The sequence below is a fragment of the Phocoena sinus genome, chromosome 20, assembly GCF_008692025.1.
Source record: "Phocoena sinus isolate mPhoSin1 chromosome 20, mPhoSin1.pri, whole genome shotgun sequence".
In the NCBI taxonomy this organism is placed as follows: domain Eukaryota; kingdom Metazoa; phylum Chordata; class Mammalia; order Artiodactyla; family Phocoenidae; genus Phocoena; species Phocoena sinus.
The window spans coordinates 48,830,397-49,110,404 of record NC_045782.1 but is presented as its reverse complement, the minus strand read 5'-3'; the positions used below and the strand labels follow the sequence as shown (position 1 = coordinate 49,110,404).

General features: G+C 55.6%; 5 protein-coding genes and 1 non-coding gene across 15 annotated transcripts in view; 2 read left to right on the top strand and 4 right to left on the bottom strand.

Moving 5' to 3' along the window:
• LGALS3BP (galectin 3 binding protein) overlaps nucleotides 1-10,358 on the bottom strand; it is an 11,096-nt gene extending 738 nt beyond the window's left edge. Inside the window, exons 1-6 of the mRNA XM_032617127.1 lie at nucleotides 10,030-10,358; nucleotides 8,078-8,152; nucleotides 6,821-7,012; nucleotides 6,218-6,349; nucleotides 3,682-3,934; nucleotides 1-913 (exon numbers count right to left, since the gene is read on the bottom strand). The exon at nucleotides 1-913 is cut by the window's left edge and continues 738 nt beyond it. Coding sequence (XP_032473018.1) covers nucleotides 1-913; nucleotides 3,682-3,934; nucleotides 6,218-6,349; nucleotides 6,821-7,012; nucleotides 8,078-8,129 — 1,542 coding nt within the window. The 5' untranslated portion in view covers nucleotides 8,130-8,152; nucleotides 10,030-10,358. The remainder of the gene's footprint in view (nucleotides 914-3,681; nucleotides 3,935-6,217; nucleotides 6,350-6,820; nucleotides 7,013-8,077; nucleotides 8,153-10,029) is intronic.
• Nucleotides 10,359-14,675: 4,317 nt separating this feature from the next.
• Nucleotides 14,676-30,568, bottom strand: CANT1 (calcium activated nucleotidase 1). 3 transcript variants are annotated; one of them, XM_032616968.1, is made up of 4 exons: nucleotides 30,459-30,568; nucleotides 19,754-20,406; nucleotides 17,793-17,996; nucleotides 14,676-16,940 (listed from the first exon to the last, which is right to left on the bottom strand). In XM_032616968.1, exons 2-4 carry the CDS (start codon nucleotides 20,382-20,384, stop codon nucleotides 16,570-16,572), a joined length of 1,206 nt encoding a protein of 401 aa, XP_032472859.1. In that variant the 5' UTR covers nucleotides 20,385-20,406; nucleotides 30,459-30,568; the 3' UTR covers nucleotides 14,676-16,569. The 3 variants fall into 3 exon arrangements, with proteins under 3 accessions (XP_032472859.1, XP_032472860.1, XP_032472861.1); XM_032616969.1 differs by lacking the exon at nucleotides 30,459-30,568 and adding an exon at nucleotides 30,249-30,401; XM_032616970.1 differs by lacking the exon at nucleotides 30,459-30,568 and adding an exon at nucleotides 23,789-24,731.
• Nucleotides 30,569-36,959: 6,391 nt separating this feature from the next.
• Nucleotides 36,960-59,044, top strand: C1QTNF1 (C1q and TNF related 1). 2 transcript variants are annotated; one of them, XM_032617831.1, is made up of 4 exons: nucleotides 36,960-37,361; nucleotides 53,646-53,808; nucleotides 56,118-56,257; nucleotides 56,841-59,044. In XM_032617831.1, the coding sequence occupies exons 2-4, from the start codon at nucleotides 53,660-53,662 to the stop codon at nucleotides 57,389-57,391; spliced, it is 840 nt and encodes a 279-aa protein (XP_032473722.1). In that variant the 5' UTR covers nucleotides 36,960-37,361; nucleotides 53,646-53,659; the 3' UTR covers nucleotides 57,392-59,044. The 2 variants fall into 2 exon arrangements, with proteins under 2 accessions (XP_032473722.1, XP_032473721.1); XM_032617830.1 differs by having other exon boundaries at nucleotides 53,643-53,808.
• LOC116746543 lies at nucleotides 43,928-44,034 on the bottom strand. Its single transcript, XR_004347794.1, has one exon. It is a non-coding gene; the product is annotated as a U6 spliceosomal RNA (small nuclear RNA).
• Nucleotides 59,045-70,504: 11,460 nt separating the features above from the next.
• On the top strand, nucleotides 70,505-79,172 carry ENGASE (endo-beta-N-acetylglucosaminidase). Of its 4 annotated transcripts, none has more exons than XM_032617574.1 (14): nucleotides 70,505-70,636; nucleotides 71,316-71,383; nucleotides 71,529-71,730; nucleotides 72,725-72,873; nucleotides 73,676-73,833; nucleotides 74,336-74,484; nucleotides 74,747-74,912; nucleotides 75,826-75,929; nucleotides 76,260-76,368; nucleotides 76,548-76,738; nucleotides 77,106-77,254; nucleotides 77,708-77,813; nucleotides 78,083-78,197; nucleotides 78,406-79,172. In XM_032617574.1, the coding sequence occupies exons 1-14, from the start codon at nucleotides 70,515-70,517 to the stop codon at nucleotides 78,823-78,825; spliced, it is 2,208 nt and encodes a 735-aa protein (XP_032473465.1). In that variant the 5' UTR covers nucleotides 70,505-70,514; the 3' UTR covers nucleotides 78,826-79,172. The 4 variants fall into 4 exon arrangements, with proteins under 4 accessions (XP_032473465.1, XP_032473464.1, XP_032473466.1 ...); XM_032617573.1 differs by having other exon boundaries at nucleotides 77,705-77,813; XM_032617576.1 differs by having other exon boundaries at nucleotides 70,595-70,640; nucleotides 77,705-77,813.
• A 3,992-nt stretch (nucleotides 79,173-83,164) lies between these two features.
• RBFOX3 (RNA binding fox-1 homolog 3) lies at nucleotides 83,165-163,450 on the bottom strand. Of its 4 annotated transcripts, XM_032616707.1 has the most exons (12): nucleotides 163,000-163,450; nucleotides 105,101-105,355; nucleotides 97,869-98,006; nucleotides 95,830-95,883; nucleotides 94,917-95,009; nucleotides 93,261-93,321; nucleotides 89,951-90,004; nucleotides 89,529-89,661; nucleotides 88,889-88,928; nucleotides 87,918-87,979; nucleotides 86,882-86,960; nucleotides 83,165-83,242 (listed from the first exon to the last, which is right to left on the bottom strand). In XM_032616707.1, exons 1-12 carry the CDS (start codon nucleotides 163,102-163,104, stop codon nucleotides 83,240-83,242), a joined length of 1,077 nt encoding a protein of 358 aa, XP_032472598.1. In that variant the 5' UTR covers nucleotides 163,105-163,450; the 3' UTR covers nucleotides 83,165-83,239. The 4 variants fall into 4 exon arrangements, with proteins under 4 accessions (XP_032472598.1, XP_032472600.1, XP_032472597.1 ...); XM_032616709.1 differs by lacking the exons at nucleotides 83,165-83,242; nucleotides 163,000-163,450 and adding an exon at nucleotides 85,000-85,044 and having other exon boundaries at nucleotides 88,883-88,928; nucleotides 89,529-89,739; nucleotides 89,936-90,004; nucleotides 105,107-105,352; XM_032616706.1 differs by lacking the exons at nucleotides 83,165-83,242; nucleotides 163,000-163,450 and adding an exon at nucleotides 85,000-85,044 and having other exon boundaries at nucleotides 88,889-89,069; nucleotides 105,101-105,322.
• Nucleotides 163,451-280,008: the final 116,558 nt, after the last annotated feature.

Below are 280,008 nucleotides of genomic sequence, written 5' to 3'. Positions count from 1 at the left end.
ACTGGGGATCAGGGCCTTCCAGCCCTCGAAGTTGGTGACGTCCGCCACGAAGTTTCTCCCACAGAGCATCAGGGCCTTGTTTTCATAACCGATGGTGGGCTTGGAGTAGCTAGACTTGGAGAGGGCCAGGAGCGGGGGGTCGTCAGAGGAGCACGAGAACCCGTAGTTCCAGCAGCTCCGGACGGTGGGGAGGTAGACTAAAGACCAGGAGACTGAGTTGGCCTGGAAGAGGAAGCTGGGGTGCTGGGGCGTCTGGAAGGACCGGTAGGGGTTGTAACTGGAACCTGTCACGGAGGCGCTCCAGGTGCGCGAGGTGTAAAGCCGGGGCTGGTAGGTGTCCTCGGTGAGGTTCAGGCCCCTGTACTGAGCCAGCAGCTCGAAGGGCACGGTGTGGAACTCCAGGGCCTGCAGCATCTTCTTCTGGAACAGCGCCTCGTGACTCCAGTACAGGGACAGGTTAAACTGCAGCGTGAAGAGGTCGCTGGGCGGTATCATGGGGAACCGCACCCTCTCCACCAAGCCCTCCACCTCCCTGCGGGAGATGCGCCTCTCCTGGCTCCATTCATCCAAGGCCAGCAGCACAGCCAGCTCGCTGGGAGTGACCAGCTCATTCCTGGAGAGCAGGTCTCGGAGCACGGCCGTGGGGACGCTCGGCCAGGCCTCGGCCTGCGTCAGGGCCCTGAAGTTCCAGGCCAGGAACTGCATGCAGATCTCCTCCAGCACGGGGTCCCAGGTGGCCAGGGCATAGGCATAGAGGTCCAGGGCCGTCCGGAAAGAGGGGTCCTGGGGGAGGAGGATGGCAAAGAGGTGCCCGCAGTAGCTCTGCAGCTGCTTGGCCCCGGAGGCAGAGGCGAGCTTGTGCAAGCACTTCACTGACGACAGAGAGACGTCGATCCTCCGGGAGTAGAGGTACCTGCGGGGAGACAAGGGCTGATGCCTGGTGATACTCCTTCCCCGCAGGGCAGCAGGTGTGCCCTGATGCACGTGTGCGATTGACCGCTGACACCCGCGGTGCTAGCTATTTCGAGGGGCATTCAGAGCCCCCTGATTTATCTCCTGGTCAACGCACATTCCAAGCTCCCATTTGCTTAGAGCCAGGTGTGGGCGGATCCCAGGCTCTTTGAGGAGATTGCTTCATCCTCATCCGTGAGGGAGGTGGTCCCACCACCTCCTCCACCATCACCATCGTCCTCACGGGCCGGACCATGGGCGCCAGGGCCTGCTGGCCATCACGGGCATCAGCGTTGCCCTGCCCTTCCCTTCCCACCGTCACGCACCTGGCCAGACCCCTTCGGGCCCCCACTGGGTGCCCGTAGGCGCCCCTCTGACCCCAGCACCTGTCAGGTGTTCCCGTGACCCCCAGCACCTGTCAGGTGTTCCCGTGACATAGGCATCGTCGCTGGCCACCTCCTATCTGCCTTCCCCACCAGCCGTGAGCCCCGCGGGCGGCACCCAGTCTGTGCCATCTGCCATGTAACTCAGTGAGCCACCAGGAAGCCCTTTGCTGCGTGAAGATGCGTGCGGAGAGAGCCTGCTGGGAGGGGAAACGACAGGCTGTGGCTGCTGTCTCCTGGGACATGGTGAGTGGGGTCCTGCTTTGGGAAGAGCCAAACTCTCCCCATGGCTTCTCTCGAACGCTGAGCCTTCCAGGGAGCAGCGGACCTGGTGGCTACCCTGTTACCTGAACATAGAGCTGGGGGCGCCCAGAGCAGAGCTGGGGCCCCACAGTGTCCAGTGCCGGTGGCAGAGGTGGGCCCGCCCTCCTCCCACCCTCTCTGCCCTCATGCGCTCAACACACATCACGTGATCCTGCTGATGGCCGTGAACTCTGGGGCAAAAAAGGGCATCTGCACCCTCTGGCCCGTCGCCCATAGCTGGGTATCTGCCTGGTGGTGGCCTGAGCCCAGGAACCTTCGCCTTGGGCAGCACCCGGACAGCGGACGAGGCACTGCCTCTCTTATAGGCAAGGGGTGGCACCGAGGGCCCCGCAGATGGCCATTGACAAAGGGAGCAAGGAAACCACAGAATGTTTCTGTTACCACCCCTTAATCCCGCTTTGGGGCCAGAGAGGGATGGTTCCCAGCCGCTGGGAGCTGTGCAGCTCCCACCTGGTGATGCCCCAGCCCGGCTGGCTCTCCCCGGTCTGGGCACACTGGCCACCCTCAGCTTCAGGCGGGCACCCGAGTGGCTGGGGACAGGGGGTCGCAATCAGCCCTTCGGCCCTGCGCCACCATCAGGGAAGAAAACATCCTGAAAGGTAGAAAAAAGACCAAAGGCCCCGGGATGTTAGTGACCCCCAGAGACCCCAGAAACTGGTGAGAAGCCGGATTACTGACAGAAGGCTCTGAATAGCAGTTGCCGCGTGGGGAACACTGGGAAGAGGGAAGGGGAGCGTGCGGGGCAGCCGCAGTGAGCAGGGGTCTTCTGAGGCCTTCTGGGGCCTGGACGGGGCTCACTGCAGCCTCTCTGCCTTAGGGGAGGGAGAGAGACAGGGGCAGAGAGAAAGGAAGAGAGAGAGAGGGAGGGAGAGACAGAGACAGAGAGAGACACAGGGAGACAGAAAGAGACAGGGAGAGACAGGGAGAGAGAGCCGGAGCACATGGCCAGACAGTCCAGAAAATCACTGAACTCTGACCAAGGGCGGTGACTCCAGCTGGGGCCGGGAAGCTGGGGACAGGCGCAAACGCATTACAGATATCAGTCCCGCTAGGAGGGGTACCGGATGGCTGCCAAGTTCTTATATTGTCCTTGGCTGAAAAGAAGCCACTTTAATCTGTTTTAACTGCCATTTGTTGTTTTCTCTTAAATGTCACTTTCACCTACCTACAGCTTTGGGTCACGAGAGAGAACAGCTTTCATAGACGTGGTTCTTTTTTCAAATCGATGCTCGCAGAACACCAGCCCCCCGGGAGGCCCCTCGGGTGGGGACAGAGTGGCCCCCAGCAGGGCGTTCTGGGGGAAGGGGCCGCCCCTCGGGGCCCACTCTCATCTGGGAGACGGGCTCCTGAGCGTGGCCGGCCCACTGGTTAGACCCGAGGCCTGGGCGGCCCCGCCTGAGGGCTTCCCCCCACTTTTCTCCAGCAACAGATTTGGATTCGGTTTTTAAAAGAATTTTTTGAGTGAGCAGATCAGTCAGGTGAGAAGAGGGAGAATCCTTTGATGGTTGTTTTTTGGATGCTTTTACGACACCTGAGAGAGAGGGGTGCGTGTGCGTGCGTGTGTGTGCGTGCGTGTGTGCGTGCGTGCACTGCCCCATCTGTCACAGCCCCTGCAGAAAGAATGCATAAGAATGTGCGTGTGGGCTTCCCTGGTGGCGCAGTGGTTGAGAGTCCGCCTGCCGATGCAGGGGACACGGGTTCGTGCCCCGGTCCGGGAAGATTCCAAATGCCGCGGAGCGGCTGGACCTGTGAGCCTGCGCTCCGCAACGGGAGGGGCCACAACAGTGAGAGGCCCGCGTACCACTAAAAAAAAAAAAAAAAAAAAAAAAAGAATGTGCGTGTGAATGTGAGGATGCGTGGCTGTGAAGGCAAATGTGCGAATGTGTGAGTGTGTGTGCACACAAGTGTGAACAAGCGTGTTCACCCAAGCATGGCTGCCGTCGGTGCCGCATCCCTCGTCCCTGCGGTTTGCCTTGGAGGGGATGCTGCCCAGTCCCCAGCCCCTGGCCCCAAGGACACTCACTTGATAAAGTCTCTGACGACAGGCACACACTCGGTATCCACCTCCATAGTGACACTGCTGCTCGGCTCCTTCCACAGGCCGTGTGCCTCGGGGTTGGTGGACAGGATCAGCTTGTGGGCACAGATGCCCAGCTCGTCCTCCTCCTTCGTCTTCACCCTGATGAACAGGTCACAGCCCTTTTGGCTCTCAAAGATCTGCTCTAGAGCTGCGGGGAGCTCGCTGGACAGGTCAAAGGTGTGGATGCCTCTGGTTTCTAAGGGGTAGAAGGGAACGTGCCGTGTTGGGAGGGGCCCTGACACTTGCTTCCTTTGTGACCTGAAAACACTTTTGCTCCCTGGAGTCAGTTTCTTCCCTTAAATCGTGGCCCCGCTCCTGCCTTATCTACTCAGAAAGGCTCCTGGGGAGGCAAGGAAAGAACAGCCCTGGAAGACGGGGTGCTGTTGCCCTCCGTGGCCCAGAGCCCCCGCTCCGTCAAACACCCCTACTTAGCTCATCTGCCTCCTCCAGATTCTGACAGCACATCCAGGTGGGTGTTTCGGAGGCGCTGACTCCCAGAGCCTGGGGCCCCATCCCAATCAATCACTCACCCAGATATGACCTTCTAAAACCCAAACCTCCTGCCTGGTTTGGTCTGAAGAGGGAGGGTTTAATGGCAACCCTATTTAGAGTTTTGAGGTTCTCAGCAGCCTCCTTCAGGGGACCGAGGCCTAGAGAAGCTACTTGAAGCCCCCAGGGTGGTTTAGGGGTGATGCACCGCCTCTCCTGGCCCCTCCCAAAGCTTAGCAAGAAACTAAATTCCATCTGTTTTTTCTTTGCCACAAACAGGTTTGAATCAATTCTGACAATTAAACCAGGTGGGTTCAGCCCCCGCATTCCTCCCTGCACCCCAGACTCTCCTTTACTCTCACCCCGGGGCTCCCCACCAGGCCAGGGCTGCTTCCTGCCTTGCACCCCAGCCCCACAGCCCAGGTGTGTCTCCTGCACGTGCTCCCACGCTCCCTGTGCGAGCCCAGGGAGAAGGACAAGTGGTCATGAGAGACGAGATAAAACTGGGACCCGAGGACTCAAAACTGCGGGGCAGCCTCGGTCCATTTAGAATGTCTGATGGCGTTGGGGAGAGGGCAGGGCTGGGGCTGTTTGCAATCAGGCCTTTCTGCCCCCAAGAAACGTCTAAAGCACGTCCAGCAGGCTGTCTAAGCCCGGGTCCGGGGGGTGTGCTGTAATATGTTTTGGAATGCGAACCAGCAGAAACAAAAGGCTGGCATTTCGAGAGATACGCCTGCAGCGTGTAGACACAGGGTGCAGAGGCACCTCGTTTTAATGTGCTTCACAGATGCCGCGTTTCTCTGAAACTGAAAGTTGTTGCAACTGTGCCTTGAGCTACACCATTTTTTCTTTTTCCCAACGGCATTTGCTCACTTTGCGTCTCTGTGTCACATTTTGGTAATTCTCAGTCACCTTTGATGTTACTATTGGAAAAAGATTATGACTTGCTGAAGGCTCAGATGGTGGTTAGCATTTTTTAGCAATAAAGTATTGTTTAATTAAGGTATGTACATTATTCTTCTAAAAATTAAGGTGTGTAGAGTGTTTTTTTTTCATCGATAGCTTTTCTGGTTCACTGATTTTATGCCATCGATCTATTATATTTAGAACTGGCTAGTCCTTAAATTTGTTCTCTACAAAAAAAGAGAGAAAATATGCATATTTATTTTATCTGAAACTCTTCAGCTTCAATCCTCTCTTAATGCAACAAGGCCTTGCCCGTGTACAGCTGAGCACGGGTGTCAGTCTCCCCGCACCTCCCCCCATCACAGGGAGGGGGCGCTGCTGGGCCAGGAGCCTGCACCCGGTGACAGCTGCTTTCTCTCTTGCAGGAGTGACCTAGGACTCTGGACTAGGGTCAGAAAATCTTTGTTCCAGTTCTAGCTCTGCTTCCAACTAAGTGTGCTTGCTTATTTATTTAATTGAAGTATAGTTGGTTTACAATATATTAATTTCAGGTGTACGACATAGTGATTCAATATTTTAGTATGTACATTGTTTCTTTAGACATAATACTACTGCACACTCAGTAGACTACAGTATAGTGTAAACATAACTTTTACAGGCACTGGGAAACTCAAAAATTCCTGTGACTCGCTTTACTGTGATACTCGCTTTCAGTGGTTTGGAACCGAACCTGAGATATCTCCGAGGTGTGCCTGTATTTGGAATGTGGCTCATTGCCCGAGAATCGGGTTAAATGGAGCATTTCTGAGTGGCTCCGGTCGGGGTTGCGGGGGGGGGCGGTAAGGAAGTGGAGCTCTGTTGCTGTGAGGTGGTGGGAACTGGGCCTTTCCTGCCCCTCCTGGAGAGTAGGCACCACCTGCGAACCTTTGCATGGGAAGGTGTGTGATCCGCGTGGAGGGGTGGGGAGCCGACGTGACCACCGTCCCTGGGATCCAGGGCTCGGGCCTCCGTGGCAGCTCTTGGGCGGGGGTACAGGGAGGGCCCTGGGGCTCAGGATGGGGCACACCCCCCCGCCCCCGCTCACCGTTGGTGCAGATCACGCCGGCGTCCTCGTCATGTCTACAGTTGCTCTTCATCCAGCCCAGGGATGTGCAGTTGGCCAGCGAGGGCTCTGTCCCGGTGCACTGCACCTCGTCCAGCATGATGGGGCCCCTTCCTGGTGGCACAGCAAGGACGACAGAGCCTGGAGGGGGAGCTGGGGCTCTCGGGGCTCTTGTAACGTCATACCACGAACTAGCCTTGTTCTCACAAGGTCTGTCTGCCTCGTAGATATCAAATTATTATACCGTAATTTACGTGTCTACCCCTGTCTCTGAATATTTGGATGATTTCCCTTTTTTTGAATCACAGGCACTGCACACAGACTTTTCTTTTGGGGGGAAACTGTTTCGAGAAGGTAAATTGCCCGGAGTGGAGCCACTGGGCTGGAGGACACGGCCGCCGGCCAAGCCTGCGTGCGCGCCGGGCCGCCAGCGCTCAGCCAGCGCGGGGCTTCGGCCTCTTTGAAACCTCTGCCAGCACTGAGCTGGCGGGAACGCCATTTGCCCGCCTTAGGTACGATCCCTTCCTGGGCCTGGTTACTTAGCAGCGCGTCCAGCTTTGGAGGACCTGGGGACTCACAGGTTACCTGGCCCGAAGGTGGCTCTGCCCAGAGCCTCAGTGGCATTCTTGAAGCCCAGGGCTCGGCAGACAACGCTGGCATCTGTCAGGTCCCACAGCTTGTCACACACCGTCCCCCACTGGCCGCTGTAGTAGATCTCCACGCGGCCCTCGTTGGCGGTGTCCCCGTCGGCCAGCCGCATGTCACCGTCTTTCACGCCTGCAAGCTCCCGAGGGAGAGCAGAGGTCAGCAAGGATGAAAGCCGCGTGCTGGGTCTCCATCCCAAGGCAGCAGCATGGCCGCCCCACCCTCCTCCGGGGTCATGTGCTTTCACGGGGGCAGTAAAGTTCTCCCCAGTAGGGGGTGACCCCTGGATCATTAGCTTTGAAGACTCCATCCATCCTCGAGGGGATCACCCCCCGGGGAGGAATGGAAAGTACACATAGACCGCCCCCCATACACACAGTGAGGGTAGACTCCACCTTTCTTGTCTCTGAGGTCTGAACCCTTTATTGATAGAGATGGGGCAGAGGGGTGCCCGATGCCACCTGAGAGTAGGGTGGCAGGACCCCAAGGAAAGAATGGGGGATGGGGCAGAGGCCCACACTGACCCCACTGAGGGTGTCTGGGGCTTGGGGTGCAGCCCGGGCACCACAGTGAGGACTGCTGGAAGGGGCGTGTGGGAACATGGGGGGCAAGCAGGCCCAGGGCGCCCCGGAACTCAGGCAGAGTGCCAGGCAAGGAGAGGAAGCGGGGTCCTGGCCCTACACCTGTTCTTCTGGGACTCGGCCCGCTGACCTCCCCTGCCCAGCCCCACCTCAGCCCCGGCCGGAGCCGACAGGGTCAGGCAGGAGCTGGGTGCCGTGTCAAAGGGCACTTCTCAGATGGGGGAGCAACAGGCCTCTGTGGGGTCACCAGGATGAGGAAGGGCCTCGAAGTGTGAAGGGTGAGGACAGCCGTCCAGGACTCTGGAATCTGTGTCCAAAGGGCACTGGCCTCGTGTCCCCCAGGGTTTGGCCAATCTGTGGGCCCCTCCTGCCGGGTCCCTCTGGTTCCCACCGGATGAAATGGTGACTCCCTTGGCATCCCCCCACCGAAACATACAAGCCATGACTTGGGACACCCGGGGTTTCAAGCAGGAGAGAAGACCCGGGCTGACTCCCGTCACCCAGGCACCGGGCAGAACATTGCCCTGATTTTCTGCAAAGAGGGGGCTGACCCCGCAGAGCAAGGGAGCGGCAGCTTCACAGACGCTGCTTTCCAGATCTCCGGGGGCCCGCTCACCGTGAATCCCCGCGACCAGCAGCGACATCCACAGGAGCCACAGAGGGGCCATGGTCTTGCCTGGGAGCCCCTGTCCTGCAGCGAAAGGAGGCAGCCGAGTGAGACGGCGGAGCTGGACAGCCCGTGGCACCAGGGCCGGCGTGTCCACCCAGCCTTTGGACCCTGATCACGGAGGGCGGCCGGCGGGTGCAGGGCCTGCACCCTCAGAGCCAGGAGCCTGGGGAGCGCCCGGCGGGGGCCCCTTACCTCATCTGAAGGTGGTCCTCCGAGGATGAGGGAGACCTGCTCAGAGGAAGGGGGGGGGTCTCTGGGCAGCGAGGACAGTGGGAACAGGAGCCCATCTCAGAAAGCTAGGCCTGGCGTGGCTGTGGGGGGGATGGGTGGGGAGGAGGGGAGGGAGAAGGCAGGGTGTGCGGGGCCCAGATTGGGAGGGCCTGGGGAGCCCTGCTCAGGATGGGGCTTTGTCTTCAGTCAGTGGAGCCCTGAGTGGGTGCCCTGAGGTCTGCAGCAGACGGAGAACATTCTGTGGGCTCTGGACCAAGTGAGCCCAGGAAGGGAGGGGGCGGCAAGAGCAGGGCAGGGGGATGCAGCAGGACGAGGCCCCAGAAATCCGGGCAGGAGTGACAGAGGGACAGCCAGCAGTGAGAGAGCTTGGGCTGGGTGCGTCGGGCGGGGCGGACAGGGGTCAGGGCTGAGGCCCAGGCCTCTGACTGTGCAGCCGGCTGTGGGTGGGGAGAGGCTGCGGGGAGGGGCACAGGATGCGAGGACCTCTGAGGTCAGTGTCCCCAAGGAGCAGAGGCTCGAAGAGGTGGGGGACCACCGAGGCCACACAGCCAGCCCTGGGCAGGCAGGCAGGGGGGATCCAGGTCTCCCCACTTTTGCCTGGACTTCTTGGCTCCGTTTAATTGTCACTGCTCACTTTTCCCCTTCACCCCCATCCTGCCCCTCACTTGCCTCCCTCCCCTCCTGTCCGCACAAGGGGGTGGTCACTGCAACACCAACACTCACCCCCGGGGCCCAGCGAGCAGAGATGTGGCCTCTCTTGTGGCTGCCCCTCAAGTCAGGGCCTGGTGACCTCGGGGCGGCACCCCGGGACTGCGTTAACCAGACCCCCGGGGGCTCCCAGGCACGAAGGCCTGTTAACCATCATTGAACGGCATCACTGGGCCAGGACGGCTCACACCGCTGGCTCGTGGGATCCTGACCACGAGCCTGAGAAATGCTTCATTGACCCCACCTTACAAGCGAAGGGGTAGCCGGCTCGGCTCACATAGCTGGGGAGCCGTGCGTGGTGTGTTTGTGTGGGGGTGCCCTCTCTTCATTACACTGACCTCAGCAGATGGCCAAGGGGCTAGGATGACCAACCGCCCAGTGCACTGGGGCCTGTCCCGGCTTTAGCACGGGAACTCCTGTGTCCTGGGACATGCCCTAGGTCCCAGGCACATGGGGATGGCTGGCCACCCTCTGCACTCCCCAGACGGTGGCAGCCACCAGCTTTGCTCTTCCTGAAACAGGAACTCAAGGCCCCAGACAAATGGCCATTTAAGCACTTGGCACGTGGTATGCAAATATCACAGTACTTCAGGTGGCTGCGACCACCCGCTTTTGCCTGACTCATTTGGGAAGTGGGACAGAGTTTATGCAGACTGGAGAGAGGTGCTCTTCCTTTGGGCAGGTTTAGCCTGGGCTGAAAAGCACTGAGCAGAGAGAGCACCTTGGCTGAATTCCGAGCCCGCTTTTGCCCCTTGGGCTGGTGTCCTGTGTGCCAGTGGACACCCTGCCCAACTAACAGTCCACAGAGACCCTCTGGACATGGAGCCGCGGTGACGGTCCCCGGACTCAGGAGAAGCACCAGATCCCCATCTGGCTACAAGCAGGGAGACTTGGCCCCCATGAGATTACATGGTATAGAGAGAGGGACACCCACCTGAGAGCAAGAGGCACAAGCTTACCTGCCCGAGACAGCTACTGATGGCTGTCCTATAGCCTCCCACCTGCAGGATCCCTCTGCAGGTCAATCTTCAACCCAGAAAACCCTTCCAGTACAGAGCATGGTCGGGCTGGTCTCAGGAAATGCTTCAGAAAGCTCAGTCTAGTTTCGATTCCTAGAAACCACCTGACACTGTTTTCTTCTGGGGTTGGCTGCCGCCAAGGCTTCCTGCACCACCCCAATCCCCCTCGGTGCTGACTGGGGCGGTGGGGATGGCAGCGGCCCGAGGCGGCAGTCTGGCTGATTCTGTAACCAGAGCAAGGCGGCCGACAGCCACATTTGAATTTCAATACTCTTCCGAGCTGGACCAGTGCCAGGCCCCTGCGCTGGGGGAGGGGAAAGGAGGGGCAGCAGCGGACAGCGGTCAGAAGAGCAGAGGGTGGGCATGGACAGGCAGGATGTGCATCCGGGGACTGTGGGCTCTTTCACCGCACAGCCTGAACCATTTCCTGGGTCTCAAGCCTGACCTGAATGTTGCACCCTGCTGGGGCGGGGGCAGAACCTCTGGAGTGGACATAAACTGTTCTGCCCGTCTCACGCCCACTCCCTTGCCTTTCCTCTGACAGGCAGCCAGCATCTCGATTTTCCCCTGGGGAAGCACCCCCGTCTCACCCTCAGGTTGTGTGGCTCCTCTGGGGCTGACCTGAGCCTGGTGGGTGGGAGACAGATGGTGTCAGGGAGGCGCCGTGATCCCAGCCGGCCCAGGGAGTCAGCTTCGGACTCCCGGAACGGGACCCTGCCGGGAGCAGGCGGCCTGGAGATGCTGATGTCTGTGGTGCCCCCGACTGTGCCTTGAGGAAAGCCCAGCTGGGGATGCAGGTGAGGGAAGAGCTGAGAGACGGAGGAACCTCGGTCCTGATGCTATGGCTTGAGCACCTGCGTCCAGCTGGCCTGACGTCAAGGCCAAGCCCTGCCTTCAAGGTTAAATGAGGCAATTGATCTCTTCTATTTCTGTCACTTGCATTCCAGGTTCTGGACAAGAGCTGTCCCCTTGGAATGTCCCCAGGTCTCTCTAATCCAGTGGCTGTCAACCTGGTAGGCACATGAGAATCACCCAGGAGTTTCACAAACTCCCATAGGCCCAGACCCATTAAATCACAGTCTCTGGGGTGGGGACAGGCATTGGCATTAAAGCCTTGCAGGTGGTTCCCATGTGCAGCCGGGGTTGAGAACCAGTGGGGGAGACAGAGTTTCCCTGGCAGACCTGCGTCCAAAAGAGTGAGCCCCCAGGTCAACCATTCAATGACTATTTGCCCAAGATGTGAGGTCTGAGGGGGCTACCGGCTCATCTAATCCCCTCCAAAGGAACCGTAAAGATCAGTGGGGAGAGCAGCAGAAACAAAAGTGGCAGAAGAGACAGGGGAGTTTTAACACGCTATCCAGCTGAAGGAGCCTCAGTGCTGGCTGACACAGAAACCCCAGCACTGTCACTTCTAGCGTCGATCGGTACTTGCAGCAATAAGTGGCCGGTCTAGGTCAGGAGTGCATAGGAAGTCCTTTGGGAGGTACTGGTGGCAACGTCGAAAAACCCAAGTTGCCGAATCTTTATTCCCTGGGTCCTTTCCTGCTGGAAAGTCCTTTGTGTGCAGGTGGTAAAATGTCAGACTGAGGCCCAGACATGGAATCAAAGCACGGGTGTCTGTTCCCCTCCGGCTCTCAGGGTCTCTCCAGGAACAGGAGAACGGGAACTGAGACCATCTGCTCCAGAGAGGAGTGGCTCAGCTCTGGTAAGGAGACCAACTGAAAGCCCCAACACTGTGGACAATCGGGCCAGTGGTGACAATGTAGAGCCCGCTGCTGTAAGCAGGAAGCCACAGCCGAGACGTGGTGGCGAGCGTGCTGGGGGCTGTCAGAGACCAGAGCCCTTACGACGCCCGTACGACATTCTTTGTGCCTCCTCTCCCGCCCCGCCCCACCCCCCCCCCCCCCCCCCCCCCCACCAAACACGGAACGCTGCCTGTAATAGTAACCTCGAGGTAGCCGGCACTGCTGTCAAATTTTGACGGGACCCATTCAATACTCCCAACCTCTACAGGAAGTAGCTGCTCTTATTAACTCTTTAATAGATGAGAAAACGGAAATGCAGAGAGGGGAAACCCAACCAGTTACACAGCTGGGAGCGGGAGAGCTGGGATTCCAACCCACACTTTTCTTTCTTTTTTAAAAAATTGGCTTGAGGGACTTCCCTGTTGGTGCAGTGGTTGGGAGTCCCCCTGCCAACGCAGGCAACACGGGTTCGTTCGGTCCCTGGTCCGGGAGGATCCCCCATGCCGCAGAGCGGCTGGGCCCGTGCGCCACAGCTACTGGGCCTGGACTCTGGAGCCCGTGAGCCACAACTACTGAGACCGCGTGCTGAGGCTGCTGAAGCCCGCGCGCCTGGAGCCTGTGCTCCGCGGCGAGAGGGGCCGCCGCAATGAGAGGCCCGTGCACCGCAGCGAGGAGTAGCCCCCGCTGGCCGCAACTAGAGAAGCCCGCACACAGCAACGAAGACCCAACGCAGCCATAAATAAATAAATAAATTTATAGAAAAAAAAATTGGCTTGAGATCTGATAATTTACACACAATAAAGTGCATCGATTTAATGAGTTTTGCCAAACGTATACAGATGGTAACCATGGCAATCGTAATATAGAAAACATTCTCATCATCCCCAAATGTTCTCTTATGCCTTTGCTGACAATCCCCTCTGCCAGCCCCCAACCCTGGCAACCGGGGATCTGCTTTACTGCCACTGCAGCTCTGCGTGTTCTAGAATTTCATATAAATGGAAATACACAATATATAACCTTTAACTTAGCACATGCTTTTGAGATGTCACTGAGAATATCAGTAATTGGTTCTTTTCTCGCGAGTAGTAGCCCACTGTGTGGACAGACCTCAATCTGCTTCTGCACTTATGCATTCATGGACATTTGGGTCACTCCCACTTTTGGACTACACTCACCCCCCCACCACCCCCTTATCCGAGGCTTTGCTGTCTGCAGTTTCAGTTATCCGTGGTAAACTGCAGTCCAAAAATATTACATGAAAAATTCCAGAAATTAACAATTCGCGAGTTTTAAATTGTGCACTGTTCTGAGTAGCGTGATGAAACCTTGCGCCGTCCCACCTGGGACGTGCATCATCCCTCCATCCAGCGTATCCCACCTGTTAGTCAGTTAGTAGCCGTTGTCGTTATCAGATCGGCCGTCCAGATATCACAGTGCTTGTGTTAGGGCAAATCTTCTTTTACTTAATAATGGTCCCAAAGCACAAGAGTGGTATGCTGGCAGCTCAGCTATTCTCTTACTGTGCCTAATTTATAAATTAAACTTCGTCATAGGTAGGTACGTATAGGAAAAGACAGTATATATGGGGTTTGATACTATCCACAGTGTCAGGCATCCACTGGGGTGCTGGAGAGTATCCCCTGTGGATAAAGGTGGGACTACTGTATTACAAGTAAAGTTGTTAGGAAAATTTGGAGACAAGTCTTTGCATGAGCCTAAGTTTTTCTTTCTTTTGTGTAGGGATAAGATTACTGGGTCGTATGGTAGGTGTATATTTAACTTTTTAAGAAACTGTCAAAGTGTTTTCCGAAGTGGCTGAACCATTTTGCGACCCTACTAGCAATTTCTATGGTGGTTCCGGTAGCTTTAAATCCTTACCACTACTTGGTATTGCCAGTCTTTTCAGTTTTATCCATTCTGGTGGGTGTGTAGTGGAATCTTACTGTGGTTTTAATGTCTCACGATGTGGAGCATCTTTTCACGTGCTTATTTGTCATTTATGCCTCCTCTTTGGTGAGGTGAAGTGTCTATTTAAATCTTAAACACATTTTAAATTGGGTTGTCTTATCACTGAGTCGTATACATTCTTTATATATTCTGGCTACGAGTCCTTTAGCGGGTACACGACTTGCAAATTGTTTGGATGAAAAACTTGCCTTTTCATTTCCTTAAGAGTGTCTTCTGAAAAGCAAAGATTTTGAGCTTGGAAAAAGCTCAATTTTCCATACTTTTGGTGTCACATCTAAGAAATCTTTGCTTAACCTAGACTCACAAAGATTTTCTACTGCACAGAAATTTATAGAATTTTGTAGTTTTAGCTCTTATATTTAGGTCTATTATCTAACGTGAGTTAATTTTGTGTATGGCGGGAGATGAGGGTTTCAGTCATTTATTTCCATATCGAATAGAGTTGTCGAGGCATCTTTGTTGCTGCATGCAGGATCTTAGTTGCGTTCTGTGGGATCTAGTTCCCTGACCAGGGATTGAACCTGGGCCCCCTGCATTGGGAGCATAAATTCTTAAGCACTGGACCACCGGGGAAGTCCCAGAGCCTATATTCTTAACCACTCCGACCAAAAGAGCATCTTCAGACTTGGGGAAAAGTTGGACTGGATGATTCAGTTTCCAAAAAGTCTCCTCGACTGCAAAGGTCCATGGGTCCCTATCCTGTGAACTCCCACAGCACATGAGCCATCCCGTGTCAAGAAGGCTTCTGGCTTGTTCCTTGCCAGGACCCCCTCTTCACCCCCACAGGGAGCGCACCCTTCACTGAGCCCCTGTGTGAATCAGCTCTCATATCCGCTGGGGCAGCGCCAAAAGACAACACAGACCAGGAGACAAAGAGAATACACTTTATTGTTTCCAAAACAATGGCTCCAGTAGGAAGGGACACAATCATTATGCTTACAGCAGCAAATACAGGGGGGAAAGGCTAGCTTTAAAATATTTGAAAATCACTGTGTGAAAATGGTGCTTCTGGGCACCTGAGTCTTGGATCTCAACTCAGCGACTGTCCCCAGTCCTCCAATCTTCCTGATTCCATCTTTGTATTTTTAATATCACACAGCCCTGATGTCATTCATGGATGTTTATCAAGGAGGCGTGTCAGGGAGCCCAGCTAGGCAAAGTCAGGAAAGACTTGGGCCGTCAGACTGTGTCCAGTGGGAGCTGAGTTCCAGAGAAACATGCCACGTTCAAAGGTTTGTTTTCTGTTCTTTTGCTGTTTGTTTTACAGTGGAAGAAACAGACAACCAGCACAAGAATGAGGGATCCTTCCTGGGTTCCCTCCAAGCATCTGTATTAAAGTTTCAAAGTGGGAAAAGTCTGCGAGACAGGGCGTCCACACAGTAGCAGCCAGGGCCTAAAACACAGCCCTTCCCAGCCATCACGAACCCTACATCCTCCTGAGGGGTGAGGTAGCTTCTGGGCGAGGGGGCGCCGTGGGCTGATGGCAACGGCCCTTCTAGGCTCTGGTCCTGGCTGACTTCTGTCCCAAACCCTCCGCCTTTACCCTGGAGCGTGGAGAAGAGGCCACAGGTACTGAGACACACCAAGGTTTCTGTGAAGAGTTTCCAGGAAGAAGAGGCTGAGGAGAAATAAAAGGCGAGGACAGAAACCACAGGGCCGGGCAGGCCTCGTCCACAGCCTCCAGGGTAAGGGAGCCCCAGTGCCTGGGGCAGGGTGTAGGCTCGCCAGAACCCAGGGCCCCACTTGACTCAGGAAACACAAATTCAAGTCATTCATGCAAGTCTCCCAAGGAATGGCAATTTCTGATAATTGCTAGAAAACAGCAACGTATCCTCATCCTTAATTTTGTATCCTTTGACCAAGGACTTAGAAAGGGTTGAAAACTTGCCTGACCGACTGTAACTGCTTAATTACCATTTCCTTCACTGCTGGGAATGAATGTTAACTACAAGACTTCGTTCTGATAAGATTTGCCAATTCCATTTTATAAGAAAGGAAATCACTTTAATTAATATAAGTTAATAATAAAACTTCAAAGCGCTACACAGCCGCAGAATTTTCCTGAAGGCAGAAAACGGGGTCGGTCACTTGAATGGAGAAGTTTGATGGGGGCGCAGATGGTGGGCCTGCGTCCCCTCTTGCAGCCCTTTGGGCACCTGCGGCGTTCCCGGAGGCCTGCCCTCGCTCTCACAGCCCTGTGATGTCCTGTAGCGTAAACAGGTTCTTTTCCAGGGGTCTGGAGGGGTGGATTTAATGCCCGGGGCTCACGAGGAAGGAAGAGAAGGGGGCAGCCCAGGAGCACCTAACTGGCAGGCCTGCTTCAGACTCACTGCTGTGTTCCCAGAGGGGGCACAGTGCTTGACACACAGCAGGAGCTCAAGAAATATTTATTGAACAAAAGAAGAAATGGAGAGAAAAGAAAGGTAGGTCAGATGGAAGAAAGGGCTGAATCAGAGGATGGGCCCCAAATTAAGATGCCTGCAATGACTAGCTTACTAGCTTACACCACCAGATGTCTGGCCTGCGGTCCCAAGACCCCCGCCCCTTCCCCTCTGAGAAGCCACATCTCAGGCTGGGACTGAGCTCACAATTCTGGAAATCTCTAAACCAGGTATACACCTCAGAGTTCCGAGGAAAAAAATAAAAAAGCAAAACTAAACATCACATAAAAGTGCAGTCCTCGGGTTTTTATAAAATTTGAGTCCTGACGTAGCTTAAAACTGTCCACGCCCCAGCCTTGTTCATCGTCTTGATTTTTCCCAGTTTAAATGAACTCTATGCCCTCATACTTCACACTCCCGATCTTGGTCTCGGGCAGGAGGAAGCGTCCGTCGAGCGTGAAGGCCATGATATAGGTGGCGATCTGGCCGCTGTCCTCCTCGGACTTGAGGGCCACGATGATCTGGTCATCGGTGTTGGGGATGAACTTGAAGGAGGAGAAGCCATGCGTGGGGACCACCTCCCCCACGTGGCTGACGGAGATGTCGCCGAAGTCCTGCGCGGCACTCAGCAGCAGGTTGGTGCCCCTGTGCTCGTCATCGTCCTCACTGTAGCGCTCGTGGCTGGCGCGGCGCGGCAGGAAGAACCAGCGCTGCAGTGTGTCGCTCCAGCAGGCAGACTCGTGGATGAGGTAGCCTGGGGACACACAGACCGGTCACCGCCCACCCTCCCCAGAGCCGGGGCGGCCTTGCCCTGCATGCAGACCCGCGAGCGGCCCGGCGCCGGAGCGGCGTCACCGTCATCTTTTCTTTAGGTTTCCATGTGCCTTTGCTCCCACCTGTCCGGAGTGACTGAGCCCGGGACAGCAGCACAGAGCCCACGGGGCTGCGCTGAGTCTCTGCTGCGCCACTCTCTGGCCAGCCTTCCTCGCCGGCTTCCCCAGCGCTGCCGAGTAGCCGTGGCTGCAAGGTCTGTCTGTATTTCGCCTCCTTGGTGCTACTCAAGTGGCGCAAAGGAGAGCGCCAGGGGAAGAGGCACGAGGAACATGCAGGTCCGATCTGTGAAGATGGATCAGGGCGGGTGGGGAGAGGCTGCCTCGAAGCAGAAAAGTATGGGAAGTGAGCCTATCTGGGCGTGAAGCCATGTCCTCAGTCACATGCCCCAGGCCTAGAGGTGACCAGGCCGCTCTAAGCACCACCATCCCCACTACAAGCCATGACTCTTGGAAACGAGGGCAAAGAAGCAAAGCTCTGTGCACCTGCTCCCACCACGTCAGATGCAAGGCCTGACCCCAGGGTGGCGGCCGGGAGGACGCTGTAGACGGGGCTGCTGTCTGAGCCTGCCGGGCCGTCTGTCTGGGTGAGTCGGGGCGAGAGAAAAAATGTCTCACTGGCCCCTGAACCCAGTGGCCTGGTGGGAGCAACTGTCAGAGACAGCCGAATCGTCAAACAAGGAAGAAGCGAAGCCCAAGCTCGCAAGCAACACGTGGAGGCCGTATGCTCGCAGCCACCCGTCTGCGCAGCGCCCGCTCGCGGGCCTGGCTCTCACCTGGCGGCCGGATCCCAGCAGCAGCCCGCAGGGCGTTGTAGCTGGACACCCAGTTCTCGTGGTCCACGCTGCCCCTGCAGCCCACCACCTTCACCCACTCCGGGTTCTCGTTCAGCACCTCCCCCGTGGCGGTGGTCCATTCCTTGCCCAGGCCGCCCACATACAGATGCTCGTCCTTCACAGCCAGCCACTCGGCTTTGAAGCCTGGGGACAGGAAGACAGGGGGCGGGCCTGAGGCGACGGCCAGCCCTCTGCTGGCCTGGCTCCGTGTGTCTGGTCAGGCAAGAGCAGAGAGCTCTCTGGGTCCGCAGCCTTGGGCGTCAGAGGTCCCTCGGGGCGGCGACAAGAGAGCAGAGGCCAGGCCAGCCTGCTGGGAGCTCCACCCCAGAGGGTAGGCGGTTGGGATCCTCTCTTTAGCGCTGACCCCACGGCGTTCACGAGGCGCAGACGGGCGCCACCTCTGCCTGCTGCCTCTCCCTTCTCTCTCCCGGCCCTCCGGAGCCCCCGCATCTTCCTCCCAAACTCACCCCAGAAACCCTGCTGGGACCACCCACCTCACAACCCACGTGAACCCTGCTGCGCCCTGCACAGCCAGAAAGGCCCACCCCCCACTCACAAATCCGCGGACCCCAAGCTCCCTGTTTCTCGAGCCGTCAGCCCCGACTCAGACTACGCCCAATCCTAGGAAAGTGTAGGGAAGTGTCACACAGAACGCGCCTGCGGTCCTTGAGGCCACACCTGACACATCCCTGAGTCAACTATGTGCCAGTGGCCAGACCTAAGCGGGGCTTGGCGTGGGGGCTCATGGTAGCCACGCCAAACAGTGTTTGTTTTCTTAGACATATTTACTTACTATGAGCTTAGTTTTGAAGGCTGTGTGGGTGCTTTGTTCTTCTAGCATATTCTCACCTGTTCCTACACCGCGCTCTAAATTGTGCTTGCTTCGCAAATGTTTTGCAAATCTCCTGCCAGCCCGAGGAGCTGGGGCTGCAACCCTCTCTGCAAGATGCTTCTCGGCAGGTGGCTCTGGATGACGGACCGCAGGGCACCCCTGAGCTCCCTTTACCCAAGGGGCAAACAGAACTCCTGGATGCTGCCCTACACGCCCTGACAGCCTGAGGCAGGAAGCGGACAGCCAATGCTTTCAATAAAACGGTGGCTGAGACAGTCCTGCCAACCTGCCCAGCCTTGAGCACACTTGGGAGAGATTTTTATCACCAGGAGAGGGGGAGGAAGAGGGGCGGGGGAGGGCCTGGCAGCGGCCCAGGGAGTTAATGCGATTCCTCCTTTGACCTCAGGCGCCTGCCGTGGAGTTTGGCTTTCTAGAAGGTGCGGACCCACCCGAGGGCACAGGCGCACGCAGAAGTTGGTGCCAACTCTCCTGCCGCCCTGTCCGAAGGCTCTGGGCACTCAGGCTCCCTCTCGCAGCTCTCCTATCCACCTGCTGGCAAACAGCAGAGCAGTGGGGCACAGCCGATGCCAGAGGTCCAGATTCCACTCAAGGGGTGGGGGGCGGTCACTGCTGCTCACACAGACCTTCCTTCTGCTGGGTTTTCAGAAAGGAGACGTTTGCTTTTTAATAAAGTCTTGGTTCAAAATGAGAAAATCTGACGACCCGGCTTTAAAGGTGAGGCATGTGGAGGGTGCAGGACGCAGAAAGGGGCTGGTTCCTGGGGGCAGTGAGAGCAGCGGCGGCGGAGCCCAGCCCGGCACCTGGAGAGGCCCCGCCTCCCCCGCAGGCCCCCAGCAGAAGCTCGCGCTCCTGGACACAGCTTTGGTCCGAGGTCTCGGAGGCTTCTGCTCACGCTCTGGGGGCCGCAGGTCAGAGGCAGGGAGGAGACTAGATCTCCCTGACATCCCCTCCCTCACTGCACACGTGTGCAAACCAAGCCAGCTGAGGGTGACCCAGGACCTGTCCTCTAGCACTGCAACGAGCCCAGGGGACAGATGGCCCGACTGACCTTTCCCCACGGTTCCGTCGCCGTCGGACAGGATCACCCAGGGCACGGCCTTGGAGCCTTCGATCTGGTAGACAACGCCTGTCCGGTCATCCACGGAGTAGAGCTTCCCATTGAAGACAATCAGATCCGACAGCTCCATGCCCCGCCCCTTTTCCGCCAGGTGGGACTCCAGGACCTCGCGGCCTTGGTCCCACTCCACGGCCACCCTGTCCCCACTGTCTGACAGGGTCAGATAGCCCTTCTTCAGGTAACTGACCCAGGTGTTTTCCTCTTGGGCCCTTGACTCCGTGTCCAGGTCGGCAATGACAGCGATTCTGTACCGAGTCCCGCCTGGTGTCCTCTGGGGGGCTGATAGGGGGTAGGTGTCGTTGTACCGGTCAGCGGATGCCTGGCCGAGCCTCCAGTTGTGGGCATTGGGCACGGGGGGCCGGCCAGGAGGAGGGCGGTGGGCGTAGAGCAGCCAGAGGACGGCGGCACCCAGGAAGGATGGCAGGATCACCTTCCAGCGGGGGCGGAAGCGGGGGTCTGCGGCCTTGGTCATGGACGCCAGCACGGGAAGGCCCCCCACGCTGATCCGGAGGGAGTGCATAGACTCATTCCATTCCAGGGGGTCGGAGGGCTGGACGGGCATCAGACTGAAGGGCAGGCGGGACCTGCAACCCAGGGGGAAAGGAGAAGTCAGCGACGGGCCAGGCACAGCGCTTCCCGCTTCTGTGAGGGCACACGGTCTGAGGCCGCCTCAACCAGGGTAAAGAGCACTGCCGCGACTCTGTGCCATTACTGCTTCCTTGGCTTAAGTAAACCCCGACTCTAGCAGTATCTGTGTTTACTCTTATTCAGCAAGAAGAAAAGTCTTTCCAAAGCAATGTTATTCCATCTCCTCTATCCCAGCTGGCAAGACAGAAAGCTCGGTGAGAGAAGGTTCCATGTAGGTTCCGTGCTTTGCCATCTTGCGGGAGGGGCAGCACGTGCTGGGGGGTGGGGTGGGGGTCAGGCAGGACAGGGTAACAGAGAGAGTACAGGTCTGTATTTTAATCCAAGGTCACCTCAGCCGAGAAGCCCTCCCTGACGGCTCTGCTCCCGACGACGGCACTCTCCATCCCCTTCCCTGGCATCTGTCACCACCTGACATCGTGTTATAGTTACCAGTTTGTTCACCTGTGTCCCCAACTCCTAGAACAGTGCACACAGTGCAGACGCGCGCTCACTGAGTGAGTGAGCTGTTCCTTCCTCCTGGGTTAGGTTTCTGTAACACTCAAATATAAGTATAAAACACATTCAATCCAAACAAAAATAGTTCTGGTTTTGGCAACGTCCGCCCCCTGGCGTCTTTCTGTAATGCAAATGGCTGAGGGACCAGAGTCTGACGGGCCCTCACCGACTGGAGCCCAGCGTGTCAGCTCCAAGGACAGCGTGGCTCGCCACAGCCCATTCCCTGGGCGCAGCTCGAGGCACAGCTCCAGAGCGGGTTGTAGCGGCCAGGAACAGCAGCTCCTGTCCCCGGCACAGACCACGCAGCTCAGCGAGGCCACAGCGGCACCAGGCCGGCGCTGTCTCCGGGGCGGAATCAGCAGAACGCCAGCCCTCGGCCGCTCTCAGTCTCGGCCTCCAGCTGTAACTCAGTGGGTCTCAGCCTGAGAAACTTCCCTCGGGCCATGGAGCATTTCTGCCTTGGCCCCCAAAACCACCAACGGTGTGACTTTCCGTGCAGATGCCCCTCCCTCCACCAGGCAGCAGCTGGGAAGGCTGTGGGGTCTCACGGGGATCTGGCGGCTCTGTGTCACCCCCCACCCTTTGCCCCCCAAATGCAGAGCATGCAGCCCCGCTCCTAGGATGGAAAATCACAGCAACAGGTCCACGTGGAAACCAGGCCTTCCCCTTCCCTTGCTTTTTGGACATTCTTAGGTTTCGGCCACAGGGTCAAGTGCAGAAAAGTGACTTCTAAGGAGGAAGCAAGACGCGTGGGGCCCTGCAGAACGGCCTCGGAGCCTTCCTCTCCTTCCCTGGGCACTGGCTCCCAGCTCCCCTTCTGGGAGAGGGCTCCCTCCTCCCCCAGGAAGCAGCCCCCCAAGTTGCCATGGAGCTGCAAGCTGGTCGCTGAGGACTCCGCGGGAGAAACAGGAGTCCCAGCCCCTCCTCTGGTCTCGCCAAACCGAGGCTTCAAAAGCACAGCCAGGCCAAAGCTGCCCTGTGTCCACGCCCAGCCCGGCGTCACCCTGAGCTCTCAATTTCTGCATCTCACCTCCTAGTCAGAATTCTGCCTGGATTTCTAACATGCCCTCGCCCACAAATCCTCCCCCCACAGGAGCAGAGGTGATGCAGGACGGCCATAATTGCAGCTGCCCTGGTCAAAACTTTCATCGAAACCTTGGGAGATGGAACTTTCCACCTGAACATCCTTTGACAGTAAGTTATGAACCACCACCACCTCGAGAAGCCTAGGCACAGCCCTGGTTCCCCTCCTCGCAGCACCTGCTCCGCCAGCAGGCCCTAGCAATCCGGCCACCCCTCTCCTCCCCATCGGCTCCCATCTGCTCTCACGGCCCCTTCTCACTGCAACCACACAGGCCGCCCTCCAGCCCCTGCTGCCACTCCCCTCCCTGACAGCCACTGGTGCCCCGCAGCCAGAGACACCTGCTATTCAAGCCAGTCCCTCTGGCCACGTCATTCCCTGCTTCGTGAGCAAACCTTCGCTACTTACACGACCCCTGCCAGCCCTCACCCCTCCCCAGCGACTGGCCGCGCCAGCCTCCCTTCTGTCCCAATGGCCCAGCCGGCCCTCGTCCCCCAGACAGGGCTTGCCGTCCTCCCGCCCCGGCTCCCGGCTGTCTCGCTTTCACCTCCTCAGGACTTCCCTGCCCACCCTGTGCCCGCCCACCCTCTACCCCAGAGCATCCAGTGCTGAAGGAGTTAAAAGTACACCCACTTCCTGAGCAGCCCCTCAGCGTCTTGCCCCTGAGCCCCACCTTAGTTACGCGCAAGCCCACGGCCCTGGATCACTCCCTGATGGTCGAGTTGCCTCCTGGTCACAGAGCCGCAGGTGCAGTGGACACAGTGTCTGCCAGTGAAGATGTGTCGCCATTGCGATGTGGCGTCCTCACCGCCCCCGGTCAACCCTCTCCCCGTCCCTGAGTCACTATCCTCACTGTCACCAGTGATCCTGTCCCATCTTCCGCCCACTCGCGCCAAGCAGAGAATCTGAGGCCACGGTCCAGGGGCCAGTGGAGCCCGCCGGCCGCCCAGCCCCGGTCCGGGCGGAGCGCCTCCTGCTTCTCAGGCTCCGTGCAGCCCCGCCTGCTCTTCTGGTTCCTTCCCGCCGTCTGGGCTGGTCCAAATCTCCCATCCGAGTCACCGCTCTATCTCCAGATTACACTCGCAGGTACACTGAAAGCACTCGGTATGTTAACGGATGAAGGTGAATCCATGAATCTACGAATGAATGGAGAGCCCGCCCCCACGCCGTGACACCTCTGTTCCCCCTGACCTCACCATCCTGGAACAGCATTCTCTCTCCTGTCCATGCCAGGGTCTGCCCCCCGTCCCCGGAGATGACCCACCGACAGGCCTGCTCCGGGGTCCCAGCCCCGAGATCAGCCCGTAGGGTGTCTTGTTGCACCTCCTGCCAGCAGGCATGGGGATGTGAGTTGTGACCTGTCTGTGGTCCTCCTCCTGCCTGTCTCTTCTCAGCCCCCAGGGCTGGCTCCTTCCCTGCCACCCACCTCTTCTCCAGAATCCACACCTTCCGAGCCTGAAGCTTCCCCCGGAATCCAAGCTAGGAGCCCAGCTGCCGAGCTTCCTGTGGCCGGAGCAGGTTCCCCTCAGGAACGTACTGCCGGCTGAGGGCACTCCAGCCCTCAGGGGCCATCCTCAGTCAAAATCACTCACTTCCTCACATCCAGGCAGGTGCCAGGTCCCCTCACCCGTCTGTACCCCAGCTCTGGATTCCCGCCCCCACGGCCTCTGCCCTGGTCCTGTCTCACCTTGGCCTCCTGATGACCCAGGCCGTCTGGGTCCAACCTGAGTTCTGCCACTTACCAGCCGCATGACCTCAGACAAGTGCCCTGGCTTCTCTGGGCCTCCGTCTCTCCACGTGTGGACTGTGTCTGTGACGTGCTGGCTTCCCAGCGCCACGGCCGCTGGCTCAGATGCTGTAGGCCTTGGCGTTGACTGCCTGCCACTGGCTGGCTGCTTTGTTCCTCACTTTACTGGCACCTTCGCCCACCTGCTGGGGGTGTGCGGCTTTGCAGGCAAAGCTGGCTAGGTGCCTGCCCATCCCTGCAAGCACCAGGCACGGCTGCAGAGTCAGTGACCTGGACAGCCTGCAAAGCTGAGAATATCCATGCTCTTTCCCCACCCAGGAACAGATCCCCAGGCTAGACCCTCCCCAATCTATCCTGCACACAACTGACAGAAAGATTTTCCTAAAAAGTGAACCTTTACTAGCCCCCAACGCCTTCCTGCTAAAGGACAAGCGCCGCAGCCTGCAGGGAAAGCCTCATCGCCTCGCGTGCGCTCCCCACGCACAGCACGTTGTCTGCGATCCCACGATCCGTGTGCTGAAGCCCTGCCTGGGATGCCTTCTCCACCCGGCCACACGGAACCACCTAGAAGTCCCTGGCTGTCCCACGAGAGTCACGCCTCCGCTGTCCCTTCCCCCTCCTGCCCTGCGTCTATGAAGTGCCCTTCCCCCACCAGTAAGCGTCCCTCCTGCGGGGGGGCTGACACTGGTCCCAGAGGCACCCAGGCCGAATCCCAGAACCTGTGACTGTCTCCTTCTACGGCAACAGAGACTCTGCAGGTGAGAGCAAGTCAAGGGCCTCGCGAAGGGGAGATTATCCAGGTGGGGCCGCAAATGCGACGTGTCACGGAAGGGAGACAGAGGGAGACTCGATGACTAAGAAGAGGCCCACAGCCAAGAAACGCGGGGGACCCCCAGAAGCTGGAAAGAGGAGAGGACGGATTGCCCCCTGGCGCCTTCAGTGGGAGCGTGGCCTTGCCCACACCGTGATTTCAGCCCGGTGAAATGACATTCGGATGGACTCCTGGCCTCCAGAACTACGAGGGCCAGTGGAGACGTGTCACCACGTGTTCTTTTCAGCCAGCAAGTTTGTGGTGATCTGTCAGGCCAGCCCTAGAAACCAACGCACCGCTGATGTGCCTGCCGCACGGCTGTGTGAGGCCTCTCTCTGGGCAGGGGCTCTGCCACCTGTCTGGCTGCGATCCAGCCCACAGCCTCCCCACTTGACTCTGAGCCCAGGAGCGAAGGGGCTCTGCTCAGTCAGGCTGGCTCCCAAGACCTAAGGACACCTGGGATTCGATCACCTTTTGTTAAATAAACAATCATTCAACTGCTCTCAATGACAGGAGAACTCGGGCTGCCTTCCAGAAAATCCCTTTAGCTTCACCACTGGATCAAAGCCCAACCTTGGTCTCCATCCCTCCTTTAGGATCCCAAGGAATTACTTTTATTTTGTAGAAAAGTAAGTTTACAATCCCATGCGTTTTCACGCCATGCCATGGTCTGCTGGTTTATCACCTAAAACTGATGGCGAGCTGACTGTAGTGTCTTGTTGCTGGAGGTCTGGTGCCAAGCGAGAGCTTGCATTTTCATTAAAAAGCCAAACCAAACCAAACCAAACCACGAGAACCAAGAGAAACGAGCCAGCGCAGGTGAGAGGTGAAATGGACAAAGCCGTTCCCAGTAGGGCCGGGCTGACGCTTCTCCCCCTGCCCACGCACCTGCAAACACTAAGCGGGTTAAATGTCTGCTTTAGTGTGACAAGAATTTGGTCAGTCCCACCACATGCAGCAGGATGGCCTGGCTTTATATAACCTGGGAAACTGGAACCGAGTTGCTGCAGTAAAAAGTCATGGGCTCTTTCACCAGCCAGGCTCGCCTGTTGAGGGGCCCTGCAGCCAAGTCCTCTCCTGCTCAGAAACCCCAGGGCACGGCACCCCTGCTGGCTTCCTTCTCCATCGCCAGCCCCACTGCAACATCCACAGAAAGAAGTCGCTGATTGTCAAGGGGCAACAACCATCCAGGAGGCTCGAGTCCTAATTTCCTTCCCGGTCCCCCCTCTTTAGGGTGGGTATCAAGAACGGCTCACCGACACTCATGCTTTTCCGGTTTCTGTAGAACCAAAACTTCCTTAGAAAACAGGCCTGAAACAGCCAGGGGTGGCATTGGGGTCTGTCCACTTGCCAGTGGGTTCCCAGGCCCAAGGAAGGCGGTACGACCTCTTCCTGCATGTCTGTCCAGGGTGACGCCACCTCCCCACCCCAGAAGCAGGAGCCCCTCCGAGGTCTGGTTATGGTGAAGAATGAGGACGGGCTCCGACACCCCTACCTCCATGGGCCATCCTTGGGCCTCTCGCCACTGGACTTAGCAGGGCTTAGACAAAAGCGGGCGGCAACTCTGGACACAGCTGAGGGCCTCTTTCTGTAGCTTCCTTTAGGAACACTGGTGTGACAGGTGGCAGGGCAAACAGGTTTAATGACAGCTGCCAGGGCAAAACTCCTCCCCTTCAGGATCTAGGGAGGCAGGAAGCGACAGGAGGCCCCTCCCAGCTCCCTGTCGCCCAGAGTGGCGGCCACTCTCCTCCCAGCCTCTCACTCCTGCAGAGTAGCTGCCTTCCCTTCCCTGCCTCGGTCTCTGATCTGAACGGTCCCGGAGAGCGGCATCCAGACAGCAGACGGGCCTCAGAGTTCCCGCTCTGCTCACTGCCCAAGGGCACTTCCTGGTTAGAAAGTCAAGAGCTAATCCCGTCAACATCACTGACTCTTCAGGGCTTCAAAGACAGAGGCCAAGGGCTTCAAAGCCGCAGCGAGACAGCATCTCAAAGGATGCGGGTGATGTGTCTCAGCTCCTTGAGAATGTGACCTGATTCGTGGCATTCTTCTGTTCTGGACTCGCCAAGGCTTCCTATTTTGTATTTGAAAAGTCCATTTCAAATTTGGACAGGGTGGGCAGCAGAAGGAAACCAGGGAGGAAGGAAAAGGTCCCAGTAGTCCAGTATGTCCTTTAGGGACTCCTGAGGTCAGGGCTGACTCTGCGTGCTCCCTAACTCTGCACCTCCCCTGACTCCTCTCTTTCTCTGCAAACAGGCATTCACAACTGCTTACTGAATCCAGTTAAATACACCTTGAGATAACTTAGTTTTCAGCCCTCTGTCTTGTTTTGAAGTCGCTACCCAAGAGGAGTGAATTCGTTTTCTGCTGCTGCTGTAACAAATCACCGCACTCAGCAGCTTAAACACCACAAACTTATTTTAGCCTCGCAGGACAGAAGTCTGACGTGGGTCTCACTAAAATCAAGGGCTGTGTGCCCTCCTGAGGGGCTGGTGGAGAATCTGTTTCCTGGCCTTTTCCAGCTTCTCATGGCCGTCCACATTTCACGGCCCCCTCCTCCACCTTCAAAGCCGGCAATATTGCATCTCTCTAGCCTTCCTGCCATCATTTCCGTCTGAAGTTCTCCTGTCTCCCTCTTCCACTTTTAAAGACCCTGTGATTACACTGGGACCACCTGAATAATCCAGGATGATTTCCCTATTTAAAGGTTGCCGGTTAACAAGCTTAATTCTGTCTGCTACCTTAATCTCCCTTCGTCACGTGATATATTTGTAGATTCTGGGGGGTCAGGATGTGGACACCTTGGGGGGGCATTATTCTGCCAACCACAAGGAGGGAGACAGGGAAAGAACCTCCAGCTTTTCCCACGGGGCAGGGCCATTCACACATGGCTCTGTCTCTGGGGCAGGTGGCACAGTGTCCGGACCATCCACAGTTTTGCAGTTATCCCATCACAGTAGGGCTGTGTGAGCTTCAGTTGTATCGTTAATGTTATACTTGGAGGATTTTTAGCAAAAAGTTATCTTCCCAGTTGGAAGTGAGGTCCCAGACAAAACCACACATCATTGGGGTTGCTTCCCAGAGAGCCCACAAATATGGGGACACAATCACCCCACGATCGACCTGAATCAGGGCTTGCTCCCCGAGTGGAGGTGCACTTGCAAGAACCCATCTTCTCCCCCACTTTTCTCAGTGGCCATCATCACTGGGACTCATTCAACCCTTGGGACCCCTTGGAGCCCTTCTGGGTGGGCTCCAACCTCACCCTCACTCTCACACCGCCAGCAACCGTAGCTGTATCTGGTCTGGCCTCGTCTGCACACTGCCATCTGGAGCCCTACTCCGGCCTCATTCCCCACGACCCATTCATTCTGCCGGCTGAGCACGAATGGAAGTAGGGCTCTGCTTCAGAACCTGGAGCTGTGAGTTCCACTTAATGATTGGACTTACTACAGAGAAACACGTAGGATTCAAAAAAAAAAAGTGTAGAAAAAGAGAAAACCGAACATCTTCCCAAACAGATTTCTCTATTATCAGGATTATTTTTTCCTAATTGATCACCTTGGTCTAATAAAAAGGAAAATCAACATAAAAGTCCTTAAAGATCAATATGAATGTTCTAGATTCCCCTAATGTTGGCATTTAGTAAGATCTTTCCGGGAATCTCCACAGTCCAGAGTGTTACTGGAGGGAAAAGAATAATCACTGGCTTTTTCTTTTTTTCTGTGTCCTAGGTACCATTCCACAAACACCTGAACAATAGAGAAATGACTTCCTTATCACAGTGCAGAGCTATTTCAGGACTCTGGACCACATTCCCAGAGCTGAGATACTCTTGTTTTTGAAGGAGAAAACACTAGGGCATTGATCCACCTACCCCCCCCCCCCCCACAGCTGCCATGAGGATGGCCACATTGCTGCCTGGGAAGTCCCGAGACTCAGATGAAAGGGTGTGTGTCTGTGGCAGCCTCCAAGTGCTCACCTCAAAGGCCACATGCAGGGAGTGGGGCGGACACAGCCGCTCCTCCTGCACCCTGGGCCCCTCCTCCCCGCCTCTGTGGCTCGGGAATGCCTGGCACATGCGCAGGGTGCCGTCAGACCGGCATGTAAAAAATCCCTCAAGTATCAGCGGCTTAAAGTCTATGACACTGCTGTGGGCTATGCAAAAAGGGTGTGACCTACATGTGGTGAACATCTTTGGGGGAAGATAGGAGACTTTCAGCTAACAGAAGGTATCAAACGATCAGATCATATGGTGGCACAAAGTATACTTGCACACACGGGATTTCCTCCACCACCCTGTGACGTCACAGTGCCTTCTGGGAGCAGATGAGAAATTTGAATGAGAAAAAGAGTGAGAAGACAGAGAATCCCGTTCCCAGACCACTGCAGTGGCCTCATGACAGCTCCTGAACAAATCTACACTTCCCCTGAGTCCTCTCCCGAAGACACTCTCAGGACGCAGCCCCTACCAAGTGCAGAGGGAGGGGCTGGCCAGTCAGTGTGCCTCTCAGGCCGAATAGAGGGCTCATTGAGGCCGGCAGGGAGGGCCCCCCCCCCCGGGGAGGCTGCTGGTTGCTTTGGGAGGTGCCCCACCATGCCCACAGGCTCAGGCTGGGCCGTTCCACTGAGAGGCCTGTGGGGTGGGGCTGGGGGCTGGAGGAGGGCCCACAGCCTAATCCAGGAAGATCTTTCTCAATCAAGCTCCTCAAAGGGAGAGGAGGGAGAGGCTGCAGAGACACCCCCCACCCCCGGCTCCTGAAGGACTGCAGCACTGGCTTCCTTCTCATGGACGCCCTGTGACCCCACGCTTTGCTCAAGTTTTGGTCCTTACACTGAAGAGCCAGCAAGATTCAGTCGACACCAGGAGATGCGCGCTCCCAAACCTACAATCTGTTGAGAACGTGGTGGGAAAAGATGTCAAGCACATACCCCGAGACAGGCAGGCAAAATGGAGCAAGAGTGCTAAGGGACACTGGTCTCCTGGGGGACACGCAGGTGCCCGGGAAAAGATGTGCCTGGCAGACAGAAGGGTGAGCGCACGTGCAGGTGCCTGCCAAGCCTAGGGACGTGAGGGCAAGGAAGAGGCACCAAGCGGCAAGGATGGGCAGGAGGTGCCTGTCCCAGGGATGGTGCCCATCCAGGCCAGATGGAGGCTGGGAGGAGGGGAGAGGGCAGGATGTACAGTTTGGGTGCAAAAGGAAGAAAAGTGCTGAAGGGAAGGAGAGGAAGGCCTGCTGGGGTGGGGAAGGCTGGCCTGCTGCAGGTACGACAAAGTGCCAGTCAGAGAGAGGAGGGCTCCCTAACTGGTTAGGAGAGGCCCTGCGTAGGTCAGAGGAGTAGCAATGAAATCACAGGGGGCAGGGGAGGGCTGTTCTCAAGGATAGTTAAGCGTCAGAAAGGGAATGCATCCTTCAGGGTCGGAGGGGGTGATGTCCCACCCTAGTCAGAGCGGAGAGGTGTCCACAAGTCGGGGGTTGGGGCGGGGGGGAGTCTTGCAAGTCTGAGAGGGAGGAGTCCTGCAGTCAGAAAGGGTAGGAGTCCCCCAGGTCAGAAGGGGTTGGAGTGCCGCCGTCAGACGGGATAGGTATCTCATAAGTCAGAGGGGGAGAGGTGTCCCGCAAGTCAGAGGAAGTAAGAGTCTTACAAGTCAGAGGGAGGAGGTGTCCGCCACCAGTCGGGGGAAGAGGACAGTTTCTCAAGAGTCAGAGGGAGGCGTCCCACCACAGTCAGCGAGTCAGGGGGCAGGGTCCCCCGCTCAGTCAGATGGGGAGGGATCCTGCGGGGCCGGGGTCGGGACGCGGCGGGGTCGGAGGAGGCGGCGGGCGCCGGCGGCCGCGGGCAGGCCGTCACTCACCCGGTGCGGGCTGGCTCCGGGGCCCGCGGGCGGCGGGGCCTCGCTGCGGGCAGTGCCGGGACCTAGCGAGCGGCCGACTTCCGCCCGGCGTGCTCGCCCCGCCTCCGGGCAACACGCTCCCGGCAGCCTCTGCTCTGCGGCTGCGCGCCGGTCGCCGAGCCGGCTGCTGGGAGTTGTAGTTTTTGCTGCTCAGCGAGCGGGTCCGGGAGGAGGAGCCGCCGGCCAGCGGGTAGAACGGAGGGAGGGGCGTTGGAGTCTGCGCCCACCCGCAGGCCATCTCCGCCGCGTAATTCCGGAACGTTGGCCAAGGCAAAATGGGAAGGGGGTGGGATGAAGGCTATGAGGAAGGGGTTATCATTCCTCGAGCTGAGATTACAGGACCCCCTCTCCTGGAGGCAGAGAAGCGTGGGCCCCTTTCTGCCACCCTCATTCTCAGAGAGCCCCTCTCCTTGGCTCTTCTAATCGGCCACATCGGAATGTTGATCCGTTTCCAAAGCAAAGATCAGATCTACAGGCTGTACTGTCCTGGGAGGTGGAGGGTCCTGGGGATGGGGTGGAGGTTTCGCTGCCACTGGTTGGCAATCAACGAATCCTCTCCCAAATCAGGGTCTCTGATTCATCTCGTTTTGCCAGTCTCCTCCCCAGCCCCTGGGGCTGTTTTAATGGAAGTGTTAAAAGGTATCCTGGCCCTTCACCCCCCAAGTCTTACAATGTGCCTATTTCAGAAATCCTGAAAAAACCTGGTAGCAGTGGCGCGTCACCCAAGAGCTTGGCTAGGAGGGTGCCTCAGTGCTCTGCAGGTCTGCACCTGATTCAGCCTTTCGCTGCCTGCAAACAGCCTCGTGTCTCCCAAGAGCTTACAGATGCAACAAGGGAAAAATTCAAATTATATAAATGGTGCACAGTGAAAAATAACCCCCGGTCCCGTTCTGCATTCCCTGCCCAGAGGCGATCACTATTACTAGTTTCTTCCTAGAGGTATTTTATGACACACAAACTAATCATAAACACGTATATTAAATTACCTTATTAAAAAAATGGAAATGTGCTGGACATGGTTCTGCATTTTTTTGGGGGGGGAACCTTCTTGAATTCATTTGTTCCATACACCATATATACTGTTATTACTGTAAATTCTTCAAATCTTTTATTTATTAAGATATCTAAATCTATATATGCCTCCCAGCTTAAGAACTAAAACCTTAGCCCTGCTCTCCTGAAAGCTCTTTTGCTACTCCTCCCTCTTCCCAATTCCCTCCTACCCCAAGAGGTAATCACAATCTTGCATGTTGCGTTAATAATCATTTTCCTGCTTGATTTTATAATGTTAGCAAATAGGTATGTATCCCTAAACAACATATATACCTATTATAACTTTTACAACAATGAAATAAAACTCTATGCGGCGGATGAAAGATCAGGTCGCTCCAGAGGTATTATCAGGTGTATTAATTTTGCCCACTGATGGCATTAAATGTCTTTTCATTGCCTGATTACCGAGAGTTTGTGTTTGTTTCTTATATTTTTCGGTCGTTTCTATTTCCTCTTCTGGAGATGCCCCAATATCTCTGTGTTCTTTTTAGGAAATAATCCATCTTCCCGCATTGATATGTACGCAACGCCAGTTTTGTCATAGATCAAGTTTCCATATACACATGGGTCTGTCTGGGTGCTTTCTGTTGTACAGATATAATTTCTCATAGTAGCTCCAATATCACTTTCCTCATCATTACCTCTTTATAATAAGCCTTCATATGTTGCAGGACAATTCCCCACTCCCTCCCACTATATCCCACCCACCCCAGCCTTTTAGGATTTTGAATGGGATTGCTTTGAATCTGTAGATTACTTGGGAGAGAATTGAGATCTTTATGGTGATGAGTCTTCTACCCACGAGCACGGTTTGCCTCTCTATTTACCGAGGTCTTCTTTAACGTCTTTCAATAAGGTTTGTGATTTTTCACTTCACATTAATGCTTGTTCCATATCATTATATAGAGAGCTGCTTCATTCTCTAGAGAGCCACGCGGTATTGCGCTGTGTGGCGGTCCTGTAATTTCTTTTACCAGGCCCCTAATGATGTCCTTTCAGGCTATCTGCAATCTTTCTACATTACAGTGGCGCTTCCAGACATATCCCAGAACGTACTTACTTGAGCACAGTTATAAGTATAGCTGTAGGATAAATTCCTAGAAGAAAAATGATTAGATCAAAGGGGCCTTGCATCCTCTGGTGAATAGACACTGCCTTCCCGGGAGGCTGTGGCATGGAATTGCCTTCCTCCCAGTCTACAATCATGTACAACCAGGTTTTCCTTCCGATTTTCATTGTCCTTATCTTCTTTGCATCCTAGGAGACTTCACCGTGACCTTCTCCTGGAAATGCTCTCCTCCTTTTGTTTCTGTGGCTCTGCATAAAAAACTAAAAATTCTTCACTTTAATTGTTCATTCATGTGTCTACTTACTCATTCACTCATTCATTTCAGAGTGAAATGCCTAGAATCGTGCAGTCCACCAGGGGGCCCTCCTATTTTGTACATCAAGTAAAGGAGTATTACCTAACCGGTCCGTCTAGGACTATCTCTGTGTAACTGAAAGTGCTGGAAAGGAATTCCCAAAATAGGGGAGTAAATGTTGAGAGATGGAGAAACCGAGGCATGGGGCATTTAATGTCTTGATTAGAGTCGGACAGCATATAAAGGGCAAAAGTAAGACGGTGAGCGTATTTTCCTCTCCCCGACCTCCCATCTTGGCATGGAGTCCAGAGGGCAGTCCTTCTCATAGTGAGAGTGTCTTCTCCAGGTGTAAGGATCACAGCAGATTAGCCTGTTGCATCCTTGCAGTCGCCAGTCTGATTCCCACCTGCCCCCAACCCTTCCAGAACACCAGCAGCGCCATCCAGGAGCAATGAGGGTGGGCCAGCGGCCAGGGAGGCTGGGTCTGGCTGCCAAGTTTCCATCTCAGCTCCTTTCCCAACTCCTCATGGAGGCTCTCCCACCCCCATCCCTTGGCAGTGGGAAGCCACCATCCTAGCCTGCCTGTAGCTACCCTTTGGAAGGGAATTCAAGAGTTTGCAATACCAGTCTCTGCCCTTGACAGCAGGATGGCTGGGCAGCCTGGCCCAAAATAGCTGGGAGAGGCAGAATGTTAGGGCCCCAGGGGGAAAAAATCACAGCGCCGTTAATGACAGGCTGTGCTTATCTGGAACCGAGCGCCTTGCCGACGTTAACCGAGGTCACGTAGTTTTTTCCGAGGATGAGAAAACAAGCGGAGTGAGCACAGTGACATGCCCAGGGAGAGAGAAGGAATTGCCAAACCAGGGAGTGCACAGAATGTGCTGCGTCTGGGCGGGGATTCCAGGGAATGTGCCCCCCTCCCAGCACCGTGAGCCGCTAGGTTTTACATCCCATGAGTTGCCCTTGTCTGAGAATGTGGAGCCACTTGGGAATGAATGTTCAGGAAGACATTAGGAGTTTGGCTCAGACATCCTTGTGCAGGAGGTGTGGGCTCCTAGGGAATTCCAGGATGGGTGTGGCCTACGGCTCTTCTGGGAGCTTAAGAGACCTCTTTGGGCGGGGAGGGCTCATCATTCTGGTTGGCCTTGGCCTCTGACCCATCTCAGGGCTGATGAAATCTCCCCCAGTCACTGCTGCTGGCTTTGGGTTCTAATTCGTCAATTTTGGTTTTTCACCATGACTCTTGTCCTAGAGCCAGCCCAGACTGCCTGACGGGAAGATATTTGCTGAACCGGGAACATTCCGCCCTGGTTGCTGGGGGAGGGTGGCTTTGGCCACGATGGAGAGAATCAAGCATTGCCAAATCTGTCCTACTTACCACTTTAAAGCAGTAAGGAAGTACCTGACAACGGGCATCAGGGCCCCGGCCAGCTCCATTTGCATGACATAATATTTCTTTTATTGAGAGCTGACTTTGCTTTCTTTGGGAGCCTAGCCTGGCGAATCTTTGCCCAATTGCCTGTTGGCTTGAGTTGTGGGCCCTGGTGGCACTACCCAACATGCACTCAGACTTCAGTTCCCATTCTCTGGAACTTCCCTCACCTCTGAGACGTCTCTTTCTCATGAATATCTTGGGAAACCCTAGGCTCTTGTTGCCACATTTAATATCAACACCCCCTAACCCCCAGTTTCTGCCTCAAAAAAATGAGTAATCTCTTCCTAACTCTTGGGAGATGTGGGGACTCAACCCAAGAGGAGAGAGGGAAGATTATACCTGTAAAAACACTGATAGTTATAACGAACATTCTCATACTTTACCCCAAATCCCCCAGTACAAAAAAAACTCTGAAAACGTAGTGGTTCCCTTAAATGTGGCACAAAACAAATTTCACGGAACAGTGTGACTTGAACTGTTGGGAGACTGTACATGCCCTTTATTTGTGCCACTTAGGACTATGTACGTGTCTGATGAAGGGGCCCTGCCCAAAGCCTACTGGGTAAGATGCTCTAGTGATAGTTGCGGCCTATGCTAGGTACATTTGTCCTCACGGGTTCCATCCAGTAAGACACCCTGGACCTGGCTCTGCTTACAGGCAAGGGGCCTAAGGCTCGCCAAGGTAGGGCAGCATCCCCTGGCTGAGGACTCAAAGACTCCTTTTAGAACAAGCCAGCTGCTGCAGGAAGACATGGTCATTGTCTGGCTGTATTTCTAGAGCTCTGCTCTATATTGGGCCTCTGAGTTCATGTCTTGGAAGGATCTTAAAGGTAACTCTCTTAGTTTTTCAACAACAAAGCCGTCTTACATGGGGGGCAAGAGGGGGACAAATCTTCCAACTTCTCATCTCTTTCTCTTCCAAGCTGCATGCCCAACTTTGTGTGCATTGAATTCTGGTATCGGTCCAGGACTTTCCCAGGTCTGAGTCTCCTGGGGGTTTTCCCATTGCACTCAGGGGGTTTCCAGATCCTAGGAGTTCTGAGAAAGACCCAAGTCCTCTAACGTCCCAGACGAAGGTCCCACAGAGGCTGCATGAAGATGTAGCCTACTTGCCTCTTCTCTCGTGTTGCTGTCACCCTGCTGCGAAGGTTATTTGAGGACAGAGAAACTAGAGGAAGGTCAGTGGGTGTGCTGGGCCCGGGTCTTGTTTACCAGGACACGTCCTTGGGTTATGCGTGGGAACGAAGATGAGCTTATCTCTGGGTTTTCCTGTGTGGATAAGCAACCAGGGATGTAGGGTTTGCCAAGTCTCAGACACACGCCAAAGATCATGAGCAGTTCTGAGTCTTTTAATGCCAGCTGAAGTGAAACCACATCTCCAGGGGAGACGCATGTACTTAATCTTGCCACGGAGTCCTTGAAGTTCTCCAGGCTCACGGAGCATCAGGACCACTTGTCCTTCTGCTCCCACAGGAGCAGGTTGGTGGCCAGGGTCTTTCCCGTGCCTGGAGCCCTCCGTCTCCTTTCATCTCCATCATTCTCAGCTTGCCCTGGCGAGAAGGTGTGCCACGTGGATGTCAGAAATGCACACCCCTCCTCCTCCTGTTTTGATTTCTTAGCTTTCCAGGCAGACACATGGGGAGGAGAGGTGGAGAAGAAATTCCAAGGTGAGGAAGAGTGAGACTCAGTCTGCTTTGCCCCGAGCATCCCAGTCTGGCATCTCTGCTTCTACATCTCCTGTCCAGGTGTAGCCAGAGGGAGAGGCCCTGGGAGGAGTGATGACAAAACAAAAAGTGCAGGGAGGACATCCAAACATTGGAGAGACCATGGGAGAGAGGGAGAAACAAAAAAGAAAGAAAACCATTATCATTACAGCAGAGCTGTGTTCCTCAGGCCAGATCCTTCCTCTTCTGATTTGATAAGATTCTAGAACTATCCAGATTCAGACTTTGGGGATGGAGACCAGCCTGACCAGGGGCAGCTCTGGAGAAGCCTAGGGCAGCTTATCAGGATGCGAGGAGGGGCCAAGGAAGTTGTATGAGGTGGAGAAAATGTCTGTTTTTCATATCAAGGAATGAAAGGCCTGATGGAGACTGAGAAATGCTGACTTTCCTGCTGGCCCCACCCGCCCTGCCCTGGCTCACACGTCCCCTGGAAAGTCTGCACCCCCAGCCAGGGTTCTTAACCTTTGGATCACAGACTCCTCCAAGAATCTGATCAAAGCATTAGACCATCGGCGTCCAACAACGCACATGTGTGTACACACACGGGCACACATGCAAGTTTGTGTTCTGTTTCGGGGGTTCACAGATTCCTCCAGACCTGTCCATGGTCCCCGGACCCCAGGTGGATGTCTCAGGTCTGCCACCATCTGGGGACGGATTCCAAGGGCTTGGCTGCAAGCGCGCCAGGAGCTCCTTGGAGCCCATCCCCCTGCCCCCCAGCAACTCGGAGCTCCCAACCTTCCTTGTCCTGGACCCCCGGCCACTCCCGCACCTGGAGGGACTTCCGGACCCTCAGAGCCCCGCCCCCAGTCCCCGGCCCCCGCCAGCTCCCAGGGTAGCCAGGAGGAGGGTTGCGCTGGGCTCCCCTCCCCCGCCCCCGGGCACACACACGGTTAATCCTCGGCGGCTGCTGTTTGGATAAAATGCGCTGGGAGCGTTCGAGGCTCCGCGGCCGCTCACATCTGGCCCGGGTTTGCTCTTTACGCGTCTGTCCCGCTTGCTTCGGTCCTTCCTCTACTTTCGAGAAACCGCGTTTCCGCTTCTGGCCAAAGAGACCTTGTAGCCGAGGAGATCCAGGTGCCGGGGAGCGGCCGGCTGTCCTGCACCCCGACAACTTTCTGAGCCCTCTTCCCGGAGGGCTTTCTCCTTCCTGCCTGCTCTCTCCTTCGACAAGTCTGGTCTTCCCCCGACCTGGCTGGGAGGGGGCTCCGCCGCTGGGAGATGCTCTAAGAGAGGCCGCGGGGAGGACGCGGGCGCCCCGCTCGCTCCCGGACGCTGGTGGCTGGAGGTAGGTGGCCTGGCGGACGGGACGTGGCCGTGGCGGGGGTGGGGGGAAGGAGGGGGATCCAGTGCGCCTTTTCCTGGCTTCAGCCTGGTCGCGGAGCAGACACCTACACGGGGCGAGGAGCGGAGTGGGAGGGGCCAGAAGCCAGTTGCGGCAAAGGGGCAGAAAGACCAGGAGTTGGCGGAGAAGGGCCGGGTGCCGGTTCCTGACACTCCCTTCGGAGCCGAGGTGCCGTGGAGAGCCGTGGCCGTGGTTTCCCTTGTTGACCAGGGAGCAGGGGGCTTCTGTGGCAGACAGATGCTGTCAGGAATGATTGTTACCTCCCCCGATTTTTGTGGCGTGTTTATCTTGCTTCACTCTTCCCTGGGTGTGAAAGGGAAAGGAGTGATACCCAAGTCACCTTCGCACCTGGTGGGGAGACCCCACCCCAATAGCGCCTGGACTGTCTGAGAGCCAGCCCTGCCTGTGGGCAACTTGGACCCTACACAGAACAGGGAATGCTGGCTTTGGCCCCTGCATCTAATGGCTTTGGTGTTCCTGGAGGGGATACAGCCTGGACAGGAAAAAATAATGTCCCTCTCGGGGGACCCTCTTGTCTGCCCACACCACTGGATGTGGCCCTGGTCTGGGCCCGAGCCACTGAGCTGCCCTTGAGCCTCTGGACTGCGCATGCCCCTCTGTGCACTAGCAAGTACCAAGCATCTCCACGGCACAGGTGTGATCCCCGCCTGTCCTGGGCACCCACGTCGTGTTAAACTGGGCCCCGCCGTGCCGATTCCTGGACAGCTGCTGTGTCTTCCGTGGGACCCCAACGTGCTTTAGGTGCTCACGGGCCCTCCTGAGCCACTTGGGAGGAAGGGTGGCTTGACTTCTCTCTGTGACTTGCTTCCGTCTCCTCTCTCTCACTTGGTTTCTAAGAATGGAGGCAGTTTGGCACACTTGGAGCTTCCTCTTTCCAAGCTTTGAAAATGGGGAGCGTCCTGAGAAACCGAGTTTTCTCAACCACTAGCTACATCCTGGGTCCCTGGGGGAGGATGTGAGGTCCTCAGAGACGCTAGGCCTTTGCTTTTTATAGTTCAGGGAAGCAGGCGGACAGCCCCACGTGCAAGTTCACAAATCGAGGCATACGGCAGGGAGAGGCAGGAAACATACAGGTGAAGGGGAGGTGGGGGGTGCAGAGGGTTGAGCTGCCCTTTCTGGTCCCCCTTCTCCACTCTCCCTCTTGACCTGAGAGCTGAGGTGGGGCTTAGAGATGACCCAACAACAGTAGTGGCAATAGAAATAACGGCAGCCATGGATGTGTGTGTGCTGGAACCCAAGCTTCTCAAGTTTCCAAATTTCCACTTCCCAGCAGCCCACAGAGAAATTTCCCTGGGGCCAGAAAGACAGCCGGGGTCTGCTTCCCAGGGACTCTAGCCCTCTCCTCTGGCTCTCTCTGTTTTCCTTCTCCCATCTTGAGTCTCTTGGGATGCCAAGGAGCATGCTCCTGGTGAGCAGCAGGTCAGGGCGACAGACAATGTAGGTGCCAGAGGCCTTGGATGGGCCCTCTTTCTGCCAGAGGACACCGCTGCCTGTCTGGGGCAGGGGCAGCCATCCAGTGAGGGACAGGCTCCCAGGTGGGAGCCGAGAAGGCCGACATGGCCCCAGGAAGGGTGCAGGCAGCTCCCTCCTCATTCCTGGGACGTAACCTCCCTATTCAGGGCAACCAGCACAGCATAGTTTTTTTGGAACATGCTTCTTTCTGTTATTCTTCCTGGTGCCTCCCGCCCTACCCCCCCGCCCCCCCCCCCCCCCGATGTAATTAGCGTGACTCATAAACCAAATATTCTGGCATTGAACTTCACCCCTCAAAACAAAGATGAAAAGAATTTTGTAGATACAGTCGTGCTGTTGGGCGTCCTCACCAGACAAGAGCTTGCCATTGCGCTTTTGTCTTCAGGGGCTGGACCTTTGCATGAGTCCCTGTTCCTGGAGCTCGGGTGGCTGAGGCTCCAGGGCCCTAGGGGAGAGGTGGTGGTGACAGCTTGCAAAGGAAAGGAAGAATAAAAAGTTTCCTTTTTGTTATGGTCCCCACATTCTGCTGACTACTTAAGGTAACTCTGCCTGCCCATCCACTGGAGAGAGATGTGAGTGTTTCCGGAGCAGCCTCGTCTCCCTGCCCTGAGAGTCCAGGGATCTTAAGCGGGGGTGACGGTCTCCTGGGGCACTTCATCTTGGTGGTGTAACTACCGTTTGGGCAGAGGCTTATTATTTTCTTCCTGTTTTTACCTGCTGAAATCTGCCTTCTCGTAAAGTCAAATGAGACAAGGCAGCTCCCTGGACAGGACCCCAGACACCTCCCTGACCCCTCACACAGTACGAGGGAACATCTGCCCACTTGGAGAAGGATTTGGAAAAGGACCACCAAAGCCTGAACAGGTGCTTCCTTCCATGCTCTAGGGGCAGCCCAGTGAGCTGGTTCCCCCCGGGCCCAGGATTCAGGATTCTTGGGGCCCCGCCCAGACATCCTCAGCCTGGCAGGACCAGTTCTGCTCTCAACCAAGGACATGCAGAAGCGAGCACGCTGGCTCTTTTCCTCCTCCCCAAGCCCTGCAGTGAAACTTCTGCCACCGCAGCCTGTGACCTCTGACCCTTGTCTTCCTGCCTCTCGGGGAGGGGCTCGATGCTGGGCGCAGGAGTGGGAGCTCTTGAGCTCATTGGGGGCAGCTTTAGCTCTGGGTCCTCATCAAGGCTGCAGCTGAGAGGGGCCTGAGCAGCTGGAGGTGGAAGTGGCACTCCGACACCGGGAAGCCGCTCATCCTTGCCCACGCTTGCTTCCGAGAATTGGGCTCAAAGCAGGATGGGTGTGGGCAGAAGCGCCGGAGGCCCCCCACTGCCCACCGGGGTGTCCCTGGCCTGCCCAGAGGCCTTTGGAGTCAAACCCTCTGCAGCTGTGGGCACCACTGGCACAGTCCTACTGGGGCATCCTGTCCCATCCTGCGCCTCCCTGCCTGACCACCTCCCTGGCTCCTGTGGGAAGTTTCCTTGAGATGACGTGGAGCAGAGCAGGAGACTGCGGGCAGGAGGCAGGATGGGAAGGGAGCGCAGGAGAACCGGACCGGCGGGAGAAGGGGCAGGCAGGCGGGGCGGGCAGTGGGGGAGGTGGGGAGCATGCCGATGCCAGGTGCTGGGTGCCCTGTGCCGGGCCAGACGTTGCTGCCAGCCGCTGGCGAATCCACACTTGGGGGGAGGTCCCAAACCTTTCGCCTCCGTTGCGCGCTGTCCCCAAGTGGGGACATCTGGTTACCAGTCACCCTCTGCCCTGGGGACCAGCGAAGGAAAAGGACCTCGCCTGAGAAGGCTGCCAGCCCTGGTGGAGCTGGGGGGGGATGCAGGCCAGATGTCGGCTGGGCTGGGCCCTGCAGCTCTGCCCTGCAAGTTCTGAGGCTGGTGGTCAGGGTGGGGGACTGGGGTGCGCTTGGAAACACTTGGGCCCTTTCTGCTTGTGAAGAGTCTAAAGTGAGTTCTGGTGAGAGATGGGTGGGTCTGGGTGGGGTTTGGGGTGGCCATGGCACCCAGCATTCAGGACATCTACCCCCCACCCCTTAAGGTATAGCTATGAGAGCAAGACCCGTGGTTCTGTAAACTGGCCTGACCTACAAGGAGGAGACCCTGAGAATGGACCCTGTAGAGCAAGCAGAAGCAGGCCCAGGCAGCTGGGGCGCTGGGCTGGAGTCTGATGCCTGCCCTTCCCCCTTCTGTTCCATTCTACTCCTGGTTCCCTCTCTGCAGGGACCTCTCCTGTGGGACCCCTCCCACACCTGACCCCTGGCAGCCCCCAGGGATGGGCAGACACAGGGCACGCTCACTGCACCCCCTGTAAAGAATGTCAGTTCTTTACATCGTTCCCTCCTGCCAGCCGCACTCGGCCTCAGTCCCCTTTGCTTCTGAGCATCAGAGGGCATGGGGGTCAGGGTGGAACCGTTTACCATCCCTGTGAGATGTGGGCTTCCCCCTCCCCTCCCCTGCAGAGCTCACCCATGCACTGTTTTCTCTCTACCCTGCAAAAGCAGTGCCTTCAAAATGCACATTCAGTGGGCCACAACCCCCATGCCCCTTCCATTCTGAGGTGTGAGGGAGGTTCCTGGTGATCCTGTACCTAAACCCAAAGGAACCGAGCTCCAGCGGTGGATGTTAAGATGCTGGCACCGGGAGATCTTAGCACATTGCTTTGATGAGGACGGTTATCACGGATCCCTGGTGCCCTGCATGGTGCCAGGTATGGAGCGGGCCCTCAGCAATCTGCTGAAGGGATGAATGCGAGGTCTCAGCTGGGGGATAAGTTCCTCAGGGCCCATGGCTGCTGCCGCTGTTCCCACCGTAACCGAGTGAGCTTAGCAGGTGGACACCCGCCCGGCAGGCAGCAGTGTCCTCAGGACGGTGGTTTGTCAGGACCAGCCTGTCCTACCTAGCCGGCATCTTCCTGGAGGCCCCCTCGAGGCGAAGTGGCAAGACCTCTGCTGTCAGACACACCTGGGTCTCACCTGAGCTGCAGCCCCTGCCACGGCAGGGCCTGGGGTGAGTGACTCCCTCCCTCTGAGCCCATTTGTTCCTCTGAGAAATCGAGGTGACTGTAGGGGACAAGTTCAGTAGCCTCCGTAAAGCACGTGCCCGGAGCCCGGCAGGCAGCAGGTGCTTTACCGGAGCTTTACTAGAAGGAATCTGTGATAAATGACGGGGCTGCTCCTGGGCCGGTTAACTCGCCTGGCTGTTGAGCAGAAGTCCTGATGATGGCCTCAAAGGTTTGGCTCCATTTTCTCCTGTTTTGTGGCTGCAGGCAGCTTCCTTCAGTGGCAAGTACACCAGTGACTGGTGTGTCAAAGGCAGGACAAATCCCCTGCTTCTACAAAAAGGCCGGTTCTCTCTGGCCGGCCTGATTCTAGCCCCACTTGGGTGCCTTTCCCGGCGTAATCAGTACCCACGGTAACTCCAGGGTTCGGCTGCCCCAGGGGAGGGCCTTTTCTTCCTCTTGTTCCACCGTGACCCTAGAATCCAGCCCTCTTCCCAGTGCGCAGTAGACACTCAACAAACACTTGCGAAAGAACGTGGGACTTCTGGGCTTCCCTGGTGGCACAGTGGTTAAAAATCCGCCTGCCAACGCAGGGGACACGGGTTTGAGCCCTGGTCCAGGAAGATCCCACATGCCGCAGAGCAACTAAGCCCGTGTGCCACGACTACTGAGCCTGCACTCTAGAGCCCGAGAGCCACAACTACTGAGCCCGCGTGCCGCAACTCCTGAAGCCTGTGCTCCTAGAGCCCGTGCTCCGCAACAAGAGAAGCCGCCGCAGTGAGAAGCCCACGCACCACAATGAAGAGTAGCCCCCGCTCACCGAAATGAGAGAAAGCCTGCGTGCAGTGATGAAGACCCAATGCAGACAAAAATAAATACATAAAAAATTCTCTAAAAAAAAAAAAAGAACGTGGGACTTCAGCACGAGGGCAGTTTATATCCCCCACAGTCCCGCCTGAGCCACAAACTTCCCACACCGTCCTCAAGCCCCTTCCCCGTTCTCCTTTTCTAGGCAGAGACTCAAATTCCCCCGAATAAACAGAATGCTCTCTTAGTCTCCAGGGTGGGGCTTACTTATCATTTGTCTAAGTGGAAAATAATGTGTACTTAATGTGAAAAAATATGTGACGGTTATAGGGGAAAACCCCAGAGACCCCCAAATAAGAAAATGGCAAGTATCCGTATTTTCATCACCCAGAGATAATTGCTGTCAGCGGCCAGGTGGGTGGCCTTCAAATCTCTGGGCTAATGTACGTGCATGTGTGGATGTGTTTTTATGTATGTATGTTTTCAACCTGCATTTTCACTCATCAGCATTTTACGAACATCTTTCCACGCCAGTAAATATTCGTCTGTTTACAGAGGTCAGTCCTTGGTGCTACCAGCTGAAGTTGCCCCTCCCCCTCCAGCATCGTTTATTTATTTATTTAAATGTCTTTAAACGGAGCGTGTGTTTCTGGGTTCGGAGCAATCTCCACCCCTCCCTGTCACATTACACCCAGCCCATGGCCAATGGCTGAAGGCATTTGAGTTTGCCAGCCTGACCAACCACCTCGTCTTTACTTTTCCATCGTGTGGCTGCACCATCATTTGTTTGATTAGACTGCTTTTGCAGGACATTGAGGTATTTTGTAAGTTTGGCTGATGGAGGCAATGGGTGGTAACTCTTTTTTTTAAAAATTAATTAATTATTTTGCATCTCACTCTATTTATTTTTTAACATCTTTATTGGAGTATAATTGCTTTACAATGGTGTGTTAGTTTCTGCTGTATAACAAAGTGAATCAGCTATACATATACATACGTCCCCATATCTCCTCCCTCTTGCGTCTCCCTCCCACCCTCCTTATCCCACCCCTCTAGGTGGTCACAAAGCACCGAGCTGATCTCCCTGTGCTATGCAGCTGCTTCCCACTAGCTATTTTACATTTGGTAGTGTATACATGTCCATGCCGCTCTCTCACTTTGTCCCAGCTTACCCTTCCCCCTCCCCATGTCCTCAAGTCCATTCTCTACGTCTAAAAATATGGAACGCTTCACGAGTTTGCGTGTCATCCTTGCTCAGGGGCCATGCTAATCTTCTCTGTATCGTTCCAGTTTTAGTATATGTGCTGCCGAAGCGAGCGCTTGTAACTCTTTTTGAAGCAGGAGGCTTTCTGAGTGCTGATAAGAGGAGCATTTGAGGAAAAGATGGCTACCTGGTCACATCGGGATTCAGTGTTCTGATGACACTTAATGGTGTGACCTGGGAATTCCCTGGAGGTCCAGTGGTTAAGACTTCTCACTTGCACTGCAGGGGGCATGGGTTCGATCCCTGGTCGGGGGAACTAAGATGCTGCGTACTGTGTGGTGTGGCCAAAAATAAATAAATAAATAAAATACAATAGTATGCCCTGGGCCACTCTCCCCACCTCCCTTCTCCCCCCACCCCAAACCACCCCCAACCTGAATTAGAGATTTGAACACACTGGCTTGAGTCCTCTTTGGACGATGGCTCTGCTACTTGGGAAGGGCTGAAAGGGACTGTGGATTTCGGTCAATACTGAAAGTCAGACCCCAGGCACTGGAGACACGTGTGAACTGAGACACATCTCCTGTGTATGAGGACCTCCTGATCTGTGGGGGCACCAGACAAGGAAGCTGGTCTCTGCTAGATACTGGGGGAGGAAACTTCCTGGAGGAGGTGGCATCAGGCCGGGCTCTGAAGGACACAGCGACGAGGAAGGTGGCAGGAGAGAGAGACAGAGGACGAGACCGTGGTGTGACTTGGGACTTCCGGTGGCTCCAGTTGGCTGGGGTGAAGGATACACATGCAGGGGTGGGGACAAGGGGGCCAGAGATGAGGTGGGAGGCAGATGGTGAAGCGCAGGGCTTAAATGTTTCCTTTATTTTCATGGAAGCCTTTTGAGCCAAGGGGGGCATTCAGGTCTGCAGGTTTGAAAGCTGCCTCTGGCCAGCAGTTTGGAAGGTAGGGGAGAGATGGGGAGACCAGCGCAGGGCTGAGAAAGAAGCAGTGACAGCGCCCGAAGGGAGGGAGAGGAGAGACTGCCAGGGGGCTTGGTTACAGTGCAAGAGAGGCCGAAGTCTGCAGAGCTCGGAGATGCGGGCCGGGGGCCCTGTGTGAACCGCTGTAAGCGCGGAGGAGGAACAGGGATGGCGGGAGCTGGGGAAGAAGACAGTGAACTAACTGGGGGCTTGAGCATCTTACGACAGAGCGAAGAGGACATGATCTGGAGACAGCTGGCCATCTGGGTCTGGACCAGCGCTGTGCAGTAGGACTTTGCGATGATGGAAGTGTCCTCCCAGCTGTGCCGTCCAAGAGGATAGCCATTTAAAATGTGCTCGAGTGGCCGAGAATGGAATTTTTCACTATGCTTAGTTGTAAAGGATTTGACTGGCCCCAGAGGCCAGAGGCCAATGTTCTGGAGAGCGCAGGCCTAGAGCTTGGTGGTCGGGGACGCCTGCTGGGGACAAGGATCAAGGAGCTGTCCACTGAAGCTGTCACACAGGAAACGATGGGCGGAAAGTGTTTGGAGTGAGAGGGGCTGAGGGCTGAGGACACGGTCTGGAAAACACCTGTCGCTAAGGGGGAGGTTATGGAGGGTAAACACAGTGAGACAGCGTGGGCCGGATAGGGGGCGGGGAGGTGGGCGGTCGTGCCGGCAGGCGCCCTGCAGTGTGCACGGGAGCTGGACTTCGGCGATCTCAACCAGAGCAGTCTGGGCTGCAGCAGGCAGTGGCAGGGCTGACTGGATGCTGAGCTGAATTGTACTCTTGACTTAGAAGCCGTTAGATGTGGGACAAGGTTCTACCTTTTGCCAAGCTTTCCCCGGAGATGGCTGTAAAATGCGGCAGTGATTTCCAGGCCCTAGAAAACGAAAAACGGTGTGGTGCTTGTAAAAGGGATGGTGCGGTTGGCGCACAGGCCGTGGAATTCCCAGCTTTTTTCCTCCCTCCGTCTTGGGAACGTCAGCCCCCGAGGGTGTCACCGCTGCGGGGCAGTGGGACGTGGGCCAGGCCACCTGCGGCGTGGGCTCACGGCAAGGCACAAGCTGTCAGTAGCTCTTCTCTCTCACACGGTTCTCAAAGCGGGGGCCAAGCCTGCCGCCCGAGGCCTCACAGCTGGGAGGTGATCTAAGGACAGGGCTCTAGTCAAGGAAATCTTTGTTTGCACTGGGGAGGCTGGGCTGGCCAGGTGCCCCCGAAGGCCCGCCGCCTGCAGCCCACGTGGTCTCCTTGTATGCAGGACCTGGGCAGAAACTTAGGCAGTGTCTTCTCTCAGGTCCAGGTAAGCCTCTCCTGGTCTAGGTGCAGTGAATTGCCTCAGGAGAGGATGGAGATGTTTCAGGATGGGAGGATGCCTGGCCCCTCTTTCCTTCACTGTTATATCCCAAGTCAGCACAAAGGAAGCCCTCGTTTATTAATTAGCAAGTAGCCCTGGGAGACCCCATCTCTATCGCTGGCCTTGGGCTTTGGAGGTAACCAAAAAAACCCCAAACCTTAAAAAAAAAAACCCTCTTCCTTTACGCCAGAGGACAGCTTCTTGGAAAAAGGGGAAGAGGGAGATTCAGCAAGTGAGCTGGGCGCCAGGATGCCCTCACCTTTTGGGAAAGGCACAGCTCACCTCCAGTTGACCAGAGCTCCTCTAATAAAGGATGCACAGCCCCCACTGCTGCTTCCTCTGCAAGGTTGGGAGGAAGCGGGAGAGGGCCCAAGACTGGCTGGGGCTGCCCCATTACAGAAGGGAAAATTAGGTATGAAATGGCTTCCTGGGATTGGCGAACAAATGTCATTTATCAAGTGGGAGCCACTCTACCTCCCTCCTGCCCATCACCAGAGGAGTCTGGTAAGTGGAAAATGAATGTGATGAATGGCTTCCGGGGAAGGAAAGCAGACGTCATGTGTTAGTCCGGATGGTCATAAGGGCCAGAGGGACACCCCAACATGGGGCTTTCTCTTTTCTGGGCACCCCAGGATCTGAGTCCAGGGAACCTTCTGCAGCAACTGGAGAGCTCTGAGTGTCTCAACGGGAGAATTTCCGCCAGATGTCGAAGCAGTGAGGGGCAGCCCCAGGGCTTCCTTTCTGGTAGAGAAGATACTGGGGAGGGGAGGGTGGCAGGAGCAGATGTGCGGAAGGATTGCTGGTGGCTGAGGGACAGTTGACGCTGTGTTGAAACAGATGACTGATTGGATACTGATCCGCGTCGCCTTCTCGACCTAGAAGACCTTAGGTGTGGGAGACAGTCCTATCTTATGCCAAGCTTCCTCGGGAGAAGCATGTAAAATTTGGGGGTGGTGTCCAGGCCCTAGACAAGCCAGACAAAGATATTTGTTTTGGGTGAATTGAAGTCTGGGACACAGCCAGAGCTCCTGGAAAGCATCAAATGGTACAGAGGAGCGGAGACCTTCAGGAGGTATTAAAGAGGCTTGATGACTGACTCGATGTGGCAGATATGTGAGAGGAAGGCGTCTAAATGACTCCCAGATTTCTGGCCCGCTGTTTGTTCATAGTTCCTACTCCCCCACCCCCCAACTTCATCTTAATAGAACAGAGCTGCCCAACAGAGCTTTCTGCAGCGTTTGAAATGTTCTGTGCAGTCCAGTAAGGTAGCTCCCACCTCCCTGTAGCCATTGAGCCCCTGGAACATGGCTATCGTGACTGAGGAATGGAATTCAGAATGGTCTTTAATTTAATTAATTTATTTTTTTGGCCATGCTGTGCAGCACGCGGGATCTCAGTCCCCCGACCAGGAATCTAATCCGTGCCCCCTGCAGTGCAAGTGCGGAGTCTTAACCACTGGACCACCAGGGAAGTCCCTAGAATGTTCTTTAATTTTAATTGGTTTCAAATGAAATAGCCACAGGTGGCTAGCGGCCACTGCAGTTGACGGCACAGGCCTAGAATATCACATTTTGAGTCCACATCTCCTGCTCTGCCTTGAGCTGTGATTGTGTACATACCTGTCTCCTTCACTGGACAGTAATTTTTTTTTGTTTTTAATACTTATTTATTTTTATCCATTTGGCTGCGTCGGATCTTAGTTTTGGCACTCGAGATCTTCGTTGCGGCACGTGGGCTTCTCTCTAGTCGCAGTGCGTGGGCTTAGTTGTCCCGTGGGCTTAGTTGTCCTGTGGCATGTGGGATCTTAGTTCCCCGACCAGGGATCGAACCAGCGTCCCCTGCATTGGAAAGTGGATCCTTAACCACTAGACCACCAGGGAAGTCCCCATGGATGGTAATCTTGAGGTCAGGGAGTATATTTAATCTGCGGTGGCATCACTGTCTCCCAAGCTCTTACCCGATGCTGTACAAATCACGGGCATCCAGTAAACCGTGCCTGTGTTCAATTTTCTCCTGAGAGGGAATTCCAGAGCTACATGGGCATTTCGACTTGTCTTCTAGACTCCTTCTAATCCAGGGAGATCCTAGGCTTCTCGCCTCTCAGAACAGCTGGTTACCCGATGAAGATTAAGGAAGGTTTATAAAATACTTTGGTCAAAGGGCACTGGGCCGGGTTGGCAACAAGACAAAAGGCAAACTCGTGGAGCTTGAGGGCTAGGAGTTCACTGTCAGAACACAGGCATGACACCACGGAGGTGGGCGGGGCCCCCAAAATGACAGGATCGATTTTAAACAGATATAAGGAAACTTGCACTTGTGTATGAATATCGTCTCCTTAAAGGATTCACCACAGATCCATTCGAGGGCTGGGAGGATAAAAATCATTAACCAGGAAGTGTTCTCAGACTTCCTGCCTTCCTCCGGACCCTGTCATTGACCCAATTCCTCCTTTTTGCCTCCCACCTACTGTAGAGGGGGGTTCTTCCTTGCTGGGGGAGGTTAAGATGCAGGGAGATGGGGAGGGTTGAGAAGACGGGAGTGGAGGAGCTGCAGGTCCTGAAGGGCGTGGGTGGGAGATAAAGATGTTCATGGAATTGTTATGGAATTTGGAACACGAATGTCTTCTCAGGGTTTGGGGTAGGCAAGTCCAGTTCTGAGTCATGTTGGAATTAACTTCAGATGTCTTGACCGCAAGGCAGCCAGGAGACTGGACCACTCGGGTCCAGATTCACAAGGGTTACACACCACTGGCCAAGGAGTCCTGGGGGCTGCTCCCTGGACCTGACAGCACGTTCTTTGAGTCACCTTTCTGGGGGCACACCTCCCCCCTTGTAGGGCACTGTTTCACTGGAAATTGCTAAAGAGGGCCGGAGCCAAGTTTGGTTAGATGTTGGGCAATACTGGTTTTTTTTGTTTTGTTTTGTTTTGTTTTGCGGTACGCGGGCCTCTCACTGTTGTGGCCTCTCCTGTTGCGGAGCACAGGCTCCGGACGCGCACGCTTGGCGGCCATGGCTCACGGGCCCAGCCGCTCCGCGGCATGTGGGATCTTCCCGGACCGGGGCACAAACCCGCGTGCCCTGCATCGGCAGGCGGACTCCCAACCACTGCGCCACCAGGGAAGCCCTGGGCAATACTGTTTTTGCCCAAAAGTGAGTAAAATGATCATAATGTCATGATGTTGACTTTGCTGTGGGACTTAGTAAAAGCGTTCTGAAGATGGTTTTGAAGAGGGAAAGCTTTCAGTCTGGGTTTGCTTTGACCCCAAAGAGGAGGTCCTTGAGGAGAACCACCGACCTCTGCTGCCCTCACTCAGTCCTCCTGGCGCCTCCGACTCTTTGCTGGGTCATCGCGGGCCACCCCCCCACCCCCCCACTGATAGCATCACCCCTGCGCCGGCTGCATCCTGGTCTCCATCTCTTCTATCTAGGTACAGAAAATCCCTTTTCCAGACTTAGAAAGAAACGTACCAACGTGCAAAAGTGTACTTCCATTGAGGGTAGAGGACTGATTCTCAGCTGGGAGGATTTCTGCCTCTCAGGGGATATGTGGCAAAGTCTGGAGATGTTTTTGATTGTCGCAACTGGGGGTGGGGCTGTGCTGATGGAATCTAGTGGGTGGAGTCCAGAGATGCTGCTAAACATCCTACAACGCACAGGACAGCCTCCCACGACAAAGGCTGATCCAGCCCAAATGTCAATGGTGCCGAGGCTGAGGAACCCTGGGGACAAAAGAGTCCAAGACAGCTCTGTACTTTCTTTTCCTGTTATTTTCCAGCCTTTCCCAAATGAATATATATTTCTTTGGATTCAGGGGAAAAAAAATGTTTGAAGAAAGGAAAACCTCTTTTCCTTTCAAGTGATGCAAGCTTGGCATTGAAAAGGAAAAAGAGAGTAATTATCAAGGCGCCAAGGAGAAACAGGGGAAATACAGAAATAGGGCAATAAACAAATTTGGAGAATTCAATCTGACAAATATTTGTTGAGTTCAGGGTGCTGCAGGATGCTTGGTGGGTCCAAGTTGAACAAGACCGTATCCCAAGCCCAGAGGAGGTCACAGGTCTGCTGTGCAGAATCTTCTAGGCCAAGAAAAACTCTCTGCAGAATGAGACAATATGAGAAACGCAAGCAAAAAAGAGCAGGGAGAGTTTGTTCCAGTTGAGGGTCTGGGAGGCCTTCAGAAGGAATATGAAGCACCTGAGTTGGGTCTTGGGTAGGATTTTTTTTTTTTGGCTGCGTTGGGTCTTTGTTGCTGCGCGCTGGCTTTCTCTAGTTGCGGAGAGCAGGGGCTACTCTTTGTTGAGGTGGCTTCTTTTGTTGTGGAGCACACGCCCTAGAGTCGGCGGGCTCCAGTAGTTGTGGTGCACTGGCTTAGTTGCTCCGTGGCATGTGGGATCTTCCCGGACCAGGGATTGAACCCGTGTCCCCTGCACTGGCAGGCAGATTCTTAACCACTGCGCCACCAGGGAGGTCCCTTGGGTGGGATTTTGATGTGATCTGAGGGCAGCCTGTTGAATTCAAATCCAGCCCCCATGGCTTAAAAAGTGGGCAGCCTGGGCTAACCTGGTGGCGCAGTGGTTGAGAGTCCGCCTGCCGATGCAGGGGACACGGGTTCGTGCCCCGGTCCGGGAAGATCCCACATGCCGCGGAGCGGCTGGGCCCGTGAGCCATGGCCGCTGAGCCTGCGCGTCCGGAGCCTGTGCTCCGCAACGGGAGAGGCCACAACAGTGAGAGGCCCACGTACCGCAAAAAAAAAAAAAAAAAAACACACACACACACACACAAAAGTGGGCAGCCTTAGGCTAATCGACTTCTCATCACGGTTTCTTCATTAGTAAATTCAGTATAATAATGAATGAATATTGTCTCCTTAAAAGATTCACCGCAGGTCCATACGAGACCTGTGATGGGGTAAAAACTATTAATGAGGAAGTGTTCTCGGAGGGAACCCTAACCTTTAGGGTTGTAAGGATGAGTGAAAATGATGCAGGGATGCCCAGCGCCGGGCCTGGGGCAGTTGTCAGTCCTGTTAGGCTGGTTATTAGCAGAAGAAAAGAGGCCAAAGGGTGCTCCTGGCCAGGGGAGAAGGATGTGGGCAGGTGGGCAGGTGCCAGGAGTTTGGGGGTGTGGCTGGAATCTGGTGCTCAAACTGTGGTGCCTTGGCAGCACCTGGGGGCTTTTGGAAAATGTCTGTCCCAGATCTGCCAAATCAGAATCTGCATTTTCACAAGATTTCCCAGGTGACGCGTGTGCACGTTGCAGTACGTGAAGCAGGGAGCTTGAGCATGGGATGAGGGGTGCTGGGCAATGCAGGCGAAGTGTGGGAGCAGACTGGGGAGGGTGGTGACCACCCTGGCAAGGAGCCTGGAGAAATGATGGATGGGTAGAGGGGGCGAGGAGAGAGAGGGAGAGATTCTTTTAATATGTATTTTATAAATTACATTTACATGTACAAATTTTCTTTGCCAAGTGGAGGGGAGGTAGTGGACATTTTGAGGAGGAGGGCTGGTCCAAGCAGTCTCTCTGTCATTTGGAAGGTCTCTGGGTCCTGACCCTTGGCAGGTAGAGAACGTGGAGGTGGGGGGCCCAGCTAATCCACTGCAGGGGGTGGGGGTTATGCAGAGAATTGAAGAGCGGGCAGAAGTGTGGGTTCGGGGGGGGGGATTCCTGGGGAGGCCAGGCTTCCTGGCTCAGAGTCTCATAGCACATCTCTGAGGATCCATCGGGAGAGCCTCGGCTCTGGTTCCCGGTCTTGGGCCTCCCCCAGGTTCTCCTGACTTGGCACGGGGTTCCAGCAGCGAGGGCGGCCAGAGCTAAAACAGCGAGCCTGCTAACATGCAGAATAAAGAACAAAGCCAAAGAGTCGGCCCGCGGAGAGGGTCGTGCCCTCACCGGCCGCGAGGGCTCTGAGCCATGGAGTTGAAGGAGGTCCGTGGTGGCCCGAGATGCGTGAAAGGAGCATTCATCTGGGTAGACGATTACCGACAAAAACAGAAATCCGGCTCGGTATTTTAGTTTTCCTTAGACATGAAAGAGGAGTTAAAGACAAATCAGACAGGACCTTCTGAGGCTGTTCCCTTGCTTTGATGCTTTGCCCCTCCCCACGATGCCTGGTTCCCGGCCCCAGCCCAGCTGCAGGGGCAGGGTGGAGGCGTGCTTGCTCCCCCGGCCTCAGTTCTTTCACTGTGCAGGCCAGAGGGTCCAATTAGGTGTCCTTGTCAGCCCTTTTGGGGTTAAATTGTATGATTCGGTGAACAAAATGGGCTGGGATTGACCACCGTCACCCCCTCAGTGATGGGGAGGTTTCCCAGCCACCAGAAACAGTCGAGGCACGTGTGACTTCTGACTCCACACACCAGAAACGGCTGAGGCACGCGTGTAAATCCCACAGCTGGGGTTAGCCGGGGTGATGCCTCTGACGGTGAGAAACCAGTGGGATTTGTCTGCCCAAGCACTGCCCCCTAGTGGGCTCACTGGGAACCCCCCAGTGGACAGCTCTTTCTGGAAGGACTATCTCAATCCTGTACAAAGAGGGTCCGGTCCAGAGCTTTTTGGAGAGACATGGGGCTGGCTTCGATGACAATAAATGCCCTGTGCGGCGGGGCGCCACCCCCCCCCCCCCGCGCCAGATGCTCGAGGACACGCTCTTGCGCCCCCTGGTGGCCAGAGAGCGACATGTCAGCGCCTGCCTGCCCACCGGGCCCCACAGTGCCGGCTGGGGCAAAGTCCCTGGACAGCGGACCCCCCAGATTCATTCGGGATTTTGCTCATTGTCCTAACAGGGCCGAGACACGACCATCTGCAGAGCTCAGGGTTGAGGGGTCTCCTTCCTGGGAGGCGTGGGGGGCCAGGCAGAGCCATGCTCAGCGGCAGCAGGTGGCCTGGTGCTCCAACGCCAGCCCGGCCCCAGGGCGTGTGCGTGAGGGTGTGCGAGTCTGTGCGTATAAGCCTGTGAGTGTGCTGAGAGTGTGAATGCCAGGTGTGGGCATGCATGTGTGCATGTGAGCGTACGTATATGCACGTGAGTGCACCGGAGTACACGTGAGTGTGTTGGGTGTGCAAGTGTAAACACAAGAGAGTGTGGGTCTGAGTGTGTGTAAGCGTATCGAGTGTCTTGAGTGTGTACAGAGTGTGTTTGTGTATGAGTGTGTGTTGAGTGTGTGAGTATGTGCGTGTGTGAGGGCACGTGTATATGTGCGTGAATGTGCACCGGGGTTTGTGAGTATGTATGTTGAGCTTGTGTGACTGTGTGTGTGAGTGTGAGTGTGTGATCGCTGTCCCAGGAAGAGTGGCAGCTGAAGCACTTAGTGGGTCAGCTTGGTGGGTCGGGCAAGCACTGCAGGCTTGTTTCCCTGCAGGGCCCTTCCAACCCGTGTCCTCCCCGTGTGTCTCCCCAGCAGGGCTCAGCGGGAAGATGGGCCCCCGTGGGCTGGGACCCGCGCTGGCGTGCTGCCTGCTGCTGGCCTTTGCCTGTGGCCCGGTGCTGGGCCGCGTGCCCCACGCGCAGCTCGAACAGCAGCAGCAGCAGGGGACCAGGGAGCCACCGCTGGACCACGCTGAGAGGTGAGGCTGTGCGGTGTGGATGCGGGAGCGCTGGCTCAGCAGCGGGGATGAGCCTGGGGGTCAGGTGCCCCAGGGGGCTCTTTGGCAGCTAGAGGGGAAGGAGCAGAGGCCAAGGCTGAGGAGCCGGTGCTGGGGGACAGAGGCGCCATTTCTCCTGTCAGTGACCCGGGCCTGTTATCTGAAACTGCGGACAGTAACCCAGCCTCATTCCAACCCCAGAGGAACGTGGGTCTGTGTGAGGTTCTGCAGCCACATCCTTAAAAGAAGAACACACCAAAACCCCAACCCCCAGCTCTCGGTTTCTTTGCATCCTTGCCTGTCCTTTGAGAATATCTTCTAGGGTTCTAAGTACCACCTGGAAGTAGGAGACAGGGACGATGCTGGGCTGAGAGCTGATCTCCACCACCCTGATGTCGATCACATTGCAAGATGGGGGGTGGTGGCTGAAGACTGGCACAAGAAGTGGTGGCTTTCCTTGAAAAGCTATGAATTTCTTCCAAATGGCACTGTCTCCATATATATGACCTGCGATGATATATAGACTCCAGGCTATCTGGGATATTTTGTAGGGATACATAAAATGCTTAGGATTACTCATGAAAATGTCATTCATCAAACGTGAGGTCCTAGACACCTGATGCCGACTTTGAGTTTCTTTATCACCTTGAGCTTCGGGCTGACGCGATACCTGAGGCTTCGGGCCGTCTTGGAGTACAATGGAATTGCATAGGATTTGGGGCAAAGTAACATTCTTCTTCTTCTTTGTCTTTTCTTCTCCTTCTCCTCTTCTTCCTCCTTCTTTTCATTCAACAAACATTGATTGAGGGCCGTTATTGGTCTGGCTATCCTCTAGGCACTGGGGACACACACGTGAATGACACAGTCACTGGCCTCCAGGAACTCCAAGGCTATGGGGGGACAGACACACACGATCCAGTTCAGTGTGTCCACGGTGTGGACGCACGGGCCGGGGGTGGGGGGTGGGGAAGGCTAGGAGGAGGAGTGACTGGGTCTTGAGGACACCTGAGGGGCATCCCAGGCACAGGAGGGGAAAGCTGCCTGGCAGCCAGGATGGCACATGAGAAGTGTGGCCATTCCAGTGTGTGGCAGTGTAAGGGCTGGTAGGTCGTTTGGGTAGGGTGGTTGGATGCCGGAGGGTGGAGGATGGGAGGGCAGATGAGCCTGGTGGGAAAGGGTCTCTTTGGAACTTCATCTATAGGGGAGTCATGGAGAGGTTTAAATTTCATGGTGCCCTAGAAAGAATGCCGGAGGGTGGCAGAACAGAGGATGAATTGGCAAGGGAGAGATGAATTCCAGGAGGGCATTCCGAACAGCAGTGGTCCCTAGAGGTGAGGAGAGCCGAGGGCCCAGCTCCTGGAGGTACTTTGATGGTGGGGTGGGCTGACTCCTCAGGACTCTGTGATCCTCAGAATGGATTGGTGAGGCCGGAGAAGCATCTGCAATGAGGCTGAGCGTTCCATTCCGGGCGACTGGCGACGCTGCTGCTGCTGTGAGCAGGGTTTGGAAAGAGAAGATTCTAGGGATGAGCGGCAGTGATGGGCCATCAGTTTGGGACACATCTCGTGTGTGGGGCTTGTTGAATCTCTAAATGGAGACTTCTGGTGAGAGGTGGGCGGGGGTCCATCCGGGAGTCTAGGGCTTGTAGGTGGCTGAGCTTAGGGTGTATAGATCCATTTCCTGGATTGTCTGTGGTCTGAATATGGGAGCAGAGTGAGACAAAGAGCTGACCCTTCAAGACGGACTGTGCCACCTCCAAGATGGCCGTGTCACAGCCAAAGAGCTGCAAGCAGATAGCACGGTGCGGTGCAGTGTGACGCCTCGAGGTAGCAGCATGGAGCTGTCGCTGCCGCTGCCCCCCGCCCCCCAGGAGCAGATCTGGTTGAGCCCTCTCATTTGCAAATGAGTCAGCTTAACATAGCATCTTCTAGAATCCTAGATACGTGAAGGGGATGTCCAGTCACTCCACTGGCATGTCACGTGCCAGATTTCTCCCATGTAGCCTCTATCTTGCCAAGCTCCTCAAATTATTGCCGTTTTTGTTATCTCGTTGTTTCCACTACTGTCATTGCTGTCAACAGAGGGCAGGGGGCTCTTTCTGAACCTTCACTAAAAGCCTCAGAATTTGCCAAGAGCCAACGCAGTCTCTGTGGAGGGAAAATTAACACAGCCTCACACATCCAGGTGAGAGAAGGCGAGACAGGTACCCTAGGCCCTCTGGTGGCAGAAGAGAGAAGAGTTCCTGGCTCTGAGAGCTCTTGGCTTTCACGGTGATGTCTTTACTCCCTTAGGGATGAAGAAAAGCATGAAAAATACAGCTCCAGGCAGGAAGAGGAGCCCCCCGCATCCCGGTGCTTTCGCTGCTGTGACCCTGGTACTCCCATGTACCAGGCCATCCCGGTGCCACAGATCAACATCACCATCCTGAAAGGTCAGGCACAGAGACCAGCAGGGGGGACTGTCCCCTGGGGAGGGGGCACTGCTGTGTCCTGATTGGAGGGCAAGGCAGAAGATGGAGTTAGGGAGGAGTGGGCAGGAGAAGAATGGCTCCCTCAGGGCACCGAGCAGAGGCATGCTGTCATCTAGCGGGGAGAAGGAAATTCCGTTTCTGAGGCTCTGGCCCCTTTCCAAGAGGAGGGGTTGGGGAGGGATCCACAGGGCAAGGAGCCTCAGGGCAGCTCAGGGTCTCACCCCACCTGCCTTTGCACCGCAAGCCTCAGCTTCACGGTCCTGTGAGCAGCAGATAACCTTGCACAGCCTGGGACGATTGAATCGGGAAGCCAAGCGGCCCGGGTCCCAGATTCTCAGGCCCAGCCCCTGCGTCTGTAGGTCATTTGTTCGGAGGGAGCCGTGGGCCCCGCTGCTGTTCCTGTTGCTTTTGGATAAACGCATACGTTCCCTTTTCTTCACCAGGACTTTCAAGAAGGAAAAAAAAAAAAAAGAGATTGCTTCCGGAGGAAAATAGAATAATCCTTGAGGTTGCTTGACGCCACGTGTTTTCCCGTCCCATTTAGGTGAGAAGGGCGACCGAGGAGATCGGGGCGTGCAAGGCAAATATGGCAAAACAGGTTCCGTGGGCGCCAGGGGCCACGCGGGACCCAAAGGGCAGAAAGGGTCCATGGGGGCCCCCGGGGACCGGTGCAAGAACCACTACGCTGCCTTTTCGGTGGGCCGGAAGAAGCCCCTGCACAGCAACGACTACTACCAGACGGTGATTTTCGACACGGAGTTCGTGAACCTCTATGGCCACTTCAACATGTTCACGGGAAAATTCTACTGCTATGTGCCCGGCATCTACTTCTTCAGCCTCAATGTGCACACCTGGAACCAGAAGGAGACATACCTGCACATCATGAAGAACGGGGAGGAGGTGGTGATCCTGTACGCCCAGGTGAGCGACCGCAGCATCATGCAGAGCCAGAGCCTGATGCTGGAGCTCCAGGACCAAGACGAGGTGTGGGTGCGCCTCTTCAAGGGCGAGCGCGAGAACGCCATCTTCAGCGATGAGTTTGACACCTACATCACCTTCAGTGGCTACCTGGTCAAGCCCGCCACCGAGCCCTAGCCGCCCGCTAGGGCTAACCTCCGTCGCCACAGGCTAACCTCCCGTTGTCCCCGTGCCCCGCCCTGCTCCGCCAGACCCCCTCCCCCACCCGGGTTTCCCCGGCCCACATGTCCCCAGCTTTGGCATTCGACATGACGCCCCTCGCGGGAGTGGGAAGCAACATCGGCTGTGTGGTCCCAGGCCCTGCCGTGTCCGCACGTGAAATCACCAGGCGGGTGCCCACGAGAGCTCCCCTCTGTGTGCACGTCCTTGAGTGACCCCTGCGCGCATGCCACGACGCGCCAGGGTGTCCCCAGAGTAAGCCACCCTTGCTCCCATTGCTGGGAATAATTAAGCCAATTCTAAAGGTTGTGAAAGGAGCAAAGTAAACCATGGAAAAGAAAGGGAGGCATTATTATTTTTGCCTTTCTGCCAGCCTCGCTGGCTCCAGGCAGGAGGGCTGTCTCCCCTCGAGGCTGCCGGAGACTTCCTGTAAGAGAAGATCTAAAGTAGATGCCAAGGGTGACAGGGGAAGGGGGTGGGGGGCGTGGGGACCGGAAAACCATGTCTGGCTTAATATTTTAGGCCACGTAGGAACCTTCTTGGGGGACAGCTGGACTGACGTCCACATCCCGTGGACATTCCTGTGGCCTTGCCCGAGGGCTCAGCTGGTCTTTCTGAGCCACAACGGCGAGGGGGTTCGAACTGGGCAGCAAGGGTCAGCTCCTCAGAGGGACAGCCAAGCCCTCGGCCGTGGCCTCTGCGTTGGTGAGCAACCTGCCCGCCGGAACCCGCTGGCTCCTGGTGGTAGATGGCCCCTGGCAGCCAAGCTCAGTACAACCCAGCAGAGCCGTGCATCCTGGCATGGCTCTACCCACACCCCCACCCCACCCTTGCGTCCTAGACGGGGCCCCCACGCCTGTCACAGTGGCATTGGCTTTCTGTCCCTCCTCTCCAACGGGTCAGCTGTGGAAGGAACTAGGGCCTTTGATTTTGCAGCAGCTGTCATGGTTACACAACTTCAATAGACCTTCCTCACCCACCGTCTCAGAGTCCTGTTTCCCAGAGAGTTCGCCATTCAGCGCCCCAGCACCCTCCCCTGGGGCCTCTTTGACCAGCAGCCTAAGAGCAATGCAGGAGGGGGATTTCCTGGGCCCCAGAGCAGGGGAGAGCTGGAAGGGACCGGAAAGCTCCCCCCTGCCTGTCTCAGGAGTTCCTGCATGGCTCAGCCTCTGAGGGGGGGAGAGAGGGCACGTCCCAACCACCGGGGTCAGAACCTCTGCTCTGAGGGGGTTGGGGGGATGCCTGGAGTGGGGCGCTGCCTGGATTGGTGCTGTGGCCCGTGGCTGACTTTGGCCCGGCAGCCCTTCCCCACTTCTCTGCATCAACGCCCGGGGCCAGGGTCACCCCGTCAGCTTGGGCCCTGAGCCCCTCCAGGAGCCTTCCTTCCCACTGCCTGCCTGCTAAGCCCTGATTGACCAATCCCTCTGCCCTCCCTGAGCCTGGCCATTGGGTCTGGGGTCTGCACATCCTTCCCTCTGAAGGACTTCTGCTGGTCAGACTTTAATAACTGTGTATACGTGTGGGAGGGCTGGGGAGCAGGGCGCCCGCCTCCTGCTTCGTGCTGCCCCAGTGCTCTTCCAGAAAACATTAAACCTGGAATTGTGTGTTTCAGCATCATGGCCTCCTCAGTTTGGGTGTTGAACCAAGTCCTCCTCCGTTCTATCCACCCCACCCCACCGCCGGAACCCCGCCTACTGCCTGTTGGAGGCCTGGGGGCCCTCAGCTTGGTACCTGGGGACATTGGTACCCAGCAGGCACAGGCTGGACCTTGAACTGCCTCATTTGTCACCGGAATGCATTTCACAGTTGGCCCCTTTGGACGCCCTGTAGGGGAGGAGCCTTCCTTGCTTCTTCCGGATGGCCCCAGGTGTTCCATGGCTTGTGTCTGCATTACTCTAACCCCTGCCTGTCTCTGTCTTCATGTGGCCTTCTTTCCTAGATCTCTTAAATCTCCCCCTCCCTTCTTTCCCAGTTGTTGGAATTAGGGCCCACCCTAAATCCAGGATGATCCCCTCTCAGGATCCTTGACTCTATTACATCTGCAAAGACCCTATTTCCAAGTAAGGTTACATTCACAGTTAGCAGGGCTCAGGACCTGGACCAATCTTTTGGCCCATGGATGGACACAAGTCAACCCACTACAGCAACTCGCAGGCTTGAATACACCCACCAACAGCCCCCTTTGTGACCAAGTGGTGAAGAGCAGATGTTTCTTCTTCTCTCCATCGTTTGCCAACTGGGTTAGTGGCCAGGGCCCTTACCAGACGGCCAGCAGGCAGTGCAGAAGCTGCCTGGGTCCTGTTGGTGCCAGCAGGCTGGCAAACAGCTGCTGGCCTCCCTTTGCCTGGTTCTGGGTGAGCCGGTGCGGCCGTGCTCGGCCTTGCGCTGAGGCCAGACCGGAGCAGGCGGACACTGCGACCCCGCTCCCTGCAGGACAAAGATTGGGCCTCACCATCCTGCAGCTGAGGCCACCGGGCAGAGGATGCAGCTGGGAACAGGGGCTGAGTGCATTTCCCAAAGGTGTGTGGAAAGAATGAATCAGCTTCATCCAGGTGCCCACTGCGTGCCCTCTCTCCAGGGACAGTCATGTGTCATGGAGCGTGTATCACCTGTCCCACTGCCGGCCAAGCTGGCATGCAAGAGGAGGCAGCCTTTGCTCTGGAGCCCACCCAGTCCCCTTTCAGGGTCCCTCACGCTTTAAGCTCCTCCACACCCGATCTTCCACTCCCTTCCTGCTGACATTTCCACTCTGCTCTTTCTTGCTCCTGCTTTCTGCTAGCCCAGGTGCTAGGTGCTAGGGGCATAATGACAAATAAGACATGGTACTTGCCATATCTCGAGGACTCTTCTAGGACCTTAACTGCAGTGTGACATGGATGCCATCTTCTCAGAAGAACAGCACGTGTGGCCCCTAGTTACCTGCTCCACCTGACCCTTGGCCAAAGCAGTCTACCTGGCATTGGCTCCTTTCCCCATGTCCTGACCCCGGCTATTGAGGAATTGGCTAACCATCCCTGGAAAAGTTCTGATAAACTCAGCTGCAATACAAATATTTGTGTTTTAGCGAAAGGACTTAGAAACGGCTGATGACTCAGCCAAAGGAAAGAATTGCTTATGTTAGAGCTTTCAGGAGTCTTTGTAGCCAGGGGCGGGAGCAGTGAGGAGGGTACGCCCAATCCCATGGGGTGTGTGTGCGTGCGTGTACCGCGCGCGCACACGCTCAAAGATAACTTTCTGTGGGGCTCACTATGGGAACACAATGGCATGGTGGCAAAGCTAGATTTATTGGGCCACAGTAATGAGACTGGGATAAAATGAGACTTTCTTGCCCAAATCATGAAAAAAACAGAAGGTTACAGAAAATAATGAATAAAACAAGATGCCTCCATACGCAAAAGAGTAGTCTCTCTACCTCATACCATATACAAACATTAACTCAAAATGGATCAATGACCTAAATAGAAGAGCTAAAGTAATAGCCTTAGGAGAAAAAAACTTAGGTGTAATACATCATGACCTTGTATTAGGCAATAGTTTCCTACACCATATGACACCAGAAACACAAGTAACACAAGGAAATTGGACATCATAAAAATTTAAAATTTTCTGCATTAGGGACTTCCCTGGGTGTGCAATGGTTAAGACTCCACGCTTCCACTGCCGGGGGCATGGGTTCAATTCCTGGTCAGGGAACTAGGATCCCGTATGCCACACAGCGTGCCAAAAAAAATAATAAAATAAATAAAATAAAAATTTTGCATCAAAGGACACTGTTAAGAAAGTGAAAAGACAACACAGAATGGAAGAAAATATTTGCAAACTGTATCTGATAAGGGACTTGTATCTAGAATATATAAAGAACCCTTGCAACCCAATAATAAATGACAAATAACCCAGTTACAAACGGCAAAGGGTCTCAATAAACATTTCTCTAAAGAAGATAAACAAATGACCAGGAAGCACATGAAAAGGTGCTCGACGTCATTAGCTCCCAGGGAAATGCAAGTCAAAACCACAGGGAGCTACAACCTCACAACCAATAGGATGGTTGTGTAATCAAAATGACAAAAGTTGGCAAGAATGTAAAGAAATTGGGACCCTTGTACACTGCTGGCAGGAATGTAAAATGGTGCAGCTGCTTTGGAAAATGGTCTGGCACTTCCTCAAACTGTTAAACATAGAGTTACAGATAACCCAGCCGTTCCACTCCTACGTATGTACCCAAAAGAAATGAAAATATATGTCTACACACAAACTTGTGGATGAATGTTCTTAGCAGCATTACTTGTAATAAACAAAAAAGCGGAAGCAACCCAAATGTCCATCAGTGGATGAATGGATGCATAAGATGTGGCATATCCATTTAATGGAATATTACTCAGCCATAAAAAGGAATAAAGCACTGATACAGGCTACAACATGGATGAACCTCAAAAACATTATGCTGAGTGAAAGAAGCCAGTCACGAAAGACCACATATTGTGTGATTCCATTTATATGAAATTCCAGAATAGGCAACTCCATAGAGAGAGAAAGTAGGTTAGCGGTCTCCAGGGGCTGGCGGGAGGTAGGGGGAGTGACTGCTGACAGGTATGAAATTTCTTTTTGTAGTGAGGAAAGTGCCCTAACATTGATAGCAGTTGTAGTTGCACACCTCTGTGACTGTACTAAAAACAAATGAGTTGCACAATTTAAATGGGTGAATTGAATGGTATATAAATCATATTTTCAATAAAGTAGTTATAAAAAGCAAACAAAACACACACAGGGCTTCCCTGGTGGCGCGGTGGTTGAGAGTCCGCCTGCCGATGCAGGGGACGCGGGTTCGTGCCGCGGTCCGGGAAGATCCCACATGGCGCGGAGCGGCTGGGCCCGTGAGCCATGGCTGCTGAGCCTGTGCGTCCAGAGCCTGTGTTCTGCAACGGGAGACCCACAACAGTGAGAGGCCTGCGTACCGCAAAACACACACACACACACACACACACACACACACACACACGCACACCAGAATGACTTGCCCTCTTCTGTTGAGCTGCAGAGCCAGTCTCATTACGCCAGGCTTGACTCAGTATGGGGCTAGAGTCTGGGGTCCGATGAGGTGGGATGGGAGTGTCAGGGTTAGTTCTTCCAAGAGCATTAACGAACAAACATTTTGGAATCAAATGATGGATGAGATCATGCAAACACAGGAGGCTGACTCAGGTGCCAAGCGAAGCGTTCCAGAGGGACAGCTGATTGAGGACCATGCCTTTCTCTCTGAAGTCCCCACACAGCTGGAGTAGGGACTAGAAAGGCACAGTGACCTCAAATGCCCCTACCTCAACTGGCCCTGGTAACCAGCTCCTCCCAGGGCAGAATAGAGCACAGCCCTTTTCTGCATAGGTAGATGACCAGGCGAGGACAAGAAATTTCTATCTTAGAGATTTTCACAAGTAAGACTAGAAGTCCACACACTCTAGATAATTTGAAAACATCCCTGCCTAAAGATAGAGAAACTGTTCCAAGTGTTCAATTGAGATAGCCACTAAGTTAGCTGTCCATTCAGTTGAGAGCCTACCTACTAAAAATATCCAACAAGTATGTATTAAATACCTACCATGTGGGGGAAAAACTCACAGGATTATCACAATCAAAAATTAAAATAATGATGCTTGCTACCTTTGAGGAGATAAAAGACAAGATTGAGAATTGTGGCAAAGAACTTGAAACTAACGAGAAAAAGAAAGAGCCACATGGAAACTCTAGAAGTGGAAAATAAAACGAGTGAAATGAAGAGCTCAGTGGATGAGTATGCCAGCATATTATACAGAGCTGAAGAGAAAAATCAGTGAATTGGAAGATAAACCTGAAGAAAATATCCAGTAAGAAGCATGGAGAGACAAAAGAAGCAAAGGACAGAATAGAGGCGATACCTCCACAGAGGCGACACTGAGAAAGACCTGCTTGACATCTAGTCTCAGAAGTCATATTCCAGTGGTCAGCCCAGAGAAGGGATGGGTAAAAGGCCCTATCTTTGATTTGGAGAAGACAAAAAGAATTTGCAGCCATGTCTAATCCATCAGAGATGCCACTTACAAAATGTTATTTGCCTCGGAGTAAATCTAACAGTAGGTGTGTAAGACCTCTACATAGAGAACAAAATATTATTAAGGAAAAAAAAAATCTAAATCTATGGACGGTATGTTGGTTCTTGCCCTCTCAGAGGCAGATGCCAAGACAGGATTGGAGATACACGAGATCTGTAATTATAAAAGGATATAACTCAGGAACAGCCAGATGGGAGAGAGGCATAGGGGAAAGTATGTGGGGAGGGCCTGGGAGCTTCCATGCTCTTTTGGGAAGGTGCTACCCTCCCAGCACCTCCATGGGTTCACCAAGCCAGAAGCTCTCCAAACCCTATAGTTCAGGGGTTTTTAAGGAGGCTTCATTACATTGATTGGCCATCAGTGATTAATCCAATCTCCAGTCCTTCTCCCCTCCCCGGAGTTGGAGGTGTGCATACTGAAAGTGCCAACCCTCTAAGCAAGGTTGGTTCCCTAGCAACCAGCCTCCATCACGTGGTGGCGGGGCTCCCCAAAAGTCACCTCATTAACATGAACTCTGTTGTGGTTGAAAGGGGCTTGTTATAACTCACAAAAGACACCTTTACGGTTCTTATCATTTAGGAAATTCCGAGGGTTTTAGGAGTCCTGTGCCAGAAATGAAGACCAAACATACATTTCTTATTATAAATCACAATATCACAGAGCCCAAAACAGACTCAAGCATGTGTGGGCACTTGATTTTCCAGAAAGGGACAGTGCAAAGCACGGGGTAAAGGACGGTCTTTCCAAAAATCATGAATGACTGAGGGTTCATATGATAAAAAATAAAACATATATACAGAATAGACAAACAACAAGGTTCTACTGTATAGCACAGGGAACTATATTCAATATCTTGTAATAACCTATAATGGAAAAGAATCTGAAAAAGAAATATATATATATATATTTAACTGAATCACTTTGCTGTTCACCTGAAACTAACACAACATTGTACATCAACTATACTTCAATTAAAAAATAAAATAAAATAAAATGTGACCTCCTCCCTCACATTATAAACAAAAATAATTCCAGGTGGCCTGTAGACCAGAAGGGGAAGGGCAAAACAATAAAGCTTCTAGAAAATAACAGAGGATGGAGTATTCCATATTCTCATGAGTTGGGGGTAGGGAAATACATTTTGAAAAAGACACAAAAGTACTAATCGTAACAGAAGAGGCTGATGAATTCTACTGCAACAAAATTGAGGATTGTTTTGGATGAGTTAGCAGGGCACTAACAGAAATTACAAAGCATCTAGAACTTACTGAAAGTGAAAGCTGTTGGATACAGTGAAAGTCATTCTCAGAGGGAAATGTATTCCTTCAACTGCATTTATAGGAAAACAAGAAAGATTTCAAAGTAAGTGAACCACACTGTCTACTTTTGAAACCAGAAAAAGAACAACAAAATAAATCCAAAGAAAATAACAGGAAAGAAAATAAAAGCAGAAATGAGTGAAATAGAAAACAAACAAAAAATAGAACAAAATGAAGAGCTTGTGTTTTGAAAGGACTGATAAAATAGACAGTCCTTCAAAAAAAAAAAAAGCATCAGGAAAAAAAGAAGGAATACTCAAATAAACAACACTGGAAATTAAAGAGAGCGCATAACCAAGAGATCAAAAAATATGATTAGAAATGACTTAATACCCTACATTTGAAAACCTCAATGAAATGGACACTTTTTAAAGAAAACACTTATTAGCATAAAATTGGCCCAGGAAGAAAGAGAAACATCTGAATAAGTCAGTAAGCAGAAAGGAAGATGAAATATTAAAGACCTACCCTCAAAAGGCAACTGGAAGTTGTAGACATAAAAAAACAAAGAACTAAACTTCACAATTATTAACTAAAAATTCAGAAAAGCATCTTCATGACATGTCGGGACAGCACTCCTAAATAGAAGAAAACAGCAAAGCCACAAAGGACAGTATTAATGAACTTGACCATATGGGAATCTAAAAGACCTATAGTACAAGATAAGCAGACATATATTTGTTCCATTTATGTATGTAAGAGGCAAAATATTCGTATTTAGAATATAGGCGACACCTACACAACAGGAAGGAAAGACAGCACAGTAGGAATGGGCAAAGCCCCCACCCCCCCGCAACAGGTATGACACAGAAGAAACTTCATTTCCAAATGGCTGACCAATACGAAAAGCTGCAACTTCATTTTAAAACAACAGCCAGACACCTACGGGCAGCCACCCGGTGAGCAAAAATCTTCAAGTTCTATAACATCAGTGTTGGAGAGGTTGTGGAATAACCTGTATTTACCCCGCACTGGGGAGGATGTTGGTGACGGAGCATTCAGATGGCAGCTTGTTAGTGACTTAAAACTGAAAACGTGCATGCTGTCACTCTCAGTAGCTCTAATCCTGTTTTATCTGAAAAAAGAAAAAAAACGTACGTACACCTCCAACGGTCTATACAAATATGTTCATCTTAACCATACGTATACCTCCAACGGTCTATACAAATATGTTCATTTTAACATGTAAAAAATAATAGCAAACAAATGTTTCCTGTTTAAATGTCCACCGATGGGTAGATAGGTAAGTAGACTGATGTGTCAAAATGATAGCAGAGCAAACAATAGTGAAAACAAATGAATTAGAGCTATTTCAATCAATGTGGCTTGATTTCAAAAATGTTGCTGAGTGGAAAAAAACAAGATACAGCATAATGTGTACAATACGGTGCCACTTTCTCTCGATACCATTTTTATGAAACACAAACAATGTCATATGGTTCCAGATATAGACAGGTGTGTCAAAGTATTTAAAGACATCTGTACTATAGCCGTCCCAAGATGTGACAACTGAGGTCTGTTAGAATAACCTCCCAGGTATAACTTGTGCTCGCTCCTACTAATCTTAATAGCAAATTATATCAGTGTTTTGAAAGACTCCACTATGGCTCTGTCTGTATATAAAGCTAATTTTGTAAAATTCAAAGAAAAAAATAAATAAAGACATCTGGAAGGATACAGGTCAAACCAATAGAACTGGGGGAATATTGAGGGGGTCTCAGGAGGACAGGGGAGGCAAGGAAATCAGGAGGTGGATTGAAGGGAACATTCATTTCATCTGCAGTGCTTTAAATTTTTAAGAGGAGAAAATGAATGTAACTGTTGTGCAGGTATAATGATACGGGGACCCGGCAAGGGCAGGCACCCCAGGTTTGCCATGATTGTCGAGGAGTGTGTGCTCACAGGCAGACGTGAATCAGGAGGGGCTCAATATTCGTTTTGCAGGACGTTCAAGCAGGTGCCTGGACACAGCCTCGAGTGGGTGTAAAGGTGAGGCGGGTGGCTAGAGCCAGGAGCTGGGCCCAGCATCCTTTCATTCTTTAAGTCTTTGCTGAGCACCTAGGAGAACTCTGTGAAAGGGAGTGTGCTGAGCTGCACCATGCAGGCCTGCAAGCCCCGTGCTGGCCCAGCTTCAAGACCAAAGAGCCTGGAGTCAGTGACAGACACATCAATGGTTTAATGGATCGGGGAGCTTGCATGTCGGAAGCAAGGTCCTGGAGTGACAACCCACCATTCTGTGCGCAGTCCACGGCGGGCAGGACATGGCGGCGTCTTTGCTCCCAGGGGGAGGGGGTGGTTACCAGTTATAGGGGGGAATTGACATCAGGTGGGCTCGTCAGTTACCAGGGGAACAAGCAGAGGGGCACACTCCTCACTGACCCTTTGATAAGCTATCGTGTTGATGTTCAGATCTAAAACTAGAACAATCTAGCCTGGGCCAGGGGCAAGTATGTAGGAAGGTCAGTCAGGTGAGTAGAGGGCAGGTGGAACAGGCATTGGTGGAGCAGGGGATGTAAGAGAGCAAGAGAACAAGCCACCCTGAGGGGCCTGACCATACAGAGCGATAGTTCAGAAGTAGTCTTTAATGTGATTTTTGCTCTCACCCCGGCTGGTCTGAGGTAGCGCTCTGAGTGAAGGGAAAGTGGGATTTACTGCAGAAGGAATGCACTGAGGAACAATAATTAATAAGATTTTGAAGAAAAAGCCCCCCCAAAACAAAAACCAAACAAGCAAAAACCAATAACAGCCTTGCAAGGCAGGCTATTATTTTGAGAGGTTTTTCTAAATTCCTGTGTCCTCTCCCTGTCGTAGTTAGATTCGGCTACCAAAATACTATCGGCTTAAATCAGACTGTAGTTTATCTTCCTTACATAGGAATTCAAACACCAGCAGTCCAGGGCAATACTGTGGTCCGTGCCACTGGGGGAGCCAGGCCCCTTCTCTCTGGTTGCTCCATGCCCTCCCAATGTGGCTTCTGTCTTACAGTCTCAGACGGCTGCTGCAGTGCCTACCATCACATCTCACACCCACCTGACCACCAGCCGAAAGCAGGGAAGAAAAAGTGGGGGGCGCATTCCTTTGTTTTGCAGGCACAGCCAGAATTGCCAGTGTGACTTCCATCCTCATCTGGAAACCAGAATGTGCTCGCCAGGCCCCTCTAAACTGCTGGGGATGTTGTCTTCGTCTGGGCAGCCAGCAGCCAGCTGCCAGCTAAAACATGGGCTTCTCTCCCTAAAGTACAAGGGGAGGAGAGATATTGGGGACAATTTGTTGCTGCCACACGCTTCAGCATATGAACAATGAAGCCTGTGGAGCAGGTGACCTGGTTCTCGCTCCTGGCCCTGGGAGACTGTGGAGGCCGGAAGGGAGAGAGTGGAGGAAGGCAAAGCAAGCAGGTGTGAGTCCAGGTCTCCGCTGGGCCCAACCGAGGGGCAGACGTGGCAGCCAGTGCAGGAAACACGAGGTGCGCAGCATCAAGCCGGTGGCACAGTTGGTCGGTCAGGCAGGGGAGGTCCCCAGGCTCAGGTTCCCGAGTCAACCTGGCTTCCTGTGCTGGCATGGACAGAGCCAGGAGGTGTCGGTGGGGCCCCCATGGCGGGGCAAGGGGGCTCTGCAGCAAGGCTGCAGCGAAGATTCACAGGTAGGGCTGCCAGATTTAGCAAACTCAGGATCCCAGTTCACTTTGAATTTCGAGTAAATGAGAAAGAATTGCATAGTATAATCATGTCCCGTTTCCATTTGTTGTTTATCTGGAAATCAAATTTAATTGGGTGTCCTGTACTTTATCTGGAAACGCTACAAAGTGAGGGTTTTAGGGGGCCTAGCCAGGCTTTGGAGGGGTGTGGAGCCCCAGCGGGACCAGCGTGAGCTCAAGGCAAACGTGCGGACCTCCAGGCTCGCCCTGACCCAGGACAAGGATCTTGAGACCAGGAGCCACAGGGACCTGCAGGGCAGGCGGCAAAGCAGGGGCCAAGGCAGAGGCCACAGACCAGAGTCTTCCCTGCTGCTCTGGGGAGGGTGTGCAGGGTGACTTAAACTTCCCTGCTCCCCCAGACCAGAGGACAACACTGCCAAGAGGAGCAGGGAAGGGAGGCCCGAGTATTTTTCCCCCCAGAGACTGAGCATTACCCTAAGGGATCTCTAAGAACTATGTTTGAGTTCTGAGGATGGCAAGTTTATTTTTACCACTAAGCTGCAGGCAAGCGGCTTAAATGCAGATCGAATGCAGACTCCACATCTTCTGCGCTCCCCTGAGCACAGCCAGAGGGGGTCTTGACCCTGCGCCCCCTTCTCAAGGCAGACTTCCCAGGGCTTTGCAGTCCCTGTCCTCCCTGTGATCGCTGCCGCCTGCTCCCGAGGGCCCTGTCTTCCCTTGCAGCATGGCCGGGATACGTATTCCACAGCCTAGTCATTTTCCCCACTCTCAGGGTTTATGGAAGCTTGGGGCCTCATAAAGTTCAAAGTCTGCAGTGATAATACAGAGGCCCACTCAACTTGGCTTGGGCAGCAGGACACTCCCGGCTGTACGAAGGGGTGTTGGGGGCTGGGTGAGGGGCGCTTTGGGCGGGCCCAAACTCAGCCCTGCGGGGCCCAGCCTTGAGTCCAGACGCTTCTCCTCACACTCCACACGCTGGGAACCCCTCTGTGCCCAAGATGCTGGGGAGGTGCCACATCTGAGATACCTCCAGGCCCTGTGGGCTTGGGGCCCTGCAGATTTGGGGGTGTAGAAAAAAATTTGTGCTTCAGTGGAAACTATGCATTGTCTACATACTACACATCCTGCTGTTATCTGATCCTAGCTTTTTTAAAAAGTTGAGGTATAGTTGATGTACAATATTATATAAGTTTCAGTACAACATAGTGATTCACAGTTTTTAAAGGTTATGCTCCATTTATAGTTATTATAAAATATTGGCTATATTCCCTGTGCTGTACACTATATCCTTGCAGCTTATTTATTTTATACATACACAGTAGTTTGTACCACTTAATCTGATTCTAGCTTTTTATCATCTTTACAACGTGTAAATTGTCTTGTCCAGACGTTCAGTGATCTTGCCCACCCCCCACTCCTGCGGAAAAACTCATTCTGCCTCTATTAACGTTCTCATTTCAATATTCCTGATCTATAAAAGGCTCTCTTTTTTGATTCGCTTTTGAACTAGTTATAATACCTGTCTGGTTCCTTCTCTGATTAACGAATAGGACAGTCTTTAACATTTGTCTATTTTTATACCTGAATGAGAATTATTATTTCACCTTTTTCTAAAAATTATCTTTGAATAGGGATTAGACGAACTGAGTTCAGATATCGCTTCTACAATTTACTGACTTTGTGACCTTCGGGAGATCGCTCATCTGAAAAAGGAGGCCGGCGAGGCCAGAACTGGTACAAAGGTGCTTTCCGGAGCCCTGGGCTCAGACCCCGCCCCCTCCCCGCCCCTCGCCTCGGCCCCGCCCCTCCACAGGCCCCGCCCCCAGACCTTCCTCTTCTACAAAGGCCCGGCGGCAGGTGAGCCAGCCCATGGCGCGAGCCGGGAGTCTGTCCGGAGCCCAGTCGGGGCGGGGCATCAGCGCCGAGAAGTCCCCATTGGCCGGCTGGCGGTGTCAGGGGCGGGTTCCAGACTGCGATTGGCCGGCAGCCGGGCTGCCGGGCGGCGCGGGCGGGGCAACGTCATGGAGGCCGCGGGCGCCCGGGCCCGGGCGGCTGCGCGGCGGCGGGGCCGGCGGCTGCGGGCGCCGGCGACCCTGAAGGAGCAGCGGGATCCCCAGCCAGGCGGGCGGCTGCCGCAGAGGAGGTGGGTAAGAGACCGGTGGGCGAATCGTGCGGCCCCGTCCCGCGGCCGGGCAGTGGGGCCAGGGTCGATGGGCGCCCGGCCCAGGCCCCGGGAGGCGCGCTGGGAGCTCCAGGCGCAGGACAGCAATCTTCGGCCCCCAAGTCCCCTGTCCGCGGCGGGTCCTGCCCGCCGCCCCAGCCCGCACAGCAGCAGGCACGGACAGAGTCTCGGAACCGGGATGCGACCTCAGCAGCGAGCCAGGCTGGGAATCCTGGCGCCCTGGCAGGAAGCTTTGACATCCTCATCTGCGAAATGCGTTGATCGTGCCTCCCACCCCTGGCGGTGGATCTGCGCAGAGGATCCGAGCGTGGCATTTTTAATTGCTCAGGGCAGGCCAGCGTGTGTAATTAGGATTATTCGTGCCCATGCTGGGCAGGAAAGGGGTTGGTGCCTGGAGCGGGGACATCTGAACTGGTCTTTGAGGAGGTGGAGGATTTCAGTAGGTGGAGAATGGACAGAAGGGTGTTCCAGTTTGAGGGAACAGAATGGGCAAAGGCACGTTTCCATAGTTTGCATTAAAAAATGTAAGCCCGAGGCCATCTCCCCCTGCATGTCTAAGCGCGGGCTGGTCTGTTGGCTTCAAAGTGCTCTTTTTCTTTACCCTTTTATTTAAAAGAAATTTAACTCCTTCTTTGCTTAGAATTGAAGAGGATCAAGAAGAAGCAGTCTTTCGAGAAGTGGTCAGTTTTACCCCGGACCCTTTGCCAGGTGAGAAGGACCGAGGCTCTGAACACTTGTGTCCATGTTCACTCTTGGAGCTTCTGGACAGGGCTGTCCCCTCCCCATCTCAAGTTTTCTGTTATTAATCCCATAATTTCGACTGATGCCTCGCTGTTTCCCTCCTCTGAACCAGTTCGATATTATGACAAGGACACCACCAAACCCATCAGCTTTTACTTGTCTTCCCTGGAGGAACTCTTGGCATGGACGCCCAACGTGGAGGACGGCTTTAACGTGGCCTTAGGGCCCCCCGAGTGTCGGCAGCCCCCTCTGAGCAGCAGGAGGCCCCGGACTTTGATGTGCCATGACATGATGGGCGGGTACCTGGATGACAAGTGAGGACACTGCGAGGGCATCACCTGGCCGGAGGGGATGGAGGGGCGGGAGCGTGCCATGTGGCAGAAGGAGCACCGGATGGGGAGTCAGGAGATGGGGCATCAGCCCACACTGCCACCACCTGGGAGAGGAACTCAGGCCTCTTTGTTTCGTCTGTAAGAAGAGGGCACTGGATTAGGCAATAGCTGATGCCTCTTTCAGCTCTGAAACTGTTTGATTCTGGGGACTACCTGCATCTGAAGTTTGGGAGGCTGGAGAGGGCACCACAGCCGGGACCCTCTTCAGATGGCCTGGCCCAGAAACTTGGTTCTTCAGCTGATTTCTTTTCTTCATCCTCCTCACTCGAGCTCCCTTCCATCTTGGCCCACTGGCTCTGGAGTCGTTCCACCCCCTCTCCCCCGCAGCCGGGGGCACTTCCTCCAGGTTGCTTCGGGGTCAGCTTAGAGATCTTAAACGTCCATAAAACAATCTTGGACATGACGACTGTTGGGAAGGCTTGAGTCAGAGCTGGCCATCAAGGTACAGACAGAGGCGGGTGATGTAACCTCGGGTGTAGCTCACGTGGTTGTCAACCCCAACCTTACCTGCAGGCAGGCCGTGTCCTGGGGAGCTGCTGACCTCAGAATAGAGTGGGACCCCAGGCACGGGAGCTCTGTATGAGCCCCTCCCCGTCTCTTTCCTTCTGTCCTGTGTTTGTCTGTTTGTTGAGGCTAAACACGCTCAGTCCATCGGGTCCCATGCGGGGGGTACCTGCACGGCCTGGTGAAAACGTTTCCCTTGCGACCAAGCTTGTCAACGTCCGGGCTGTGGCCTGTGCTGCTTCTCAGCCCAGTCATTAGGCAGGGCCTGGCTCACAGCAAGCTTGCCGTTAGCGCCGACCGGATGGAACCGAAGAGAATCCTCACTCACTCGCCATTGCCCTCTCTTTTCACTGTGGGGTCGTCGTGTCCTTGTCTGTTTCTGGGTCCTGACTTTGTTCTCTTTCTTCACTAGGTTTATTCAGGGCTCAGCCGCGCAGAACCCCTATTCCTTCTACCACTGGCAGTACATCGACATCTTTGTGTACTTCAGCCATCACATGGTCACCATCCCCCCGGTAGGCTGGACCAACGCTGCCCACAGGCATGGGGTCTGTGTGCTGGGTAAGAGCCAGGGACCCGCCTCCAACCCTGCCAGACTCATTGGCACACCTTCCAGGTGACCCAGTGATGAAAGGGCTTGGGCTGGGCTTCCCTGGTGGCTCAGCGGTTGAGAGTCCGCCTGCCGATGCAGGGGACACGGGTTCGTGCCCCGGTCCGGGAGGATCCCACATGCCGCGGAGTGGCTGGGCCCTTGAGCCACGGCCACTGAGCCTGCACATCCGGAGCCTGTGCTCCGCAATGGGAGAGGCCACACAGTGAGAGGCCCGCGTACAGCAAAAAAAAAAAAGAAAAGGGCTTGGGCTTTGGCTACTTCTTAGTGGGTAGAGCTCCTTACCTGCCTTGATGGGTTAGGACAGGCAAAAGCAAACTTTTTCTGGAAAGGACCAGATAGTAAATATTTTCAGCTTTCCAGGCCACTGGGTCACTATTGGAACTGCCAGAGAGACAATAGCCCCCACAGACAATAGACAAACAAATGGGCTGGGCTGTGATCCAGTAAAACCGTTTTTACACAAAGACGTAGGGGGCTGGATACGGTCTGTAGGTGGTCCACCCCTGGGGAGAGCAGTGCTCCTCAAGCTTTCTCCTGAATCCAAATCATTTACTGGCTTGTCTAACACTGATTTTGGGGCCCCGCCCCCAGGGGATCCGATTCATTTGATATCTGGGGATGCTGGGAATTTGAAATTCTAAGTTTGCAGGCGACAGTGACGCAGCTGGTGCAGGAACCACACCTTGGGAACTGCTGGGTCAGAGGGGAAATGATCCCTGGGCCCGACCTTGTTTCTCTCCCGTCCCACAGGGACTTTCATCACCGAATGGAAAGAAGGGGAGCGGCTCTGTGAGGCCTTCCTGGCTGGGGACGAGCGCTCATACCAGGCGGTGGCCCGTCAGCTGGTCCTGATTGCCCAGTTTTTCCGATTCGATGGCTGGCTGATCAACATCGAGAACTCTCTGAGTGTGAGCACACCTGCCCCCGTGCCCCGTGGGGACCCTCCATCGCACTCCTCGGCCTCGTCAGGCCGGTCCCTGCTATGGCAGCACTTCCTCCGTCTCAGCTGGAGCCGGCCCCTACGCCTCTGCCTCTTCACAGGGAGATGGATGTTCTCCAGCACGGTGTCCAGAAACCTTGCGCGCTGAGCTTTGCTTCTCTGGCTCCTTCAAGGTGGCCTCTGCTTTGCTCGCGCCGCATGTGTGGCTTCCTCTTCACGCCGCCCTCCCCTTTCATTGCGTTTTATCGTTTCCTGATTGCTGTGTCCATGTCCTTCCTGCTTCAGAAAGAACGGAAAGTCGGACCTCTGGCTGGACCCTCTGCTCGGCAGCCGTGGGGCTGAGGGGCTTCTGGGACCAGGACCCGTTTGCTCCTGGGGTTAAGTGTCCTCCTGTCTGTCCTGTGCCAGGCGCTTCTCACGACAGACCTCTCTGGGCCTCACGGAAGGTCTGTCTCCTTCCCTGTTTCCAGCTGGCCGCCGTGGGGAACGTGCCCCACTTCCTCCGGTACCTGACCACTCAGCTGCATCAACAGGTCCCCAGGGGCCTGGTGCTCTGGTATGATAGCGTGGTGAGCAGCGGGCAACTCACGTGGCAGGATGAGCTCAACGAGCACAACAGGTGAGCCTGCAGGAGGGCGGCCTGGGCCCCTGGACAGGGGCAGGAGCTCCCTCTGCCTTCCGGAGGTGTTGCCAGCATGGCTGTCTTGGGGAAAGTGAGGGCCGGGCAGAGTTGTCTGACACCCCGAGCACCACCAGAGAGAAGGAGCGCCTGGTCAGCCCGGCCGTGCCCAGCTTTACTGGCCGCAGTCTGTGGGCTGAGCGGATGCAGGTGCTTGAGGGGAGAAGGCCCGGGCTTTACAGCCCACCCTTGCCGCCCCCAGGGTCTTCTTCGATTCCTGCGATGGCTTCTTCACCAACTATAACTGGCGGGAGGAACATCTGGAGCGGATGCTGGGGCAGGCTGGGGAGCGCCTGGCCGACGTGTACGTGGGAGTGGATGTGTTCGCCCGGGGCAATGTCGTCGGGGGCCGGTTCCATACGGACAAGGTGGGTGGTGGCCTTTGAGGCCTGGGAGGTGGTGGCAGTGGCCCGGGTGCCTGCTGTCTTTGTGGACCTTTCATTGCCATCTGCACCTCAAGGGAAAGAGAGGCAGCGGTGATCCTCCCCAGAGTGGGGAAACTGAAGCACCAAGAAACAAGGTCTGCCCTGAAATCCTACCTTGCAGCCCATTTCTACAGTCAGATGGTACCGTTTTTACCTAGGTGTTAATGTCCAAAGCACCTCTTCCGACTGCTGGTCTCACCTGTAGCTTTTACTTCCTCTTGGACTACGTGCTTTGCAGGGCACTGAGCTAGCATTGTAAAGCGAGAACGGGGACTCGAGAGGCAAGCCGGGGGGCATATTTTGGTGTTTCCTTAGCCCAGGGCGAAGGACTGAGGTGAAACTCCCACAGTTTCGGGAACTGCTGGTTTGATAACTAGTGAGGTTTTTCTGGCGAGGCAGGCGGTGTCAGCAGTGAGAAAAGAGAAGAGGGGCCCGCGGGGGCTGCTGCACCTGGTGTGGGATAAGTGGGGAATCAGCCTGTCCCCGGGCGCCGTGGGGACGTTCTCAACTCATTAATTAAGCTTTAAGTGAATACATTTAATCCAATAACTGAAGATTCTCTCCGCCCCCTGTGAGGCTGATAATATAGTGTGAAGTGTAGTGAGAGAGAGACGTGTATCCCGTGGTCGCCCCCCGTGCTGGCCCCTGCCCCTCGGACATTCCCCTCTGCGCCTCCCCGCCGCCCGCGCCCTCTTCTGGGCGGCTGCAGAACTGCAGGGGCGAGCCCTAAACGCCCGGAGTGGCGCTGGGGCTCCTGCCTCCCTTTCCAGGCTCCCGGCTTCCCCAAACCCCCCATCGCCATGCGTGGACGCTGGTTGCTGGGACGGGGGCATCTCCCTAACTGCTGTCTCCCTAGTCACTGGAGCTGATCCGGAAGCACGGGTTCTCGGTGGCTCTTTTCGCACCTGGCTGGGTGTACGAGTGTTTGGAGAAGGGGGATTTCTTCCAGAACCAGGACAAGTGAGTCCTGTGTGTCCCGGGGCCTGAGTGTGGCCAATGGCAGGGAGGGTCTCAGGTGATTTTGCCAGCTTTTGGCCTTGCTCCCCTGGGGGTGGGGTTAAGGCAGGGCAAAGGGTTCAGCTGCCCTGGCTGCTCCTGGGGGTCGTGGAGACCAGTTAGTTATGCAGGAAGGACAAAGATTGGGGACCCCAAGGGACCACTTCCTGCAGGCTTGCAGTGGGGGGCTGCGGTCACTCGGGAAGGGGTGCCAGAAAGACTGGAGTCGCAAGAGTGAGTTCAGGGCATCACGGAGCCCTCTGTGGACCTGAGCCTCCGTGCGTTTCTCCGCAGGTTCTGGAGTTTGCTGGAACGCTATCTGCCCACGCACAGCATCTGCTCCTTGCCCTTTGTCACTTCCTTCTGCCTGGGCATGGGAACTCGAAGAGTCTGTTATGGCCAGGTGCGTGGGTCCCGTGCTGGGTGGCCGGGGGCGAGGGGCTTCCCGGATGTGCCGCATGTTGGCGAAGGGGCTGCCTTCTCTCTCGTCTTTGGTCCTCACCTGGGACCGGTGTGGGGGGCCTTGGGTGTGACGGCTCCGTCTGCCCCCTGCCCTCCCTCCACTTCTGTCTCTTTCTTCAGGAGGAGGCCGTGGGGCCCTGGTACCACCTGAGTGCCCAGGAAATCCAGCCCCTGTTTGGAGAGCACAGGCTGGAAGGGGACGGACGGGGCTGGGTGAAGATGCACTGCTGCCTGGAAGACGCCTGGAACGGGGGCAGCTCTCTGCTTATCCGGGGGCTGATTCCGCCCGAGGTTGGAAACGTGTCTGTGAGGTAGGTGAGTGAGTGGGGCTGAGACGTAGGGCCTGTCATCTTCCCCCATCATCCATGTCAGTCGCCTAACTGGGCAGGTGGGCAGCAGAGGCCAGAGTGAGGACAGAGCCGGGGTTTTGTTTTATTGTGTGAAGAACACGTAACATACAGTTTACCATCGTCACCGCTTCTGAGTGTCCAGGAGAGCAGCGTCAGCTACCTGCACATTCTTGTGTGCATTTTCCTTTCGCAGACCTGAGGCTGGCCTCGCGGGCAGCCCGCTCCCCCTCCCCGTCCTGGAGGGAGAAGTTGGCGGACGGGACCCGGAACAGTCCCGCTTCCCAGCAGTTTCCCTGTGGCCTCTCATCACAGGACCTTCCTCCTCCAGGTTATTCTCCCTGCAGGTCCCAGTGCCGCCCAAGGTTTTCCTGTCCATGGTGTACAAGCTAGAAGGACCTTCGGCTGTGGGGGTGGCTTTGGAGCTCACCACGGGGGACGCAGGCAGCTGTCACGTGGGAGGCATCTCGTCGCTGAGCGGTGAGGGGATGGCTCCTTCCTTCCTTACAGGCCTCTGCCTTCTCAGGGGACGTCTCGGGGAGGAGGAAGCTAGAAAACTGCATGGGGTGCGGGGGCAGCTGGGGTTGGGGGCACTGCTGTGGTCCAGGCCTGGACAGGGAGTTTCGCCCTTCAGCTGGAACCTCTGGGCTGTGGCCCTGCGGTGCGGGTTGGAGGTGTGCTCCCATGGGGGGTCTCGTGCCAGCTGCGCCCTGAGAGCGAGGATGTCCACGGGCCAGTCCTGGTCATCCATCCCTGAGTTTTCCTCCTCTCCTCCCTGTTCCCCTTCTCCTGAGGCCTCAGCCCATCGGGCCGAGAGCACCTGGGGCCACCAGGGAGTCTTGCTGGGCCCCCGGCTCCCGATTCAGTGACACCTCCCAGTGCGGTTTCCTTTGGACTCTCCTTGTTAAAGTCTTGTGTCTCCTGCCCCAGCAGAAACGAGCTCAAGGCGCAGTCCCCGACCCCTCCGGGTGCCCCCGACCAAGCTGGCCAAATGGGTGGGCCGCTGCGGCCAGCAGCTCAGCGGGGGCTGGGTCCAGCGGTGAGTCCCTCCCCTTCCTGTTGAATCCCCCGCTGGGGATGGCCACGCTGGGGTGGGGATTGAAGAGTGAGGGCCGTCCACTGAGAAACCCCAGAACTGGTGGGAATGGAGGGGCCCTGGGCCGACCCCTCGGATTTCAGGCAGCTCAGTGACACAAGACGGCAAGACCCACTTTGGGATGGAGCTCCCTGTGGCTCGGGGCCTCTGAGCAGCCAGTCTGAAGGTGCCGAGCTGAGGCCCCTTGTGACCGGCCTGTTTGCCTCTCCCAGCTGCTACGAAGTGAATCTGCGGGGCTGCCTCCTGCAGGCGCTCTTCGTTAATTTCTCCCGGCCTCCGGGCAGCCAGGAGGAGGAGAACTTCGTCTGTCGCCTTGGAGAGATCCAGGTGAGGGATCTCAGGGAGCCGGCTGGGGCTCGGCTGGGGCTCGGCTGGGGCATCTGTCCGGCTGCAGATGAGGCCGAGCGCCCCCCTGCTGCCTCCGCTGGCCCGGGGGGATTGGGGCAGAGGTGTGGGGGGTGGACCTTGCAGGGCCAGGCGCCCTCCAACCAGCCCTGGGCTCTCGGGCCGTGCTGAGCCTTCTCTCTTCTGGCAGGTGGTGGATGCCAATAGCCTGCTGACCCCTCTGCCTCAGGTGCAGGCCGTGACTGTCTCGCAGGTGCGCTGGCAGCCGGCCGCCTCCGAGGGGGAGAGCGGCCCCGCTGGGCTCTGGCTCAGCTGTACTCTGCACTGGGCCTACCTCCTCCCTCATGTCCGATGCTTCCGGATCCACTGCTGCCGAGGGTCAGGAGGTGACTCTCCTTGCAGGGGGCTGTCGGAGCCAGAGAAGCCCACGCTCCTGGGCCTGGCTTTTGTCAACCGGTATCGGATAGTGGACCTAGCAGTGGCACCCGCAGAGCCTGGCCGGGATGGCCATGTGGAGTTCCTGGTGGAGCCCATCCCCAAGGAGGGGTTTCTGGTGCCGCGGGCCGAGTGGGGCAGGGCGGCCATGCTGTACTCCACGCCCCGCACATGAGCGACCATTAAAGCACAGAGTCTCCCACCTCAAGGATAAGACTTCTTCCGCACTGGGGCCTCACCCGTGTGCGGGGAAGGCCCGGGTCCCGAGGGCTGGGCCAGAAGATCACGGGCCCCGGAAGGCTGTGGGCTGTGGCTCTTCGTTGGGGCATTGGGATAGGAAAACTGAGAAGTCAGTTTGCTGAGTTGATAATTCCAGCGGTGAATGGATCCCCCCCCACCCCCCGATTTTTGTCTAATCCCTCTCCATAGTATACAGTTTCCGGGTACAAGTGAAAAGGTTTGGGGAAATTTAATCTAGAAAATTCCATAAAGGGAATTGCCTAATAGGCTGAAAGACGCTTATGCTGACAGTGGTGACTTTTTATTCCTGCAGTTGGGACGATTAGAAGCGAGCTTAATTGTGGCGAGAGGGCCTCGGAGTAGGGCCTTGAGGCGCTTCCAAGGGTGGGAATGAGATAGAGGGGCCCCAATGGGGGAGGAGAGCAGCGGGGTGGGGGGGGCCAGTAGCTCAGGAACAGTAGCCCCTGCAAATGCTGAGAGGGTGTCCCCGGGAGACCTCTTCCCCAGGAATGGGAGCCCCAAGCCACGCTGCGCCAGGTCACACCAGCCCCAGGCAGGGCAGGCACCCGAGCCAGACCACCTCGTGTCCTGGCTTTCCCAGTTTACCGTCCCCCTGAGCCAGAGCCACTTCCTAGCATTCCCATCGGCCCTGTGTCCTGCTTCGTCTCTTCCGGGTCGTAGGTGCAAGCTGGTGAGCCAGTGAGCTCGGGCAGGGCCCAGGAAGGCCCTTGGGGGGCACCCAGCAGCCCCCCAGCCCTGGGTGCGGGCTCCGGGCCACCTCCGTCACACCCTCCGGCTCCGCTGCTCCCTTGAGCAGGTGTTAGTCCAGAGCATCAAGGCATCGGGACGGCGGCCCGCCCCACTGTGGCCCCTTCCTCCCGCTTCCTTCTCTCTCCCCGCACCTCCCTCCTTCCTCTGCCCAGCGCTCTGCACGGGGAGGAGGCGGGTAGGCGAGCCCGGAGATGGCTTCTCCAGCCACACAGCTCCCCTGTTGACACCTGGGCCACTGCGGTGGCTTCCCGGGAGGGGTCTTTTGACCCCGCAGTTTTGGGTAACCCTGCTCCCCTGCCCTCTCCAGGCTTGAGTGGGCTGTGCCCTGACCCTTTGACGAAGGCCGTCAGCCCCTCGTTCTTGGGGTCTCTCACCCCCAGGCCTCATAGGCCAACGATGGGGGTTACTTTCCTGTTCCTCTTGTCCTCCCCCTGTGCTACTCGATGTGGACGATGCCAAGGGCCAGGACCCTCTGGGGTGACCTCCCAGCTGGAGGGTTGGCCCCCTGTGTCACGCAGGGTCAGCAGACTTGATTTTTACGCCGCAGTGAAGGAAGTGGCCGCCAGGCGGCAGTGCAGCCACACAGCAGCCATCCTGGTCCTCGGAATTCGGAGAGGACCGCAGGACACGGAGGGGTTCTCCTTCCGGGGCCGACGTTTGCCTCTGTCTCCACCTGCCCTGCTTCATGAGTGCCCACGTGCCCTTTTCCCAGCCCGACGCAGGACCTCTGGTTCTACGTCTTTCCTAATTGGGAACGTTTTACTCTTCATGCCCCACGCGTGTGGCCCAGCTCAGCCCCAGGATGGGAATAGGTTTGTCTGAGACGGGGGAAGAGGGTTCCTGCGGGCCAGGAAGACACCTCCACTGGCTGACCCTGAACAGGTCTCCCAGCACCCCAGATTCTCCCTGTGAATCTGGAGCGTCAGGAGACTGTCGGGGTTGGGGAACCGCTCCCTTGACTCCCCCTGGCATGCTTTGAGTCCCCCCCCCAATTTTGAACTTGGGGGAACTGGGGTGGGGGCTCCTGGCTCCTCCCACCCCAGTTCCCAGAGGTGGGGGGCAGGACCGGGCACCCGGAAGTGCGCAGCACAGCTGTCATGCCCCGCTGCTCTTATTTCAGGAGGCTTTTTTTTTTTTAAGTGCTGGTTTTCCGAATATTTTATGCAGAGAAGGAGGGAAAATTTATAGTGGCAATTATTTTCTCACAGTCTGGCGCGCAAGCAATTAGAAAAAAGGGGGCTTAGCAGAGCATGGCGTGCTGCGGGATCGCACAGCCCCAGCTTCCCAGGAGCACGGTCCCCAGTCCCACCGACGGTAAAGGCTCGTAAGCAGGAAAATAATTTGTCGGCGTTTAAGCCTGTGCCCCTCTGGCGTGTGTAATCGCTCCGAAATAAATGATCCGACGCTGTGAAAAATGAAGAACGCAGGTCTTGGTGAGACGTGGGGCGGACAGCGCGTCTCGGCTTTGGAGTCCGCCCCCATCGCAGCCCCCAGCCCAAGGCTTTCAGGCTCTTGGTCTGGATTCTGCTGCTTCCCTTCCCAGCTCTCCCTCCTCTTCTGGCTGGGAGTTGAGGATGGCGGCCACTGTCCTCCACCCCACTGCGCCGGGGCTGGGGACTCACACCCGGGGTGGAGCAGTGGGCTTACCTTCAGGCAGCTCCTTTCCTTGGGACCACGGCTGGGCCCCGGCACACAGGCAGAGCCAGTGGTGTGGGCAAGATCCCTGAGAGCACCAGCCTCAACTGCCCAGCCGGCCCTCTTGTATTCAGATGTCTGCCCCACCGGTCATCAGGCACACATGTGGAGCGGCCACCACTCAGCAGCTGGTGGGGCCGGGGGGCCCTTCTGCCCCAGACTCTGCTGGTAACGTCACAGACCTTGCTCGCAGGGTAGACAGGGCAAGGCTGCGGGGAGCACGTGTGAGCCCTGCCTCCAGACTCCTGGGATGGGATGGGGAGATGGCAGTCTGGAGGAGAGCATGGGGGCTCTGGACTGTCTCCCATAGGGTCTTCTGACTCCCCTCTGGCCATCTGGCTTCCTGGGAGGAGCTGCCCGTCCTGGGGCCACCCACAGTGGGCGTCCTGGTCCTCTGTGCCCTCTACCCTCTGTGCCCGGGAGCTGGCAAATCAAAAAGAGTTGTCCTGGTTTGAAGAAAAATCTTTATTAATAATCTTCATAATAATAATGCGGTTGTTTTGAATGGTCACACCTTGGAAGCATACAGAATGGTAAGAAAGGAAGCCTGGGGCCTGGCTGCAGTCCCGGGGTCGAGAGGGGTGGGAGGGCGCAGGGCCGGGGGTGGAGCTGCTGCAAGAAAAGGGTCGAGAACAGCAGAGGGTGGAGGGGCCTGTACAGAGGACGAAGCCGGAGGCAGGGCGGGGCTATGTACAACGGGAATAGAAAAGGAGCCTCATCTCAGTAGCTTCAGGAGCTGATGCTGAATATAAAGTGAGGTGTATTTTTTTTCCTTTTAAAGTTTCGTGAGACAGTGGAGCCATGTTGGGAGACTACATCTTTTGTTGTTTTTTTGCTGCTCCCCCGACTCCAGCTCTCCCTGCCTGGCCAGCGGCTCCTCCCTGCTGCCTGCCGTCTGTTGCCCCCATGACTCTAGGACCTGAGCCGGGAGCAGGGGAGGGGGCTGCGGACCCACCAGGCCTTCCCCCACCCCTGGCTCTCCCTGCTTGGACGTGCCGTCCAGACCCATAGCACCGTGACCCGAACCCTCGCCGTGCAGCCAGGTGCCGGCCCGTCCCTCTGTTCCTCTCTGCAGGACTGGGCCCTGCAGGGCGGAGGCCAGAGGGCTCTTCCCAGCTGCAGCGCGAGGCTGACCTTCTCTCTCCTGGACCAGGCCCAGGTTCTCCAGAAAGGGAACCAGAAACGACCAGTCAGAACAAGACCTCGGCCTCAAGGTCCTCACCCCTGGCTGGGCAGCCAGAGCCCCCTCATGTGGAGGGAGGGGGCCTGGGTGCCCTGTAGTTCTGGAAACATATCAGCCCTTGGTGTTGAGGTCGGACCCCAGGGCTGCTGGTTGGACAGCCTCCAGTGGCTGCAAACTCCTCCCCAGGTTCGCAGGACACAGGTGTTGGCGGCGCGGCAGGAGGGGTAGCCGGGGCCCAGAGCGCAAGACACAGGGTGACTGGGCACAGCCGAAGCCCCGAGATGAAAAGCAGCCCCCGTCCCCGCGCCCGCCCAGCCGTCCCTCCGCTGGCACAGTCGGCAGCCAAGGTCGAGTCCTGCTGGCCACTCCTCCTGCTTAGGCCTGCAGCCGCTCGCCGCTGGCCCACGCTGCCTCGAGTGGGGCCCGGAAGGAAGACGTGGTAGAAAACGGAGTCCCTCCCCTCCCGCCTCCCTCCTGCCAGCGCGCTGCCGGCGGCCGGGGGCCGCGGACCTGCTCCCTCGCTGTGGTGCGATGGCTCGCGGGCTCGCGGACTCGGACGCGGTGGATGCTTCTCGGTTTGGTTGGCTGTTTTGCTGCTTGGATCTGAACATCTTTTTTTGTTTTGTTTTTTGTTTTGTGATTTTTTTGTGTTTTTTTTGTTTTTGCCCTTCATGGTCCAAGAAGGAAACGGTGGAAGCTTTCACTACAACAGAAACAGAAAGGCGCGACTTGCAGCTCACAGGAGCACTGGCCAGGCGTGCTGCCGGGGCAGCGGGACCCGGGACCCCGGGTGCCAGGAGGGAAGAGAGGAGGCGCCCCCAAACCGGCCCCACTCCCAGCTTCAGGAGCCCCCTCATCTTGCGTAAGGGAATTTAATGCAGACCTCCGGCCTCCAGGGCAGAGAGGGCACGGCTGGTGGTGGGGGCAGAACAGGGCAGCAGGGATAAGCGCAGCTGGCAGACGCAGCTGGTGGACTCTGCTAAGACCTGGGTGAGCAGGGTCTGGCTGCTCGGCGCAGATGAGGGCAGAGGCCAGGGCATGGTGGGTGGATGACGCTGCATGGGCCACGTGGGGGTCTGGAATGAGGCAGCTGAGAAGGTGCTCTGGGCAGTGGTGGTGAGTTGGCTGGGCACCCTGCGTGTGACCTCCCACTCCACCAGCCAGGACAGATGTGCTGGTGGAGTCGGCGGAGGCTCACGCCCTGGCTGGCGGGGACCTGCACCCTCTAGCTGGCCGTCCACACCCCTGGAAGCCCAGCTCTGGCACATAGGAAACCTGGGCCTCCTGGGTCCTTGCCACTTTTTCCTGTCGCAGAGGTACCAGGGCCGCGTATGAAACTTCCAAAAGCTCCCGCGGCTGTCTCGGCTTCACCTGCAGGCCCCAGAGCCCTGCAGCAGAGCTAAGCCCCAGGCCTCTCGGGACGGCAAGTGGATGCTGGGCACTGTTCCTCCAGGGAGTCCGGAGGACAGGCACCACCCTCCCCTGCTCTCTCACTCAGACTCCCCCTCCGGAAATGTACCTGGATAAGAACGTCTCAGGTTGGGGAAGGGGAGATGGTGCTGCACTCTGGCGCTGCACAGACCCAGGTGCCAGGCTGGCAGGGACCCCATCTCAAAACTGTGGCTGGAGAGGACAGACTGTGGGCGGTGAGGCAGACAGGCTGAGCGGAGGGCCCTCGGGCGCTGCAGGGCTGGACCGCTTTTGGGCTCTGGGGCAGGGAAATTTCTCCCTACGCTCTCCCTTCTTATAACAGAGGCTAAGGAACCCCTGAGGCTGGTGGGGCTCCCGCACGACTTGTGACAACTTCAGCAGGAAACATCAATAAAGTTTAATCAGAAATGTTAGTTTAGCTGGATGGGGACAGAGGGCAGAGACACTTACTCCTGTGATAAGCTGGGTGACGATGGGGAGGGAGGAGTACTGTAGAGGCTAGGAACCCACCGACTGAGGCAGACAAACGGGAGCCCCTTGCTTCCTGAACCCCGGGGGAGGGGCTGGGGCTCTGGCCCAGACTGGTTGGGGTGGCTTCCTGGGGAGGCCGGGCTGGCGTCTTCCGTGGCTCTGTAGCCCGGGGGCATGGGGAGTGGGCATGGCCCTCTCGGGCTCTATTGCTAGTTCTCGGGGAGGGGTCTTCTGCCAGCCTAGCCCCTCCCACTGTGTGCATACTGTACCTGAAATGGCTTGGGGGGGGGGCACAACGTCAACAGAGTCAAAATAGGAACCAAGGTTTCAGACATACAGGGGTGACCAGGGTCAAAGACACACACGCCATCGTGGGGGGTGGGGAGACCAGTTGGCCGGAGGTAAAACCTATGGACTTAGAGTCGCAGAGGTCAGCGGCGCGTGTCGCTGACCGGGAGGGGCGTACTGTCCTCCTGGTGGCTGTGCCTGGTTTTGGACTGCTGGGTTTGGTGTGTACTAGGCAGTCAGTGTGAATGCTGTTAGGGGCTGGGCCTCTTGCTAGTAGGGGGTGAAGCGGCTGTACCCTCCTCGGCAGAGGCTAGCCTGCAACATCAAAGATGAAAAACAGCCAATCAGTACCGCCTTTTGGGAGGGGGGGGAAAAAGCAAAAAGAAAAAAAAATAAGGAAAAACAAAAAGAGAAATAGCTAAATCCCGTTTTCTGCCCGCCTCATGGTCTGCCTTGGGGAGAATGGGTGCTGGTTGTCATGGCAGCAGGAGGGGCCCTGGGCCTGTTTCCGATGTGGTGGTCTTGGGGTCAGGAAGGTGCTGGGGTCACCAGCCACAGTGCTTCTGGATAACGAGGCTTGAGATGTCTTTCGGCCACTGTCTTGGCTCAGGCCTGGCCCTTCCCTGCCCGCTTTCTCTGTCATCTGTAATCTGGGGGGCAGGTCTGAGCAAAAGCCCCACCTCCTCAGCGCCCAGCGGGGCTGCCGGGGTCAGGACTCAGCCCCTCCAGGCACGGGAGGGTGGAGGGACCTCTTGTCAGGGTTCCCAGGGCCTTGGCTCTACCAGGAGGGGCTGCATCTGCTCACCCAGCTCCGTGGGGCCTTCTGGGGTCCCTGCGCCTCCTCCATCCTGCTGGGAGGACAGGCCTTTGGCACTGTTGCTCTCCGGTGCCCCTGGGCTCCCCTGGGTCAGGGAGGCCTGCACAGGAACCTCCTGCCCTACCCACCAGTTTCCCCAGAAAAAGGAAGAAAATGGCAAGTGCCAGAGAAGAAAAGTTGGGGGAAAAAACAGAAAATCTTTAAAAAAATCAATAAAAGAAAAAAGAGGGAACCCTCTGTGAATTACGATCCTGGAGCCAAGGGGCCTGCAAGCCACGGTTTTGGGGCCTCCATCCAGGAGTGGGTGTGGGCCCCCCACCCAGAGGCCTGGGCCCCATGGCTGCCAGCAGTCACTGCAGGCTGCCTGGGATGTCTGAGGCTCGTTAAACATCAAAAAAGACAAAACAAAAACTGGGAGGGAGTAATCGAAAACAAGGGAGATGAAAAAAAAATCCATATTGTCTCTGAACCTCCTCCCTCTTGACCCCCACAAAAATGTTTTCATCTTTGATGCTGGATGCCAAGCTAGCTAAAAACCGACAGTAACACCCCCTGGGGTTGGGGGTGGGATGGGCCTGGGAGGTAGGTGTCCACTGCAAGCAGATTTGGGGGTACAGAGTGAGCTGGGCTGTATGGATACAGCCACAGCTGTATCCACACACACACACACACACACACACACACACACACACACACACACTGGCCCACACACCTCCGGCCTCAGCAAGCCCAGGAGTGCGCCCCTTCCGTCCCGCCCCAGGCCCGTGGTCAGAGGCCCCATCTCCCCAGGAGAGGGCCTGCAGACTCAGCCGGAGCCACGGACGGGCCACGGAGCAGGGCCTTGGGTGAGAAACAGCAGGTAGCCCTTGTTCCCTACCTCGACGTGAGAAAAGGTACAGCAAGGAGGTGACAGAACACAGAGGGACCATGGCACGGACACACCCACATGAGGGGAAGTGGAGGCCCTGCCTGCCTCTGGAGCCTCTGCCGGAGGGTTTTGTTTGGTTTTCCTGGTGAGGGGAACGGAAGGCCCGGACGGGACTTTCGTTACAGGGCTCAGAAAACCGGGCCACGCCAGAATTCTTCCCAGACGACCAGACGTCACTACTGGGCAGCCGACTGTCTGGGCAGACCTGCCTCCCTCTAATTCCACAAGGGCACAAAGGGGCAAGTCCTCCCCCAACTCAAATCCAGGCCTCTGTCTTCCAGGCACCAGGCCGAGGGCTGGGTCATTCCCCTAAGGGCTTGCCCGCTCACCCGCCCCCCGCCACACACCTGGCTGCAGCGCGAGCCGTCTCGTCACGGCTCAGGGCAGCCAGGCCCCAGCCTCCTTACCATGGTTCCAATGCTGTAGGTCGCCGCGGGGCCGATGGTGTGATGGTAGGGGTCAGCAGCTGCGTAGACTCTGCCATAACTGGGGAGGTGAGCACAGGGGGTGGGGTGTGGGCAACGGGGCATTTGGGGGGCCAGCAGGTCTCCTGCCTCCTCCCAGACGGCGCCCCAAGGCCCCTCCCTCCCCTGCACGCCCCCTTCTTCTTCCTGCCTGTTTGGAGGCAACACAGCCGGTCACTCTCTGAACACGTCCAGCGAGTGCTGACCCTGAGCGCTGGCCTGCTGCGCCCCCGACAAGACCCACAGGCTGAGACACAGTGTGAGGCTGCGAGGAAGGTGTGGGTCCAAGGGTGCCGCCTGCCCCTGAGAGGGAGGGCTGGGCGGTTTCCAGGCCAGAGCCGGCATGCGATGGCTGTCCTCCACGAAGCGCCCACCGCCTGGCCGGTACTGGAGCCCGCACGCTTCCCCAGCCTGCAGCTCTGCAGCCAATAGGCCGAGTGCCCACAGGGAAAGGTGACAGGCCAGCCCCCCCTACGAGACCTGCCCTCAAAACAAAAGAGAACCCCCCTTGGGCCTCTGGGTGTGCTTTCAGGTGGGCAGAGGCCTCTGCTCCCAAGGTGCACACACTGCCTTTCTTTCTCGGGGTTGAAGGGTTTCAGGTCTGGGAGCGCTGAGAAGCGTCAGAGGGGTGCCTGAGCAGAAGCAAACGCTCCTAATTACCTTTCTCACTTGGGCCTCCAGAGCTTGGGGAGGGGGGTTAGGCCTCCAGGGCTGGGCATCAGAGGAGCTGTCCGCTACCCGAGAACCCGGGGGTCCCAAGGCTCCCCTCTCTTGCAGGCAGGAAGTGATTACAGAAGTTTGGGGCTTGCTGTCTTGGGGTCTCCAAGCTCACATGGACCTGCTCTCCTTTGCCCAGACCCTGTGTCCACCAAAGGGAGGCACCCCCAGGCCCTGAGTGTTGTGGGTGAGGGTTCCTGTCTGTCCCAGCCCAGCCCGACGACCCATCCATCTTCTCCCCGCCCCCGCCCACCGCGGGTACCTGTCGCTGTAGGCGGCCGCGGCTGCTGCGGGCTGAGCGTATCTGTAGGCGGCATAGCCTCCCTGCAGGGTAAGGGGAGGACACGGCACACGGGCTTAGTGGGCTGGACACAGCATTTCAACCTTCATCTTGGCCAGGTGAGGGGTAGCTGGTGCAGGCCTGGGGGCACCTGGCTTCTGGTTTTGTGGCATGGTTCAAGGTGGGGTTTCTGTTCACCTCATTCATTCATTCATTGATGCGTCCATTTGTGCGTTCAACACGCACGGGTGAGCATCAATGATATGTCTGGCTGTGTTCAAAGCTTTGGCACACAGTAGGTGCTCACAGAGTTGCCACCAGGCCAGCGTACCCCTGACTTTGATGCTGGTGGGTATGGAGACTCGGTGCTATCCTGGACACTGGGATGGGACAAGGGCAAAGGGCATTAACTCAGACCACGTCTTAGCCCTGACCAATGGATTGCTGAATTACAGGCGACCACCCAGGATGGAAATGAGGTCTTGTGTGGGGTGGGGGTGGGGGTCGTCAGCAAGGGCTCCGAGCTAGAGGAAGCAGTAAGTGCAGCCCCATGAAAGAAGAGAGGAGACAGGACCCCATCAAGGGGGTCTGCCCTGGAGCCTCTACCTCCTGGTCTCTCTCTGGCCTCTGCAATGGACACAGGGTGCCTATGGGGGCTCACTCAGTGACCCCAATGCTGTTAGGAATATGGGAGATTCACCCACTGTCCCCATCATACAACTGACACCTTGTGAAACGGAGAAGACACGCCTGGCTCATCGGGCTGCTGGGGGATCCATTGCTACTCGCACCCTGAGCACAGATAACCCGGGTTTACCTGTGCTGAGGTCGCCCCCTGGGCTCCCAGGACGGGGGGGGGGGGGGGAGTGGGGCCGGGAGTGGGAGACACTGACTGTTCACTGAGACATATGAAACGCCAGATTCTACCCTCCCTGCCCCGGGGCTACACTTACATAAATCTCAGCACCATAAAAGCCATCCTGATACACGACCCTGGAAGCAAACGGACAAGAAAGTGGTGGGAACGCTGGAGAGGTGGGGTAGGCCGGCTCCGGTGTCTGCTGAGGAGGGAGGGGGCAGGGTGCCAGCCCTGCCCATGGGACTGGCATTTTAACAAGCGTTTGCTCCAGTGCCCTGTTTTGGTATAACAATAGAGTAACACCCTTGCTGGTCAGCTCCTTTCTCCCACAAACCCAGGGGCCCGTCGGCCCACCTTGCTTACCCTTCCCCTACTCCACCCCAGGCAGCTGCATCCTGCCCCCCATTAGGGTCGGAGGGCACCGGGCCCCGGGGAACGGACCAGGGAGGGCTTAGAGAAGGCCCACTGAGCTCCAGGGCCGACCACCACCCATTAAAGCATTGGGCAAGGTGCTGGGGCTCTAAACATCCCTCACATGCCAGAGACCCTGAGATCCGGTGGCAGGGCGGAGGTGGGTGTACTGATATGGAAGCGACTGCTGTGTGAACCGCCCCCCACCCCCGCGCCACAGTGCTGGAAAGGCTGCCTAGCCCCTCTGGCTGCACCACGCCCCCCTCCCCACGCTCCCGGGGCCGTTCTCCAAGCCTCCCTCCCTGTGCGCCCCAGGTACTCACGCTCCGTAAGTCGGGATGGGGGGCGGGGGCGGCGCAGCCCGAAACGTATTGTACACAGCCCGGCCCCGGCCCCGTAGGTGCGCGCCCCTGTAGGCAACAGCTGTGCCGGTTGTGGGGTAGGGGAACCCCGTCACTGCAGGAAAGGGCGTCGGAGAGGAGACAGTGTGAGATGGAAGGCTAAGGGAAGGAGGGGAGGCAGGAGGGCTGGGGCCTGACCACGGCCGCATCTGGCCACACATCCCGCCTGGCCACTCCCACGTGGCCACGCCCCACCACGCCTCGGCCTGGCCACGCCCACCCGAAAAACGTCCCCCGCCTAGCCACGCCCCTGGCCACGTCCTCCCACACAGGACGACTGGCAAATGACCGCCCAATACCCGGCCAGGCCCGCCCCAGCCCTGCGCAGCAGCTCCAGCGTTTACCCGCATAGAATTCAGGTCCGTAGACTGCCCCTACCACCGGGTTTAGCTTCCAGCCTAGAAGAGAAGCAAAGAAACCCAATCACTGTCTTCCGCATTGTCTCCCCACCTCACACTATGCTTGGGAACCCCAAAGACTCCAGGATGAGCCCCACTGGGACATTCCGAGGCCGTGGCCACTGCAGAGGACGGGCGGGACCCCTCCGTCTGCAGTCAGGGTAGATGGATTAGGTGGGAACACAGTCCCTGGGCCCCTCTTGGGATGCTGCAGCCTCACTGGCTGAGTGCCTTCTGCTCCCTGACAGAGACCCAGTCACTGCTGACGATCCTCCTGGTATCTTGATTCTTTTCGCATTTCGGCCTTCCCCAGCCTGCCCCAGGCCCTCCCTGTCCTGGGGCACTGGCCCCAGCAGCTTGGGGTCTGCAGTGTCTGCAGGAGAGCAGGAGGAGGGAAAGTGGAACGCGTTATTATGCAACGTCTGTAGGCCCCCAGCTGGGGTGCGGGGTGCTGGTGGCCTGGGTACGTTAGTGCCTGACGGCCCAATCTCATGGGAGCTGTCTCATGTGGGCACCTGGCTGCCTTCCAGGAGGGTCAGAGGCTGCCGTAAAGGAGCACGGCCTCAGCCACGGCGGCGACCTCCTTCACCTCCTGCCCGTCTCTGTCCTGGGTCGGGGCTCCCTTTCTCAGTGCTGAGTCCTGCTTTTGCTATCCTGTGTCTGTTTTCCCCCAAAGCAGCCGGTGGGAGGGCTGCCGGGGGAGGAGGTGGGGAGGAAGGGGCTTGGGATTAGGGATAATGAGAAGGACAGCTAGCATCCTCTGACCACGTTACCATATACCACACTGTCCTAGACCCATCCAACGAGGAAGGTGTCACGACCTCCCATCTTACAGATGAGCAAATGGAGGCTCAGGGAGGCGCGGCAGCCTTGACTCACAGGGCTGGAGAGTGGCAGAGCCAGACCAGCTGTGGGATGCCAGACCCACGTTCCTGGCCACTCCCTGGCCCCCAGCCTCTCCGGCTCTGCAGGTGGGCAGGCTGGTCATCCTCTCCCACCAGAGACCCAGGTGCACGGGTGAAGGCCTGCTCCCACCTGAGGCTCTGGGGGTAGAAACCAGCCAGTTGAGCCTGTACCAGCTCCAGGTGGTCAGGAAGTGAGGGTGGGGTCAGCTCACCTGACCAGGCCCAGCCCCTGGCCCCTCAGCTTATCGGGGTCTTATCTTTGCAGCACACCCCCAGCCCAGCTCCACGTCTCAAGCCCAGATTCTAACAGCCCCGCTGCTGGGCTGGCCGGGAGGTGTCCAGGACAGAGTTTCTGGGGCCTTGTTCCTCCTGGGGGCCCGTTCTCCACACTCTCCATGAGACTGTGGGTCGCCTTCCATCCCTGGTCCACCATCACACGACCAGCACAGATGTTTGCATCTGAACATTACTGCTAGGCCTCTGGAATCTTCCATAAATACCAGGTCAGGGGGGAAGAAACGCTTCATCTTCTGGGATGACCTCCAGTCCCAAGAACTGAGTCTTCTTAGTAAAAATCCACAATGGAGCAGAGTCCTGAGCCAGTGGCCCAAGCCCACCTCCCTTAGGTCCCATCTGGCAGCTCTCCTGGGTGCAGTCAGAGAGGCTGCACTTCTGCTTCGGATGGCCCTGGCACCTCCCTCTGCCAATTCTGGAATCCTGGGTGCCTCCACCTGTTGCTCTGGCCCCAATTCACTGTCTGGGACCCCAGATGACAGAGGCAGTCTGAGACCCACCTGGGTGGATCCTTTGTTTCTTCAGCAAATAGTAACACCTGGTCAAACCTTGTGAGTCTATTTCCTGAAGTGGAAATTTCTGCCCCTCTGACCGACCGATGAATTGAGTCCTCTGAAGTGTTAAGCAGAGTCAAGCCTCAGTCAACAGAGCCCATGAGCTGGGCTTCACTGCCACCTGCAGGGAACCCAGGGCTGGCCCACTGCAGCCCTTGTCACTCTTGCCCAGGGCCAACTAAGATGTTTAAATGAAACCATGTTTGCCACCGAAGTGGGCAGAGGTTTCTCCCTCTCTCCACTCCCCGTCGTTCAACCGGCCTCGGTTCTGTGCCCATTCCGAGCCAAGGGTGCATTTGTTCAGGGATGGATTCTCTTCCGAATCCCACGTTCCTCAACATCCTCAGGTCTGCCCAGAAAGCAGGGGCGTGTGGCTCTCGGGAGAGGCTGCGCAGCCCCCTGGATCACCCCGGGCCTGTAAAAACGTCTACCTCTTTCCTTCCTGTGCTGAGCACCAGGTCACTGAAGTCATACACAGCGTGTGCTCAGGACAGGCGCAAAGCCGGGGAGCCCCCAGATTTTTAGAAAGAATTTGAGCTTTGATAGTCCTCCAAAGAGCAGGACGGGAGTGACAATAATCTCATCTAAATGGGGTCTGGCCGGTGCCCCAGCCCGGCCCCAGGAGGGAAGATTGGGGGGCCCAGCTGGCGAGTCAGGAGGCAGATCCGCCCACTGTCCTGCCCTAGGTTTTCCATGCTGGCCGGTCCCCTGACTCCATGTATATCTGATCACACCAGGACAAGAGAGTCTGGGGGTGGCTCAGTCCACTCTTCCCTGCTAGTGGGGGTGGGAAGCAAAGCCCATGCCCTGCCGGGAGACTTGTCCCGGTGGAGCAGGGCTGCTGCTCCCTGGCGAGAGGAACAGAGTCAAAAAGGCCCCAGAGAGTTCCCAGCTGCACTCAAACCAGTCCCCGCACCAATCCTTGCCGGGTGGCGCTAAGTCACCCAGAGGCTGAGAGCCGTCCCTCCACGCCTCCCTGCAGCCAGCATTCAGCATCAGCTGTTTTGTTCCAAAGAAGACCGGCCACATCTGCTTACGGTCGGGTCCAGGTGCACATGGGCACAGCGCTCAGCTGGCGCACACTACGGCCCGCGGGGCCTCAAGCTTCCGTGTTTCCAAGGCCCAGGGCTGGGCGGTGGGGGGCTGTCCCTCTAACTGTCATCATACCCATTAAATACCGAGCGCCTCTAGCCTCGGCACTTAGAACATAAGGAACGATCCAGGAAGTGGCCACTTTCCCCCTGTGCCTGAAGCCTGTCCTCGGCCTCTGGGTACGGCCACGCTCGGGAAAGCAGGGGGGGTCTCACCAGCTGTGTGGGTGGAGGCGGGTGGCCCCAGCTCTCCTCCTGCTTCGCTGACCCACCCCCTTCTGACCGCGGCAGAGCCGGGACATGAGGGGGCACTCAGCATCCAGGGAGGCTGGCCTCCAGCAGCCTGGGCTCCTCCTGGGCCCTCTCCCCACTGGTGGCCCCTGCAGCCTCCCTGGGGTCTTGGGCCGCTTACCGTTGGTATAGGGGTTGGCAGTCTTCTTGTTGGTCATGACTCGGGCCGTGGCGTTATTGACCTGCCCAGAGAGAGGGAGGGAGAGGCTGAGGGGAACATTAGCCTGTAGGCCACTGGCCGCATGGTCCTGCTCTGAACTTCTCCTCCGTGGCCGCCTCGGAGGGGGCTGGGGGCTGGGGAGGAGGCCCTGGGACGCCCAGGCGAGGCACAGGACCACCTCCTCTGCTCGCCTGGCCCCCCACCATGGCCTGCCCTCCCCACTGGCCTCCTCCCTCCGAGTGCTGCCCGCACCTCACCCTCCGGCTGAGAACCTGGGCCTTCACTGTTCCCAGCACTGGCTGGTACCCAGCCTGGCCCAGGCCCCGGGCCCTCGGCTTAAGCATTGCACCCAGTCCCGCTGGCTCTTGCCGTTCACAGGACTGTTCCCACAAACCGAGCCCAGCCTCTCTCTGGCAACCCAAGGCCACTGGGGCAGCTGGCTGGTGGACTCTCCCCAAAGTGCTCTCAGCGCAGCTGACAGAATGGCCCCCACGACTTCTGTGCCGTGGGTGGCTGCTGAGGCCCTCCTGGTTGTGGGCACCAGGATGGTCACCCCTCCCCGTGGGGGCAGTATCCCTTTCCCTTGAGGCCAGCAGAGAGCTTTCTGTGGGGGCGGGGGGCACACGTGCCCGTGGTGGTGGGGCAAAGCCAATGGGGGAGGAGCAGGTAGGTACCAAGGGAGTGGGTCCTACTGTGCGGACATCTAAGGCCGTGGTCAGGCTGCCCAGAGGACTGGGCTGGGCTGTAGGAAGGAGGAGAAAGCAGGGCAGGGGTGGGGCTCGAGGGAGGGGTCTGGGCCGTACTGCCTCCCCCCGGTCAGTGTGAGCCCCTGGGGCCTGGGGCCGCAGCCTGGGCTGCTGGATGCTGGGCTGGAGCCTGGCTGAGGTCGGTGCCTCTGGCACTCCTTCTGCTTCTGGAAACCCTCCCTCAGGTCCTTCCACCGCTCTTCCAGTGGCTCCGCACTAGCCGTTGAGCCCTCCCTCCCTGGCCACCCTTGCTGCCCGCCCTGCTCGGGAAGCCCAGCTCCCAGACACCAGAGCCTCAGCACTGAGCAGGGCACACGCAGCCGCCCGGGAAGGGGTGGTGGAGGGGGGCGTGTCGGGGGACCCCTCGCCTTCCCTCCCCTCTGCGCCTCTGGGCTGGATCCCTTTCTAGGCTCTGGCTCGTACTGCTGCCCACCCTCTGGGGGGATAAAGGCAAGGGGCAAACTGCAGGATGGGGCAGCATGGGGAGGGGGGACGGGGCAGCTGCCGCTCCTTGGTGAGACTAATGACCTGCTCCCAGCCACGGGCAGGCTGGGCTGGTTGAGGTCCTTGGAGCCGCCAAGCCTCGGAGACGAGACTTCTGGGGCTCCTCCCAGTGTCTGGCTGAGCCCCACAGCTGGGGACCTTTTCCAGGAATGAGAGGGAGGGGGCAGGGTGGGGGGCCCTTGGGTGAGCCTGAGGTCTAGACCCAGAAGGCGTGGCAGGTGGTGGGCTCGGCTCCGATCTCAGCTTGGCCCTGCCATGGGGCCCTGGCCTGGCTCTCTGCATGGCAGCAGCGGGGCTGGGTCGGGGGCCCAGGGTGACCGAGGCGGCTCTCAAGGGCGTCCCTGCCGCAGCAAACTTATCTGAGCACCTCAATTTTCCGTCCCTCTACGATCGTCCCATTCAGCTTCTCCCGGGCTCGGTCAGCATCTGAGCTAGTTTCAAAAGTTACAAACCCAAAACCCTGTGAGCGGAGAAGGACAGACATGGAGAGAAAGACATAGGATGAGAAAAAGGAAAAAAAAGGAGGCGTGGGGAGTGGGGGGGGGGCAGGGCAATGGGGGGCGGGGAGAGAGAGAGAGAGAGAGAGAGAGGGGTTGAGTCAGGTGAGTTGAAGGAGAGACTCGGGCAGCCCAGAGGTCTGTCCTGGTGCCACTGGCAGGACGCCTGGGAGACGTACGGCCCCGGGGGTGGGGCAGCTGCTGGCCTGGCCTGAGCCTGACCTGAGCTGACCGCCTGGCACTTGAAGGGACAGGCCAGAGCTATAAGAGAGATGTTGACCTGACCAGGGGCCAGGACTGTTGCCCTCATCCCACCTGGGGGGCCAAGGCTGGGCTTCTGGACCGAGTGGGGGCAGCCTCACCCATCGTCATCCCAGGAGCCCCAACCGGGCGGGGGGGGGTCTTCCCGTCCAGGAGCGGGCACCCTCCCGCCTGCCCCCTGCAGGCCCTCCACCGAGTCTCCGGGCAGCTCCAGGAAGGCCGGTGGCCCCCGGGGGAGCGGCTCGAAGGCTGGGGAGCCAGGCCCAGGGGCCGGGGCTCCAAGTGCAGACAGAGAGGTCCTGGCGACTTAGAGAGAAGGAAGTCTCAGCAGCGGCAGCGACAACACAGACAGCGGGGTGGGGAGGGGGGGGCGGGCGGAGGAGCGGGGAGTACAAGCACCCGTGTCGCTCAGGGGTCCTCAGGCTCGGAGCTCTCCAGGAAGCAAACGCACATTTCACACGTTAGCCTGGCGGGACCTACAGCCGGGCGCTGTAATGGTGGCGGCCTCTGGGCGGCACCCACCTTGGAGCCCCGCTCGTTAAAAATGATCTCCACGTCTAAAATTTTTCCGAATTGCTGCAGAGACAGAGATGGGGGTGGGGGAGACAGGAGAGGGTGTGTTAAGACTGCTGGCCCGGCTAGCCTGCTCCCCAGGGGACCCTTGCCCCCTGCCTGTGTCAGGTCCTCTGCCCCCGGCCCTCTTTCCGCCTCCTGCAGGGACATGAAGGTGCTCTTGGGTAGCCTGGCGGCGGGGTGGGGTGGGGTGGGGTGGGCAACCCTCCCCACCTTCCCGTGCAGAGAGCTTTTCCCGCCAGGACGCTGGTCCCATCTGCGGTGTCGTCAGCATCCTCTCCTCTCCCTGCTGGGACTTTGACACAAGTTGCTGACAGACCGCCCTAATTCACACACATGGGTTCTGGGTAAGTCCTTCCCAAAAGGTGGGGTGCTGGCAGGGAGAGGAGCCCCTGGAAGAGAGAAGGTGCTAGGGAGGGACCCTGCACTGCCTGCTACCTGTGCTGTTTGGGGCTGGGCTGTGTGTGGGGCAGGGTGCAGTGACCCCAGGCCCTTCTGCCTGACCAGGACATACCAGTCAGCTGGGCCCAGACGCTCTGGCTGCCCCCTTCCTGCCCCATCGCTGGCCTGGAACTCCCAAGGGGCAGCCTTGTCTCCCTCACTGGCACGTGAGACCAGGAACCTGTGAACCAGGTCCCCTAAAATCCCAGTGGAGGTCCCGAGGGGCCTGTCCTGAGGTCTCCAGTGCGTACAATTGATGAGTTTCCCCTTCACCCTGTAACATCTGGGAGGTGGGTGTCACGTGGGCAGGGAGGGAAGTCCTGGAGAGGGAGGATGGCGCTGCTGTGCTGCAGGGACGAGTGGACTCATGGGCATCCTGCAGGGACCGTGGGCGCCCCCGGGCGGCCTGTAGGGACTGAGTGTGCTGAGGCCCGTGACGTAGGGACTGGAAGGGCGTCCAAGTGAACTGACCTAGTAACATCGTAATACCAGCTGCTCTGAGTGGGGGCCCCGGGCTCAGAGAGGTTTGGCAGCTGCCCAGGCCCAGGGCCAAGAGCGGGCAGAATTCTCATCTTCCGATGATTCTAAATCCTGCCTGCACCCTACTGGGTCTAACCCCAAATCCAGTGGGGCCTGGCCCCCGGGAACAGAAGTGGATATCTGGGGCGAGGGCAGGTGTAGGTGCTGAGTCCATCCCAGGAGGACCACCTCCTGTTTGCCTGACAAATCCCATCTGGGGCGGTGGGTGGCATGAGGGGAGGGCTGGGGTTCAGGGCCCAGAGCCTGCCTGACTTGCGGCAGAAGTGGGGAGTGGGCACAGGGCAGGCAGGGCGAGGAGAGTTTGGGGTGGGAGAGGGAAGAAAGGGAGGGAACACGGGCCAGGCGCATGTGTCCTCTGTGGCCAGGGATGAACCCTGGCTGCTGCCCCCTCACCTGCCCACGGGGCAGCCCTGGCACCCGGTGGGCGTCAGCACCTGCTAGGTGTTCAAATCGAGTGACAGAATAAAGTCACCACGGGACTTAGGGGCCTCCCTGCAGGATCTTACAGTAACCCTACAACTGGCTGAAATCCTACAGAGCCAAGTCTAGGAACAGACAGGGAGAATCCAGGAACGGAACGCACACTTGCTTCCCATCCTGTGCTCTCCCGTCACCCCACCCCGGGGCCCGGAGGATGCCCAGAGAGGTTGAGTGCCTGGGCCCCAGGCACACAGGACAGGCAGGGCTGCTGGGTGTGAGGCCAGGAGGCTGGGCTGCCGCTCTGGGGGCACAGGGGTCCCTGGAGCCCTCATCAGAAGGAGGGGCCAGCGGAGTGATAACCTGACTGGCACTGGCCTGGGCCTGAGGGGCAGGTGGTGGAGGTGGCAGCCACGCAGGTCTCTCTACCCCGAGCCTGCACCCCTCCTCCTCCCTCCTCCCCCACAGGCTCGGGTCGGAGCAGGGCTGGACCCAGAGGGCAACGGGAGGCAGGACACCCAGGGGCCTCTCTGACACCTGGGCTGTGCACTGGGAGTGGGAGTGCGGATGGAGGGGCCGCACACACTCACCCCGAACATTTGCCGCAGGTCGGGGTCCCTGAACCGGAAGGGGATGTTGGAGACGTGTAGCCGCTTGGGCTGCTGCTTCTCTGTGGGGTCGGAGGGATGGAGCGGCTGGCTGTCCGTCTGTGCCGCGTCGTCTGTCTGCTGCGGGAAGAGGACCCGGGCTGGGAGGTGCCGCTTTCAGCTCCCATCCCACAGCAGGGGACCATCTAAGTGCCAGGTCTTCCCCAGGCCCCTAGGACGTCCCCATCCTGGGACCCGCAGGAGACATGGCACAGCAGCGCCTCAGCCTCAGGTCCCACTTCCAGGCCTTTCCCCGGGCTGTGTCTGCAGCACCATCGCAGGGCCGGGCCTCCCTGGCCCAGTGCGTCCTCCCACCGTGGCTCGGCCTGTCCGCTGAGGTCTGACCTCAGCGGTCCCTTGGCTGTCACGGTCTTTGAGGTGATGAGCGAACTGCTTCCCTGACAGCCCGAGTTCTGGGACCATGGGCGCCATTTGGGGTTTCCAGCTCGATGAGAAAGTGGAGAAGTTTCAGAAGCCACCGCGACACACATATCCGTGGCGGTGCTGCCCCACAGGGAGGCCCCCCCGGGGCTGCCTGCCTCTTCTTCTAACCCTGCTCTGGGGCTCTGCATCTTCCAAGGCTCAGGGGTGGCCACGTCCAGTGCTTCAGAGCTGGTCCTCATTTTGGAGCCAAATGTTGGTCAACAGAGGGACTCTGAAAGACTTGGGTCTCAGGGAACAAAGCTGCCACAAAGCAAGGACCCCCCCCCACCAGCTCCCCGAGAGGCCAAGGCCGTGAAGAGGCCCCGAGGCGGTGCAGTGCAACAAGCAGGTTGGGCTGGTGGCGTGCGCGCGAGGTTCCTCCCTGGGGACTTCATCAGCTCACAGCCAGGCTGCCCTTCAGCCTGGTTGGTCCCTGCTGAATCCCCAGAGCCAAAGGCAGGCTGGGCGTGGTGAGTGGGGGACGACTGACCGAGGGGCCTGGTTGGCTCATCGTGACCCGGGGGCTGGCACCCATGGCCTTCTGCAGGCTGCTCAGCGTTAGTACCCAGGATCAGAGCTGGTGACGGATGGGGTGGGTGGACAGACGCCGGCTCCCTCCCGTGGGGCTCCTCTGCCCCCTCGTGCCTCTGCCCCTTGTGGGCATAACGGGCCGAAAAACACCTTTTATTGCTTCTTTCCTCTTCCTGCCTCAAGTCCCGGCTCTCCTCCCGGGTCTTTTGGGATCACCAGCCCAATACACTGCTTGAATTTGAACCTTTGTCTGGGGGTCTGCTTCTGGGACAGGACTCCAGACGACGGACGGCCTGGGGGCCCACAGAGAGTGAAGCGGGGAGGGCAGGGTCCTCGAGGCCTGGGTTAGACTTTGCACAAATGGAAGTCCCAGTGGCTGTGGTCTCCCACGTGGCTGGAGGAGCAGAGGCAGCTGGCCGGCGGCGGGAGGCTGGGCCGCGGATACACAGCTGAGAGGAGAGGTGCCGGAGAGCACTTTCCACAGGTCCCCGGGAACTGCCCGTTTGCTTCTGGTGGGTTCTGTCCACCAGAGGAGTGCTGACCGGTACCACAAGCTTCCTGGAGCCAGAACAGTGAGCAGGGCGAGGTTACTGTGACCGAGGTCTCGTGCTGTGGCTGAGGAATGGACCCCGAGGGGCAGAGCCTCACCAAGGCCAGTGGCTGGAGATGTCTCTGGACTCCTGAGTGCCTGCCCTAGATGGCCACCCTCGTCATCCTTTCTGGAAGGAAAGGGCCGCTCCCCCAACTCCTGCACTCAGCGGATGCCATAGGGGAGGGGAGGGGATGTCACCAGCTCCTGGGCACACTTCCAGGTGGTGAGCTGGCAGGGGGCCTGGAGGGCTGCAGGGGTGCGGGAGCATCTTGTTCAAAGGCCCCTTAGCCTCAGCTCTGTGTTCCTGTGTTGAGAGGAAGCACAGGGTGTCAGGGCCCATTCGTGGGTTGGAAGCTACCATCGTCTCGTGTGCCTGGGGACACGCGTGACCTGGGGCTCAGCAGGCTGGCCATCCCATGCGTGGCAGGCCCAGTTCTGACGAGCGTGTGTTCTCTGAGCCCAAGTGTGGGTCCTGCGCCTGTTCCTGGGGGTTTACCGACAAGTGCCGACCACCCCCGCTCCCAGGAGCCCACCTTTAGCAGGGAGGCGTCTGAGAAGGAACAGCTGGTGGGGTGGGAGGGAGGTAGTAAGCCTCTGAGGATCCTGATCTGGCCTGTACATGCCTTCATTCCCGACGGGCAACATGGGGCAGCTGCCTTTGGGCTTTCCGGGGACACCTGTGGGCTCCTGCCCCCAAGCCCGGGACCTGGAGTTGCCCGAGAGCTCAGCCCCTCCCCGGCTGCCCTGCTGTCCCCCTCCCTTGGTCCCACTCTTCCTTGCAGGAAATAAGCTTGTGTGCCACCTTCAGAGGGCCCACCTGTGCCCCTGGATCAAGGCAGAAGCGACAGAGCATCTGCTGATTCTACATAGGTCTGAGCCCCGCCCTCTGGCTACAACAAGCTGTAGCTCTTCCATGCAGTGGTAAGAGTGGGCCCAGTGCCCCTGTCACCCCCCTCCACCCCGTGCCTCCCACAGACCTGTGCCCTCAGCTGCTCCTGGGTACAGGTGACTAAACGGACTCACCCCAGACTTGGAAAACTAGTGGGAGAGGGGCATGCAATGCTGACTCTGGGCCAGCAGAGGGCAGCGGTCAGCGCGACCTAGTGGCCAGGGCCACAGGAAAGGCCCAGCTTGCGCTCAGAGGAGATGGGGAGCCCTGGGCGGGGCAGGGGTTGGAGCGGGGACACCACGGGAGGGTGCTGACGAAGCTGGGGCATCTGGGGCTGGGCTGGGCTGTCCTTTCTGTCCCGCCTTGGGCCCTTCCTAATAGCAGAACTGAGCCCACTGTGTGTCTCCAAGATCCAGGGTCCTCCTGCCTCTGCATCCCACCCCAAAGGCCCTTAGGGGAGCAGCTGAGGGTCAGGTGGGAGAAATGGGGTAATGGGGGCAGGACACAAGTAAGAAAAGAGCCCCCCTTGCCCCCAAGCACAGCTGCAGACAGAGGCAGATAAATGGGTTCAATGACTGTGAAATTGTAAGATGTGCAGAGAAACCCCAGAGTGCAACAGCACACTGGCTGCCCCAAGGCGAGATGGAGGCCTTCCCACCATTTATCACAGTGGTCCAGGCAGCCTGCACCGCCTTCCAAGGGACTTTACTTCCTTTTTTTTTTTTTTTTTTTTGCAGTACACGGGCCTCTCACTGTCGTGGCCTCTCCCGTTGCGGAGCACAGGCTCCGGACGCGCAGGCTCAGGGCCATGGCTCACGGGCCTAGCCGCTCCACGGCATGTGGGATCTTCCCGGACCGGGGCACGAACCCACGTCCCCTGCATCAGCAGGCGGACTCTCAACCACTGCGCCACCAGGGAAGCCCTTCCTTTTTCTTTTTTGAAGCAATCTTTGCCTTTGATTCTCAAATGCAGGGAAAAGAGAAACAGGGGCAGCAACTCTCCCTTCCCTCCCACAACTGCTCTCGGCCGCTTTGCTTCTGTGTCTTCCCCATCTCTGTGTCACCTTAGTCGTCGTGGGTCCCCCCTCCACCTTTCAAGGCAGCAGCCAGCCCATCTCGGTGGGACAGCATACGTCCCACCCTCGCACCCTCCGAGGAGCCTGCAGCTCTATTCACCTGGGCCTCCCCAAGCCCAGCACAGGGAGAGGCCAAGAGGGCCCTGGGCAGGGCTCGTTAGGTCTGGCAGGGCCACAGGCAGCAGGCCAGGACCTGGTGGCCGTCACTGGGATGGAGTCAAGGCTTGCTGATGCCGCACGGGAGACTCCTGGAAATGCCCTTTCTCTATGGCCCCATCTCTCCTCATCTTTGGTCCTCCAAGACCTCCTGGGCACTCGTGCAGTGACTGTCAGCTGCCTGCCAGACATGGCTCGCCCCTGGTGGGCGGTGAGCCAGCCTTGGAGGAGGCATTCTGCACATGTGGCCTCAAGCCGTTCACTCATGAAGTCTTCTTCCGAACCTTGAGTGGAGCTGTGTGTCCGCTTTGGACTCCGTGGATGACGCCACGCTCCAGGAGCTCTCTGCTGGCCGCTGCGCTTGTTGCGTTGGTGTTGATGGTGCCGTCTGCTCGCACCATGCCTGCTGAGTCTCACCCTGCAGTGCTGCACTCCCACCACGGTCCACCCCTTTTACTTTTCTTAAGCCCCGAGAGCCAGGAGCACAGGGGACCAAAGGCCGCTGCTCCGGGTGGAGTTTCTGCTGCTGCAGTGCTTGCTGGTGGGGGAGGATAGACAGCCAAGGGGCAGGCCGTGTGAGGCCCATGGTGCAAAGGTGAGGCGGCCCCAGAGGAAGATTTGGGAGAAGGGGAGGAGTTTCTGAGAGGAGGTCCCTCTGGCTGTCCCACGATGGAGGGTGGACAAGTGGGTGGGGAGGACACCTGCAGGGGACCCGCATGGCCTTGAATGAATGAGTACTCCAGGGAGGTGGTCCCCAACTCACACCCCTGGGGGGCCCTGCAGGGTAGTGAGGTGGGCCCGCTCCATCAGCAGCCCCAATCCCTCAGCTCCCCCTGCTGCCTTTTGACAAAAGAACGTAGATGACACCGTGATGACAAACGGAATCCACAGACAGGAGAGGGCAGGTCTGGACAAAAGCTGGAGCCCGCACCGCCTGCTTCTAGCGTCAGGCTGCCTGGGGAAGGCCAAGAGGAGAGTCAGAGAAGTGACGGAGGCCTGACACAGGAGGGACATAAGACAGCTGAGAAGCAGGGCTGGGAGTGCCAGGAGTTACTCTAGTAGAAGTGGCTCCTGGAATCTTAGAGCGGGACGGCCGGCGGCCACCCTCCCCAGCTGCTCCCAAGGTGGGAAGCCCCTGCTTGAAGAAACACTCCCAGTCAGAGCACTCACGCCAAAATCTTTGCCGGGCAGCTCTGGGTGTCTTCGAGGTCACCTACTAATCCAGTAACTTTCACCCGTGGGGCCTCCGTCTCCGGATCCCGATGGAAGAGCAGCAGACTCTGACCCCCTTGCCAGACCTGAAGAGCCTCAGGTAAAGAAAGGAAGGTCGAGGCTGCCCGTTCACGGGCTCAGTGGCTCTCTGGCCCAGGCACTTTCCTGGGGAGGCGCTCAGCTGAGCAGGGAGACTCTCATGTCTTAGTTGGCTTCTCTCCGAGACTCCTGGGTCTTCTCTGGGGCCGTGGATTCTCACAGGCATGGAGGTCAACACTGGCCCCCTTCCACTTTATGTCCCTGATTGGTGGGAAGCAACGGCTCCCACGGGGCAGGGCCGGTCATTTTCCCCATGTGTCCCCAGTGCTGGCTCAGCACCTGGCACAAGCAGGTCCCCACAAATGTCTGCCAAAGGAAGACGACTTTCTTTTTTTTAATTAATTAATTTATTTATTTTTGGCTGTGTTGGGTCTTCGTTGCTGTGCGCTGGTTTTCTCTAGTTGTGGCGAGCGGGGGCTACTCTTTGTTGCGGTGCACGGGCTTCTCATTGCGGTGGCTTCTCTTGTGGAGCACGGGCTCTAGGCACGCGGGCTTCAGTAGTTGTGGCACGTGGGCTCAGTAGTTGTGGCTCACGGGCTCTAGAGCGCAGGCTCAGTAGTTGTGGCGCAAGGGCTTAGTTGCTCCACGGCATGTGGGATCCTCCCGGACTAGGACTCAAACCCGTATGCCCTGCATTGGCAGGCAGATTCTTAACCACTGCGCCACCAGGGAAGCCCCGAAGGGAGACGACTTTGAATCTGTCGTGGTGAGGCTGTGTCAGGGGATCCAGGAGGCCTCTGTTTGTGCTGTCGAGGCGTTAGAGGGTGTTAGCTGTCGGTCTCGGCACCCTCTGTGTCAGCTGCAAGGCTGATCCTCTTGTCTCCCAGGCTTGCTTCCAGGGCAAACCTCTGGGGGTCAGTATTTGTTCATAAGGAGGTTGTGAGAGGTTTTTCCAGATACACCCCGTCTTCTGTTGTCCATCAGAAAGAGACCAGTTGGCTGGCCGTGACCTGTTCACAGGTAGCCCCTCTGGCTCCCGTGCTCACCTCTCTTTTCCGAGGTAGAAAAGCTAAACCAGGGAAGTATGGTTTGCCTCCCCATTCTAAGGCCCGTGGGCGCTGCCCTTCTCATCCGTGGAACCCTGGGGGCGTCTATGGCAGACACCCTGTACCAGGGACACTGGGATAATGGAAAAGCCTGGTGGCTTTGGTGCTGACTCAGGCTGGGTGGCGCTTCGAGCAGGCAGGAAGGGCACTGGCTGGGGTCTGGTCCAGCCCAGGGGGCAGCTTGGGGGGGCTGTGTCTCCCCAGAGCCTGGATGCTGCTGCTTGCACAGGGAGGGTAGGTGATATCTGGATCCAGGGGAACACCGTGGGAGCCAGGTTGGGTTAGAGGGGGGCACCCATCAGATGGGCGGTGCCACTCCCGGTCAGCACAGGGCGTGCTGGCCTCCTGCCAGGCCCCGCTAGCCGGCAATGGGACAGATCAGCAGGGCCAACTGGACGAGCGCAAAGCCCCAGAGCTCGGCGGGGCGTGGGCGCCCGGAGAATGCAGCGGAGGAGGTCAGGGAGGGGATGCGGCAGCCTGGTCTCCAGAGGGGCTACCTTCACAGGGCGCCCACCCCGGTTGGCCAGGGGCGGCGGCACTCCTGGACGTGACCCTGGCTATCAGGAAATCTCCGAGAAGTGCCCGGCTCAGCACTTTCTCCTTGGGGCTGCATTACAACCACATAATTGAAGCTATCTGATTGGAGGGCAGCCAAGCAGGTAGATTACAAGTGATTAGCAATGATAGGAGTGCCTGCAACCCGAGACAGCCCTGAGGGGCCCTGGGCCTCTCCTTGCTGCCGCCAGCCCCCCCTCACCCCCCACCCCCGCCGCCCCCTGCTTGCCCCCGTGATGCCGCTGGGCCAGGCGAGCCCAGGTCACTGGCCTCGCCCATTTCTCTCACTTCCCATTAACAGGTCACTGACCGCTGAGGACACGCTCCATCTCCCAGATGAGGTGAGAGTTGGCCTGAAGTTGCCGCTCGGGGAGACCGGGGTTGGGGGGTAGCTAGAGGCGGTGGGCCTGGCTGCCCCTCCATGGCTCCTGCCCACCAGAGAGATCCTTGGGGTCGGATGGCGATGAGCTTGGAGGCTAGGAGCTCCTTCCTGGGGGCGGGGACCCCTGCTATGGGGCTGCCTCTCCATACACAGGCCCCCAGGCCCCTTCCCCACCGGCACTCCCACTGAAGTTCTGAAGTTGGGGGGCACTTACCGGCACTGTCTGGGCCCCTGCCATGGGCTGTGTGCTGGTCTCACTGCCGGGCTGCTCCGGGTGGGTCTGTGCTGGTGTATACAGGGTCATGCCGTGCTCTGGGGGGACCGGGGTCTGGCCTGAGTAGTCCGGCGTGGGGTGCGGTGGTGGCGGGGCGTACTCGGCGGGGATGCCGTTCTGTGGCGGAGGGGGGTACTGGGCCGGGGGGTAGGGCTGGGCCATCGCTTCAGGCGGAGCCGTGGCGTCCTGATTGCCCTGGGGAAGGAGAGAGCAAGGCTGGTTAGACCTCCTTGCGGCCTGGACACTGCCCCCTTTCACTGCTCCCTCTCCAGAAGGCTCTGTGGTCTCCAACTGTGCTTTCAGCAGCATTTTCCATGCCCCCTAGGAGGGGGGCTCCCCCAGCATGGGGCACCAGCTCAGAGCCGGGCTGCAGGGGGAATTCTGGGGAGCCCACGTCTGGGGTGAGACACCTCTGTGTTTGAGGCCACTTGTGCGAACTCGTCAGGCCTGAGTACACTGAAGATTCTTTTTGTTTTTAATCCACCTAATTAAAAAGAATTAAATATTTTGAGGTAACTGTAGACACAACAGTTGTAAGAAGTATCTCAGCATGATCCCGTGTACCCTCTACCCAGTGTTCCCCAGTGGTGACATCTTGTGAAACCTTCCCCACCAGGAGAGTGACATGGGTCCAGTCAAGACACAAAACGTCCCAGCAGCACCAGAATCCCTCTTGTGGCCCTTGATAGCCACACCCTCTCCCTCCCGCCTTAGAAAGGCTTTTAAGCCTTGGTTTTCTCATCAGTAAAGCAGGAGTGAGGGAAAACGATTCACAGCCTGCAGGGAAGAGGATTGGAGTTGATGGAGCAGACGTGGAGCCTGGTACCGCTCGGCCTCACGGTGGCCACTGGGTGAGGTGCTATCAGGGGGGCAAGTGGGGTCCCCGCCTCTGTCTTGAGGATCCTGGAGATGCCCCAAAGATCCCTCCCACCCTCTTGAAGGCCTGCTGCCCCAGGAGGGAAAGTGCTCCCTCGACGCTGATCCCAGCCATGCGGGGCTCTTAGAAGCGCTGACCCTTAGCAGGGCCCGGAAACACATGGTTCTCCACATGGGGTGCCAGGACCTGCAGCAACAGCATCACCTGGGAGCAGGTAGCAAGGCAGACTCTTGGCCCCGCCCCAGACCTCCTCCTGCACTCTGGGGGCTTGTGAGAACCACTGACGTCAGGCATAAAGAGCAGCCCTGGTAGCAGGTCCCTCAGCCCCAGAGAAGCCACTGGGGTCCTTCGTGGTGCCAGGGGAGGTAGGGGTGGAGCAGGGTTCTGGCTGTCCCTTGCTGTGGACACACACTGGGGAGCAGGGGAGGCGGCCCCTGGCCTTCTGAGGGTGTCTCCAGGGAAGAGGGTTCCTCACCACCTGGAAGGACAGGGGCCACCCCTCACTGGAGTAGCCTCCCAGTGTGGAAGGACCCTTGCACACACGGGGACGGCTGACCCTTGTGACTGCTTTCCCGATGCCCTGGGACCTCGCGTGTGCTCCCGCGCTCCCCCATCAACCTCTGCGTTTTTTTTTTTTTTTCTTGCGGTACGCGGGCCTCTCACTGTTGCGGCCTCTCCCGCTGCGGAGCACAGGCTCCGGACGCGCAGGCTCAGCGGCCATGTCTCACGGGCCCAGCCGCTCCGCGGCATGTGGGATCTTCCCGGACCGGGGCACGAACCCGTGTCCCCTGCATCGGCAGGCGGACTCTCAACCGCTGCACCACCAGGGAAGCCCTCCTCTGCGTGTTTTGACCTCAGTTTTAGCGTCTGTCTCCTTGTCCATCTCCCCCGCGAGACAGGTGCTTCTCCCAGTGAGCGGGATGGCTTGCTCGACGCCGTTCCTTCAGTTGGTGACTATTTATTCACCCAAAACTCTTTAGTGGGCACCTGGGGGTGCCAGGCTTGTGGCTCCGGTGGGGACCCGGATGGGCAGCCCCTGCCCTGGTGGCGTCTGCTATCCACTGGGGAGTAAATCCAACTACCCAGATGTTGAATCAGTTGTTAGGGTGGGGGGTGGCCTGAGCGCCATGGAGACTGAGCGCAAGGCCTGGTGTTCTGCCTTCAGGCTGGAGCCCTGCCCCTCCACTGTCTGCCTGCTCACCTCCCTTCTAGCCGGAGGCCTGAGGCCCCCAACTCTCTGCCCGGGGCCCAGCCCTGCCCTGCTCCCGAGGCCCCAGTGCCAGCCTTCACTGCCTCGCAGCCGACACCCCTCACTCCTGGGGCGACCCAACGCCTGATGAGAAGTCCCATCCTCTACGTCCTCCTTGGTGAAGCCCCCAGGTCCCTCCCCTCTCTCTGCAGAAACTGGGGCAGAGATCACGCCCCTTACGAGTGGAGGGAAACACGCGTGTACACACGTGCACACACTCATGAGGGCCCGTTCCTCGCTGGAGGGTCCCGCCTCATTGATCCCAAGTAGCCGAAAAGCCCCATTACCCAGTCGGCCAACGTGCTGGCAACGTCCCCGGCTCCCGGCCCGAGGGAGAAGGAAGGGGTGGGCTCAGGATGAGGGAGGAGGGGGCCAGCAAGGCGGGAGGGAGGCTGGCAGAGGTCAAGCAGCCAGGCTCCAGGACGGCGAGGGCAAGGGGCCGAGGGGAGTAGGGGGCAGAGAGCCAGGCAAGGAGTGTGGACAGGCCAGGGTGAGGGAGAGGGTGCTGTCAGCAGCCTCCGGATATCAATTAACTGATAAATATTTGATTAGAACCTTCACTAACTTACATCTTCCCAGGGCCCCCTCTTCCCCACCTCGTCCAAGGCTCCAGGAAAGGGGGGCTCCTCTCCCGTCTGCTTCCTTACCACCCCACCCATAGCTCTCCCCAGTGCACTCTTCCCCGGGTCCCGTGCTGGCAGAGGGGCAGACGCTGATCACTCCCACTGCGTGGTTCCTGGGCAGGAGCCCGGAGCCCAGACTGTCAGGGGAAGCTTCGACCCAGTGGGAATGCTGGGAGGTGTGTTTGGTGTCCTGAGTGCCAGGGTCTGGAGGGGTCTGGGGTGGGCAGGCAGCAGCTATGGGACGGGGACATCTGCAACACAAAGTCAGCACATCTGAGCACTTGGCGCTCCCTGCTCTGCGGACGCGAACTCATCGAACTCCCTCCAGCCTACAAGGTAGACGCCACCTCCCCATTTCACAGCTAATAAAGCTGAGGTACGGGGCGAAGTGACTTGGCAGTGGCCACCGGCTCCCAAACCTGGCCCTCTGCTCCTCGTGCGGGGGACGGGGGGCGCTGGAGGGAGGTGAGATTCCACAGCCTAGTGACAGTCTAGATGTGCAAAAGCACAGGGAGGGCTCCAATCCCCCATCTTGGCCACCGAGTGGCCGCAGGTCACCGTTTAGCCTGTTTCCCCGTCTGCAGTGGTCATCTCTGGCGTGATTCGGTGGGTCCTGGGCAATTCTCGACACCCCCGCCCTGGGTGTCCTCCACGCCCACGCATGGTGGCTGTCGTCCATGAGCGGCCTTCACCTTGGCTGCACACGCATGGCTGGACCCCACCAAAGGGCAGCTCAACTTTACAACCAAACTTTCCCATGAGGTTCTGAAGTGTAGCCTGGGCTGAGAGCCGCCAGACCAGACTAGGATGGAAAAGCAGTGAGTGATCAGGTCCATCCGGAGAGGCTGTCTAGCTGCCTGGCACACAGAGGGTTGCAACAGTGAGTGTTTGTCACTTTCCTTTTCTTCCTTCTTCCCTGGTCTGTTGGGGCCACAATGAGGGAGGGGTTGAGCTTGGCGGCATGGGCTGAGCGGAGTCCCCCTGCCAGGCCGTGGGGCTCATCTCAGACAGCATCATGGTTTCAGATGATCTCAGAGCAGCTTGTGAACTTGTCTGGCTCCCCAGGGGTTCATGAATTCCCAGAGAATGGGGGCCACTCACTCACCCTCCATCCCCACATCCCTGTACTTAGCACAACACTGCTGTACTCGGCACTGGATGGGTGGATGGATGGATGGGCAGAGGGGTGGGTGGGTGGATAGGTGGATGGATAAAAAGATGGATGGAAAGACGGATGGAGAGTGAATTGATGAAAGGTGAATGGATGGGTCGATGGACAGACGGGTTAAAGCTTAAAGACTATGGTCGGGTCACGTATCCCCACTCCCTCTGCAAATCTGTTCCTCTCTCCTGTCATCACATTGGCCTGGCAAACCAGTAAGGTCACCTCTGCCCACTCCACTCCGTGGCCCATAACTGGAGAAAAGCACCAAATCACCCTGATTTCCTTAGATCACGTCCCTCTGTCGGGCACTGCCCCTCACTCTCAATGACCATTTCACTCTCCCTCCTCAACCCTCCAACCATGCTCCACTAGCCTCACTCTCAGTGACGACCGTGCTTCTTATTTCCCGCGGCACATGGAAGACGACGTCCATGCTCCCCTGCTCACCTCCCTGCCTGTGGTCCTACCCTCGGCCTTCCCTCCCGTCCCCGCTCCTGTCTGTGACCCATCACTTCAGTGCACACTGCTGTCCAGTCCTTGTCACCAGCACGTGCTCACAGCTCCGGCAAGTTGTCTACTCTCTGCCATGATGGGAAAAGAAAACCCTCCTTGACCACACGGCTCCGTCAGCTACAACGCCCGTGCACTGCTTCCCTACAGAACAAAGTCTCTTGAATGAGTTGCCTAGACCTGCAGCTGCAACTCCTTTATTCCCGTTCCCTCGTAATCCCACCCCAAGCCGGTTCTCCCTGGCACCATCCCCTGAAACTACCTTGGGCAAGGTTCCCACCTCTGCCACCTGACAACCTAATGGTCAGCTCGCGGGACTTATCCAACCTGACCCCTCGGCTGCACTGAATGTGCCGACTCCTAGTCTCTCCAGACGCGCTCTCTTTTCTTGGTCCTTACTCACCACTCTCTTTATTGCCCTGGAGGAGTTTCTGGCCCAGCAGGAACTGACCACTCTAAGCCAACAGTGATGGTGGTTGGAAGGCAGTAAGTTCTAGAGAGATCAGTTTTTTCATCTGGCAAAGGGGAACTGAGGGCAACGGACACGGAGGGTGGACCGATTCGGGAGGCAGGAAGATGTCGGGGGAGGCTGTGTGGCTGGCCATGAGGGTGAGGCTAGGGCTCTGTCCTCTGGCTTCCGGAGCAGGGGAGTGAGTCTGGGGTATTTATTCCCCTGCTGTCTCCCTGGGAGGCCGTCTCTGTCCTAGACCAAGGGGGACCTAGACGCCCCTCTCGAGGGGCTGCTCCAGGATCCTCCCTCCTTCTCAGTCTCAGTTGCTGCTTCCTCCTCTGACCGTTAGGCCTGGGGTGGCAACAGGTCTGTCACCAGCAGCTCTGGGGTCCTGCGCTCTTCCTGGTGGTGACCCTCTGCCCATCCTCCAGACACCTCTGCAGAGAGTCTCCTTGTAAATAAACTCATGTTATCCTAGAGCCAGTGAGGCACCTGCTCCCTGCTGGATCCTGACGACACGGCGACGTGGGATGGGAGGGCTTGTCCAGCCCAAGGGACGGGTAGGGAGGGGCTCTGACCAGGGAGGGCCTGGCCAACCTCTCAGGGAGGCCCTGTGGTTAACGGCCTTGTCTCTGCTCCTGCATCTGGGGTGGGACTGCCTTTGGTACCAGGCCCTGAGCGCAGACTCAACGCGTCCATTTCTAGGTGGCCCTGGGCACAGCCCAACCTCTTAGTCTGTGGGAAGGGAACAGTGACTCGTCTGCCTAGAGGCAGGGGCTGGGCGGGAGGACCTTCTATCTTCAAGATCTAGAGCTAAGACCCTCCCAAGTGTTTCTGCCCACATCACTCACTCGCCCAATGGAAATCCCTACACTCAGGCCTCGGCCAGCGAGCTCCCATCTTTCGGGGTGAGGTGTGGTGTGCTGGGCGGGATGCTCAGGGAGCAGGGTGCTGGGGGGAAGGGAAGAGCGGAAGTGGCAGCAGACAGAGCCCCTCCCAGCCCCTCGCTGTGCAGTCCCCTGGGGACCCCTCTGCTCACAGCCCCGCCACGACAATTAGGCTAATTGCTTCCCAGACTCCTCACCCGAGGAGGGAGGGCACCGTAAGCCCCTGGTCCACAGGCCAGGCTGCAGAGGGAAGGGAGGCTGGCGGCAAAGACTGGGCACCAAGCCATTTCTCCGCCACCTCTGGGCAAAGCCGGCTTCTAGACGGGGCGAAGGAGGGGAGCGCAGCACGACCACCAGTCCCGAGGGCCAAGCTGTTAGGTGCGTGACCTGCCTGTTTTGCTCTGGACAAGGCTCACCTGCCCTGAGAGGGGGGCAGACCTCCACCCTCACAGCCACGCCCCCAAATACTGAGCTCTACCCAAGTCACTGGCATCTGTTGAGCCGCTGCTGCCTGGCACCGGGGACACACAGGAGGCGAACAGGCTGGATTTACACAGTGCCCGTGTGGGCAGGGACTGCCATTGGCACTCTGCGAACTTGGCCATTGAATCCTCTGGGTGACTTGAAGAGGCAGGTGTCGCAAGCTGCATTTCACGGAGGGGGTACGGAGGCCATGGCCACGCGGAGAGTGGGCAGGAAAGCCGCCCCAGGGTATCCCTGACCACACTCCACACTTCACGGCACAGACAGGGTCCTTACACAGGCATGGTGGAGGGCTGTGGGGAGGAGAGACCTGGGACTGGGTCTTGGAGATACACCGCCCATGCTCCCAGGACAAGAGGGACAGATGTCAACTTCCTAAGGCCGGAGCAGGGGCCCGGCCAGAGCCTTCATGCCATGTGTGACAATTCACAGGACCAGGAGAATGGGTGGGTCAGTTTCCAGAAGAGGCTGGTTCAGAGGGCCCTCTGTGAGCATCCCTGGCCTGGCCTCTAGGCCTCCCCTGTTCCGTGCCGATCAGTGTCGGAAGGGGAGGCAGCTGACCTAGGGGCTGACGGCTGGCAGGCAGGATGTGTGGGTTCAAGTCCCCAGTGACGGCTGAGCCAGGGGACCTCACAGCTCTGACCTCTCAGCCAGGAAGCAGGATGGCCCTGCCTTTCCCATCCCAGGGCATGCACGAGTGAAGCCTTGCCCCAAATCTCTGGACACTGGGGAATCTGCAACCCGAGCAAACCCGAGACTCCTTCAGTCCCCGAGTCTCAGACAGGAGGTGACTGCAGGCGACACCAGACCCGGCCTGCCAGACAAAGTGACTTTCATCTCTGCGCTCTCACCGGCATCCCGCCTGGCTCTGCTTGAGCGAGCCTAGTGATGCATGTTCACGACCGGTATGGAGGCTCCTTCCCTCTCAGAGCAGCTCTGCTGGGAAGCTCTTCCACACGCAGAGCTGAAATCTGCCTTCTGGAAACTTCCATCCCATGCCCACACTACTGCAGTCTGTGGACTGTCCTCCACTCGCTGACGCTCTGAGGGCACGAAGAATCCACAACACTCTACCCGTCTTGATTGTTCCTTGGTGCAGCTCCAGGAATACGTGGGATGGCTGTTCCCGTCTTACAGGTGAGGAAACGCAGGTCCATGGCTCCGTGTGAATTCGAATCCAGGCTGCGTTCCGCTTGTCCTGGCGACCACCGCACCTTTCCTTTCCCAGGGGCTGAGGGCCTGGTCGACACCCACCTGCTCAGAGGGAGGCTCCCTCTGGCTGTGGCTGCCCAGGGAGGTTGGTTCAGGAGCAGAGGGACGGAGTTTTCATAGAGCAAGAGAGCCACCGGCGATAACGTGACGGTAACAGAGGGGAGGATCGATGCTCACAGAGGGGAAAGGGAAAAGGATGGGGGGAGGGGGAGAATACGAGGAACAGGGGAGAAGGGGAGTCACGAGACTGACACATTTAGTTGTTTTCTCGGACATGATAGTCCTATTTTCTTAACGTGCTGATCACAGGAAAGTGAAGTTTTGGGGAAAAAGAGATGATGAGATTATCGAAAAGGAACGAAGGTGAAGCTGGGACACATGACGATATCAAGGGAAGGGGCCGGAGACCCCCGGACTCTTGTCCGTGCTGGCCCACACATCAGGGCCTGCTCACATTCCTGCTGACACGTGGGGGAGTTTCGTTGGTCTGGGCAAGATGTCCCGCTGTGACTCAAGGCGCAGGGGCAGGAGTAAGCATGGGTCCTCTGACTTTCTCCAAGGACGGTGGATCCTGGCGCTGCCCAAGGAGACCCAGGACAACCGGGATCCCAGAGAGGGACCTCCGAGACCGAGAACGTTCTGTCCACTCAGCTGAGGAGGAATCAGCACCCTGGGAGGCTGATTCGTCCAGGGTCACCTGCTGCTGAGTGCAGGAAGGGCAGGTGTTCCCACATCCGCGCCAGCGGGCGTGGGAACAACGGTGTGCGTGAACTCGCTCGCTGAATACACACCAAGCACCCACTAGGCCAGGTTCCAGGTGCTGGCGTGTGCCCTGCCTCTGGGAGTGGACACCCCGGGGAGGCCCCGTGAGCATCAGCTAAATCTGAAATGCACGACGTGACTTTCGGGGGACAACCAATTAACCTCGCCACTGTGCTGGGCTCACGCTAACATTCCAATTTCCTGGGCGGCCAACTGACAGCAGGGGCCTGGCGGAAGCGTGCGCGGGCTGGGCACCTCCGTTGCCTCTGAGTGTTTCCTGTGTAACTTAAGGAGGGGAGGGAGCTTGTTTTCCCGGGAGCACCGGTACGGAAATAAACAGTTACAACTGAGATTGCCAGGATCTGCCAAGACCCAGAGCGAAAGGAAGGGCGGATCCAGGACTCAGCTGGGGCTGCCCCGGGATAGATGTCACATGTGGGAGGGCGGCAGCGGGGTCCTGCTGGGCAGGACAGCACACGGCCTGGCCACAGCCCTCTCCCTCACCAGGTTCTTTCCGGCCTCGGACGCAGTTGCTTTCACAGCCCAGAAACAGGCCACCTCCATGGCTCACAGGCTCCTGCCCCCAAATTTCGTGGAAGAGTGGCCCTGCCAGACAGGAACAGAGGACCCAAACAGCCCAGGCACCCGAAGAAAGCCAGGTCCTAGCCTGTGGAGGGTGAGTCCTGGAGGCCCAGTGCCCGTCTCCATTCGAGACCCCTCCTCCCCCTTCCAGCCCGCCACCCCAGATGCACGGCAGGAATATCCCCCTCCTGGAATCTCACACCTCCCTTCCTAGGGTTCTTTAAGATGTCGTTCCAGAGGCGTGCAGGGTGGGTGGATCCCTGCAGGCCAGTACTTCAAGGCAGAGACTTTGGGACATGGTCTTTGCAAGCCTGGGCGCTGGCACAAATGCCTCAGGGCAGAGCAAGGCTGCCATCACGGTGCAGGGAACTCGAGCGGGAAGGGCAATGCCTTGGCACCTGAGCCCACCCGAACATTTCAGAACCTCAACAGTGGAGGGTGGAGACCCCCGGGGGCAAGGGCTCACCACTGAGTCCCCAACACCTGACACAGCCCAGGGATACAGCGGGTGGGCTATATCAGTATATGCTGACTGCAGGAGTGACGGCCATTGGTTGAGGGCTTTTCAGAGCCCACCACTGTGTTCAGCAACAGAAAGGTGTTCGTTAGTTCATGTAATCGTCAAACAACCCAGGAACTGGCATTCTCTGTGCGAGGAGAGAAACTCAGAGCCGGCAGTCACTTGCCCACGAGCACGCAGCTCGTCTGACTCCGGAACCAGCGGATGCTGCACGATGGCTATGGACTCTTGTCCAGATGGGAGTAGGAGAGGGTGGGCCTCCACCCACGGCCCCGGGGGAGGGTCAGCGGCAGCCCAACGCCCTCACTCCCCTCCCCAAAGATCCCAGGGCTCTGCTGAGCAGGCTCTCCCGGCTTCACAGAATTCCTGCTAACCCGGCGGCAGGTGCCCACCTCTGGGCCTGACGCTCTCCTCCAGTGTTCAGAAGACAGGCTGACCTGGGCTCCCCTCCCCTCCCCACCAGAGGGGGAGGGAGTTAAGTGTCTGACAAGGGTTCTGTGGAGGGAATGTCCTGCCTTGTGGTGGCTGCAGATTTCCGTGGTGTAAATACTCCCGCTCCACTGATTTCAAGCTACCAGCTCGGAGTCACTGAACGTGGAGCTGGGAAGGGATGCACACAATCCAGGGCTCATATGAAGGACTCCAGCACACCCCTGGGGAGAGGGGGTGCCGGCGCCAGCAGGGTTCCAATTCACCTTTCCTCATCCAGGCAACTGGAGGTCAGGGAAGGCCAGCAATGCCGGTGGTAGGTGTGAGGGGGCTCTGGGGGAGGCTGGGGGAGGGCCGCACGGGGATGGAGGGGAGACCAGGGACCCCGAGAAGACAGCCGGGAGGGTTTGCTGGGAGGGAGATGCAGAGGCTCCAAGGCCGGCGATGAGAGTCCACCTGAGCGATTGCTCCCTCTGTCCCATCCAGTCCCTTCTGTCCCCTGGCAGCCAGTTTAATATCTTTTATGAATTAGGGCTGTGGGAAGGCCCGTCACACCCTGTACTGCTTCATTCGGGACCCACTGGGTTGTGTATTCTGTAGCCGCCAGCTCCCTCCCTCCCTCCTTCTCTGGGCGGGGTGATGGGGGAGAGTCTAGCAGACCTGATACTCCAGAGAGCACAGGGTGCCTTGCGTGTCTGCTCCCACCCCTGAGACCTAGAGGGACTTCAGGGGAAATCCAAGCAGAGCCCCTAGAGGTAAGCCCCTAGGACACTGCATCGCTCGGCAAGTTTATAATCTGACGCTGTGGCCTCACGTTCTGCCGTTCCTGGCAGCGGTGGCAAAGACGGGCGGGCCCGGGCTGGGTTCCCACTGCCCCTGCCACATTGCCTCCAGAATCCTGGGTCTCTCCCGCTTTATGTCTCCTTTTCCTTTGGTCCAAAGACCTTCATTTTCCAGTAGGGCCTCACACCCCTCCTGGTGGCTGCCGGGTGGGTAATGGGCCGGGTCACCCTGGCAAACAGTGAGTCCTGATGGTGGAGCCCCTCCACATGGAGCACACGTGGGGCCCGAGCCTGGGCTCCCACTTAGCCCCCAGCACTGGCGCCAGTCTCCTGACACAGCTCTCTGGGGTGCCCTGGTCACCCAGCCCTCCGCCCAGGCTTGGCACAAGGGTGGGGGAGCCCTGCCACACTCTCTCTCGAGTGTCCCTGCCGGTGGGCCTGGTTTCCACCATCTGCACCACGAAGGCCGACAGTGCCGACCCAGAGCCACCGTGGCTCCAGAACAAAATGCACCGACTTGGCCCAGAGCCTGGAAGCAGCGTGGTCGTGCTCTACGTGTGCTCTGTGTACTTCGTGTGTGCTTCTGTGCTATTTGGGGAAAGAACTCAGGGCACCTGTGGTCCTGGACAGAAAAACACCCTACGTCTCCATCTTATCCTCCAACTGAAATGTCGGCACCCGTGAACGTGGCCGCAAACCCAGGGCGTGTGTACCACCCGAGATCCCGTCACCAACACAAACTGCAGGTCCTTCCTACCGTGCTGCGCTTTACTCACCCCAACTCCAAAACTAGGGTGTGAGCAGACCCGACCCTGCGCCTGGCTCTTTCACACGTTTGTAAAGAAGCCACAGCTTACGATTTTAAATGTTCTCTCTCTTTCAGAAAGTGTATGTCAATAAAATGGTTTCTTTTGTAATCCTATGTACTTCATGCATTGAAGACCATTTTTTGAGAGGGAGTCCATGTGCTTCAACAGATGCTAAGGGGGTTCAAGGCACAAGAAAGGGTAAGACCCTCCACCCGATGGACCCCAGGGGCCCTCCCGCTCTGCTGACTGAGATGCCACCCCCATCCCCCAGAATGGAGCCCGGCCGTCCGCCAGAGCCCACGCTGGTCCCTCAGCCCAGATTCATCCTCTTCCTGCATGAAGTTGGGCCCAGATCTCAGCTGAAAAGCCTCAGGGGAGGGGACGGATTTTTGCAAGATTAAGCCATAATTCCCTCCAAGCTCACTGCATACAAATCATACACAACGTGGCCCCATAAATCTCCTTCTCCCATCAGCTTCACCTCCACCCCGCCGTCCGTCCTGCCTGGGGAAATCAGTGAGGAACCGGCAGCCGCCATCTGGCAGATGTGGGTCCAGGAAAGCAGGGGTGGGGTGAGGGTGCTGTCAGTCAAGACCCCCAACAGGTCCCGACTCCCGGGGGCCCTGCCGAGCTTGAGGCTGCTGGGCCAGGCAGGGACCCCCGGGGCCGCGACTCTGTAGGACGGCGGGAGGTAGGGGGACAAGCACGGCGTTGGGTGGCACAGGGGAGCTGAGGGAGCTGGGGCCGGTCGCTGCCCCTCGATGAGTGGGGTCCTCACCCCACTTCACAAACCCCCTTGGGTGCTGCCCGGCCCTGAATCTGTAGCCCTGTGTGTGTGTACGTGTGTGTCCACACATGTGTGTGCAGGCACCACGAAGAACCAGCACCAGGCCCTGGGCCGCTCCCCTCTGGGGACAGATGGGGCCGTGGTTAACAGGAAACGGTGGCTGTGCAGGGATGCGGGAGCCGGTGGGGTCAGAACTGGGGGTGGGACGCTGCCTGTCACCTGATGGGCCCCTTTGCAGAGTCTGGAGGCCACACCCTTTCTCCCTGCTCCCCGCTGGAGCACTGGGTGGGGGGAGTCAGGTGGCTGCCCAGTTGCCCCCAAGCATCTCTCAACTGCTGCTTGCAGGCCTCCCGACCAGGAAAGTCAGGAGCGCTGGGAGGAGACATCCTCAGCTGCGAGAGGCAAGGGAGGTGCTTGGGAAAAGCCAACCCCTCTGGACCCTCTTCAAACCAGGTGGGAAGTGAGAGCAAGAAGGGCTGGGGGGCAGCGTGCTGGCCCCTCGGAGGTGCTGTGTCTGGGGACAAGCCCATCTACCTGCTTCCCCCACCTCACAGGTGAGTACGGTGAAGCTCCTGGGGGTCGAGCACCTTGCCTGAGGCCTCGCAGGTAGGGCTCTGACCCCAGCGTGGGCAACCCAAGGCCCCCTTCTCACCCTGGGAGCCCGTCTGCCTCTGGGAAGAGGAGAAGCTCTTGGTGGTCTTGTACCCCTGCCCACAGGAGCCCCGGGCTCAACCAGAAGGAAGCTCGGGACAGCTGAGCCATCTGCCCGGGCCCTGGGGGCTGGGGAGCAAAGGTTCTGAGACGCTTGTAGGCTACCAAGGGCAAGGTTGGAGGGGGAAGCTGGAGGACACTGTTGGGGAAGCCTTAGGGAGGAGGGAGAAGGCAAGAGGGTAGGGTCCCTGAGGAGGGCCCCGGCCCAGCCTGCCAACCACAGTCACTTGCCAACTCCTAGCAGCGCCCACTGCAGCTCCCACACAGCTCGTTCTGACCCGTACCTTCACCGCCCCACTCACTCAGTCAATAACTGTTTGCTGAGCACCTCCTAAGTTTGCTGAGCACCTCCTATGTCTGGAGGTGCCAAAGTGAAAAACACCACCCCAGTGCTGTGCTCATAGACAGGCTTTGTGCAGAGATTCTCTGCTGTGACCCAGGCCTCTTCCCTCCTCCAACCTTATCCCTGCCCTGGAAATGTCCAAACACCTCCTCTGGGAAGCCTTCCAGGTTATTCCCACCCCCTGTGACCTCTATTTTGCTCAGTCCCTCCTCCATCCTTCCCTGAGACGCTTGCTGAGATGCTGCTATGAATTTATAAGTGGGTGAGCACATGTGGTATCTTTGTGTACACTTGAGAGTGGACCAGCAGACACCAGGCTCCTACTCAGTGGGATGGAGAGGAAGCTCCCTCCCAGGGCCTCGTGAGAGCAAAGCTACAGGACAGCGTCAAGGTGATCCCACAAGGAGGAGTGCCACACAGAACCCACTCATTCCGACCACAAGTATTAGAGAGCAGCGTGCAGGCCACTCTCCCCCAAGGGTCCGGGGCAGCTGCCTCTGCACCCCCAGGATGAGCCCCCTTGCGTCCACACTGGCAACCTCGTATGTGTTTCCTGCATACTCATTAAGAAATATTAGCACGACATGACGTGGGCAGGCGGGGGTGGGAATGGCGGGCGGGGGGTGGGCTGGACCCACCCTTGGGTGCAGCCCAACGTCTGCACCCAGCAGCCTCAGGTCCCGGATGTTCCCACCGCCGCCACCACCACGGTGCCCTTCTTGTTACGGTGAGCCCTGGGAAGGCAGACTCAAATGAAAATTCGTGAAATGTAATTAGGAAGGTAAATTTCCTGCAACAAAGATTACATAATGCGCCCCACAGTGAAACACCTGCCGGGGGATCTGGGTTGAGAACTGTTAATTAATTCGTCGGTTGGGTGGCCCTTCTTTTGTGGGGACATTTGTGAGCTGGGGGCAGTGTCTCCAGGAGAGTGCCCCCACTCTCCCTGGTGGGGAGCCGTCTTGGCACAGTGGGGGAGTCCACTGCACGCCTGCACTGGGAGGGGCTGGAGGGAGGAGCAGGGAGGAGGACAGAGTGGGAGGCGAGCCCCTGGCTGGCAGACCTCTCGGTCAGAGGGGCACGACCTGCACCGAGGAGACGGGTCCACCCTGTGCGGCTGTGACCGAACTTTCCAGGCACTCAGGCCTCTGCCTCTCACCCAAGCTCTGTCTACTGTGGCAGCCGGGCAGAGCACTGCCTGGGCAGCAGAAGGCAGGGAAGGTGCCGGGCAGCCTGGTGGACCCCGCAGCACTGTGGCCCGAGAGCGGCACTCCCAGCCGGGGCCCTGCACGTGCAGTCAGGACCACGGGTGTGGGGCGGTGGCCCTCAGGCAGCCTGTCCTGGGCGGGGGCCGTTCTCCTCACAGCCTTAAACCCCACACGGACAATTCTCTGAACACACATAAAAGCGGGGTCCTCCCAGGGGCCCAGGGATGGCACACACAGCAACAGGCCTCTGAGCTCGCCTGTCGGGCCTCCTCTAACGGGGTCTAACGGGGCCACAGTCTCGCCACACCTCACCAGAGGCGCTCTGTGTTCTGTTCTCAACACCCAGCGGTCAACCCACAGGGAGGCACCCTGACACATGCCCACGGTCCCACACACACTCCACGTGCACACAGGCTCACGCACATGCATTCCCCACGCACACACACACTTCATTCACGTGCCACGCACTCACCCCATCTCCCAGGAGCGTTCACACACACAGCCTGGAGCAGGTGTCTCAGCCCCGGCACTACCGACGTTTGGGGCAGCTCGTTCTCCCGTGGGGCCGTCCTGGGTGCCGTAGGGTGTGCGGCGGCATCCCTGCGCCCTGCCCAGTACATGCCAACAGCACCACCCTCCCCAGGTGTGACAACGAGCAATGTCTTCTGACACTGCCACGTGACCCCAAGGGGGGACAGAATCGGCCTCAGTCGGGCACCTTTGACCCAGACGCCCCTACCCTTCCTGGCCACCAGAACGTGCATCCACGTGGCCTCGCACGGCTGGCCCGGCAGCACCGCCTCTCCCTGCCGGGGCCCTGGCGCCTGGCCTGGCTGTGTGCGCAGGCCGGCTCCGGGCCCCGGTCGGCGCCTGGCTCCTCGGAGAGGCAAGCGTGGATCTAATCTTCAGCTGAGTAAATGTCCCTCATTAATGAGTTTCTTTAATTAATGGAGTTTTGGGGTCTGCTCCACTGTACCTCGTCAGCATAAAGCGGGCCGTTCCTCCCGGGGAACTGAGGGAGCCGCGGCCGCTCCTGCCGACGCTGCACTTTGCCGATTGCGCCTGTCAACTCGGGGCTGACAACTCCATTTTTAAACATTTCTTCTCCAGAAGCCGTGTGCACACGCGTGCTCGCGCACACACACGGGGGCACACGCATGCTCTGTGCACACCCAGAGCATTGCCGGGGCGCCCAGAGGTACACGCGCGCTCATACCCGTGTCCACACGCGGCCCTCGCACGTGCACGCACCCCGGGACACTCAGAGCCAGTCTAGGCCGGGAGTGCCTGGGAAACAACCAAAGTCAGGCAGACCCTGCCCGCCTGCCCGCCCAACACCTGCCCCAGAAGAAGAGCTTGCAGGGGACACTGGCACGCCAGGCCACACCGTCCCCAGGTCCCCCTGCAGTCCAGTGACCCTGCTTGGCTGCCACCCGGCTCCAGTGGCTGCCCGCCCTGCTGAGACCGGGCGCCAGCTCTGGGCTCCAGGGCCTGGAAGGATGATTTACTCTCTTTCAATGGCTCATGAAAAGCTCCCTGAATTAAAAACATTTATCTTCTGCTGCTGACGAGGACACTGGGCTCTGTACCCATGAGGCTGGGCAGTCAGGGAGGGGGACGAGCTGCCCTCTTGACTCCCCTGCGGGTAGGACAGGATGGGACAATTCTTTAGGACCAGGGCTTGGCTCTGACACCCAGGTGAAAGAAGCAGAGCCTCCTGCAGGGCAGAAAAGGGACCTTCTGGCACCGGGAGCCGGCCTGGAGAGGCTGTGGCCAGGGCACAACGGAGTGCTCTGCAGTAATGACACCAGACGGAGGGACAGGCACACCGCCTGTGTCCCGCTGGGACGTCCCACCAACTTGTCATCCCAGTCGGATGAAGTGGCTGTCATTATCCCCATAGTATTGACGGGGAAACTGCGGCCGAGAGAAGCAGAGGAAGAGTCTCGTGGTCTCGCTACCAGCAGGTGATGGGGCCGGCTCTGAGCACAGCTCTGTCTGGCTCCCCTGCCCACCCTCCCCGGTTCCACGCCCCTGCCAGGCTGCTCCATCTCCGAGGGCAGCCCTGCTTACCCAGCTCTGATGGCCACACATCCATTTACCATAAGCTTCCTGCCCCTTCTCTTCATAGGCTCCTCCCCACACCCGAGAGACACGTGCTGTTGTCTCCATTTTACAGAGGAGGAAACTGAGGCTCGGAGAACTTGCCCAGAATCACACAGCTCGTCCGTGACAGAGCTCCCAGTATCTGCGCCCCGAGAGCTGGCCCTGGAGGGTGAAGCCTCAGCAATGCCCAGCCCTTGCTGGAGCAGCTCCAGGGAGCCCCAGAGCCAAGGTGCCACTGCCAGCCGGGTGCCAGAGGCACATGTGTGTCTCTGGATGCCCGTGTGGACCAGCGGGGTGGAACGGCGACCTGATGTGTGCTGAGCACCTACCAGGCCCTGGCACCGTCCCCTACATTAGCTGCAAAACACACGACGGCCCTGGGAGTATTAGAGTCCTTGTTTTTGCAGATGGGGAAACTGAAGCTCAAAGAGATCGGGCTAAGGTCCCACAGCTCAGAGAGGCACAGGGAGTTAGGCCCAGCCCACTTGCAGTCCAGGCCATTTTCCCTGGACCAGCACTTCCCAAGGCATGTGCTATAGAACTCTAGTGATATGGAATGTTCTAGAAAAGGCCTTGAGAAGTTCTGCAGGAAAGATGTGTTTAACGTTGTTTCCCAAACTTCTCAGACCCAGGATTCTTTTTTTTTTTTTTTGTCTAAGGTCTACCAGAAGCTGAGATCTTTGGGAAACAGAGGCAGACACCATGCTGGGTGGGGGGTTCGGGGGCAGTTGGCCGCTGCTGGGAGACGCCACGCTGAGTGCCCTTGCTGAAAGGTCACAGGCCCCCAGGAGTGGAGCTGGGGGCTGCCCCTCCTCTGCACCTCCCACTGGGAGCTGAGGGCCAAGAGGACACAGGGTGGGGACCAAAGCAGTGAAGGAAGAGGCTTTGGAGTGGCTGGCTTCCCAGGATCAGGTCCTGGACACCGCATGCAGTGACCAGTTCCTAAGCACCCACTGGAGACGAAGCCCTGTACCTGGGGTGGGTGCGGGGGGAACCCCAGGGCCCAGCAGTGTGGTTCAAAGCAGCTGTGAACACAAGCAAACACATGATGCCAGGCCAGAGAGGACAAGAGAGAGCCCCCAGACTGCTGACCACTGCAGGCTGGGGGTGGGACTGAGAGGGGTCAAAGGACACCTCGCCCTTTCTGTAATAAATAAGAATGAATGGATGTACTCCTAGTGTAACTGGAATCAGTGAAAACCCCCCCAAAACAGGAAGCTGGAGTCAGGTCCAGTGAATGCTTAGAGCACAGGAAAAGTGTGTTCATGGCCAGCGGAGCTCCATCTGCCACTAGGAGTTACCTGGAGACCAGAGCAGAGGGGACCGCAGAGCTGGCGGGCAGAGGCAAAGGATCTGTCTGGGGGGCCGGAGGGTGTCTCCTGAGCATCTGATTCTGAACTTCCAGTTATATCACAAGCGGCCGGGGCTGGACTTCTTTTTACAGAGACTCAGACAGGGTGATTATGGGACCTGAGATCACACAGCCAATCGGCAGGTGAGGGTCGGAAGGCGAGGAGGGTGGGGCTGGGCATTCTGAGGTCCAAATACAGCAGAACCGCAGCCATGTACCCGGGACAAGCAGGTCTGAGGTCCACTCCTGCTTAGCTGAGAGTCCCTTGGCAAATCCCTCACTTCACTGAAGCTCTGTTTTCTCATCTGTAAGGCAGGTATGAGAACACAGCCCACTTGGGCGGCTGTATGAGACAGGAGGTGTTCATGCCGGGAAGCGGATAGCAGAGCCGTGCCCAGTAAGTGCCCCAAACTGAGCAATGCTGACAAAACCGAGCGTGTTTCTAATAGTTCTGCTGCCCAGACGCCCCAGAGAGCTCTGAGGAACCTGGCCTCCCCTACCTGGTCTCAGGGAAAGAAACAGAAACAGGTGAGTGAGAAGGGGAGGCACTCCCGAGAAGGGAGCCGGCTTTGCAGGCCCAGGTGTGGGGTTCTTGCCTGGTGTCTTTGAGTTTGTGGGAAGAGAGGGAGGGAAAAAGTTGGAGCTGTTTTCGTTTTATGATGCTTTTGAAATACCATCTGGATCAAGGGAAATTAAATATTGCAGCTTTTAACTAGAGCCACACTGAAAACACAACCTCGCAGTAAATAAAAATACGATTTACCACCATGACGCTTCCATTTAACAAAACCCCCTGTGCACCTCATTTGTAATTATTCCCAAACTCAGTGAAGGATGGCTCCCAGCCCCTGCCCCTCACTCTATCACCTACCCCCGAAGGGCGGGGGTGAGGCCAGGGAGCCTGCAGGGCTGGGCCGGGCGGGTGAGAGCCACACTGTCCGGGGAGGTGGAAGGGGGTCTGAATGTGGTTCATTATGATTGAGATTAAACTGAAAAATCAATTTTTAATTGAATGTATTCTTTGAACAGGCCCTGTTGCCCATGGCTGAACACTAATGGAATTTCCGTTCTGAGCTGCCCCTTCTCACCTTGCTCACTCCTGCAGGACTGACCAAACCCATGGATCACCCCCGATTGGGGCAGCAACCTGACTCAGCCCATGGGCTTCCGAGGGCAAGGTGGTCGAGACCGCCCCTCTGAAGCTCGTGTGGGTGGGAAGGGGTGAGAGCTGGTGGAGAGCCAGCTGTCTCTGTGCAGACCGGCCGGTAGTGGGCAGGAGGCTGCCTGGGGTCTTTTGAACAGGCCAAGAGCTGCTTCTTCTTGACCCAGCCTGGGGCTCTCACACAGTGGGGAGAGGGGCAGGGCTTTCACACCGTGGGGTTCTGTTCTGCCTCCGGAGCCTTACCAAGGGGCAAGTCCAAGGATGGGGGACAAGAGGGTCCCAGGGAGTGCTACTCCCTCCCCAGCCCTGCAGGCCCTCTCCCCTACACCCTCATCCTAGGCCTTGGGACAAGAAGACAAGGTGAGGGACCTGGGCAGGGGCCAAGGGGAGACCAGGGGCCAAGGTCTTTGGCTCTGCATCTCCGCCTGCCACTTCCCCGTGTGTCTCTGAGGACTGGCTGACAGGATGTGACCCTTTTATCTTTCTCTTGTAGGGGAGCTGGCTGGGTCTGAGATGGACTCAAGCCCCAGGAATGTGGGTCTCTGTGCCTGCGTCTTGGAGAGTCGCACACCGGGAGAGGGGACCGGTGCTGACCTTTGCTGAGTCAGCTCGCTGGGACCTCACCCTCTTCTCTGCCCTCATTGGCCTCCTTCCTGCACAGGCTACGCAGGGGTCATCCCAGCTCGCGGGTACAGCACCTGGGTAACCAGGACGCTGGCCTTCAGCTGTGCTGTCCTGGAGGTGGGTGCAAATTGGGTTTCAGGTGTCTCCTTGACCTCCCCCAGTGACCCTCACCTTCGACCCTCTTTACCTCACATGTTTCCCTCTACTTCCTGAGGCCCCCAACACCCCTGGGTAGGCTCAGCCACAGCACGGGGGTCTCCTGCCAGGCATGCTGCCACCCTGGACCCTGTAGAGTGGTTTGCAGACCCAGGCTGGGCTTCAGCTGTCAGAGCCAGGGTTCCCTCCCACCAGGGAGACCACAGGTGACGCACTTAGCCTGTCAGCCGACTCAAACCCATGTGTGGGGCTCACCAAGGATGGGAAATGGGGGGTAGTCACCCTCCAGCAGAAGCCCCCTGGCCTGAAAGCTATGGCCGGTTTGGCACTCAAGGGCTGGGCATGCTTTTGGTTGGAAGGCAGTGGCCCTCTGAGGCCCTCCTGCAGGAAGCGCTGTTAGGAGGACCCCCTCTCCCTTCTTAGTCTACAAGGAGCCCGGATAAAGGGCTGCCGTGCTCACCGTGAGGACACTCCTCCCGGCACCCTGTCCTTGTTTAACCGTCCACCGACCTGCGCAAACCCAAAGCCCTTGCCTGCCCCATCGTTCCACTCAAGGACGCTCCGTGAGGGGAGGCTAGACCACAAGGCAGCCCTCGAGATGCGGGGCCTGCTCGGCCCACGCTTGGGGAAGGACAGCAGGCTCCCTGTGGCTAGTTCTGCCCAGGATACCCCCTGCAGAGAAGGATAAATCTAAGTAACAGGGCCCAGCACTGGCCGTGAGGGGATGAGAGCTTTCCCTGGACAGGAACTGCTCAGTGTAGGAAGAGAGATGCACTGGGTAGGCAAGTGGACGCAGGGCTGCCCTTCCCCTGTCTCTTGTCCAGGCCAGACTCTCTGAGCCTGGTCCATAAACTGGGCAGGGCAGTCGATGTCTGCCCACCTCTGAGCCGTTACCAGGCTCCCAGGCAAGGAGACGAGTCCACTTGTGCTCTCCCCTCCGGCTAGTTTTGCACGAGACCAAGCGACTCTACAATAACCCCTGGGGGCTCTCAGCACATCACTGACCCGTACTCTGGGGCCGTGAGGGGCTGCCTGTCCCAGGAAAGTCGGGAAACACAGATTCCCAAGGGAAACTGCTCAGGAGCCCAGAGCACAGGCCCTGCCTGCTGGTCAGTGAGCTCTGGCCGTGACATCTCACCCCTGACGGTTCACCACCTCTCCCGGGGTCTGGCCGAAATTGTGATTCAGCTGTGTGGGGCAGGCCTGAGCTTCTGCATTTCAAATAAGCTCCCAGCTATCCGTCTATGGACCAGTGGTTCTCAAAAGCGGCTGCAGATCGAAATCACCTTGGAAGTTTTAAAAAATACCAGTGCCTGCATCCCATCCCCGAGGGTCTGATGTCATTGATCTGGGGTGAGGCCCTGGCACAGGGGTTTTTTAAAGCTGCCTCGGGGATTCAAATGTGCAAGTGAGTTTGAGAAGCACACTGGCTTGGACAACAGCCAGAGGTGGCCTCAGGGGTGCCGGCTCCCTGGAGCTCTCTGGAGCTGGCCCCCAGCTTCCCACTCGTGCTGGGGAGAGCCTTGCCTCCTTGGGACCTGCAGAGGCCTGCTGGGCACTGACCCTTCAAGGGGTGGTGGCTGAAGAAGCTCTTCCCTCACCCCTCCCTGTCCCCCTGCTGGTTCCTCTTGGGCCAGTCCTGGTGTGGGGAAGCCCGTCTGGGTGGCTGTAGCTGAGGCTTGCCCACCCCCTGTCATTTTAGCTTAGGTCGCTACTGACACGTGGGCTAGTCCTTCTCTGTGGGGGGCTGTTCTGTGCACTGTAGCAGGCTGAGCAGCACCCCTGGCCCCACCCACTAGAAGCCAGTAGCACCTAAATTCTCCCCAGGCATCGACAAAGGTCCCCCGGGGACGGGAGAACCGCTGTTTGCGCTCAGCACCGGCCTCGCGGCCCGGGATTCCAGGCTAATGCAGTCTTTTCTCCACGACCCCTCAGGTAAGGCACCCAGTGAGTCAGTCCCCCATCTCAGACACAACAAACCGCATCTGGGGACACCAGTGACTCAGGCATCATTGGCACTGCTCGGACTTAAACTCAGGATCCAGGGTCTGTGCCCCGACCTGCGTTAGGCTCAGGCTTGGCCCCTACTCTTCCCTTCTCCAAGTTGTTCTGGCTCCAAAACCACGCCCCTACGAGACTTTACATGGCTGCCTGCTTCCAAGTGGAGCCCTTTGGTTCCCAGGTGTTTGCAGGACAGACTGGCGCGCCTCTGGCCCAACCGGGGAAGCAGCGGAGGGCTCTCCCCGCCCCCTCCCATCGTGATCCTCAGGCCCCACTCCGCTGGTCACGACGGGCAGCGATCCCAGCACAGGCCCACTGCTTGAGCTGGCCTGCACGCGGGGTGCCCGTTCTCACCCCACCTGGGCTTGGTTTGTGTGTGACAGCATCCAGTGTCACACTGGGGCACCTCAGCATGCGAATAGGGCCGGGTACAGCTCGTCCCCAAATCCCAGCCCCTCCTGGTGAAGGTTCACAGCCCCCTTGGATCTGAAGGGGCAGTCCTGGTCCCTGCCTAAGGCCTGGGAAAGCTTGTTCTAAGGGGCCTGCCGCCTGCTGGTCAGGTGGGTCAGCCTGCTGGAGGCATCCCTGCGGCGCTGTGTTGCCCTCTTCAGGCTCAATCCCGTCCCGTGGAAGGGGGCAGGTGGGCAAGTGCCCCGGGCAGAGTTGGAAGCCCCCGGCTGCCAGCCATCGGGCAGGGTGTCAGCAGCCCTGTCCCTGCCCCCTCTGGCTTAAGCAGAGCACAATCATAATCCTGGTTGCTGGACACGCCCAGGGGGCCAGATCCTTTGTTTCTGACCCTCCAGAGGAAACAAGACGAAATAAAAACCGGCACACGAATGTTGTCACCACGGGCCCAGCACCCAGAGGTGGGCTCCGGCCTGCTGTGTGACTGTGGACACTGGTGCCGGCACCCGTCCAACCTGAACCAAGGCCCTGGCCGCATTTACCTCCTCAGAGGCAGGAAGGCCCCACGTCAGCAGGAGCTGTGGTCATGGGAAGGGGGTGGCAGCGGTGGTGGCTGTGGGTTTGGTGGAAATGATGAAGTGCTTTGTGGGCCACAAGGGGCAGGGCAGTGCGTGGCCTTCCAGGGAAAGAAGGACGCCAGTCCAGTGGCCCCTTTTGCGGATGCTTTAAGGGAATTCACAGCCCTACTCAGCCTGTGCAGCCCATTTTACAGATGGGGGAAACGAGGCGCAGAGACAATAAGTAACCTGGGAATGGCAGAGCTGGGATTTGAGCCCAAGGCACTGGAAGTGGCTGTAAGAGGCAGGAAGACCCTCAACCTGAGCGTCCTGGGGGCCGCTGTGCTCCCCGACCAAGAGGGAGGAAGGGTGGCAAGACCCAGGAGAGCAGGGCTCTCAGGGCCACCAGCCAGCCCTCTACACCCTTGGCCCTGCCTCCCACCCGACATGCTCCCCCTGGCTGGGCTCTGTGCCCCCTCGTCCAGGAATGCGGGCGGGCCGCCCTCCACTAGGCCGCAGCTCATCCTGAGCTCTGACAAACTCCTTCGATCCGGCCTCTCTCTCATGCTAATAATGACTGTCAACGTGAAACAGAGGCAGTGAAGGGGAAGAAAATTACTCCCTGAAAAGGAATTGACTGATCCCCATTATTTCTCAAGGAATCACTCACCTGTGAATATTTCATTATCCAAAGTGCTGTACCATCCATACCAAGCAGCCGCCGTGACACAGCCAGGAGCTCGGTGGGGTCCGGGGGGACACGGACACCGGGGCCGGCCTGGGCGTGAGTCTGGGGCCCGGGAGGCGCCGGACTCAGCGCTCTGCCGGGCTTTTGCACCTCCAGGCTGCGACCTAGATCGACTTCCTCACCCGAGACCCCAGGGCTCACCCTGAGCACCGAAAAAGCCGGGGGCCCAAGGATGGGACTTGAAGTCATCGTAGCTGCTCTGGGTCTGGGGAGTGGTGACAGCCGACACTCCTTGCCCTGTGTGCCTGGAGTAGCCACCCGGCATCTCCCGAACGTCCCAGCTCCAGATCTGGAGTCCAGTTTCCCGCCAGCGTCCCTCCCAAGCCTCACAGCTGCCTCACTCGGGCCTCACTCAGAAGTTCTTTCCCAGGCTTGGGTGAGTCTGGGTCTAGATGTTTCTAGAAGTTCATGTTGCCCTGCTCTCCAGTGCTATGGCCCGGGGGATGGTGCAGAAGGGGGGCAGTGCTAACGCTACAGACCCAATGTCAAGATGGCGTCGAGCCGGGGGAGGGGAAAGGAGCATGTACCCCGCAGCAGGGCTGTGGTTTAAATCCTGCCTCTGCCTTTGGGCTGCCGAACACCTTCCTCAGGCTTTTTTTTTTTTTTTTTTTTAATATTTATTTATTTATTTATGGCTGTGTTGGGTCTTCGTTTCTGTGCGAGGCCTTTCTCCAGCTGTGGCAAGCAGGGGCCACTCTTCATCGCGGTGTGCGGGCCTCTCACTATTGTGGCCTCTCTTGTTGCGGAGCACAGGCTCCAGACGTGCAGGCTCAGTAGTTGTGGCTCACGGGCCCCGTAGCTCCGTGGCATGTGGGATCCTCCCAGACCAGGGCTCGAACCTGTATCCCCTGCATTGGCAGGCAGATTCTCAACCACTGTGCCACCAGGGAAGCCCCTTCCTCAGGCTTTTAACCTCTCTGAACTATCGCTTCCTAGTCCCCAAACAAGGCTAACAACCAGGGCTACCTGAGGGTGAAATAAGACACAAAATCTAAACACAGTGCCCAACGTGAACAGGAGTCAGCCACCTGGAAGCAATTATTCACGGGAGACGCTGCTTTGGATGCTCAGACTCAGGTCCCCACGGGTGGTCCTGGCACCCTCCGAGGGCCTACGAAGGCTGGGCCAAGGGCAGCTGAGGTTGAACTCTAGAGGATAGGGAAGGCTAGGACCACCCTTCCTGGCATTAAATCGGCTCCTGAGTTTGTAAGATGATGGCGGGTGGAGGAGAGCAGTCTGGGGCTTTTCCCGGGAATGTCAAGGGGCTGGAAAAGGATTCACCCAAGAAACAGTAACAATAAACCCCATGCTGCCCTGAGCTTTGGGTGGGTGGGGCCCAAACACCCAGCCTGAAGCCACCAACCGATGACAGGTCATCCTGGAGCTTAAGATGCCAAAAGAGACCCTCTAGGGGCTCAAGGCTCCCGCAGCCCCCGGAGAGAGAGAGACCCCAGCCGGCTGCTGGGGAATGCGATGGCTCTGTTATTATTGCTGGGGTTACACTGGGGATAGTGTTTCCGAATTAGCAAACGCCAGGGAGGAGGTGGGGGCATCCATCTGAGGATTAGTAGAGCATGGGAGGCAGCGTCCCCTGGCACTGTCCAGCTGCAGGGAGGCAGGATGCTTGGTTGGTGGGGGGATATGGGAGGGGAGAAGGAAGCAGACCCCAGCCCAGCCCCCGACACCCTTCTGGTGGCTACACGGAGGCTACATGGAGGGCTAGTTCAGTCTGAAGATGGGAGGAGTTGTCCTGGAGGAGGTAGGGGGTTGGACAAGAGGACAAGGGCTTGGACGGCAGTAAGAGGGACTGAAGCTGGCTGCACGGAGAAGCTTGAGGCAGCCAGGCGTGTGAGACACTGGGAAGCGTGCCTTGGGGAAGTCTATGGAAAATTCCTCCTGCAGGACCACACACTAGCCTCCTTCCCTGCTGGCCACCTGCCTGGAAGCTGGACACCCCGATGCACTCCAGCGGGCTGGGGGTGGCCTGTGTGCTCACTTGAGCCTTCTCCCACTTTGCTGCATCCCCAACTCCAGCGCCCTCCTGGGATGCTGATAAAGGGCCCTGCAGCCCCCCGGGACAGGCCAGTCCCGCAGGGGAACGGGGCAGGCTGGCTGCCATCTGTCACTGCACTGAGCTTCCGTTATGCATCTTTGTAGGCCAGGGCTAGTGGACAGAGACAGGCAGCCAGCCCCCCTCCTGACCAGAACGGACGGGCATTGCAAGCAGACTGTCCGTAGCTGTGTTAGGGATTCACATTATGTACTGGGGGTGGAGGACAGGGTACATTTATTTGGGGGCAGACAAGGAGGGGCTCTCGGAAGCCTGGTGTCACCTAAAACAGAGGTGGCCAGGACCAGCCCTTATGGTCAGGATAAAGTCTGCAGCACGGTGGGAAGCAGCGGGCACCCCGTCTGCTGTACATAATCTGGACCAGCAGCCATACACCAGGGACACCAAGGCACGAGGTCTGCAGACGGACAGAATGAGCTGCTGTGGCCCCACACACCTGGGTATCAAGGACACAAGCCAGGGGGTTAGGGGCGGGGGTAGAGGGGGGATGTGAGGAAAGGAGAAGCCTCGCAGGGTGGGGGGGTCCCCAGGGAGAGGAGGCAGTGGAGCCCAGCTGTTCCAAGGCAGGAAGTGGTTCAGAACTTGGGCCGGGGTGGGGGGGCGGTCTGAGCAGGGGGGGTGAATTAAGGAAGAAACGATGCCTGCTGGGCCTGGGGAGTGCAGGCACAGAGGTAGGGCCTAGCTCTCTCCACTGGGCCACACGGCACCAGCCCCAACTTGCTCCATCTGCACCCCCTATAGCCCGAGGTCAGCTCCCCCAGCCCGATGGCAGGGTCTTCAGTGCCTCGATGACACCCTTGAGTCAGGTGCACCGCCTGGGATGGGAGGCAGCTGGTCACCCTGACCTCACACCCCTGGTGAGGCCAGGCCAGCTGAGGGCTGTGGGGCTGGGGAGGTCCAGAGCCACCACTGAATTCAGGACAGCTGGCCACCTCCTGGCACAGGACCGGGCCCCACGGGAGCCTGGGGCAACAGAGACTCACGTCCCCGTCCTCACTTTCTATCAATCCCAAACCTGCCCGGCATTCTCAGCCAGTCTCCAACCTTCCAGAGCACACGTGAGGGCAGAGAAGAGCCCCGGAGACGGATGGACTCTCCGAGTAGCTGTGGGACTTTGGGCACATCACTCCCACTGAGTCTCAGTGTCCCCGTCTGCAAAGTGGGGAGAACAAAGCCTCACTTCCCATGTGGTCCCCCGCCCCCCACCCAACATCAGAGACCAGTCCGGGCAAAGTGCCTGGCCGCTTCCAGGACTCACTGCCACCCCCTTGTGGCCCCGCTCGTCCCTCTGCTCAGCTGGACACCTGGATACTCAGGACAAAAACACAGCCTTGACGGGGAGTGGGGGGCGGCAGCCACAAGGTCACCCCGCACGGGTCTGGATCTGTTTCTCACACCGCCCCCACATAGGCAGGCCTTGCTCTCCCAGTAACACAGACAAGGAAACTGGCGTGAGCAGACTGGCAGCAGCAGAGCCCTGGGCCGCTCACTCACCTCCTGCCCTGGGAGGGCTCAGGGGGACATGCAGATAGACAAGACATGCACCCCAGGGAGAGTAACAAGACTGGGGCACTGGAAGCCCACCAGGGGCACCACCCTAGAGGGATGGCCACTCAGAAACGGCTGGTGGGCAGAGGTGGGACTCGGAGTCACGGAAAGTTGGGGAAGGGTCTTCCTGGCAGAGAGCACAGGCACCGGGAGGGGAGAAGAAGCGGAGCTGACGCAGAAATGAGGATTCAGAGGGGTGGGAAAGCTGGGAGTTCACACTCGCCAGCCCCTGAATCTGGGGCAGCTTCCCCCAAGCATCTGGTGGGCTACAGCTGGTCTCAGCTGGAAGTGTGGGGGTGCCCACAGGGTTCGGGGTGGCGGGCCATGGGACTGTGGGGACCCCAGACCCAGAGGGCTCTGTCCCTGCAGGGTCCCACTGGGCCCGGACACCCCCGGGGAGACTCCTCCCAGGCATCCTCATTTCAGCCACACTGAAGCTGAGCCGCCGCTGATTCTGTCCAGCAAATACGGACGCTGCCTCCAGATAAATCGAGGTGCTGCACCAGCCGCTGGCCAGCGAGGAGGAGATGGTCCAGGAAGCTGCAGGAGTGGGGCACTGGCCAGGCATGGTGGCCCACGATGGCAGGGAAGTGACTTTCTTAGGGGTGGCCAAGGCAGAGAGGGCACTTTCCAGCTGGGCAGGGGACCACCGCCAACTTGGGAGGCAGGGCCTGCACCCCTGCACAGGGCGGCAGGCTGCACACGAGGGACAGGGTGAGGCCTGTCACGAGGAGGAGCTACCGCAAGACAGAGAGGCCGAGGGACCCCGGAAAGAGATGGAGGGGGAGGAAGGGGAAGGAAAAGTGTGATATCCGAGCCAGAGAGAGAGAGGGATCGAGAGTGCGCCAGAGCAGAGGTGAGGCAGGGAGGGCTGCAGAGGGAGCAGTGGAAACAGTATCCAGTAATGAGAGGAGCAGACAGAGCGGAGGCGCTGCGGGCGCGCTCCAACCGCTTCTGACCAACAGAACACGTCCCATTTCTGGACTTTGCCTCGTTCTCCCGTTGTTTATTTGGTGTGTTTACTGCCCCATGTCTGCAGCCCCAGGCGTGCTCGGGGATGTTCCTGGTCCTTCTCCAGTGAGGGTGCCTGGGGTTGGGTGTGCCTGCCATCCAACACACAGCACGGCCCTGCTCACCCCCAGAAGTGCAGGGCAGGGCATCTGCCCCCGAGCCTCTCTCCTCTCTGTCCCTGTCCCAAGTCTGTAAGCAGCTCACCCTTCCTGCCTGTGCCCCACCCTGCTCTGGAGTCCTTTCCATGCACAGAGCCGTGGATCCACCGGATCCTGGAGCAGGCTTGATGGGGTGTTGGGTACCGTGGGTGAGAGAAGGGACAGAAGCAGCAGCCACCCACTGTCACCCCCTTTCCCTGTGGTCAGGGAGGAGAAGGGGATGGGCCTTCTAGAATGTGTTGAAGGGACTTCATACCTAACTGAAAGAATTCCAAATCCCCTCATCTGGGAAATCGCCTTTCTCCTCGAGAAGCCCATTTTCAGAGCTGCTAGGGGTGACGGTGGGTGTGAGCCCAGCTAAGTTCCCTGAAAGGGGTTGGGGGCTCCAGAATGACAGAGGTGGCTCAAGCTGACAGGCTCTTGGGAATCACTGTGGACCAGCGCTTCTAAGAGCCCAGAGAGGCAGAGGGGCTTGCCCGAGGACACACAGCAGTTATCAGCAAGAATGTCAGGTGCCCAGATTTCCCTTCCAGCGCTCTTTTCCTTCTGCTTCTTCTCAGTCTTTACTTGTTACACACATGTTATAGACACAGGAAAAGAAAACAGAAAAGGAAAAGAATCACCTGCAATCCCAGAACCTTAGCCCCAGCACGCGGTTTTTCCACCTCTCCGCCCTGTCTTTGGCGATGGGCCTACACATTCTTGCCTACCTGGGACTGTGGATGTTGACTTTTAGCTCCTGCCACGGCAGCCCTGCCCTCTTCCACCACACCCCTGCCCTCGGCAAGGACTCCTCCAGCTGGGCCCAATCTTCTGTGTTGTTACCTCTGTGAAGCAGTCAACTTCACCCTCCAATGACCACTGCAGACCCCGCTGGCCTCGCTCCAGCTCCCACAGCAGCCAGGGAGAAGGAGTTAGAATGAGGCCTACACTGAACTGTGCCTCTCCACCACCTAAAACCTCTTAATGATCTCATTTTCCTCTCTGAAGAAAATGCATATTTTTGCCCCCGGCCCCCAGGGCCCTTCTGGTCACCCACCCTGCTTCCCTTTCCAACTCTGCCTTGTACACCTGACTCCAGCTGCTGGGGACTTTTTTTCAGTTCTTTGGACATGCCAAGGCCCCTCTGCCTCAGGGCCTCCGTACATGCCGTTCCCTGTGCCTACAATGCTGTTCCCCTCAGTCTCTCCACACTCAGCTTCTGCTAGTCCTTCAGTTTACAAGTCATCCCCTTGGAGATGTCCTCCATGACCACGCTGTCTCAAGTCCGTCCCACTGTTAGCCTCTATCTCAGGACCCTGTTTTCACAGCACTGAGGCTGGCTTGTAAATATTTTCTCAGTTTCTTGTCTATTGTCTCTGTGCTCCAGGAGATTGCAAGCCCATGAGGACAGGGACCTCATATACCTTGTTCTCAGCTGCATACTCAGTGCCATCACGATGCCTGGCACACAGCAGGTGCTCAACAAATGAATGAATCAGTAATCAGATGGGTGGAGGGGACAGTAGATAGAGGAAGTCTGTCACTTGCACTGAAGGACTCAGGACCTGAGCGAGGAGGCGGACTAGGGCAGGGGCAAAGGGAAAGGACGCTGCAGTGTCCAGAGCACTGGGGACGATGAGATTGGAGTCGCTGGCACCTGTCCCCTCGGCCTGCCCTCGCCTTGATGCAACAGGGGAGCCTGTGGGAGGGGGCACTGAGAAGTGGGGGCTTCATACTGCTCAGCTGGCAAGCAGCAGAGCCTCTCCCACATCCTCCTTGGAGCAAGCACCAGTGTCACCTGTGTACTGTGTCACCTGTGCGCAGGCGCGCACACACGTACTCACGCACAGGGCCCCCCTCCTGTCCTCCCAGGCGCAGGGTGTCCTGTTCCCCAGCCACGTGGCCCTTGGCCTTGGAGTTTGTGGAAGAGTGAGGCTGCCGTGCCTGGCTCACAGAGGGCCAGGTCAGGGAGGTGGCAGTGGGCAGATGAGAAGTGGCAGCCTCCCTGCCAGATACTTGGGGCTCTGCCCACTGCACCCCCAACAGTAGCAGCCAGTGCCAGAGCACCGGGGAAAAGCAGCCAGCGGGCGCCCTGTGGTTCCTGCCCCTCCCCAGGGTTCTCTGCCTTTCTGAGGTTTTCTTCTGAATACCCAGCCTACAAAGTGGAGGTGTGGCTGCCACAGAGCAGCTCGGGACCCACCCTATGCCCACAAACCCCGATGGTTCCCCCAACCACCCCTGAACCGCTCAGCGATGGTCTCCTCCCTCCTCCTCGGGCAACCCCAACTCAGCAGAGAAGCTGGCGCTGCCCACTCCCACGCTGGAGGCGAACGGGCAGGGAGGCTCAGGGCAGCAGGCTCCCAGCTCCATCACACGGACACCTCGGAGCAAAGCCAGCATGAAATATTCATGCAGTAAATGGTGCGATTTTGTCTGCATTCAGCCAACTTCATGTATATTTCAGAGTATTATGAAATGATAATGTTGTCCAACAGAGGCAGCGAGATCAGGAGGCTGGAGCGTGGCGGGGGGCAAGAAAATTCTCTGGGTGGAGGCGGGGCGGGGGGGTGGACACCCCCAGACCCTTGTCCCTTGGGAGCACAGAGATGAGGACAACCAAATCTCTGAAAAGGGAGAGGAAGAGAATGGGGGTGGAGGGGATGCACCAGCTCCCAGATGGGGGGCAGCAAGGGATGGCCCATGGGCCGTGGGAGCCCCTGAGGGCCCCAGATCCAGGAAGGAGACAGCCCACCCTCCACCTTCCCGGGCAAAGGCTCCCAGGCATCCTCCTGTCCCGAGAACTCCCCGCTTGCCTCTCCCCTCTGCTGACCACAGGAAGCTTGGGTTTCAGGCCAAGGCCTTGGTGCCCGATTCAGCATGGGCTTTCTCCAGGCACAGGGTAGCCGGCACCTCTGGGGTGGTTCAAGCCAGTCCTGCCAAAGAGGCCCCAAGTGCAGCCCCTCTGGGTTTGTATCACGCAGGGGCCCTCCCCTGTCTGGGCAGGACATCAGAGCCAGGCCTAGCCCTGGGTCTGATTCAGCTGATGCCCTGGGCCTGGCCTGCTCGGGAGCTGCGTGTGCAATGTCTCAGGAGGGAGGGCACGCCTGGCTTGCTTTCTGGCTCTGAGACATCTCCTGGGATCTCAGATGGGTTCTGGGCTGCAGAGATCACCCAGTGAGAGGAAAAAGTGTTCTCTGGCCTCTGGACACCCAGATGTCTGTCTCCTGGGCCAGGGTTCAAGTTCAAGGTACCATCGTGGCTGCCTCAAGCCTCTATTCTTCATCCACCCAGACTGCCAACCCTGGCTTCTCTGGGCCAGTCTCCCCAGGTCCCACACCAGAGGAAGAGCCCTGGCTGGGAGGCTTCCCTTCCTGAGGGACAGAGACCCCAGAGGCCTGGCAGCCCCAAGTCTTGCCAAGTTGGGGGTGACTGGGCTTCCCTGGCCCCCTCCCCTTTCTCCACTTCTACAGTTGGGCAGGCCTATGGTATCACGGTCCCTGGACCAGGGGCTGACAAACTAGAGACTGTAAGGCAAATCTGGCCCTCTGCTTGTTTATGTAAATAAAGTTTTATCGGAACCCAGCCCCACCCATTCACCTGCACAGTTGATGGCTGCTTTCCTGCTGCAGCGGCAGAGCTAAGGAGCTGAGACAGAGCCTGTCTGGCTCACCAGGCCTAACCTGTGTACAGCCTGGCCCTTCACGGAGCAGGTTTGCTGACCCTGAGCTAGACAACAGGACTGGGATGCACTGGCTTGCTGGAATCCTCCAGCTTCTGTGGATGGGAGCTGGCTCAGCCGTGGGAGTCTCAGAGAACACGGAGACTCTTTGCCCTTGGCTGGTGGCATCTGCCTCCACTGTGGTCACTGGGTGACAATGACTTTCATCCCTGGTGAACCACAGAGCCACACTGTCTGGTCTGCAGCCTCTCCAGCAAGGGTGGTGGCCCCTCCCCCAAAGCCAGCCTGGGCCAGGGGGCAGGGAGGGGGCTGAAGGGCATGAGTCCCTGTGAGCCCCCAAGTACCTGGGGAGACCGCCCCTTCTTTCTCTCTCTCATGTCCTGTATGTCCTCGCTCTCTCGGTGTCTCACCCCACACCCCCAGGCTGCCTGTCCTCTCTCTCTCTCTCTCTCTCTTCTTCTGCCCTGGGCTGGGGCCCATCAGTACCTGGGCATGGTCCAGTCTGCAGCTGGCCCTTGTGGCTAGAGGGTCAACCGACTCCTGGCAGAGAGCCTTTCTGCTGGCCCTCGGCTGACAGCTGTCCCTCCCTCTGTCACCAGGTCTGCCCCTTCTCCTTTCCAGGCTCCAAGAGGCCACCAAATGCCCACTTGCCAGTTCCACAAACACCGATAGCCATGTTTCTGCCTGTGAGGCCCGAGGAACACTTGCATCAGGGACCCCTGAGGGGACCTGCTAAGAACAGAGATGCCTGGCTCCACCTGGGTGGATGAATCAGAGTGAGCACCGGCCGGTGCCATTTAATAATGTCCCCAAGGGTCTCGGTCTGGTGGAGTGTAAGGACCCAGTAGGTGAGGCTGTGCCGGGGCCGGGTCTCCATGAGCCCTTAAGAGCTCAGACACACTGGGCCCTGAGCACGCCCTGCTCCCTAGCCCTAGACAGCCATCTCTCAGGGGAGGGCATTACGTGGCAGGCAGAGGCATGGGTGGGGGTGGTCGCTCCCACGCAGTTGTCACAGGTCCAGACTGCCCACCTTCACCACCCCATGCAGCTGTGGTGAGCCAGGGCACGCCCCAGCCCTGGCTGTCCCGCTCCCGACGGCTTTAACCATTATTGCTGTTTACGATAATCCCATGATGGGGGAAACAGTACAAAGGGGTGACTCCGAGCTTGGGGCGGGGGGTGGGGTGGGAGCTACCTCTGCTACATGCAGTACAGAAGGTGGCTGCATTTGGAGAGAGGGTCTTTAAAGAGGTGATGAAGGTTAAATGAGGTCATACGGGTGGGCCCTAAGCCAACATGACCGGTGTCCTTACCGGAAGAGAAGAGAGGACGCGGCAACTGTGTGAGGACACAGGGAGAAGTCAGCGTCTACACACCCAGGAGACAGGCCTCAGGTGGAACCAGCCTGCCGATGCCCTGATCCCGAACGTCCAGCCTCCACACTGTGAGTCAATAAACTTCTGTTGTCTAGGCTGCCTGTTTTGTGGCAAATGAATACGGCCACTTATCAGAGGACCCCAGGCAGGTGCCTCGTGCCCTGAGTTTCCTCTACTGTAAAATGGGGTAACAACGGGCTATGGTGAGAGTGAGCGAGTTAACAGATGTTAAGAGCTTTGACCAGGTTGGCTCGAGGGGCACCGTACACGTTGCTATTACTGTCACCACCCTTCACATTTCCCAGGCCAGCCCCTGGGGAGCTGGGCCCTGCCTGTAGCTCTCACACTCACTTGCCCCAAACACCCGCAACCGGAGCCCCATGACAGCCAGAAGGAGAGGGAGCAGGGCACCCTCCCTCCCAGCAACCCCTGTACCCAGGCCTGGGGCCCACTGCTTCCTGGCAGGAGGTCAGGATGTAAGTGAATAGATGGCCCCAGGGCTGGGCAGGGGTTGGGGGTTCCAGGGCAGGGGTCCAGCCACAGGCATGGACACCGCCTCTGCAATTACTTGGTTTAGGTGGGAAGGGGTCTGGGCAGGCATGGCCCAGGGTATGCAGGGGTCCTCTCCTCTAGCATCCCTGGCTGATGGCCTCCGGGTCCTACTCAGGCTCCCAGGGATGGGCACCCAGGCGTCTAGGGCAGACTGTCGGCACGGGCAGCTCTGACGGTGGAAGGCTCTCCGCCCTGTAGACGGTGGCTGTGTGGCACGTGCTGAGTTTGTAACCGCCTCACCCGGGGGAGGGGGGACGTGGGCAGATCTGCACGAGACGCAGGCACGGAGCAGTGGCAGCCCCAGCCCAGTGCCAGCTGGGGCTGCTGAGAGCAAGCAGGCCGGATCCTGCCTTTGAGGGGCTGAAAGAGCCTCTTCTCAAACATTGGTCCAACCTTCCCCTGAGGGCAGATTGTGGGTGATTTGCTGGGAGAAAGCGTTCAGGTGCAGGCCCTGTCCCCCTTCTCCAGTGCCGGCTGACAGCTGTCCCATTGCTCAAGTTCAGCACTGCCAGAGGAAGAAAGACGCCCAGGAAGCAGAGGGCAGACCCGGGGGGAAGGCGGCCTCCGCCACCCAGCCCCACGTGTCCCTCCGGATGGGCCTGCGGGACAGGTGGGGGTCTCTTCTTGTCACTGCTGGGGGATAAGCCTGGCACCCCCTCAGGGCCCGGGGTGTGGCCTGGACAGCTGCAGCCTAAGGGTGCGCTGAATCGAGCCTTGCTCTGTGCCCAAAGACAAGGATCTTTGGTGGGGGACAAAGGAAGGCACAGCAGGGAAGCACAGGGTTAAGTCTGGGGGACACTGCTTGAGCACCTGCTGTGTGCAGGCCACATCCAGCTCACAGCTGGGCACCAGGGCACCGCCCTAGCTGCAGAGGCCACATGGGAGCAAAAGGGTCATCTCTGCAGCAGGTGGGCAGCGGGAGATGGTGTGTGTGAGTCAGGGTGTAAGATGCAGATGGCTATGCTGGGGGCCAGGGCAGCTCCTGGGTCAATGTCCAGCACCACCTGGGCCTGGGTGAGCTCACCTGGGGGTGCCAGGACATCCGCTGAGAAAAGACCCAGAGGCAGGCGCCGCGTGGACAGAGGGTCCAGGAGCAAAGCTGCCCCCAGGCAGCTTCTCATCACCTACTCTGCAGGTGTGACGGAAACGAACCACAGGGCCTGCCCGGGCCCGACCTCTGAGACCCCACCCTGTGCAGCCACGTCATCCTACGGACAAGCTCGAGGGGAAGGTTTGGCTCCAGACACTCACGGCAGCAGGCTCCCAGGGCCCTTTTCCTGGTTTTCCCTATAGTCTCACAACAAAATTCCTTCAGGAAAATTCCAGCCTTGTCTCAGCTGAACCAGGGAATTGGCTGGGTCAGAGGGGCTGGGCTGGGCTGTCAGTGTGCACCGGACACCGGGGTGTTGGCGGGAGCTGTGTGTCCCAGACAGAGAGGGGTCCCGGGAAGGAAGCAGCAGGACCCTGCTCCCCAGACCCTCCCCACCAGCCCCAGCCTCTGGCCCACCTGGGCCAACATCTTCTAACACGACTGCCTTCCAGTGTCCAAAGGCCATGGACGTGACCCCCAGCCTCTGCTCTCGGCTGGCCTGGACAACCCCTGGCCCTCAGCACCTGCTCAAAATGGGGCCGGCAGGGAGCCCAAGACTCGGCGATCATGTGCCTGACATTGGTTCTAGCGTGACGGGAGGACTGCGCTGGGGAGGGATGCCAGGGGCTCCTCCAGGGGTGGGTGGAGGAAGACGGGGGAGGCAGGGAAGGACGGCGGGGGTGAGCCAGCAGGAGAGGAGAGCAGCAATGGAGTCCAGCGAGGCAGGGTGACCAGCTGCTCCACAGTCACCTGGCACAGAGGGCCAGGCCAGGCTGCTCTCACCGGCAATCCGGCTCTGGTTTGGCACCTGCCTTCCCCCTCTGCTCCCAGGCTTGGACCACTCACCGCAGGGAGCTGGGCAGGGGCCCAGGGACGGAGCTGGGGCCAGCTGTGGCTGAGAGAAGTGCGTGGCCACAGCTACTCTTGGAGTGGACTGCAATGACCAGCCCTGAGCACCTGCACTGACATGGAGACAAAGGGCAGTGCATCCCACAACTGCATCCCGGGCCCACAGCTGCCCCTCCCATGCCCACCGCGCCTGATGTTCATGAAGATACTGAAGACACTGTGGCAGGGGCTGAGCGCAGGATGGGAAGGGCACAGATCCAGGTGGCTGGGCTCAGAACCTAACCCAAGCTTGGGGGGGTTCAGGCTGAGGGGCGGGGAACCCACCATGTGGAGTCACCTGGGTGCCCAGAGCTATCAGACTGACGGGGGAGGCTGAGGCATCAAAGCACTTCCCCCAGGCCTCCGTCTCCCAAGACCCCTCCCTGCGCCCCCTCCCACTTGGCCTGTATCCAGGTATTGGGATGAGGGCATGCTGGGGGAGGGAGGGTGGTAGATCGCTGCCTGAGAAATGCCTGTGAAGGCTGAGCTGTGATACTGCAGAAACACAAGAGCCTCAGGGCCACCGCCTAAGGGGAGAGACCCATCCGGCTGCCCCGGCTGCCCTCCCTCTCCCTCCTCCTGACACCTACTCCCCTTAGGAAAAGAGAGCCAGGACCTGGGGCACCTGAGGCAGTGGCTCTGGACCCCAGTACTCCTATATACTCCCCTCCCCTCCCCTCCCTGGGATGCAACAAGCTCCACGGAGGAGGCCGCCTGGCAAGGGCCCCCGAAAAAGGCCTGAGTGGCTGCACGGGGGCTGCTGGGTCTGACCCACCTGCCCAGCCAACTCCACTCCCCACCTGACCCCCCGGGCCCAAGAGCAGGGGGCCACAGGGAGCAGGCAGGAGGGCTGAGGAGGGGTCCAGGGAGTGAAGGTGGGAGGAGGGGTGGGGCTTGGGGTCCGCACTCATTTTGGCAAAGTGGCCAGGGCCAGGCAAGCCTCCCAGGGCCGGGTCAGACTCAGCCCCTGTGCCCGGGGGCGCACTCTGCGCACGCCCTCCTCCGCACTGCTGCAGGCGGGCTTCTGGGGGACAAGAAAACAGATGGACAAATCAGCTGATGGGATGAGACACACCCTGCCCTCCAGTCTCCGGAGCTCATCTGGGGCCCAGCTGCCACGTGCCACAGCCTGGGGGTGCAAGACACTTGGTCTCACACATGCGTGTGTGACACTCACACCCACTCATGCTCACATACATTCACATGGGTACACACACACTTGCACCCTCACCCCCCAGGCTGGTCGCATTCCCACCTCCCTTATGGGACAGCCAAGAAATGGTGCAGAGGCTTCAGGGGAGGGGTAGGTGTGTGTGTTTTCACACACGTGTGAGCATTCCTGCAACCCCACTCAGCGGCGCCGCCCCCATGCCCTCTCCTGAAGTGCGGATGAAACAGAGAACAGATCTGCTCGGCCCCCCAGGCCTGGGGAGGGTGGCGGGCTGGGCTGGGCTGGGCTGGGCTGACTTTTTGGCACTGTGCTGTGTGTGTGATAAGTGAGCATCTAGCCCCTGCTCTGGGAGATTCTCCCGGGATCTGTGGAGTAGATAAAGCTGGGGATTAGGGAGCAGATACAGCTACAGGCCCGAAGCAAAGCTCACGCGTGATGCTCTCCAGACAACACAAGAGGAGGGCGGCCTGGAGCCAGGGCAGGCCCCGCAGATCCCGGCTTTCCCGGTACTTGTGAGGGGTAGATCCCGGGGCCATGTCAGCACCTGAATCAGCACAGAGGCCGAGCAGGTGTGTGTGCAGTGGGCACCCAGACCTTGGGCTGCGGGGATCAGAGCTGGATGGAGCCTCCATGGATCTCTGGGCAGGCCAAGGCCTAGGTTCTAACCTCTGGGTGAATAGCAGCAACCAGAGTCTGCTGCTGTCTCTCCTGTCCAAGCACTTCCCCTGGAGCAGGGCCCGGGTTCCCCAGTCACCCCCACCCCATCCCATCTGCTACTCCTCTTGCAGAGAACTCTCTTAGAAGGACAACGGAGACCCGCGGAGCAGTCAGAGGGGCAGGAGTTGAGATTCACTATTGAGCTGGGCACTAAGATGCCTATCTGGCCCTGGTCCTCCAGGAAATTACAGCTTAATCAGATGTACAGGCCCTTCTGCAGAGAATCTGAAGCTGTGGGAAGATGGAGGATACAGCCAGGCAGTGATGAGGTCACCGGCCTGGAGCACTTGGGGGGCTCCCTGGAGGAGGTGGCTCTGCTGGAGCCTTGATGGATGTGTAGGAGGGAGCTGAGGAAGGGTCAAGATAGACGCCAGCAGAGGTCAAGTCACGGAGGCAAGATGTACAGATATTGGTGCTCCTGGAGCCCAGGTGCAGGGTCAGGTTGGGGGAGGACACCAAGGACCTTCCCTTGATGCCAATGAACCCCCCGACGGAAGTCTGAGAGAGGCCTAGAAACCCGGCACAGCTCTGGCACGCACCCCAATCCTGTCTCACTGGTCTTTACAGACCAGTCTCACCCATTTTGGACACTGAGAGTCTCCCTGGGCATGTGGGGGACAAAGGGCTTTCTCCCCAAAGGTTGAGCTTTGCTCCTGCAGCTTTGGTCTGAACCCTCCCTGCCTTTGCACTTCCTGTGTGGTCCCTCCCCCACCAGCACACTCTGGGGTACCAGGGCCTCCTGGAGGGCAGGCAGTGGCCACAACATCAAAACCAGCTATCTAAGGAGATCTTGCCACCATCACAGAGAGCCCTTCAGGGGCAGAGATGGGAAGAAATTCCCGGGACTAGGCAGATCAGAAAATAGCTCCCGGCCACCCTCCCCCGCTGCCCGGCCGCTGAGCACCAGGTGCTGGAGAAGGACAGCCCTGGGCTGACGTTCCCGCCCCCTGTAACCTCTGGTCCCATTAAGCCAGCTGCAGCAGCCCAGCCTCACCGCACAGAGTCTGGCATAATGGAGCGTTAGAACAGAATCGAATTTCCCTTTAATTACAATGGCCCACAGATACTGTTTAATTTGTAATCGGGGGGTTAATGCGGTTTTCCCCTCTTGCAGTTGTGGGGTTGCCTGCGCACACGTGTTCTCACCCACATGGCTGCGCTGGGCCGCCCCGCAGGGTGCTGACCCTGAGTGTCCCGCCTCCCCCGACCTCCGCCCGCCTCCGGCCAAGCCCACAGCACACGAGACGTCTGTGGTGGCCGTCACGTGGCGTACGGCGCACACATGCATGAACCGTCCGAAGCAGACAGGGGCATAATTTTTCCTCTAATTACATATTCAGCACTTCTGAGAAAATGAGATTTTAGTAATTCAATTGGACTGAGAAGAAGGGCTATAATAAAATGAAATTTGTAACAATCGTGCAGTTAAATTAGTTAAATGGAGAGGAAGGAGCTGTGGAAAACCGACCCCTCGATCTCCTCAGGACTAATCAGACATTTGAACGGAGTTGTGCTAACAGAGACCTGGCATGAGGCGGGTGGAACGGGTGGGAACGCAGAGTCAGGCCTGGCGGGCAAGGTCGGGGTCTGCAGCGGGTGGAGGGGGACAGACGGGCAGGCAGGCAGGCCGAGAGCAGGCCGGGGAGGATCTGTGTGAGGCAGCCCAGGACTGAGGAGCAGAGAACAGAGGAAATGAAGGTGGCTGGGATGGAGAAACCCAGCCATGCTTTCTGGATCTGGTGGTTCTCAAACTGCAGCGTTTCAGAGCATCCCTGCTGCCACCTGGAGCAGGAGGAAGTCGCCAAGGAGACGGAGGTTTGTGCAAGAGAGCTTGAGGGGATGTGCCCGAGCAAGCCGTGAGGGCTGCCTGGGGGAGGGAGTCACAGCTGGGGGCTGAAACTGCAGGGTGCCCATGCTACTCCAGCCCCATAACGAGAAGCTCAAGCTGGGAGGAAAAAGCAACGTCCCCTCCTGACCAGCCCAGAGCATGGCCGCCTCTCCCCCTACGCCTGCACCTCTCTGGCCCTGCGGTCCCTCCTTGGGGCCTGTGCACACGCCTGCTGAACCGAGTTTCAGAGGCACTGCTGAGCCTCTGTGTTAGACACAGAGCTGCAGCCTGTCACTAAACTCTGCGAGGGGACAGCAGCAGGCCCAGGTGGGGCCTTTTGGGGGGAAAGAGGCCACCCGGCCCTGCCCTCTCGGCCAGAGCTGGCCACGGACCCTCAGTGCCTTGGGCGTCAAGACAAGGTGTCGACACCCAGTGTTGGGGGAACCCCAGATCCCAGAAACAAGGGTCTGAGTCTGCTCCACAAGCTGGGGCATGGTTCTGAGAGGGGCCGCGGAGAGGCCCGGGGGCATCCTGCAAGCCTCTTTCTGACTCTGAGCTGGGCCTCTGTCTTCGGGGGTACCATCGTCCAGGAGAACATCCTTCTGGGAAGACTCAGGCAAGATAGCAAGTCACTGGAACCCCAGAGCTGGGGGGAAGGATTTGAAAAGGAAGAAGGTGCCCTGCCCAACCCACCCAAGGGGCCTGGGCACTTTCCCTGCCGGTGCCCGTGTACTGCTGGGCTCAAGGCTGTCTGGGTGGGGGAAGGCCCAGATGGAGGCCCCTGATGGTCAGCCGGTGCCGGTCTGCTTCCTGCCCAGCCAAATGCAAAAGGCTTGCAGACAGGGTGCCCCACTTTCACCAGGTCTGCTGCCAGGGGCCACCCCATACAGAACCTGTTTCCCTGCGCTCAGCTCCTCCTTGCCCAGGTGCTGTGGGCGGCTCTGGGCCAGATGGAGTCCAGACAAGCCTGCTACAGCTCACCCTGCCCGGCCTCCTCGGAGACTTTGCCAAAGCCCGACCCTTTTGCTGAGCCAGGTAAACAGTCTGGGGCCGCACCGAGGGGGCCCGGCTCCGAGGGTGGGTGGGACCTGCCCCCTTCCCTGCTGCCTGAGCACATTCTAGAACGTCAGCAGAAGTGGCTTTCTGCCCGCCTCTGCTGGCAGGGCCCACCCTGGCCATCACCCTGGCAGCTGGGATGGAGGCAGAGGGGAAATCAGTACGAAAGCTGGAGGTGTTGGCGTCAGGTTCTGGGGAGGTGAGATGAGGTAAGGGAAAGAACCTCCGGGAGGGGTGGGCTTCGCTGCCATCCTCACCTGGGCAGGGGCTGCAGGTGGACAGGCCCTGGGGCAGGATGTCAAAGTTATGTCTGGGGGCGCGGTAGGGAGACAGCCCCAGGCCGAGCTCCTTACAGGGCCATTCCACTTACCCCTCAAATTCCCCCGAGATGCAGGTGCTGGCCTGTCCCTGATCCACAGAGAAGTGAGCAGCTGGGGGGCCTTCCCTCTGGGGGAAGGAGGGCAGGGCTCCCCCCGCCTGGTCAGATCCCCTCCAGGGGGTGGGCACCATTTCACCCCTTCAGTCTGGGGAAGGGAGGTGCTGCAGAATTAACGTCTTGGGCATGGCCACCTTTGCCAAGGAAACTAGCATCGCTGGTGGACTAGCCTACAGGGCAGGGGATCAAAACACAGACAGCTCTCCTCGCTAAGGGATGGGAGCCCATGGCGGGGCAGCGGTCGGACCAGAGTGAACAGGGTGGGCAGGGTGAGCCCGAAGCTCTCTTTTTTTTTTTTTTTTTTGCGGTACGCGGGCCTCTCATTGTTGTGGCCTCTCCCGTTGCGGAGCACAGGCTCCGGACGCGCAGGCTCAGCGGCCACGGCTCACGGGCCCAGCCGCTCCGTGGTCTGTGGGATCTTCCCAGACCGGGGCACGAACCCGTGTCCCCTGCATTGGCAGGCGGACTCTCAACCACTGTGCCACCTGGGAAGCCCCATTTTTTTTTTTTTTTTTAACCGAAGCTCTCTTGTCCCCCTTCTCCCGCATCAGTCTCACCCAAGGGACCTAATGTCTCACGTCTCACTCATCTTCCACTCTTGGCGCCAGGAACAAAATGCACGTCATCGGCTAAAGGAAAGACCTGCCACACCTTAATCTTCCTAGAACCAGGATGAAGTACGCCTGTGACATGGGCCCCAGGACAAAACAGCCAAACCGAGGGGGAGGGGAGGGGGGGAGTAGGGAGGGGTGGGAGTGGGGGAGAAGGATTGAGGGGGAGGGGCGGCACGCACTTTCCGCTCTCCAGAGCCTTCTGCACTCAGCCCCCTGGGTGGGCTTCCACCTCCCAGGCTGCAGCAAGCCGATCAAACATTTATCCTTGCTTCATTTTCCAAAAGGGGAATGAAGAGAAAGCAATAGAAAGAGAGGGGAGAAAAACAATCCAAGTTTCTCATTTGAAAGTTAATTAGTCTAATTAGGTCTAATTAAGAGCCCCCAACACAATGCAGCTCACAGATGAACTGCAGGTCTCCTCATTTCCTCTGGTTCTCATTTCAGACCAAGTGTGGGGAAGCCTGGAGGGGTGCAGGTTCTGACACGGGCACGGGTGGGGTCCCCTCCCTCCTGGGGGGCAGTCAGGGGGCCCACCGAGGCAGAGCCCAGGCAAGCAGGGATTCCTCCATAGCAGGCCTTCCCAGGGCGTGCTCAGGAAAGCAGGCCAGGGCAGGTGCCAGGGGAGCCCGCTACCAGGTGCTGGCAGTGGAGGTTCTGACTCCGAAGCCACAGACCCAGCAAAGCAGCAGCGGGAATGGCTGGAGGGGCTGATTTCTGAACCAAGATCAAAAGAATTAAGTAGGCTTAGCTCTGAGCTGAGGATGGAGGGGAGTCCTTGAGCCACCCACGGGGAGGTGAGGCTGTGGAAGGGGTGGGGGCATTCAGGATGGTCCGGAGGGAGGGCAGAGCCTGGTGACGTCGAACACCCTGGCACTGCAGTCCAGGGGGAAGAAGCCCAGCCCCGAAGAGTGTGCACCAGAGCCAGTGAATTGGGCTTAGCCCTCACTGGCCAGAGGGAAGTCCCAGGCCGCTCGGAGCCCATCACCCCTCCTGCCAGGGCTGCCCCAAGCCAGGTCTGGCTGGGGAGTCAAAACAAAGGGAAATCGCCAAGAAAGTTTTCGAATAATGGAAATTCTGCCTCTGCAGAATTTCTCTGAGGCCACATCACTGTTTACATGTATGAAAAGTTACTGCATTGTACACCTTATAGTCGTCGAGTATTATGACATGCAAGTTATACCTCAACAAAACTGTGAAAAAGCGTAAGGGGAAGGGACTGGAACCCCTGGCTTCTGGGAACCTGGAAACACCCTGAAAATAGTGACCATGTGGACACCAAGGGAGCCAAACTTGGAGGGGGACTCCACTGGCAGGGTCCCAGTTCCTGGCTATGGCTACCTGGGCAAGATGGGCACACCCCCCCCCACCCATTTTCTTATCCTCCCTGTGCCTCAGTTTTTGTCTTCTGTAAAACGGGCTCACAACCTACATTTCGGGGCTGCTGGGAAACTCACAAGAGCAGTGCCAGACACAAGGCAATGCAGTGCTGGCTCCCTCCCGCCCCTGCCCTCTCTGGGGTCTCTACCGAGCACCCTGTAGGGCAGCACTGATCTGGAGGGGTGTGTGTGCCCACGCGCTGCACTGCACCTAGGTCTGGTGGTGACACACGGTCTTCTGACCTCTCACCCTCTTCCCTGCTGGCACCCTCGCCCTGAGCCTGTTCACAGCCCAGGGTCTGCTTGCATCCCCAGGGGGAGGGCCCCTTGCTGGGTGCCTCTGTTTTCCTAGCACAGCTGTCCATCTCTTGCCTGGATTTCTCGCTCTAGACTCTCCCAGTCAGCCCTGGGGCCTCCTCAAGCCCAGCTCGACCCGGGCCACCACAGCAGAGCCAGAGGTGCCAGGGCAGCCTTGGGAAGCTGCCTCTCCTGCTGCTGGATCCTCTATTCCAGTCCCCGGCCCAGGGACAGCACAGAACCCACCAAAGGCTCTAGCAGTTTCCAAGGAGGAAGGAGGAGGAAAATGCATAGGTAACAGCTCTCCGACTGCAGAAGGGTGGGGGGGTTCCTGGCTGGATGTAAGTCACAGGGCCGGGTTGGGTGGTGGTGGTCAGTGCTTTATTTTGGGGAGCTGGAAAACAGCAGAGCTGGCACTGGGAGACTCAGGAAGCCCCAAAGGCTCTGGACGCCCAGGCCCTCTGTGACATTCAGCTCTGAGCGGCACTGACCTGTCCCAGGCACCCTAGCACCCACTGGCCCCTGAGGAACTGCACGGGCAGGGAACATTTGGCCAGGCAGGGCCTCCAATGTACACTTTCAATTCTAAATTAAAATAAATCCCATCATTAACTTGTGGATAGCACAATTACACTGCCTTTGCTCAAGCACGGATTTAAATTGTTAACTGGCTAAATGGAAATATTTAAGATAAACTACACATTTTGTGACCTTATTTTAGCAATTCCTTTTCTGGATTTAATATATCTGGAGCTTTAAACAACAGAAGAGGCCACGTCCACCAGGGCTGACCCTACCCCAGGCCTGGGTCTGGCCACTCGGGCCGCACCATGTCATCTATCCCACCACTGGATGCAATGCTACCCCCATGGACCCAGGACGAAACTGAGACCCGGGAAGGAGAAGGGCCAGGGTCACTGAGTGGGGGAGAGGCAGGCCTAGCTCACTCCCTCCTTCCACACCCTGCCAGTTTCCACTTGCCCACCATGACCAGTGCACCGACAGAGGACAGAGCAGAGCACAGACGTGCCCAGGGAGGCCAGGCTTCTGGACAACCGGCCTCAACGGGAGGCTCTGCCTGCCTTCAGCCCCAGGGACAGGGACAGTGAAGGTGGCCCAGCAGGGACAGCCCGCACCTCCTCTGCCAGCCTGCCCACACGCTGGTTCGTCCTCCCAGCTGCCTTGTCCTAGCGCCCAGCCAGGCCTGGGGCACGCAGGCTGTGTGCTGGCTCATGCATCTCGGGCTGACACTCTAGCCTGAAGAGCGACTCCGTCTCTACCCACAGTCCCAAATGCTTAATCACACTGCGGAGGTTTCAGACGTACACGTGTCACCCTTGGAAACCACGCACGGGCTCCCAGCAGGCTGCGCTAGGCCCTGGAGACCCCTCAGATGGCCACCCTGGCCCTGCCGCGCTGCCGGGACCGTGGGAAGTCTGGTGTCACTCTCTCCTTGGGATGTGAGCCCGGAGGAGCTGCACTCTGCATGCGGGGCGGGAGCAGCAGTCCCCACTGGCTCTCAGACGTCAGGGGTGGACATTCACATCCACTCGAGCCCAGCCACTTGCTCGCGGGGCACCCACGGCCTGGCTTTCACCCGAAGAAGCCAGAGGGTCTGGGTTTTTCTTTCCGCACGCCCTAGGCAGGGGCGAGGCTCAGACGAATTGCGAGAGTCAGGGGCCACCCCTCTTTGGCCAGGGGCTCCTCCTCCCAGACTTACCCACTATCACGTGTGGGCAGGCAGTGGGAGAGCCTCTCCCACAAGGCCCCTGGAAGGGCAGCTGAGGACGGTGCAGGCCACACTCAGTCCAGGACCAGAAAGCCACTGCTTCCACCGTCTGCAAGCCCTCTGAGGGCAGCGCCTGCACCTCCCTGCTGTGGGAGCCCTGCTCCAGTGCCCACGTAACAGCGGCGGCCAGGCACAAGGGCCCCTTCCTGCATGATTCTGTTGAAGTGAAACGCCCAGAACAGGGAAATCCAGAGACACAGGGCAGATCAGGGGTTGTCTGGGACTGGAGGGAAGGGGGAGCGGGTGCTTAACGCACATGGAGTTTCTTCTGGGGGGAAATGACAAAGTTCTGGAACTAGATAGTGGTGGTGGTTGCACAGCTTTGTGAATATACTAAAAACCATGGAACTGTACACTTCATGAGGGTATATTTTATGCCACGTGAATTATACCTCAATTAAAAAAAGAACCACAGATATGAACTATACGGTTAGGAAAAAGGAAAGAAAGAAAGAAAGAGGGCTTCCCTGGTGGTGCAGTGGTTGAGAGTCCGCCTGCCAATGCAGGGGACGCGGGTTCGTGCCCCGGTCTGGGAGGATCCCACATGCCGCGGAGCGGCTGGGCCCGTGAGCCATGGCCGCTGGGCCCGTGAGCCATGGCCGCTGAGCCTGCGCGTCCGGAGCCTGTGCTCCTCAACGGGAGAGGCCGCAACAGTGAGAGGCCCACGTACCGCAAAAAAAAAAAAATAAATAAAAGAAAGAAAGAAAGAAGGAAAGAAAAAGAAAGGAGGGAGAGAGGGAGGGACGGAAGGAGGAAGGGGGTGGTGGAATAAAACAGCCAAGTTTCCCTGCCAGCCCCCTCGCCCCTGAGCTTTCCCGCCCTTTGAGCCTCTAAGCCCCACAGAGGCTGTGACAGAAGATCTGCCCCATCTTTGTCACTTGTGGCCACTTAGCCACTTGCCAGCTGGCTGCTCAGGTGGCTGGGCCTGGAGGGGTTGCCCGGCTGGGGGTGTTGGCAAGGGCGGTGGGTAAAACAGAAAACAGACCCTTTGCTCCCCGAGGCTGCCCGCGGAGGGAGGGCAGATCTCAATCACACAGTGAATGTTTACTGAGCATCTTCATGTACCTGGCACTGTCCTAGGTGCTTGGGAAACACAGTGAACACAACAGTCCTTCCCCTGGTAGAGGCAAACAAAGAAGTAAAATGTGAAGTATGTCAGAAATCCACGAATGCTACGAAGGAAAATATAGCAAAGGGGATTGAGAGAGAAAGATGAGGAGGGGTGGCTGCACTTCTAAATGGCTTAATAACAATCAAGAAGGGTCTCAAGAGAGAGAACAAAGTCTTGGAGGAAATGAGAACGCATGTCAGGCGAGTGTCTGGGGACTGGCACTCCCGGCGAAAGACACAAGAACAAAGGCCAGGAGGCTGGAACCACCTGGGGAGAAACACACATCCTCCTGTTCAGGTAGGCAACGCAGCCCCAGCCCATTTCAGGTAACCTCTGCTTCACTCCCTTCCCAATGTGTTTTCCCCACCAGGCTCCATGCCTGGAATCGACCTGGCCTCCTTGTCTGTGAGGCCCTCCCAGGTGGTACAGAGGTGACCTGTGACCTTTCCGTCCCTCCTGGGATGCTCTGCTCCCCTCCCCTTCCACCCAGGAGGCTGCCTGCCCCCAGCCCCTGACATGCACCTCCCTGGCCAGGAGTGGCTCGGGGACACCGGGGCTGGGGCACGTGGGGCCACTGCTTCCTCTGGAGCCAGGGAGCTGCCTTCCCATCTACCTTGCAAATGCACCCTGGAGCACGTTTATTCTGGGGATGGTCGGACAGCACGGACTGTCTCGGGAGGACATGAGGTGAAGGTGCCAAGTGTCCAGAGGGGCACAGCCAGATGTTCACATCTGTCTGGGGCACTTGCTCTGGTCTGTCCCAACAGACCTGAAAGGAGGCGGGAGGAGAGGGCAGGACCCGAGGGTCCTCTGCTGGGGCATGCAGCCTGCCCTGGAACCCACAGGAGGACTCTTGTGCCGGTGAGGGAGGGGGGGAGACTTTCTCCACCAAGGAGCCAGGGCCCGGGGGCTCACGAGGGCTGAGATCACGTGGTTAAGGCCACGGCCACCAGAGCAACCCACTCACCCCACATCAGTGCCAACCCTAAACCAGAAACCACCAATTCCGCAGGGACCCTCCTTCTCCATGACCCATCTGTTAGCATGTCTGGGGCACACCTCTTCTGCAAAATCTTCCTGTTCACGCACCTTATCCCCACTGCCTGCTGGGTCAGGCCCCATCATCTCTTGCCCAAGCCTTGGTCCTGGCTGTTGCCTGGTCTGTAGTCTCCTTCCCATCCCAGATTCACCTTCCTTACATGTAGAGCTGATCATGTCACTGCCCTGCTCAAAGACCTTCCGTGGCTCCCTATTACCTACTGAAAAAAGTCCAAATTTCTCATCCTAGACTCGGAACCATTCCTATCATCATTCTCACCCTCACGCCCCAGGCAGTCCAGGAACCGGCCCTGAACACACTCAACTCTCTGTCTCTCCATATAAACTGCTGGCTCCCTGTGCGATGGTCCTGCCCACAGACTCACCTATCGCAGGTCTCAGCCCCACTGACACCCAGGGAAGAGCCTAGCTCCTCTCAGCTTCCTTCCCAGATGCCCCAGTTGGAACTCACCTCATTCCTTCCAGACCTGTGCTGTCCACTAGGGCAGACACCAGCCACACGTGGCTACTGAGCATTTGAAATCTGGCTGGTCCGAGGCGCGACGAGCCGTGAATGAAAAATGCACAGTGAATTTCGAAGATTTAGCATGAAAAAAGAAGGCCCCAAATCTCCATCATATTCCTTTTTTTTTTTTAGAATGGATCATTTTACTTTATTTTACGGCCGCCCGCCATGTGGGATCTTACTTCCCCGACCAGGGATCAAACCCGCGTCCCCTGCGTTGGAAGTGCGGAATCTTAACCACTGGACCGCCGGGGAAGTCCCTCCATCATATTTAGATTGATTAAATGTTGCAATGAAAATATTTTGGATTGGGCGACATAAAATATATCATTACAATGAATTTCACCTGTGTCTTTTCATGCTGGTCAACGTGGCTGCTAGAAAACGCGGCATCACGTGGGGCTCCCATTGTACCTCTGTGGGCAGCGCTGCTCTGTGCTGGGGCAACTTCCAGCCCAGCAAACCTTTCCAGCAAATATTTTGAGCTTTGCAGGCCATGTGGTCTCTGTTGCATCTGCTCAGCTCTGCCACTGTGGCGTGAAGGCCGCCACAGGCAGCACGTGAACAAACGAACGTGGCCGTGTTCCAACAAAACTTTTTTTTATAAAAACAGACGGTAGGATGGACTTGGCCCAAAGATTCCTGCTCGAGATCACTGGTTTCCAGACTGTTGAAGAGGGCTACTTAGTAAAATGTATTTTCAGAAGAAGGGTGGTGGAGGATTTGAATTGCCAACCTTTTATTTTACCAAATAAGGACACTGAAAACGTGAACAGCGGGTATCACCGTCACTTAACTAAACCAGTTATTTTACACACAAAAGTCAATAGATTGATCTTTATGAGAGAAGTTACTACACTTAGATTCCTAGTTATCCCACTTTGCCAGGGGTAGGTGAAGACTTTACCAAGGACACAGCCAGCCTGTAGACAGGCACGGGGGGCCAGTGGGGCTCTGAGACCCGTAACCATGACAGGGATCCGAAGGCCACCCCATCCACATCCCCTGAAACACACCAAGTTCTGGAGCAGTGTGACTCCCCCAGATGCCCCACCCCACGCCGATTCAGACGCAGGAGGTTTGGAGAGCCCGGGGATCTGCGTTTCTAGCTGGCTCCTTGCGCTGCGGGTCCGCAGACCAGGCTTTGAGCAGCGAGGCCTAGAGCTGACTTCCTGCGATGATGGAAAAGTTCTGGATCTGCCCAGCATGTTAATCACAATACTCCGTGAGCACTGAGCCCTGGAAACGTGGCTAGTCTGAGTGGAGATGTACCATACGCGTACAGTCTACACCAGATTTCAAAGACTTAGTACAAAAACAAGAATGCAAACTACCTCATTAATTATTTCACATTGATCATATGTGATGGGTTGATATTTAGGATACGTTGGGTTAAAAAAAAATGTAGTACTGAAATTCATCTGTTTCTTTTCACTTCTTTTAAGTGGCTACTAGAAAATGTAAACTTTCCTACTGGTTGACGTTGTATTTTTATCGGACAGCATTGCTCTAGAGCCTCTGAAGTAGAGAACCAGTCAGCCTCTGTTGCATTCCTCTGATGACAGGCAACTTACCACCTCACGTAACAACCAATGCTAAAGCTGGGGGATGCCAGTTACAAATGTTCTTAGATATTTTTCTCTAAACCCACTGTCTGTTCCCACCCTCTGCTCCTGTCCAGGTGGGGAAGGTCTGTTCTCCCTTATGTGCCAACTTGCTGACCTCAGCCGAGATCCGGGTTGAATCTCCTGGATACCTTTAGCTGATGCAACTAATCACCCTTCTTTGAACACACCATGGTTTGGCAGTAACTTCCCCCCCAAAATATGACAATTGGGATGGAAAAAATCCACACATTCGTTCTCCATTTCTAACCCCACTTCCTGGTCTGGGCAGCCCTGACCTGGTCCTGCTTATTTGCTCACCGATGAGGGAATGAGACAGATTTAAGTTTCACACCACCCACCTTCTATGGGGACGGTTTCTGCGGATGTCTTCTTGGGACCCTTCCCCACACCTGTATCAGCTCTGCACGCACCACACACAGAAGCTGAACTGCCCCGAGCTCTCTTCCGGCTTCTCAACACACACAACAACCCCGCACATACACACACACAACACACAACCCACATGCACACAATATACAACCTCACTCACACATGTGCTCTTCACTCACACACCCGGCTCCCTTAGCGCAGCACGGGCACAGGTGACATTTGTCTAAGTGAGACTGTGCTCTGGGAGCCATGATCTGGGCACAGGGTCCTCCCGGGAAGGATGTGGGCACGAGTCCCAGCAGAACACAGCCTGACTCCTGGCGCTGCTGCCTCTGCTTCCCGGCTCAGCTTAAGTGCTCCTGGCCCTCTTGGGGGGCCCTGCTGCCCCACCACAGCCCCCGCTCCGTGTCCTCCACGTCCGCGTCTGTCTGTCACCCTTTGTGTCTGCCTTTCTGTGGATCTGTCCCCTCCCTTCCGGACTGGAACAAGAGCTCCGTGAAGGCAGGGAGGACGCCCGGCAGGTGACACGCAGGGGGCCCTGGCACTGCGGCTGGATGGTACTTTGGCTCAACCCCCAGCGCCCTGACATTTGTTGACTGTACCCTCGCTCTGCAGATGAGCCCCAAAGGCCCCAAGAGACCAGAGTGTGCTCTAGGCCACAGGGCCGGTTGCTGAGGGGCCAGGACAGGCAGCGTCTGCCTCCACCTGCCCCCCTCCGGGGGTGACACTGTGGGCCCAGCAGCCGCTCTGAGGCTGGTGTGGGACAGCTCCTCTCAGGACCACCTGGTGTGGGTGACCTTGGGGGTCTGCGTGGGACCAGCCCTGCACTGGCTTGGGGATCAGGACAAAGCAGCCTCCTTCCTGCCTCGGGGGCTCCGGGGGCCAGGCCTCTCCCGCGAGTCCACCCGGGATCCCCACTGCCCCTGTGGACAAGTTCCCCACGTTCCCCAGACGCGGAGCTGACTCACCACACCCGGGCACACTCGAGCTGCCCGCTGGAGTGATTAAGAGGCTGGACGCCACGCCTGGGTGGGTGGTGATGGGGTAGGTACAGGCTGGGGGGAGCAAGCAGGGGCCTCTGCAGCCCGAAAAGCCCCCTGGAAGGGAAGGAAACGTGATGTAAAACCCCAGCTTAGATGTCTGGACACAGAAGCTCCGGCCGGGAAGGGAAGGCGTTGGCTGGCTCCCCTGTCAGGCCACCCGGCTGAGCGCTGGACGTGCCCTCACAGCCACGGGGGGAGAGACGTGTGCTGCTCTTAGAACCAGTTTACTTTGGTTGAGTTGGGCCTGTGAGCCCCAGGAAGCGGAGGACAGGGGGCTCTCATTCCCAACTCTACACCCAGGGCCCGCTGCAGAGCCTGGCACAAACAGCCGCTCCATAAATAATTGTGGCTGCTGACCGCCCGCGCCTCTCCTTCTCTGTCGACTCCCTGAGCTGCTCAAAGATCCCAGGGGGATGAAGACCGTGCCGGCCCGCTGGAGCCCCCGGCTGGGGGGTGTACGGGGGCGGGGACAGGACTAGCCTCCACTGCCTCTCAGAGGCTACCGGCCCATCTCTGTTGCGGCTGGTGGGGACCCCACCGTGGCAGGTGGGCTGGCACCAGAGCCACCCAGGGCTCCCCGGAACAGCCGAGGCCTCCTGCCCAAGGCCAAGTCCCAGCCCCACCCGGTCTCCTTCCAGAACTGGACTCGCTCCCCCTGGGGGTCCTGGATACCAAGGACCACGCTCAGCTGTGCTGGTGACACAAAAGGCCTGTGATCCCATGGAGATGCAATTTGTAACGCATGCGCAGCCCCTGAGGGGACCACATAACAGTCTGGCCAGTGGGTTGGCAGGCCATGGAGGGAGCTGGAGGGGGCTGCACGGGCTGGCCAGAGTCTGGGGGATGAGAAGGGGCTGGAATCCCCTGGGAGGAAGTAGGGGGCGAAGGGGAAAACAGAAAATGAATACAAGAGAGGCGAGAAAGTAGGCCGGGGGAAGGAAGGGGAGGAGAGGGCGGCAGAGGCCCAGCGGCAGGGAATATTCTAGGGGCAACCATTGACATGAAGGTAGAAGAGAAAGGCTGAGGACTTGGGGGAGGCATGGAGAGAGGTGCTGGAGGAGAGGCAGGAGGAGGGACAGCAACATGCAGCCTCATGGAGCCCCCAGCGGTCCGGGGTGGCCGCAAAGCCCCGCCCTCGGGGAGTACGGGAGCCCCTTCCGCAGGCCCGCAGTGTGCTGCTGCTTCCGACACCTGGGTGGGACTCAGCTCCGGTCACAGGCGGGCCCCAGCTGCCGACCTCCCTCCTGACATCTGCCTGCCTGTGGGACCACTGCCTTTCGCCCAGGTTCCAGTTGGGTGCCAGGTGCCACCCCAGAGCTGGCTAGAAGCCCTGCCAGCCTCCCGCCCTCCCCCAGGAACCTGGTACTCTGCTCTGAGCTGCCTGCAGGTGGCCATCCCCAGGACCGAGGACAGGAGACAGAGGGCACTTGGGCTGGGACCTCAGCCTCGCCTCCTCCAAGGATGGCGGCGTTTTGCGACCCCCAAGTTGTGTGGCTCAGTGCCTGCCCACTGGTCTGGCAGGCTGTGGGCACCTGGCTGTGTCAGGGGGAGAGGACAGGCCGCAGGCACGGTCTGCCCGGCTGCAGCATTCTTTCCTGCCCTCTGCTGCCCTCCCAGCACGCCAACTGGCCTAGCCCACGCCTGCCATGCCAGCTCCTCTGCCCCCGTGAAGCCCGTACCCAGCCCCATGCACCCACACCTCTGGGGCAGGGAGGCCTTACAGCAGAGCCGGGGGTCTGAGGCTGCTCGATTCTGCCCAGCCTTCACACTCTGCTGGGTCTGAACATCCTACACTAGGCGACCCTCCGTCCATGCCCGGGGCTGGATTCCCCCTCGGCCACCACTCCTTGCCACGCTTATCGCCCATCCAGCTAGACACAGCTCCTCGCTCCTCCCTCTTCAGAGAAACCCACTCACCCCAAGGAGAAAGATACGATAGGCCAGGACCCTCGGGTTTCGGAGGCAGGCTCCTTCCACCTTCCCCAACTCAAGGCTGCAGCTGACTTACTTCTCTTCTGTGCGTGGCGAGGAAAGTGGCTGGAGGGCCCTTGTTCCTTACTAGATGTGTGAGGCTGGGGTCCGGCTGGGGCTTTATTATTTATTTTTGGCTGTGCCCCGCAGCATGTGGGATCTTAGTTCCCTGACTAGGGATCAAACCTGTGGCCCCTGCATTGGAAGCTCGGAGTCTTAACCGCTGGAGCGCCAGGGAAGTCCCTCGTCGCGGGCTTTACGAGTTAGCCATTACCTAACCTCTCTGTGCCACAGTTTCCTCAACTACAAAACGTGCACGTACACTCAGCAGATTCGGGGACCAGCAAGAGCTGCCAACGAGCAAAAACTGAGGGGGAACCGGAGAAATAACCGAGTTACTTCAGCAACCAAACGACACCAGAGTAAGTTGGTTTCACCCTAAGCGTGAGGCATGGGCAGCTAGAAGAGCGCTATCTCTGGTCCCCAAGGGTCCCCTGGGGGCGCGGGGGGCGAGGGCTCCCTGACCAGGTGGCTCAATTTGGAGTGAGCATCACGGGGCCTTAACTACTGGTTTAGCTAAATTCTCCGGTTCATAGGATAACTTTTAGCATGTGGCTCCGGCCACTGGAACGGACTCAATAGCACGTAATTCTGGAGATGCTGGTGGAGAAGCTGCTGTTTTGTGCCTGTCCCTGCCCCCTGGCTGGGGCGCACTCACAGGCATGTTATGTCACCATGAACATGTGTGTCTCAGACGGGGTTCCCAGAATCACACCACGGTGACATGCCAACAGCCCAGGAACACAGACAAGATGCCCAGGCGTGTCAAGAAGGTATAAGAAGCAGTGCTACCTTTGCTACGGTAATTAATCCTCATTAAAAATTCCTGTGACTAGCAGCATGGCTACCCCAAAGAGAATGATTGTTAATAAGAGCAGAGCTTCCTAACGAATCTCAAAACAGACCCTAGAATTCCCTGGCCTCCCTGAGGAGCCTCTGGGTTACACACCCTGAAGGAATGTTTTTTGCTACCAACTCCAAGAAACAATCTGTCTCCCATCAGGAAGCTGGGTGGAAACACCACATCCTCCACGGAAACTTCCGGTTTCTGGCAATGTTTATGCCAATGACAACTGAGGCCATCTGTGATTTCACCTTGATTAAGAACATGAAGATGATAAGATGGACAGAACTCTAAACACAGCCCTCGGGAAGGCCCCGAACGTTCCCATCCTCCAGGGTCTGGTCCCTCTCTGGCCTGCTGGCAACCTGCCAGCACAGTCCCCTCCTCTCTGTCACCAATACTCCTTTTTAGAAAACTTAGGGCACTTACATCTCTGTCTTCCCCCGAGGGATTCCCCAGCTTCCCAGCTGGATGTGGAGATAAGATTCTCTTTTATAGGACACTGCAGCTTAATAATAAGTAATTACCGTGACAAAAAAATCCCATTTTGTGGGCCTGCGGGTTTTTCTTCCCACTCTCTACAACTTTCTTCTACTGGAGCCCAGACTGGGGCCTCTCAGGGAGCCTTGCTGATATTCTGGATTTCCAGATGAGGTACTTCTTGCTATGAAAGGTGATCAGTACCGGCCCCACCCCTCGCTGGCCGCAATGCACCAGGACAACAGCCTCTCTGTGTCCCATCCTTGGATCCCTAGCAGGGACCAGATGTGGGGGACCACGGCTCTGGGCCGCCCTGCAGGGGGCCGAGGTACTCACAGAGAGCCAGAGCCCCCAGGCGGCCAGCTGGGCAGGTGGGGAAACCAAGGCCAGGCCTTGTAGGGCACAACCTGAGTGGGGCCCCAGGCCACTCGGGTGAGCTCTGAACAGATACCGGAGCCCAAACCGCAGCTGGATTTCTCCTGGTGTCGGTGACCTGAAGTCCTGCCTCGGATGGTTAGAACTCTGAAAAATACCAGCACGGCTGAGAGGCTGGGAGAAGGGACGCCCGACGACAAGCTCCTCTAATTAATTATAGCGCTGCTGCGTCTCAGAGGGGACCCGGCCCCACGCTCAGCACACTTGGGGTCCAGCCCATGCAGCGGGGAAAGGCTGATGCTTTAACAGAGAGAACGGACTTCTCTTGGTGGAGGTTTTACTTTCTCATTTCCAGTCCGAAAGGCTCTATGTTTCAAAAGCTTGCCTGTTTAAACCCTGCATCTTAATGCGCCGAAAACCACGTCTCTGGTCTTGCTTGATTTCACGTCTTTTGCTCCTGCCCCTGTTATCAAACGTGTGTTGAGACTGAATACACAGCCTACACATGGCACCAAGGCTCACTCACGCGGAAGACCTGCAAGCCCTCGGTGGGAGCCTGCAGGGGAGGCAAGCTCTGACTCTGGAGGCTGGGCCGGAGCCGCCCTCTGCCCCACTTCCAGGGGATGCGGGAGGCTGTCTCACGTCAAAGGTGGTTTGGGACAAGTGGGGTCTTGAACTAAATGTCACTATTTGTTTGGTATTGGTCCTGGACCACCAGAGCTGCGTGTGCTCCTATAAAAATGTGTCTCCACAAATGGCTAGGAAATGGCTGGCTAGATCTTTCCCAGTCTGCTGAGACACACGGCCATCTCTTGCAGAACAGCTGTGAAGGAAACCGGGTGTTCAAAGCTTGGCCCAAGGTGCACACTCTGGCTTTCCCACAAACAATTCTACCCATGGTCGATGCCCATTTCGGATGGGTCTGTCTCGGTTGTGGTCTTTTTCCCATCCCGCTGCCCCTACAGAAAGCTCCAAATGCCACCAGTAGAGGACGCGTCCACTCAGCACTGGACGAATTGGGTACCTTGGCCCCTCGGTCTTTTTGATGCATTTATCCCAACTATGAGCACCGGTCTGACTCCATCAAGATAATGCCAAATGTTTGGCATTTTTCGGAGGCTTGCCGCTACTTCATCTTAACTTGACCCTCCCGTTCAACCTGGGGGGATGGTGCTTTTGCCCTGTTTCTCAGAGGAAGAGCCGGAGGATCAGAGAGGTGAACTGACTTGCCTAACACAGCCAATACGCTGTGGATTGGTCTCCAATTTTACCTATGGAAGCCTCTTCCTGCAGCCCAGAGCATTCTTGCTAGTGGGGCTGGCGGTGGGGCAGATCCTGGCTACTTTGAGTGGTGGGCCCCACGACCACCCGGGAGCTTGTCAGAAATGCAGGTTCACAGGCCCCACCTCAGAGATCCCCAAGGGATTCCTGCGCTCATGGAAGTTTGGGAGGCACTGGGAGGCTGACCCGCGAGGTCCACCCTGATCGCCTGCAACTCAATGACGATGGGGAATTTTGTGAGTCGGCCCCGGCCTGGAATTGGATGCCCGCTGCCTGTGGGTATGGGGGCCCTCTCATCAGCTCTTGTTGTCACTGGGCTGTGTCCAGGACTGCTCAGACATCACAGGTGGTCCTAGGGAAGGTGCGGCCGAGGACCGAGGGCTCCGGGTTGCAGGCTGCTTCTGGCCACCCTCTGCTCCCGACCGTGCAGTCAGTCCCCTGTCCCTTCCTCTGCAGTTACTGACACTTGTCAATTCCTGCTGCGTGCATCTGTGTAAGGGGCCGACCCAGGCGCCCAGCAGCCTGGGGACTCAGAGCTGCCCTGGCTCAGCCGAGGACCCCATCTTTGTCTGCCGTGTCCCCAGCTCCTGCTGAGCCACCTCCGATGGCTCGCTCTTTCTTGGTTCCCTGGAGAGCCCAAAGGGGCACAAAAGGACAAGAACCCACCATACAAAGGCCCAGCTCCACCTGGACCGCTCCCTATCTCCAAGCAACACACACTTCTGCCATCCTCCCTTCAAACATACCCATGGGGGAGGTGGTGGAGGAACATGTTCACTTAGGCCTGGCCTGACCCTGACCGTCAGCCTTGGGGTGACACCCCCTGCCCTCTGCCTCCCATCTCCACATCCAGCCCAGGGTGCAGACCTGGTTCCATGGGAGTCCCCACGCCCCGTCCCCTCCCCCCACCCCCGGCCCCCGGGTCAGGCAGGCCCCAGGATGGTCAGCCTGAAGCTCTCTCGGCTTCACTGTCTTCCCCCTTCAAGCCCCAGGCCTCCCCAAGCAGTCACCCCGACCCTGCAGGTCCAAGCAGGGGTTGAGGATGCTAAAGATAAAGAAGGCAGCCCCACAGCGCCGCAGAGGAGGGCAGGTCGTAAGGTGTGGGCAGCCAGGGTGGGTGAGACAAGGTACTGCAGCCCCCCAGCTGGCTCTGGCCAAGCTGGCACTGGGAACTGCAGCCCTGAGAGGCCATGGGGCCTGGGGGAGGTGAGGGAGTCCCCCCTCTGTCCCCATTGCAACGTCCCCACTGATTCCGCATTGGGTGGGATCGCAGGACCCCCGCCTTCCACACCACGGCCAGCAGGCAGGCGGCAGCTGATTTTCTGCGCGCATCTCCCCGTGGGCAGCCCTGAGGATTTGGGGGCTCAGAGTCGCTTGGCTTCCTGCACCCCCCTTGCCAGCCCGAGCTTCCTGCGCAGCCCCGCAGACTGCAAAACTCTGGCCCAGCCCCCTCCCCAGTCGGAGCTCCAGGGGCCTCCCTCGTCAGCCCCATCAGGCGGGTGGCCCGCCTTCCCCGAGGCCGGCGCGCGGTCCCCGCTGCAGTAGAGCTCCGCGCCCCCGCCGCCACCGCCTCCGCGCGGCCCCCAGGCTTTCCCGACCGGCCAGAGAGAGGCCCCGCTCCTCGCCCCCGCGGCCCGGCACGAAGTTCCCCAAAGTGACCAGGGCGCCGAGAACCCTCGCCCCCTCCCCTCCGGCTTCCCCCGAGACTCCGCCCGCCGCCCCCTCCCGCGCCTTCGGAAAAGTTGCGAGCGACACCCCAAACTCCAGCCCCCGGCCCCGCGCCGCGCGCGCCGCAGGCGACCCCGCGCTCGGCCGCCGCGCAGGGGCGCAGTTCCCCCCATCGGGCCCCGGCGCCATGACGCGGGGAGCGCAGCGAGGCCCCCGCGGCGGCGCGGAGGCGGCCAAGTGCGGGTGTGGGTGGCGGCGCGGGGCGCACGTGCGCCGGGCGGGGGGCCGGGGCCGGGGGCCGCTTACCTGTTGGAGGTAGAGGAAGGCGGGCGGGCAGGGCACGGAGTGCGGGAGCATGCTGCCGGAGTTGGACAGCAGGAGGCAGCCCGAGTTCGCCATGGAGCACAGCATGGGGCGGCAGGGGGGCGCCCGGCGGCCGAGGAAGCTCTGCGCTCGCTGCGCGGCTCGTACCCTCCGCGCGTCCCTCGGCGTGTGCGCGCGCCCTGCCTCCCGGGCGCCCTCTCGGTCTCCTCCTCCTCCTCTTCCTCCTCCGGCCCTCCCCTCCCCCTCGTGGCGCTCTTTAAGACGGAGGCATGGAAGGAAAGCGGCACGCCTCTGCCGGGTGCTCCCCTGCCCGGGCGGGGACACTGGAAAGAGCGCGCGCGAGAATATAGCAAAGGGAGGCTATATGCGCGAGAGAATGGGTGAGGGGAGCAGGGGAGAGGGAGTCCGTCACTTTGGAGCCACCGGAGCCCTGTCTGCAAAGAGTGGTGCGTGTGCGTGTGTGAGTGTGCGCGTGTGCGCGCGTGTGTAGCGGTGGGAGGGGGAGTCCCTGGCGTACTCCAACATCAAACAGCCCCGCGCGGAGGGAAGAGAATCCGGAACGACAGCACAACAGCGGATCCCACACTTAACCCCTCGCCCGCCGGCGCCCGCGCGGCCAGTCCTCGCACTCTCCCACTGGCCTCCGCTCGCCTCCTCCTCCCCGCATCCAGCGGCCACTCCCGAGTTTGGGGTCTGTGGAATCTCCTTTTGCCCCCGCTCTGTCCACCGGCCGCTGCGGAGAGAAGAAGCCGCTCTGCAGGCTCTGCGGCCCGACCGGAAGGCGCTTCGTCCTGCTTGGCGTTCAGAGGAGCGCCTCTTCTAAGGGAGGCCGGCTCAGTGGCGGGGATGTCGGTGATGTAATAAGGGCATCTACGCAGAGGCTTCCTCGCTAGAGAACGCTTCCCCTGCTGCCCCAGGCTTGGAAGCCCAACTGGAGCCCCTGGGAGGCTCTCCCACCCTCCCGCTGTCCCCCAGGCCCCATTTACACCCCAGGCCTGCCCCAGGCACACGGTCTTGTGGACCCTAAATATACAGGGGAGGGGGCCAAGGGGCACTGGCCACAGCTGCCTGCTCCCCTCCCCATACCCAAACAAATATACCGGACTTGGTGTGCACCCATCAATGGAGCCGGAGGGCACAGTAGGACCCCTGACCCCAGTCAGCGCCTGACAGAGGTCTTGACTGTGTCCATACACCACCACTGTGACAGGCGCGTGTGTATACACACGTGCGTAAGTCTGCAGCTTCACCAGGCACACACACACGCACCCGTGGGCCTGTCACGCGTCCACGCTTGCCAGATGCCCCCCGACCGACCCCAGTTTACCAGGACAAGCCACAGGTGAGCGTGGCTGTGAGAGGGACAGTCTGCCTCTCACTGCAGTTAGAGACAGCAGGGGGACATACCCAACCTCTCGCCCCAACTTATGCATACTTCCTTCCTTAGGCAAATCCCAGACACCTATTACCAATTCTGGACTCAGCTGTCCTACCTAAGAGGCACCTGTAATTCCTGTGCTCTCACTGTGGAGAGCAAGCCCCACTCTGGAGGGAAGCAGTGCTGGGACCGCCTGGCAGTGGGAAGACCAGCTTCCCAGACCAGTGGGAAGAGGCAGCTCCACTTGCTGTGTGATCTTAGGAGAGTTGCTTGTTCTCTCTGGGCTTTGGTTTCTGCACCCAACCTGAAAGTTTGGGTGGATGATGTCTGAGATGTCTTGTAGCACTTGCTGCAGGATGTGTCCATGAGGGCCATTTAGAAAGCAGCAGCAAGGGGTGGGGACTGCGGATGGGCTGCCTCCAAGCAGTCTGGGAACAAGCTCAGCTTGAACGAGGCTGGCAGGTGTGTGCCCCTTGGATACCCCTCTCTGAGGCACCGCACGTCCCTCGAACGAAACACCTCCTGTTCACCTTCTTCTAAGAAGGAAAGGGGGGCTGTGCAACATCTGGCATGGAGGCAGACAGAAGAGGTGAGGGTCAAAGGAGAGATGGCAGTGGGGAGAGCTGACCCACTGTGTTAGGTAGCCATCCTTGCCTGACCTTTCTTTTGGAATCCCTCACTGTGCTGACCCCAGGTGTGGCACTGGCACAGAGTGGGGATGGGGGCAGTTGGCTATGGACTTGCAGAGACCACCCCTGCCTTCAGGCTGGACAGGTTATTAACTTTGCATCCCAGAAGAGGTGCCCCTACAGCCTACGACAGTAACAGGGTGGCCCAGTGTTGAGGCCTGGAGAATCTGCGGCAGGAGCACCCGACCGGGTACGGCGTTTGCCAGCAGAGACCTTGCTCTTGTGTGGAGGGTGGCACCCCAGAGTGGCCCCGGCCACAGAGCCCAGGGCAGCTCTGCAGGCCGCCTGTGTCCGGAGTCGTGCTGCTCTGCCGTCCTGTTTCAGAAGCCTTCCCCCTCCTTCTGTCCTCTCCTAGCACCTGTCAGCTGTCACTCAGGAACCTGGGCAGCCACGTAGCATTCACACTCAGCCCTGGGCTCCAAGTCCACCCTGCCTGTGAGCCGTTCACTAGCTAATTCGCTGTTGTTACAGAGCATCTACTGAGATCAACGCTTTATCCTTCCCATAAGAGGACTTGGGAGTGGATCCTAAACAGTGCCTAATACACAGGAGACACCCTTTGAGTTGACTCTCATGCTTTTTCTTACTGTGAATCCACTGTGTGCAGACACTGCATCAGATGCTAGAGCTGTAGAAATAAAATTCTTTGTACTGGAGAGAGCACACCGTCTGGTGGGGAAACCAAGGCTGCAGCCTACTGTGCTGAGAGCTGTGATAGCCCAGGATAGGGGGAGCTCAGACCTGGCGTGTGGTCAGGGAAGCTTTCGTGGAGGGACTCCTGAGCTCAGTTATTGGCCCTTAGAAAACCATGGTGGTGGCTAATGCCAGCCTCGGTATCAGTATTGCTTCCAGCAGCCTCACACCTGGTCATCAGTGGGCATCTCAGCGTAGCCACCTGCCTTCAAGCCTCACCTCCAAAGATTGTCAGGCCTGGAGAGCATGTCTAAACACCTGTCTCCATCAGCCACCTAATCACACTCGGGCTCCAGCAAGAGTGAGAACAGCAAAACAGAATAGAAAGAAAACCTCCAGAAAAAGGATTTGAACAACATGTATGTTTGGCTTATTTCTCAGGACGGGGCTGCGTGCCCATGGCCTCCTGCGCTGTGTCCTGGACTTGTGACTTTCACTAGGAGCCAATGACTAAATGGCAAATTGAAGAGGCCTCGGTGCACTGGGGGAGGGGGGGTGACTTTTGGGGGAGGTAAGGTCATGGAACAGCTAAATAGCCCCCACCCCCACCCCCGATCACTTCTCAGTCTCCCCTTCAAGAGTTGAAGTGTCAGGAGGGCAGGGAACTTGCTGGCTGGTTCACAGCCTCATGCCAATGCCTGGAGTAGCTCCGGGCAGGGATGCATTTGGTTGCCCCTGTTCCCACCCCCACCCCCAGCCCGAGGCTCGGCTCGTTCCAAAGGTGAGTCGACTATAGCTGCTGGAGGACCTAGGAAGCACAGGCACTGAGAGCGCTGGGCCAGGCTGCTGCAGAAAGATCAGTGCCCCTGGTGTGTATGTCTGGATCATGTCAGGACCACTCCTTGGCTGTGGTCTGGAGAAGAAAGGGGAAGAATGCCCTGCGCCCCTCCAAGTGCTCCTGGGAGCCCCCCAGTGGCACGGACCACGTCTAATGCGATTGTTTCTGAGTCTGTGCCATCCCCACCCAGAACCTCCAGTGCCTGGTGCAGAGGCAACACATTAGGCTGTGGGGTACAACGTTCTTCAGATCCCCTGGACTCCTCGCAGCACTCCGGAGCCCCTGGTGTCTCCCGGGCCAGGGTGGGCGGCCCTGAGGGGGAGGGGGATGCCCGGGCGCCCAGTGCTTAGCTGCCTCCGCTTCTGGGGCGAAGGGAGGCTGCGAGCTGTCAATCCGGTGCTAATATTCACTACTTAAAAAAAGAGCCAAGGAAAAAAATATCCTATTCGCCCTGAATCTGAGAAGGGCCTTGTTAGGGAGGCAGGAACTGAGCTGTAATTATTTCTGTGCTCCTGGGCACCACTATAAATACCAGGCAAGGAGGCACCTCAAAAGGTCCAGATGGTTCCAAGGCTTTGGAGATCTCCTGGCTCCTTCCTGTCCCCACCCTGTGTCACCTTCCCTGGAGGAGGCCCTATTGGGGGTGCAGGCATTGCCCCCTCTCCCACACCCACTCTGGGCAAGCCTGCCTGGGAGATCCAGGCCCACAGCCTTACACTCTCAGTCTCTTTGCTGTGCACCTCTGTGAAATGGGGACACGGGGTCTCCCTGGGAGAGAATGTGCCCAAGTGTTTTAAATGGTCTGTGTTTGTTTTGTTTTTTTTTTGCGGTACGCGGGCCTCTCACTGTTGTGGCCTCTCCCGTTGCGGAGCACAGGCTCCGGACGCGCAGGCTCAGCGGCCATGGCTCACGGGCCCAGCCGCCCCGCGGCATGTGGGATCCTCCCGGACTGGGGCACGAACCCGTGTCCCCTGCATCGGCAGGCGGACTCTCAACCACTGCGCCACCAGGGAAGCCCTGGCCTGTGTTTTTAACAAAGGTGGCGGTTCGGTGGCCAAATGATTTGGGAAAGTGTTGGCGAACTCAACACCACCTCCAATCCTTTGGAAATTCCAAGGCTGCACCTTGGCAGATTCCAGCAAGAAACAGGAAGCCCCGCAGTGCCTTTAGGGGAGGATAGGTTGGGGTTAAGTTACTCCTGGGCTTGTGCCTCTTTCCCCTTCTGAGCGCCCAGGCTGGCATCCTCAGACTTCACCTACACGGGGAGAGCAGCGTGGAGCTTGGCAGAGGCTTCCCAAGACAAGGAGTGAGCTCACCGTCTCCGGTTGCAGCCGGGCCATAATCTACAAAGACAGTGTGCTCTGTGCTTCCAGCGGAGCCAGAGCTCTCTGCCCCAGTGTTGGGGTGTTTGGCACAGGCTTGGGCATGAGCGCTGGGGGACCAAGGAGGTGGGAGCAGCAGAATTGTACATGGCACCTCCACAGTGGGGTCGGCTAGGGTGACCATGGCTCAGGGGGCAGAGGGTGTGCGCAAGGAGGCATGGGGTGACCCAAGAAGCATCTTTTATGTGAGCCAACCAGATGCCCACATCACCAATTGAACACTCTCCCAGGGGAATTCGTGCCCCATTTCCACAGATAAGGGAACAGGAGTAGAGTCAGGGGCCAGTTCCAAGCTCGGGGCTGTTCGGGGTGCCTCCAACACCCTGACACCACTGGGGAGATGTCAGGTTGAGGACAAGAAGAAGCTCTTAAGTCATCGTGTAAAATGTAGGAACCCCCCAGATTCCCTGAAGGCGGTGGCTTCCCTAACTTGGGCATGGGGACCGTTTCTGCTTCACCCTGGTGTGTCCTGTTCTCCCAGAAGGGCAGGGGAGTTGCCAGAGAAGCCAGAGAGAAGCCAGAGGCATCCAGCAGAGGGCCCACTCACACCAGCCAGAGCCTCCCCTTTGAGGTCAGTCCTATAAGGAGGGGCCACCGGGGGTGCTCCCCAGCCCTGGGCCCCTCTGCATCCCTGAGCCACCAAGTGCTTTCCCAACAGAGGGAAAGTCAGTCCCAGCCCAGGCTGCCGTGGCCAGCACCCACTGTCCAGCCCAGCAGGGACACTCCTACCCACTGGTCCTGTCCCCTTGGCCCCAGCAGAGACTGCAGCAAAAGTAGAAATCAGCGTGCAAAGGAAGTTTATTTATCTGTTTAATTAAGAGGCGTTTGCCAGCCACATTCGGGTCCATCCGTCTCACTTACAACCATGTCCCGGCAAAATTAAACATAATAAATATACGGAGACTGAAAGCAAAGGGCACACTCGAGATATATGGGCAGAGCCAGAAGTTGCACAGGGTTGCAGTTATAAGCACATCTTTCTTTGGCAAGTTCCTCTCCCCTCGGGGCCTGGGAGCCAGAGGAATGCTCTCAGAGAAGGGCTGTGGGTGCCATTCCTCCCTGCTTTTTCCACTCAGCACCGTTGCCAAGCTTTATTTATTTTAAATGAGCCCCCAGGACTTCTCCCTTCTGCTCTTCTGGAGAGGGGGAGAGAGCTCAGCACAGAGCAAAAGAACATCTGAAATCAGCCAGCACTGTGATGTCCCACCTCGGGGCTCGGTGGGTAAGAGGCCTCGGCAGCTACAGCCCTGGAAAGCTCTTCGCAGGCTTCTGCTGCAACTGGGCCACGAGCTCCTGGCAAGGAGGCTGCCTGGGCTGAGAGAGCCTTGGAGAAACAGATCTGTGCTCTCTGGTGTGGCTCAGCCATCATTCAGGATGCTGGCCCCAGAAGCCACAGAAGCCAGAGGAGGGAGAAGGGCAGAATTTTTAAAAACGTCTCAAGAGCCTGACTGTTTGCTTAAACTTCTCGGGAATGAGAGTGTGTAAAGGGAAAAAGTGGTGATTTATTATCATTATTGATTGCTAACTGTAACAATACCTTACACTGGCTCAGTGCTTTCCTAACCTTTTCATCTCATTTGATCTTCACGTCGTAGATGAGGAAGGTAGGATGATGCCCACTCGGTTTATGATGACACTTTCAGGATCACAGAGGAGGCCCAAGGTCACACAACTAGGGAGAGGTAGAGTTCAGGCTGGAAAACAAGCCTCCGGGTTCACAAACTCACACGAGCCTTTAGATTCCCTTCCACAACTGTGCCTGCCTCATGTGCTCCACTGAGCAACCTCATCCCCAGCCTTTGGCTTTCTCTCCTAACAGGATCAACCCCAAACGAAATCTGTTAATGTAATCGTCATTTGCAGTAGCTTGGGCATTTACTAATCACACTGCCGCTCAGTCTGCACGGCAATTATCTTGAATTTCCTCTCTCTCATTAGGCAGGAGGTCGCGGGAACTCAGTAGGGTTGCTGAACTCTTTGATGAAGCCAAGGAGAGAAGCTGCCACTGGACAGAGGAAGCCCTTTTGCAGGGTTCCTAGTTGGTCTGCCATGAGATGCTCAATTTCCTGGATTGTCATCTCACACTCTGAGCCTGGCCCACCACCTGAGCTCTCCAGTCCCACCTAAATCTGGGCGTATCTACTTGGCTCCCCGTGCCAACACTGAGAGTGTCCACAGAAAAGAAAGAGTCCTGAGAGGCACAGGAAGTCTGTATATTTGCTTGGAGGTGAGCTCACCAATGAAATGCCCTTGGATGGCAGAGTCCCCAGTGCAGACATGACTGACGACAGCCTCTGCTCACACTAAGGCAGGGCTCATGTTACAGGTTTATCACCAGCAGAGGCTGTGGGACCAGAGAAACCTACATAACTCACAGCTCCCATGCAGCCCCGTCGGGGTGGCCCACCTGAGCGCTAAAGTTGCCCTCGGCGCCCGTACCTGCTGCCTTTCAGCACCAGGGACAGCGCCAGCGTCGTGTTTCTCTCTGGTCACTCCCCCCGCAGCGAAACACAGTCCCTGGAAGGGAGAGGCACACTCACAGGCACAGGCAATGGAGTTGGTGGGGTCATGGGGATCACAGCGTCCAGCCCTCTGCCTTCTAGCTGGAAGTCACTGAAGCTTTCAGGGACTGGTACTTTTTTTTTTTTTTCTTGAAGTACTCCACGGAGGGAGACCTGGACATCTCTGGGGAGCTCGTTCAGATCTTTATCACCTTGGCTGTCAGGAAATTCTGCCTTGTGTCTCACACAAACCTTTTCCACCTTAATTTTATTCAAAGGGGAAAAGCCTTGAAGGAATTCCAAGGGGGAGCTTGGACCGGGGAGCTTGGACCAGTCACCTGAAGCCACCGTCACCTCCTCTAACGCCCAAGAGGGAGTGGGAATCACCCACCAGAACTTGTAGAACAAGGCTGTGTGCTCCAAGGAGGAGGCCCAACAACAGCCACTCACGCTTCAGGGTGTCGGGAAGGGAAGCCTGTACACTTGATATCTGGGGATCTCCCATTGTTGCAACCAGCATGAACTTGTGTCAAGTTCAATTAGAATTGAACTGAAGACACAAAGCATTGAGGGTCCCTAAGCAGAGAGCCATGGAAAGGGGTCAAGGCACGTTCTTTCATCCATAGTGGATGGGTCCGAGCTGCCTAGGGTAGAGGCAGCAAGGGCCCATTCCGTGCTCCCTGCCTCTTCATAGACAGCAATTGAAGTAGTTGGACTCTGCACTTTGCCATCAGTTAAAATAAATCTTAACAGAGAAACCAATGCCCCTTCCTTCAGCCTTGGTTGAGGAGAGGCAACAAAGGGACAGACCCAGGAAGCCCTGTAGAGAGGGAGTGATGATCAGGGGATAGTCTGGGCCCAGGGACTGTGAAAGTCAGGTCCTCCAAACTCTGAACAAATCTGGAAGATTCTGGGTCAAACATCTGCTTATAGCTTCAACCAGTTAAAAAGCAACCTCAAGGCTGCAAGGAGCAGAATGTGAGGGGGCCTGGCACCGGCTCTTCCTCTGCCCCTTCCTGCCCCATAAAGCCAAAGGAGTATCTCATTAAAAGCTCATTAGGAGCCTGAGGCCACAAAGGTCCAGAGAGGCAGTGCTGTCCTGGCAAAGTGCATGGCCTTGGGGAGGTAGGTGCATTGTGTCTGGTGGCCAGTGCCAAGCTGCAGACAGGAACAGAGAGATGGAACAGGGAGGTGGCTGGTGCTGGGAGGTGGGCACTGGGTGCAGGAGGCTCTTCCAATGAAGTTTCATGGGAGCTGAGCTTGTCCCAGGACTCACAGGGGTGGTGACATGCCTGTCTGCCAGGAAGCAGAGGAACAGAATTTACCTGCAGACTCTCTTCGCCTTACCTGCAGGGTGACAGAGGCCAAATATATGCTCTTTCTCAGGCTTTGAGGAGGTGAGCCAGGGTGAGGAGGGAGGGGAAGGTAGGACCCTGGCTGGCATCAGCTCTGCCTGGCAGCTCAGAACACACATGAATTGGTGCCCACTGGAGGATAGAGCAGCAGAGAAAGGGGCCTTGGACGCTGCTTGCTTCTTTGGATTCCCTAAAGTTTGCCAGGAGAAGGGAAGTGGGACATCTCTGGCGGAGCTGAGGGGGTCTCAGACGCGAGGCTATTCTGGGGCCCTTACCCTTGCTGGCTTCCCATCCTTCCGCTGCCTCTCACTCCTAGAGGGGGAAGCCTTCCTCCTTCCTGATCTACTCTAGCAGTGGGGTCCAGTGCTGCTTTGGCATCGACACAACTGTAAAGTTCCAAGGCATGAGGTTTCTGAGAATTCACTGGCAAGGAGGTTTGGGGGAAGTTGGCAGCCAGCTGAGGGCCCTGTGCTGCTCTTAGCAGCTCCCAGCCTTTCCTCCTGCTGAGAGTTGCTGCATTAGGATGGGTGGGTGTGTGGGGGGGAGCCGTCTGTTCCTTTTCTTACTTCCCTAGGATGCTGTGACTTTTGATTCCTGCTTGATTAATATACAGCCAACAGAGACTGTATTTAAGGCAGCTTTAATTCTCTCAGGTCACCAAACTCGGAGCAGCAAAGCTGCAAGGAGCCAGCCCTGCAGTAGATCAAACACTGGGACCTTCAAATCGCTCCGTGGCCCAATTTCTCATCGCTGCTGCCGCCTGATAACCCTCCCAGCCTGGAGCCAATATCTCCCTCTTCCAGGGGTGGGGACAGGGACTGGACGTGGAGGTCCATGGCTGCAGCCCTCCTGGAAGCCGGGAAGGAGAGCTGGAAGCACTCAGCACTTCAACCCTGCAAGAGCGAGTCCTTCAGCACCAGGGACAGCTCTGAACCACCCTCCCCCCGGGGGTCCAGTACTGCTTACACCCCTGCCTTCCTGATCCAATCGCAGATGGGTGGGTGTAAAGGACCTCACTGCTTGGCTGCAGGCGGCCAGTGGCTAGCCCTGCTGATGACCACCTTTCACCAAAACATCCACCCCAGCCAAATAAATCTCACCCTGCAAGTTCTCACCCGCACAGTCTCCCTTTAAGGCTTCCTCTAGATCCAGCTTTCTTTCTTTCTTCTTCTTTTTATAGTGTAAGGTGGTTTTTTAAATTAATTTAGTTTTATATTTTATTTTTTTGGCTGCGTTGGGTCTTCGTTGCTGCGCGCGGGCTTTCTCTAGTTGCGGCGAGCAGGGGCTACTCTTCGTTGCGGGGAGCGTGCTTCTCACTGAGGTGGCTTCTCTTTGTTGCGGAGCACAGGCTCTAGGCGCGCGGGCTTCAGTAGTTGCGGCTCGCGGGCTCTAGAGCGCAGGCTCAGTAGTTGTGGCGCACGGGCTTAGTTGCTCCACAGCATGTGGGATCTTCCTGGACCAGGGCTCGAACCCGTGTCCCACGCATTGGCAGGCAGATTCTTAACCACTGCGCCACAAGGGAAGTCCTAGATCCAGCTCTCTTATTCTCTGACCACCTCCCCAGAGGTTCTTAATTAGGACTACCTAGCCCATCTCCCTGCTGGTCCTCAGTGCCTGGAGCTTCTGCGGGTCCAATAGTTTCCCTTCTGGCTCTACCTCATGCCCTCCCAACTTGTGTCATTAGCATCTCCTGAAAGGCAGGCTAATTTCTCTGCTTAGCACCTGGGTGTTCACTTGTTTGGTGGGGGTCAGGGGGGAATCCTGTGTGGCTGCCATTTCCTCCAAAACGTCTTTTATAGACCTGGTCTGTGCTGCGATTTGGGGAGGCGCACGGAACAGTACAATGCGGGAAGATTACACTCGGAAGCCGGGCTTGTAAACTACCTCCCAGTGCGGGCAGGGAATGTGCTTGTTCATGGAGAACCCAGTGCACAAAGCCATTCTCATTTAAGAGAAGGATCTTCCTGGATCAGACTCTGATCAATCCTTGCTGCCACCAATACACCATATACTTGGAAGAAATGTTTGCATCGAAGTTGAGGAAGCCCCAGACTTGCCTTCTCATGTTCACCCCACTGCTGTTTTATTAGGATTTTTCTCTAGACCTAGCCCCCATTGGATTTATTCCCCCTACTCCGCCTCTATCCACTTAAAAATATCGTCTATAGATTTTCAAATCATTGCTATACTTTCTAAGAGAAGGATGCAGTGGTTAAAAATTAACAGCAAATTTATAGGAATTCTATATACAGCAATTACAGAATTATAATGAAGTGGCTGCCACCTGGCCAAGTGTGGGTAATTGGAAATCCACGCTGGGAGACTAGAATTTTTACTGTATTGGAATTGTTTTTTTTTTTTAGAGTAAATGCTGTGGAGAGGGTCAATGGAGCCTTGAGAGGGCCGGGTTCTCTGGAGGAAAGAGTGGCTGGCTCACTAGCTGTTTGGGGGCAGTTTAAAAGGAGGATCCCTTAAGCTGGCACACAGGAAGGTAGGTAGGAGTTCTGGGCTAGGGGGGAAGCCCTGATGCCTCCCAGTTTGATCTGGGGAAGGCAGGTGAGAGTATGAAGGAAGGACTGTTGTGACCAGCAGAGGGAAAGGGATCATTGAGATGGAGATGGACAGAGGCAGCATTGGAGAAATCCGGTGTTCTATCTGTCTGGTGGGCTAATTCTCCTCAAAGAAAATTGGTAAAAAAAAATCAGATGGATCACTTTCTCATGAAGATGTCAGCTTTGTCCAATTTCACATGGTGCAGCCCTTATTCCCATACTTGCTATGGCAGAAATGAACTTGGGCTACTTTCTCCTCTTTGCGTCTCTTTAAGATCCCAGGCACCCACATGGTCCAAGGTGGGTTGTAATAAGGAAGCTCTGATTCTGAGAAAGGGAGTTCTACCAGGAATTTAGGTACAAATTGCTTCTTGGTTCTTCAAGGGTTTTCTCTGGACCTGGTGCTGTCCAACACAGGAGCCATTAGCCTCTGCTGGTGCAAAATACAAGCCAGGTTTTGAAGACTTGGTACGATAGAAAGAATGAAAAATAATTTGTGTATCCAATTAAACATTGAAATGATACTTTGGGTATATTGGCTTAAATAAAGTATATTGTTAAAATTAATCTCACAGGTTTCTTTCTACTTTTTAAATGTGGCTACTGGAAATTTACACACGGACACGTGGTTTGCACTCTACTTCCACCAGGCGACACTGGTCTTGAGCAGGGGCACGATGTCTTTGCACTCAGCCCCCGCACCATCCACTCATTGCCTTCAACAGTGCCTGGCCCATGGTGGGATGCCCGCTGGGTCTCTTCTTGTGGTAGTGTCCAGAGAACACAAGTCTGCACTGGCGGAAAGCACACACTGATCCCCCCTACCCCAAACACAGACATCCAGCAACAGGGTTTGCTCCATTTAAATCTCTTTGTGTTGCTTGGCTTCCATTTATTCTGTCCTGATGTCTGGGACTGGGTCTTGTCATTATGTCCTGCCTGTGGCCAATGGTGGTGTTAGTGGGCTGGCTTTTCTTCTTATTCTCCCCTCCTGCCCAGGACAGGACAAGGAAACTAGCGCTCCAAGACTTCTCAGCTTTGGAGCTTAGCTCGTGGCTGGTGCTTCTGCCTCCTGACCTGCACTGGGAAAAAGCATCCCAGCAGCCAGCTCCCACGCGGCTGAACTTGTTTGTATTTGGCTCCTGGGTGATCATATTGATTTTCCTTTCCAGTGTATTGTGAGAGGCTTCGGAAATTCCATTCCAGTGATAGAGGGCAGGGCAATAATTATCATCATCCTCAAGTGCTTTGGTCAGATCAGATCTCAGGCACCTAGATTACCCTCAGCTTCATTCTATGCCCCAGCCCCCTTGAAGGAAGGGAGAAAGATGCATATCATTCTCTTTATGTCATCAGATGAATAAGATGAAACACAGAGAGCAGAGGAGTGTCCAGGGTGGAGAGGGGAACCAAAGGCTTGGGGTCACCCCCTCCTACCTGGGGAACAGAAGCAGAGCTGAGCTTCTGGGAAGACTGTAGTCCCAGGTCTCCTGCTTTCCACCACACACGTGGCCTCAGCATTTGCAGAACCCTCCACCAGCAGGAAGTGGTACAGACTCAGGCTTGGGAGTCACCCCAACCTGGAAGCAAGCCCATTTCTAGCCTGACCAGCCACGAAACTCGGAGCAAGTGCTTCAACATCTTGAGCTGTACTTTCTGCATCTATAAGAATGGGACACAATACCTCCCCCAAGCGTTGTGGGATTCAAAGACATTCCGTATACAAAGGAGCTGGCATACGGTAGATGCTCAATAAATCATGTTAATTAATTCAACAGATATCTATTGAGTGCCTCCAAACGCTGGGCTTTGTTCTGGGTCCCTTGTCTCTGCAGCGGCCAAGTGAGACATCCAGTGAAGTTGCCTTTCTCTCCATCTCAACAGACCGAATTTGCCCTGATCACCTCCCAAGCCTTGGGGCAGGAAGTATCGTTAACTCTCAATTATATATGCAAATGGAATAATTCAGAAAGAGCAGAGAGTCCACAAATGATTCTTATTTGAATTTGAAATGCATTCTGCTTATTCTTGCACTGGATTTACCTTCCTAATTACTGTTTGTTCTGGCTTATGCTCAAACCTGTTTACATTCTCAGAGCTCACATTGGCTGGTGATGAGGAGTGTGTCCCAGAAGTATGCTGGGGCCACCAGGCAGAAACCAGTCACAGGCTATCCCCTCAGGATGGACTAACATCTACTGAAAATGGAGCAGTGGGCACTGGGGGCTCCTTCCTGGTTTCTGCCAAGAGGGATGATGGAGGCCATCATCCTCCATCTGCTTCAAGTCTTCCGCATATGTGGGTGGCTGGGCATGGTGACACAGAGGCCTGGGGGCCACACTGAATCCCATGACCTGTGTTTTCTCTCCTGGGGACGTAGAATAGAGACGAAATGTTCCTCCACTTACAGCTCTCCTTTGGGAATGTCTACATCTTGTTCTCTGTCTCTGTCTGGGCTTCTCTCTGTGTGTGTCTTCCCCTTCATGGCTTCCTGTCTCTGTGTGTGTGTCTCTCCATCACTCTCCACACCTTCCTCTACTGGTGCTATTTTGAGCACTCTTCTCCCCAGGGCAAACCAGGAAACAGATATTTCTTTCAATAGACATAACTTCCATGCAGCTGGAAGTGGGGGAACCAGTCTTCCCTTTAGAATCGTGAGCTTTGGTGGCCAAGGGGGTTGTAACTAAATGGACACCCCTTTTTATGGCCACCCACCTCCCCTTCAGGGCAGGGAGAAAAAGAGAAAACACAATGAGTCCATCATTTCGTGCTATCGCTCTTCCGCCTACCTGCCCCCCTGCCCCACATAGAGTTCCAGGCATGGAAGAGGGGTCCTGCACCTACACGAGGCAACCAAGACAACATGCAACTGTAACTTTGGCACCTGCCTCTGATTTTCTCAGCCTGCCGAGTGACTTCACCATCTGAAAGTCTTTTTCTGTGTCAGGAGAGTGTGGGATGGGCTGTCATCTCACAAGTGCTATGAGGGCGACGCTCGGTCATTCTCTATGCTGGACCAGACCAAAAGGCAAACTCCCTGAGGGATGGTTGCTGCCTGAAAGCCCTCTGCCCTGGTCATGCCAGCCTCCTCTCCATCCACACAGGCCCAGGTGCACCAGGCAGGAGGTTGACTCAGATGCCTTTGCAGCTCTCAAGGGCCCAGTGCTAAGGCTGCAGTGAAACACTGACATTTGTGTTCTGCACGCCAGCTCGCAAAGTGCGTTCCCATACGTCACTTCAATGTGCCTCTCACATCCCTGAGAGACGGATGGGCACAGCGGGGGGAGACTGAGGCTCAGAAGAATGAGACACCCCCGCCTCCATGCATTGTCCAGGCCTCAGGCCACTCTGCTATGATTTTTAGGGACGCCCAAAAGCCCCTCCATACCTGTAAGCTTTCCGAAGCTTTTCCAGTGGTAAGAAGCAAACCCACTCCCGCAAAGATGCTGAGAACGCGAAGTCTACAGTTCACTCGTGAGACTGTTGTTGACTGAGAGCTCGTTCTCAGGGAGAGAAGGAGGAGGCCTGAAAAACACTGGCCAGTAGCAAAGCCAGTGGGGGCTGTCCCCGTGGAGTGAAACTACACAGAGAAGGATGCCACCAAGGTAATGGGGTGGGGTCTGGCTGGCTCACGTTATCTTCCCTGGAGACACAGACAGGGTGGCAAGGAGCTGTCAGAAAAGGAAACTAGTGGTCCCCGCTGCAGCCAGGCCCCTTTGGGGGGGTCTCTGCTAGGCACCATCCCTGGAAGCTGGTGGGAAGCAGGCCATGCCTCTCAGGTGGGCTTCGGCCTGCTCTGCCACACCCTCTATCTCACCTCGTCTTATAGCTCTCACGCATTCAGCCCTCCCCCAGCAGGTGTGGGAACGAGAATCAGGGCAAGGTCCCGACTCCTCTGCTCTCCACCACACTGTGAAGAGCGGCAGATCTTGGGGTTCTCTCCAGGGAGGGAAATTAGCCCAGGTGAGAGTCAAGGAAGAGGTCAACACAATAGTAGACCTTGAGATGTCCATGACCTCTATGGTGAGAACGGGTGACCTAGAACAGCCTGGTTCGGTCCCAGTTCTGAAAGTAATTAGATGCTCTCAGTAAGTCTCTAAAACTTCAATTAAAATTAAATAAAAGTAAAACTCCAGTTCCTCCACTGCACCATATTTCAAGCGCTCAGTGGTCACATGCAACTAGTGGCTTCTGTGTTGAATGCCGACATAAAACATTTCCATGGTTGCAGAAATCTCTATTGGATGGTCCTGTTCTAAAGCTTTCCTTGTCTCAGTTTCCTTATCTGTAAAACGGGAAGAAAAGTACCCTAACTATTGCCCAAGGCTCGGTGAGATAGCAGATGGCCAAAGCACAGTGTAAAAATTGTAAACAAAGTGGCCTCATGGTTTGTACCCAAGCTGCTGGTCTGCTGGGAATGGAGAGAGGCATGGGAAGGCCCTTGGAGAGTGGCAAGCCCACAAGACACATGCTGTTTGCCACGGCCAATCCCAGTGGGTCAAAGGATGAGGTTGCAGGGGAAATTCAAAGCCCTCTCATCTATTGGGAGATGTGGTGGGCACCAGCCATGTCACTCATGCTATCTCCTCGTCTAACAGCAAATATAAGAAAAAGGAGAAATAACCCCCACAGACAGAGCCACACGACAGGGATTGTCTCCACCCAGAGCCGAGAGGGTAAGAGGTGTCCCTGGGAGGGCGACCGTGTGGAAGGAGAGTCTGGTGGCTCCACACGTCTGGCTCCTCTCTGTACCAGAGGCGGGGCTGTGGGAGGGATGCCTCGGCAGGAGGGGCCATGAGGTTTCACAGGGCACATTCCCAGGGAGTTGCTGAAGCCAAGGAAGCTTTGCTGGGCTGGCAGAAACCCACACATCAACTCAATATAAAAGACAAAAGGGAATGTTGCACAGAGAGCAAACCTTTGCTGGGGAAGGGGACAACACCTGCCCAAAGAAACTGACCTGGTGGATGCGTCTGAGACCCTGAGCCCCTGCCTAACACAGAGACAAGTCCCAGAGGTCCTTTCCTCAGGCCATACCGGCGGGGGGTGGGGGGCAGCAAGCAAAGGAAGCCATGCATCCTTGGGAGTCTCTGGAAGTGGGCAGCTGGGCCAGCCATGTCCCGATGCCCCCAGGATGAGCCCATCCCTACTCGCCCGTTCTTTGTTGTCCTCAGCTCCTTCTCCATCCATTCCCACACACCTCTGTTTTCCATAAGACCCCTCTTCCCTCTCTTTGTTCTTTTAAAGTATCACCTTCTCTTCCCACAAAACAAAAACAGAAAGTGACATGTATTGATAAAACTGTCGGGACCCAAGTCAGCTGTAAGCTGAGCAGCAGAGGTGGCCCAAGCGCTGCCCTAACGAGGAGCTCTTCCTTCCCACCCAGGGGTGCTCTCACCTGTTGTCCAAGTTGGAACAGATCTGCCCTTTTGGGCTCCAAAGTTAATGGGCTGAGAGAGGGAATTCTGGACACTTTTATAGGGAATGTGGGGGAGGCGGGTGGAGTGAGAGAGATGGAAAGAGGGAAATCGGGGGATGTCTTGCTTCCTGCAGTGCGAACAATGGCAAACTGCTGGAATGCAGAAAGCCAAGCTTCCATCCAGGGGCACAAGCGGGATTTTCAGGGGATTGTGGGCTGAACAGGGAGCCCAGGCTCCCCCAAGCCGCTGCCCTTGGTCCTGAACGTGCCTGCTGGCCAGTGGACGCTTCTCCCAACCCTGGCGGGGCACTGGTGATCTCTGTCTATACTCTCAAGAGATTTTCCCTCATTTCTCTCTCTGTCTCTCTCTCTGTCTCTCTGTCTCTCTCTGTCTCTCTCTCTCTCTCGTTCTTTTTGTATTTTCCAGGACGCATACACTGTATCTGCAAGTCTCACAGTTTTTACAACTATAAACCCCTCCCACCCCTTGGAGCCGTTGGAGGTGGAAGCCCTGCCCTCCATGCCCCCCAGTGCTGTGCTCATCTCTCTGCCTTCTCACCCCTTCCCACATGCTTCCTTTCCCCCACACTTTCCCGACTCCACCGGAGGCTGGGCGAGACTGACGAAGAGCCCGGGGCAGACTTGGGCAAACTTCCTTAAAAGTTGCCTTCAACTTTCAGACCTCCTCTCTCTACACCTCCTTCCCTGCAGCAGACGACCCAAATGCTTGGCTTATGCCACCCCCTCTCTGGAGCATCTGTCTCATCCTCCTCCTGCTGCCTGCTTCACTGGGAGCTGTCACCATCCTGGGGTGGTGACACATGTCTCAGTAACATCAGCAGTCATTACTGGGAGAATACCCTAGGTCCCCTGGGTGCTCTTGGAGGTACTGACAAGGCTTCTTTGACATGAGGGGTTGAGGGGGCCAGAGCCCAGATGGGGGAGGATTCCGGAGTGGGAAACACAAACCCTAGGGTGCATCTGAGAGGGACTGTGCTCCCTTCTGCTGTGTAATCTACAGGCACCGCTTGTCCCAGTAAAAGCGGGGAAGCCTGGGGCTCGGAGCGCTGTTGGGAGCAGAGGCAGTCCCAGGAAACTTCGGGGCTGCGTGCAGGGTGCCAGCACCATCACAACAACTGCAAAACCCTTACACTGGGGCAGAGCTCTACAGCCTACAAAGCTTTCACTAATAGCCTCTCACGTGCTACTCACACCCTGCCTTGCACAGTGCTTTCTGGAGTGGTTACTCCAGTGCTATACACAGGAAGAGGGAGGCCCAGGCAGGGGACTTGCCCAGGATCCCCCACCTTAAGCCCAGGAGTCAGACACGTCTTGTGCCCCACCTCCCGCCCACCCTTCACTCCAGCCTTCTCCACAGCAGCCAGCTGCGCGCGACTGTAACCTGACAGCGCCTCCCCTCAGCACATCTTTGACTTTCTGCCCTGGGGATTTTCTGCTGCTGCAGAGCGGGCACCTGTGGGAAGCCACTCAGCCATTCTGACGCATGGGCGAACCTGGGGGTGTGCAAGGGTAATGGCACACGGAGCAGTCCTCGGCCGGAGGGGCAGGGGACCTGGCAGGGAATGCTCTCTCTCCACCTCTCATGTGGACTCCTCACGTGCATTCCTACATGGTCCCTCACGGGCTCCCTCACAGGCCTAAGCTCCGGCTGCCCACAGCGGCGATCAGCTCAATGGCATACCCCTGGACTGGCTCTCCCTCTTTCCCTGTTTTAGTCTCCCCAGTGCCCCTCACTCCAAAATACACTCCCTGCCTTTGAACACTTCTCCCAGGGCCTGGCGTCTGGGGGGAAACCAAGCTAAGGCAGCCCCTCAGGATAGGATTCTGGAACCGGATGATCACCACCAGACATTGCTAGAGACCCCATTGCTGCTGTCACATAGGCTTGTGACAGTCCCTGGCATGCAGGGCGGTCACAGTCACACAGACTCTCACTGGGAAGAGGGGAAGGTGGAACGTGGGGCGTTTGGTTATGCAGTAGCCGTGGCAATGGTCTGGGGCAGTGGTAATTATAAGGACTGTGGAGGTGGTTGGCTTTAGAAGCCTTAAAAAAAAAAAAGACAAAGACAGTCTCAGGTGAGCTGAATATCAACTCAAGGGACATTGGCCTCCATGGACATATTTAAATAGGCCTTATTTTCTAAAGCCCCAGGACTTAATTATAAGGGTAGCAGAGTTACAAAGGAGCCCGAACACACAGATGTGATACAGCTCCTTTGCCAAAATCAGAGCCCTGATAGGAAAGAGTGGGACCTAGACATGTGAACGCATATGGGGATGAGCCGGAGGGTATCGCACCCCCTGAGTTTCCTGAACTCTCTGGGCTGGCCAAAGGAGCCCCTTCCTCCTTGCTAGAAGAAAGCTGGCTCTCCTTACCTGGAGAACAAGCGAAGACCTCACCTGAGGAGGTTTCTCACAAGATAATGCCTGTCTTGTAGCAAGTTGCCCCTACTAGCGAGACTAGTAGCTAGAGTCAAGGTACAGCAGAGGCCAAGTGGGGGGACATCCCCAGCTCCAGGAGGAGATGTCCAGGCCCAAAGGAACAAGACCTAGCTGGTACTGGGAAGCAGGAGCCAGAGTATATCCTGAAAGAGTTGGACCAGAGTCTAAGTCTGGATAGGGGAGAAATTATTGACATAAAAGTAGCTCCCCATGACTCAGGCAAGGACATCTGAGTCAATCCAATAACCAGCTTCAAGCACAGACATGCTGATGGCTTTCAGTAAATGAGGTAGAGACACTGAGACTACTTTGGCAGAGTATTAGAGAAGGGTCAGAAGGCCCAGGGTGGTGTGACCACAGAACCCAGCAGCTGACCGTTGCCCAGGAGGGTCCAGGGGATACTCCCTTCAAAGGCAACAAGAAATGCTTTGTTGAGGGGGCACCAACGTCCGTGCAAAGCTAGTAGTGGCTGCCTTCTGCAGGCCAGGTTTTCATTAGGAGATACTGCCACTCACTGGGCTCCTGGGTATCAGTGAGCAAGAGGAGATTCCGGAAGAGCCGAGGCCAGGTGGCCATGTTTCACCATCACAGGCAAGGTGGATATAGGTACCACTATGATCAGCAAGGCTTGGTAGCAACCAGGGTGCCTCGAACTGCAGGATCTGTGGCCAACTGACCACAGTGCTCCCGGAGGTGAGACGCGTGAGTGGCCCACTGGGGTGTCGCTTGATTTGTATAATCCAGAAAGAAGTCAAGATCTGGTGAGCAGAAGACTGTTCTCAGCCATTGCAACGGAAACTGGCTGTTCCGGGTCTTAGGCAGTTCTTGGATCAGAGCCTGCTGACTGAAGGGGAAACCAGGGAGGGCTTGGCAATGACACAGCGGTAAATGCAGTGATAGTGCCCCCATCCTTCCCCAGAGGTGACTGGGGTATTGACCAGAGAACCTGTACCTGGGAAAGGGGGGTATCCAGACTTTGAAGGCTGTGGAACATGTGGGCAGGGCTGACACAAGCACTAGCAAAACGGAAACGCCATCACAGTCACAAGTTCGAGGGTAGATTGTGAAAAGCCAGAGATACATGGCACCCTGATCCAAGTCCATCTTACAGCGGGTCCAACGGGTTCGCAGACCCATCCTGTACTTTGTCTCTCATCTCTGAGTACATCATTTTGGACAAATATACTTAGCATCTGGCATAACACTCATATTAGTTCTCTGACCTGGAAGGGCCAAGTGGAAGCCCATGACCCTTTCCCCAGCCTGGCCAAAACAGCAAATCAGAAAAAGTAACAGCCCCCCCGTCCCCGCTGGAAAACTGTGGAGATTAGATCCACCATCAAGGACTTGAAGGAGGCAAGGGTGGAGGTCCCCATTGTATCTGTGTTCAATTCACCTATAACGACCAGATGAATCACAGTAGATGACGGTGGACTCCCAAGAACTTAACCAAGCCTCCAAACACTGACTGCAGTGCTTTATTTACTGGAACCAATCAATAGGGCCTCTATTACTTGGTACATGGTCGTTGATATGAAAAATGTGTTCTTTACAATCCCTATCGGTAGAGAGGGTTAAAAGCTCTTTGCTTTTGTAAAAGAAGGATAGCAGTACACATTTACTGTATTGCCACAGGGCTACAGTTATCCTCTTGCTTCTATCACAATGTCTGCAGGTCTTCGGTCATTTTGACATTCCAGAGAATGCCATGCTCATCCGCCATGTTGAGGAGATCACGTCCATTGGACCAGGTGGGTAGAAAGTGGTAAGCACCCCAAATGCCCCAGTAGGACACACGTGTGTCAGAGGGTGAGGGATGAACCCCAGGAAGGTCCAAAGCTTGCTCCATTGATGGAGTATTTAGAGTCTGGAGCATTCCAGAACATTTCCTTGACGTTTATGTAAAGGCAAGCTGTTGTGTCCTATTTCTTTTCCACCAAGAAGGGGGCACAGGAACTCGGTGGCCTCTTTGGACTTTGGAGGCAGCATATGTTAATGTCTCCAAAGGCTACCAGTTTTGAGTAGGTCCTGCAGAGAGAGCTCTGCAGCAGTTTCAAGACGTGGCACAAACCTTCTGATGGTGCTAGAACCACACTGCGGTGGTGAGTCTCTGGAGAGTCTCAACCACAGACACACAGCACTGACTCCAAGGAAGTCACCTTGAAGGCCCTGTGATGATTGGATACAATATGGGGTGCAAGAGGAGGACCGCATCACACACTTCTTGCATCCCACCCACCTCCTCTCACCTCCTTTCTACTCCAGACTTTGCTGCCTGTCTGCTTAGCTGAACCGCACATCTCTGTCTACCTGAGGCAACTATGCATATGACGCCCGCAGGGACCAATGCAGGAACAAAGCTGGGGATGCCCCCAAGTCAACACCCCATGACACAGTGCTCCCAATGGGCTACGGGAGCTGGTGGTTAAAACGCTCCCCTCCCTTCCCTCCATGGACCGTTTGCGGGTGCCTTGTGCGTGGCCCCTCAGGGGTCTCGGTGGACTGAGCCCCAGTGGCCCCCTTGCTCATCAGCTCAACAACACACCCTGCAGTGGCTTTCCTCCTTCCCAGCTCCCTTTCCAGCCCTCTTTCCTTTGGATCACTTCCCAAAATAAACCTCCTGCACACAAGCCCTTGTCTCAAGCTTTGCTTTTGAGGGAAAAGTATAGACTAAGGCAAGATTTGAAATCTGGAGTTTCTCAGCCTGAGGAAGAAGAGCCACCTGACTTTTTTCTCCTCTCCAGCTTCCCTAATGGTATTAATTGTTTTCAAATATTTGTTGGGTGAAAAGTACTTCTTAATATTATAATTAGCAGGCTTTTTTTAATTTAGAAAAGAGCCAAGTATGAAGATGATCACCTGTGATCAAACGATCTTATTAGCCTTAAGTGTTGGTCATTAACAAGAAGAACATGGTCCTCCCCTGTCAAGGTGGCAGGCAGGGCTTCTCTGGTGGTGCAGTGGTTAAGAATCCGCCTGCCAATGCAGGGGACACGGGTTTGAGCCCTGGTCCAGGAAGATCCCACGTGCCGCGGGGCAACTAAGCCCGTGCGCCACAGCTGCTGAGCCTGCTCTCTAGAGCCCGTGAGCCACAATTACTGAGCTCACGTGCCACAACTACTGAAGCCCGCACGCCTAGAGCCCATGCTCTGCAACAAGAGAAGCCACCGCAATGAGAAGCCCGTGCACCGCAACGAAGAGTAGCCCCCGCTCGCCGCAACTACAGAAAGCCTGCCCGCAGCCATAGAAAGCCTGCCCGCAGCCAAAAATAAAAATAAATAAAATAAATAAAAATAAAGAATAGATCAAAAAAAGAAGTGGCAGGCACAGAGGTAAAATATTTTTCCTGATGTCCCTAAGATCATTGCTGGATCTGAGACCTCAAGGACCACTCGATTTACCCCCTCCTCATGGCCTGAGGCCAGAGTCAGGGAGCTCTGGTCAGAGACGCTCTAGGTGCTGCCCTTTCCTGACACTTATCTCTAGGGTGGTGTCATTGCTCCCTACATGGATCCAGTGTCCCTTGCAAGCTCAGCTGGGAAGCTTTCTGGGCCATTCTTGGTAACCAGGTTAGAGCTGGGACTCTGGGCCAATGGGCTGTGAGGTCAGCCCATGGGGCAAAGGGACCTGGGCTCTCTTGGGACATCACCCGAGAGCAGGATGCTCTGGAAGAAACCCTCTTCTCACCTGCCTCCTGGGTCTCGCTTCCTTCCAGCCCCAGGTCCTGAGCCAGGCACCTCCTTCTAGGAGGACATCTGTCCAGGCTCAGTGCTGCCCTCTGGGGAGCATTTGCCCTCATGGAACCTTCTCCTGGGCCACCTGCAGGTTCACGTGCCTTCGGGGCACCCCGTGACCCCCACATATGTGCTTACTCTCCTTCTCTCCCTGTTCCCTCTCTCCTTACACATCTTTGGCTCCTTTAAATCTAGCCACTCTTGCCCCTGAATCGAGGAAGTGATTATTTATTTAGTTATACAATCAATCAACATCTTGCCTCTTTCTTTTAAAACAACATGGGTCATAAGTCAGAGGCTGTGGCAGCCCCAGTGGCTGGCTAAGTTATCAGAAGGTCGTCCATCTCTGGCCAGTTCCTGGTAGCTCTCTCTGTTCTCACCCTGTCATCTCACTCCTGTCTCTTTCCGGCAGCTCCAGGGAAAGGCTTATTTACAGTGACTGCAGAAATGCCCCTGCTAACCTCTGTTGGTATAACCGGAACCAAGTGGACACAGTGGAGCTGAGGCACAGCCTGGCAGGCACGCTCTCTAGCTGTAGGCCCTGCCCTGTGGCTCTCGGGATTCAGGCATCGAACCAAGGCTCTCAGTCCTTTCTGCCAGCCCCGCTATCTCCATCCCATCCACGTCAGCCAAGGCCATCCCAGCCAGTAGGCTGAGGTCCTGACACTTGCAAACAGAAGGGACTCCCTTGGGCTCCCTGGCAGGCAGCAAGCAGGAGGGGCTGCCAGGAGGGTGAAGACGAAGAGGCAATGGCCCCCTCTCTGTTGGGGTCTCCGACCACTGGCTGACTTCCCCTCTCTTTGGGCAATTTCCAGCTTCCGACTGGTTCCCTGTGTGGTATCTTTGTCTGAGAAGACAGTCAGCTCTTGGCCTTCTCACGGAATGTCGGTCCCACGCAAGCAAGAGTGGGGAAGCCTCAAGTGAGGGTTGGCTGTCTGATGGGTGCCCCTTCCTGGTGCCTGAGCGGGAACTGCCTCAGGTCACGTCCCCACGCTTGGGGTTTCTCAAGCTATCTTTGACCTTGCTCTGCTTCTACAAAACAGGTGAGACGTGACACCTCATCCCCCCTCAGGCTGCCCTCTCTCCACTCCTCCTCTTTCTTCTGCCCAGGCCACTCGTCCCACTGGTGGTTCCTGATGCACTGGGCATCCCTCCTGCAGGGGTCACTCTGGGATACTCCCCCCTCCCCGGGGGCAGGTCAGCGCACTCCCTCTGTGTTTGCACCTTGCACCTCCTGCATAGAGATGGGTCTCATTGGTATTCCCAGTGTCCAGCACAAGTGGCTGCACACCATATTTGCTTGATAAAAATAAACAAAATGAGATTGCCTGCGGAGACACAGTGAGAGGTAGAGCGTGCAGGGCTCACGTTTGCCATAAAAGGACAGCATTTCCCTGTGTGCACGGAGGGTGCTCTAGTGAACCCTGCATCAGATAGGACAGACAGACGAGGCTCCTCTCTGGCTAAGATAACCCCCAAAGCACATGGGGCAGGGGTCTTGGAGGGAGAATATTCTTTTGCTAAGTTTTATGTATTTCTCCAAATCTTTTTCAGAATTAGAAAACTCCATCTTAACACCGCCATCCCCATTTCTCTGTGGCCGCATCTGATCTTTATCGATATACAATTATAGTTTTTACCTAGTTATAATCAGTGTCCTACTTCTTCACTTAATGGTATTTCAAAGACACCTTCCCTGTATCGAGTCTTCCTTCCCATCATGTTTAAAGGCTGCATAATATCACATTGAGTCGTTGTCACATAATTCACTTGTTACCTGACTGCCGGACAGGTTGGATCTAGCCGGTGCGCTTTCTTCTGCTGCTATAAATATCTTGGTACTTCAAGCTCTTTTCTCCTTTTGAATTATTTCCCAAGGATATGGTCGGTCCCAGGAGCGGGATTATGGAGTCAAAGGGTCGGGATGACTCTTGTTACATTCTGCCAGGTTGCCCTTCAAGAAGACCGGGCTGGGGTACGTGATGCGCGAGCGTCCACCTGCCCCGTCACCTGCGCATCTTGTGCCTGGCTGGGGGTGTGTGGGATGGAGAAAGGAGGTAGCATGCAGTCTGGGCTTCTGGATACCATCAGGTGCCAATTTTTGGAGGTTACTCCATCCCTTTCCAGGTCGTGTGGTCTCCGACTGGCCCGCGTGCCCAGTGCCACAGAGCAGACAGAGGGACTTGAGGGCAGGTGGCTCTAGCAGGCAGGGCAAAATGGGAAGTGAGGGTGTGCTGTCTCCTGGCAGGGGCTATGGCTTCGGCTGTTGGGGAGGGGTGGGGCTGAATCAAGATGCTCATCTCAGCACGTGGCGGCCCCCACTTCTGGCCCTGCCAAAGCCGGCCCCTGCCGCATCTCTCCATTCACTGTCCAGAGCCGTGAGTGGGATTTCCCAAACCCCAGCTGCTGACAAGCCACGGCTGGAGTGAGATAAATGGAAGGGTCCTTAATCCCAACTTCTTTCCATAATTAAGTTTTGAAATCACAATTCGCTGAACCTGGTTTCAGTGGAGCAGATGGGATGGGCTCCAGGTGGAGGCCGGCCTGTGGCAGCCGGGCGGGGGTTGAGGGGGATTGCCAGCCCTGCCGATAGATCAGGAGAACCCTGCTTACTACCCAGCCACGGGGGTGCCTTGTTCCTAGAGTCAGACCCCCCCGGGGTGGGGGAGCACTGCTGGACGGACAACACCGGCGGCTGCACATGCTCTGTGCTGAGTCCCCAGCTCCGGCTGGTCTCCAGTTTTGAGGCCTTGTTCCCAGTATTTACTCCCCACCCTTGGACGGGGCATCTCAAAACATCCGCACCAGAACCAGGGGCAGCTCAGACGGTCAAGCCCTCCTCGAAATCATTCCACAGTGCTTGCCTGGTTCTTTGTTAAACTGACCTCACTCATTCCCTCATTCAGCACCTCTGTAGGGGACCCACGTTGGACTAGGCTCAGGGCTGGGCAGGGGGACACAGAACAGGTGAGGCCCTACTCTCAGGGAGCTCCCTGGCTGGGCCCAGGGGGGCCTGGACATGCAAAGCCCCCTCAAGCTCTGGTTCCCTGGGGCTTTTGGAGACAACCAGCCAGCGTCTCTCCCTCTTGAGTCCTGCTGCGTTTGAAAATTGACGAACACCAGAGGGCATAGCCCCACCTCAGGATCCTGGGCCACACCAGGTATGCGACATGGAAGGCCTCCCTCAGCCGCCCCAGTTCTTCAAGGCTAGAGCAGGACTCTCTCCTCACCCCCTCCTCTTCCATCCATTCAGCCCCCAGCAGAGGGGGTCCATGCCCCCAGGAAGCCCTGCCTGTTCCTTGCCCTATCCTGTAGCCTGGCGTCTGTTCCCAATGTTTCCTTCCTCTAGGACCCCTGCCTTTGTCACCCTGCTTTTGGAGGTCACGTCTTGCCTCCTGCCCCCAGCAGACCCCTTCCTACTCTCTGTCCCACACTTGCCCACCCGCCTCTCTTCCCTCATTAGCTCGAAGGATTAGAATTCAGAGCAACTTGCTTCTTTCACAAAAAAATCCTGACACCCTCTTCCTTCCCAGCCCTGCGGAACCTTGGCCAAGATTACAACCCTCACCTTCTCTGCTCTTCTAGAAGCTCAAATGTCCCCAGAAGGCCCACATTTTCAGTTGTTTATGGGGGGTGGTCAAGGGTGAGTATATGACAGGCTAGAAAGAGGAGTGGGGCCCCATCTGCCCAGGTTCCTGCCATTTCCCTGGGACCTGGACATGGAAGTCACCCCAGCTACCTTCTAGACAGAAATAAAAGAAGAGGGATTAAATTTCCTGTTTCTCTGGCGACCAGATTAGGGCTGTGGGAATAGCGAGGTGTGTCTCTCCCACTCGTGCTCTCCTAGGAAGGGGACAGGGCGTGGCGGGGAGCAAAATCTCCTGGTTCAAACCCCATCAGACTTGCCCAGCCACTCCTGCGTCTCTGTCTTTGTTCGTCAGTTTGGACCCTTCCTGAGCCGTGTCAAATCCCAACATTTTTACCTGCAGCTCCAACTAGAACCCTATGTCTAGCGATTGCCAGGGTGATCAGAAAATGATGGCAGAAACCAAGGACCCTGCAGCCAGCCGGGCACGTCCCCTCGATTGGGTCAGCTCTGCTCAGAGGCACCCACTCCTCTTTTTCCCCGGTTTATTCAAGTCCTGGTTTTGTGCGGGTCCCAAGTCTTTCCACTGCGGAGGCTCTGAGCCTTCAGGGGGACTGCTGGCCCCGAGAGTCACCTCACACCCAAGAGATGGTATCAACCGGGTGTGGCCAACAGGTGCTGATGGGCTGTGGGTGCGATCGCTTCTCTCATCTCTGCCCCCACCAGTTGAGACTCCGGGAACATTCGTGCCCCAGGGATGGCAGGCTGCGGGAATCACAGCCCGACTTTGTAGTTCGTGCCCCATGCACAAGCCAGGGCATCTCCTCAGCCATCCTGGACCCGGCCTTGCCCGGGATTGGGAATTGTGGACGTGGAGAAGCTACGACGCTGTGTGCAGGCGTTGCACGGGCATGAGCACACAAGACGCCATCACAGACCAGACCTGCCTGTTTCTATTTCTGCAAGTTGCGCCAGCGGCTGTTGGATGGACGAGTGTCCTGAAGACCCTCCACGGAGAGGGAATGCCCACGACCCACCTGTGGGACCCCACTCAGCCCTGGCACAGCAGGTGCTCGAGTTCACGGAATCAAGTGGAGTTGAAAATTGGCCTAGGAGGGCTTCCCTGGTGGCGCAGTGGTTAAGAGTCCGCCTGCCGATGCAGGGGACACGGGTTCGTGCCCCGGTCCGGGAAGATCCCACATGCTGCGGAGCGGCTGGGCCCATGAGCTGTGGCCGCTGAGCCTGCGCGTCCAGAGCCTGTGCTCCGCAACGGGAGAGGCCACAGCAGTGAGAGGCCCGCGTACCGCAAAAAAAAAAAAAAAAAAATTGGCCTAGGAAGTGGCTCCCTAGGGACTGCTCCTCAACAGGGCTTTTCACACTGTGGGTTTTAGGCCCCTGATGAAGTCGCCTCTGGTGGGGGGTGCCGGCGGCCCCTCCTACAACTTTCTCACTCACCATGGAAAATGGCTCTGCGGTCATTGTTGGAGTGAATGGACACTGCATGATGATTTTTTAGTAAAACTAGACATGGCCCTGTAGTGTAGGTGCCTCACCGAGGGACCCCATCCCTCATTAATCAGACAAGCTCTCCCCCTGGGTGAGGAGAGAGGCCGGTCTGTGAGTCCAGGCGACCTGGAACTCTTGGCCTTGACAAAATGAGCTGAAGGTGTCAAGGTCTCAAAAGTGATTCAGACCAAGAGAACACTGCTGCTGGCCCTCGCTGGTCGCTGGTGGGAAGGTACGAAGGGAATAAGGAAGGAGAAGCTATGTGGGAACAGGAAGGACCCCTGCATCTACCTGGGGAGAGGGCGGGAGGAACTCAGGGTGGGTGGAGCTCAGTCGTGGAGGCTGGGTCCGGCCCAGGGGAGGGTAGGTTTTCTGACTCCCAGGGGCTGCCCATTCTGAGACACCCAGGAGAGAGGAGGCGGGAGACCCAGGGGCCCCCAGATCCCAGGCCTTAGGAAAAGAAGGCACTAAATCCTGATTATAAGGCTTTTTAAATGCACAGACAGGATATTAGCGTTTAAACAGCTTCTATTACTCCAGGGCAAACTTTAAAAAACACAATATTTATAGAAAACCTCATTCAGCTCACCCTGTTTGCTCTTTATTTCTCCTGCAATTATGGCTAATTTGGAGATGGTTTGCCAGCATCTCTGCCTGTTGCTAGTCAATTATGAAGCCACCCACCGGCTCCCCCAGACTGCAGGGAGACACGAGCCTGTCTCCAAGCCCATCCCAGCTCCTGTCCTGCCTCTTCCTGGACAGGAGCAAATGCCCAAGGTGCCCCTCCAGGTGCTCACACATCATGGGCCAGTGCCCTTTCTCCCTGAGCCATCTGTCTGACCCTTCAGTCTGTCCTGGGAGCCCATTTTCCGAGGTCCGGCTCTGGAGGAAGAGGTGGGGAGGTGTTCGCCCCTGCAGGGCTCCCAGCCGCTGAAGCTCCTGGACCCCGGCCTTGCACATGGCTGCCCTTGTGTGTCTCTGAGCTGAGCCCAGCAATGCTGAGCCTGGGACAAGGCCGGCAGTGGGTCCTCTGCCTGCTCTGGGCTGCAGCCCCATCAGTCCCGGAGCCACACTGCACCTCTGGCCCTAGTCCTGGACCTGTGCAGGAGGCAGCTCTGTAAGTAGCCCTGCTCCTTCTCTGACACAGGCGCCCTGCTCCCCAAGGGCACGCCACCACCAACAACCTCCCTCTTTCTTTTATCCATCCCACAAATATTTGCCAAGATCCTCCTTTCCTAGGGCACAGCTAGAACACCGCTCAGACACACCTGCCCACATGGGGTTCCCAGTCTGGGGGGCCGTGCATGAGAAAGGAAGAATGGCAGGGCTCAGGGAAGACCAGGTGGATCCCCCCTGGTGCACAGGGTTGGACATCAGACATGGGCCGGGCAGGGGTGGGGGGGGAGACCCAGCGTGAGCACACACCCTGAGGCGGCGGGTGCAGGAAAGCATTTGGGGGCCAGAGCAAGAGCCGGTTCCAGTCCTGGCTCTGCCAAGGGGTGCTGTGGGACACCGGGCACAGCCTTCCAGCCTGAGCGTCCTCCCTGCCCAGTGGTACCTGCACACCCTGTAGGGGTGGCGAAGAAAGCCCTGTGGACCCTGGCTCCCAGCAGCTGAGGCAGACAGCTGTGTGGGCCTCCTCCCACAGCAGTGGGGCAGAGGAGGGTGCTGTGGTCACAAGCAGAGCCCAGGGAGGTGAGGAAAACAAAATGTCCTCCTGTCCCGGGGTCACCCTGTCTTGCTGCTGAATGTCCCTTCTCCCCCTGTTCTGGGCACGGAACATGCAAACCATCTCTGCTTCTCAACCTGCACAGTGGCGTGGTGATCCATCCTACAGAGAGCCACCTGAGGCTCAGAGAAGTGTGTTGACTCACTGAGGTCACACAGCTGTTGAGCAACAGAGCTGGATTCCAGGCCAGGCCCCAGCATTGGGCCCTCTGCCCAGACCTTGCCCTCCCACCCCAGGCCCTCTGTCTCCCCTCCTTGGTGACAGCCCTTCTCCAGGTGGAGTCACCAGGCAGACGATCCAAAGACAGAGATGCCCCCGAAGCAGGAGGGGGGCCTCTCTCATGGAGCAGGGGTGAACTTCCACACTCACCCCACCGAGGGGAATCCTGGTGGCCAGGCTGGAAGGGCCAGGGATGGCAGTCCCTCCTGCACCCAACCAACCCCAGCTTCGCCATGGCCGGGTCCTTCATAATGAGTATGGAGACCATGGGCCTCAACTTTGTCAGTTTTAAAATGGGAGCAATGATATGTCCAATGCCTCCTTGAAAAGTTGTGTCCAAGCCATGGGAAAACAGGTGGTCAACTGTGTGACCCTCGGCTCAGAGGAGTGGGGAGCCCTGTGGAGCTTCTGCTTCAGAGGACACCCCCTGACCAGGCCCCACTCTGCTTCTTGGCAAAAGACTCATTCATTCATTCCAGCATGCAAGGTTCCTGCAGTCCCTGGCAAGTGGTAATTATAGGGTGGGCACCAGAAACAAGAGTTGAGCGAGACCAAGCAGGGTCTTGGAGGGAGCTGCTGGTGGAGGGGAGATGGTGGAGTAAATGGGTAATGGCAGTTCCCTCAGATGACTGTATGGGGGCACAGTGGAGGGAACAACACCCCACTGTGGGGTGGTCAGGGAGGGCTTCCTGGAGGTGGTGACGTCTAAGCTGCTTCTCACTTGACATGCTGCAGCCCTTCATGTCTCTGCCCACAGGCTCACCCTGAAGGGAAGGTAGGAGCCAGCTGGGTGGTGGGGAGCATGGAAGAGAGGTGTTTTAGGAGGAACAAGCCTGGGGGAGGGGGAGCTCAGCAGATGTTCCAGTTAACCTGGAAACAGCTCAGCCTGGCTGGACCACAGGAGGCATGAGACTGTGAAGGAGCTGCAGTGGGTGAGGCTGGGACTAAACAGTCCAAATGTAAAGAACTTTGTGCTCCAGGCTAAGAAAGGAGGTTAGACTTGACCTGGGTGGGTGGTGCTGGGGGCTGGGCCTGGGGGTCTGCGGAAGGGGGTGGATGAAGAGAAGTTGGCAGAGACAGAGCCTGAAGGGCCCAGCCTGTGCTGGGAAGCTGGGGTTGGCAAGAATTAAGGGTGACTCTGAGAGTTCAGGTGGGTGGGAGGACCCTCCCATGATCTGTAGGAAAAAGAAGGAAAAGCTGGTCAGAAGAGAAATGAGCAGTTTCAATGTGCTGAGTCTGAGGAGTATATGGACACCAGGCGGGCATCAGGTGGACAGTGGGAAATGAGTGGGTGCCAGGTGGGGCTTGGGAGGGGTCCAGGCTGGGGTGCTGACTTGGGAGTTGGCGGTTTGAGTGCCGTCTCCCAAATTGGGGTGGGGACATGGCTCAGAGAGGGAGATCCGGGAGAGAAGACCAAGGGAAGGGGTCTGCCTGCCGTGCCCCCGCCCCCTTTCTACTGTGGCAAATCCCCACCTGGAGGTGAAGGCCAACCAGGGAAGATGAGAGGGGGAGACTCTCCTGATCAGGTTCCAGCCCTGCCCTAAAATAGCCTCAAAAATTCAGGAGGGGATACTCTGGCATGTCCCCCAGGCCTGGCTGCGTGAGTAGACAAGGACAGAGCCCTGGAGGGGAGGGGGTCCTGGGAGGCAAGATCCCCCAAGAGAAGCCACAGCCCCAAAAGAAGCAGAGTGCCCAGACCAGGAGAAGTCCCACGAGGATCCGGAGGGACCCCCAGGCCACAGGAAGGACGAGGGGCCAGCACACGAATGCCAGCCTGGTGCTGCCTGGAGTCAAGATACAGAGAGGAATCTGTTCTGCTTACCGGTTGAAGAACAGTGTCCCTGGGGCAGTGTCCCCTCAGGTTGGCCTTGAAGAACAAGGAGGAATTTACTGAGCAGACAGAGGCTTGGGCAGCCAGGGCACTCTCGGCAGAGTTAATGGTCTTTGCAGAAGATGGAGGCCTGGAGCATCTAGGCACACGCTGGCCCTAATTCTGCCCTGGGTGGGAATGTGGTCAGCAGGGCTCAATGGAACTCAGCTTGTGACCATAGCCGTGGGGCTGACCACAGCCATCCTGGCTCCCAGTGGCTACTGGTGGCTTGTCTGTGGCTGCCTTGGCCTCTCCTGCTGACTCCCTGCCCAGCCCACTGTCCAGTCACCCAGGTGCCCCACAGGTTCCTGCTCCCTGGCTCAGCCCCTCCCAGTGAGGCCCCAGAGTCTTTGAGAGCTTCCCCTGGAGGTGGGGACCCGCTGTGGCCCTGGAGGAGGACACTGCGGGGCAGGCTGCCCCTGGGCCTGGGAGAGAAGCACTTCGATGTGGGGAAGCCCACTGGCCAGGCCCCAGGGAAAAGTCCTCCCCCACGAGAAAAGCACAGAATTCATATAGATTTCCAAACCACTTCCATGGGAGCCCTGAGGCCTGTGATCACGGGAGACCCGAACTTACACTTGTGTGTGCATGCGAGCACACACACACACTCACACACGCACAGGCTGTCAGGCTTTTCTTCTCCCAGTTCAGTCAGACTTAACGAGAACCACTAGCCCCAGCTAATCCCCCAGTGGGGACCCTTCCTGCCTCAGTCTCCCCACTGCCTCTTCCCAGGTCTGGCCGAGACCCCTACTCTGATCACTGCCACTGTCATTTTCTTGGCTGAGAGGCACAGGGCTAGCCAGGGAGGAGGGTGGGGGTCTTCGGGTTGGGGTTTCTCCTCTCCCCAAGGCTCCTCCCAGCTTCTGGGGTTTGGGGGCTCAGAGCTCCGGGCGTGTTGGCTCCGGCTCACATTTAGTGTCCCCACCAGTCTCTCTGGGATCCAGTTTCCGTAGCTGATTTTGCAGCTCAGAGACGGGAGAGGGACGAAGGGAGCGCCTGAGATGTGGGGCTGGGGGCTGTACACTTGGTCTTGGGAGCCACCTGAAGTTTTCACGGGGGGATCTGAGGGAGGCTCCCCCCATGGCCAGGCAGGGGTGGGGACAGGACAGCGCACCCCATGCAGGGCATTCTGGAGCCTCCGCCCAGCCCCACGGAGGCCACCGAGGGGAGTCTGGCCTCCTGGCAGGCAGTGCTTCCTGTCTGGGGACGCCCCTGACCCCAGCACCATGCTGGCTGGGCCCTGGGGGAGAGCTGGTGCCAGCTGGGGACAGGCGCGAGAGGGCACTTTAGGGGCCGCGGTGGGCATGCTGTTTTCTCAACATTTCAACCCCAGATCTGCCCGGAGCCGAAAAGGCAACTCGGCAGTCCACACTTGGTACACAGCCAAAACTACATCATAATTTCGGAACCGTGGCTCCTCGCAGGCAGCGGCGGTGGTGGGCAGCAGGGTGGGGTTGGAGGCTGTGGTCCCCACGCCGGTGCCCAGGTTAGCGGGCACCTGCAGCTGCCTTAAGTGCAGCTCTCCTCTCCGCTCCTGCCGCTACCCGGTCCTCTCCCCTCCCTGGTCTCTCTGTGTATTTCCCAGGCTGTTCAGCTCAGCGCCTGCTCTGGGCTCGCCCACCTGCTGGGGTCCTGCCCGGCGCTCCCCGGTCCAGTCACTCCTGCTGCCCGGCTTTCTGCTCAGAGCTGAGCTTCCCATCCTGACGCCCGGCACCCCCACACAGGACCCCGGGGAGGCTCCCACGGTGTGGGAGTAGGGGAGGCAAAATCTCCCAGCCTAACAGATCTCACCACACCAGATGGGGAAAGGAAGACCTCCTCCGAGGTGAGAAGAACAGAGAGAGTGGGAGAAAAGGACCACCGTTTGTTTTCGCGGAAGGTCGCTCTTGGCTTCAGAGGTGGGAAGATGGAAGATGGTAGGAACAGAGGGGAGACCTGCCCCCGAGACCCCAGCCCCAAGTCTGGGAGCCGGTGGGGAGGGAGGAGAAGCAGCTGCCGCTGCAGAGGTACAGAGTGGCTGGCTCTGGGCGCTGGACTGAGGCCAAGCCGAGATGAGGCACTGCTGCAGCCGGCCCGAAGTTGAGTGCCGCGTGGGGGACGGTGAGAGGGTGGGGATGCCTGGGACCCCATGTGTGCGTGTCTGTGTCCCACAGCCGCCCTGCCTCAGTGTCTTCCAGGCTGCCCTCCCCAGGAGCCGCTGTGCTGCTGGGGGGGCCGCTTCCAGACATGCAGCCCTGCAGAGTGGCCAGCCTTCTGCGTTCCTGCTCAGGCCTGCCCAGAGCTGGCTGGCCCACATGGCTGGCCTCTCTCAGGCCAGGGCTGCCTAGGGTCACCAGCCACCTAGGGACCCAGGCCCCCCCACCCAGGCCAGGTGGGAGGCAGATCCACCTTATGCCTGAAGGCAAGACCAGCCTCCCCCCCAAGGCCATTGCCCCCTCTTTGAAGGAACAAAAGAAAGAGAGATGAAAGGAAGCCATTCTTTCTATGGTTCTTAAGGTTTCTTCCAACAGGGGAAACTGAGGCCCAGAGGCCGGATATGGGGATGGGGGTCCTATGCGTGGAGGGTGGCAGTAGGTGGCGGGCCTCCTGTCACCCTTGGGCCTGGGCTGGTGCCTTCAGGCTGGGAGAGGACGGGGACGCCTCTGATCAGCCCAGCCCTTCCCTTGCCTGGAGGGTGGCTTCTGGCCTGCTCAGGTCAGAAGGAGCCCCTCCCACCCCATTACGCCAGCTGCCGGGGGTGGGGGCACAGGGAGCTTTCATGACTGGCTGCAGTGGGGACCACCCTATCCGTGCCCCGTCATCCCCACCCCAGGGGGACCCGGCTGAGAAGGGAGGAGGCCTGGACAGAGAAGGAGGAGGTGGGGCTCGGGGGCTGGGACCCCCTGGCTCCCCTCCAAGCCCCGGCCTGCGCTTCCCAGGCCGGACGAGCCCAAAGGAGGCACCAGGACAGAGGCAGTGACGTCAGACTTTAAACCCCTGGGGCTGGCAAGGATGCTGGTGGGTATGGGGAAGGGTGGGGGTGCGGGGGGAGGGTCTCAGAGGGCAGGGGTGTTTGTGTGCTCTTGTTGAATGCCCTGTAACTGTGTTACAAAATCCTTCACAAGCCACAAACATTGGAGCATGGAAAAGATGTTCAGAGAAGGCCTGATGCCCTAGGAACCCACTGCCTGATTTCTAGCAGGTCTGATGAGCTCTAGGGCTCCCTGGGGGTGCCAGCACTTATGAGCTGGCCCGTGCCAGGGAGCAAGCCTGGCCGGAGGCTTCGGAGGCCCTAGAGCCTGCAGACCCAGCTCTGCCAGTCACAGCTATGCTCTGAGCCTCAGTTTACTCACTTCTAACTGAGGTGACAATGCCAGCCATGCTCCTAGGCTGTTTCAGCCTAGTGACAATGCCAGCCATGCTCCTAGGCTGTTTCAGCCTAGTGACAATGCCAGCCATGCTCCTAGGCTGGGTAAGATTGATCAAATGATCAGTGATCAAACAAGATGCATAAAAAGCCTGTACCCTCGTACCACTTGAGGATGAGTGATGGAGAAACAGGACATCACAGTGGAGAGGGGTCTCCCCGCCTCCCTGAGGCTTGAGGAAGGACCTAGTGACCCGTGCTTTTCAAAAGCGCCCCCCCCCCCGCCCCGACACCCACACCAGGTCCCTGGGTGTCCTCCTCTGGGTCCTTGCCAAGGTGATGAGCGGCCACACTTGTCGACACAGTGCTCAGGGCTGGCACCTGGTCACATTTCCTCTGAGTGTGTCCAGAGAGCCCTGTGGAACCAGGCTTTGGACATAGAAAGCTCACTGGGACCAGAGCACCCACCACTAGTGGTCTTGAGAGCCCGTCCTTACTTTCTGTGGCATCCAGCCCGGTCGTGTGGCCTTGCCCGTATACTTGGACTTGCCATCTCCGCCCTGGGAGACGGACAGCTCCTAGAGGTCAGGGGTTTGGCCGTGGCTGTTGTAGCCGGGGTAGCCAGAGGGTGCTGGGCACACAGCAGATGCCTGAACGTGTTGGCCAGAGGGCTGAATAGAGAACTTAAAGGCTGCAGAGCATGGCTGGGCTGCCCTTTAGGGAGGGCGGGGGCGGGGCAACCGCTCATGGAGAGAAAGAAGCAGTTTACTCCATGATCTGGGTCACTGTTGACAAGCCAACAGGCTGGAGGCTCAGGTCTGGAGAATTTGGGCCACACCTCTGGGATGTGGGTGGGAGGTCTGCCCTCCCCCACCCCGAGCATTTTGGGAGCTCACTCTTTCTTGCGTGCCTCTCTATCCCCCAGGGACCTGCCCATGCCACCAGCACTGTCCCTGAATAAGTCGCATGTCTCCTGGCATCCTCTGTGCTCTGGGGTGGCCACACTATCACCCTCTCTAGAAAGACTGGCTCAGATGGCAATGTCTCGTGGGCAGCGCCTGCGTTGAATTAAGCTCTAGGGTGTCTGCTATAAAAATGCATGCCTGAGTGCACACACGTGGAAATGCAGGAGCCTGCAACACAGCTGCATGCATTTCTGCACCCACACACATACACAAATGCACAGCTCCTTTCCTGCACACACGTGGGTGCACACACACTCACATCTACATGACGACCCTGCCCCCACAAATGTACCAAGGTGGCACACGCGTCAGGGTGGCCCCCAGTTGGCAGGCCATGTCCCCCACGCCCTGGAGGTCTTCAGTTTGTCAGCCACAGGGGGACGCTGCAGGGCCCCAGCATAGAGACTTGGCTCTGCACCTGGGCTGGGTGGTGACATCTGATGCAATCCACAGCCCTGCAGCTGGTGGCACGAGACACGGAGAGGATGCAGCACGCTCCGGTCAGAACGCCAGCAGTTTGAGTAAGAAATGATGAGGCGAGAAGGAAGAGGGTCTGGGAGCAGCTCCCCCAACCAGTGGGGCTGGGGAGGGCATTCTAAAGGCCACCGTCCACCCATCCAAGCTCAGCTGCTCTGCGCCCCTCCAGCACGGCAATAGAGCAAACAACACTTTCAACAATTCAGCAGCAGGAGGCGGGTCTTGGGAAGGGGAATCCCACTTCAGCTCTGAGAGAGGGGGAAGGCGGGGCGCAGAGGGAAGGCGGGCTTAAATTCACACCTGACCCCTCACACACCATCACACCCGGCGGGCTCTCTGTGCGTCCTGATCTAAAGAAGTGCTGGGCTTCCCTGGTGGCGCAGAGGTTGAGAGGCCGCCTGCCGATGCAGGGGACGTGGGTTCGTGCCCCGGTCCGGGAAGATCCCACGTGCCGCGGAGCGGCTGGGCCTGTGAGCCATGGCCGCTGAGCCTGCGCGTCCGGAGCCTGTGCTCTGCAACGGGAGAGGCCACAGCAGTGCGAGGCCCGCGTACCGCAAAAAAAAAAAATAAAATAAAATAAAGAAGTGCTGCAGGGTCTTCTTCCTGCACAGTAACATGTGGTGGCCAGCCTCCCACCGAGAGCCTGAGGAGTCACCTGGGCCTCCGCTTTCAACAAATGAAACTCCTCTGCAGCCTCCAGGGTTGGAAAGGAACTCAGCCATCGCCGGCCAGCTGTCATCCGTAGGAAGTCCTCCCTTTAGACAGCCCGTAAAACCTGCCGCCTGGACTCCTCCCTCTGATCTCAGTTGATCTGAGGCCACATGGAGCACACCACCTTTCCCTTCGGCAGGCCAGCCCTCGGACACCCCAAGACAGACCGTCTGGCTGCCCAATCTTCCCCCACCGGACAAACAGCTCCCATCCCTACAGCCGTTTCCCTGGGGATTCCCACGAAGCATCACAGTGGTGCCTTCCAAGTGATCCCAATGGTCCAGGGGGGCTCCAACAAGCTTCCACCTTCCGTAATCTGGGCATGTACCTTCACTCATGTGATCCAAATAACATGAGCTTTCGAGGCAACCACTTATACTCAGGGTGACTGCACCCTCCAGCTTGTCTGGGACACTCTGGGTTTACAGGTAACAGTGTCCCCAGTCTGGATAAGCTATTTCGTCACTATTGTAGACTAAATGTTTCCCTCCCTCAAATTCACACATTGAATCCGTGACCCACAATGTGATGGTATTAGGAGGTGGGGCCTTTGGGAGGTGATTAGGGTCAGATGAGGTCATGATGGTGGGGCCCCTGTGTTGGGATAAATGTCCTGATTGCTTCCTGCTTCTGCTTTCCATGTGAGGACACAATGAGAAAACGGCGATCTGCAACCCAAAAGAGGGCCCTCATCAGAACCCAACCCTGCTGGTACCCTGACCTTGGACTCCAGCTTCCAGAACTGTTAGCAATAAACAGTTTTTCTTAATAAGATGCCGGGTCTGTGGTGTTCTGTTACAGCAGGCCGGGTGGACTGAGACAGTCCCCCTAATTGTACTGAACTTACTACCAGTTAAAACCCCTGAGTCTTCCCTCTCTTACATTCATCAATTTAGTGTTTTTGGACCTCAGAGCAAGATTTTACATTTATTCTTTTTTTTTTTTTTTTTTTTTTTGCGGTACGCGGGCCTCTCACTGTTGTGGCCTCTCCCGTTGCGGAGCACAGGCTCCGGACGTGCAGGCTCAGCGGCCATGGCTCACGGGCCCAGCCGCTCTGCGGCATGTGGGATCTTCCCGGACCGGGGCACGAACCTGTGTCCCCTGCATCGGCAGGCGGACTCTCAACCACTGCGCCACCAGGGAAGCCCCAGGCACCTCTTGAGGGTCAAACTGCTGGGGCAGAAGGAGCCTGAATCTGGCATCACTCAGACCTGCGCTAATTCCAGCTCAGCTGCTGACTTGCAGTATGGCTTTGAGAAAGTTACTTAACTTCTCTGAGCCTCAGTTTCCTTATTGGCAAAATGGGATAGAATCATTTACTTTCCTGGATGGTTATGAGGTTTAGAAATCACCAAGGTAAAGGGCCTGGAACACACGTGGTGTTTGATAAATGATCACCACTATAAATTCAATCAAGGGAATTTGCAGTTATAAGAATGAAGAGAGAAGCACGTGTGAAAGTGGGGGTCGTGGGGGCAAGTGAATTTATTCACCAAGAAACCGGGGAAGGAAAAACTCCAACCCGGCAAGTCGTTCAGGAGTCTCTGGGGCCCGGCCAGCCGCGGGGACCCTCAGCCTCTGGGCAGTGACTTCCTTCTTGGCTTGGGCTGTACAGAAGCAGCTGCAGACGCGCCTCTGACCCCGTCTCGTTCTGCTCCATCCTCGTTCCTGCATCTCCTGTCCTTCCCTCCTTCCCTCTAATGCATCTCCAGATACCAGAGAGTCAGGAGGCTGGACACCCAGCAAAGAAGCCTGGAGATTTCTCGCTGGTTTGCCCGAGACCACCGCTTCTGTGTGCCGAATCCCAGAAGGCTAAATCCAGCAGAGGAAGAACAGAAGCCCCGAGAGACTGAAACTGGGAGTTGAGCAGCTGGTGAGAGCACATCCACGGAGGCAAGTAGGACCTCTGTCTCTGAGTGGTTTTCCCTTTATTCCCATAGACTGGCTGGAGGTGTGCCACCCACTCTCCGCCCCCCGCCAGGAAGGGGTGATTATTTGCTCGGGTATCAGTCTGGCTGGTTCAGGGTGGTGTCCTGAGCCCCTAGCACAGGCCCTGGAGCGCAGCAGGTGCTCACGGCACCGGCGTGGACGGGATCACTGGTGCCGCCCAGGGCCTTCCCAGGAGGATTTCGTGCAGGGGCAGGGGCCCTCTCAGTGTCCGCTGGCTGGGGTTCGAGGGGAAGGGTGGTAAGGAGAGCTGACCTGGGGCCAGGACTCACTATTTTATACTTTATAACTTTTCAGAAAAACATTTGCTGTCGAAAGTGAGGGTGTGGTCACTCCAGGCTCACGTGTCCAGCATCCGCCTGCAGCAGCAGTAGACAGGAGCGTGCATGTGATGGTAAAGGACAAAAGCAAAGTGCCCGGGAAGACCCTGAGCCGCTCAGGGGACACAGGGGGTGACCCTAGTGCTCAGGTGAGGGTGGAGGGACCCAGGGGCAGAGGGAGAACGGCCCAGTCCTCTGTACTGGTTTTGCCATTCTGGTCACCTCACCAAGGCCAGGGAGGTCCTGAATTACAACCTCGTCACATGGCGAGGGACCTCCACTTTGCTAAGTGGTGAGCCGATACGTAACCCTGCTTTTCAGCCACCAAAAGGAATAAAACCTGCCGTCTTTGTGGACCACCCCAGTGGATCCCAGAGACCCCTGGCCCTTCTGTTGGCCTTGAGGAAAGGCCTGCAGGATCAGAAGGAATCCGGTGTGGGCAGCCAGGCTGGCTGGCGCCCATGTCTTTCTGCCCATCCCCCCAACAGGGGCAGACGTCGGGGAGAGACTGGACAGTTTCTCATTTCAAGCTGCCCGCACAGGCTTTTCCCACGATGGGTTCTGTCTTATGCAGGTTGTGTCAAGGCCTCACTAGCTCCCTTCTCTCCCAGAGTGCTGCCTGCAAGCTCTCCGTGCCCCCTCTGGCACGTGCCTTGGGCAAAGCTGTCCACTCCAGAGCAGGTGGAGGCGGCTGTGAATTCTGAGAGAGAGAGATGTGTGTCTTGCTCTCTGCACCGTGACTCGCCTTCTGCTCCTTGAAACCAGATGATAAATTACTCTGCCCAAGCCGAACACGCCCGGACAGGCCTCCTCTCCAACCGTAATTAATACTCGGGGGAAAACACAGACTCGGGGTTTTTATACTTTCGCACAAACATGGATGCGCACACATAGGCTCTTTCTGTTGTCCTCTAATCCCATCTCAAATGTTTCATGTCCTGCTTCTTTTATGGGTGGCACAAAGCCACCCAGCTGGACACATCCTGAAAGCCAAGGGAGGCTCTGGGGACACTTGTCAGTCCCTGCGACGCAGAGCTTGACGGTTTGCGAGCTGATTTTCTGGAAAGTCGTGCCCACGTTGCTGGTACAGTGTAGCTTTGGCCTTAGAGTTCGAAATAGCCAGGGGTTTGGGTGAACCCTTTGTGATCAACATTTCCAGGCATTTCCCCCCACCCTTTGTTTTTATTCCCACTATGGCAGCCTAACTGATGCACTTGTCCAAACACATGTGTGCATATGTATCAAAGAGCTCCTGACATCTGATATTCCAAAAAAAAGCTCTACACTGAGTCAGGAGCTTTGCAGTCCCATGAAGCTAGACTGCTGACAACCCTGATAACGGAAATGCTCTGTCAAAGGTCGGGAGAGCCCTAGTGGGCCAGGCAGGGTCGAGTCCTCTGTGCCCCAAGCTGGTCAGTTAGCTCCTTTGGTGTGGCAGGTGGAGCCATGGTTGGGAAGGGGCTCAGAAACCCAAGCTCAGGAAACCCACACTGTCTTACCGGGATCATCAACTTTGCTCAAGGGAAATTCTCGGCATGAAAAGAAGCCTGGGCAGCATGAGCCCGGGCAAATCACTTACCCATCCTAAGCCTCAGTTTCCCCCATCTCTAAGATGGACCCTACAGTCAATGGGGTAACACGCTGGATGAGCTGACAGCTGTGTGAGCCCCTCGTAAGCGGGGAGATGCCGTGCACAGATAAAGGACTAGGAGTGCAGCTCCTGCCGTGCCTGGCTCAGTGGAGCGGGTGTGGGGACTGCGATTTGGAGGAATGAATGGCCTTAGCCTCTGACAGGTCCTCCTCCCTGCTCCGTTACTTGTGTTGGGGTCAGCGGTGACGCTGCCCCCGATATGCTTAAACCATGAGGCAGCTGGGGCTGCTGAGGGACTCTCGGTTCCCTTCTCCCCCACCACTGGGGGGTTTCTGAGCTCCCCACCACGTTTTAAGAGGCTTGGAGGTATTGTCCTGCCCCTCCCCCCTTGTTCTTTACAGTCAAAAGTTTCCTGAGAAGAGATTTGGTGACGAGCCCTTTGTAACGATCCTCTAAGAGCTAAGCTCTTGATACTGCAGATTCTTCTTAATTGAGGTGGGCAGTGGGCGGGCCATTCTCAAGGAAAATGAGACAATGGTGTTTGTCTCTACACTTGGACCTCTCACCCCCAGGCCCAAGATGCCTTGACCAGCGCCTCAGCCTGCCTCCTTCTCAGGAGCTCTGCCCCCTTCCACCCCGGTGTCTTGAGCCAAGAGTGTTTTTTAAGACACTGGACACCAGGCAATGAAGGACAGTGATCTCTGAGAGATGGGAAACCAGTGAGGGGAGTCCCCACAGCTTGCCATCTAGAGAGTTTTCAGGCCAAAGTGCAGGGACCCCGAGTAGAGCCTGGTGTTGTCCTTGAGCTGAGACAGAGCTGAGAGCTGGGGAGACCAAGTTGGCTGGAGCTGCAAGGCTGGATAGCAGAGAGGAGAGAGCTGGAAAAAGCAGGGACCCTGGAGAACCGTAGAGGGTCCCCGGTGAGTATACAGCTGAGTGCTCATCAGCACATGCATTTGAGGGAAGAACCGTCTGAAAGGATTAGAGGAAACTGTGTTTGGCACTCACTCGGGGCAGGGAATAGCGTGTGTCCTCACCAGCCAGACCGGGACACTTCCCGGTTCATGGAGCTCAGAGGGGCTTGCCTTGGTAGTAGGGGACACTGAACCTAGACTAACCATGCCTTGGGGCCTAACAAATCTTACAAGCAAGATCTGAGAGGATCAAACTCTTTCTAAATAACTTAGTTGCATCCCAGAACAAAGCTCAAGAGTATCTATAGGAATAAAAGTATCCAGCACCCAAGAAGATAAAATTTACAGGATGTAGCATCCAGTTAAAGATGACCAGGCATGGGCTTCCCTGGTGGCGCAGTGGTTAAGAATCCCATTGCCAATGCAGGGAATACGGGGTCGAGCCCTGGTCCGGGAAGATCCCACATGCCGCAGAGCAACTAAGCCCGTGCGCCACAACTACTGAGCCTGCGCTCTAGAGCCCGCGAGCCACGACTGCTGAAGCCCGTGCGCCTAGAACCTGTGCTCTAGGCCACCAGAAGTGGTAACTGTATGGATAAATATGTGACGTTTCCCTTATTACTTAAATCTCTTTAAAATATAACCGTTTAAACAAAAAACAGCATTGTAAGTTTTCTTACACATGCATAAATAAAATACATGGTAATAATAGCATGAAGGTCAAGGGGGGAGAAATGGAAGTGTACTTACACTTGTGCCAAGTGGGTTAACATCACCTGAAGGTAGACCATAATTAGCTAAATATACACATTGTAAACTCTAAAGCAACCATCAAAATAACAAAATAAGAGGTATAGCTAGTAAGTCAAGAATGGAGATAAAATGGAATAATAAAAAAATACTCAATCCAAAAGAAAGCAATGAAAGAGGGAAAAGGGAATAAGGGACAAATGAGAAAAACAGAAAAAATAGTGAGATGATAGACTTAAGCCTATGCTGGATTAGAGTTTGAAAATCAATGAATATAATTCACCAAGTTTTTAAAGTATTTTTTTTTAAGGCAGCAATTAGAGGAAAATGATCCTCTTTATTTTTCTTTTGAATTTTCTTTTATTTATTTTTTTATACAGCAGGTTCTTATTAGTTATCCATTTTATACATATTAGTGTATATATGTCAAAGTTTTTTTTTTAACAAACTAAAAAAGGAAAAGCATAGGACCATTTCAGTAGACACAGGAGGGGAATTTAACAAAAATCAACATCAATTTCTAATAAAAAACTGATAAAACCTTTCAACAAGCTAGCAATAGAAGGGAACTAGGAATAGAAGGGAATCTATGAAAAACCTTCAGCTAATATCATACTTGACAGTGAAAGGCTTACTATCTTTTGAGATCAAGAATGTCCATTTTCACCACTTCTACTCATTGTTCTACTGGAGGTTCAGTGGAACAAGGCAAGGAAAAGAAATAAAAGGTCTCCAGATTGGGGGCTTCCCTGGTGGCGCAGCGGTTGAGAGTCCGCCTGCCGATGCAGGGGACGCGGGTTCGTGCCCCAGTCTGGGAGGATCCCACGTGCCGCGGAGCGGCTGGGCCCGTGAGCCATGGCCGCTGAGCCTGCGCGTCCGGAGCCTGTGCTCCGCAACGGGAGAGGCCACAACAGTGAGAGGCCCGCGTACCGCAAAAAAAAAAAAGGTCTCCAGATTGGAAAGGAAGAAGTAAAACTGTCTTTATTCACAGACAGCATGATCACCAATGTAGGAAATCTGACGGAATCTACAAAAAAGCTACTAGAACTAGTAAGTGAGTTTAGCAAGGTTTCAGGATAGAAGATTGATATCCAAAAACATAATTGTATTTCTATACACTAGCAACAAACAATCAGAAATTGAAAGAAAAATACCATTTAAAATAGCATAAAATATGCAACACCTAGGGATACTCCACAAAAATTCACACATTATTGATTACCAGAAATTCAGTCACATATCTCTATAAATTCTCCTAGTGTGGTAACATGAGTCAGATTAAGATATCTTGGTTATCCCTCCAGTTCGAAGCCCAGACAAAACGTGAGCTTAAGAGGCCTCTCTCATGCTTATTGTCTCCTGGGTCCCACTGGGTTGCAACTACCTGGCTTTATAACTCAGAGTTAGTGGAAAGAGGGATGAGAGTAGTATTTTTTCCCAGGTTGGAGGAAATCCTGGACCACATTTCATCACTAGCCCCATGGAAGAAGAATACAATGAAAGATGAAAATCTAGATGGTAAAGAAATCAAAAAGGGACAGGGAAAAGATCTCTTCAAACCACTTTACTTATGAAAGTATAAAAGTCCTATTCATAGTGGGGGTAATTTTTCCACCACATTCCTTTACCTGCTTCTTCCTTATGGGTGAAGGAAGGTGGGAAATTTTGCAACCTAGAGGTTATGCTCCAGGTACAATCACCCACTGCTTGGACCCTTTCTTTAAAAATGAATAAAGTGGCCATTATAAAAAAAAAATTGCAGTACCTAGGGATAAATCAGACAAGAGACATGTAAGACCTATACACTGAAAATTGCAAACTACAGGTGAGAGAAAGGAGCCCCGGTTAACTGGGGAGACACACCTTGTTTATGAGTCAGGAGACAATACTGTTAAGATTCAAGTTGATCTATAGACTCAGTGCAATCCGGATCAAAATCCCAGTGGGCATTAAAAAAAAAAAAATCCATGCTTGGATTCTAAATTTAGGGGACCTAGAATAGCCAATACAACTTAGAAAAAAAAAGAACAAAGCTGGAGGGCTAACTACCTGACTTTCAGACTTATTATAAAGCTACAATAATCATGACAGTATGGTATGGCACCAAGGTAAACAAATAGATCAATGCAACTAAGTCCAGAAATGGACCCACACATATATGACAAGTAATTTTTCACCAGGCTGAAAAGGTAATTCAACGGATAAAGGACAGTTTTTTTTTTTTAAATAAGTAATACTGAAATCATGGGCTTTCCATATGCAGAAAAATGAACTTGAAGCCATACTTCCCACCGTACACAAAAATGAACTCAACATAAATCATAGACCTAAATGTAACACCTAAAACCTATAAAATGTTTAGAAGAACGGATAGGAGGAAAAAAGTCTTGGTGACTTTGGGTCAGGCTAAGATTTCTTAGATACAGCATGATCTATGAAGAACACATTAGTAAACTAGGCTTTATCCAAATGAAAAAGTCAGCTCTTTGAAAGGACACTATTGGGAGAATGAGAAGTCAGACCAATTAGAAGAAAATATCTGCAAAGCAGGGGTCTGATAAAGGACTTGTATCAAGAATATATAAAGAACTCCCCAAACTCAACAATAAGAAAACAAACCACCCAAAAAATATAGGCAAAGATTTGAACAGACACTTCACCAAAGGAAATTTTGGAACGTCAAACAACCACATGAAAGGTGTTCAACATCATTTGTCATCAGGGAAATGCAATGGAAACCACGACCAAACACCATTTCATACCTGTTAGAATGGTTAAAATTATAAAGACCGATAACACCAAGTGTTGGTGAGAATCTAGAACTCTGATCCTCACACCTGGCTGGTGGGAATGTGAAATGCTGCAATCACTTTGGAAGACAGCTTGGCATTTACTTAAAAAGTTGAACATACACTTTCCATAGGATCCAGCCATTTCATTCTTGGTATTTTACCCAAGAGAAAAGCAAGCAGGTGCCTATACAAAGACTCGGACACAAATGCTCAAAGCAGCTTTATTTGTAATAGCCCCAAACTGGACACAACCCAGATGTCCTTCAAGGACTAAATGGATAAACAAACTATGGTGCATTCATAGCATGGAATACTACTCAGTAATAAAAAGGATGAACTATGGATGAATACCACCACCTGGATGAATCTCAACATAGCCTGTGTGAAAGAGGCTAAACCCCACCCCCCCAAAAGAGTACATATGGCATGATTCTATTTATATAAAACTCTAGGAAAAACAAACCATTTTCTAGTGACAGGAAGCAGATCAGTGCTTGACTGGGAAGAGGGGATTGGGAAAGGGTGGGAGGAAGAGGTTAAAGGGGCATCAGGAAAGTTTCGGGGGTGATGAATACGTTCGGTGTCTTGACAGTAGCGACGATGTTGTGGGTATAAACATATGTCGAAACGTTAAACTGTACACTCTAAATACATGTAGTTGATTGTGTGTGCGTTATACTTTGATAAAGCTGATTGAACACCAAGTTTGCAAAGATTCAAGTCAGCAAATCACTGCATCATTCCTTAGAGCACAAATGGACTCTTTATCCACAGACAGATTCACCTGAAGACTGGTTTGCATGTTTCCACGTAAAATGAGACTCATTTTATAAAGACGGCGTGGCAAGAAAGCTGCCATATGTAGCCACTGTCCTTGTGGTTACAATACTCCGTAAGAGCATGAGACCAAGGCTGACTGCATTTCTCGGTCCCCTCCTACGGAGAAACGCACCGAACACCCGCAAAGACAGGACAGCCACTCCCTGGGGACCCTGTCATGCGTCACCCAGGGCCACAAGAAGAGGAGCCCTGATGGAAAGCCAGTGAGCGGGGCCCGCGCCGTCCTCCCCACATAGCCCCTGTGGTCTGCGATGAGCGGTTTCCAGGACAAAGCTCCCTGGCCAAGTCAAGCTCCATTTGGCCAACGCCCACTTCTGGGGCAAGCAAGGGTGGGCTTGCAGCAAAAACAATGCAAAAGCGAACACCAAACTAAATTTCCAGTGTTTGGCTCAGGAAGGCGTCAGACTCCTCCCACTTGACAGCGTTACTTCCGTTTCTGATCTGAGAACACGCTTTGCCATCCTTGTCACCTGCAGCCCAAGACCGAGGAGCCCATGAGAAGCCTGCTGGGACCCAGGCTTACAAATACACGGCGAACCTGCCTTTTCTAATTTCATTCACAACAAATGTACATTATGTTTATAATAACTTTCCCCCCAAAGCGTAACTCTGAAAGTGAATCTACAAAGGAGATCAGCTGCAGGCAGAAGGAACACAGGGACCCAGGGCTCAGGTCACACCTGTCCAGTCCCCCCATGGGGATCGGCATTGGGAACTGAGCCCCCTCCCCGAGAAGACCAGGCCACAGAGGGAAGTCAGACCACCCTGGACCAGTGAGCCTGAGGTGCCCTTGGTTCAGAAGGCCGTGCAGTTCAGGGGTGCACACCTGGGCCCTGAGTACCTGGGGCGGGGGAGGGGAGGGCAGGGACCAGGAAGGAATCAGCACGGCTTCCCTGGCCGCTTGGTGCTGCTAAACAGTGTCACCTTTAAACAAACTCCTGTCCCCTCATTTCCCTGCTGGCTCCTCTGGCTCCCCAGGCCTGCCTTCCCAGGCATTTTGGACAGGCCCATTGGGGGGATGAGCTAAACAAGCCACCCCTGCTTCAGCCTCCACAAGTCCCCTCCCTCCAGCGCATAGGAAACCCAGAACCCCCCAGCAGCCATTGTCAGCAGCTCCCAAGATGTTCAACATGCGCATATCTGTCAAAAACTATTCAGGAAAAAAAGAGAAAGTCTTTATACCTTTTATTCAGCCAATTTTTCCCGAGGCACTGTGGGCTCTCTAAGAAAAAAAAGAGAGAGAGAAAAAGGGGAGAGGATTAGAATTATTGTCGTCATTGCACATCTGGTTGCTGGCTGCGATTTGCTCATTGACTAGCCAAGTCTGGAAGAAGAGGCATTATCTCCCTTGGGAGGCCGAGGAAACCTGCCCACGGTAAACTGCACGGCCAGTGTGGCTGGGAGTCTACGTCTGATTTAACAGGCAAAGACAAAGGGAAACAGAACACCATGGTCCTGTCATCCAGATTTTCCAAACTCATTTTCCCTGCCACTCTGGGGTATTCCTTTGTGTTTTTTTCTCTGTCTTCCCTTTGCCCCAAACTCTGATCTGCCCCCTCTTCTTCTTCCTTACCCCCACCTGGTTTTGAGGTTATCCTCATATGGGGACTTTGTGAATTGTGGATGTGGTGTTTAATCCCAAACTGGGTTCCCCTGCTACCTGCACTGGTTTGTCCCCACCTCCCCAGGTGTCTCTCTGTATGGGGTCATGGTGCTCACATCTATTTTAATATTCGTCAAATGATAACACAGGGTGGGATTTCCCTGGTGGCGCAGTGGTTAAGATGCCGCCTGCCAACGCAGGGATCACAGGTTCAAGCCCTGGTCTGGGAAGATCCCACATGCCGCGAAGCAACTAAGCCCATGCGCCACAACTACTGAGCCTGCGTGCCACAACTACTGAGCCTGTGCTCTATAGCCCACGAGCCATAACTACTGAAGCCCCCGCGCCTAGAGCCTGTGCTCTGCAACAAGAGAAGCCACCGCAACGAGAAGCTCGCGCACTGCAACGAAAAATAGCCCCCGCTCACCGCAACTAGAGAAAGCCTGTGCGCAGCAACGAAGACCCAACACAGCCAAAAATAAATAAATAAAATAAATAAGAATTAAAAAAGAAAAAAAGGATAACACAGGGAAAAGTGGAAGGGCTGCTATTGCTTAAAGAGAAGCAAGAGAGTTCTAAATCTCACAAATACATGATTTCAGAAGCCACTGTTGTGTGTTGTTTGGAATTAGGTGCAGCTTCCAGGAGCTTCCATTGGCAGGAGCAGCTCAGAGCTAGTGCCAGACTAGCAGGGGCCAGGCGTTAACTCCTTTTATCATCCAGGAACCTGGGGCCAGAGAGATCAAGGTACTTGCCTAGAGTCACAAAGCTGATTCCTGGGGGCCTGAGGACTGCACACATGTGTCTGGACTCCTAATCCTGCCCTTTTCTCATTGGGCACTTCAGAGATTAGAAATGAGGGTGTATGTATATGTGTGTGTGTGTGTGTGTGTGTGTGTGTGTGTGCTTTTTCTGGACTTAAATTTTCCTTATGTTAGTAGTGTTTCATAATTTTATAGGTACATATCTTATACATCCATTTTTATTGTGGTAAAATACACATAACATAAAATTTACCATTTTAGCCATTTTAAAGTGAACAATTCAGTGGTATTAAGTACATTCACATTGTTGTGCAAACACCACCGTATCTGGTTCTAGAACTTTTTCATCACCCCAAAAGGAAACCAGATACCCATTAAGGAGTCACTCCCCATCGCCCTCTCTCCACTGTGTGTGTATTTCTTTTTTTAAACTTAGCATAAACAGGATAAAAACAAGTGAAAAGCTTCTAAAATCAAAAGGCAGTCAGACTGGACCTCTTTTTGAAGATGTAGAAAATCACCATCATCAATATCACCAGGGAGAGCAGGTAGATACTGTCAATTATTTTGCACATTTTATGTGCCAGGTGCAGGCACTACTCTTATCATCCCCATTTTTCAGATGAAAAAACTGAGGTGCACTTTGGTTAAGCAACTGCACCACCAGCAACTGGGGCGACCGGGTTTCCCTGGCAGGTTCCCACTGTGCTGCACTCCCTCTCACCCACAAACGGAAAGAGGCACCCTTCTCTGTGGGAAACGAGGATTAAAAGTGGAAAGAGAACATTTAATGCGTGGAGCCTGCTTGGCCTGTGTTAGTTTGTGCAAATCACGCAGGCAGTATTTCATGGGAAATCGCACCCCCAACCCCCAACCACAGCAGGGAGGGCCGCGGGCCAAGGTGTGGCTGAACTTGAACCACACAAGGAGAGGCCATCACGGAGGTGGCCCCCCTATAGCCTCTGTTTGTTGCTCGGCATCTCCCCCCACCCTGCCCAGTCAAATGGCAAAAGCAAGTACTTCTGGCACATGTGTACACGCAGCTCACAAAGTGACTCGATGCGATTGGAAGGCACCGTCGAATGAAGGCGTCATTACAAAACGAGATGGATCGAATCGATCAGCTTTCCTCAACCGCCGCCTTCAGTTGATTTGGCGGATTTTCTTATTGTTGTCTTTTTTCTTGTTTTTTTTTTCTTAAAGTGAGTTTTCCTCCCAGTGCAATTCAATTTGGTTCCATTTAATTCAATCCATCCAGCCCCAGTGAGAAAACACACACACTGGCTGGAGCACAGGTCTGGGCCAAGTGTGTGGGCGTTGGATGCGAGGAGTCTGCTCTGCTGGGCAGGTGGCTGCAGGGCCAGAGAACGCGGGCTAGTCCGGGATTGGGGGTGGGGCACTTCCTTCCTGCCTGTCCTTGCCTTTCCTCCACCGAAACAACTCCCAAGATCCCTCTCCTTTACCCACTGTGTCCAACCCACAGATTTCCTCTAAGCGCCAGGGAAGCTTCTGGCCCTGAATTCCCCATCTTTGGGCGACATCAGCACAGATCAGGGCTGGCAAGGCATCCCCACCCCCACCCAGCCTCCACTGGTCCTAAGGTCCTGAGTCACTCCTTGAGTTCTCCTAAATGTTTCCCATGGTTACAAAAGCAAAATATTTGGTACCTATGCCATTTGAACCCAGGGGTTACACCGACTCAGTCCACGTCAGGAGTCTCAGAGGCTGGGACCCATGTCCATCTCCAAAGAACCTCTACGTTTTGAAAGACCCCGAACCAGAGGGGTGGTCGGGAGGACGTGCTGAACCTGATGCCTTCACCATAGGTTGGACATGACAGTCCAGCCTATTTTCCTGGTGCTTCAGGCTGAGCCTCCCTGGCTCTTCCCTTTCCTCTGTCCAGGTACAGAATCTCCAGGGTAATGAAGTTTTCACCTGTGCCTCCCTGGAGGCTCTTGCTACTTGGAAAGGAAGTGGGGCCCGTGTAGACCTGCTTCCTCTGTGGTCTGGCTCTCCTCCTGGCGTGAACCAGACGGGGATGGGCTGACTCCGACGGGGCTTGTCTTGCATTCTGAGACAAACACTGGCTTCTCCCTTCCTCTTCCACGTCCCCGGCATTACCCATCTTCCCACCCTCTGCCCTCTACTCTCTCACCTCACCCACCCTGTCCCACCACCCCATCTGGGAGAGGAGGGAGGGAGGAGCCTGGGGCTCACCCTGCTGCCTGGGCCTTGCTGACAACATCCACCCGTGTGCATGCTGGTGGGCCGGGAAATGTGCAGCTGACTCTCAGCCTCACGGTTAGCAAACACTGCTCTCAGCCACTCAGCGGGATAATCAATTATGGAGATTTTTGCCTCCGTGATCAGGTACGTGGAGGAGCACAGCTCATCAGACCAGGGGCGCTGAGTTCCCGAGCACACCCGTGGAAAACCCTTCCACAAAGTCCAAACAGAGCAAGACGCATTTACCAAGCTCAGAGGGTCTCCACCCGGCCCAACTCCCACTGCAACAGCCTCTGCATGAAGTCTCTGAGCTAGAAACTGCAGACTTCCCAGGGGAGACTTGGTGGGCAAGGAGTTACCCAGAGGGGAGCTGCTCTGCGTTTGCTGGGGCGGGACGTCCCCACCATCTGGCACTCGCCCACTGGACTGTGACTCCCACCCCCACCCCACAGAGGCCATATCTCACCGGCCCCGTGGCCCCAGAGCCTGGTGCAGGGCCAACGCGGATGGAGGCAGTGGATGTTTGGTGGACGCATGAATGAATGAACCACCCGGCAAGCATTTGTCACGAGGGCTCGGGACCAGATGACCATTTTGAGAAGCGGGACTGGGTCCTTCTAGAGTGATATTTGCTCCTGGGGGTCCCATCATGGATGGACGCTCACCTCCACGGGGACCATTCCTCGCCGTCTCCCTGCTCAGTTCTCCTTCACCACAGACTTCACCAGCTCACGGCTTAACCTGCTGCCCTCACCCCTGTCCCCCTCTGATGCCGAGTTCCTCTTGGGCTTTTCTCTGCAATCCTCCTCAAGAGCATTAGTATCTGCCTTTATTCAACCACATCCAAATGACGGAGGTCACCCCCTTTAACCTGTGTTCTCTTCTGTCCTAAACCATTGGATTTTTCAGAAATTAAACCTCAACTTGCTTGTATCACCCTTGGGATAAAAGAACACGCATCCTGCACCTCTATGTTCATAACAGCCCTATTTACAATGTCCAAGACATGGAACCATACTAAATGCCCATCGACAGACGAATGGATAAAGAAGTTGTGGTACATATATACAATGGAATATTACTCGGCCATGAAAAGGAACGAAATTGAGTCATTTGTTGAGACGTGGATGGATCTAGAGACTGTCATACAGAGTGAAGTAAGTCAGAAAGAGAAAAACAAATATCGTATATTAATGCATGTATGTGGAACCTAGAAAAATGGTACAGATGAACCGGTTTGTGGGGCAGTAGTTGAGACACAGATGTAGAGAGCGAACGTATGGACAACAAGGGGGGAAAGTCGCGGGGGGGTGGGGATGGTGGTGTGCTGAATTGGGCAATTGGGATTGACATGTATACACTGATGTGTATAAAACTGATGACTGATAAGAACCTGATGTATAAAAAATTAAAATAAAATTCAAAAGATTAAAAAAAACCTCAAAAAAAAGATGTGGTATATATATATTCGATACACACACACACACACACACACACACGTACACAATGGAATATTACTCAGCTATAAAAAAAAATGAAATAATGCCATTTGCAGCAACATGGATGGACCCAGAGATTATCCTACTAAGTGAAGTAAGTCAGAAAGAGAAAGACAAATACCATATGATATCACTTATATGTGGAATCTAAAATACAATATAAATGAACACATCTACAAAACAGAAACAGACTCACAGACAATGAGAACAGACTTGTGGTTGCCGAGGGGGATGGGGGATGGGGGGACATGGATTGGGAGTTTGGGATTAGCAGATACAAACTAGTATATATAGGATACATAAACAATAAGGTCCTACTGTATAGCACAGGGAACTATATTCAATATCCTGTGATAAACCAGAATGGAAAAGAATATGAAAAAGAATATATATATATATGTATGTATGTATAACTGAGTCACTTTGCTGTATACCTGAAACTAACACAACATTGTAAATCAACTATTGGGTTGGCCAAAAAGTTTGTTTGGTTAGTAAATACATTGTTTGATAAAATTCTTGGTGAAAATGAAAAATGTCTTTTAGTTTTACTTAAAAACAAATGAACATTTTGGCCAACCTAATATAATTCAATAAAATTGAAAAAAAAGAACACTCATCTATTAGTAAAACCCATTTTTAGTGTGGATCATGCAAAATGACTTGCCAGAAAAACTCCTCTCCCATTGTGGCCCAGACGCCCCCTCACTGTTGGCGCTCCCGTGGCACACCCTGGACTTCCTCCCTCCCCTTCCCAGCCAGGTGCCGAGTCACTTGACTGTGGGGCAGGGGTAGAAAGGTATGGAGAAAGTGTAACATGTATTTGTGACTGGTTTTGACTCCAACTATTTGCTAAAATTATTTACTAGCAGCCATCTTGTCTCTTATTTATTGAGCACCTATTATGTGTCAGACACTGAATATACAAGCCTCAGATCAGCCCATGAGGTAGGCATTATTATCCCCGATTTCCTGATGAGAAAAAGGATGCTCAGATATTCATCCAGGTCCATTTCACTTTAAGTCCCAGTCCACTACACCACACCCTCCTGCACTTTTGGAGAAGAGGGTTTGGAGAATCCATCATTTTGGAATACCTGTGTTCTTAGCTCCACTGGCAAGAATAACCCAGTCTGCCCCAGATGCCTGTGTTCCAGGACAAGCAGGAAATGGCCTGTCCTATCAGGGGTGTTTGGGAGAGGAAGAGCTTGTTGATGCTGAAGGCGCTGAGGAGGCTGCCGGTGACAACACAGACCCATTTCTGCAGGAGGAAGCTTGGGTGTCTGAGTCAGCTCAGGCTGCCATAAAAAAATACTGCAGCCCGGGGGGCTTAAATAGTTCTGGAGGCTAAAAGACTGAGATGCAGGTGCCGGCATGGTTGGGTTCTGGTGAGAGCCCACTTCCCTGCTTACAGACAGCTGCCTTCTTGCTGTGTCCTCACACAGTAGGGAGAGAGCTGTGGTGTCTCTTCAAATAGGAAGGGCACTAATAAAGGCACTAATCCCATCATGGGACCCTATGCTCATGACCTCATTCAACCCTAATCACCTCCCAAAGACCCCACCTCCTAACACTATCACAGTGGGGGTTAGGGCATCAACCCACAAATTTGGGAGAACACAAATGTTCAGTCCGTGGCACGTTCCCCAGCTTCACTCTTTCCTTTGCTGTTTTCTTTCTGCATCTTCCCAAATGTGCAGCGCTGGTGCTGGGCTCTTGCTTAAGATCAGAGCAGATTTATCCGGCATCGTACACGTTGCTGCAGTGCAGTCGCCAGCCCAGGAAGGATCTCAGGGGCCCCTTGCCTACCGTGGTCATGCTGCTGCCTAGGGTCTCTGCTCAGAGAACCTGGTGCCCACCCCCACCTTGACCTTCTGGGGAGGAACAGGCCAGGTGGATGGTATTGAGGCAGCATTAAAAACCCTGCCTGTCCACTGCTACTCTTGCTGTATTACTTTGGATTTTATTAAATAGCCTATTTTGTGCTCTAAGAGGAACTGGAGGTGAACGGTGCAGTTTTATAAATAAAAAATTAACCGTGGGTGCCTTAAACACGACTTTTGATGATGGCCATCACAACGCCAGAGCCACCTCAATTTAAAGGTGTTTTTTTTTTTTTCCTTTTTATGAAAAGAAATTCACCTTTGGAGAGAAGAGGAGAGGACAGGAGAGGAGAGTGGAGGGAAGAGATGGGGCGGGGAGAGGAGGGCTGCTGGCTCCTGGCTCAGAGACTCCGAGGCACTGAAAGGGAGACTGGGGAGTTCTAGCAGGTTCTGGCCATCAGTGGTTGCAGGGCCCACTGGGGCTCTGAGCACACAGCAAACAGGGCCACCAGGGGAAGAGCCACCTCCCGATGGGCCCTCACAGGGCGTCAGGGCAGGAGCGAGGTTACTCTGGGCTCAGAGCAGCCCAGACCCCTCTCCCAGGAAGGCCAGGCAGAGATTAGGGTCCCCCCAGCCACAGTCCCCGCTTCAAGGTCCTCCAAGCCCTTTTGTCCTGCTCCAGGGCACAGGGAGCAGGTGGGTGCATCTCACGCTCTGCCCGAAGGGCGGCCCTGTGGGCCCTGCAGCAGCGACAGCACAGCTGACACCTGCTGAGTGTGCGGGGGAGGGCGGGGAAAGCCCAGCATCCCACTGTGGGTCCACTGGCCCCAGAACTCACGTGGCTTTGGTGCCCAATGTCTGCCAAACCCTTCTGTCTGTTTGTGACTCCCAGCAGTCCCTTCTCTGACCTGTGGACAGCTGGCTCTCCCGGCTGTGATGGACTTTGCAAACTCCTGAGCTTCAGGATCCCCACCCGGCCCAGCCCCATGGCCCCTGTGCTGCCTCGGCCTTTGCCAGCAGCCCCGATGCTGTCAATTGCTCATGCTGTGTAGGAGGCTCTGTCTGGTGGGATGAGGTCAGCAGGCAGCTGGTGCGGAGGGCCCTGGGGAAGGTGCTTCTCCATGTTAGCTGAACTCAGCAGGGACCTGGGACTCGAGTGAGCTCACTGGTCACAGGGTCAGTGGCATTTCCAGCATCTGAGCTGTCTGCCAGCACTACTGCATGTCACCCTTCTGTCCCAGGGTTGGCCAGGAGCAGAAAGTGAGGCCCAGGGAGGGAGTTTTCCCAAGGTGGACACAGCTCCGAAGGACCAAAGCTGGGACAAGAATGACCAGTGCCACCAGGCAGATGGCAGATGGTGTGGGGCAGGGACCAGAGTCACAGAGGAAACGTGGGAGAGTAGGGGTGGCACCTCCTCCCTGAGGAGCTTTCCAACACACAATCCCTATCGCCAAGAGCCCCGCAGTGGGTTATTTCAGCAAGTCTACGGAACCCACTTGGCCATCAGCCCATGGAGGAGAGGCCAGCTGCACTGGGTAGAATGGTACCCCCAGAAATGTGTGTCCCCCTGGAACCTCAGAATGGGAGAGAGGGTCTTCGCAGATGCAGCCAGTTAAGGGTGAAGATGAGATCATCCTGGATTAGGTAGGTCTTAAGTCCAATGAGAGTGTCCCCATAAGAATCAGAAAAGGGGCAGACACAGGCACAGAGAGGCCATGTGACAACAGAGGCAGGGACTAGAGTGATGTGGCCACAAGCCAAGCAAAGTCCGGGCCTCCAGAAGCTGGAAGAGACAGGAAGGATCCTCCCCTAGAGCCTTTGGAGGGATCGTGGACCTGCTGACACCTTTATTTCAGGCTTCTGGCCACCAGGACTGTGAGAGAATAATTTCAGTTGCTGTAAGCCCCATAGTTTGTGGAAATGTGTCACGGCAGCCCCAGGACACTAATCCGCCAGCCTTCTCCAAACACCTTAGAACGATCACGACATTTGCCCCAACCCATGCTGCACCTCTCTTGTCCTGGCCTGGGCAGCCTGGGCCCAGACCCCGGCAGCCCTTCCTCCTACTCACTGGCCCTCTGTGACGTCATTCTGATGATGCCCACTCTCCAATGCTCACCCCTCCGAGAGCTGTTCTTTCTAATGCAAACTAGAGGGATGGAGAGGCCACGGCTGAGCTGTGGTCCAAGGAGGATGCTGTACGGCACGCTGGTGTCTTGCAAATGGATCCTGAGAAACATCTTTCAGGCTGAAAAACCCCAGGAAAACCACTGTTCCCTTGACGGGTGTTTTGTATCCACTTTTTAAAAAAAAAATTTATATATTTTTGGCTGTGTTGGGTCTTTGTTGCTGCGTGCGGGGGCTATTCTTCATTGTGGTGCATGGGCTTCTCATTGCAGTGGCTTCTCTTGTTGTGGAGCACGGGCTCTAGGCGTGCGGGCTTCAGTAGTTGCGGCACTCAGGCTCAGTAGTTGTGGCTCGGGGGCTCTAGAGCACAGGCTTAGTAGTTGTGGTGCATGGGCTTATTTGCTCCGTGGCATGTGGGATCTTCCTGAACCAGGGCTTGAACCCGTGTCCCCTGCATTGGCAGGCAGATTCTTCACCACTGCACCACCAGGGAAGCCCTTGAATCCACTTTTTAATTTGTTTGGGGTTTTGGGGGGTTTGTTTGACTTTTTATTGTGGTAAAATACATGTAACAAAAAATTGACCATTTAAACCATTTTTAGGTGTACTGTTCAGGGGTAAATACACCCACATTGTTGTGCAACCATCACCACCGTCCGTCTCCAGAACTTCTTCATCCTCCCAAACTGAAACTCTGTCCCCATGAAACACTCACTCTCCATCCTCTCCCCCAGCCCCGGCGCCTTCCATCCTCCTTTCTGTCTCTGTGAATTTGTCTCCTCCAGGGACCTCCTATGAGTGGAATCACACAGCAGTTGTCTTTCCGTGACTGACTCATTTCACTGAGCACAGTGTCCTCACAGCTCCTCCACGTTGCAGCAGGTGTCAGAATTTCATACCTTTTACAGGCTAACATTCCACTATGGATAGACCACATTTTGTTTATTCATCTGTCGATGAACATTTTAAGCTACTTTTGAAGACAGCGAGAATCATACTATCAGCCATGTTTCCCATTTTTCTTTGGCTGCTGGCAAGTTCAGAAAAGAGAAGAAATGGGGCTCAACCTCGCTAGTTGTATTTCAAAGCCCTGACAGCCGTCTTTTCCCTTCCTATTTCTCTTTTTCTGTTCTCTAATCTTGACTTCTACCTACTGACACATTTCTATTTTATTTAGTGTGGTTATGAAAATGGATGCAAAACCGTCTATGGGACATGATGGGGATACCAGGTAGAAGCGTTCGCCATCTTATGTTCTCCAAGTTGTCCTCGATGCCACACCAGCTTGTGTAGACCCTGAAGAGTGCTCAGCGTTACAGCTCCTGTCTCCAAGTTCATTCATTCACTCAGCAAACATGTATCGACTCCAGGAGGAGGGGCACAGCAATGCGCACAGCTCGGACTGTGGGGTGTGAACACCTTTGTCTGGTTTCCTGGTCGCGTCCGTGTGCTGGGGTCTGATTTCGCTGAGGAGGCTGTTCTTTCTAATGAAGGTAAAGGGCCCCGTCTGAGCTGTTCCCCGGGGAGCCGGGGGCTGCCACGTTCTCTTCAAAACTCGGCTGAAATGGAGTTCAGTGATGGCCAAGTCTGGGCGGCCGTCCAGTCTCCACTTGGCTCCTGTCCCTTCCGTTTCTTTAAAAGCCGGCGGCCCCTGCGCATGGAGAGTCCGCCAGGGCTATGTTCAAAATCACAGTTGGGATGTGTCTCCTTGTAGGTGATGCTTGGAAACCTGACGATGTACTTATAGCCTCTCCTTAGTAGGGCAGGTCTGGCCCGAGGACACAACCCCTCGGCATAAGCAGTGGGTGGGATGCTGCCCAGTTGCGCCCTGAGCAGAACGGGTCGGGGGTGGGGAGTGTGGTGGAGACCGGGGAGGGGCTGAGTTAATACACAGGACAGACAGCACCATTCAGCACACAGACGGTCTGCTATACTAGCTTCTTAGATGAGCATGTTTTTCTATCAATAATTTAGACATATCCTTTCTCCTTTGGGAGATGGGCAAAATCTCATTTCCTGAGCAAATCCCCTAAGAAACCAACCTGTTCATTCCTCTAAGATTTTCAGAAATCTGTCTCGATCAACCTACTTATAAAAGTAGAGACTTGGCTGAGAGGGCTGGGAGCTGGGTGCCAGGACAGCTGTCTGCATAGCCCATGGGAGCCAGGCGGAGTCCAGGCAACGTCCCAGGACCACGCTGGGAAGTGCAGCCAGCCCCGTCCTCCTCCACTAGTGCCTTCTGTAAATGCCACGAGGAAGATGTGCAGAGTATAGAGCCGTACTGTTTGACTTTAACACAACAACTAGATAATCGCTTGAAGAAATAGACAAAAGTCAGGCAGAGATGTCCATCTTAGGAAAAATCTTGGGATGAGGTATCTGCAGCTTTTTCCCGCTCCCCAAAGGGGAGAGAAGTCCCTGGTTGTGCTGGGCGCTTATGTTGGAGGTTAATCCACAATCCGGTCCCACCTGGGATGACTGGGAAAGCTTTGGCGAGTTGCTCAACCTCTGAGTGCCTTAGTTTACTCACCTGTAAAGTGGGGTGACAACAATGCAGCCCCCATGGTGCCTTTGTGAGGAGTAAAGGAGAACAGGCTTTAGCATTTCACCCCAGTAATGACGTAGTGAGTTTTATTTATTTATTATTTGTATTTATTTTTGGCTGCGTTGGGTCTTCGTTGCTGCGCATAGGCTTTCTCTAGTTGCAGCGAGCAGGGGCTACTCTTCGAGCGGGGGTTACTCTTCGTTGTGGTGTGCAGGCTTCTCATTGTGGTGGCTTCTCTGGTTGCGGAGCATGGGCTCTAGAGTGTGTGGGCTCCCGTAGCTGTGGTGCGCGGGCTCAGTAGTTGTGGCGCACGCGCTTAGTTGCTCTGCAGCATGTGGGATCCTCCCGGACCAGGGCTCGAGCCCGTGTCCCCTGCATTGGCAGGCGGATTCTTAACCACTGTGCCACCAGGGAAGCCCCGAGGTAATGAGTTTTAAAAGTGAAACCAAGGCTGCCCTGTCTTTGGCAGGAGGACCCCCTTCCTGCTGGGTCCTATTTCTGAGCTGGGACTTGCCACCGCAGGCTGGGGAGGGATCTTCCTGCCAGCGTGGCCACAGCAAGGCCTCCTCCCCTGGGTCGGCAATGTCGCAGGCCTTCTCCTTCTTTCAGCTGACAAAGGACACCTGAGACCTCTAAACCACCAAGCCCTGAAAACCCACGGCTGCAACGGCCGTGAAGCCTGGGACGTCGGGCACAGCCAGCCACCACCTGTTGCCGGAGCGCCGGTGGCCGAGGAGCGCTTAGGTCCTCAAAGTCACGCACTTGTGCTCGGGCTGCAGATTCGGGGGCAGGGGGAGGTACTGAGCTGTGAGTCAAGTCAGAGCCCACACCCACACCTCCCTCTGTTCAGTGCGTCCTGGATGGCCCTGCTCCAACCCTGCTGCATAACCGTGTCTTTTATCTTCCATAACCTGATGCTTCATACCTGGGGCCTCGCTCACCCTGGAGGGACCATCTCTCCCAGGGCTGGCTAATTCCTAGAGATGGCAGACAACTCCCCCAGCCCATCCTGCATGTACAAACCAACCAATCCAGAGCCCACACCCACACCTCCTCTACGGGGCTCTCACACTCCAGGCCACTGTCCACCTGCCCTAACCACCCCAGGGCCAGGTATCAGACAACTTGGCACAGCCCGTATGCCCAGAACCCACTGAAATTACTCAACCAGCCCAACCTAAGCCTGCTCACCCTGCCTCACCTGTCTGTTCCCTTGGAAACCACAGTACAGGCTCTTGCCCACATTTTCCGGCTCCCTCTGTCTTCTGACCCATCCTGGTGCTGTCCCACGTTGCCCTGTGTGGCATGCCTCCTGTTTCTAGGGAACTGTGAGTATAAAGTCTTCTCCTGGCATGGCAGGCATTTTCGTGTCTGTGTGTCCTATCCCACCTGATTCAAACACATCCTGGGTCCCCTTAACACCTGCCAGACTCACCCTCGCAGCTGCACTTGCTGGCTTCTCCCTCAGGGTCCTGGCTCTTGCAGGAGGGAGCCGGTTTTAGGGGGTGACATCCAAGTGCTCCCCTGAGGGTGGGGGAAGAGTCAGTTAGCGCTTGGCACAGCTTAGAGGCTGCTGGCTCGACCCGATTGCCACTGTTAGACCTCCTCAAAAAGACTATTACTGCTCAGCAATTACGTTTCGGGATTAACACATCTCTGCCCACTTTGCCAATTTCAGAGTCTCCTACTGGAATCGGCCTCAGAAGTAAAAAGTGAACCTGGACTTCTATCAGACCCATGTCCCCGGGAGCGTCTGCCTGAGACTAACCCTTGTTGACAAGCAGGTAATTGGAGGTTGTGCCCATATCGACAATTGGGCCTATTTAATAATAGATGGCCGCTGTCTTCTGCTCACCAAAGGCCTTTACTGAGATGATGGAGAGCATGGTCATTTGTGTCTTTATGCATATCGTACATCCCTGAGGTCCTGAGGCTAATGGTCAAGACTCTAAATAGTAATAACAAAACTGGGGGGATAGCTTCAAGATGGCGGAGGAGTAAGACCTGGGGATCACCCTCCTCCCCACAAATACAACTACACGTGGAACACCTCCTACAGAACACCTACTGAACGCCGGCAGAAGACCTCAGACCTCCCAAAAGGCAAGAAACTCCCCACGTACCTGGGTAGGGCAAAAGAAAATACAGAGACAAAAGGATAGGGACGGGACCTGCACCAGTGGGAGGGAGCTGTGAAGGAGGAAAGCTTTCCACACACTAGAAGCCCCTTCACAGGGCGGAGACGGCGGGTGGGCGGTGGGGAGGAGCTTCGGAGCCGCGGAGGAGAGCACAGCCACAGGGGTGCGGAGGGCAAAGAGGAGAGATTCCCGCACAGAGGATGGGTACCGACCATCACTCACCAGCCTAAGAGGCTTGTCTGCTCACCCGCCGGGGCGGGTGGGGGCTGGGAGCTGAGGCTCGGGCTTCAGAGGTTGGATCCCAGGGAGAGGACGGGGGTTGGCGGCGTGAACGCAGCCTGAAGTGGGCTAGTGCACCATGGCTAGCCGGGAGGGAGTCCGGGGAAAAGTCTGTACCTGCCGAAGAGGCAAGAGACCATTGTTTTGCGGTGCGCGAGGAGAGGGGATTCAGAGTACCGCCTAAACGAGCTCCAGGGATGGGCATGAGCCGCGGCTATCAGCGCGGACACCAGAGACGGGCATGAGACGCTAAGGCTGCTGCTGCAGCCACCACGAAGCCTGTGTGCGAACACAGGTCACTATCCACACCCTCCTTCCCGGGAGCCTGTGCAGCCCGCCACTGCCGAGGTCCTGCGATCCAGGGACAACTTCCCCAGGAGAACACATGGCGCGCCTCAGGCTGTTGCAATGTCACGCTGGCCTCTGCCACCACAGGCTCGCCCTGCATTCCATACCCCTCCCTCCCCCAGGCCTGAGCCAGAGCCCCCTAATCAGCTGCTACGTTAACCCCGTCCTGTCGGGGCAAGGAACAGATGCCCTCAGGCGACCCACACGCAGAGGCGGGGCCAAATCCAAAGCTGAACCCCGGGAGCTGTGCGAACAAAGAAGAGAAAGGGAAATCCCTCCCAGCAGCCTCAGGAGCAGTGGATTAAATCTCTACAATCAACTTGATGTACCTGCATCTGTGGAATGCCTGAATAGACAACAAATCATCCTAAAATTGAGGTGGTGGACATTGGGAGCAACTGTAGACTTGGGGTTTGCTTTCTGCATCTAATTTGTTTCAGGTTTTATGTTTATCTTAGTTTAGTATTTAGAGCTTATTATTGTTGATAGATGTGTTTATTGATTTGGTTGCTCTCTTCCTTTATATATATATATATTTTTTTTCCTTTTTCTCCTTTTGTGAGTGTGTATGTGTGTGCTTCTTTGTGTGATTTTGTCTGTATAGCTTTGCTTTTACCATTTGTCCTAGGGTTCTGTCTGTCGGTTGTTTTTTTGTTTTTTTTTTAGTATAGTTTTTAGCGCTTGTTATCATTGGTGGATTTGTTTCTTGGTTTGGTTGCTCTCTTCTTTCTTTTTTGTTTTCTCTTCCTTTTTAATTTTTAATAATTTATTTTTTATTTTAATAACATTATTTTATTTTATTTTGTTCTCTTCCTCCCTCCCTCCCTCCCTCTCTCTCTCTCTTTCTCTCTTTCTCTCTCTCTCTCTTTCTTTCTTTCTTTCTTTCTCCCTTTTCTTCTGAGCCATATGGCTGACGGGGTCTTGGTGCTCCAGCCGGGTGTCAGGCCTGAGCCTCTGAGGTGGGAGAGCCCAGTTCAGGACACTGGTCCACCAGAGACCTCCTGACCCCATGTAATATCAAACGGCAAAAGCTCTCTCAGAGATCTCCATCTCAACGCTAAGACCCAGCTCCACTCAACGACCAGCAAGCTACAGTGCTGGACACCCTATGCCAAACAACTAGCAAGACAGGAACACAACCCCACCCATTAGCAGAGAGGCTGCCTAAAATCATAATAAGTTCACAGACACCCCAAAACACACCATCGGACTCGGTCCTGCCCACCAGAAAGACAAGATCCAGCCTCATCCACCAGAACACAGGCACCAGTCCCCTCCACCAGGAAGCCTACACAACCCACTGAGGGCAGAGACCAAAAACAACAGGGACTACGAACCTGCAGCCTGCAAAAAGGAGACCCCAAACACAGTAAGTTAAGCAAAATGAGAAGACAGAGAAATCCACAGCAGATGAAGGAGCAAGGTAAAAACCCACCAGATCAGATAAATGAAGAGGAAATAGGCAGTCTACCTGAAAAAGAATTCAGAATAATGATAGTAAAGACGATCAAAAATCTTGGAAAAAGAATGGAGAAAATAGAAGAAACGTTTAACAAGCACCTAGAAGAACTAAAGAGCAAACAAATGATGATGAACAACACAATAAATGAAATTTAAAATTCTCTAGAAGGAATCAATAGCAGAATAACAGAGGCAGAAGAACAGATAAGTGACCTGGAAGATAAAACAGTGGAAATGACTACTGCTGAACAGAATAAAGAAAAAAGAATGAAAAGAATTGAGTACAGTCTCAGAGACCTCTGGGACAACATTAAATGCACCAACATTCGAATTATAGGGGTCCCAGAAGAAGAAGAGAGAAAGAAAGGGATGAGGAAATATTTGAAGAGATTATAGTTGAAAACTTCCCTAATATGGGAAAGGAAATAGTCGATCAAGTCCAGGAAGCACAGAGAGTCCCATACAGGATAAATCCAAGGAGAAACACACCAAGACACGTATTAATCAAGCTATCAAAAATTAAATACATAGAAAAAATATTAAAAGCAGCAAGGGAAAAGCAACAAATAACTTACAAAGAAATTCCCATAAGGTTAACAGCTGATCTTTCAGCAGAAACTCTGCAAGCCAGAAGGGAGTGGCAGGACATATTTAAAGTGATGAAAGGGAAAAACCTACAATCAAGATTACGCTACCCAGCAAGGATCTCATTCAGATTCGACAGAGAAATTAAAACCTTTACAGACAAGCACAAGCTAAGAGAATTCAGCGCCACCAAACCAGCTTTACAACAAATCCTAAAGAAACTTCTCTAGGCAGGAAACACAAGAGAAGGAAAAGACCTACAGTAACAAAACCCAAAACAATTAAGAACATGGTAATAGGAATACACATATCGATAACTACCTTAAATGTAAACGGATGAAATGTTCCAACCAAAAGACAGACTGGCTGAATGGATACAGAAACAAGACCCGTATATATGCTGTCTACAAGAGACCCACTTCAGACCTAGGGACACATACAGGTTGAAAGTGAGGGGATGGAAAAAGATATTCCATGCAAATGGACATCAAAAGAAAGCTGGAGTAGCAATTCTCATATCAGACAAAACAGACTTTAAAATAAAGACTATTACAAGAGACAAAGAAGGACACTACATAATGATCAAGGGATCAATCCAAGAAGAAGATATAACAATTGTAAATATTTATGCACCCAACATAGGAGCACCTCAATACTTAAGGCAAATGCTAACAGCCATAAAAGGGGAAATCGACAGTAACACAATCATAGTAGGGGACTTTAGCACCTCACTTTCACCAAGGGACAGATCATCCAACATGAAAATAAATAAGGAAACACAAGCTCTAAATGATACATTAAAAAAGATGGACTTAATTGATATTTATAGGACATTCCATCCAAAAACAACAGAATACACTTTCTTCTCAAGTGCTCAGGGAACATTCTTCAGGATAGATCATATCTTGGGTCACAAATCAAGCCTTGATAAATTTAAGAAAATTGAAATCATATCAAGTGTCTTTTCCGACCACAATGCTATGAGACTAGACATCAATTACGGGGGAAAAAATCTGTAAAAAATACAAACACAGGAGGCTAAACAATACACTACCAAATAACTAAGAGATCATCAAAGAAATCAAAGAGGAAATGAAAAACTACCTAGAAACAAATGACAATGAAAACATGATGACCCCAAACATATGGGATGCAGCAGAAGCAGTTCTAAGAGGGAAGTTTATAGCAATACAATCCTACCTCAAGAAACAAGAAATATCTCAAATAAACAACCTAACCTTACACTTAAAGCAATTAGAGAAAGAACAACAACAACAAAAAATCCCAAAGTTAGCAGAAGGAAAGAAATCATAAAGATCAGATCAGAAATAAATGAAAAAGAAATGAAGGAAACGAGCTAAGATCAATAAAACTAAAAGCTGGTTCTTTGAGAAGATAAACAAAATTGATAAACCATTAGCCAGACTCATCAAGAAAAAAAGGGAGAAGACTCAAATCAATAGAATTAGAAATGAAAAAGGAGAAGTAACAACTGACACTGCAGAAATACAAAAGATCATGAAAGATTACTACAAGCAACTCTATGCCAATAAAATGGACAACCTGGAAGAAATGGACAAATTCTTAGAAAAGCACAACCTCCCAAGACTGAACCAGGAAGAAATAGAAAATAAACAGACCAACCACAAGCACTGAAATTGAAACTGTGATTAAAAATCTTTCAACAAACAAAAGCCCAGGACAAGATGGATTCACAGGCGAATTCTATCAAACAGAGAAGAGCTAACACCTATCCTTCTCAAACTCTTCCAAAATATAGCAGAGGGAGGAACACTCTCAAAGTCATTCTACGAGGCCACCATCACCCTGATACCAAAACCAGACAAAGACGTCACAAAAAAAGAAAACTACAGACCAGTATCACTGATGAATGGATGCAAAAATCCTCAACAAAATACTAGCAGACAGAATCCAACAGCACATTGAGAGGATCATACACCATGATCAAGTGGGGTTTATCCCAGGAATGCAAGGATTCTTCAATATATGCAAATCAATCAATGTGATAAACCATATTAACAAATTGAAGGAGAAAAACCATATGATCATCTCAATAGATGCAGAAAAATCTTTTGACAAAATTCAACACCCATTTATGATAAAAACTCTCCAGAAAGTAGGCATAGAGGAAACTTACCTCAACATAATAAAGGCCATATATGACAAACCCACAGCCAACATCATTCTCAATGGTGAAAAGCTGAAACCATTTCCACAAAGATCAGGAAAAAGACCAGGTTGCCCATTCTCACCACTATTATTCAACACAGTTTGGGAAGTTTTAGCCGCAGCAATCAGAGAAGAAAAGGAAATAAAAGGAGTCCAAATCAGAAAAGGAGAAGTAAAACTGTCACTGTTTGTAGATGACATGATACTATACATAGAGAATTCCAAAGATGCTACCAGAAAACTACTAGAGCTAACCAATGAATCTGGTAAAGTCGCAGGATATAAAATTAATGCACAGAAATCTCTTGCATTCCTATACACTAATGATGAAAAATCTGAAAGAGAAATTCAGGAAACACTCCCATTTACCATTGCAACAAAAAGAATAAAATACCTAGGAATAAACCTACCTAAGGAGACAAAAGACCTGGATGCAGAAAACTATAAGACACTGATGAAAGAAATTAAAGATGACACAAACAGATGGAGAGATATACCATGTTCTTGGATTGGAAGAATCAACATTGTGAAAATGACTATACTGCCCAAAGCAATCTACAGATTCAACGCAATCCCTATCAAACTACCAAAGGCATTCTCCACAGAACTAGAACAAAAAATTTCACAATCTGTATGGAAACACAAAAGACCCCGAATAGCCAAAGCAATCTTGAGAAAGAAAAATGGAGCTGGAGAAATCAGGCTTCCTGACTTCAGACTACTACAAAGCTATAGTAATCAAGAAGGTATGGTACTGGCACAAAAACAGAAATGTAGATCAATGGAACGGGATAGAAAGCCCAGGGATAAACCCACACACATATGGTCAACTTATTTTTGATAAAGGAGGCAAGAATATACAATGGACAAAAGACAGCCTCTTCAATAAGTGGTGCTGGGAAAACTGGACAGCTACATGTAAAAGAATGAAATTAGAACGCTCCCTAACACCATACACAAAAATAAACTCAAAATGGATTAAAGACCTAAATGTAAGGCCAAAAACTATCATCAAACTCTTAGAGGAAAACATAGGCAGAACACTCTATGACATAAATCACAGCAAGATCCTTTTTGGCCCACCTCCTACAGAAATGGAAATAAAAACAAAAATAAACAAATGGGACCTAATGAAACTTAAAAACTTTTGCACAGCAAAGGAAACCATAAACAAGACGGAAAGACAATCCTCAGAATGGGAGAAAATATTTGCCAACGAAGCAACTGACAAAGGATTAATCTCCAAAATATACAAGCAGCTCATGCAGCTCAATATCAATAAAACAAACAACCCAATCCAGACATGGGCAGAAGACCTAAACAGACATTCCTCCAAAGAAGACATACAGATTGCCAACAGACACATGAAAGAATGCTCAACATCATTAATCATTAGAGAAATGCAAATCAAAACTACAATGAGGTAGCACCTCACACCGGTCAGAATGGCCATCATCAAAAAATCTACAAACAATAAATGCTGGAGAAAAGGGAACCCTCTTGCACTGTTGGTGGAAATGTAAATTGATACAGCCACTACGGAGAACAGTACAGATGTTGCTTAAAAAACGAAAAATAGAACTACCATACGACCCAGCAGTCCCACTACTGGGCATATACCCTAAGAAAACCATAATTCAAAAAGAGTCATGTACCACAATGTTCACTGCAGCACTATTTACAATAGCCAGGACATGGAAGCAACCTAAGTGTCCATCGACAGATGAATGGATAAAGAAGATGTGGCACATATATAAATGGAATATTACTCAGCCAAAAAAAGAAACAAAATTGATTTATTTGTAGTGAAGTGGATGAACCTAGAGACTGTCATACAGAGTGAAGTAAGTCAGAAAGAGAAAAACAAATACCATATGCTAACACATATATATGGAATCTAAAAGAAAAAAAAAGTTCTGAAGAACCTAGGGGCAAGACAGGAATAAAGACGCAGATGTAGAGAATGGACTTGAGGACACGGGGAGGGGGAAGGGTAAGCTGGGGTGAAGTGAGAGAGTGGCATGGACATATATACACTACCAAACGTAAGGTAGATAGCTAGTGCGAAGCAGCTGCATCACACAGGGAGATCAGTTCGGTGCTTTGTGTCCACCTAGAGGGGTGGGATAGGGAGGGTGTGAGGGAGACGCAAGAGGGAGGAGATATGGGGATATATGTGTACGTATAGCTGATTCAGTTTGTTATAAAGCAGAAACTAACACACCACTGTAAAGCAATTATACTCCAATAAAGATGGTAAAAAAAATAGCAATAACAAAAATGACTTTCGTTGTAGGTGGAGGCCCTGATGAGGACTGTTCAGCTAGCTGATTTTGAGGTGTGGGCGGATGAGTCATCACAGGAAGACCATGGTTGGTCAGTGCTGAATGAATGTCTGCTTCAGTGGACACACGTGTCGGGTGAGGCTTACACACACCCTGTCTCGCTTGAAGGACGTCTGATTTATAGAAACAAGGGAGCAGAGTTGATGTGTCACAGGAAGTGTTCCCCACAAGGCTCCTTGGACAGACACCCCCTTCCCGGACTCTCTGTGCTCCCTAACTGCCCACTCAGCCTCCTTAGTGGCTCCCCAGCTTCCCTCCCATTTGCCCCCTTTCTTCCCAGTGACACATGCCTGGATCATCTTCTCTGTGCCCTGGTTCCATCCACCATCTGTCCTCCAAGAACTCCGACATCAAGGTGTCCAGCCCAGCATCCCCAGGTCCCTTCTGGACATCACTACCTGGTTATTTGTGCCAGGAAACATGCAAACTCAAGGTATGGGGCAGAGAAGTGGTGATCGCCCCTCCTGAGAAACCCCCCAGCCCCTGTATCTCCTAGTTCAGCCAATGGTGCTGACGCTGATCCAGTATTCAGACTTGGAATGTCTGGGCATTCTCATTTGTCCCCCTCCCTCGTTCTCCCCCAAATTGTCCTCCTGGGTTCTGTCCATTCTCCCTAGTCAGCACCTTTGTACCTGTTTGTTCCTCACCACCTGGCTAAGGGCCCCTTCTCTCCCCAGAACTCTGTGCAGCCTCTGAACTTGGTCTGGACCCTCCATGAGTCCAGCCCCAATGTGTGGCCAGATGGGTCTGCTTCGTTGCAAACCTGACCCTCTCACACACCTGACAGTGCCCCACAGGCTTGGGGAAGGTTCAGACCTCCCTGAGGCTGCTCACACCTGGTGCCAACCCACGTCTTCACCCCTGCCTCCCCTGCAGCTCCCCATCACAGATCTACTCTCTGTCAAGGAGAGAGTCCTGTGGGTCCACAATGCACTTGTTTGTGCCTGCAAAGACCTGTTCCTTTGCCTCCACCCACAAAGTCTCCCTCAAGTGAATTATCAGGTGGTCTGTGTCAGCCTCGTCTTTCTTAATCTCTCAGCAGGATGGGAGCCTGTTGACCAGACCCTCAAGCCTCCTAGGCTGGCCCCACATGCTCCTGGTCATCTTCCTGCCACTCCAGCCCCCTTGCCTCCTCTAGTGGGTACCCCAGGGCTCAATCCAGACCCTTTCCCTTCTTAACCCTTTACCTTTTCCCCCGTTCAACTCCATCAACACTCTGGCTGCAGCCACCACCTGCATCCCAGGGACGCTGTACTTGGTACCTCCAGCTGAGGTCCCCGAGGGTCAGGACAACTCAACCAGGCAACTCAAACCTGCATCTTCACTCCTCCAACCCGACATGTCCAAGGCTCCTGGTCCTGTCTCAGCGGTTCCATTTCAGTAAATGGAGCCATCACCCAGCCAAGTGAGCAGGTCACCTGGGGGGCCACCCTGGCCTCCCTGATGCCCCATCATCCTGTCCATCACAGATTCTGCCAATTTGGCCTCCGGAATGCCTCTGGAGTCATCTACTTCTGTCTACCTCTATGCCACATGCCACTTCCCTGGCCCCAAAGGCCATCACTTCTTACCTGGACCAGCCCCCAAATGGTCTCCGGAATTCACCCCAGCTCCCACTCAACAGCCAGGGAGACTGGGTGACTTTCATGATGTAAACCTGAACATGCCCCCTCCCTCCCATTAACACACTTCCACTGCTCCTCAGAGCGGCTCGACTGGCATGCACAGTCCCACATGGTCTGGCCCTGCCCACCTCTGCTGCTGCCCTTGTCCTTTCCCCTGTGCTCCAGCCTCACGTCTCTCGTCAGTTTCTTGAGCACACCAAGCTTCCTCCAGCCACAGGGACTTTGCACCTGCTTTCCTTCTGCTTGCAGCCCTCTCCTGCTGCAAGCCTCCCCGCCGAGGCTGTAGTCCCACCTCTGACCTCGGCCAGCACCACCTCCCAGGAGGCCTCCCTGACCCCGGTGAGGTCAGGCACACACTGGGAGCGCCACTCACATTGCTCAGTGAGTGGGAGGAATTTGCTTGTGAAGGGCATTCACCCAGCACCTATGTCATCTGCACCTCTTCTCCCAGATTCCTTATCCTCCCTCAAACAACTCCCACCCACTTCCTGGGCCCTAACCCCACATGGGACCACTCAGGATTGTTCTACTTTGAAAGCATCATCAACCCCAGGCCTTTGGACATTCCCCCTAATTAGAGAAGTTTGTTTCACTCCGTAATCCCAGGTCATCTTCTCACCTCAGGCAATTTAGGATTAGAACGTGTCTGTATGAAGCTATAATTCAGCTCCTCTGGCCCCAACAGACTGAAGAGATGCCCCAAGTTTACATGCATTTTGGGGGAGGCTGTGATCGCAATAGTCCGTCCCAAGGAGTAAAAAGGGAGAGGCCCTGTGGTCTGCAGAACGATGGCCCTCACCACCCGCACTGAGATGTCCGAGTCCTGGCCATGGGGACCTGTGATTATGTTAGTCTATGTGGCAAAGAGGGATTAAGGTAGTAGATGGAATTGAGGTTGCTAATCAACTGACCTTGACATAGATCATCCTAGATTCTCCAGGTAAACCCAGTGTAATCACAGGGTCGTCACGTGTGGAAGAGGAAGGCGGGAGAGGAGGTCCAAGTGATGTGACGAGATGTGAGAAAGTCTACCCACCATTGCTGGCTTTGAAGAAAGTGGAAGGGGCCACGGCCAAGGAATGCAGCGGCCTCTGGAAGCTGGAAGAGGCAAGGAAATAGATCCTCCCCAGAGCCTCCAGAGGAGCACAGCCCCACTGACGCCTTGATTTTGGGCCAGTGAGACCCATCTCAGACTTCTGGCCTCCAGAACTGTGAGATAATACATCCGTGTGGCTTTAAGTCACTAAGTGTGTTACAGCAGCAATAGGAAACTAACACGCTCCTCTTAGGGGAAAGGCCCCAGACTCCCAAAATCCTGGCTCTGTTTACCACTTCCAGCCAATCTCTCTCCCTCTCTCTCTCACTCCCCGCCGCCACCGCCCGGGACACCAGTTGGTGTGAGCCCACCCTGAGCCCTACGTCGGCTGTGCTCTCCTTGGAGCCTGGAGCTCAGCAAAATTGCTCCCTGAGCCACCTCTGCCTCTCGGGACGGTGTCTCAAGCTGCCGACCCTCCCATGGGATGCAGTTTGAGAAGGCAGCCAGGAAACGTGAAGCCCAAGCCTGGCCAGGCCCAAGTGGATTCTGGATTCTGGTGGCCGATGGATGCCTTAGCGGGAGACGTGGCGCCTCCTCCTGAGCCATCACCCAGCGTTTCCCAAAGAGGTTAAAGCCAGACAGAGTCAACTTCCTCCCTCCCTCAGCACCCCATCTCCCACCACACCCCAGACAAAGCCGGGGGAGGACGCGGATTAATGTAACTTTTTTTTTTGGAATGTGGGCCATTTTTTTTTTTTGCAGTACGCGGGCCTCTCACTGTCGTGGCCTCTCCCGTTGTGGAGCACAGGCTCTGGACGTGCAGGCTCAGTGGCCATGGCTCATGGGCCCAGCCGTTCCGCGGCATGTGGGATCTTCCCGGACCGGGGCACGAACCCGTGTCTCCTGCATCAGCAAGCGGACTCTCAACCACTGCGCCACCAGGGAAGCCCCAGAATGTGGGGCGCCATTTTTAAAGTCTTTATTGAATTTGTTACAATATTGCTTCCGTTTTATGTTTTGTCTTTTTTTGGCTGTGAGGCATGTGGGATATTAGGTCCCCGACCAGGGATCGAACCGGCACCCCCTGCATTGGAAGGTGAAGTCTGAACCACTGGAGTACCAGGGAAGTCCCTAATTTAACTTTTAATTACATTCACTTAACAAGACTATCCAGCTGAGGTTAAAAAAAGTCTGCTTCCCAGATGAAAAAGGCCCTCTCTTTATCTATTTATATCCACTATATACATAACCAGAAACAAATATTTCTTTATGGACCATTAAAGATTTCATGTTTACTTTATAGCCACTTTCTCTGGCAGGGTGTCTAGGTACAATGTCAACATTGTTAATTAAATGAAAAAAAATTTTTTTTTATCACAAAGAAAGATATATATATTTAAAAAGCCACATTTGAACCAGTTGGCAATAGTCCCGATTTGCTGCCCTGGGATGTGTTGCTGGAGCTGGGGGGACATCTCTGGAATTTCATATCACAGGCCCTGTGGTTTGTGTCCAGCTGGGTAGGTAGTTGCTGCCATAAGAGCCCAGCCATGTGGCTGAGCACGGGAGGCTCCAGGATGTTCACTGAACACCTACTGTGTGCCAGGCACTCTCCAGGTGGTTTACACGCTCATACAACTTCAATTCTCCCAGCTATGGTACAGGAGGCAGGGCAGGGTTGGGGGGCGGTATTATCATCAACGAAGCTCTGTGAAGTAGAGCAACCTGCCTGAGGTCACACAGCAGGAGTAGCTGGATGAGGAACCCACATGTGGATCCAGATCAGATTCCCAAACCCAAGCTCTTTCTCCTCCCCACATAGCCCCTGAGAACAAACTCAGGAAGCAGCCTTCTGCCCACTGTGTGTCCGGACTTCTGCTGAGTCATTAGTAACTAAAGGAAATGTCCCAGGTGCCCGCCGGGCGTAAGCATGCAGCTATGCCATCGGGACTGGGTCACTGTTGGGTCCCGAACACCCAGGCTCAGTGGGCTCCCAGCAATCATTCAGGGAGTTTTAAAGTTCATGAGAGTGAGGGCGACTTTCCAGGAGGGCTTGGGTATCCTGGAGTCAAGGAGCAGGGACCCTGAGGTCTGGAGGAGGCCAGTTGCTGCCCAGCACTGATCCCTCCTCTTCACAGCCCTGTCCCTTGGTGGCAGCAGGTAAGGAGTGCCCCTTGCTCTCAGGGGCCCCCTGCCATAGCAGGCCCCTCCCCTCAATCTGGGACACATGGCCCTGGGGTCCAGCTTCACAGCCGGACTCGTGCGTGCTGACCTCGGATGTAGATCCAGGGAGGGCCCCCTAGCTGTCCAGCCCATCCATCGCCCTATCTGAGGGTCCTGGGGATAGAGACAGAACTTCAGGAAGCTGGGTCCTGAAACATCAGTAGTGCCCAGGGCGAGCTCTCAGGGCACCGCCCTCCTGTCCTGGGAAGACTAATAGCTGCCACCAGGGGCCACTGGTCTGCTGTCACCAGGGGCCACTCCTGAGCCCTTTCAGCAGTTCTAGGACTTGGGCCCCGTGCAGTGTCGGTCCAGGCCATGGGCAGCAATGTACCAGCCGTGTCCCTGTGAAGCCAGCCATCCCTGCATGGTTTCCGCATACTGACAAGGCCACTGTTTGACTGGACCTGATGCTCGGATGTGCCCATTGCCCAGGCAATGTCCACTCTGGGTCTCGCCATGGGCTAGACATTCTGGGGAAATGGTTGGGCTTACAGGCTGATGTGGTGGAAGGGGTAACACCTGCTCCTGGGCCCTACCTTACCCTGTTCCAGCTCCAGGTAGGGCCTGGACAAGACCTGTGTGCCCAGAGCCTTCCATCCTGGGCAGGGACCATCCGCCATGCTGGAGGGCAGGTGGCCTTTTCTGAGGGCCCAGAGTGGACTTTGCTGACTTCCCTGTCCCTGTGCTGCATCTGCCTGACCCTCCCCTTCTTAGCTGACCCTTCTGAAACTTGACCTCTTGCCAGGTCTTTCCCTGTAGATCCTTCCCGGGCCCACACGCTTCCCAACCATTCTGGTCACGGTCCTGTCCCCAGAACAGGAAACGGGCAGTCAGGTGGCTGTGTGGTCACGTGTGTGTGTGTGTGTGTGTGGGGGGGTGAGTGTGTGTTGGGGGTGGGTGTAAGGGGAGCACAGAGTAGTCATGGAGGGGGCATCTAGGGTGACAGTGCCCCAGGCCCACATGGTGAGGCCCCGCCCAGCCAGGGCCGGAGGACACTAATGACACCACGAGGAGCACTTGGACACTCCAACATCTATCCTGCCACAGCTGTTCAAAGAAGTAGCCCTCGCCACACTCCCCCATTTTTCACTCCAGAGTGCTGTCCCTGCCAGCTGGACTCAGGGGTAAGGCCCTGTTAATTTGAACCAAGGGGGGAAATTAGAGGCAGCAGAAGCTGAGGCCGACAGAAGCCAGCGGCCTTTAATGGGGTTCTCCACCTTCCCCTGGTGATGGCACCTCCCGGGGCAGACTCGGGGAGGTGCTGAGTCGGCACCTGGATGGCAGGGGCCGCCCGAGGTCAGCAGCTGACAGTTGGCTTGGCCGCCTAGGCTTGCTGGTTTCCACCCTCAGTGGCACTGCAGCTCAGGGCCAGTGTCCCTCGCTCTCTCCCTCTCCCTTCCTGCAACGCTCTTTCCCAGGGCCCTGGGAGAGGGAGACCCTGCACATCCCAGGACAGTGGTGCTGCTGGGATTGGCACTAAGTCCAAACCAAACACAAGACTTCCATCTTCTGCTTCGGTGTAGAGCTCCACGCCATGCTCGCTGGGGCCAAGGAGCCCAGCCACCACCCCTGCTGACTCCCCGGCTTCCTCCTGCCTGGGGGGGCCTAGGTCCTGTCACCCAACAAACTCCTGGTCACAGTCCTCTAAGAATGTGGGGAGCTACCTTCCAAAGCCATGAACTACATGGTCCAGAGGAAATGGGCTTGCTGATGGGCCGGCAACGGTGGTCCACCTTTAGCCCTCCCCAGCCCCCCAGGGATACTCCCCTCCCCTCCTGCCTCGACCTCCATTAGCCGCTGAGGTGAGACACATACTAGCTCTGTTCTTTCCTGCAGGGAGGCAGGCATGCTCATCTCTGGAGCTCCTATTCCCATAAACTGCCCCTCCATTTCTCCTGTGGATCCACTTTAATTACAAAGGTAAATAACAAGAAGAAATATTAAAATAATAAAAAAAAATCTCTACACAAAGCAAGTTTGCTTGTGCCGGCCACCGGCTCCCAGAGCCAAGGCACAGAGCAAGGATGGCACCACGCCACTCACTAAAAGCATGAGTGTCACTAAATCAATAATTCATTTACTTTAATGAGATAAGTACTTTGAAAACTAATTGCAAACCTGCTCCATTTACTCCGACCCGTTACAGCCCTTAATGTAAATCGCAGAACCATTGCTGCAGGAAGGAGAAAGTCTTTAGGTGGAAGACACCGTGTCATCTTCCCCTCTTTCTTCTAAGGAAGAGAAAGAAGTTCTCAGTGGGGGAGGGAGAAATGTGGGGAACCGATGAACTCCATCTCTCCACCAGCCCAGCAGCGGCCTGCCACCCCCTTCCACCGCCAGAGGGGAAATCACCGGGAAAGCGGATGATAATGATAGACTCCAGGAAGTGACTGTCCTAAGGCCTCCAAAGAATGGATAGTCCTAAGCCTGGGCCCTCAGCCCGCGGGAGCTTCAAGCCGCTTCTCCCCAAACCCCAAGCCGCAGGCAGGATGCTCAGCCCCAGAGAAACCTGTGCAGGGCTGAGCGTCCTCAGGAGAGTTTTCGGTTCATACTTGGCAAGTGAAGTCCCGAAGGGTTCAAGCGGCTTCCCCAGCACAGAAGCGGGGGAGCAGAAAGGTGCTCCGACTAGCAGGTGCTGCCGAGTCAGCTAGCGCAGCCTGTGCTGAGCTGCACGCACCATTAGCAGAACCCTGAGGTTTATCACCTACGGGGCGGGGTGGGGGGTGGGGTGGGGGGGAGCTGAAGAGCCACAAAGCCCCTGGGGTCGGGAAGAGATACCCAGTTCTCCTCACTGTCCTTTGCTGTTGTTTTGGGCAAAGAAAAGCAATGATGGCATTTTTTTTTTTTCCAGCCTTTTATGTTAGGGGAGTCCCATATCCTTCTCTCTCTTTCTGTTTTCTGGCCTTACTGGAAATCTATTCTAATTCCTCAACATAAGTCCAAGGGTACTTCTTGACATTTTCAGGAAGAGCCCATATAGTTTAGAGATTATGTCTCTAAACGTCTTGGAGAATGCAGAAGAACCTACTTTTGCTTTGTGGCTGGGTGCTGGTCTGGTCCAGCTCTTAGAGCTGACCTGGTGCGGGGAAGCACTGTGCCTGCAGGCAAAGTTGAAGCACTGGAGAGCGGCCTGCAATGACACCCCCAGGCTCGAGGAGGAAGAACCCAAAACTGTGCCCCTGAGTCTCACAGCCCACTCAGCCCTTCTGTACCAGGGCAAGAGCAGAGGATAGAATCTCCATCGTTCGAAACCACTGTACGTACAGCTGCCGATCACCATCAAGGTTGCTGCTGGTATGATTTTTACATTTACTGAGCACCGAGAATGTGCTAGACCAGCCCTGTCTCCCTGGGGTCCCTGGAAATGGAACATAGTTTCCCCAAGCTGCAATGGAGCCAGGAGCACAAATGATACTCGGGGGCAGATCCTGGCAGATTAAAAGGAGCGGTAGGTTCTGGGGGCTGAGGGGGACAAGTGGGAACTCAATTCTTCTCAGCTGTGGCAAAGCAGAAGCTGGGCGGGCCCTTTGGAAGACGAAAGCGTGGTAGCCCAGAGCTATGGGGAGGACCCTGCGGCTTCCCGGTGAAGGCTCACCCCTGGCGGCGTCCCACCTGCTCATCCTCTTGCTCTGCTGGTCGCAAAGAAGGGGCCGATGCCCGAGATATCTTGAACTTGACCAGCTGTCACAACCTACTTGTGTGGGGGAGGGGAGAGCCACCGCTCCAGGTCATGTTCAAAGACACTGTCCCAGAAGGCGTATCCTCAAAGACTCCCTGTATCCTCAGCACTGTGGCCCGAGCAAAGGGCCAGCTCTTTCTAAGTGGCTGCAACTGGTTTTGCAATTCTAGCTCGAAAGTCATTGCTCACAACCAGAAATGTCAGAATTCTTTCCCTTGTAAATTTTGCACATCAGGCTGAACTGTGTGTAGGAGCGGAGAGAGCAGGGTGCGTACCGAATGCTGTTTCTCTGTAGTTGCATTGTCCTCCTCCCCCAAACACTGACCTTACACCCAGAGTGAGCCATGACACAACCTGACATCTACGGACTCTACCCCAGAGGCTGCACTCTCCCTGGGGTGAGGGGGGTGTGGGACATATGGGTGCAGTACTTATCCCAGGCGGAACTGGCCCCGCAGGACCTGCCATCCATACGGTGAGATGTTCTGGGTGCCCAGCCCCTCTGGGTCGAGGGTAGCTGCCCACAATGCAGAGGCTAATGAGAAAGGCCCTGGGGGTGGGGCTACAGAGAAGGGTCATCACCTAGAAAGATCCTCTTCTATTTTTCCCTTCCAAATTGCAAATCAGTCTTGCTTGGGAGGCATTGTGTGAGGGGAAGGGCAGGGGATGGGACTTTTGGGGGCCGAGGAAGGACTGCTTTGCAACCCGGGAGGGAAGTGTGCTCAGCTGACACACGAGGAGTGGGAGGGGCAGCGCAGGGGCTCAGTAGCAGCAGACATACTTCCCTTTGCTGAAGTGGCAATCCTGCGCCCCCCTCGGAAGTGAGCGATCCCAAGCCTGGACCATCTGTGTACACTAGCAACTCGGCATTTACACGTAACCCAGCCCGGACGGCTCCACTCATGTCAGTCTGGGCCCTCGGGGGCCCTTCTTGCAGCCTGCCAGCTCTTTCTGAAGCTGCAGCTGCCCTAAGCTGGGGTCCAGGGGTCAACGAGGCAGGTAGCCTGAGTGGCCACAGGCTTTGGGAGGGGAGAGCAAACCTTCCCAGCTGGGCAGTGCTGGGGTCAACCCACAGGGGCCTTGGCTAATGGCTGCCACTCTGAGGAACTCATTAGGAAGAGGAAGGCTGCCAGCTACACACGCAGCTACTGGAGATGGCGAAGGAGCCAGCAGGATTATACCGCCTTCAACCCTTTGGCTGAATTGGGAGTGTCAGTGGCTGGGAGATCTGAGCAAGCAGGTGAGGCAGACCCATCGCCCATCCCATCTTGCCAGTGCCCTGGGGCAGGGTTCATCCCCAGACATCGACCCAGGCCTGCCGCTCAGTGAGGCCTCTGGATAGAACTCTACAGCCCGGGGCTCGAACCCAGGCCCCCCCAACACTGGCTGCACAACCCTGACCAGATAACAGCCTCTCCTGAACATCAGGGCACGTGGCAGCTGTGTGTCCTTGGCACCAGCTGCCATTCTAAGCGCTTTGCCCCTTTCTCTCTCATTCAATCCATGGGGAGGCCCCAAAGGCTGGTCTGGGCTCAGAAATGCTAAGTCAACCGTGAGGAAAAGGAGAGCGTGAAGCCAGGTGGGTGTGCCTCAGCCCCCGCATACCCTGTACCCCAGATGGAACCCCACCGTGAGCTTTTCCCTGAGATAAGCCCCAGAAAGAGCACCCACGGTGGGCGATAAGTAGAGCTACAGGGGCCCACAGGCCACCTCCAAGGGCCAGAGGTCAGCTGCATGGCCGGGCCTGAGACCCTGACTCAGAGGGAATGGCCACCTGCCGTGGCCGGAGGCAGTGCCCCAGGGTCCAGTCCTCTGCCTAGAGAGGCTTGATCAGGCCAGGCTGCAGCCAAGGTGGAGCCAGCATCTGGACCTGAGGGGTGTCCCATGCCCCCTCCACTGGGAAGGGAAGAATTGGCCCGTCAGGAAGTCGAGCAGGGAAAGCCTGGATGTGAGAGAGGATTTTCAGTCTAGATCACAGATTCAAACAAAGTTCTTCCCCGGCTCTGAGGCCCCGCCTGCTCTGGCCTGTCCACTGCCAGAACTCATCACCCTCCTGCTTTCTCTTCAGCGTGCACTGGGCTCCTTGCTGGCTATGGAGCCCTCCAGGAACACTCCACACCAGGGCCTCTGCCCCTGCCCCAGCTGTTCCTCACTCCCCTAGGTCTCTGCTCAAATAAAAGGATTAACATCGTAACCTTCACTCCTGCCCCCACTTCCCATCCCCACTGCATGGCACGTGGCTCTTGCAGGCTCACTGCAACTTCCTTATGAGTACGGTCCCTTGACTGTCCCTCTTCCGCAGCACAACGTAAGCTCCACGAAAGATTCTTATGTGTTTTGTCCGCGATGTAGACACTGACGTGTCTCTACAGTCCAGGACAAGACCTGGCTCAGAAGTGACACTTCATAAATGTGTCTGTGTAAATGAGGGAAGAGGTGTGAGAACCCACGAAATTACACGCACAAAATCCCTTCCTCCCTCCCTTGCTTCCTTTTTCCTTTCCTCCAGCTCCCCCCACCCCCGCCTTCTCTGACAGAGTGGTATCATAGACAGCAGAGAGCAAGGTGGGAAAGGGACTGGAGGCCAGAGGGTGTAGGTGGAGATGCTCCTGCCAGATTCCACAAAGAGTCCATCCAGGACTGTGCGCACACAACTCTACCGGGGAATCTCTTGAAACGGAGATTCGATTCAGCAGGTCTGGGGGGGTGGTGGGAGGGATCAGAGCTGAGAGCCTCTATTTCTCAGGAGGTCCCAGGTGAGACTTAATGGCCCCAGGTGGTGTGGATGCTGCTGGAGCAGGGACCACAGTCTGAGTCAGAGCTCAAACACCAAGCAGGTGGAGAGCAGAGTTCTGTTTCGTTCTGTTCTATGCTAATCCCCACAGCGACCTCAAGGCCTGCACACCCCCAGGCTTCCCCTGCTCATCAAAGACATGCCCAGAGTGGCCCTTCTCTGCCATCAAGGTCTTGCTTTCTGGTGGAGTCTGCCAAGGGGAGGGAGCAGGAGTGGAGGCTGCCCGGGACCAGAGTAACTGTTGGCTCGTTTTTCTGGGACTTGGAGAGGACAGAGGTATAAGAACACCTATGTTCACCCAGCACAGCTGGGGATTCTGCGCCTCTCACAGCACTCAAAAACTCAGTTATTGACACTCCTTGTCTCTGCCTGGGCTGCATTCTAAACTGGAATAAACACTTCGGAAGGGCTCCTTGTCGTCACGGCATTGTGTGGCGAAGCCAAGAACCCAAGCCTGGAACCCTGCACGCCCAGACCCTGCCCACGCCCCACACCCCTCCCCTCCCCTTGCCTGAGGCGGGGCGCAGCCCCTCGTCTCCAGTCCCTGCTGCAGGGGTGTGCAGGCGTTTACACATTTCTCTCTGAACTCCACCCCGGCAGTTCTCCGCTGAAGGAAAATCAATGGGAAGATCTCAATTAATAACACAGGGGCCAATTGATCCGGATCCTAAATTAGGTCTGTGCTTCTGCCTGCTCAGAGGCTAGAACCCCTTAATCATCGTTCCATTCTTGAGAGGTGGACCGCAGGCTGAGTGGAACGCCGGCATGGATTCCTACGTGGAACACCAAGGGAACAGGCCAAGCCCGGTACAGAAGAATCAGTCTCTTGCCATCGACTAGAAACCAGCGTATACACCTTCAGTCACGAGCGCGGGGGCAGCCCAGACGCGACGATGTGCCTTCTAACCCTTGGCCGTGAGCTTCTCTCTGATCGCCTCCTCTTCTTTCCATTTCGGGTGGCCTGGCTGCTGGAGCTGTGGGAGCACATGCCAGCTGGGCCGATGAGTTCTCCAGGTAGGGCTGGAACAGGTGAGGCGTCAGACTCCACGCCCTGAGATCTTGCCCGTGGCTATTCTGGATGGCTGCCACTTGGCTGAGTGGGCTTGGGGCCTTGAGCTCAGGTGGGGTAACCCCGCCAGGGCTAACGAGGCATTCCAGAGTCCCAAGGGCTCTGAGAAGCTCAGTGAGAGCCCTCCCTCTCTGATCCAAATGGACACTGGAGCCGTCCACTGGCTGGGCTTCATCCTGCCTTGACTCCTCCCGGCTTTGGAAGCATTTATGGCTCTGGAAACACTCAGGCTGGAGTGAGAACCGCAGCAAAGGCGACCTTTTGCATGATTTCTTTTCTATTCTCCCAGCCCAGCATTTTGGATGGTGGCCAGCACTTTTAAGGAGCAATCCAAGAGAATGTTGGTATTTTATAGGTACTTTGTAAATTCTGTCGCACTTTAAATTTATGCTATTCGCTCAGAACACTGGAAAGGCACACAAACTTTCTGCTGACACCACTGCCTCCTTCGCCGGTGAGGCGTTACGGGTCGTGGCGGGGCCCTGGGGCCTGGCCGGAGAATCCTGCTCTGGTCTGTGGCTGCCCTGTGAGTAGCCAGGAGAGGAGGTGAGAGGCAGGAGGCCGCTCTGACTCCTCCTGAACGACCCCTTCCTTCTTTCTAGGCTGGTTTGCTGAGATTCACCTGGATGGCAGACCCAATGTGTCAAAGCTACCGTGCCCCTTGACTGGAACCAAAGCTCCAGGAGATCTAGGACATTGTCGGTGGTTGTCCAAATCTCCAGTGCCTGGAACAGTGCCTGGCACACAGCAGAACCTAGCAAGTATTTTTTGGATGAATGCATGCACGCACACCGTAGGGTGAACTGTGTCCCCCGTATCCTTGGTCCTAAGCCCCAGAACCTGTGTGTGATCTCCACACCGAGCCCTGTGGGGCTCCTGGGCACAAAGCCTTTCTGTGTCCCCTATTTCTTTGATTACAGGAAATAGCCTTCAATCAGCCTCAGCGACCTTCTGCGACTTGCAACTGGCAGATTCAAGCAGTTGTTCATTTAGGGAAGGGAGGGGATGCGAGACAAGGGAGAAACAAAGAGAAACAATATTTCAGCCTTGGGGCAAGGTCCTGGTTCCCCATCTACTGGACACACACAGCAATATCTTTGAGCTGTTTTGCAGATACTGAAACCCCCTCCAGGTTGGAAAAGTTAACGATTAACTGATTAACCCTGGCACGCTGCTCACAAGCATGTCGACCCCAGACCAGTTGGAACCAGAAGGTTGATGATGCTAACTCTCACTTACCTCACCACCAACCAATCAGAAAAATGTCCACGAGCTGATTACGCCTTCTTCGAACCATTACTGTAAAAACTTCTCACTACCCTCTCCAAGGGGGGCACAGTTTTTGGAGGTGCTAGCCTGCTGTGTTCCCTATTTGCCTGGCAAAGACGTAAAGCTACTCTTCTTCTTTCCTCCTAACTTCTGTCTCCATATTTCTATTCGGCACCGCTGTACAGAAGCTGAGATGCTGGCAACAATCTTACATGGAGAAAGGGTCTTTGCAGATGTGATTAAGTTAAGTATCTGGAGACGAGCTTCTCTTGGGCTTAACGAGGGCCCTAAATCCAATGACATGCGTTTTCACAAGAGAAGGGAGAGAGATTTGGACATAGACGCACAGGGGAGAAGGGCCACATGAAGACGAAGACAGAGATTGGGGTGATGCATCTACATATCACCAAAAAACTCCTGGGGCTGAAAGAGGCAAGGGACATCCCCCCCGCCCCCACAGAGCCTTTGGAGGAAGCACAGCTCAGCTGACACCTTGACTTCAGAGCTCTGGCCCCCAGAACTGAAATAGGAGGGAAGGGGGCAGGGCACAACCGTTAAAAGAATGACATAGCCTGAGGACACAACATAACCTGATTAGAACCAAACGGGTCCAAGATGGCGGACAAGTTGGCTTCCACTAGACCTTGAGCCTCAGTATACGCTCACTGTAACACGTCAGCACGCTAAATGACACACCCACAGGCGCCAGGACAGTTCCAAGACCCACCACAAAGATCAAAAAGTGGGCGGTGGCCCACTTCCTGGAAATCCCCGCCCCTTCCTGAAATAGCTGGAATACTCCTCCCACTCATTAGCCTATGAAATGACCCACCCCTATAAAAACCGACAACCCCACACCCTGGTGCCTTTCTCACCGTCTGAGACGGTCCACACTCTGTCTGTGGAGTGTGTTTCTAAATGAATCCACTTCTTACCTATCACTTTGTCTCGCACTGAATTCTTTCTGCGATGAGACATCAAGAACCTGAGCTTCATTAAGTCCTGAGACCAGGCGTGTGATCTCAGTTGGAAGACTGTGGGATTTGGCCGGGTTCGAGTCCCGGCACGTGGGTTCAAGTCCCAATCTGAGGTGCACGGTTTCCGAACTGTTAGACACTTCTATTGTGTAAAGCCACCCAGTTTGTGAACATTTGTTATAGCCGCCACAGGAAACTCGGACACATGCTGTGGTCTGGAGCTTAATTCTGGCAATGTCACCTCTTCCGTGTACCTCGTACACGTATCACGTCTCCCAGCTCATCCCTCCCAGTTCTTTCTGTCTTACCCCCTGCTGCTGGAGGGGGCGCGCTCTGAGGGCGGGCTGGGGTCTGTACCTCCCTGCTTTGTTCCTGTCAGCTGGCCCCAGGAGAAGAATCTGCCCAGGAGGAGGGAGGGAGATTGTCACCTCGGCCTCAGTCCAGAAGGCAGATTTGGGGCCATAAATAACAACAGCTCTGAACCTGCCCAGAAAGCAGCCGGGCAGCACCCTCCAGAGCCGACTCTCCACAAGCTTCTCTGCAGGCCCAGCATCCAGCACTGGGCAATATGGGGGGTGGGGTGGGGGGTGGGGTGTGATCCTTGACCCCCACTTCAAAGGACCAAAAGCAGAAAGCAAACAGTTCTGACAAACAAAACTCGTACTGCTCCTTTGCCTGTAGGAATGCTTTCAGTGAAACTCAGCTTCTTAAGCTCCTATTACATTTTAAAATTTAACAGTGGTCTCCTCCCCAAAGCCAGCCCTGGGGGTCCACAATTGTTAACTGTCTTCATGCAGTTCTGGGGAGCAGCTGGCCCCAGGACCCAGAGCCTCTCACTTAACGAGGGTTTAACCTGCAGCGAGACTCTGTCCTCTCTCCCTGGTTCCCCGTCCCTAATCGTCTCTCATGAAGGACTCATCAAAAGCTTTTTGAAACTCAAGTAAATTATGTCCACTGGGCTGCTGGGATGCCTGCCATTTTATTAACTTTTTAGAGTGCTCTGGTGAGTCCAAGAGCCCGCTTTCCTTGTGGATGTGTGGAGCCGTTTGACCTCATTACCTCTGGGCACAGAGGTCTGTAATTTCCAGGGTCTCCCTGGCCAACGTTAGTGACTTTCCAATTTCCAGAAAGGGCTTAGTTTCCGAATCCCTTTCAAGATCACCGCTATTTTAAACTTGCTAATTCCATTAGGTGAATCCGTTCCCATTCCGGAGATTTACTGGGCTGGGATTTCGCAGGTAAGCTTATAAACTGCTTCCCGAGAGCCCGTGGCCGGGGAAGCCTGCCAACCCCCGAGCGGGTCGTGCACACCCAAGGCTCCAGGTGACTCTGGGCAGGTGACTCAGAACTGGCTTAGGGTGGGGACCCCCACGTGGCTTGAGTCAGAAAGGCGCTCAGCAGCCTTGGGCAGCAGGAATTTAAATTCGTTGGTCATACAAACACTGCACAAATCCGTTGGCGCTGTAACGCTCACACCAGCGTGGAGATTCCAACGGGGCTGCTCACCCGTGACTGCAGAGGTGAGGCTGTCTGTGCAGACCTCCGTTGGATGTCCCTGCCCTCCTGCCTGCAGCATCGAACCTCATTTCAACGTGAAGAGCACCCTGGACAGAGCAGCCTGCTGTCGGAGCAGAAACAACCCTGAATAAGGTTAATGAGTTCCCTGTGCTCTGCTGTCCTGGCCTCTGACCCCACCCCCCCTGCCCACCCCCCCGCTGCTGTGGGAGCCTGGACGTGCTGGCTGCCATCTTCTTTTGAGGACCTCACTGTCTTGGTCTGACCAGCACCTTGCCTTGTTGTCCTGGGTTTTACTGACCTGCTAAGTCGGTCTCATCCCGGTGCTTTCTGTGTTTTGGTGTGATTGTTCTGAGTGGATCTCTTCCAGTTCTGTCCTTAAGGGATATTACTTGTCATCTGCACGAATGGAATTGTTTGACTACGCTCACGTTACCTGTGACCAACGGCTTGCCTTGAAGGGGATACTACTGAGCTGGGAGCTTCTGAACCCTCGGAATTTCCTGAGTGATGGGAGGTTCTTTGTTATGCTAATGAGATGACTCAGGGAGAGCCCTGGCTGGCTGCGGAATGGGGGCTGGTAACCAAACTCGGATCAGTCGGTTGGGACGTTGGACCAGCATCTCTAACCTTCTTTCGATTTTCACCCCCCCAGTGACAGAATTCAACATGCACAGGTCAGAAATGCCCTCAGTCTCACCACAAATTCCCCTTTGCTCCAGGTAGTTTTTAATCCCTCTACTCCCCTCTACCCCATCATCCATTTTGCTCTCCCAGTTCTTGAAAAGCCCAGTAAACGCGTTTTCTGGCTGCACGTGAATTACGAACAGCTGAGGTCTCAGCTTCTCTACACCGGCATCCACAGCGGGGCAGATGCTCGGGGTAGGCAGGCTTCTCCAGGCCATCCTGCCCAACCTGCTGCCGACCCCCACATCGCCTTTATCATGACCCGTAGTGCCTCTGGCCCACAAAGCCTCACCTCCCATCCCTTCCAGACTTCTTTTTATTTAGAACTTTTTAAAAATTAATTTATTTTCTTTTATTTATTTTTGGCTGTGTTGGGTCTTTGTTGCTGTGCACAGACTTTCTCTAGTTGTTGCGAGCGGGGGCCGCTCTTCGTTGCGGTGCGCGGGCCTCTCACTGCGGTGGCTTCTTTTGTTGCGGAACACAGGCTCTAGGCGCACGGGCTTCAGTAGTTGTGGCTCGCGGGCTCTAGAGCACAGGCTCAGTAGTTGTGGCGCACGGTCTTAGCTGCTCCGCAGCATGTGGGATCGTCTGGGACCAGGGCTCAAACCCATGTCCCCCACATTGGCAGGTGGATTCTTTTTATTTTTTTTTAATGGCTGTGTTGGGTCTTCGTTGCTGTGCGTGGGCTTTCTCTCTAGTTGCAGCGAGCGGGGGCTGCTCTTCGTTGTGGTGCACGGGCTCTAGAGCACAGGCTCAGTAGTTGTGGTGCATGGGCTTAGTTGCTCCACAGCATGTGGTATCTTCCCGGACCAGGGCTCGAACCCGTGACCCCTGCATTGGCAGGAGGATTCTTAACCACTGTGCCACCAGGGAAGTCCTGGCAGGTAGATTCTTAATCACTGGGCCACCAGGGAAACCCTCAGACTTCTGTTATTAGAAAGTTCTTCCCCAGGAATGACTGACATTTGCCTCTGAAGATTTCCCCATTGGTCCAAGCTCCGCCCTCTGGACCACAAAGGTCAAGTTCTACCCCTTCCTCCAAGACTGACCTCTTACGTTTTGTCCAGCTGGGGGCTGGCTGCTCATCCTCCCACCTCCCTACCCTGCAGGGTCATCCTCTGAGCTCCCTACTCCAGTTTCCATGTCAGGCCTGCTCCACCTTCCTGGGAAAATAAAACCAACCTGCTTCTTTGTGCCCTCAACCACCTGGCTGCGCCCTATTCTACGTCTGCCCCCTCCTGGACACAAGGGCTCACTCGTGGCCTGGCCAACTCTAGCCACTGCGATGACCCGTCAGATGGCCTCCCTCTCCCTCTCTTCACCTCTCCCCAGCAGCCTGTGACCTAGACCCCACCGTGCTGCCACCTTGCCTCCAGGCTACACTCTCCCCTCTTTCCAGCCTTCCTGCTCCCTTCGTCCCACGGGGCATGCTGATCTCCAGCCTCCTTAGGACAGCTTGCCCCCTGAAATTTCTCCTTCTCCCCTCAGGATTCACACCCTGCCTTGTCCAGCTTAGATGCTGCTCTGGGATGAATAATGTCCCCCCAAATTCATGTCCACTGAAAACCTCAGCATGTGCCCTTTTTGGAAATAGGGTCTTTGCAGATGGAATTAGCTAAGACAAGGTCATACTGGATTAGGGTGGGCCCTAAATCCAATGACTGGGGTCCTTGTAAGAAGGGGAAATTTGTAGAGAGATACAGGCACGCAGACACACGGCGGAGACAGCCCCGTGAAGACAGAGCAGAGATCGCAGTGATGCAGCAGCAAGCCAAGCAATGGTGCTTTGTTCCAGGACACAGCACCCAAGGGGGTGTCCAGAGATGTTCCCTTCCGAGGGCAGGGCTGGGGGAGAGTGTTGTTAGGTGGGGACTGAGGAGGCGACCGAGCTGGCTGTGATGGGGCCCAAGGAGGTGGCGGGGAAGCGGAGTTACTTTGACCCATAGAATCTGAGGCAAATCTACAAACTGGAGGCACCAGTGACAATGGCCTTTCTCCACTGGATTGACTGTGAGAGCGGCCTTGCTCTGAGGGTGCCTCACCTTCAGCCCCAGGTTGCCGGTGAGGAAACAAGGCACGAAGGTTAAGTGATTCAGGCAAGGTCACGCAACAAGATGTCAGGCCCGCAATTCAGACCCATGTTTTTTCTGGACTCCAAACCCAAGACCAACTTAGTTTTCGGGGCTCAGTGCAGCCTGAAAATGCAGCCCTTGTTAAAAGAGTACTAAGACTTTCAAGACAGCAACAAAACACCACTAAAGCCAAGTTTGGGAACCTGAAGCCACCCTGCCAGGGCTCAAGCTTGCAATCACTGTCCACACTGTACCTCTCCACGGGCGGGGGCTTCCCTCCTGCCATCGGCTCCATCCCAAAGCCCCCTCCAAGGATGGATGATGCCTGGGCCATGTATCTCCCAACCAAGTCCCTCTCTTAATTTTCCTTCCTCCTACATCATTCTGTCCGAAAGCTCTGAGCCCTGGGCAAACCACCAATCCTCGCCAGAGCCCTGTCTCCTCGTTAAAAACAGTAAGGGTGTGGTCCACCATAGAAAGCGTCACCTGTCTGGTCAAAGAAAAGGGGCGGGCCCACGCCACGACTTCACAGGGAGGCCATGCCAGAGGCTCAGGAGCCCCCCACCCAGCCCCACGCAGGCACTGGGCCCACATCGGCCACCAGCTGGCCGGGCTTGCCGCCTCCAGGCACCCTCAGGCCCTTCACTCCGATATCTCCTTTTGTCCTCAAAAGAGCCCTCCAGGCAGCGGTCAGGATGTCTCCCTTTTCCAGGTGAGAGCACTGAGGCTGAGGTGAAGGAAGCAGCTGGAGCCACCTGGCCTGTGGGCGGGGTGAGCGGGGGGGGGGGGGGGGAGCGCCAGCTCTGGGGGCACGTGGAGCTCCTGCCTGAGAGAATGAACCGGCACAGACTGTGGAAGTGAGCCTTCAGGGTAGCCTCGATGGGCAGCCACAGGTGAAAGGCCCTGTTGATCTCTGGGGGGCTTTGAGTGAGACCCTGGTGTCACATCTGTGGGAGATTTTACCTGGCTGTCCTGTCCCTAGTGATGCCTGCATTGCTCAGCTGAGTTGAGACCTGGATTCCACTGGTAACTATTGGCAATACCATCACTTAATTGAAATCATAAGACAATGAGAATAATCATTAGCATTTTCTCCCCAACAGGTCCCTCTGCCCAGTGTTCTCCTGGGCTGCCCGCCTGAGGTGGAACCTCGGGCCCCACCTGTCCCCCAACCCCAGGGGCCCTCTCCTGAGAGGCAATCCCCTCCCTTCCTCTGCTGGGAGCTGAGAGCAGGTCGCCTCATGCAGAGGCTTTCCTACTATTGATGAAATCGATGCAGTTGGGTATTTTGTTCCGTTCGGGCTCTGCTATCGCAGCTGATTTTGTCACCTGACTTGTCTCTGTTGGAGTTAGTCCCCTGAGCTGTGGGAGAGGCCCTGGCTGTAGGAAATCAGGGTGCACACCCCAGCCCCAGCTCTGCCCTGTCCTCCTGACATCCTTCTCCAGGAAGATTGTCCTTCAGATGAGCTGATCCCCTTCCACCCGCCCCCTTGTCCCCTTCTCCAGACTCACCCCTGAGCCAGGAAACCCCAAGTGCAGTGGCCGCAGAGGAAGACCTAGCCCAGCCAGAAATGAAAAGTGCTACCAAGTTTCAAGGGGCTCTGCCTCCAAAGGGTAGGAAGAATCAGGACTGACACCCTCAGGGGCTTGGGGCCAAAGAACAGAGAGGTGACCCGAGGGCCGCTGCCCACAGCAGGGCCCCCAACTCACTGGGGCTGCACGGGTGGGCAGGGGTTTCCCTGACTATGAGAGTGGATCTAGAATGTTCTCTGAGCATCCTCTGCTGTGCTTTGGGTCGACCCTTCTACGGCCGGGCTGCAAAGCCACTGGCAGGGACCAGGGGTTGAGGGCCGCCCGCACTTTTGTCCTCTGTCTTGGTCGTAGGGCTGCTTTGGGACCAGGATGAGTCTGTGTTCAGATCACTCTGCCTGAAATCTGGTGGCTCCAGAATCATTCAGAATGCTTGGGCTCTAGGGCCCTGACAGGGGCAGAGAGCATTTTGGTGTTGGAGGGGGATGTGCAAAGGCCCACACAGGGGAGCCTGCCTCGTGCCCTAAATCCCCAAGACTGCCAGTGAACCAGCTAAGCCAGGCTCAGCTTAGGTGCTAAACGGCCTCTGGGCGGGGGAGGGAGTGGGGTTTGGCCTGCGGCCCCGGTCCTGAGGCATGTGGTAGCCTGGGGAAGGGCAGTGGCACCACGTTGCTCAGCCCCGTTGGGACTGACGCTGGTGTGGCACAGGTGCGGGGAACCAGCTTCAGAGCAAAAGTGCTTAGAGCCACAGGCCCAGAAGACAGAAAGAGCCGGGCGGTAGGGGTGCCCCCGCCACGTGACGGGGCAGCACTTGAAGTAGGGAGCGAGATACCTTCTGCCACGGAGGAGCCTGGCCTGGCCCGGCCATGGGGGAGCAGATCCAGGTCTCCTGCTGCACCACAGTCTCTTCCCGGGTTGGTGGCTCAGCACAGGGGTGTCCCCAGATTAGTATCCAGCAACACCGTAGCCACACGAAGAGACAGTCAGGTATCAGTAGGACAGCTGAGCCGTGGCAGGGGTGGGCGCTGACCCCGCACACACAGATGGCCAAATGAAGGCCTCCTGCCCACCTCTCCCAACCCCCTTCCCCACAGCCCCCAATCAGCATCCATCTGCCTGGGCACTGTTACTCCACCTACAAATCCTTCTCAGGTTGTGCCTTTGGGCTGGAGACCCGGGGCCTTGGGTACCAGGATGCTGTGGAGGGTCACTGCCTATGAGGCCAGGGGCAGGCATCTGGAGTTCACTGCCTCAGTTTCCTCATCTGTAAGATGGGGGCAGGTTTGAGTGAAGACCTTTAATACTCAGCATGGGGTCCTCAGTAGACATGAGGCATCACAGCTCTTTCCTCCACCTTTAGAGGGGAGTCGGACCCCGGGAGGTGGGGGATTATCTGGGAGGGAGCAGGTCTGGCCTCTCTCCTCCCTACGGGGAGGCTGCTCCCAGTTGTGGGGCTCAGGGAGCCCCAGTGACACCCTGGAAATGCCCATGTCATCAGCGTGGCTTGGGGGTCTATTTGTTCTCAATAAGCCTGGGGGCATAGTTACAGGTGTCTCCACATGTCTGATTCCCTGGTCTACTTGTCCCCCAGACACCCGTATCCCAAGAAACGGCCCCACCATCCTCCCAGTTGCTCAGCTCAGAGCCCAGGAATCTTTCCTAATCCTTCTCCATCTCCTACCGTTCCCCCAGTCTCTCCAATCCAAGCATCAGTGAGTCTCTCAGGGCTTCCTTCAAAACAGGTCTCCATTCCCTCCTCTCCAGGTCCTGCTAGCTTCCGGCCAGGTCCAGGCTTCCATCGTGTCATCCATGCCCTGGGATCCCACCTCACCCCTGCATGATCTCACAGACCTGAGAGCAAGGGCCGGAATCTCCCGCCTTGCATTCTCAGCTCTGCCTGACTGGCCCTCCTGAGCCAGACCTCCTGTTTCTGTCTCTCTCTGTCTCTCCTTCTCTGCCTCTGCCTCTCCCCTCCTCCCCTCTGGGGGTTTCCTCCCAAAGATCTCATCCCCCCTTCCCAGCTCCTTCCTGCCCTCGGGCCCTCTGTCCAGCACATTTTGTCCCCTGACTCCACCCGGTCAGCTAGATTTCAGAGATGCCCTGACCTCCAGGTTTGAGGTGTGGCCGGGCCTTGTCACAGCTGCCCAGTTCTCTGCATAGCAGGGGTTTCCCCTTTGGTTACTTTATCTGTGGACTAACTCCCCCTCCACCCCGACTCTTGGCTCCGTGAGCTCAGGGGCTGTGTCTGTCTTCCCCTTTGCTCGTCTGCTTCCCAGCTCCTGGACAGTGCTGACCACAGAGTATGTGCTCACTCAAGTGGGCTGAGTGGAGCGAACAGATGAGGTGCGCTGTGCCCCTCACCCCGCCACCGCCGTGGGCGTCCAGCAGGCCCTCTCATGGATGCACAGTCATCTTAGCATTTGCCCAGCCCTTGCCGTGTGCCTAGGTTCGGACGGATGAGCAGATGTAGCATCAACCACCCTGAAGATAAGCTCTTGTTACGCCCCCACCTCCATCCCCAGCACACCCATTAACACCATGCAACCAAGGGACACACCGTGAGTTTGGGTGAGAAGCGATGAGCGCATTGAGAAAGCACTGGGGAGAGCAGTGGGACGGCCATGAAGGAAGTGGCCCTTGGTCCGGCCTGGACCTAGAATAGGAGAGTGAACATTTTCTTTAAGTACAGAGTTAGCACAGGACCTGGGCACTCCACCCTGAGGTGCTGACCCGGGAGAAATGAGAACTGGTACAAATAAGTACCCGTGCACACGTGTTCACGGCAGCGCTGTCCCCAGGAACCAAAAGGTGGAAACAACCCAAGTGTTACAAATGGATGAACAGATAAACACAATGTGGCCCATCTACACAATGGAATATCACTCAGCCACAAACAGGAGTGAAGCGCTGACACCTGCTACAATACGGACGAACCCAGAAAACATTCTGCGGAGTGAAATCAGCTGGACACAAAGGCCATGTCGTGTACGATTCCACTGATGTGAAATGTCCAGAGTAGGTAAATCCATAGAGACGGAAAGATTAGTGGCTGCCTAGGGCTGGGGGGTGTGGGGAAACAGGGCATCACTGGTACTGGGTGCTAGATTTCTTTTGGGGGTGATAACAGTGTTTTGGGGACTTCCCTGGTGGTGCAGTCGTTAAGAATCCGCCTGCCAGTGCAAGGGACACGGGTTTGAGCCCTGCTCTGGGAAGATCCCACATACCGTGGAGCAACTAAGCCCGTGCGCCACAACTACTAAGCTTGCACTCTAGACCCCGAGAGCCACAACTACTGAGCCTGAGCGCCACAACTACTAAAGCCCTCATGCCTAGAGCCCGTGCTCCACAACAAGAGAAGCCACTGCAATGAGAAGCCCGCACACCGCAATGAAGAGTAGCCCCCACTCGCCGCAGCTAGAGAAAGCCTGGGCGCAGCAACGAAGACCTAACGCAGCCAAAAATAAATAAATTTGTTTTTTAAAAAAAGTGTTTTGGAATTGATCATGGTGACGGCTGTATAACTCTGTGAATGCACAAAATATCCTTGTATTGTACACTTAATTTTGGGGGGCATTCAAGATGTTTTTATTTTCAGAGCCTTGTGCCCTTTAAATGGGTGAATTGTATGATATATGAATTGTTATCTCAATAGCGCTGCTATTTAAAAAAAAAAAAGAGGTAGTGTTTCTGGAGCCGACACCTGCCAGGCGTGTCCTGAGCACGTGTGTGCAGCGGCACGCCTTGCCCACCATACCCTGTGCCTTGGGGACGGCTGCCGCCTCTCTTACAGATGGGAAACTGAGGCTCAGACAGGGCGCTTGCCCAAGCTCGCAGGGTCTGCTGCGGGTGGTGAGGACTCACACGCAGTGTGTGTGGCTCTAGACCCTGCACACTCAACCACCACCGTGTCCGCCGCTAGCACAAGGTGAGCCCGTGATGAGGTCAGCCATCGCCTTGCACGTGCTCTGGGGGTCGGGACTCTGTTAGGTTGGGCTGAAAGCGATGGTGCTGCCAGCTCAAGCTTTGTCCACAGGACGGGAGGGGGGACACTGGGAAGACTGAGCTTCACATCTTACCAGGGACCAGAGGAAGCCGAGAGTGTGGCCAGGCTGCCCCGCACCCTCCATGCACAGCGCACCTGGCTCTCTGCCTGCCCCCACCTCGAGGCCCCTGAACTTAGGTCTGGTTCTCTCCCCTACACTCTGCTTTGCCCTGCCCAGCTCTGCCCGAACCCTTCAATGCTCTGAGGCCTCCTAGGACTCCATGGCGGTGGTGGGGGGACTGCAGCTCATCCTGTACCTTGTACTGTAAATACAGATACAAGTATTACAATTTGGTTGAATATTTAATATCATTGGGTTAATACGCATTCCAAACTCCATAAATAATCATTAGCTGAGGGTTCTAATTGCGCTGGTGGGATCCGACTTCATGACTAATTTAAAGACCAAAGACATTCCCAGATTCAGCTTCCCGAAACACCATAAATCAACCTGCAGCCCCATCTCTGTAGTTAGAACCACTGGGCTAAGCCGAGGAGAGGGCAGGCTGCTGTGGGCCTTTGCCCAAGCCGTCACAAGCATGCTGCCTGGCTGGGCAGGGGGCTGGCAGGCTGCCACTGTGGGGCTTGGAAGTCCCACAGGTCAAGGGGCGATGTCATCTGCGAGGGTCGCGTCTTGGGAGGGGGCCGGCATGGTGGGGGAGGCAGTGTTGGAGGCTGAAGAAATGATCTGCTTGCAAAGGAAAGTAGAGGATGGTGGGCAAGCCTACTGGAAAATTCTGTGGGCTCAGGGGATGCCGTATACAAATCGAAAAGCCCTGGAACAGTCAACTTGGCAGCCTCCAGGCCCTGCTCACCCCGTGCAGGATGCTCCGGGAGGTGAAAGGTTGTCTCAGCAGTGTTCTGGGTACAGCAACCCATGTGGGCCCTGGGGTTTCTGCCCAAGCAAAACCCTAAGGGCTTCATGCGTGGGGAGTAGGTTTCCCAAGACTACGTACCCCAAATCAGGGCACATAGTCCGGCTAAAGAGTTTTGTTTGGTTTGAGAAGGGAGCCTGAAAAGGATAGACTGCAAATACATACAAAATCCCACTTTCAGGGTTGTATAGTGATAGTGAGGTGCCACACCTGGAATTGGGATCAGCCCAGAAGATCTAAGACATGGGTTGGCTGTAGGGCAGGCAGCAGCATCCCCTCTCTTGGCCCTCATCCTCGGGATTCCCTCTCCAGCCCTGGGAGGTCGGCAGCACCAGGGGTCCCGATGGCTGTCCCTGGTTCCAGGCTGCCTGCAAAAACAGCATCAGAGGAAAGAGGTCTCCTTCCTCAGGAAAGCCGAGGACCCAGCTGCTGGTACCCCAGTGGAGGGGCGAGACCCCCAATGCTGAGCTGTAGGCGTCACCCCAGTCTTGGGGGGTGGCTCAGGTGTTGCCACATAACACCTGTTTCCAGAAGGTGGGAGCTGACGCCCTTCCTGAGCCTACCTCTTGGCTGTTTCAGGCTGGCAGGAGCCCCCTGACCAGCAGGACCCCACCAGGAAGTTGCCTGTCCAGCAGGCTGGGAACCAGGGGGTGTGCCAGGCCCATCCTGACCTGTGTGCTGCTCACATTCACCCCCGCACTGGTCGGGCCTAAGCCTCAGCCTGGTGCTCTGCCAACTACAGCCTCACACTGAAGGTGCTGCCAGGTTAGCCCTCCTGTCCCTGCTCTGGACGGAGGCTGCAGGGCCCCATGTCTGCTTGGCTGGAGTAACCAGGGTGCATGATACTGGAATGGGAGGAGCCTAAGCCCAGCCCCTCTGGGACAGATGAGGGCATGGAAACCTGGAGAGGACAGGGCTTGCCCGGGTCACATGGCCAGTAAGTGCAGGGCCGGCATCTGGACCCGCTCCAGACACCATCCCTTCCTGGAGGAAGTGACGCCAACAACAGGTTTTGACCGAGTGCATTCGTGGCACCTGCCTTTGTATTGTCACCTCATCCACTTTCTCATATGCTTCTCTCACAGCTCCCCGAGGTGTGCACCATTTATATGCCCATTTTACAGATGAGGAAACTGAGGCTTAGAGAGTTTCAGACACCCAATCACTAAGTGGCAGAGCTGGGTCTAAAACTCCACACTGTGATAAGGACGGGGATAGGGGAGAGGGCAGGGGAGGGGCTGGTGATGCCATGAGGCTGGTGTGGAAGGTGGTCCGAGTTCTTGGGAACCAGCAGGAAAAAAGACACAGAATCAGGTTAGCAGGACGTGTGTCTCTACTTCTCTAGGGTGGACATGTAGAGGGTGCTTCATATTTACTGACTTGGCTTGTACATCCCCTCTGATGTTTATAATAGTCCCTCTTTTGGGGACTTCCCTGGTGGTCCAGTGGGTAAGATGCTGCACTCCCAATGCAGGTGGCCCCGTTCAATCCCTGGTCGGGGAACTAGATCCTGCATGCATGCTGCAACTAAAAGTTTGCATGCCACAACTAAGAGTCTGCATGCCACAACTGAAGATCCCACATGCTGCAACTAAGAGCCAGCACAGCCAAAATAAATAAATAAATCATAAATAAATAAATATTTTTTTAAAAGTCCCTTTTTTAACTATCTGTGTTCTGGGACCTCTAATTATGCCAAGATTCTGGCAGGTGGAATGAGTGCCCTATTGCAATAGCCCTGGGCAGCAGGAGCTCAGAGTCTGGTGTGCAGTGAGTGCTTGGTAATGAGACTGAATGAAAAACCACATGACACAGTTCAAATAACTCACGGGCAGCACATCTGGCCAGCAGCTCCTTATCACCTTCTCTGTCCAGCTAGTATTTTCTTGATAACTGCAAATGTAGACATTCCCTACAACTAGCAAAGCAGATCTGCTTTGGAGAGATATGAACCTTACCAACTGGGAACTCTGGGCTCTGCCCGCCCACCCTGGCAGGAGACCACCTCCTCTGAAATGGGGATGCAGATTGGTCCTTATCATCAAGAAAGTTAGGAAAAAGGACCAGCATCATCTTGGGGGGGACAGCTGGAGGTCTCAGCGACCAAAAGGGTAAAGACACTGGTCCAGGAGAGCTTGGTTAATAGTGGTGTGTAGGGCGGTGAAGGGCAGTGGCGGCGGCGGTGGTGGAGTGATCCCGAAAAGTGACTGTTAGGAACTGAATTTTGTCCCACAAATTCATATGTTGAAGCCTTAACCCCCAACGTGACTGTATTTGGAGATGGGGCCTCCAGGGAGGTAATTAAGATGGAATGAGGTCATCAGGGTGGGGCGCTGATCCGATAAGGGTTAATGTCCTTATAAGAAGAGGAAGAAACACCAAAGATCCCTCTCTCTGTCCCATGTGCACACAGAGGAAAGGCCATGTGAGGACACAGGGAGATGGTGGCTATCTAGCAGCCAGGAAGAAAGCCCTCACCAGAAATCAACCCTGCAGTCACCTTGATCGTGGACTCCCCAGCCTTCAGAACTGCGAGCAATAAATGTCTGTCATTGAAGCTGCCCAGCCCATGGTATTCAGTGTGGCAGCCCCATAAGGCTAATACAGAGGCAAGGCGGCATCTGCTGATGGGAGGGTTCGGCTTGGATGGTGAGGATGATGTTGGTAATGTAAATATTTCCATTTACAGGTGCAACAGAAAGTAAAATGAATGATTTTACTGTCAAATTTTGAGAATTGTGTTCCACCTGTGTTATGTGGCTGCAGATCTTAGGCCCAACACTCAAAAGACTCAGATCTAAGTAGTAGCTGTCTGCTGCCTGGGATGTAGAATTCCAGGTGCCCAGGGCTGGGTGCAGCAAGCCTGCCAGCCAGCTGCAGGACACACTCCCTCAGAGATGCTCTTGCATCTCTGTTGTGAAGCTGGGCAGGCAAAGGAAGGGACCCTGATGCTGTGCTCTTCCTCGCCTCTCTCACCACCCACCAGCCCCCTTGGAACTCATGGGAATGTCTTGGGAATTAAAGCAGCGGTGCATGTCTGCGTGCGTGCGTGCATGTGTGTGTGTGTGTGGTGTGTGGTGTTCTTCCCAGAATAACCTAGGGTGGCAATGGGTGGTCCAGAGAAAAGATCACATGTCGCCATCGAGAATATCACCCCGTCCACAGAAGACCAAACAGCAGCTGCAGGTATAGATAGAAGTCACAAGCCAACACATGTGCACACACATGTGTACACACAACTGTCTAAGGAAACCATGAATCCATCAGAAAAGGAAGCACGCAGTCCTGGGTGTGATGCATGACAGACTGAAGAAGAAATGAAGGTGTGGTGGCGCAGGGACCCGATGGCTGGTTGGGCAAGGACACACACACACACACACAGTCCAGGGATACCAGGCCTGCTGTACTTTCCACAGGTACCTTCCAAACCCGCTCTGCAAGCAATTCTAAAGGGGGACTTCATATTCACCTGTCATGTGCGACAGGTTGGTCCTTTGGCATCAGCTTAGTGACACCTTTGGAGGGAATGTACTCCTTTGCCGGGTATGCATTTTAGAGAGTGAATTTAAATTAAGGCTGTAGTTATGTAAATGGATTGAAGGAACACATGGGCTGGGGGCTCTGGAAGGTGAGATCAGACGTCATGCTGTGTGTACACCCTGTGTCAGAGCAGAAGACAATAAACGGACTTTACTTTTCACACCCCCAGGTACCCCTGCGTACATGCCAGCCTGAGACCAGGGACAGAGCAGAATGCCAGGGCAGGCTGTCTGTGGGTGGGCTCCCCACATTTCCATTACAGAAAAGCTGTGGGCATGTGGGGCATGGCTCTGCCGTCCATCACATATTGCTTAGAACATCCTGGGCAGAACCTTCCATAAATCAAGGGTGGGAGAGGCAGTGAACCAAGCTACGTTAGCTAAGGAAGGGCTGCTTGAAAGATGATCTGCTGTCATTCCCAGACTACATGAATCACCTCCGTTGGCAGGTGGGGCAACAGATTTAGCAGGAGCTTCAGAGCCAGACAGACCTGGGTTCCAGTCACAAGCGCAGACCAGCTGTGTGGCCTTGGGGACTTCCTATCATCTTCAAACCTGAGCTCCTTTATTTGTGAAATGAGACCAGCGTTGCAGAGTTGGGGACGGGTAGAGGTGCTGTGCTGGGAATTCTCCAGGTGCCCTGGGCACAGAAGGGCTGGTGTTGGCGTGTGGTCATGCCAAGACGGCCCAACTGCCCTTGGGAGAGTGCACCGGCATCCAGAGCCCAGCCCAGCTCTGGTCCTGCAGTGACCCCGTTGTGGGATATTGCTGAGGTTCACGCCCCATGGTGTATTGATTGAACTGCCATCATCAAGGGCTTGTGGTTTTTTTTTTGCGGTACGCGGGCCTCTCACTGTTGTGGCCTCTCCCGTTGCGGAGCACAGGCTCCGGACGCGCAGGCTCAGTGGCCATGGCTCGCGGGCCCAGCCGCTCCGCGGCATTTGGGGTCTTCCCGGACCGGGGCACAAACCCGTGTCCCCTGCATCGGCAGGCGGACTCTCACCACTGCGCCACCAGGGAAGCCCCCTCAAGGGCTTTTAACACATCAAAAGGTGTTAAAATCGATAAGTGGCCTTGAGGGTTTTGTTTTTAAGTATATCTATGCATAATCTTTCCCTTGGTCAAGCTCATCCGGTGCTGGCTTTGGGTGCTCAGAGATCCTAGTTACATACCAGTCATCAGGGAAATAAACAGCCATTAGGCTGAAAACAAACACGTCCACATAGGCACAACCCATTAATGTGATCACTGTGGAGCTGGTCCATGGACTTTGCTGAGACAAATGTATCTGGGCGGTGCGGGGTGGGAAGGGGATGACAAGAGAAGAACATTAATTCAGAGGTTGTCGTATTGGGTTGCAGTTTTATTTGCTTCTTGAGATAGTCTGACCAAATGCCCTGCAGCTTATTACTGACCAGGCAGTTCTGGAGTGGGTTTGGGAGAGCAAAGGGACGGGGTCTGGGACACAGGGAGCTGGGGTGGACTCCCCTGCAAATACAAATCAAGGAGAAGTTTGAAAACACAGGCATAAAAGAAGGAGTGCGGGAGTGGGGCTCAGTGGAGGGAGCTGCTGTGCTGGCTGAAGAAAGTTCAGGAAAACTTCCATGTCAAAATGCTTTCCCCCTAAGGGATTCGCTGATGCATTTCCCTTTTAGAAAAGCGTTCTTTTCTGCTCTCGGGAGCTTAATTTCATTCGGAATGAAAAATGACGAGAGTGAATTGGACGAGCGGCTTGGACCCAGCCTGAACCGCTAGCTCAATGCACTTCATGTTTATTTAGCTGAAAGCCTGAGTGGGAAGCAGTTCCCTGCACCAAAGCAGAGGAAAGATGGGCATGGGGTGGGCAGGGAGGGTCAATGCACGGGTGTGTGGGCGTGGGCAGGCTGCTAATTCAGACGGGGTCCTTGAGGTGCCGGGAGAGGGGGCCGAGAGGGAGAGGCCACCTCTGCTGGGGGATCATGCCACACCCTCCCTGGGCCGCCTGGACCCCTCAGGATGTAACTGCACGTGGCAGGCTGTCCTCACTCTCTGAGCATCCCCAGACGTTGGTCAGAACTGTCACCCACACCTCCTCCAAGCCCAGCAGTCGACTGTACAACGGCAGGTCCAAAGTGTGAGGGGGGCCAGCTTACCAGCGGGCTGGGCAGGCTCCTGGCTCCAGGGTAGGCTAGAGGAAGAGAAAGCTGGGCCCCTGGAAAGCCAGACTGACCCTCAGTTCTACCCGGCACTCATTAGCACCAACATCTTTGCAGTTCGAGTAGCCCAGTGAACGGTTCTTACTTTAACTGCATGAGAAATAGAACTAAAGGGAAACAGAGGAAACGGCCAGCACCTCGCGCGATCTAAGTGGCCCTGTTTTCAAAGCAGGTGTGGGAAGTTTCCGTTTTCAGGAACGACATCAAGGCAGGGGTGGGAAGGGAGCTTGTGCTGAAGTTGTGGATATCTTGCCACATGGGCCAGGAGGGAGCAGCCACTGGTGGTAGTTTTTGCTTTCTTTCATTGTTTCGTTTTTATAGCTCCTAGAATAAAGGACAGAGACGAAAGTTTCCCCATGGTAAGATAACATTCCTATTTTTCATGTGAGTGCAGTCTGGGTTTGGAAATGCACCAGATCAAGGTGAGACTGGTCGTATGTGCTGGACCTGGAGAGAGGACTCATGGGGAGGACGTGCTGGCCCCTGGAAGTGCGTTTCTGACGCACGTGTAGTCGAGAGCCCTTCCTGATCCCAGAACCCAAGCCGCGGCCGGTCAGGCAGGCATGGGGGGCTCTAGCTTCAGGTTAGCTGTGGCCTCAAACACTGGCTCCAGCTCCTACAACTGAAGATTTCAAAACGAAGATTTTTCCCTTTGTTCATGGAATTGTCCCGTTCCTTTATGTACTTCTGTACTTAGAAGTGGAAACGTATTCTGAAAGCCAGCTGATTTTTATCTGCTGCACGTTCTCATGGGCCTGTGCCTGGCGTGAACAGTCTTGTCTCAAATATAGGGTTGCTTTGGAGAATGGCGTAGAAAGCCTGTGTGCTGTTTGGGGTTTAGAAAAGCTTTTGATAAAGCTTGGGTTATGATATTTAATAACTTGCTTAAATGTTTTGTTTGTTATCCCAAAATTCATAATCCAAATATCTTGTTCATAAATCAACAGCAATAACAAGGAGAATCATAAAAAATGGGGGAGCAAGGCAATCAAGCCGGGACCCTCTTTGGCACTGAAGGCTTACAGTAGTCACGAGGAGATGAACGGCCTTGCACTTGGACAGATGCCTCCTCAGCGCTGTCTGAGAGCACTTTGGGGCCATGAAGGGGCCAGAGAGATGGCAGGCTTGGGGCCCTTCATTCTCGTTCAGCCCTGGTGCTCAGAGGGAAGGGGAGTGGTCCCAGAGAGAGCCTGAGCTTTGTGGACACTCGTGGATTTGAAACCCTGCCCAGATATTTCTGCCTGGGTGACACCAGGGAAATGGTTTCACTTGCTGAGCCTCAGCTTTCTCATTGGCAAAATGGTAGTGGTGGTACCTGCCCCTCAGGGTGTTGGAGGATTACGGAGGTGGTGCTTGATGAAGCAGGCCCTTGGCAAGGAGTAGCCGAACCCTCTTCTGGGGCTGTGAGCTTCTCCCAGCTCCCACAGAAAAGCTGGTGTCCCCCTTTTTCTGTCCCAGACAAGTGGACAGTCAAGACACAGTGAACATGCCTATGGAATTCCCATGGCCTTTTCCTGATCCGTGTGGACGGGATGGTGCCAGTTCACAACCACGCATTCACGTGGGTTCACATGATGAGTTACCCTCATTTCTGACTGTCTCCAATGAGCAGGGCCTCCACAGATTCTAGCATAAAGTTGTTTCTGCCCCAAAGCCACTTCACCAAGTAGCTAATGTTCTGTAGACAAATATTTAAATACACCAGAGAAGCTTGATTTTACAGGGACCCCACTGTGAGTCCTGTGGTGGCCTGAAGACCCATCACAGCACCCCAAACCACCGGTTCCTGTCACTGCTTTAGAAAGGCTGCATTTCTGTGCACTGGGTTCCCTTCAAGTCCCGTGCAGATGCCAATGAACAGGGAGGGCACTAGCGTGAAAACGTGCCTCTGTCGGACCCCCCGTGCGGTGCCCTCCTGGAAGGTGGTGCCGATCCAGAAGTCTGTGGCTGTTGCCGATAAATGGCTGTCTCACCCCTCCGAGCGCTGGCAGGGACTCTCTGATGTCACCGGTGACTACGCTGGATTGGTTCCTGCGCCATAGTGGTCACCTGGAACTTTCTAGAACTTCCTTCCTCTTGGGACAGCCTGGCAGTCCGTGGCTTCTCAGCTCAGTTGAGTGGGGCCCTAGCCCATTCTTTTTTTAAAAAATAAATTTATTTATCTATTTTTGGCTGTGTTGGGTCTTTGTTTCTGTGCGAGGGCTTTCTCTAGTTGCGCGAGTGTGGGCCACTCTTCGTCGCAGCGCGTGGGCCTCTCACTGTCGCGGCCTCTCTTGTTGCGGAGCACAGGCTCCAGACGCGCAGACTCAGTAGTTGTGGCTCACGGGCTTAGTTGCTCCGTGGCATGTGGGATCTTCCCAGACCAGGGCTCGAACCCACGTCCCCTGCATCGGCAGGCAGATTCTCAACCACTGCGCCACCAGGGAAGCTCTCCAGCCCACTCTTGCAGCCATGTTCCCCATGCCCCCTGCTGCCGCCTGCAGTCCTACCCCGAAGGGAGAAAGACTCCCCATCTCCTGCCCCCATCTCAGTTCCCCAGGTCTCCCCTCCTTCCTTGGCTTGTTCCCAAAGGCTGGCAAAGCCTGTCGAACAGAGCATGTTTTAAGGGAGGCACTTAACGCCCTGCACCTGATACTTATTAGCTGTGCAGTGACAGTGTGCACACCCCTGGGCTGCTTTCCTCCTGATATCTGATGGGGCTTAATACTGCTTCCTGCCTTGCCAGCTGCCCCCAGAGAGCCGAATCTCCAAAGCCTTTCTGTAACCACGCCCCCCACCCCACCCCTGCCCCGGGGCTGATTCTGGTTCCTCTCCCTTGGTGTTGAGATAAGCAAAGGGTGGGATGTGAAGAGGATGAATCCAGGCTGTGTGTTAACATGGAAGCTGGATCAGAAAGCCCAGCCCTGCTGACCAGCTGGAGTGAGGGCCGAGGGGCCCAGCAAAGGGACACCCTCTGAGGACTCCCCTTGGTCCTTGTGAGACTGTGTCCTCCACGGGTCCTGCAGGAGCACATCCACTCTCCTCCTTGGAGAGAGAACTGAGAACAAGGAGCTAGGAGCGAGGTTCCCTTCCCCCCCGAAGCTCTGACTCTGGAGCAGGCACTGCAGTGAGTAGAATAGATTTACGTGAATGAGGACAACGCAGTGTTGGGAGACTCTGATGGTGCCTGTTGTAGAGCAAGGGATGCTTTTTCCCAAGCAAACGACGGCCCCCCATTCCCCTGGTCCCTGAGGTCCTGCCTGTGCTAAGGCAGAGGGGTCCCTGCCTGTCAGCCCCCGGGGACGAGGAGGACCATCAAGTGACACTTCCACCTGGAAGGCACCAAGCTCCCCCTCACCAAACACCGAAACAGCATTTCCCCAACCCGCAGAGACCCCGCAGTGTCTGTGCAGAGGGATGGAAATTGGGTTTCAATTGATTCATTTTTCCTCCAGATTAGGTTTGCATTGAGCAGGGGGCAGGTGGGGAGAGACGGATCAGCGTGGGTGCCTGGGACGCCCTTTTTTCACAGCTCAGCATTCTCCCTCTCTGCTCTCATGCTTGGCAAAATCCACAACGTGGGTGCCCCCAACCGGGACCCCAGACAGGGCCAGTCCACTGACAGGAGACCCAGTCAACAGCAGGTACCTGGGCCAGGTGTGTCACCTGGGGTCCCTGATGAGAATCGGCGGTTCTTAGGTGGGCTCTGTGGGTGGGGTGGGTGAGCACAAGAGAAAGAAGGAGCCGCCTTTGCTGGAGGGGCAGGTCCCACAGTGTTCCTCCCAGAGGCTTCCTGGTGTGGGGGCCGTGCTGACCATTGGCTACATCCTGTCTCTCCAACCATGAGCTTCTGGGATGGGAGAAATCGAGGACAGGAGAGGCCTCACATTTTGTTTTCCCACAACACACACACTTGTCGAGGGCATCTTAAAGGGGAGCACTCCTACACGCACGCTCATAGCAGCTTATTCCCAACAGCCAAAGCTGGGAACAGCCCAAGTGCCCATCCACAGATGAGTGGATAAACAAAACGGGGTGCGTCCACCCAATGGCAGGTTACTTGGCACAAAGCAGGAATGGGCACTGACACTTGCTATTAACACAGTGAACCTTGGAAACACTATGTTGAGTGAGCAAAGCCAGACACAAAAGACCCCATATGGAATGATTCCTTTCATATGGAATGTCCAGAATAGGGAAATCGATTGGGACAAAACACAGATTGGTGGTTGGCCAGGGCTAGGGGAAGGGAGAGCCTGGGGAGTGGCTACCTAATGGGTATGGAATTTCCCGTTCGGGTGATGAACACATCTTGGAACTAGATTGTGAAATACCACTGAATTGTTCACTTTGAAATGGATAATTTTATAGGAGGTGCGAACTACTATGTAAACAATAAGTAAGATACAAGGATATATTGTACAGCACAGGGAATATAGCCAATATTTTATAATAACTATAAATGGACCATAATCTATAAAAATTTTGACTCATTATGTTGTACATCTGAAACGAATATTGTAAATCAACTATACCTCAATTTTAAAAAAAGTTTAAGAAGTAAAGACAGAAAAAGAAATAAAATGGATAATTTTACATTATGTGAATTTCACTTCAAGAAACTTTTGAAAAAATTAAATTAAAAAAAGAACACTCTAGAAATAAGGGAACTGTATTGGGATACAGAGATGGGGAGGATGGGGCGGGGGTTCTGAGTCAACTGCCTTGCATTTTTCCATCCCTTTAACATTCTTATTTTTGTATCTGGCTACAGAGAATGACAGGGTAACTGGCATTTTTTTGTTTGTTTGTTTTTTGCCTTTGATGGTTTCCCCTCAACTTTCCCCTGCTCGTGGGATTTCAGTAATTTGGATGTGCATCCACTTGTCAACTGTCCTCAGCAGTATCCTTGGTTCTGAGAAATCAGGAGACCCCGGATCCATCTGCAAACATTTAAGTTTTCATGGGCAGGTATCTCCTCCACAATGTTCCAAGAGTAGGAAAATGTCAAGACAAGCGTGACCAAGACGAAGGCAAAGATCTCACCCACGGGCGCCCGCATCCTGTCTCTGACCCTGTCCCTGCCCTCGTCCTGGGCTGTGGGCTATGATGTGGACCAAGGGGTAGGCATGTGGAGGCGCAGCAAGGCTGGAATGGGGAGGAGATGTAAAATGCCGTGATATCAGCATCCTATCAAACTTGTTCAGATCGTTCAACTCGGACTTGGCCTAAGCAATCACATCATTTGATTCCACGATGCCAGCAGGCAACGGAAACTCAGTCTCGTTTCTAAGAATTTTGAGAATCAGACTGGTTTCTATCTTACTCTGTGGCACCCTGGGTCATTCGCGAGGCTAAGCTCCTAAAATCTTGCAGATGTGGGGTAGGGGCAGGGGAGACAGAGAGATGGGAGAGGCCCGTGTAGAAGGAACATTCAGAGAGTTGATGGCCCAACACGCACTCACTCCAAAGCATGCACCAAGCACCCCCAGGTAAGCGCTGCCTGGGCACTACAGATGAACGTCTTTCCCTGGGCAGGTGTGTCCACCTGTCAACTCAACCTTCCCATCTGGACATGTCCCAACGTTAACCCATCCAAAACCAAATCTCCGAGAGCCAACTTGTCCCTATTTCCTTGAGTGACCTCCACTTGCTCAGACCATGACTCTAGGGACAGTTGAAGCTTGTGTCTTTCTCTCACGCCCCACACATGATCCATCAAGCCCAGGGGAGTCTACCCTTGAATCAGCTGGACTTCCACCATTCATCACCTTGGCTGTAGCCAAGCAAAACCTTCCACCTGGTCCAGCTGCTTCACTCTGACCTAGGACACACTGTCTGTTGGCAACATGGCAGCCAGTGTGATCGATTTCCAAGTAAGTTGGATGGTGTCATGACCTGGCTGTAAACCCCTCCAATACCCCCATTTCACTCAAAGTAAAGCCAACATTCTCAGAAGGCCCCATCTGGCCTCCCCTTACTGGTTCTCTTCCAGAGTGTCCTCCTCGCTGTTCCACCTTTGGGTCTTTGCTCAGGTGTCCCCTCCTCTGTGAGGCCTGCTCCCCACTTTACTTAGCCTCCAAGCACCCCTCTGTCCCCTCCCTCAGTCCCTGGGAGCTCCTGGGGCAGCACTTTTGTGTGTCTTGTTCTCCTCTGAATCCTCAGCCCCCAGAACGGTGCCTGACACGTGTTGGAAAGAAGTGAACTCTCACTGAACATCTGGATGATTGAAAGGAAAATGAAAAAGGCAGTCACAGCCCTCCAGGTGTCCCCAGGCCACCCAGGAGGACTGATAGGGGAACAAACACTCACAAGGCAGAGAGAAGTCATGGGTGCAGAGGTCTGCCCCATCTGTTTATCCATCCAAAGAAAGTCCCCCCATGACTCAAGCTATCCCAACCCGCCTTCCCTTTCTAGACCCAACTTCCCAAGAGTGTAACCCCAAAACCACTGCCCCCTTTTATGCTCTCACATTCATCCACATCCTGATGTCTGGTCAAGCTGCTGTGGTGAGACTCCCCAGCTACAAAATGTGACAGATGTTTCTCTCTCCTTATTGACAGCACCTCTCACATGATCAGTTGCTCCCTTATTCCTGACACTCTCTGCCTCTGGTGGCCCCCACACCCCAGCACTGTGTCTGGTTGTTTCTTCTTCCATTTCTGCTTCTCCTGGGCTCTGGCTTCACATCACTGGTCTTCCCAGACCAGCTGCACTCCAATGGGATGAATTATTCACCTCCGTGTTTCAGGTCCCCCTAAATATAATGACCCCCCAAATCGATATGTCTGACCCAGCACCTTCCCTGATTTCAGAGTTCATCAGAGAAATCATGGGGAGAGGTAGAGCGTTCTAGACAGAACGAACACCTTGTGAAAAGCACGAGTCCTGAAAGGGAAATAAGTATTGTGAACTTGTATTAGGAACTGGGTTGTTCAGTGTGGATAAAAAATACTGGGAATGAGGAGAGGTGAGCAATGGGTTAGGCCAGGGGAGAGATGCTGGGAGGATGTTGCCTCCATAGGAAATAGTCAGGTGAAATCAATCATGGGCATCTTCCTATTACGTGCACATCTGGGAAATTATGCACCAGAACCTGTAACCTCTGGCCTTCTGCCACCCATCATATCCTCAAAGAAACCCCCTCTAGAGGCAGAGAAAGGGGCACCAGACTTCTCTGATGGGTCTGGCACAGCTCTCTGCCCACTCTCTAGTCTCAAGTCCAACTTGGTGGCAGTCCGTGTGTAGAGAGCTATCCTGGGGCCCCCTGGTTGGCCCAAATCTTTGTCCCTTCAAGGTTGAGAAGCTGAAGGCAAAGGGATGGAGAGGAGCATAGAACGTTCTCAAAAACAAGATCTTATGTCTCCCCTGCAGATTAGTGGAGACGCAAGCACCAGTTCTGTTGACCACTCAGCATTGAGATCCTGCGGCCTTGTCTACCCTCAGCAGCCATCGAAGAAGCCAAACACTCAAGCCCCCAGGAACAACCCCCGTCCTTTACCCTTCGCCGTCCAGAGTGAGGCCTCCAAAAGCAGCCCTGTCTTTTCTGTTGAACCCACAGTTCACTGTCTCCTTTCTTTCCAGGCCGGTGACAGCCGATGGGCTGCTCTTTTCCACGTGAGGTTGGAACCCCTGGTCCAGCTTCCTGGCTCAGGGGACAGGCCTCCAGGACCTCACCTTTTGGAGTCACCTTTAAAGCTGCTTCTAGCACTCAAAGCTACCTCTCTGCTCTTAGCCTCTGGTTTGGAGCTTCCCCCAGAAAGTGGTGTATTTTATCTTTATGTGTCAGGATTTATATAAAAAGGGGATAGTTCAACTCTAAATGTAATGAGTTGGAAGAACAGCTCTCTGGTGGCTTTCTCTAGTGAACACGGCATCAATAACATTGATTGCTAAAAATAACTAATAACACGGGGCTAGGGGTGGCCAGGGACTGCTCCAACCCCGCCCCTGAAAGGGATACGAGGAAAGCCAGCTCTTGCCTCTGAACACAGGCTCCTCCAACAGCTGAGTGCCTGGTAGTGTTCAGCCAGAAGAAGGAGAAGAAAAAGCCCAGTGGGTGCTGACGCGGGGAGGGACGGCAGGACCTTCTAAGCCTTGGAGGTCCGGCAGGGGATGAGCCTTGGTTTTCACACCTGGAAAACGGAGATTCATGATTCTTCTTGCTGTGCCAGCATCATAGGTTTCCTGAGGGGATGCAATTACATGGCCCTTGTGCAGGTCTTAGCCTCCTGCCTGGCACATGGGGAGCAGTTCCATACACGCTTGAGGTCGCAATGCTTATTCTCGATACAGTCAAGGGAGGGACTCCAGGCACAAGCAGTTAGCAAGTGGAGTCTGAGATTGAGACAAATGACCCTCAGTAGGGGCCTTCTGTGGTCAGGCCCAAGGGAAATAAATGGTTTTTAGGATTAAGGGTCACCCAACTCAGAGAAGCTATAGTGTTTGACAAGGCAGATGGACAAGCACAGATTATGTGCATCTCATTTACCTCCAGAGGCTTCTTCTCTGGGTTTGACAACTACTGGAGGGAGATGCTCCGCCACACATGCAAAATCAATTCCTGCATGCCCTCAGCTCTGGCCACTCTGCCCTTGACAATGCTGGCTGGCTTATCCCAGCAACAGGCAGCGTGCTTGAATAGGTATCTATGCCGGGGTGAGGGGGGTCTCTTCAGCTGGTGGGTCAGCTCAGCCTGTGTGGCTTCCTGCCTTTCTAGAAGGATTCACTTGCTTGACCTCTCCTCATGCTTCTCACTCCTCTCCTGGGACTTTAGGAGAGGAAATGCAAATAAAAGGTGAGGTGTTAAGGGCTGAGGGAGTGAAGGACCGCAATAAAATGCTAGCCTTCAGTTAAGGAGGAGAGCTATTTGGCTGGCCCCAAACAAGTCTAACTTAATAGAGATGAAATAATGTTTTTTAAAATTAATAGCATAAACGTCAGCTCTGATGGCTGGGGTACTAAGGCATATGGTCGCTGGAGCAATCTTTGTGAGGTTATTTTCTGTCTCATGTTTGCCTTGGGTATGTGGAAAGACCTACGGCTCTCTCTGGAATGCCTCATTTTGGATTCTGGGGTAACTTCATCAGTTGAGTTGGAGTGTGAGAGATGAGAAAGTTGCTGTGGAGTTGCATTCAGTTAGCTCGTCCACATGGATTTGTAATTAAATATAAGAGGTATTTGCAGCACTTCGCTTCAAGTGTGGGGATTTATTGAAGTACCTTGCAAATGCTCCTGGTCGGGGATACTCCTCCTCTGAGCAGTATCATTAGCCCACCCCCTCGAATCCAATAGTCCCTTATTGCATTAGCATCAGGCCTTGCAGGGCTCTGGAATGGCTCACTGCCTGGAAAGCAGGACCAAACACCGAATTATCTCTGAAGTCTCCCTTGATTTCTGTTCTCAGGGACAGGCAGCAGTGTAGGAGAGTCCCTGTACTCATGGAGCACAGAGGGAACACAGCCCTTTCCCCTGACCACTTCCAGAACTTTTCTGGATGGCCCCATGTGGCTCCTCCACGTTCAGTGGGAAGAGAGGGAACTGTCTTTGCAGGCTGGAGCTGCGTGTGACGGTCTGATGTAAAAGTTTTACCATGGAGCAAAACCTTGAATTTCACAATGCTCAGTCTTGCTACTGGGCTGGAGACATGGGTTTGACCATAACCAGCTCCCACAACCTAATGAGATTTTGCAACTTAGAAACCCCAAAGCCAGACCCTGGAGCCCCAACTCCAACTTCGCCCAATGCCTAGTTCTGAGGCTTTCGTGGGTGATCACTGTTTCGGGGTTACTCTAAATTGTTATGAATCTTCAGTCATCATTGCAAAGTAAGAGGGGGTTTGTTTTAAAGTCAAAGGAAGCCACGGACTCCAAGGACACCAGGACACATCAGAGGACAGGACTTAACGAGCATCTACAGGTGGTGACTGGGAGAGAGGCAAGATGAAGACGATCAGTGTGTACCCTTCACAGAGCCAGAAAGTATGGTGGGACCACTCACACCTCCAGTGCAGCATTTATCACACTGCATCTTGATTGCCCTGCCCCACTACCCTGAAAGCAACCAGAGGACCCGAGCCTGGCCCTGAATTGTACCAGTAGCACTGGCACGTAGAAGGTTCTCAATAAATACTGAAGGAATTAAAATGTTAGTCTATAATGATAATATATCTATGCTCACACTTATACTTGGCACTGTACACAAACACACACACCATGTACTGCCCCTAGGGGTGTTCAGTGCTTCAGAGGGTAACGCTGGGCTTCTCTCACTGGATAATGAGAGAACAGCAGTATGCCGAATGCTTAGAACAGATCTTTTTGCTTTCTTTCCTCCGCTCAGTTCTGCCACCAGAGACCTCTGACTATTGTATTCTGATTCCACCAATGTGAAGCCGCATTTGGGGTGGGGGGAGAAATCGTCTGCTCCCTTTATATTAGGCAAGTAAGAAGCAAATAGACTTCATTTTGGAATCTGGCCTTTCTTTTGGGAGTTGGTATAAAAGATAATTCCTCTCTGAAAGCCTTCCTTTGGCTTTATGGGGTTTTAGATTTTCCCTCGTCCTTGATCCCCACCCCTGAAAAGAGGCCCCTGAAGCACTTGCTTGGCTGGAACATCAGAGATGCAGGTCTCAGGAGCCTCTTCTCTTTTACGATGCTGCTATTATTAATGCCTTACATTTACATTACATTCCACAGTTTTCCAAAGCCACTTAAAGGTATTGCCTCATTTAAACCTTCCAACAACCCTGTAAGGTTGGCAGGGAAGGTCCCACCATCTTCATCTAATAGGCAAGGAAACTGAGAGCCTGGGGAGATAGTGACTCACACAAGGTCACACAGGGATCAGCATCAATTGTCCCAGTTCCTTATCTGCTGCTCACGCCAAGACACTCTTTGTTTCATTAACCTGCTGCTTCAGGGGGATGATGAATAAGCCAGAGGGCTACTCTGTAGCAATGGTGTGGTCCCCAGATGAGCCAGAGGGATGAGATGAGACACATGGGGAGGGCTGTTAGGGAGGTATCCTCATTAGAATTTCAGCCTCAGCACTGATTCAGGATGCGGAACTGAATCAGGGATGAGAGAGAGAGCCCTCAGCTGGCATGGAGTTGGCTAGAACTTGGGAGGCAATGACACTGTCTCACATATGGTTATCCATCCAGCTGCCAGGACAGGTAAGTATTTATATTGCAGGCCACTAGTGTCTCCAACTGTGACTACATGGCTGCCTCATAGAAAAGCACAGCCAATTGAACTAGCTTTCTACTCCCCTTCAACGGGTCACTGCTTTTTCCTAAGTTTCTCCACATTTGAAACCCCTCGGCAGAATTTTGGACTGGAGGGCCATCTAGAAGATTAGAACAGGCACACCTGTCATCAAATCCCGGCATCAGATAGCTGTACCCTAATTCTGTAGATGCCTTCACTTCCCAGAGAAACAAGGAAAGACACGGGGTGTGAGAGAACAAGAGTTCAGCACCACGGACAGCGACGCAAAGGGGCCTCGGGCTGCCAGCCACCTCCGGAGCTCCAGGCTGGGGGCTGGTGACACGGCCTCTGCTCATCTCTGTCCCATGCCTAGAAGCACATGGCACTCATTTATCACCTGGAAACAGCAGACAGTGCTTATAAAGGCTCATGTCACCACTGATGTGCCTTCAACAAATCTGAAACACGGTTGCTTGTCGCTTGTTTTAATTCATTTCCCCACCAGCCCTCTGTTTGAATAACTTCCTAAAGTTTTGTTCATCAGGAGGAAGAGGTTCTTCCCTGGAGGTAGGTAGACTAAGATTTGCTATGGAATAGATCAATACTCAGTACAAACAGCCTGATTTTCTACTGGATAATGATGTGTGTAAGCTTTGCTCAGAGCCCAGTTCACCTTTCCAACCTCACTTGTTCCATGTCAGAGGCTCCACATGAGAGAGAATGGTCACTATGGGACATGCTCAGATTGGGGAATCTTCTTGGAGGCTACAGTTTTACCTGACACCGGTGGCTGGGGCCCGTGAGACATGCAGCATGCAGATAAATTCTGCCGTGTATGTGCCGCAGGGTCTCAAATGCTAGAAATGCATTTGGAGGAAATCCTGCCTGCCCACAGCAGATTTTCCAGATCCTGGCAACTGGAGCATGTTAAGGATGAGATACAGCTGCCAGGTCTGATTTCTAAAGTCAAGATTCATTTTGTGGGGAGGGCAGGAGGAAAAACTTAATGCACAGCCTGGCAAGGTGAGGGAGGGAGGATGCCTGCCGCCTTGGCCACTTTGTACATTTTGAGTGGGAGCCAATTATCTTCCAGCTTGGGGAAGGGGGAGGGGCTTCCATGAAAATCTGGGATAAGCATTGCCTGACTTCAAAGTCAAAACTGTGGGGTCTGAGATACGGTGCTGAGCGAAGGATCAGAAGTTGTTGGTTTACGTTTTGTGTTATTTGTTCTTCCCTGAGTTTTCAGCCATCCTGCCACTTCACTTGGTTTCCTGACCTGCCCACCCCCAGCCTTCCCCACTGCACACCATGCTATGTCCATCCCATAGGGGACACGTGGGCCAAGCAGCTGCCCAGGGCATGGCTTGGGGAGTGGTCTGGCACCTATGCCCACTCTGGCCGAGAGTGATGGAGATTGTGTGAGAATGGCTAGTGTGTCCATGTGTGAGTGGGTGACAGTGCTTTACGAGAGTGCTGGGAAGTGTGGGATGCATGGGCAGGTTTGGGGGTATCCGTCTGTCTGTGGCAGGGCAATGAGAAAGTGCAGCTATTTGTAAATAATGCCTAATTTTTTTTTTTTTTTGCGGTACGCAGGCCTCTCACTGTTGTGGCCTCTCCCGCTGTGGAGCACAGGCTCCGGACGCGCAGGCTTAGTGGCCATGGCTCACGGGCCCAGCCGCTCCGTGGCATGTGGGATCTTCCCGGACCGGGTCACGAGCCCGCGTTCCCTGCATTGGCAGGCGGACTCTCAACCACTGTGCCACCAGGGAAGCCCAATAATGCCTAATTAATGAGGTTTCACATAATAGATGTGCCAGCATCGTTCCCAGTAGTGATGGCCATCTCTATTCTTCCACTTTTCAGTTACAGCTTGTGAGGGTCTGGGGGGTCTGGGGTGGGGGAGTTGAGCGAGAAGGGGTTAGAGGAAGGCAGAGACAGAAATGAGGTGTATAGGAGGAACTTTCGTTGCATTTAATATCAATTCATTTTGCAGACTGCTGACACAGCCAGATTCCACAGCTCAGAATTTATGGGGCTCCCTAGTGCACAGACTCAAAAAGAAAATACAAAAGAACTTTTAAAAAAATGACCTGCCATCAGCAAAAAAAGTTTAAAAGTTTTAACCCCCCCAAAAGGTACCAACATCACCACACACACACACACACACACACACACACACGCACACGCACACGCACACACACACACAATCTGATTTTGATTTTCTTATTTGGTTTAGGGCATTTAGTCTCATTATGTAATAATCACATCATTTGCCAGAGTCATGCCATGTTTCATTACTTTATGGCAGACTTTATATTAGATATATACCCCAAAATGATTAGTATAATGAGAATGTCAGGAAAAGGAATACACTGAAGAAAGGGCACAGTCTCCTGACCTGGAGGAGAGTGGTCCTCCATCCGTCCCCTCCCCAGGGAGCTGGGCTCCTGGGAAAGTGCCTGATGGAAGATTCCATGCCCAGACTCAGCCTCATGCTTCTTCCGCAGCCACTTTGCCACGGCTCTCTCCCTCTTCCTTTCTCCTCCACCACCAGCTGTGGTTCTTCCCCCCGATCTTGGCCAGCGTCTCCATTTCTGTGTTTGTTCATTTTCCTAAAGTGCCCTCCAAAGTCCACTGCCTTTCTTCTCTGGGCATGCACAGAGTTCCCTTTTCTCCCCTGAGCAGCCATGCTTGGGTCCCAGGCTTCCTGACCTGGAGGACTAGAGTCACACCAGAGCCAAATGCGAATGGCTCCAGCAGATCTCCAACACCCTGGACTCTCTCTCTCGGGGGCTCCGTGGCTGCACCTTCTACAGCTGCCGTGGGATCCCATTGCCAGCTCATCCCTGGCCAAGGTGTCCTCCACCATCCAGGAGCTGTCCCCTTTGAGGTAAAGGGAAGATGGAATCCATCTCTCCAGGGCCATGTGACCTCCGGGAGCCATCCCCGTGGCATCACTGAGACGCTTCCTAATTATCTCCGGCAACCCCAGGGGGTTCTTGGGAACAGGCTGGGCTATGGCCTCCACGAGAAACAGTGATTGATGTAGGACAAACACATGGAAATCTGGTGGAGCTGTCATCTGTCATGGTGCTGGCCACAGAGCAAGGTGGCCATATGACACAATGGAATGTGTCTTTTCCAGGATCAGGATGGGATTAGGCCTGAGTTATGTTTTATTTACAGCAGGCAGGGCTGGCCAGACTGACCCGTGTGTAGATTCTGGCCCACCTGGGGTAACCTTCAAAAAGCTGAGCCTTTGGAATCAGGGACCACAGAAGCTGACAGGGTGACTCAGTGGCCCGGGACGCTTCCTTCCACCCACTCTTCAGAATTGTTCTGGACAGACAAGCAGAAAAGCCCATTTGTCCTACTATATACAATGGTCACACCGAAAAAACAAACAAACAATAAGCATACAAATTACAAAGCAAAGCACGTGCCCAGGAAGGCGTAATGGGTGTTATCGTCCCATTCCGGCAGCTTTTCCTGGCGGAGAGCTCGCCACAAGCAGATATAAAATGCATCTGAGTTAGGTCACTTGAGTCAGCAGTGCTGGAGCAAAACGACAGTAGGAGGAAGATGTGGGCAGGCTAAGGCAGTCTGGGAATGTGGAAAACGTCTTCTAGGAGTAGACAGTATACCATTGGCAGTACACCACTGAGTAACACCGTGGAGAAAAGGAAAGTGTCTGCATTTCCCCAGCACCAAAAACATGCTGGGCACTGTGCGCATGTTGCGGGGGGGTGGACAAAAACAAGTTTGAACAAAATCTGTGTCCAGTTGCTCCCACCCGGGTGGAGAAGACAGGTCAGGAGCCACGGGGTTGTTTCATGATGGGTGAGCACGGAGCCACAGTGACACCTGCAAAGCAGGGAGAAGGGAGGGCGAGTGCCAGGATGGCTTCATGGAGGAGGTGATGTTTGGGTTCAATATCAGGGGACAAGGGGTCTTTGAGGGAGAGAAGGGCATTCCAGGCAAAGGCACAGAGGACAAGCCAACGTTTCATTTGACAGCCAGGGTCGAGAAGATTGTGTCATCCCCAAGTCAGTCCTTGGTGAACATGGCACATCTACAGGGCAAGCTTGGGAGGTATGGAGACCCACCTCTTCTTGTCTCCGCCCCACACTTACACACCCTGAGTATGAGGTGTGCGGGGATGCGGGGGTCAGAGTGGAAGAGGGTGGAGGTCTTCCATGGGGGCTGTAGCACCACACCATCTGATGCAATTGACCTTGATGGCAGGAGAGACAGGAGTAAACAGCCTGTCCCGGGGTGCGGATCGATTGGAGGCGGGGTGGCTGCATCTGAGCACCAGCGCCTGCTGATGGCCAGGCTCAGAGGCAGGAGGGCACTGCCTGTAGTCGGAGAGTTTTGTCTGGATTCAGCACTGTTGAAGTGCTCCCAGCAGCATATGCAGCTGGACTCGGGGAGACGGGGTAGACATAGGAAATGGCCTAATAAATAAGAGGCCGGGTGCAGGGTCCAGGTGGCTGCCACGCAGAGATGCTGAAGAGAGCAGGATGTGTCATTGGGGAGCCATTCCCTGACACAAACTCGGCGGGACAGAGCAATGGCTCACCTGGGTGCGATGCTGGTCAGGGTCAGGCCCTCTTATGGGATGAATTATGTCCCTCAAATTCATACAGTGAAGGTCTAACCCCTAGCTCCTCAAAATTCAAATGTATTGGGCTTCCCTGGTGGCACAGTGGTTGAGAGTCCGCCTGCCGATGCAGGGCACACGGGTTTGTGCCCCGGTCCAGGAAGATCCCACATGCCGCAGAGCGGCTGGGCCCGTGAGCCATGGCCGCTGAGCCTGCACGTCCGGAGCCTGTGCTCCGCAACGGGAGAGGCCACAACAGTGAGAGGCCCGCGTACTGCAAAAAAAAAAAAAAAAAAAAAAAATTCAAATGTATTTGGAGAGAGGGTCTTTAGAGAGGTGATTAAGTTAAATGATGACATTAGGATGGGCCTTAGTCCAATGTGAGTGGTGTCCTTATAAGACGAGGACGCAGACATGCACAGAGAGGTGACCGTGTGAAAATACAGAGATAAGATGGCCATCTGCAAGCCTGCAGATGTCCAGCTTCCAGATCTATGAGGAAATATTCAACAGATGTCTGTTGTTTAAGCCTCCCAGTCTGTGGTACTTGGTTATGGCAGCCCCAGCTGACTGACACAGGCCCTGTCAGCTCAGTACTGCTCTGAGAGCACCAAGAATCCAGTAGAGATGGGGAATCAGAAAGAAAAACGGGGACTTCCCTGGTGGTCCAGTGGTTAAGACTCAGCGCTTCCACGGCAGAGGGCACGGGTTCAATCCCTGCGGGGAACTAAGATCCCGCATGTTGTGTGGCGTGGCAAAAATAAAAAAAAGAAAAAGAAAAATGGGTGACATCACTCTAAAATGGGAGCTAGGATCCTACTAAATTGCAGCTCTGAGTTCCAACAAAAATATCTTTTGTTTCTTAATAAAAGTGAAATTAATTACATTTATACTTTGGGCAAAAATTCTGGGGGAGGGGAGAATCCACCTGTAGGTAAAATGAGGCTAAAACATAGATACAGAAAAATCTACCGAACAGAGTCATTTATGGATGAGACGATCAGGACAGTGGGCGCTCTGCCTGGACCGGTGGAGAAAGCACTTCAGCTAAAGCGTGTATTGTTATTGTTGTCGTGTAATTATTATTCTTTTGCGCGGTGATTAACCTCTCAAGGTGTCTTAGTCTCCAAACCAGTGTTTTTAGGCTCTGAGGGAAATACCAGGAACCCCCTTTGACTCAAAGCCAGAGACCCTGGTGATTTAAGGGGGAAGTGATATTGGTTTTTTTTGTTTCCAGAAAAGATAAATAGGCCTCAGGAGAGAACAAACTGACATTTCAGAAATTTCCAACTTATGTGGCTACATTTATAGACAAAATCCCAAACAGAAGACTCACGCATGTTGGGGTGAAGCATGGCCCCTATTTCCTGCAGTTACATGTGGGGAACAAATGCTTTCTTCCTCACCATCAGCTCCCGAAATCCTGTGCCCACCAGACCACACCTTCCCGGCCCCTGCCCATAGGTAGTTTGAACACATGCCCCAACCAGTTGGTTCCGGCTGGAAGACACTCTCTCTCCAGGGTGGACCTGGGAGAACCCTGAGGGAGCACTCTGGGTCCCAGCCCCAAGATCCAGTTCGCATTATGTCAGGACCCATGGATGTGCTCTAAGCCTTTCAATCACTCTG

Excerpts from the sequence above, each read along its gene's own strand:
- ENGASE (XM_032617573.1), top strand. The coding sequence starts at position 70,515 with ATGGAGGCCGCGGGCGCCCGGGCCCGGGCGGCTGCGCGGCGGCGGGGC. Across the intron at positions 75,930-76,259 it reads TTCTTCCAGAACCAGGACAA|GTTCTGGAGTTTGCTGGAAC; the intron begins GTGAGTCCTGTG and ends GTTTCTCCGCAG. Across the intron at positions 78,198-78,405 it reads GTCGCCTTGGAGAGATCCAG|GTGGTGGATGCCAATAGCCT; the intron begins GTGAGGGATCTC and ends CTCTTCTGGCAG.
- CANT1 (XM_032616968.1), bottom strand. The coding sequence starts at position 20,384 with ATGCCCGTCCAGCCCTCCGACCCCCTGGAATGGAATGAGTCTATGCAC. Across the intron at positions 17,997-19,753 it reads CGACGGAACCGTGGGGAAAG|GCTTCAAAGCCGAGTGGCTG; the intron begins GTCAGTCGGGCC and ends TCCTGTCCCCAG. Across the intron at positions 16,941-17,792 it reads TGCTGGGATCCGGCCGCCAG|GCTACCTCATCCACGAGTCT; the intron begins GTGAGAGCCAGG and ends GTGTGTCCCCAG.
- RBFOX3 (XM_032616706.1), bottom strand. The coding sequence starts at position 105,322 with ATGGCCCAGCCCTACCCCCCGGCCCAGTACCCCCCTCCGCCACAGAAC. Across the intron at positions 93,322-94,916 it reads TAGAGGGACGGAAAATTGAG|GTCAATAACGCCACGGCCCG; the intron begins GTGCTCAGATAA and ends CTCTCTGGGCAG. Across the intron at positions 89,662-89,950 it reads CGGACCTGAATTCTATGCGG|TGACGGGGTTCCCCTACCCC; the intron begins GTAAACGCTGGA and ends CCTTTCCTGCAG.
- C1QTNF1 (XM_032617831.1), top strand. The coding sequence starts at position 53,660 with ATGGGCCCCCGTGGGCTGGGACCCGCGCTGGCGTGCTGCCTGCTGCTG. Across the intron at positions 53,809-56,117 it reads CCGCTGGACCACGCTGAGAG|GGATGAAGAAAAGCATGAAA; the intron begins GTGAGGCTGTGC and ends TTACTCCCTTAG. Across the intron at positions 56,258-56,840 it reads CAACATCACCATCCTGAAAG|GTGAGAAGGGCGACCGAGGA; the intron begins GTCAGGCACAGA and ends CGTCCCATTTAG.